General features: G+C 33.1%; 2 protein-coding genes across 2 annotated transcripts; one reads left to right on the plus strand and one right to left on the minus strand.

Annotated features, from left to right (window-relative positions):
• Window positions 1-563: 563 nt before the first annotated feature.
• Window positions 564-127,666, plus strand: LOC129222354 (LIM homeobox transcription factor 1-beta-like). The gene is given in 10 exon segments (XM_054856850.1): window positions 564-723; window positions 11,295-11,519; window positions 35,530-35,731; window positions 108,857-109,074; window positions 110,692-110,843; window positions 115,617-115,694; window positions 117,948-118,034; window positions 118,036-118,111; window positions 122,878-122,967; window positions 127,215-127,666. Coding segments are annotated over 9 exon segments (1,188 nt in total). The 5' UTR covers window positions 564-723; window positions 11,295-11,473; the 3' UTR covers window positions 127,454-127,666.
• A 122,479-nt stretch (window positions 127,667-250,145) lies between these two features.
• Window positions 250,146-277,140, minus strand: LOC129222542 (deoxynucleotidyltransferase terminal-interacting protein 2-like). Its single transcript, XM_054857054.1, has 8 exons — window positions 276,882-277,140; window positions 272,176-272,308; window positions 269,756-269,887; window positions 268,007-268,010; window positions 267,130-267,225; window positions 258,257-258,421; window positions 251,463-251,572; window positions 250,146-250,352 (listed from the first exon to the last, which is right to left on the minus strand). The coding sequence occupies exons 1-8, from the start codon at window positions 277,138-277,140 to the stop codon at window positions 250,214-250,216; spliced, it is 1,038 nt and encodes a 345-aa protein (XP_054713029.1). The 3' UTR covers window positions 250,146-250,213.
• Window positions 277,141-288,358: the final 11,218 nt, after the last annotated feature.

The raw sequence follows: 288,358 nt of genomic DNA on the forward strand, positions 1-288,358 counted from the left end.
CAAAAAAAAAAAACTACTTTCATAAAATTTATGGAATATTGCTATACGTTATACGCGATATTTAATAGTAATCCTATAATATCAGAAAACATAAATGAAGTTTTCAAAAACATTGTTGGACTTATAAAAATAAAAAAACGGCTTTCTAAATAGTTCGGAACAAGCTAAAACCAGTAAATCGGTTTCCTCTTTCTAAACAAGATACAGATAAAAGCTACTTTCATGAAATGTACGAAATACGCTATAAGTGACATTCAATAAACATCCCTATAATGTCAGAAAACATAAACACGGTTTTCAAAAAAACTTAGGTCTTATGAAGATAAAAAACGACTTTCTAAATAGTTCGGAACAAACCAAAACCTCTAAAGCGGTTTCCCACTTCTAAACAAAAAAGTATAGGGGGCAGCGAGAACGAACACAATGGGGAGGGAGTGATCAAGAGAGGCCGCTGCGATCGCCCCTGTGTGGGCGGGAGTCAGGGCAGAGGCGGAGATTTGGACTTGCCTATGCACCAGGCGCTCTCCGGCCTCACACACTCGATCCCTCAGTTGTATCCGACTATTAAGGGTTTCGGGAACTCAGCACACCTGTTTCGCTCTTCTCAAATCTCGCTTGTGGAATTTCCGTGGAAGATAATAGTTTTTATTTGTGGAAGAAAATATTTTCATTGAATTTTAGGATGCTGGAATTGTGGCAGGATTTGTGATTCAGTTTTTCAAGGTGAGACAAATTTGATGAGGTTTATCTTGTGTATGATAATTAGAACTGATGTAAATATGCATTGATGTCATTCACAGGTCATGCTGTTCGTTGTTTAGACTATTATTTATAATATCCCGACTGTGAGCATTTATAAATGAAATTGAATGAATTTCCATACATATAATACTCATTAATGTTTTTGCATTAACAAATTATTTTCTTCTTTAATGATCTTAAATGCTATATTTTACATGAAAGTGTATCATAATTTTAATTACCAAATATTTATTATTAAATTAGAAATATTTGAAAACTTTTGAATATTTGTTGGAAGAACACTAATACATTAATTTTGAGTGTTTATATTTTTCATAAATGCAAAACTTTTTTTCTGTCTTATTTTTTTTTTTCATATTTACTGTTTACTTCGTTTTGAGTTCTTAAAAGGTTAATCAACTTGTAGACTATTTTTCCTTATTTCTATGTAGAAATGCTTCTATTCATCAGTGATACCATGAAAGTTTATCTCATATATAACATAGAACTTTATTTTTCTTTCTGTTCTACTTTATTAGACTTTGAAAATAAATATTTAATTACCATGTTTATAAGTTACATTGATCTATTTTCTTAGCCTTTTTTCTTATGCGAAGTTGTTTTAGTAGTTTTTATTTATTTATTTTTTTTATACGAATTTGTTTTAATAGTTTTATCTATTTATTTTTTTTAAATTTAAAGGAATCCGAAACACAGAATATTGGTATAGTAGAATTTGAACTTGATTACAAACAAATTGACAAAAACCTTTTTTCCTAAATAATAAGATGAACTTCTAACATATGCAAGAAATTTTCAATAAACATTGTCCACATTCCGTTTTTGGCAAAAGTAATTACAGAGCCCCATATAGTTCCTTCAGTTTTTATTTATCTATTTTTTAAAATTTAAATTAATTCGAAACACAGAATATTGATATGGTAGAAACTGAACTTTGTTACAAACAAAATTGACAAAAACCTTTTAGCTGAACTTTCAACATATGAAATAGATTTTCCATAAACGTTGCCCACATTCCAGTTTTGGTAAAAGTAATTACAGTGCCACTTTAATTTCTTTTTTCAAAAAGATTCGAATGATGTACATGCAAACTTTTATATTTAAGAGTGCACCAAAACTTCACAGATGTAGTATTAATGCTATCATTAGAAGTAGAAGAAATATTTTATAACCGAGTTTTCTCTTTTTTTTTCTTTTCAGGGGGAAATAAGGAAAATATATGAACAAAACAAATTAAAAACAAAGGCATGATAATATTACAATATAATTTATTTTCGTAAAGGCATTCAGGATTTTAATATGACTCTGATAATTGCATATTGTTGAACATCGAGAAAGCATTTCTTTTCACAAATTAAAGGAAATTTAAAGAAAGTAAAGTTATTTTAAAATATGTTTACTCTCATTCAATATCCCACATAATTAATATTTATTTTAAAAGAATTAGGGGAAACACAACAAACTTAGTTTTTTGGTAATGTCATTACAAACTGTTTGAAAGTCTAAACAAGAGATTCATTTTAACACAAGTAAACGTTTTTGAATTAAACTTAAGATATTAAACTAATAAAAACATAGTGTTCAAATGATTTTTAAAGAAAGGCAGAGAAAGTGGTTTGTTGAACTTGGCACAGAATTTTGAAAACAACGATGAAAGATATAATACATTGTTCTTAAAAACATAACATACATAAATAGAATTACAGACTATCAGTTAATAAATATAGTATGGATTTAACTTCGCAGAAAACTTAAATTGACACTACAACGCATGATTGAGGGAAAAAAGCAACTTTCAATTACTATTTTTTAAAAAAGCAAGGTATACGTTTACATATTTAAAAATTTGAAAAAAGAAAATGAATACTTTGCAATTGGCAATGTGAATGATAATTTGTATTTTGTTACTTGTAGCGTTAGTATAAACCCAATCAAAATTCGAAAAAAATTAATGGCAGGAAAATAATAAAAAAATCGGGTCCGAATGATTTCTAAGTGAGCAATATATACAAAAAGCTTTTATAAAAATAAAACACTCGTTTAATCTTCTAATTGCAGCTATTTTGCGATACAAGAGACTTCATCAGACTACTTGATAAGGAAGGGGGAAAAGTGCTTTTGCTGCAGAAGTAGTGTTATGCAGGAGAAAGACGTTTTACGTTTTCATCATGGGGGAAGAAAAACATCGGAAAATTAACAACAAAGGAATTATTTTAAATTATTACATAGTTATAATAAATCATTTATTGCCAAGTAATGTTTGTTTCTGCATGTTTAATAACTGAAATTTAAAAAAAAACTAAGTTGGGCTCATTAAATAATTGCTAAGGAAATACTAATACTGATGTAATTGTTTTATTGTTTTTCAAATAGTTTTACAATTCCCAGCAACAGTAATGTAATTATAGAGTGCGTGATAATAAATAACGAAATATTTTAAGAAGTTAATAACATTTAACTCTTTGAAAAATTGTGTAAAAGTGAAAGACTAAGAAAAAATTCACTTTTTGGTGAAACGATATAGGACTAAATTTTTCATGCTGCGAAAAAGAAATAGTTTAAAGCAATGTAAAGATAAACCATAAAAACATTTTAGCATTTAGAAAAAGAGGAAGAGAGAGAAAAAATAGAGGAAAATATCACTGAAAAAGATTGCCTGAAAATATTTTTGAAATAGATAAAATCGTTTTTTTTTTTTTTAAATTTCATTAAATGTTGTTATATATTCTTAGACGTTTACATTCATATAAGGCATTATAGTATGATTTTGGTACGCTTAGCTCTTAAGTATGCCCTAAATGTCATCGTTCAACATTTTTTTCATTGAAATAAATGTTTTTTGAAATTAATTTATTATGTTATTGTATCTGCTGTCACCATTGAAACGTGAAGAATCTGAGCCTATTGTTTACATGGAAGTTGCACCACGTTTGCTGTCAGATTTAGAAAATTAGTACAGATAAATAAAGTTATCAGTTCAATGAAGTGAAACAAAGCTCCAGCCGAGTAAATGAACACTTCCTCCCGACCAATGCCTCCAAAGAGCAATGTGAACAAACAGCATTTTCAGTTACTTTTGTTTTGGAAATGCATAGAAAACAACTACTACTCCCAATTAATCTAAGAGAAATACTTTAAAAACTTTTATTTGAAAGAAAAAGAAAAAACTATATATACGTGCTGTTCATTCCCCAGTCGGTCTACCATAAACTTCAATTTAACTAAAATTAGTCATGATCAATACGTTATACAAAAATATTAACAGCCAATAAATGTGAAAGTAATTGAAAACTAGATACAGTTTAGCTTAATATTTGATTATCTGCATACAGCCTCCCTATCTTATATTTTCAGCTCCTGAGTTAACTAATTCATAAATAAACATAACGAATAGAATTATCAAAAGTACTGTCACAGTATATAAATATGAATCATTGAAAGACATTTTACAATAATTTTTGAAGCAATGATAATTTATCAGTCACCAATTGTGTATTAATTTTTCAGAATTACTTTCACTATATCTTAAGATCTCTCAGCCATGATAAACTAAAAATATATTCCACTGCGCCATTCTTCTTAGAACGATTATTACAAATAAATAAATAAATAAACAAATAAGCACCTGTTCCCGTTGAGGTCTACCAATACACCCAATTTTACCCCAAATGTCCACTTTCACGACACTCATTAGTGTGATTAATGACAAATAATAAAGTTGACGTCCACCTGCACAACATTTTTTAAAATCCCTTGAATTAGAGACTTAGCAGCTAAATTTGACGAGAAATCGTTCAATATTACCACGCTCCTTGGCGTGATTCGTGCCAAAAGTACATCATTTTTTATGCGAATCTTTACCTTACGTCTTCCGAAATAACGTGCATGAATAAAATTTCATTCGATTCCATAGATTATGTTATGAGCTAGAGCTGCCACAAAACATATGTTCATTTCTGTACAAACATACAGACAGACACACAGATAGATGTACTCGTAGAGTTAGGGCTTAATTTCTAACAATAGAAGTGCAAGAGTGCTATTGTCACGACGAATCATTTTACTTGTAAATAACCTGAATTTCGACTGAAATGCAAAAATTTGCATGAAATTGAAAAGAAGTACAGGTGCTTTATTATCCCGCAACTTGTTTTACATGTAAACTGCCTATATTTCGACTAAAATGTAAAAATTTGAAAAAATGCTCATACCCCGTGAGTTCCTAAGCAAGTTTAGTTCCTGAATCAGGGCCGCAGAGAGCCTAGGTGGGCCCCTTGTCAGTAATGTCACCGAGCCGCTCACACTCCCCAGAGAAAGAAAGAAAAAAAAAAAACAGAAAAGAAAAGGGGGAAAAGAAGAAAAAAAAAGGTGGGGGTAAGGAAAAAAAGGGGGAAGGGGAGAAAAAAATCAAAACTGCTTAAAACAATTAACTCTATTTTAAGTGCCACAACAGTAAATACCAAAAGAGCAAATTTTACTTAATCTTTACGTTTTCTCTTAATCGGAGTTTCCCCCTCCCCTCTTTTTCTTTCTTTTCTTTTTTTGTGCCAGTGTCACCTACCCCCCCCCCCCCCAAGGCCCGGACCCCTAGTTTCCGACTAGGCTGACATAGGCTGGCATGGCCTCTCGTCGTGCCTGCCCTGAATAGAGGGACGAAAAATATTTTCTAACAATGATCAAAATGTGTTAAATACTCTTTTAAAGGTGTAAATCCGTCAAAATTCGAAAACCGAAAGTTTTGCATAATTCCAATGCTTTTCTCTTATTTCGGAAATAGAAGAAGGAAAAAAATTGGCGATAAAGTAATTCTGATGTTAAATGCTTATGAATCATGGTGCACATGGAAATTAAACATGGATATTAAACAAAAATTGACTAATCATAAGAAAAAGGTTAACTATAGTTAAAATGCTCTAAATTTTCTTGAGTATACAAAATTAGTTCCGTAGTATGTGGGAAAAAAGCACACAAAAAATTGTCATTTTACGTACATATTTATGTATTTTCATGTGTTTTAAATTACATGAAACCGCACCTGATGAGACAGACAAGTATATTCCTAACATGTGTCGTCATTCAAGGAAAAAAAACCCCTTATATATATTTAACGTTATGAACTTGGTATACATTTGAATTTCATAAACAATACGAAAAATAAGCTTAATAAACAAGTGTAAGGCGACATATATTTTCACTCGAGAATGCATTAGATATTAATCAGAAACGTGTGCTTCAATATGTAAAAAGTAATTCATCTCCATACTGCGAGATTAAAAATACGCAAATACTTATTAAAAAATATAATTTACGTTAAATGTGATCACGTAATATAATATGCAGTTCGAAACCATTTGCGTAATTTAAAATATGTTAAACTATTTCAAAATGTTTCGTACAATTTAAAATGTGTGATTCTTTTTATTTATATATTTTGACGTGTTTCTATAATATGAAACGTATGAAAATTTAATAAACATTTTATTTTTTTGATCATAAAAGCATAGAAAGTTTTATTATTTTTCCATAACCCAGAACGCAAACTTTTCAAACGTATTCATAATTAAAATTCCGTTGGCAATACTTTTTCTATACGTTTGGAAAATACAAGTGAACTCTTGTATACATAAACAAAATTGCGTTATAAAAAACGTCACTGAAATTCCTTGCGTTTATGGGCTAACGTTTAATTGCATTTTTTCCTCGGGCATTTTTTGAAATATGAAAGTAACTATTTCTTATTTTATTTTTGAACATATGTATAAAATCGATCTCTTCGTTGAACACCAGAGCTTATCACTGTTCCTTTATGACCAGAGTTGTACTTTGTGTTTTTTAAGGCGTGAAAATATTCTTTGGCGATTTTCAGAGGAGTAAAATTCATCTTGGAGAAGTGAAATGAAAAGAATTAGGACCATAATAGGGCTCAAGTCTGTAAAAAATCAAACTTCTGAGAGTGGATATTTTTTGAAAAATAAAGATAACTATTTCTTGTTGCATTTTTGAATGACTGTAAAGTTTATCTCCTCGTTGTACACATATTTACGACTAGAGATGTAGCTAGGGTTCAAAATAATCGAAAATACATGACCATAATAGTGATGAAGTCCCTAAAAATCTAAATTTCTAACGATGGATACTTTTTGAAATATGAACGCAACTATTTCTTGTTTCCTTTTCGAATATCTGTTGCACATTGAGTTTTTCATTATACATATATTTAGGATCGAAGATGTACCTAAGGTGCTTTAAGGCGTGAAAATATTCTCTGGCGGTTTTTAGAGGAACGAAATTCATTTTGGAGGAATGAAATAGACAAAAATAATCGAAAATAAATGACCATAATAGCGATCAAGTCCCTAAAAAACTAAATTTCTCACAATGGATACTTTTTGAAAAATGAACGTAACCATTTCTAGTTTTATTTTTGACTAACTGTTTTACTTTGATCCCTTCATTGTACATATGCTCAGGACCGGAGATGTAGCTAGCGTTTTTTAAAACGTGAAAATAATCTCTGACGATTTTTAGAGGAGCAAAATTCATTTTAGAAGAATGAAATAGACGATAATAATTGAAAATAAATGACTATAATAATGATCAAGTTCTCAAAAAGTTAAATTTCTTACGATGGATTTTTTTGAAAAATGAATGAGAGTAATTATTTCTAGTTTCATTTTGGAATAACTGTTCTACATTGACCTACATCTTTATGACCAGAGATGAAGTTAGAGTTTTTTTTAAAGGCGTGAAAATTCTCCTTGACAATTTTTAGGAGGAAAAATTTATTTTGGAGCAATTAAATAGACGGAAACACTAAATTACATAACAATGATCAAGTCTGAAAATTACATTGCTAAGGATTAAATAGAAGCAACAGGAAGGAACAAAACGTGTAATGTTTTGATTTTTAATGATAAAAATATTTAAAATTTTGAATTAAAAGGAAAAAATTACGTTCAAATGCAACTCTTAAAATGTTTCGATTCATCTCCCCCACCCCTGACCTTTTTAAAGAGGCTAATTTTTTAAATGCGAAGCAAAAAAAAAATGTGATTGAAAATTTTTTTACCGCGTCTTCCGTTTAATGTTGCGGGAAATATGCTAGAAAGGTAGCTGAAAATATTTCTGTACTATTTTTAACTATAGATATATCATATTTTATGTTTTTTCTTCGTGTAAATAAATGTAGTAAAACTTCGTTTTTCATTGCGTGAAATACGCTTGAAGGGGACTTGAAAATATATATCTTTATATTATATTTTACTATGGCGATATCATAATTTTGTTTCTGCATGTAAATAGAATGTTTTAAAATCTGAAAAGTTGTACATTTTTCAAAGAAAATATATTTATTTCCGTCGAGAAAACTAACACAAGCACAACACAAGCGAAAACACTCTTTATTATTTAACCACTTGATTAAGTTATTGTTTTTGTTACTCACGCACAATATTAATGTGAAATGTTATTCAGGAATTTTGCTAAATGTTTATTTTCAATTTCGAAGAATATAGAGGCATAGTAATATTTTAAAAAAGCATGATCCATTCCTGAAAACTAAGGAAAAGAATAATTAGAATTACATTTAGAACAAAAAAACTAGCCACCAAAATAAATAAATAAATAAATAAAAACTGCAACTTAGAATCGCACAGACTAACTAAGCATAGAAAATTAATTAAAATAAATACATTTATAAACACTAAACCATAACAAAAGAACTTACTTTTCGAAAAGAAATATAAACCAAATAAAATTGAAATATCTTATTCCTATTACTATATTATAACAAGCGAAAAATTACCGAAAATATTTGAAATTTTTTAAATTCAATATTCCCAAAAGTGTATGAGTTCTTTTTTTTTATAGCAAATATCACTAAACATAGTGCAGGCAGCTACCTATACTTAGATAGTATTCATTAAGGTACTTTGGAACTAGAAAGGATACATTTAAATGTGTTTTTAGAGTAATCGGATGATTTTTGAAGTTTAAAAAAATTAATATAGTTTCAGTTTACATTTTTGTAGTTAATTTAAAATTATAGTATCTTGTTTCTTTGCTGATATCGTTAAATTAGACTAACAAATTTATAATTATATGAGTAACGGCGAACACAATTTGCGGTCCCTTGAATTTTGTTGTAACGGGATTTTACTGTAGTAGCTAGTGCGTAAAATCATACATAATGATTTATAAATCAGGGTGTATGCTGAATTACGAAAAAAAGAAATGTATGAATGTTTCTGTTTATTTAGTAGACATTATGATTTTTTTTCTTTCAAAACTACTAATGTTTGAAAAATCACAATGTTTTTCGGGAAAAAATAGTAATAAATACATGACAGTATTTAGAAAATATCTTTCCTTTGTCTCAAAACTATTATTTACAAATCGATCACCTAATCCATGTAGTCTGTTGTTGTATTTAATGTTATAAATTGAGAGCAATGATAAGGTAACTTTCAAAACAACACATCAACTTCGTTCGGTATAATTTACATCACGATTGTTGACATTCGCCTTCGAACTAACTTACTTAAACCGATTAAAAACAAGAGAGGCCAGACTGACTAAAAGAAAATTCTCGGAAAAAGTTTACTTTGTGAAGCATTGTTTACAATTATTCGAGCTAGGTGTTTATTCAGCCGTGGGAAGCTAAAGGGCAGTATCTGCATGTTTTTTACTTTCTTCTATATCTAATATTTTAATTTTTCATTAAACATTTTTCTTTTTTTTTTTCGCATATATTGTAATTTATTGAACAAGCTTGCTTATTTGATTTCCACTAAAAATAAAGCCTGAAAAAAAAATCAAATTCCAACATTTCCCTATGGAATCCAAAACGTGTTTCTTCAAATGTCTCAAAAAACTCTCTTCCACAAATGAAGGATGGAAGGAATGAAAGAAAGTATAAAATTCTTGACTTTTGTTCTTTGCCGAGTGCCAGCAATCGAAAGGTGGACTATAATGAGAAAAATCGTTGCAAATTTGGAACCAAATAATCGTAAATTAATTTCTAAAAACAAGTGGAAACTTCTTATTTATAAAATAAGTATGTTGCCGTGAAAACAAAGCGTAGTATCTGCAAACTTTTCATTTTTTATTTTGTTGCATATTTTTCCTCTATTGTATTTTAGCTTTATTGTACAAGCTTGCTTATTTGATTCCTGATGAAAATAAAGCGCGAAAAATATATCAAATTCCAACATTTCCCTGTTGTTAGTATAAAATCCAAAACACGTTTCTTCAAATATCTCTAAAACTCATTTCTGTAGATACTGCCCTTTACCTTCAAACGGCAGTATGTAGTTGAATACTCTCTCTCTCTCCCTATATATATATATATATATATATATATATATATATATATATATATAATCAGTGTATGTATGTATGTAGTAAATGATAGCTCCATTTTCTGATGTGTTTCTTTCTTTCCTTTTCCCTGTTTTCCCATGCAATCTAAGAAAAATTCAAATATTCTGGGTGTGTTACAATTCTCTCCAGGGTTGGGAAGGCTTATTAAAACAAACATACTATCAATACAGCAATGACTTTGATTTTATTGGTGAACGAAACTTCACAAGTTTTATTTCATAAATGTTCGGCAGCTATTAAGTTTAAAATCTTTCTTGTTTTACTCGCTGCAACATATCCTGATCAATAGTAGCAAAGACGGTTGTGATTCTTTCGCTTGAATCTTGTAAACCTTTGTTGTTTTTGATGTAACCCACTAAAAAATCGCATGGATTTAGGTCTGGAGAGCGCGCTGGCAACAGAAGAAGGCTTTGTCGTCACCAGAACCTCATCTAATTCAACGACCTGAGAGCTTGTTGAAGATATAGCAATTGTCTGTCAGAAAATAGAGGTGTACCCCTATGTTGTTGGAAAATGAACGATCATTGATCGTGACATATTACAGTGGATGAAACAAGAATTAGACTTTGGGCTCGATACCTGTTGCATCCACGAAGGGTTTACATATCCAACATTTATGAAACAAAATTTGTAGAGTTTACAGTAAACTCAACGCTGTTACTATATTGGCAATATGTTGTTTAATAAGCCTTCCAAACCCTGGAGGGAACTGTACCTCTGTTTAAGTTATATATGTTCCTGGCCAACGAGATTCGTCTTATAATGAGATGTGGTCCACAAAAAAAAAAAAAAAAAAAAAAAAAGCTGTGTGTGAGCACCACTTATCTAAAACAATGTGTTCATTTCTTCTCTATGAGTTACATGTTTAGGTACTTTTCCGTTAAAGGAACGTCACTTGGCACATTTTTTTTTTTTTAATTTTGGCGATTTTAATTTATTTAACGCTTTTGCGAAGTAAAAATTTCGTAGTTGGCAGCATTCAACTAATTCAGTTTCTAAATTCTGGAGTTGCCATATACTTGTTGATATCGCCCAATGACTTTAAACTTTTTTTTTATTAGTAAAAATGTCGCCAAACCGAGTGACATACCTTTAACGGAAAAGTACCCGTGTTTTTGTTGGAAAGTGTAACTCCCACTTTGTGTGTGCAGGTGTGCGAGCCACGATGTTCGCCGTCCCGTCCACCGGGAGGTGATCTCCGGCGCATGGTGTGAGTCGAGTGTCCAGGATTTTGTTCGACCGAGGGTGTGGGTTGGAGCCCCACGATCTTGTGTTCGGGACGCCGCCCCTCCTTCGCCTCAAACTGGTGCGGCTACAGGACCCCCCCGGGATGGATTCGCCCGAGAAGCTGAATGGCTTTCTCACCACCTCCAACGGTAAGTCTGTCCCTTATGAAAGCCCCAAATAGTGATCAATTTCATTAAAAAAAAATCTAACTTCCTAAGGATAAAATAAATTCTGTACCTCAGAGCCAGACTGACATAAGTTCAAAATTTTCGGTTTTCTGTTTATTAGTGCATTGTACGTAGAAGCCTATCCCGCATCGAGCCATGTAAACGTTATTCTTTTAAAAAAATCTTTTGAATTTTTTAACAGGCTTAAAAGAGCGCACGTCCCATCCTTTGCATGCGCCAGAAAAACGTTTTTCCTGTCTCCTGTAAAATTATCATAATGTGACTTACGTCCTTCTGGCAATGAGGCACAGAATTGACATTTTGTATTTCAAAAGTTGAGGAGGGTGGTCTAAAGCGGGTAGGTCGTCCAAAGCGGATAGGCCTTCGTATGCTCCCCCCCCCCCCACAAGGTGTGTTAGCAGCGATGAATACGTATGTCGTGTTTACCCAAACACCCCCGAACTATTATCAGTCCCAGCGAAGCAGCAGTGAAGTGGCATGGCGCAACCAGGCTTAAAGTTAAAAAATAATATATATATATATATATATATAAAAGAAATTTTGAACTTGTGATTAGTTGAAGACCAGCTTATTTTTTTTTTATTGTCAATAACATTAACTTATTCTGACACTATCCGCCTATACACTACGATGGTCATTCCGTTTTTTTTTTAAATTATTAATTTAAGTTATAATTATTGAAATAAAAACGTGCTTTTGGGCAAAGCGTGTATAGGATTTAATCATATATTTATTTAAAATTTCTTGACTCGTGTGCTGACTTAGATTTTCTCTTTCAATAGGATAAGTATAACTTTAAAAAGTTTTTTTTAGGATGGCAATTAATTAGTCTATTAATTAACTCAGTTAAAATGTACTGGTTTTAAATTGGATAAGTACAACTGTTTTACATATTTTATATAATGGCAAGTAGCTAGAAAATCATTTTAATCATTTATAACTTCATATTTGATTGGTAAATGTACCAAACCACAATTAGTTAAGCTTACCCGCTTTGGGCTCAATGATAGGGCAAAGCGGGTTTTCCACATGTTTGTTAAGTTTGATAATAACTAAATATTGTGCTTGAAATAATACAAAAATCACTTTTTATTTTGAAGTTCAAGAACCCTGCTAGGAAATAAATGAATTGTTGCGGTTAAAATCCAAAAACAACAATTTTCAAGCGCTCGTCGAAAACCTACCCGCTTTGTTCCACCCTCCCCTATATAAAATGATCAAATGCAATTTTTTTGAATGCTAATTGCCTCCCCCCCCCTCTTGAATTTTTCTCCATGCAGGATGTTGATTTAAAATACAAATCGTGGAAGTATATTTGTGGAGTGTATTTATTCTTTTCTATGTTTGAAATATGCTTGTTGAGGCGTTAAAAATTTTCTTTGTGCACTACTTACAGATTTGTACTGAAACGTCGTAACGATGTTTCACAATGTAAAGAGCATCTGGCTACTGTACTTTAAACGCATTCTTGTAGATGAGCTATAAGTTCTTCGTACAGTAACACAGCGTTATAAAATGTATTAAGCAGCATAACAGTTGTATTCATCGTAATTAGCTCTTTGATCGCGTTTGTGTTTATTATTTAAAAATTAGTGTATCAATACATATATATATATATTTATTAATTTTTTATATGTATTGAAGAAAAATTTCTACAAATTAAAATTTTTCATATTACGTTTTTAAGTTTTAACCTTACATTTGGTGTACGTGTTTCTAAAGATTTATAGCCAAGCCATCGTGTTTTTTTTCTCTAAACATTATATTCACGGATTATTTTGACGAATAACATCTGAAGTGCTTTGTAATTGTAACACATAAAAATATAAATAAATGTAAAACGTTTTATTTCGCCAAAAATGGCTAGTTAAAAAATTCTTAGTTTTCATGAAAGAAAAGCACTTTTATTACATTAGGAAATTTGTTTGAAAGTTTGTGCTATTGTAGTCATTTCTAACAAAAAAAGATGAGACAGTAATGAGTAGGCAATAAAAATCTTACCTAAGGAATAAGTAATGATTGAAGAAAAAAAATCTTTAAATGAAAAATGAGAAGAAAAGCAAGCGCATGATCATTAAAAAATTTAGGCATGTAAAAATAATTTTAAAAAATCTTATACTTATTTACTTATTTACAATGTTTTACTTTAAAACTTTTTTTTAAACTTATATATATATATATATATATATATATATATATATATATATATATATATATATATTGTGTTTATTTATTTATTTATTTTTTTGTGACTTATTTTATTTAATTAACTGTTCGAAATAAGAGTCACTATTTTTAGAAATTGTTTAATTGTTTTCGGAGCATAAAACTGGCAAAGCTTTATTTAATATAAATATAGCTTGTCTGAAAAAAAAAGTGCGTATGTAATGATTTTTGTACCTTTCACTGACATATTAGATTACTGGAAACATCAATGTTGTGATCACGATTTTATTTTTAATTATAACACTCATAAAAAATATAAACTTCCTTTCTTGCAAAATAGATGAACCCAATTCTAAATTTAATATAAATTTATGATTATTAACTTTACATACATTGCTCAGATGATCAAAAAAAAAAAAAAACCGAAAGAAAAAGAAAATGTATTTGTCAAAAGTACAACACTTATAAGCTAACTAAAAATTTACAGAAATTTTTACTTTTTTAAAATCCAAAATTACTAACAATTAATATAAGTCATTATTTGTATTAGTTTTAATACCAAGAAATTTTTTTGTGATGCATAAATGTAAAGTGACGATTGAAACTATTGAAAATTCTTTGCGTTTACTTTTATTCGTAAGGATTTTTTGTGTTTATTTATTTATTTGTTAACTAATTATATTATTTTTATGGCACTTTATGTCTGATTTTTTTTTCATTTTCAATGACAACTAAAAATGTAATCAAACACTATTTATAACTGTCTCGTTTAAGTATATAGCACAAAAACAGAGTATTATATTAAATCATCTATTAACATTTTACCTAGTGCATAAGTAATACACTAAATAAAAAATAAGAAGCACTCCGATTTTATCTTGAGTAGATAAATAACAAAAGAACTTTCACAAATACAATAAAATAAGAGACATTCAGTTTTGCCGATTGTTAACACAAAAGTTCTTTTTTCAAAGCATTATTTTAAATGAATCAATGTGTCTATTTACATTTTACGTACTACATGAGCAATACACTAGGTAATGGATCAGAAGAGCTTTGATTTTTTTATCTCTTGAGTAGATCAATAACAAAAATACTGTATGAACCCGTAAAACAGTAGAAGAACGTAACGCTCAGTTTCGGCGATTGTTAAACGCTAACAAAAGTTCTTAATATTTTTTTTTTGAAAAATTATTTCAAATGCATCTACGTTTACATTTTACCTAGTGCATGAGTAATACAGTAGATAAAAGATCAGAAAAGTTCTGATATTTTATCTTGAGTAGATCAATGACAAAAATAAATAAATAAACAAATAAAATAAAGTAAATAAGCAGAAATAGAAAGAAGAAGAAAACCCTTTTAAATAGGTTTTGCGATTGTAAAATTAAAAAAATATTTTCTGCGAGGCAATAGACGAAAGTAGCGCTCGGTTTCTTAGATTGTTGAACGCAAATTGTTTTCGCAGAGTGTTGAAAATAATAATAATCAAAGTATTATTCAAACGTATCTATTTACACTTTACCTAACACACGAGGAACACATTGGATGAAAGAGAAGTATTCTCAACTTTTATCTCGTGCAGATCAAAAGAAAAAATATTTTAATGAGTTGTGCGATTGCAAAATTATTAAACTACTTTCTGCGAAGCAACAGAGCAACCTAATACCTAGTTTTGAAGATTGTTAAACGCACAGCAGAAGCTTTTACTTTTACCCCTAAGTATTATTTAAATGTATCTATGTAAACTTTCCCTAATGTTTGAGCAATGCACTAGGCAAAAGATCAAAAGTGTTCTGATCTCTTATACTGAGTAGATCAATAAATTTAAAAAAAAAACCTTTCAAATACGTTGTGCCACTGTAAAATTAAAAACGATATTTTCTGTGAAACAATAGAAGAACGTAACGCTGCGTTTCCCCGATTGTTAAACGAAAGCAGCGCCGGCAGGGAAATACCGTTTCTCCGTCAATGCCGCCGCTATTGAAATGACCGGAGAAGTAACGAGTTCTTGGCGGGAGAAAGCTATTGTTTTTGCGGCTACCGCTCACTGCTTTGCCGCTTAAATGTTTTTGCTTTTTTATATTACGATATTCTTTTTTCACTATTCTTTCTTGAATAAGGTATCGTAAACCTATTTTTGAACACTTATAAACCTTGATTACAGAAGGAAACATGCCACATTTATTTGAATAATAAACAAAATCGTCATTTGCTAAAAACAAATTAATAAAAGAAAAAGAAAAACTGTTATTTTATTAGTCAATGATAAGGATGCGATTTTATTTCCAAAAAAAAAAAAAAAAGGAAAAAGAAAAATAGCGGAATACATAAAAATGAATATAGTTTATATTCCCAATATAATCAGCAGTATGATCATTTAATAGAGCGACTAAATTGAAATTTTAACACAACGGTATTTGCCACAGTCTACATATGCCTTTTTATTTTATGCAGGTCCTTTTTTTCCATCTTTCTTTTATTCTTAATTATCATTTATTTTATTTTAACATCCATGCAACTAAGTATTAGCTGCTAGTCAAAACAGAATTCACTATATGTATACAAGTAAATAAATATAAAGCTATTGGTCGGATTTTCAACGTTTAAAGCCTGTTAATGATCTTTTGTTGGCGGCCATTGAGTGTTACAGATGGCAACAAGGTCAAGGTCAAGGTTAACTCGAGATTGAAGCTTTTAGATGTTGAAAAATTTTATTTAACAGAATTTTTTTTTTCCAGATATTTAAATTAATTTTTGTAAGCTATACTATATTTCTGATAAGACAATTCCTGTATTTGTTTTATCAACATGTGTTATCTGTTTGATTCTTATTAATTGTGCTTCCAATATTTATTTAAGTGTTTTACTAAACCATCTCAAAAAATGATAAAATTGAAGAAAAGCCTTTAAAAAAATCCCTCTGGTATTTTTTACTACAATCATAAGCTAATTATGTATTGTTATTTTAATGTATACTAAATGAACGTGACAAAACATAATTTTAATTTTAATATCCTCAGCAATGAGTATTTCAGTGTCATTCCGAAATCTTTTCAATTGTTTCTGAGTTCGGTTAATAAGAAAGGATAAAATGTAATTTTGATTATTCGCGAAAAACTTAAACTGAAGAAATATTTGAAATTTTTGTAGAACAAATTGAGGGCTAATTAATAACTGCTTTATGCTCAGTTATGTAAACATTTTTATTTCAAATTGATATTTAATTGTAATATTTCACGCACGCATTAAAAAGCTTTATGAATTGACTTTTTTTTCAAGTTACAAATGATAACTTTCTTATGGTATTCCCATTGAATTATCATTTAGCATTTGTAGAAGCACCTCCCTCGAACGGGACAATTCCGACCAAAAAAGTAAATAAATATTTGATTCAAGAGAAAGATAGAGAGAAAATTGGTATTAAAATTGTTTTTCTCCCTTTTAAGCAATCTCGTGATAAACTTGCTTCAATTTCTATTTGAATGATAATGCCCCTTTTTTTTGAACCAAAAATAAAGGTACACTGCAAATAATCAAACACTTTTTGAACACTTTTTGCACACGTACACTTGTCTCCTTTTTGGGAACACTATTTTTGTAATAGTTATTAGAACCGTTTTGAGAACACATGCCATAATACTTTTTAAACACGGACACTTGTCCCCCTTTTTAGAACACTTTTTTCTGTCGGCTTTCAAAACACTTCTAGAAACACTGTTCGGAACATGTATTTCCTTTTTAGCGCACTTTTTAGACACTTCATGGATAGTGTAAAAGGATGGTTTTCTAACACTTGCACTAAACATTTTGGGGCACACGTTTTGGTACAGTTTTTAGGATGTGTTTCGGAACAATTACGGATCACTAGCATCCTCCCAGAATGCGTGCTACACAAGTATAAAAAAAGCTTATAAAAAGAAAAAATATGCACTAAATTAACTTTTGTTGAGACTTCCAGCTTGATAATGGGTTTAGGCTTTGACTGAATATGATTATTAATCTGCATTATTACTATGAAAATTTAAAGTCTAATGGAATCTCAAAATCAATTAAAACGTTTACTCTCTTTTTGGTTGTGCGCAGAGGTTCCAAAAAAAGCGTTTACACTTTTTCTTTTTTTTTTGAGTCAAATCTGTGCAATTTTCAATGACGATTAAGAAACATATTTTTCTCGATTATGTTCGATTCGATCGAATTCTATCTACCATTCACGTAGCGAGAAATTTTCTTCTTGGTGGAGTAAAGGAAATTTCTGGCTGCACTTTTGGTTGATAGAATTCATTCTAATCGAATCATCAATTATGTTAGAGTTGAATATGCTCCGGAAATTATGTTATGAATGGACTAACACTTGGTGACAAATTGAGCGACAAATATTTCACAAGGTAGTTTCTAATTTGTTATTTCAGTATGATGCTTCGGAAAAATTTCTTCTGGAATAAAATTCTGTGAAAATCCGATTATTTGGTTGATTGAAAGTTAGTCAACGTAACTTGCTTTCTTTTAATGGCACATTCAACTCAATTATGTCAATTCGATGGAATGCTATCTAACAGTAGCGTAGCGAGAAATGGGAAATCATGAATGGGAAAAAATGAATTTTCAACTGGATGAGGCAATGTTAAATTTTGTCTTCGCTATTGGTAGATACAATCGTATTCCATTCGGTCGAATTCTGTTTGAGTTGAATGTGCCACTTCAATTTAAAAAGTTTCAGTTGTACTTAATTTTTTTCAATAATGCTATTTTCTTTACATAAAAACACGAGTTCACAGAAATTCCTCGTCAAACTGGCTTAATTATACTTTGAAATACAGAATGCGTTTTAAAAAGTTAAATTGCCTCAAGGAAGAAATAGGTTCCCTAATGTAGCTAAAAATTAAAGCACGTATTTAATTTACATTTCAAACTGACGCACTTAGAACCTCTGAACTCCTTTTTTTGCAGTTTATTAAACACATCTTGTCGTAAAACAAAATTTTTTTAAATTACCATAATTGACATAAATACACATTTTAAAATTTACATCGCATTGCTGGAAGTAGTATCGCGGAATCCTCATCGTCTTTGGGCAAAAGTTTAATTAATTGAGTGTTGGTCAGCTTATACTTATTTTGTATTGGTCGAACGTCTAATTTAATTTAGTGTGAAGGTTTCATTGTTTTAAGGCTTTTCAAAATACGAAAATAATGAATATCGGTTTCAAATGTCTGCAATTTAAATACAAACGTCATCAGGAAAAACGTTCTTATATAACTCGAGCTTGAACAGAAGTATGCAGTGGTGTTCCTATAGGGTATAACTCCATATACGCCGTATACTCTCAAATTTTTTTAGACATATAGCGTATACCCTCAAGCTTCAAAAAATTTCATATTATGACATATTACGTATATGATCGCCTACACATATTGTGCGTAATGGATTACTGGGAGTATACCCTCAGAAAAATGGATGGGAATATCACTGGAAGTATGTTCATTTCTTTTCAATAAAAGGTAATCTTGACACGCATCTGCAGAAATCGTTTACAGTTTTACTACTAAACAGTCATTAAACTCAATATTTTTTAAATAAATTTATTTGACACATATATAGATTTTAAAATTTACATCACATTGCTGGACAGTTGTATTGCAGAATCCTTGTTTTTACATGCAGGTCGATTCTACTGCAAAATTCCATAAAAATACAATTTATAAAAGCTATTTTTTACGTTTATGAATTTATTAGTTGAAAACAAATAATATATGTCACCTTTATATGCACTAAATTCTCTTGGATGATATTTCTCTAGAATGAGACCCCCCCCCCCCTCTTTCCTTTCTTTTTATCATCAAATATAGCTGAAATGTTTTTAAGATATCAGTTTTCTTTTTTTATTTTACGGCGAGATTCTCAGAGTCTCCTTCCTCTAACATCTTCCAGTTCAGCTTAAAATTGTAATTTTAAAATTAAATTTTGAAACATTGAGGTTGGATATCCCCTTAAGTTCTCTAAAGATGTTCTTAATTCTTCACCTCTGAGTCGTTTTCGGAGGGATCATTCTTGGAAACTCTTACCCTTATAGTTTTCTAAAGACCCATCTAAAATTGCAATTTAAAATCTCCAATTTAATCATTTTTCTAGAAAGTCCCCTAGCCCCTTTCATCTTCTTTACATCACCAAAGACAGCTTAAACGTTATTTTCAAAACATCAGCTTTAACAAATATCGCGCGAAGGTATCCCTACACCTTTGTCCGAAAATTTAAAAAAATGGCCCAAAATTGCGTTATTAAAGCTAAAATCGGAGTTTTTTAAATAAAAAGTCCTGAAAATTACGAGTATCTCAGTCTGTGGTCCACTGAGCCTCTCTTTTATAGTATTAAATAGATTGTGTGAAATATATGTATCTTATTGAAATATTTCTTTAATAACTGCAACAGAATGCAATTTTTGCTTATCCAATAATTACACGCTTTTCGTCAAAACTTTCATCATATGTTATTTAATTTTAGTTCATCAAGTTGTATTTTTTTGTATAAATTGAACATGGTCATTTTTCAAAATGTAAAATTTTTTTATTAACGTGTCGAATAGCAAATTGAAAAATTGATTTAGAATTATCTTCTAAACCAGTGGTTTAAAACCTTTTGTTTCCCAGTCCTATTTTTGAACAAAACCAGGCGCGATATATATATTGAGACACACACATACATTTATACAAGCCTATATAAACTTTAGTAGTTTTATAAATCAGACAAGATAGGTGATATAACTTTTAGCATACATTTCGAACTCAGATTAGAAATTCAAAAATGTGTTTTTTTTTTTTTTTTGCTTTACAATGCATTTGTATTAAATTTAAACTGTGAGACTCAAATTTCATAAATTTATAAATTGTAACAAACAATAATAAAGGTTAGGGATCCTTGTTCCAAGCATAAAAGCATAATCGATGGCCAAACATCAGGATTACAATAGCATAACTTTTAAATTTAGTTATTAAAATTCTTCTACAACTTAAACAGTATCATGAATAAAAGTTTATTTAAAACGAAATGTGAATGCTCAGCGATGGACAAATGCTTAATGTGCAAATGCTAACGCATAATGTACACAAAATATGGAGATCAACGATCTGCAAGTGCTACGTTATTTTTGAAATGCTTAAGCATAATGTAATGAATAATAATGGAAATTAGTAACTTGCATTAAAAATTTTCCAAACCAGACCAAAACAGTTACAGATGAAAATTCTGAAATCGACATCAGCGTTTACTAATACTTTCTGCGTAGTTTCGCAGAATTTGGCACATGTGATGAAATACATTACAATTTCGTGGCACAAAGTTCTTTCAGATGAGTTTATGAATGAGGGGATTGAAAAATGTAACAAAATTTGCAGTAAAAATAACAGCATTTTTTTCCATAGTGTATACATACAGTATATAGAACAACCAACCAATCTTTATCTAGCCATCCTCGTTGCAGCAAAGAAAGCAATGATTTCACAAGTGTGCCCAAATGTGACCAAATATGCTTTCAAATGTGTTGAGGAACCATCTGGACTAGTGTTTTGGCACACGAGGTTCAGTATCCAGAACACATTCGGAACACTTTTGAAACATTTTCCTCCTGGCGGAGAATATCACTTTTTCTGAAACAAAGTGTTCTGAATCGTGCAGGTGTATTTGCACTGCATTTTAGAGCAATATAGCTACGTTTTGAGGAATAACTGATTTAATTTTTCAAGAGTATGCAATTCCTAGATTTTATTCAAACCTTGTCAGGAAAACTAGGTACGTACACAAACAAAAAAGTTGTTATTTACTGCTGAAATAATTAGTTATGACAATAAATTAGTCCAATGACCTTTATGCGCTGAGAAGCACAACTAGTTTTGGAAAAAAATGGGAAATGAATCATTTCTAACATTTGCTTTGAATTTATTAGTTTAATTAACTTTAAGTATTAGGAACAGAAACCACAGATATAATTGAAATCACTCTTTGGCACAGTCTTCATGTGCCCGTCTTTTTCAGTTGGGGCACTGTGTTGACCTAGAGTACTGTTTAATCACCGACGAGATGGAAAGGAAAACATCCGGTTTACTGGCAGAAACAGACGCATCTATCAGTTTGCAAGGAGGCTGGTTTGCCATTACTGAGTAGTATTAGCCTCTAAATTAAGCACCGTCACATTGAAAGGAACGACATACGCGCATCAAAATTTCGCTTTTCTCCCTCATTCAAATAAAATCATCTTGACTGGCCGCTTGCCAATAGTATACAACATATTGCAAAAGACACGGGCTTCCTTACGTTCCACGTCGGGTTCTTCATACGGTTGAAACAGAAACTTTGCAAAATCTCGAAAATCAAAATTCCAGCAAGGAATATATAGCCCATTTAAGTAACATAGCAGTAAATAATAGCTACAGATACCAGACTTGAACTAACTCGATTAACAGAACAAAGCAGATGGAAATTATTATTGACTTCCCTAATTTTCTGATTTTAATAGAAATCATTCTACCCCTTATATACATAAAAACAAATAATAAAAGGGAATTCCGATTTTTGATTAAAAAAAAAATAATATGTTGATAAAAATCATAATCAAAATAAGATATATTTCTGAAATTAGATCAGATTTTATCGTTTTTGTTTGATTTATAGCAAATCAAGACATATGAATGTCATTAGAATCGCTAAAAACTCTAATTAGGTGAAGGCTTTCATCTGTAATTAACTAAACAAAGTTGCAGAAAATATTTTAATAGTTAACATTTGCAGACATATCATTCGTTTGGTTTTGATTTTAAGCATTTGTGTAGAAGTTATTATTTCAGTTATGTCAGAAGTTTTGCACCTTTGATGATGAAGAAAGTCAAATCATGAAACTCAGCATAGTAGACCACAGATTTTTATTTTATTAATACTATTAAGATATCTGACTGCGTTAAAATTAGCATTTTCAAGGAAATTTTCGAAAACAATTTTATGATTCCGTTTTGTGGTCTGATTCACTGGTTTTCCAAAACAGTCTTACATTTTACTATATGTGAACTACAACTGGAGTTTTAGCTGTATTATTAGAGAGCCGTAAACTAAACTCCAGACCGAAAGTTGTATTTAAATGCGTTTTCTGAAGAATAATATTTTTTAAGAAAGCTGTTTACTATAACAATAATATCTGAAAAATTTATTCAAGTATTGGGGTGAAATTTTCTGAGATAGTTCTCTGTAATATGCTTAATGTTTTCCTCTAAAAGCTAAGCTGTATTTTAGAATGAGGTAAGATTTTTATTAGGATAATATTAAACAAAAGCATTTTTCTGTAAAAAAAAATACCAGTATAGAAACTCTGTTCAGTTTTAATTCAGAACTGGTTTGAAAAACAAAAATACTTTTACCGTAAAATACGCATAAGCGTCATAAAAATGTATTCCTACAGGGATTTATGTTTGATTAGAACCTAATTTTGTCCATAGTTAGCGAAAGACACGTATTTTTGCTATTTTTCTTCATATTTGTCCATTTTTTTAAAATAAATTAATATTTTAAAAGCTTTTTTCTTCATTTTTTTCATAGATTTGAAACATATGTAGTTAAAAAATAAAATTAAAAAATATGTTTAAGCTATTTTAAAAAATGTTTTCGAACACAGTCGGATACCTTAAGTCGGGGAAGGGGGGGGGGAGGTACCAGAAAATCTTGCATAACTAAGTTAATGTTGTTCCTTTGGGGCATTCTGCTTAAAAGTTTAGTTTTCGCTGAATATATTTTTAGGTTCACGAAACGAACTTCTTCGCATGCATTTCGAGAAAAAAGGCAAACTTTTAAAAAATCACATCAAACAACTTTTCGAACTTGAGTTTCACCAGAGTCGCTGTTACCTCATCGAAGCCGGCCCCCAGTAAATCTATTATCACGCTTTTCCCTTATCCTACTCCCACACACTTCTCGAAAGTTTATTCTGTTACGTCATTGAAGCACATAGAGTACACCCGACAACACAAATTCACACCAAATAACAAATGACTCCATTATTGATTGGCGGGAAACTTCTCACTCTACTTTTTCGCACAAGCCTCGCATTTAACGCGTCATCGCCTATCGCGACACTTGAACGTCCCGTCCTGGTACAAGAGTGCATGCCATCGAGGACGCGTTACTCCAGACACAAAAAGGTGTACCAGGGTGGCAACGACCCCCCGCGGAGTCCACTCCACGCAGCTTGTGTTCCGGCCACTCGGATATCGGATGGTGAGAAGTGGCCGGCACTTCTTGGTTCCAGCTTGTGGGAAAGATTTGTTGGTGGGATTTTTTTTTCTCACGGACAAAGTGCAGGAGTATTGTGATATTGTATCCATTTTGTAAGAAGTGAGCCCGTTGTATCGTCGTAAATAACTAAATTGAGTTAAACTGGGTGATAAAAATAGCACGATGATGACTATGAATGTAACGTTTGTGTAGTCATTTATAACAGCAGTACTCATGTTATTTTGAGTAAAATCGTTTTGCTTTGATTTTTACCGTTTTGCGCAAGAAGTGCTTAATATGGTTTGGCAATTTTATTTTTAGGCACAGGTTCACTTATACGAAATGGTAAAATGGTTCAACTATGGGCCACTTTTCGATGCTTTCAATAAAAATTCCACGTACATCTTTGATTTAGAAATTTGAGGACTTTAGCAGTGGTAGCTATACATTTCGTTTTTCGAATGAAATGTTTTAAAAAAATCTAAGGTTGAAAGTAGAGGAAGGGGAATTTTTCCCCCGTGACCCATGGACCACCTCATTTTCATCTAGAAAACACATTGAAAACTTTATCTGACCTATTGTTGTCTGAAACTACACATTGTCCTCTGCGTGAAACTGTATAAAAAATTTTTTTAGTCCATCATTTACCTTTTTTAAAAAAATTTTTAAGACTTAATCATCACTTGTCGTCTTGAGTGATTAATAAAGTTCAACAAGGTGAACGTAGGTAAAATTCCTTATAATCTGCCTAGATTTTGACATATAAACATTTGAAAACTAGAAAAATCTCACCAACTAAAGGCTAGGTATCTATACTCAGGTCTCAGAAAAAACGTAGGTCTGACAAATTTTAAACGAGACCAAAAAAAAAAAAAGCTTGAAAACTGAAATGCTAAGTCACATATCTTATTCCAATTCTCATCAAAATAAATAATTTTCAAACATTATCTCAATTTGTATTTGGTCCGGAGTTCAGTCAGTACCTTCTTCAAAAACTCCTATGATTACTGGCGATAGGGTAACCCCCAAAGCTTTCTTCTGTCTTTTCTTGCAATTATTTACAAATAACACAAAATATGCCAAAATCATACCTACAGAGACTAAAATGTAGCTCCAAGCCTTTAAAAGCCGTGAAAAATTGGTGGCACATTGTTGTAAACCAACATTCTCATTTTCAATAAATGCTGAGACCTTGTAAAAACTATGAAACATTTTAAGTCAACAAGCGGCTTAAATTATAACTGACAAATTTGTATAGCAAATCTGAACTTACCAGATCTTGGAAAACAGTATAAGTGGTCTGCCTAGAGGAGACTTTTCACTCTTCCACGAGTGAGTCAAATCACACACTAAGAAAGACTAAGGTATACAAAAACAATGGCAATTTCTGATAAAGCGACTTTAGTTACCTAAATGTTTACATTACCAGGGAATTTTCTTTGGAGCTCGTAAGTCCAAAAAATAGGCCACTAGAGAGCAAAATAATCGCCATGGCAAGAGTGACCCATTGTTGCCCCCTTGGCACAAAGTTGTAACGTTTTACGGTAAGTTTTTGTGTTTTCATTTATTTTTCTTAAAGGAGGTTGAAACATTGCTTGACGGTAAGGAATTTAAAAAAAGAAAAAAATGAGTCACTTTTAATTCTAACGGATGTTAATACACATTGGTTGATTCCCGTTTGAGCATAAATGATTAAAGAAAATTTTAGTTATTTTTTTGTCTATTAAATAGTTTAATTTTTGCATGATTTGGTCCCATGCAGCAAATTTTCTCGCAGAAATTTCAAATTTGCACTCTTCTATTATCTCGACTGCATTTCCTTTACGTTTCCGCATTTTCCCTAAAGTATCCCATACGAAGAGTCAGATTAAGGCATGGGCACAGGCCCAGGGCACGAACATTTGGGGGGCAGTTTTTATTGGACTCATTTCATACCGCACTATAGCAAGCTGTAAATATTAAAGCAAGAAAAAACATTCTCCTAATAAATTTAATTTCTTTCGTAAATTCCAAAATCACTTCCAGAATAGTCTATATTTACATTATGTAATTAATGTCATACATAATTTTGATATTTATGGCTTACTGCAACCTGCAAAGTTTGACGACATCTTATATTATAATGTTTAATAATTATCGTGTATGTACTATATAATCTTTATATTTTAATATAAAATATCGCTAGATAAAGAATAGCTGTGTTAACACCTTCAATGCGCAAGTATCAAAATATTTCACTATATAGACTAAGCTGGGGGGGGGGGGGGCACCAAATAAATTTCGCCCAGTGTCTTCAAAAATCATAGTCGGTTCCTGACACGAATAGATTAATTAAACGAAGTAAACGAAGGGTGGAGGGGGGAGGATAATTACATTTTGTGGTACAAAATAGTCACTAAAACTGCTTTTTCTAACGTTGTTTGTCTTACTTTACAGTTATCTATTCCAACAATATGTACAACATTGCGGTCGATCTCAGTTGCCATGAAATCAATGATGATTCTAGAAACTTGAATTTCAACCAATATTTTACCTTCCTTTCTGCTTCCGTACACAAGGAAAGAAAAGAACAACACACTTTCAGAGACTATACTCCAATTTTAGCAATAAAAAAGTATTTTTCAATAGCATTCGACAGGAACTCAAAAGATCTTATTATATTTTAAAGTCATCCATCACTATGACCTCTTCATCCTCCCGTGTCAAGCGAAAAAAAGCCTGGATACAGTGTTTCTAAATTGGTATATCGCTTAACCCAGTGAAGTACAGAACCATATAAGCCGTCTGCTTCGTGTTCCGAAGACATCGATAGCTATTAAATGCGACAGGGGGATCAGAAGAGAAAGCTACGAGAAGGAGAGGTAAAATAAAATTTTTTGTGGGACTTGGGAAACTTAAAAAGGATTCGACAGTGTGAAATGAACGGTCAGAGTAGAATTGAGGTGTCAAATGATATTTGGATTCCTTGACAGTTTATTTCCGAGAGCTTTGTTTTAAAATTGATTTTTTTAGGTCTTATTCTTCTTCCGTATATACAGATTAATTCCGTTTCTTTGTAAAACCCCCAAAGTTTAAGAGTGTAGAATAAGAAAACAATAGCTCTTGGCAACTTGAGAAATTAGAAAAATGTCGCAAACATGTTATATTTTCATTTTTGATTCAATGGAACTTTTATTGTTTTTAATTAAATGAAATATTTATCTGATGAACTATTTTACAGTTAACGGAGCCTTTCATTCTGCTTAGTTTAGTTGGCAAATTATTTTGTACTTTAATGGAACTGTGGGAACCAACTAATATTTTTATCTTCTGAAGAATTGATTGTTTATAATTTAATTTATATATTTTTTTCAGTTGCAATTTTCAACCATTTACTGCTAAAAATTATTAGTTCATTCGATTCAAAGAAAGATTAACGCATATAAATTTGATTATTAATAATAATAAAAAAGATAGTCAAGACAAACGGTCGAATACTGCTTCACATGTGTTTTGTTGATTTTTTTCAAATGGGCTATAGAACTGTCAATGTTATTTAATGGTTAATTTTATTCTTTTGGCGGAAACGTGAGCAAACAGTTTAAAACCTAAACTAAAATCTAAATCAGTGACCTAAAAGCAGAAGTTGCAAGAGGAAGGAAAAACTAAAAAAGAAAAGAAAAACCAAAAGTCGAAAAGTTCCGGCTTTCGCTTTTCTCTTTCAAAAAAAATGCATAAAAAAAATAAAGAAAAAAAAATGAAATGGCTGCCAACAAGCAAAAACATACCACTGACCTTGGTTTTCTTATTATATTTAAACGTTAATTGTAGCAACGTAAATGATTAGAACAAAATTGAACTTATGTCAGAAAAATTTCCGTGAATCGCTATTAAAATCAGTCATGCGATTATTTCTTTCCCTCAAATCGGGAAAGTTATATGAAAATAATGCTTAATATTTAAATAAAAAAAAAACGAACAAAATCGAACTAAAAAAAAAAAAAACTGCTTTTTTGTGCACATCTACGGCCCAGAAATATTTCAATGGTATAAGTCTCACTTCTTATACCTAGTTCTAAAGGGGGGGGGGGTCACATTTCAATGTTAACGTAGCAATATAATATATAAATTTAAAGCATCTTCGTTCAAAATACCTTATCACTAAAATGGTCTAGTTCAATATTTTACCTCACACACGAACCCTATCAAATTCTACACACCACTCATTTCAAGAATCTAAATCCTATTTCTCCGATACTGAACAGCTTATTGGAAAAATCTAGAAATGTCTTCGAAAAGAATATATACCAAAAGGGGGGGGGGGGAGTAAAATCAGTAATGGATCTTCATCGGTTTCCACAGTCCACTGCTTTCCAAATAAAATAAGCCATGGCATACTTTCCCCAGGAATTTTTCTTCCGTTCGAAATCGACAAAAACATTCGAATGGTTAGATACGAAGGTATGGTTCATTTTACCTTCTATTTCGCTTTATTCAGTTTCTTTCTATTTCTTTCTTTTATAGAAACTTTTCACTTAAATCGGAAGTTAAGTTTCTATATTTTTCTTTCATAGGAATATTAATTTGATGCACGGCAGGTAATTTGAGCATCTGGAAAAAAAAACTTAAGCTTTATTATATTTTTTGCACTAGATCTTTATTGTATTGATATTATTTCAAAATATTACTTTAAGGAACTCTGAAAAAAAAAGAAAAATAAATAAATAATTAAATAAAACACATAAAAGAAAATTAAATAACGATTGTAATATGTAATAGAGTAACAATCACAATAACAATAACATTATTATTATAATATACGCTCAGATCATTCAGTTTACAGCTTAATCTAAACATTATAATTATAATAATAATAATTGTAACAATAACATTATTATAACAGTAATAATTATAACAATTACATTATAATTATAGCACTCGCGCCACTGCGTGATAATTTGATAATGTTTTGGTAATGTTTAACATGCAGCGAAATGCTTTATCGTGACAAGGCTGAACTCGATCCGGTGACTTAACTGTTTTACTGGTAAGACTGTTCCTTTTAGGAGAATAGAGAAATGTAAAAATGGTCAACAATGACCGCTATCTACTGGAGTTAATGTTTAATCCACTTGAGTTAGGGTTAAACTGCCAAATTTAACTTAAATTACCAAAATATCACCATCCAAGTGTTCAAATGTACATAGAAGCAAACTTTCTAGTTATAACAATAATGATTATAACTCCTAAGATTTATTATGCCTTAGAAAAGATCAATTTTGAGAGTATGGTTACACCCGCAACACGTACTAATTATTATTCTTTAAATATGCGAAGATAAAATTTTAGAAAGTTGATACTTTATATTGTGATACATAATGTTTATATTCAAATATATGAAAATGAAAAGATAAAGATTCAAGTTTTCAAAATAAAGGGAAAATATACATACGCAAAAATATCACATACATGCAAATAGATTAAGCAAACTATCACTAAAGCTTATTTTGGAAGAAAACTTTTGCTATCAGATTTTCAGTTGCTGAAAATACATTGAAGAAAGAACAAAATCAAAAAGAAAGGAAAAAGGAGGCCCTTAAAAAAAATTAATTCTCAAAATACAACAGGAAACCTTGAAATTGTAATGGAAGATGATAATTAATCCGCGTATGAAACAGCGTGCAATATAGCAAGATATAAAAGTGCAGCTATGATCATTAAATTAAAATCAGTTTTTTGCATCTTTCGTTTTGACAAAGACGGCGGAAATCTTCACGTTTTCAGGAAACGTAAGTGCACAAAACTGTTTTAATCAAAAGCAATTAAAAAATTAACCTAACTAATTCAGATTTAATTGACCTTGAATTATCAGCCCTTTAAAGAAATCTAATTAATTAACTTCAAGGGAAGTTTTTTTTAACCGTCTGCAAAAGGAACTAATTATTGAATTGGAAACTTTTTCAGCATTTGTTAAAGTGTTATCCGCCTAGCAACAAGCTTTTGTGTTAGTTGTTTGTTTATTTATTTACTCATTTATTTTTGCGAGTGAAATGTGAGAAAATCTAGATTTTTTTTCTTGGATCATTTCAGATATTTTTATGCTTCTTAATAGATTTGTTTAAAAGGAACTCTGAAGTAGTTCAATTGTTTTATTGTCTCACCAACTTCAGTTAAGTTACTTGATGAAAATTAAGTTGAGTAAATAATAAAAAGGGGGGACAGGGGGGGAGATGCTTCTTTAGACGTAATCAAGCCTACTTTCACCAATACCAACATCGATTTTCTGACATTAGATAAAACACTCTCTCTATTGACTGAGGCTGCAATTTATTTCAAATGAAACTTTTCATTTCAATAAAAACTATCAATTTTTTTCCATGTTATGCTTTAGTTAATTCTAAGCATTAAAGAACTTCTAAGTTAAAGCATCTTAAATTCAAGCTCTTTTTCTCCATAATTAGGAGAACGAACCCAGGAGAAAAGAATTATAGAACTAAATGCGAGCAAAATTTTCCACTATGAACTTTGTTTCTGAAAAGGTAAAATAAATAAATAAATAAATTATGATAATAATGAACAAATTAAGGAAATTCTTTTAATGTTCTGCGAATATTAAAAAAACAAACAAACTATATTCTACTAATGCGCCTAATTTTAAACTAGTTTAAGAGATTCTTTTTTCCTTTCAATAGTTTGAAAAATAACTTTAGAGCCATTTAAGAACGTTTTAATACAAACATTTTAAATTCAACCACTTTTTTTCTCGTATTTAGGAGCACAAACGTAGAAAAAATAAATTGTTGAAATAAATTTAAAAAAAAATTCCAATTTAAAATTTTGATAATGAACTAATACAAAATATGTAAAGAAATATAATAATAAATAAATTGGGCAAAATTGATTTTTACAATGCTTTGCAAATACTCCTAAGTTTGAACTAGTGCATAAAAATAATTTTCTTTCTAATAGTTTCAAAAAACAAACAAATAAATAAATAAATAAAAATAATAAATAAATAAACATAAATAAAAGAGAATTAAAAAAAAATTCCGAAGAAAGGTACTTCGGCTTTAATCAATAACTTTTATCGTTTCTTGAATTATAAAAAACATGAACTATGCTTGTAAAATCCGCAATTTTCTCTGTATATGTTGGTGCTAGTGCTAGTAATGTTTTTAATATTAGTGATTTTTTTATATCATAATGCTTAAATTGCTTTCGTAAGAGTTAATATAAAAATTTTTTGTGGTGTTCAAAAGAGATGCTTAAAAGTAACTGAAAATAAATGAATAAATAAATAGAATACAAACGACTCTTTTGTGCATTTACTCGTCATAAGATATTTCGATAACATTTGTTTAAAATAAATCCTTTTGTTGGATTGCACTTTGTAAGCACTACTTATCAAGGCTACAAGTTTCCCCATTGAGAGCAAATATATGTTTTTTCTGTTTCATTTTTTTTTTTTTTTTTTTGAATCGCTCAAAATGGGAAGGTTTTTTTTTTTATTTTATTTATTTATTTTTTTTTTTTTTTCAATTCAAAAAACAAAACGTGGAAATAAGTAGAGAGATTCTCGTACCGATCGAACTTAATTCAATGCTGTTTTCAACCAGTCACGTGAACAAACTTGCATCCGATTCACTAATCAGTTGGCAAATTCGTCATGTGATCGAGTTGGAAATGATAGCGAAGTTGAATCCGAGTAGTACACGAACTGGGCTGAATGAGTTCTATCCAAGGTCTTTCAAGCAAAAACAAATATGTCTCGAATCGAACTATTCACTCAAAAGTTACGTGGGGGCAGGGGAGATTAATGAGGTTACGGAGTGTTCCTCATTTCATAAGTCTGCTTTTTTTTTTTTTTACTCCTCAGTCTTTATTTAATGATTTTATATATTTGTTGCTTTTCTTTTGTTTTTAACAGTGCGTTATTTTTTTTTTTGATTGACGCTGCTGAACATGAATCAGCACTGTGTTTCATACATCATTCTGAAAATTTAAGAAAAATTGGAAAAAAGTTATGAATATTACAAACGTAAGATTAAGTTATTTTTGCCCTTGTTATTTCGCCATAGTTTTTAGTTAGTTATTACTATGAAGTGCATCAACTTCAACGAGCAAAAAACACTTCAAACCTTTGAACAAAATTAATAAGTTTTTTTTTTCTTCCGTAATTTTATTATTCTTGATCGATACTTTTTTCTTTCTTATGGGGCTGCGTTAGAGTGAGATTATCTTTTTAGAGCTAGTGCCAGCCTCCGTTATAGCATTCATTATTTCATGTACACCACTATAGACGGGTGCCATTACCACGGGAATTTTGACGCCCAGTTTTCCACCAGATGGGGGCACTTGGGCTCTCTTCGATGCGATACTGTATTAGGAATTTAAGCCAAGAGCACTCCAAGTCAAACGAGTGCTGGTGGGATCTTTTACATACTGCATAATCAAAAGACATGGATGCTGTCGATTTTCTACATCTTAAAAGCCGATACCGACTGGAGCCAGGTTCGAACTTGCGTCTTTGGGCGTAAGAGACAAACGTCTAACCACTACACCACTCTGCCAGCGATTAAGTAGAACGTTGAAAATAATAATTATTAAGGGGAATTTAAAAAAAGAAACAGAAATAAAGTCGTACAGCATAGGTTATTCAAGAGAGGAAAAAAATAATTCCTTTGGAAAATTAAGTGTGAAAAGCGTGAAGTATTTTTTTTCTCTCCTGTAAAATGTTTAAATACTCAAAAAAAAAAAAAAAAAATGATTAAAGTGAAAAACCAACGTAAATAAAACACAAATTCTCAAGAAAATACAGCATATAGCTGTTTCAAGGCTACAGTGGAGCCTCTTCATTAGTGAAAAAAAACTCATCACTGCCAGAAAGTCATGAAAGATCTGGTCGTCAACCACATACACACCGATATTTATACCAAATGGGTCAATCAATAGGAATTCACGACAAAAGACGACAATCAAACAATCAGCAAACTACAAATCAACCTTGGGAAGCACAGCAGGAGGGGGGGGGGGGGGAGACGACTTTAAGAGTGGATTGAGCAGCCTTTGTCACTAAATGCCCCAATTATAAGTTAAAATCTTTAGATAATTCTTTGCAACCATGTTATAATGCATTCGATCATATTATTAATTCATAAGCTTAAAACCGGTGGTTAATTAATTAATTGCATACGCTAATTTTTAAATGATTATTAAATGTCAATTTTAACCAGTTGCTTCTAGATTGTGAATTACCTTTTATCAATTCTAAAGTAAAAATTCATTAGACCATTTAGCTACAGTCATTCATTGAGACGGAACAATGCGATTTCTTAATTTTCAAAGTCAAAAGCAATTTAATAATACTATTCGAGGTAAATAAGGTTGGAATTGAATTGGAAAAAGACATCGGTAATGAAAATTCGAAACTCACGCGTCGTTCAGGCTGCCTTTATCATTTTAAATGAGGTCAAATGCATCATTCAAAAGAATTAGCAATTAACGCTTAAATAATTACGTCTTAATTAAAACTCAATCGGAAATTTACTGCATTGTATTTTATTCTTGAGTGCAGTAAAACAACTAAGTTATTCAAGTATGGAGAGTAATCGCCATTTTGAAATATTAATTAAATTGTACGGCTGCCAATGCAGCAAATTAAAATTTTCATTATATTCTTTCCGACAAATATTAATGTTACAATATATTTGTTTTTCTTCAAGCTCAACCCGCCCGAAAATTTATTATTGAGCAAACACAGCAATTTTCGTAGATTTTGAAAGCATTTAAGTATGCATTGTTTAGTCAGAAAATTTCATGCATTAAATTAATCTTTATCTAAACATGGGATGCTCGCATATTGATAGCTAACTTTAAAAAGTTAATTATAAACGGAGTAACTTTTCCAATTATATTTATTTGTTGTTTTTATTCAAAACGCTTGTTCAAATAATGAGATTTAAATTATTAATTATCTCTTATAAGAATTTAAAAAATGCATTTACAATTAAATACTGATTATTTAGGCTATATTAGGCCTATCTCATTACATGTTTAACATAGATTAAATATCATATTGGTAACTAATTTCATTCAAAATTTCTTCTTCCTTTGAAAGTGTCGAAAAAAAAAAACCTTATCCTTTATATAGAGCAAAAATATTTTTCATGAGTGACAATAACGTTCCGAGTTTAAACTGTAAAAATTATTTTTATATTTATATAGAAATTGTCTTAGGCATACGAATTATACAAATAATTTAATTGTTCTTTCATTTAATTGTTTTTTCGCTATTCAAACTATTTTCCTTAAAGTTTCTTACTAAAAGTCCTGCAATTAACCTGGAATCTTTCTGAAGAATTCAAGAAAACGTAGATATGTTTATAGAGATCATCTTGGCCTTATAAACCTTTTAATAGCTTTTATAGTTTTGCACATAATTTTAATTTATAGCTTCATATATTGTCTTGACACCTTCCTGATTTACCAGGAAAACAACAACAGTAAATATGGTCGAAGCTAAAGCTGAATTGCAAGCAAATAACGAGCAACTTATTTGCCTGCAAGCAACAATATCCAGCGACTACATTTCGCCTACTTTTGGAGATCACTCAGCCTGGAAGAGCCGTAATAGAGTTGTTGGCGAAACATCAAATAAAGAAGCTGGTAGCTAAAAATACTTTTTCACAGAAGTGAGAAGTCTACATTCATGCAACTTTTAGGGATTCAGGCAACTTTTCGTAAAAATACCCTTGTTTTTTACAGAAGGAAACCAATCTTCAAGATCAAAACTAGTGAAATCCCCGAGCGTCGTTTAGAAATAATCAGCGACGTTTCGGAATTATCTTATTGTGCGGAAATGAGGGATTGCAATATCGGACTAAAAATGCAATACCGGTATTCGGTATTTTTTTAACGTGATACCAGAAATCACACAAACTCACGAAAGTGGGATTCATACACCATCTAGATATGTGAAAATATCATGTTATGATCTTTCCGGTACTTTTATTCATAGATATTTTACAAATTCGTGCTTTTGAAGCAAATTTTTACTTCAATAGATTGATATTGGTACTGACTCATAGAAAAATATTTATATTTAAAATAACAGTGGATACCTAATTAGTTAAATTGAAAAATCTTTACTTAAAAATATTTATTGTTGTTGTTATTTGCCAGCTAGGCTGGAAATTTGGGGTGCGCTGCTTCGCTTTTTCAACTGTACCATAATTCGGTGTGAAGTACGACTTCTACAGTACACAGATGCCATAAGGACCTGTTTATAGGGTAGGCAACAAATCACAGCATAACAACACATTCACACAAGGAAAGGAAAGGGACAGGAGAGAGAAAGTTCGTCTACGCCCGAGCCAGGATTCGATCCCTGACCTTCCCGTCGCAGTCAAGCTTCTTCTACCATTAGACAAGGCAGGCGGCTTATCGTTTTTAAACAATAAAGAAAATACCGGAATTCTACCCCAGAAAATACCGGTACTATGAAATTGCAAAATAGCTCCAAATACCGGTATTGCAAGCACTAGTGGTAATAATTGAATTTGTTTTCTCGTTTCAGGCGGCCCGGGCTCCATCCGCAGCAAGAGCAAGAAGGAGCTGTGCACGGCGTGCCAGCAGCCCATCATCGACCGTTACATCATGCGCGTCATGGACAACTCGTGGCACGAGGGGTGCCTCACCTGTGCCGTATGCCGCATGCACCTTTCGCGCACCTGCTATTCGCGCGACCGGAAACTCTACTGCAAGGCCGACTACGACAAGTATGTCCTCTTCCGGTTTAGCATGGGCGCATACAAACAACCTTTACTCAGCTAAGGACCATATAACAATTTTGAGCTCCCTGATTGGCTAATGCGTCGGCCACGTTTTTTTTCCCGATCAACGCATGAAAATAAATTTTGTTCTCCGGAATTCATGTTTGAATGTATTTAACCCCCCCCCCCCTCTCCTATTGGAATAGTCTAGATGTTTTTTCGGAAAAAAATCAGAGCGTGCAATTAAAATTGTAAAGGAGATGGATGATATTTTTACGTGTTAGCAAATTAATAGTCTCCAACTTTTTACATGGTTTCTAGCAAAGTAAAGGTTGTTCATATGCGCCTCGACCCGATTTACTATTAGGTCCATGAGGCTCAGTCTATAAACCATATCGATGGTAAAGGGACCCTACCTCCAAAATCCATTTTAGTTTTTTTTTTTTTTTTTTTAAATTTACAAAATTGATGTTATTACACTTTTAAATCAGTTTCCAAACCTTCAATACCATTTCTAATTATTAGTATTCAAATAGACAATGAGCTGTGATATGATGGTACTAATGACTGGAAATGAAAATGTAAAGAAGTTTTTATGCTCTCCTGCAAACTTTTAATTTTTGGCATTGGAGGTTGAATTTCATATCAAGAGTTATAAAAAAAAATATGGTTTTATCATGATGTTGAAAATCAAGAGCAATGTATAAAGTGAACAGCAATGTGGATTTAAAATCAAAAAAGTCATTTTTTGCTGTCAAGTATGCCGTTTAAGAGGTTTACATCCTCAGTGTATCCCAGCCAGTTGCATGTATAATGATATAAAAGTTATGTGGTAGCAACTTCACCGACTTTTTCTTTAATTGTACTGTTCAAGAGTCCCCTGCAGACGCGTCTGGACTATTGTTCAAAAATTTCTAAATCAGCCCTGCTGGGCACATACATTCCATAGCACCCGACACTAAAAATCAGCTGTCATTTACTGGCAGTATTAAATAAAAATCAAACTTTTCGGGAGAAGGAAGTCTTGGATCTTTGATAATAAAAGATTCATTTAAAGAATTGTATAAAAGAAAAACAAAAATTGTGCACTTTTAGTACAAAACATTTAATTTACAATTATAATATTGATTTTCCAACAACCCAAAGAAGCGTCGCAAATGATTTTTTTTTCTTTTCTCCTTCAGCCTGGAGCGCGTTTCCTGTTTCCTGTTGTTTTACATTGCTACCAATAAAAAAATAACACCGAGGGTGACACCTAGTGTCAGATCAGAGAAACTTAGGGACGAAATTTGGAGCGGGTACGAAATACGGCTATTTATTCTACATTTTCATTTTAAAGTAGAAAATTGTCCCGGAAAAACATCAATCTGACTTCAAAGTTACCTCAGCGCAGAATATTTCAATGAAATGACATAAAAATAAAGAGTCAATTGACGACACGCAAGGTTGTAGATGTAGAGCTTACTAAAACTCCTATAATTATTTTCAATCATTTACGACTGGAAATCGAATGTCTCAAGGTTTTTTTTATTTTAAATTGTTCAAAAGGGCAAATTGCTTACAAAATTATACTCACGCTTGTGAACTTTTTTTCTTTTTAAATAGCGTCATATTGCTTGATTTTTTTTTTTTTTTTTTTTTTTTTGAATAAAAAGGCAGTTTAATGTTAGAGAGGATTTTATACTTTTGGAATTTTTGGAATTCTTGTAACTGCGATTGGCGATGGCAGCTAATGAAAGAGAAGATTGCATTGTACGTTAGCATCAAAGTATCGTCAAATTAATCGCTTTACTCCATATAACAAGACACATCATTTTCCTAGCAAACGATCATTACCACTCCACATCAGGTGTACCAGAATCCATACAAAAACGCATCCAGTGGATCACTTTCCACATCCTTTCCTCCCCGCTCCTCACTCCCCGCTTTCAATAAGCAGGGGGGTTCCGCGCGCTTGTAACGTACGATCGGCGATCACTTTTACAACAAATACCCTATGGTCCCAGTCAGGGTGGAACTAATTGTTGAACTTGGCCGGGCGTTATTTAAAAGGCGCCTAATGCGATCAATGGCGGAAAAGATGAATGCCCGTTTAGCGGTGTTTCTCTTCCCCCCGTCCTTGTTACAGCCCCCCCCCCCCAATCGAAAGGTGGAGGCGTAGGGGGGAGGGGGGCATGCGAATGGAAATGCCGTACTTAGGCAGGGAATGATGCTACAAAGAGATCGGGAACTAGGAATGTTGAATGGTTTCGGACAACTAGAGAGTTTAGGGAGGAGGATGGGAGCTTTTCATGTGCTAATGTTCGAAAGAATCATTGTTTACAGGGCATTCCCGTCTCTTTTGTCTTTGTTTTTGCCCTAGACAATATCGGCGTGTTATTCAGCTGTTTATTGGAGAGGAATTTTGGAATAGTTGAGGAATCCCTTGATTTTGCATGAGATATTTCTTTTTTCAATAAGTACTAATTATAATTAGTGTTTCATATTTTATTTTCGTCATTTATAGTAGCTGGCTAAAATAAAAGATGATAGCAGTTTGTAACTGATAGTGTGACTTAAAAGTTCACTAGTAACCATGGTAGGGAGAACCGATGGGCAATTATTATGCCAGACAATAAATTTGGAATTCGCAAAACTGACTTTAAAACCTATGGAAAAGTTTTGATTTTGAATATTGTTCTTAAGACTTGAAAAGTACTTAACCTTATTTTTCTGTCGCATTTATTTTGAAATTTATTTTTTAAGTAATGCACAAATAATCTAAAATCTGATTGTTTTTCCTTTATAAAACACTAAGATCACTTTATTTAAATGCTTCTTATGAGTGAACTAAAAAGAAAAAAAATAGAAAGAAACATGCAATGTTTTGCATTTATAGACTCTAGAGTCAATAGGAGATCGCCTTTCTTTTCAACACACTAATATATAGAGACCGGAAGCATAACTTTCTTATTTGAAAACGCAACAAAACCAATTTTGTAAATGAGAAGGTTTTTAAAATTTTCTTGCAATGTCGGTACATTTTACGCATTTTGAAAATTCCATCAAGCAGTTGAAGCCTCTCATTGACCATACACAGAAATTCCCTTTTTTACATAATTTAACGAATTTGACTTAAGGAACATTTGTTTCCCACAGGACGGAAAACTGCTCATAATTCAACGGCATAAATGGCTTTTTGAGAGAGCACTACCCGGAGTGCCTTGTCGCAAAGGGGCACTATAGAGTGCCCAGCTCGCTCTTCCGATTTGACCTCTTGCGAGTGTTTGTAAGATTTTTGAGATCTCGCTTTTAGGACAACCGTCCAAAGACTCTACACGAGAAGAAGGTCAAGATTCGAGTCGAAATGGCCACCATACCCGATGGTATACTCTAGTTGGAGTCATGAGAAACGTCAGAAATTCGGCTTATTCATCGTATCGACAATGGGGGACGTCACCTACCTCACACGCTGCTGCTCAAATCTGTATAAAACAAAACTTTTGTTTCTTACCGTAGTTATTTAAAAATATATAAAACTATTCTCATTTATAAACTGGGCTTTATTGTGTTTTGAGATAAGAAAGTTATGTTACTGTGCTCTGATATTTTTATAAAATGTTTGACTTTCAGAATGGATCCGCCAAAAAATTTCCCTCCACGTCTGAATTCCTCTCTGCTATTATGTTCTATTTTATGCTAATAGCTATTTGTTTAATCAATGCAATTTGAAACTTCTTTAAATGCTGTTTTCTGAGACAATTATTCTGAAAATAATTTAAATTAAAAAAATTGTCTCTTCCACTTAAATTATTATTATTATTATTATTATTATTATTATTATTATTATTATTATATTGTTATATTGTTATTATTATTATCATTATTGTTATATTATTATTATTATTATTATTATTATTATTATTATTATTATTATTATTATTATTATTATTATTATTATTATTATTATTATTATTATTATTATTATTATTATTATTATTATTATTGTTGTTGTTGTTGTTGTTGTTGTTATTGTTGTTATTATTATTGCAATCCTTATTACTAATGTAATTGTTATGATTATGATTATTTTTGCAATTATTATTATTATTATTAATTATTATTGTTGTTGTTATTGGTACCGCTGTTGTTGTTACTGTCAAGTACACCGTCTTTGTACCACTATAAGCACATTTTCAGTATTATTTGAGATAACGAGAAGAAAATTTTACCCAATATAACTGCGCATCTCAGAAGTGTAATCCCGGGGCTAAAAAATTTCAGATAGCTAAGAAAAGGGATGGCGAATTTTTTCGTCTGGCACCATGCTATTGTACAATGTACATGAGTGAATCAACTTTGTGCATCCACCCTTTTCCCGTTCAAAATGCGTTTTGAGCTCACCTTGTCATAATATTATCGTCCCACATAGTTGTTCCTAATAGTTATCCATTAAAAAACGATTAAAGTTAATTTAATTTTTCGCTTATTTTCTTCTCATTATTTTGTGAATTAAAAAAAAAAACCTTCAAATTCACACTTTTTTTTAGAAAAAATGGTAAAGATTCCTTAAACTTTTTTGACATGCATTTTTTAACTTTCAAAAACAGTTTCTTAAAAATTTTGAACAAACATGCGGACTCACAGATATTCTTTATCTCATAACTCTACGTTCTAATTCCTTTTTTTTATATTTATTAAAAAATAGGAAAAACGTTTTTCAAAGCTATATTTTTACAAGATGCACATTATTTTATTTATGTATAAACCATACCTCGGTTCGCAAAAATCATGTTTTTTAAATATCAGGATTAAAACAAAAATTTTCAAAATGCAAAATTTTTTAATGAAAATCACATGAAATCTTAACAAAAACTCTATTTGAAACATATGCTTTTAATATTTCACGACATGGAATGTTATATGTTTCCCATTGAAAAGCTAAATGATATTTCTGCTTCCGTAAGTATATCCATTGTCCACATATTTCTTATGCAGACTATTAAATCAATATCAAATCCAGGGGTTCTTAAACTGGGTGCCACTAGAAAGGACTAGGAGTGCCGCGAAGTGTCCATGGTATCAATATATGTGTATATAATAGATATGCACAAGGTGGGAGTGAGAAAATCTTAATTCTTCAAAGGGTGCCCCAAATTAGAAAAATTTGGGAACATTTCGTCAAATTGATTTACAATAAAAAATATTCCATTTTATAAAGCATAAAAAGGGAGTGTCATAGGCTTGCATATATTTTACAAGATACATGTTGTTTTATTGATGCCTAAACAATATCTCGTTCAGCAAAAAATCGTTCAATCTAAGCAAATATTTCCAAATAGAAATTTTTTTATTGAAAATCATATGAAATCTTAACGAAACTTTGTTTTAATCATGTGCTTTCAATATTTCATAAGATTATGAAGTCTTGTCATGTAATTTTACATTACAAAATTATCACTTCTCAATATTTATCAAATTAATTCGTCCATTAATGACATTTTTTTTCAAAGCGATATTTTTACGAGAGATGCATCATTATATTTATAAACAACATCTCCGTTCGTAAAACATCGTTTTTCTTAAGTATACAAGATCAAAACAAATATCCTCAGAAATGCATCGTCTTTTAATAGAACTTACATGAAATCTTTGTTTGAAACATCTACTGTTATTATTTCACAAGACGATAAGGCCTTGTTATATATTTCGCATTACAAAACGATATAATATTTCTCTTCCTTAAATATGTCCTCGTATATTTCTTACGCACATAGATACAAGACTGTTAATCAATGTCAAATCGATTGATAATAAAAAGAGAATCCATTTTAAAATGCATAGAAAGGGGGGTGTCACCGGCGTGGTATTCTGCGAAAGATTGATGATTCTTTCGAATCAAGATCCCCCTTCCACCTTCCTCCAGATTTTTGGCAGTCAGGAATGTTGTAGACGGTCTGGCTGCAAAGAAACAAAACAAAAACGCCATAAAAAATGCATCGAAATGTAAATAAAACTCGGTATTGATTGTCATCCCCTGACGGTATCGTATTATATCTAGATCATGATATTGAAGGGGGAAAATAATTTTTAGAGAGACACATGGGAGTATATCACATGAATGATTAAAAATGATGTGAGAGGAGAGAAAAAAGGAGGTTTTGTTTTGGGAAGGATGATTTGAGATGAATGCTGAAATGGTATTTCGTTCGGATGGAATGTGGAGAGACACGATCTGCAATTTAATTGAAGAATGTTGGAGCGGATATCGCGTTCAAAACCTACTTTTATGAAAGGCTTCGGAAAACATGAAGTTAAGATGATGTTGGATTTTCCACCTAAATTGTTATTTGATAGAGCTTTCAAAAAGACATAAGATGAATTGTTCGAATAATAACTGTGCATGGCTTTTAATATTGTGGGTGTGAATAAGAAATAAAATATCAGTATGGATTATTTTTGTTGAACTGTATAAAAATACTTCAACGTCTTTCAGAAATGTATAAGATTAAATCCAGATTTGCATCCCTTTATTAAGTGAGACATCATTGTAGAGAAGAATTTTATATTATAAATGTCTGAACATAAAATGAATTTTAAAGTTAATAATAATGCAGTAAATTATTTAATTCAAAAATAGAAGCATTGACATCAGTCAATTTGGTTCGCTATCAAGATAAATATAACGCGTTGAATAGAAGTAGTAGGAATTTGATAGAAGTTCTGGTTTTCAGCTTCGTAAAGTTTTATTTTCTGTTTACTTCAGTTATGCTTCGCTTTGTTTAGTAAATCTGCAATTTTTCTAGTTTGCTATCTCTTTTTTGTAAATCCCCGACGCAAAAAGCAAGGGGCGTTATTAGTTCTGTATCTGTATGTTTCAGTTTCAGTGCATCTGTCTGTAACATTGCCGTTCTAAAGCCGAGGGACAGATTTTTTATTTACATTTTTTCTTTGTTTCAAAAATGACTTGATCGAGAATGTTCTTAGCCAACTTTTACTAACCAACGACCAGCAAGCCATATAGGATCCACGAGTCTGATCCGTGCCTTTCATTGTTGTTTTTTAAAAGATGACTTGATCTACAGTGTTTAAAGGTGTTAGCTACGATCCATTTGAGTCGGAGGTTTAAGTTTTCAAATTAAATATTAGTTCTTGTACCTTCAAAATATTTTTCTGAAGTTTCTTGCAATTAATACTTAAAAAATGCTAGTAGATAATGCCATGATAACAACGTTTGAAGTTCTAGCCTATGAAAGTCAAAGTGATGAGAGTATTTTTTTTCCGTAAAGAGTTTTTCGCTAATCTAAAATAGTAACTATAAAAGCACATTAATTATGCCAATATGTTTTATTTATACCAATTTCTCTTCTGTTTGGAGAATAATATAAAACTATAAAGTTTCATTTTATTCTCCAAACAGAAGAGAAATTGGCATAGCATATCAATTATTTTTTTCTTTTTGGAAGTTTTAGTTTGCTCAAGTCAGCAGCCTTAAGTATCGGTTGCTCGAGGTTTTTTCACGCATACAAATTTTAGTATGCAAACAATTGTAATAACGGTCAGTTTTTCCCCTAGAAAGCATTTTCTGTTTATTATTCCAGCTAAGTATACAAGTAGTTTAATTGACATTAACTGACAATTCATAAGGGTTATAATAAAAATAACCATATAAAGTGTATGAGATAAAAATGGCGCACTCATTTGTGTTTGCTTTACTTTTTTTACCATGTTTGTTTTTTCTTTTTGAGCAATCACATTGCTTATTGTTCTCATTTGAATGTTTTTTGCCGTCCTATGATTTTATCCCCCCCCCTCCGCTTCCCTCTGCAGCACCACCGTCGACCGGCCTCACGATGCTGCTCCTCTAGCGAAAACCGTCTTCAGGTTGCGTCCATATCCTACACACACACACACACACACACACACACACACACACACACACACACACACACACACACACACACACACACACACACACACACGCACACACACACACACACACACACACGCATACATGCACACCTACACACACACGCACTCATACCCACACACTCATGCCTGCACACAGACACAAACACACACGCCTACATATACACGCACTCGTGAGTGCGAAAAACATAATTTGAATTCAAGATGTCAAAATTCAAATTAATTGATTTTCTTTTTTTTTAAGGTTAGCATTATTGTTGTTTAATTACTTTCCGTACAATTTTATTAAGAGCATTGAAATAAAATAATTGGTCGAATCCCTTACAAGCATTTAACTTTCTTTCTATTCGCGAAATATAACTTTTCATCCAATAATAATAATAATAATAATAATAATAATAATAATAATATTCCTCATATAAATAATAGCCGATGATCGAGTAACCCGCGTGTTTCAACTATGAAACTCGCGCCACAAGATGATAATTTGGTATTATGTTTTGGTAATGTTTAACACGAAGGGAAAGGCTTTATTGTGAAATGGCTGAACTCGATCCGGCAACTTAACAGTTTTACTGATAAGACTGTCATTTCAAGGGAATGAAGAAACGAAAAAATGGTCAACAATGACCGATGCTGGGGTTTAGGGTTAATCCACTGGAGTTAGGGGTACAATTTCAACTATCAAAATATCACCAAACACGCAATGGCTTCGTTCAAATGTAGAAGCAATTTTCACCCGTCATACCTTAACTGGCGATTTTCTAATAAAAATAATAATAATAATGATGTAAAGAAAGGGAAGAAAAGGGGAAAGTTAAATCCCCTTTACTCCTCAACTCTCCAGTTTATTCTGACATCAAATTTAGAGTTTATAGATATTTAGACTAGTGGTATATATTGCCCTGCCATTAGAGATTTAAAAAAAAAAGAAAAATGGAGCATGTAATGAGTAGCGTGGATAAATTTCAACTCTCGACCTTTTGAGATCATTTCGAGCCATAATTCCACACATTTGAAGGAGCGGTGCAAATAAATATTTCCGATTTGAGCTGGATAAACTGCGGATTAGAGCGAATAAAAAACTCTCTTTAGAATTAAATCCTCACGTCTGAACTTTCGACGGGCCAGAAAGGCAAGCACGTGTTTACATCTTTAACACCTTTACCACGGTTTAGAGGCTGACTCAAAAGCTGCATGAATACATTCGGGAAAAGGAAATAGATACAGAAGGGGGAAAAAAGAGAGTACCCCGGATCACATTTGAATAAGAATGACAGCGAGAAATCAGATTGTCCCCTCGCTCGGATAAAAAAGAAATAAAAGGGACTCAGAGATCACTCCCCCTTTTCGAATTTGAGGAGCACATGAGACGCCCCGCCACCTTGCAGCGGAAGGGACACAATGGGCCCCCAACAAAGGCCGCACAAAAAGTGCACCTTGCTGAGCCGTCACGTGGCCCGGGCAGATTATTGCCGGCCGTAGCACGTGGTCCGGGGCGTAATCTACCCGGGTAAATTAATTCGAACCGGACCCACGTGCACGTGGGGAGCAAAAAACGGAGTTTTTAAAAGATCTCTTCGTAGATACTCTGGTGATAAGTTGGTATCAATAGCCGAGCGTCGGTCGTTCCTGTATGATTTCGACTACTTGTGGTCAAAATTTGCATGTAATGTACAGTCGATGAGTCGTGAAGAAATTGAAGATATATTAGAGTTCGGCGGTAAAGGGTGTAATACCTTTTTGTGGGTAATAATTTGCGTCTGTATAAGCTGTCATTGAAAAGTTTATTTGAACAAAAAGAAAAAAAAACAATTTTTTCCCTTTATTCTCTCGTTTCTGAGAACAATGCTTAAAAGAAATTAATTTTATGCAGAAGTATAAATTATATCTCTGCAATAATTTAGCAATAGACTTGCTTATTAAAGTATAAAAACGATTCATTTGGGGAGAAAAGATGTGAGTTCTTCCAAATACTTTACAAGCAATAACATGCCGTTCACGTAATCAATCTGCAGTAATGAATTTTTCATAAAGACTTCGTATCTATCCCACACGTAATAGGAGGTAGGTCAGCTAAAGGTGCCTACTGCTCCTAAAATAGATCACTTTTCCCTCCAAAAAATGAAATTAATTGTATTTTTTATCACAAAATGGCGGTACTGTAAATATCTACAGCGTAAATGAATGAATTTGAAGATATCACCTTTAATCAATCGCCATTGTATTCAATTATTGAACTTTTGAGGAGGAGTAGTTCTAATTTCCAGGCAAAGAGTATATTTAAATTTACATGTGCTTTAATTTCTAAAACGTTGTGTTGCGATGCGTTTGCTGAAAAACTATTTCTTTCTCTTTAACCACATTTACTTAAACTCTAATAAATTTATGAGATTAAATATTTTACATCGAGCAGTTGCGATGCGTTTTCTGAAAGACTATTTCTTTCTCTTTAACCACATTTACTTAAATTCTAATAAATTTATGAGATTAATAATTTTACATCGAGCAAATGGTGCCCATATGGGGGCCACCTTAAGAAAATAATCTGTCGACAAGTATAGTACAGCAATTTTCTGCTGTCCATTGTATTTTATTATTTTTGAACATTAGCCATTGTTTTGTCATCACTTTTTAGAAGAATTCCAGGTTAAGTGAAGCTGTGACTGCGCAGTAATGAAAAAATGTTTACTGTATTTTTTTTTCCAAGTAATACATTGTTTCTTTAATTGAACATTGCATTACAATATTACTCTTGTCGAAGTAAAAACAGTTTACCGATTAATGAACACCTAAAAAGTTGATAAGACTTTTTGAACCATTCTATTTTAAAACTCAATCACATTCTTGCGAAACTTCAAAAAAGAAAAAAATGTTTTCTCTACTGGTTTTTGAAAGAAAAATTAATATAAAAGCAAAAACGGGAGCAAATTGCAATTAAATAAACTAATTTTGTGTCACTCTTTAATGATGAAAAGTTTAAAATAATAAAAACGGAAGCAAATTTATATTAAATAAACTAATTTTTAACAATTGAAAAATGAAGCGCCTTGTGTGCGATATAATAATGAGATAATAATAATAATAATAATAATAATAGCTATAAGATTTGTAACAACATCATCATCATCATCAACAACAACAACAACAGCAACAACAACAACAACAACAACAACAATAATAATAATAATAATAATAATAATAATAATAATAATAATAATAATAATAATAATAATAACAATAGCAACCGCCACCACTACCAACAACAATAATGGTAATAATAATAAATTTCAGATGAATTAAAACAATCGAAACATTAGACTGGATTTTTCAGGATTCATTTTTGAGAGAAAAAGCGAATCACTGAAAACTTTTTATTTGAACAAAAAGGAGTGTTCACATTTACAACACATTCGAAGGATATTATTATTTTCTACCTAACTAAACATTTAGATGCACATTAATACATAAAATGCATGGATATAAAAAAACATGTTAACAGAAACGTAAACTGAAAACTGAAGTTCAGCTCAAAAATCAGGGTTTAAGAATCACCAAACAATCAAAAACTTTGACTGACGACAAAATTTTCTGAAACTAAGAATACTTGGCTTCAACGCACAAACCTCGCCCCACATTAACGCCGTTAATTAAGTGACAAGTAAATTGAGAGTGAAAAAAGAGCCAATTATTCCGGAAAAAAGGACGACGAAACTTTTCCAACTTGTGGCATCATTATAAAGTCATTATTTGAAAATTTGCACCGTATGGTAACTCAATAAAATTAACATATTTTATACAAAAAACTATTTAAGTTATTCTGTTTTTTTTTTTTCATTCCTGACTAATCTTTATAACATTAAGTCAAAAAGCACAAAATATTCCCCGCATCCTCTGCGACATTTTTGAATCCTCTTTTACTCTACCTTAGTTAATTCCTTTCATATGAATGCAATACCAATGCAGTTACAATTTATTACTTTAAGTACTTCTTTTTTTTTTGTATTTTCTAGCATAAGAGAGACAATTTTAAATTTAAAATAAAATTTAATAATGTTGAAATTTTGATAATTTTGCTGATTTTTTTTCAAAAGGAAAATAAAACTAGTATGTTGTGGCCATCACGAAACTTTCTTCTATATTTTTCTTTTCTTTTTCTGACCCCCCCCCCCCCCATGCTTGATGAGGAAGCAATATTCCCAACAAAAACAAAATTACACATGCAAAAACTTGACCAATGTCTCAATTATTGCAAAAGCAAAGCAAAGAGCGAAAATTGAAAGTTATTTCAAAAGCCTTTCTTGAATTAATTTCAAACATTAATTTGTTAACAAACACAGGATGGCAACAGTTAAAAATTTTAAATCATTGAGATAATTTTTCCGATCATTTCCATACAATTAAAATCACGAGAAATACGCAGACGACAGTCTATTACGATTTATCTTTCTTATTGTTGCAATTATAAAGCTATTTTTATTCACAAAAAAAAAAAAAAAAAAAAAATCAACACCTCTTGGAGCGATTGGCGTCAAAATTGAAACAAAGCCGGTTTACATATGGATTCACATATATTCCAAATTTCAACCAGAACGTAGCATTACTTTTTGAGATAGGGCACTCACAATGGAAAAAAAGAACGGGTGATTGCGCTACCCCCTTTTTAGCTGTTGACACCAAAATAAAATCAGCTCCTATACCCACTAAGGGCTACTTGCCGATAAATTTTTCTTTCATTCCGTTCATTATTTCTTGAGATACAGCAGTCACAATTGACGACAAAAAACGTTCTATAGCTCAACCCCCGTTTGAGTTATTGTCACCAAAATTGAATCAGCACCTGTTCCTGTTAATGGCAACATATGGACCAAATTTTGTTTGATTCCGCCAGTTACTTCCTGAGGAATAGCAAGCACGCGTATCTCAAAAAACGTCCCATTGCTCCACCCCCCCTTGGAGGAATTCGCGCCAAAAACCAATGGGCACAAGTTCACATAGGGGCACATATGTGTGGCAAAATTTCGTTCAGTTTCATGCGGTAGTTTTTGCTGTAGAGCGGCCACAAAAAACTGGTCACACACAGACGTGACACACATACACACACACACACAGACAGACATTTTCCAAAAATAGTCGAAATGGACTCAGCACACCTCAAAACGTTCGAATCCGTCAAAATTCGAAATTCGAAAATTTGCACGAATCCAATACTTTCTTCTATATATTAGATATAGAAGAAAGTAAAAATAAAATTCAATTAAATCATCTTGTTTTACCGTAAAACTAAACTGAAGATGAAAATACGAAACAGCATATCCAACTGACATAGTTTCTTTCAGAAACTCATGGAAAATAGAGTTCGTATAGTAACGTTTAATAATCACAATCTTTGAGGGGGGGGGGGATATATTCATTTCTTATTTGAAATTTTACAATGCCTGACATTAAGAATTAGTAGCAACTGTTTAATAAAATATACGCATAGAATTGCATAAAATACATTCCAAACACTAAAAGGCATGGTATTTTAATTAGTTAATCGATAATTATCATTTTTACATGTTTAACTAAAATTTAGTTAAACGCAATACCTAATCTGCAAATAATTCACAAATAATCTTGGTACAAACAAGCCTTATGTTACTGTTTGAAATTTCATTGAAAAGTATACAGGAGAGGGTGGCTCAAAGCGGGTAGGCACTCGTATGCCACCGCATGGCGTGCAATCGGTGATGCCAAATTATGTCGTGTTTACCCGAATATCCCCGAGTTTCAATCATTTATTACATCACATTTGTCTGACAAATATACTAAATCACAGTTAGTTAAGCTTGCCCGCTTTACCCAAAGGGTTTTCCCGATTTAGGCCCCCTGGTAGGGAAAAGCGGGTGTTTCAAGTGTTTGTAATATCCGATAATAAATAAATATTGGATTTGAAAAAATGCAAGAACCACTTTTTATTTTAAATTTTATGATCGCCTCTAAGAAATAAAACCGAAATCGTTGCGATAAAAAGCCAAAAACTATCATTTTCGATCGTTCTTCGTTAATCTACCCGATTTGGGCCACCCTCCCCTAAGCATATTTGATGGACTCCACACAAGAATTCTACTCGCACTAAATATTTTCTTTTAACTCTGTAGTCAATTTTTTAGACTTCGCAAATAATGATTCTTATGTGCTACTAACAACGTTGTATAAGAATTAATAAAACGTTTCTATTAGATTTTATAAGCAATCTATTGACTCCATGGGCATTGTGTTTGGACCTTAAGTGAATAATTTTTTTGCAGAATGTATTGGAACATCCGTGTTAGTTAAATCGTTTTAGTGTCTAAACACTCTAAGTTCAGCACAATAAGACCTTTTTATAAGTAGAGGAAAATGTATAAGAAAGGTCACAAGAGTAAATATGAGCACTTCTCCCTCAAATAGCTATGGGAAGTGCTGAAGACGAGGACGGTAGATGGTGTCACTTGTTGATTAAGATAGCAGACAGTAGTTCAAATCATTCTACCAAGTAGGGTGGATGTAGCTTCAATTATTATTAAAATTGCTGTTTGCTCTGAACTGCAAACTTTCGAGAGCATTTAAAACCGTAATCTTTTCATATTCTCATGAGTAATTTAAAATAATTTCACAGTAATCTCCAGAAAGTGGAGATTCTAAGCTAGTTTCAGAAACACGCTTTTATTCACGCACGCCCTTAAGTTACACCAGATAGTAGAGGTGGGGTTGGTGAAAATAGGAGCTTTCATTTGTACTTCCTAACGTACTTACTTTAGCCTAATAAAGGCTTTGAAACAATAGTACTTTTGAAATTCAGAGCGCAAAGTAGCAAGTTCCAATTTTATCATTGGATACAAGGCTACATCAAATACAAGGATTCAAGTGGTCTAACGAAAGGGGTCTCAAAAAAAAAAAAAAAAAAAAGCAGAAAAACTTGACACACGAATCGATACGATTTATCATCTCATTCATCAAACTACTGGGACCCTCCTTTTGCTAACAACGATGAAGATTAAATTAATCAGTTAACCAACGTTTTGATGCACACAAATTGCAAATTACTGCAGACACGTGTTTTGGTGTTACAAGGAACATTTTTTTCAATGCAAAGAAGTGTGAACTTTTGGATGAAAAGTCATCCGAGGAAAGCTCACACTTAGCATTGAAAAGGGTGTTCCTTGTAACACCGAAACACGTGTGTGATCATATCCAAAAATGCAAAATGCCGGAACAAAGCAAGAGAAAACTCTCAAGTTCAAAATATTTACTGCAATTAACAACTTTGGAAAAGATACACCGAAATGTAATGTAACATTGATTGTTTTAAACTCAATAGTCCGTCTTAAAGCTTTTACCATGCTATAAAGAAATGACCTAGAAGTTTCTGGCTGTAAGACACCATTCTAAACACCACCGAATTGTTTTGACTAACGTTTAGCACTGATAGTAGCGCTTATTGATGTCCTACTCAATAATTACTCACGGAGCGCTAATTCTGAAGCAACGTTACATTTTACGATATGTCTGACCGACGTTGTGCTGTCAAGTCTTTCTAATATCGTAATTTTGACTATCTCCAAATATAAACAAAGTGAAAGAAAACTCATTTCCGAAGTTTCGGGTATTTACAGCAATTTCCAACTTTGGAAAAGTAACATCAAATGTTTTAAACTCGCTAGTTCGTCTTAAGGCTTTTACCATGCCATAAAGAAACAACCTAGAAATTTCTGGCTGTACGGCACCATTCTAAACACCACCAAATTGTTTTGACTAAAGTTTAGCATTGATGGTAGTGCTTGTTAATGTCCTACTTAATAATTACTCGTGGTGCGCTAATTCTGAAGCAAGGTTATCTCCGTGGAATGTCTGATCAAACTACGCCGTTGCGTTGCCGATTCTCTCTTACATTGTGCTTTTGACCATCTCCAATATGCAAAATGCCGGAACAAATTATTTACAGCAACTTAAAACTTTGGAAAAGTTACCCCGAAATGTAATGTAGCATTGAATGTTTTAAACTCAATAGTCCGTCTCAAGGCTTTTATCATGCTACAAAGAAGCAACCTAGAACTTTCTGGCTATACGACACCATTCCAAATACCACCAAATTGTTTTGACTAAAGTTTAGCATTGATGGTAGCGCTTGTTAATGTCCTACTTAATAATTACTAGTGGTGAGCTATTTCTGAAGCAACGCTATACTCAAAGAAATGTCTGACCGACGTTGTGTTGTCGAGTCTTTCTTGTATCGTGTTTTTGACCATCTCTAAATACAAAAGTACCGAACAAAGGAAAAGTTAACTTAATTCCAAAATGTATGGTATTTAGAGTCACATACTATTTTGGAAAGTTATTTCCAAATACATTGTAACATTGAGAATTTAAAACTTTATACATAGTTGGTCTTATAGCTTTTGCAATGCTATAATGAAACAAACCAGAAATTTCTGGCTGTACGACATTATTCTAAACACTACCGAATTGTTTCGACTAAAGTTTACTACTGATGGTAGCGCTTGTTAACGTCCTACTTAATAATTACCCGTGATGCGCAACGTTATCTCCGTGGAATGTCTGATCAAACTGCCTCGTTGTGTTGTCGATTCTCTCTTACATCGTGCTTTTGACCATCTCCAAATATGCAAAATGCCGGAACAAAGCAAGAGAAAACTCAAGTCCGAAGTTCCTGGTTCAGACAATCGCATTTAAAGACGGCGAATCTCGAGAGAGAGGCAACTCCTCCTCATCTGTCTCTCCATCCTCGTAACATACAATTGCACATGTCGGCGGTAACCTAGGCGACCAGTCCCGAGCAACGGAAAGGCACGCTATCGACCAATGAGGTGGCTGCATTTTGACCACCTGGCACTGACAGCTGATCACTCCCTCTTTGGAATTCCGAATATTTCCCCGTTTGTTTCCCCAAATGGTTATTCCCGAAGGGAAAAGAGGATATTTTCAAATGATGTCTCAGATGCGATTTTCCATCAATGATTATCTTTCAAATTTAAAACGTTTAAGACTTTATTATGTATGGTTTCGCTGAATATTAAGTTGCGCGAAATGCGAGGCATGTTAGTCCTTAAATAGGAGTCATAATGATTTTATTATTATAGTAGTATGTCTATTATATATATATATGAGAAATATATTTAACTTAAGAAATCATACAAAAAATATGATGGAATTATACGAGTTGAATCATTTATGAAGTGAAGCATTGATTATAGTGAAATCCCTTTTAAACAAATACCAATGTAGCGAAGCCTGTGTAAGTTGACCACCTATGGTGCAATATTTAAGTGGTCAACTTAAACAAGTGGTCAAGTTATGGAGGTTGATATCCATGATCCAGGACTAATTCAGTACCTAAGCGGTCAACTTAGACAGGTAGTCAACTTACAAGGGTGGTCAACTTTACAGGTTTTACTGTACTACGAAATATCTTTTCAACGAAATAAATTTTCAGTCCTGATTCAATTTCCATTGCATTGCTTGAGTTCCATTACAACGAAATTCCTGTTACAACGAACACAATTTGAGGTCCCTTGAAGGTAGTTGTAACGGGATTTCACTGCATTCACAAGACACAATATTGTCCAAAATCAGCTTTTCTTTCCGTTTACATTTTGACAGCTAATTATAAAAGTGCACTTTTCAATAAAAGAAAATGCTGTAATTGTTAGATTCTATCGGCATTTGGAAAAACATTTATAAGTTTTGAAGCATGTTGAAACATTTTTCGTAAAACTTTTTACAGGTCTCAAGTATACCATTTCTATCAATGATTGTGACTTAGAAATCTGAGTAGGTTGTTATAAAAAAATTGGTTTGAATATTTTTTGTCTAAAATGTGGTTCAACATTGGTTGAAACTTTATCTAACGGTAAATAATAGACTGTAATGTTTAATTTAAAAAGAAAATTATGCTTCCCTGTAAATATGCATCTTACTGATTACTAATTTGAGCAGTCCAAACAAAGAGTGATTTTTTTTTTTTTTTTTTTTTTTTCAGATTACCCTTTCTAAGTTTCTTTTCGACTCTTTAACGATACTTTAAAGTTTCATCAATGAATACTAAGTATTAATTACTATGTAACTAGTACTAAGTAATATGTACTAAGTACATACTGCTATGTAGGCAGTTAAGATTGGCAAGCACAATGAACGTAACAGCATCAACATCTTTCAGTAGCAAACATTGCTTGGTAACAATTGCAAGTAGTTTGTAGTTTTTTAAAAATAAAATAACATACGGAAAAATTTATGTGAACTTTAAAAAAAAATAAAAAAATTGTTTTTTATTTTATTTATTTATTTGTTTATTATTATTTTTTTTTTCAAAGAATATTATCAGTTTTTCAGAGCAAAAAAAGTCACCATTATTAAATAGCTTTTCCTTCGTATCATGGATTTTTTTGAGATTTAAAAAAAAATCTCTTTACTTTATTATACTTAAAAAATATGCTCACCTAAGAACAAACCAGGGGCAAAAATAAACAACATTACAAGAAAATAAATAAATAAATAACAATTATATTTCAAAGAAGAACACTTTCGGATGAAAAATATGCATTTAAAAATTACATTGAAAGAACATTGAAGGGTTTGTAATCCATACTGTGTTACTTTATATTGTACAATAAGGTGTGAAATATAAAATATTTTTTCCAAACGTTTAACTTACTGTCAAATTCGAAAGTTTTGAAGCATGTTCTGATCACTGGATACACAAAAGAAATCTTATAGAAATTTGCAGTACAAAGAATAGTTTATTATTTAAATATTGTTCTTATACAATATATTGCTTTTAAACTTCACACAAAGTATGATAATGTATTTAAATATGGTTTTAAAATTAAGTTTCTTGTAAAACTTAAATTTTCTATGTCTTTCCATTTCCCCCATCGTGTCTTTCAATTGTTCTATAACACTAAATTGTTGACAAGCTAATAAATTATAAATGAATAAATAAAGAAGTGTTTTTTAATTAATTAACAATAAAATTATAAAGTGATTAATATAGAATCCATGTCAATTCAACAAGGGGTGTAACATGATGGTCTCGAATTTTTTGAATTTAACATATGTTAAAATTCATAAAAAATTAAAAAAGATTTTTTTTTTTTTTTGGCCCAAAAAGATTCCTGGGCCGAGATACAGGCCACCAAAGATGGCGGCCGTGTCATGATTTCTCACTTAGGATTTTCGTCAAAATATTTAATGTTCCATTATCCCAGGAACAGTAGAACATATTTTGTTGCCGTTTGTTTTATTTAAAAAGATATTTTTTCTTGTTTAAAAACATATGCATTATTTTGAAATCTGTGCTTTAATTTTTTTCTACAGTCTTTTGAAAAAAAAAAATTAAAATAATTTTTTTGATTTTTCTCAATAATGCCAATTTCAAAAATTTTGATTTTTTTTAGTTTATTAGTACAACTGAGAACTACGTTCCCTGAAAAGAAGAGCTTCCACTTTTTTGTTTAACAGATTTTAGAGGCATTTGAAAAAATGAGGGTTTTTAAGGAACTCTTTACGTAATGGCAGACCTGAAAATTCAAAAAAAAAAAAAAAATTGCAACAATTGGCCAAAGAACACTTTTAATTAAGTTATATAGCGTAATTTTCATTTTGAGTCTCCACTTTATCCAGAAGTTTTATTTTTTATGAAAATAAGAACTCGGCCTCCAGCCGATTTGCTGCATTTTCCCGCGCAACCTTTCAGCTTAGCGCCGAAAGAATCGTTAAGCGCAATATGCCATCTTGTTCTCACTAAATTCAATATCCTGGATAAAATGGCGACTGAAATTTTAGAGTGAAAATAAAAACAAGTCATTTTAACAATAATTATTTCACAGTTAAATCCATGTATGTGGAGTCGGAGTCAATCTCATTTTGAGTCGGAGTCGAATATCCAAGAATCGAAGTCAGTTTATTTTCCTCCGTATATAAATTTTTGCCAAAGCTACAAAGTCAGAGTCGAAGTCGGGGAGTCGGAGTCTGACTAATTGTCGGGCACAGGAGTCGGAGTCAGGTGCCCCTAAATTCTTGGAGTCGGAGTCGGGAGTTTGTTGTTAAGAGTTATTTCCAACAAAACATTTTTAAATAAATCCACCTTCAAGTACGGAATCTACATTGACTTTCAGTTTCCCCGTAGGCGCTAATGTTAAAGGACTTAAACTGTTCAAAATTGAACGGAGAATTGTCCAAATCAAAAAGATATTTTATATACAAGTTTTTCATCAAAAGCTTCAAACAAACTTTGTAGGAAAAACCTACAAAGTTTGTTAGCAAATCCGCCTATAAGTTCGGAATTGCCATAAATTTCCCCGTAGGCGCTAATGTTAAGTTTTTTGAACTGTTCAAAATTGAACAAAAAATAGTTCAAATCAAAAAGTGAAATATAGGAATGAGGTGTTCTCGCCGAGATCTTTCGAACAAAAAAAAAAAAAAAGTTCGAATCTGACTATTCACTCAACAGTTATTAGGGGGGGGGGGGGGACAGACAGACAGACCGACAGACATTTTTCCTCATCTCAATACCCTACTTTCCAATTTTAATTTTTCGATAGTTATTTAATTATTATTACTTTTTTGACCTTTTTTTGTTTTTTGTAATATTTTCAAGATGCATTAAGCCTACTTTCATGCTTTTTTATTCTTTCTCTGACTTTTACTGGGAAAGTAGGCTAATAATGGAAAGGATAGGGAAACAAACTGTTCACACGTGTCCATTATGCATGTTTACGAATTTTTTAACTCTTAAAATATCCAACAGTAATATTAATATGATTAAGACGGTATGGGTGCTGTTTACATGGGCCCCAGATGTTGTGATCAAAAGTTCCTCGTCATCTAGCTTAGAATTAACTTGCAAAAATAAAAAATTCCTTATTCCATAAAAAAAAATTAAATATGGTCAAAAATTTACCTGAATGTTCATACAATGGTTTACAAACATTAGTTTTGCTTATTAGTTGGCTTAAATCGTGTTTTCCCTCGAAGAGGACATTAATGAAATTATATACAACATCTGCCAAAACTAAGAAGTTGTTAACTTAGAAGCACAAAATGAACCATTGTTCTAAAAGCTTGATCAAGAGTTAGGACTCAAACTGCCCTGATTTGAGAATTTTTAAAGATTGTTTGCTTCAAGTTATTTTAGTAAAGCATACCATGTTCACATTTCCCCCTTTTCTCAACTAAAAGTATTTTTTACCATTAAATTAAAAAGAAAAAATAGATTTTAAGTTTGATGTATAAATGATTAATATTACCCTCCATGTAGTTCCTTGAAAGTTTGAACTGTGGTGTTGTTCTGGTAGCAAATGTAAAAATCTGATTATTGTGAAAATTAAGTGATATTTACTACAAATAATCCACAATGCACTCTCTTTTCGCATTTTTATCGTTTTAATTAAACTCTGAGCTTCTTTTTCAAACTCTGAGCTTCTTTTTCATTGTTAGGCCCATAAAACAATTTAGTTAGCATAATCATATAACTCAACTAAAAATGCATCCAAGCATCCTTTTGTTTTACGCAACGAAACCTTCCTCAGATTTTGCTAGAAATTACTTTAAGCTCATCTTCACTTGTACTTTCATATGCTAACCGTAGCCCATAAGAAAATTAGCAAAATTTGTCCCGCACCTTTTTTGTACTTTAACCGAACAAGGTTTTATTATGTCAACGTTTTCAATTAAAGTGATGTTATACATGAAGGCGAGCGTTTTAAATTTGCAATGTGGAAATGAAAAATATAAGGAAAAGAGCTACACAGAAGGAAATTAAATTTCCCGAGTCTACAAATTCTAAGCTAAAGTACTTTAAAACATTTTTATTATGAGCAATTACGCTCCTACACTTTTTTTTCCCTTTTTTGTGCAGCTGGGGTTTTGTCAATATGTGTTAACCTGAACTTACGTTGAAATTCAGGACAAAGAAATAAGCTCATTTAGAACAAAACACATTGTTTACTCGTGTACCTGTATGACTTTGTAGCACCTATGGACTTAACTAGCTTATGCAAATCCAAGAGATGCGATTATTCGTTTTAAAACCTGGCAACACCTGCAGGTTTGATCATGTGATCTATTTTTCGAAATGGAAAAATTGTGAACCCTGGTTTCGTATCGAGCGAGTCGTTACTTATAGTCAATTAATATCAGTTTTTTGCATTATACTGCGTTCCCTCAGAGCTTAGTGTTTAGTTCTGTTGAATTCTTCAATTAAATATATGAAACATGGGGGAAATATGTCCTGGAGAAAATCTTTTAAACATAAAGTATTTTGTGTGAAATGTATTCTTGTTTAATAATAAAGATGAAAGTCTGGATCTCTATCTGGATGTCTGTGACGCGCATAGCGCCTGGACCGTCCGGCCGATTTTCATTAATTTTGGTACAAAATTATTTTGTAGCATGGGGGTGTGCACCTCGAAGCAATTTTTTGAAAATTCCATTTTGATCATTCTCTATTCCAATTTTAAGAACACTTTACCATGCAACTTATCATAGCATGGACGAACAAGTTATCAAAACGTGGACAAGCAAATTACCATAATGTGGACGAGCAAATTACCTAACCTGGGCGAGCAAATTAACATAAAAAAAATGGTGAGAAATTCGTCATCCGTCTTTTGTAAATCTACAGGCGAACCAAATGACCTTTCAGTTTTTCAACTACGGGCAAAGCTGTGCGGGTACCGCTAGTTCTGAATAAAATATTAGATATAAGTGTAGATCTTCTCGGGTAGCAACTCTTTTACGCATAAAAATTACTTTCCTCAAATAAGACGACTGCTTGAAAAATACGGAGATACACACATCTACTAAAGAAAAAAAAATACAGCTCACACTTAGAGATAGGAATACTGCAATTTCACATAGAGCTCCTATCTGGAATTGATACATGCGCTGCACAGATAAATATTGTCATGTCTCTTCTCTCCGATTGTTTATTTTTGTCAAAAGAGCACGTTTTTCTTAAAAAGTTGGTAAAAAACAGTAAAAATATACTACAGAATCGGCGGGATCAGTAATAACTTTCAAACCAACTCTTCCCGACAGAACGCGAGACCGTGAGAATGGCGCATTAAAAAAAAATTAAAAAAACTCACTTGAAAAATATTTCGATGCGGACTTTCTCGCGATTTGTCACGTCTGTTAAATTGAATAATAAGATTTTTGAAAAAAAAAAAAAAAAAAAAAACTCTCAATTTTTAGAAATCTCACTCTAATTTCAACGGAGGATGAGAATAAAAAATGTGGGTGCTAACCCACATTTTTTCCTGTAATGGGAGCCCTATTTTAATACCCCATAAGCCGACATTCAGTTTAAAAAAAATTATTGAGTTTTTATAGTCATTCTTAGATTGTCATCAAATGTATTTATTTTACAACTGCTTTTCTTTCTTTGCACTAATTTTATCTTCTCTTTTTTCTACCTAAAAACAGGCCAACAATACATAATATATCAATTGAAAATGTACTAAAAAACATTCTTCTCACCCTATACCATCATGCTGCGTCATCTAAAAATTTACCACCGGAAAAAGCATTGTCACCCTTTCGAGTAAAATCTGCATAAACTCCATCGGCAAACCGCTTGCTCCTGCTTACTTTGCAAGAAAGAGTGAGATGTCAAAAGCAAAATCCATGACGCTCCCACCCTACCCTCAAATAGAAAAAAAAGATTCATAAAAAACCTTGAAAGACGGACAAACAGACTGGGAAGTGGCCACAAGCACCGTAAGCCCGAAGGCCTTGGTAATCCAGGCATTTTGCGGCCTCTTGGGACCCTCCCGGACAAAAGACTTCACACCCTCTAAATGTGGCGTTAGGACATTGAGCAAACACAAGTTTTCCCATCGATTTCGTAATAGAGGTGTACTGGGGTGGGAGCGGCCCGCTCTTCCCGCCTCCCACGTACTCCAAGCTACTGCTAAAAGATGAGGTGCTACTAAGAGACTTTAATCTTCTGCTAAAGCCCCGACGTCAACCTGCAAGACGACTAAAAATTACAGCTAATCCGTGGTTGCGTTTGGAAGGGGCTGTAGGCAAAATTTCACGCAGAATATTGGGTTGTAAAATGATGTTGGCTTTGTTTTGAGTTATAAATATTTAACCAGCTGCATTTATTTTCCAATGAAATGTGCCAAATTCAAGTACTACAGTGAAAGTGAATAGGCAAGGTTCTGATTGTTCGCATAAAAAATTGCGAAACTCAACTCCAAATTTCAAGATTAGTTAAAGCTTTTAAGCAGGGCAGCGGAGTCGGAGGGGAAAATGACCGACTCTGGCTCCAACTCCGACTACTGAATTTTTAGAGCATTCGACTCCGACTCCTGAAATTTCAGAGCATTCGACTCCGACTCCTGAAGTTTTAGAGCATTCGACTCCGACTCCAACTCATTTACCCCAAAATTAGTTAGAATCCTACTCCGCAAGCCTGGCAGAGTTGCAGGCCTTCAGAGAAAAAGACAGACTCCTACTCTTCGACTCCGACTCCATACTCCTACTTTTAAGATCTAATAGTTTAATTATGTGCAATTATTCTCTTTGGAACTAATTGATCATCGTCAAATTCGCATCTAACTTACGTGCTTAACATTATCGATGTGATGAATTTTAAAGACTGACAAAGAATAGGTGCAAGCAAATATAAGGCAAAACTGAAAAGAAAAAAAATCTTATACTTTAAGAGCGTTTAGGTTTGATCTCTTAAATGCTTCTTTCACTTCACCAGTGTACCAGAAAACTACTCATAATAAATCTCACAATGCATTCTTTCTTGCAGTTCCATTTCTCCATTGTGTAGTTTCACCACTCTGGGTTTTTGAAACAACAAATTATCTTCGAAGTAACTGTAAGAAACAAACATACTACCTACTATTCTGCAATGGGCAGGTAAACCGCATTATCTGTAGAAATGAATTTTCGAGATATTTGAAGAAACGCGTTTCGGATTCAATTGTAACAGTTGGAAAATGTCGAAACCAAAATTTTTTTTCGCATTTTTTTCAGTCGAAACCAAATATAATCAAGTTTGTACAAAAAGCTAATAGATAACACAAAAAAGGGGGGGGGGGGAAGCCTACTGTACCATTTCTAATAGAAATTTACTTACTATCTATCGTTTGCAGCCTATATAAAATCTGGAACTGTTCATTTATCAAATGAAATTTAAAATACGAATCTATTTTTTTTCTTTTTTTATCACGGCTTACCACAAAAAGGAAATAAACTTTTACTGTCAGCAAAACTACCAATAGAGATTCAAATAAAATTAGTAATCCACTAAAGGGGTTGTTCAAAAAATGATAACATGGTTCACCGTATTTGTTTTTATTGTTGAAGAATATATTGTTAAAAACATGAAGTTTATGTTTTTTACTATTGATAATTTTAATGTGTTGAAATAATAATCGTTCAAGTTCATTTAAAAGGCTGAAAGTGGTAATGTTCGTAGCTGACAAGAAATTCTATCAGATTTAATAGTAACAGAATAAAAATGACATTCTCATACTTTAAAAAGTATATTACTAAGAACATAAAAATATATAAAAGAACTGCTTCTAACATTTTGAGACTTGAAATTTTTACTGTACTACCTTTCCATATTTCACGCTTTAATTATTTTTTTATTCAGATAGCTATTGCTAAAAAACATAAGTGTAACCTTGGACATGAGTGTAATCTATGACATAATGTAACAAATTTTATCTCTCAATTCATCCAAAAGAAAGGAAAGGATCTAATTTGAAACAATGAAATTCTGCTGCCCTTTGCCCGTGACGGGTTTCGTAAGCCATGAGCCTTAATCCGTTAAGGCAAACACAGCTTAAACCTGCTGAAAAGGGAGCGGGCTTTCGGTACTTTTTTGTATTTGCATGCTTTAATAATTTGCCTTCTTGATGGCAAATTTCTTTTTTAGTACAGAATCTTTGCATTATATGTATTTATCTGTAAATATCTAAACAATATCCGAGTATCCATAAATTCAAGAATTTACCATCACATTAGGTCTACATGAAAGTTCTATCCGTCTTTGAAGAGAGAAACAATCAATTTTTAAAACATCTTATAATACATAGTACGATTGAATTTCTGCCATTTTTTATGACTTTTTGAGGGCGTGATGGCAATTTTCAAATTCCATTTTTGAATAACACCTTGTTTTTGGAGGTGAAGAAAGTTACTTTGAGATTTTCTTCCTTTTGACTTTTTTTTTTCTTTCCATTTTTTTTTTTCCTTAATTTTTTTTTTTTTTTTTTTTTGCAAATAGAGGAATAGGGAAAATTTGGATGTTGCAAAATCTAGGAAGTGTGTTGGATGCAAAAGAATTTTCCAGCCTAAGCCCTACGAATTTCTGAAGAGTCTCGAAGTTGCATGTGAAGATGTTACATGAGTCCTAAGCCTCCAAAAAACATGACGTTTTTTAAAAATGGGATTTAAAAATTGCCATCACACAGGCCAAAAGTCACAAGCAATGACGATAGTTACTTCGTGCATTGTCAAATGTTTTAAAAACTGTATCATTTTCTTCCTCTTCATAAACGAGCAGAACTTTCCGATAGATATTAACATGCATATGAAACTGAAAAGCAGATGAAAAGACAAAGTTAGTGCACTGAAGGGAAGAAAAAACTATTTTTTAATCAAAATATGTCTGCATTTTGCCCCCGGTCCCCGGTATTAGAGTGTCCTAGATGCAGCGGATGTGCGCTCGTGTCTCTCCAGTCCAAACAGTGAGGCGGACGTCAAAAATATGGCAGCACTTGTTATCTGTTCGCTCTTCAAGAGGCTACTTCTGGTCCGGCCCCTGGGAAAGTAGCGACTTTGTTTCGCTCGGTGGGCACGCGACTTGTTTGCTTTGCAGCTGGGAAAGGGGAGCAAAAATAAAGCTCGTGATGACTTTATTTGCGAAATGAGGGCTTTTTTTTTACTCTGGTGGGCGTTAAATGACGAATATGCGAAGATTATGTCAACGTTATCGGTGTGTATTCTTCTCGATGTGCGTTGGTTTTTAATTCGGTATAATCCGCAGTTTGGTACGATCAATCAAATTTTTCGGAACAAAAATTACGGCATAAAGACCAAGATTAGCGGTCACCCCAAATCATGAGGTGAATAAACAAAAAAAAAAAAAAAACGACTAAAAATGTTCTCACTTGATCGCCACTTTTCTCAACTCTAAATGTACAATCAATAATTTTAAGTGTGCGCGAAAACTTTCCTCTTAAAAATAATAATATCCTTTTTTGCATATTTAACACTTGATTATAACTACTATTAAAGTCAATGCCACCAATTATTTTAATTAACATTCAGTTAAACACGTACTTTTTATGTTTTAGTAGCAATGTGAAAGCTAATTTGTTATTTTTAGTTACTTCTTTTTTGGTTTACTTAATATGTGGCGTCTAGATAAAAAGAAGTAGCGATTAATAAATTTTCTTCTACTCGCCACTGGAGATCAGAAAAAAATTCCAATCTTGATCTTTATGTGGCAACATAGGGAAAGACAAGGTAAAACGATGCAAAATTTGCTAATGTTTTTGTCCGCAATTTGGAATGTACACAAATTTGATGCATGACTTTTAACCTTGTCTTTCCTTTTTCTATTTTTTTTAAATAGGTTTTTAACAGCATAATTTTATGAAAAATGTTTTATTATATTCCTTGTTTCATTGTACTCGTGAAAAGTTAATTATATTTTACCATCAGATGAATTGGAGCACTGCCTCGATGCTTTGCGAAGAGCATTTTTGCTGCTGTGATAGTTTTAAATTTTGATCAAAAAACAAAATTTACGAAAAAAAATTGTATTTCCCCCCCCCTAAAGGTTGCTTGTATAATGCCTATGTCTCTCAAACCTTACTTTTAGTTCTAAAACTCTTTTGATCATTCGCAATGTACTGTTTTCTATTCGTCATATACATAAAAATGCTCAAATTTGACCAAATGATAAATGTAACGTATTTTTAAAATGTTAGAACTGGATATAATAGCTTTATAGATTCGATTTTTTTAAATAAATTATTTTAAGTGCGAAAATAATTTAAAGAGAATATAACACTACATGTGTGTGAGTGTCAAAAGCTGAATCCATTTGTTTTTTATTCAGCTAGGGAGGAAAAAAATAGCAGAAAATTTGATGCTCTGGATTTACATGATTTGATTTAATACCGTGTATAATCAGCACAAGCATAATACAGATAAATACAATTAAAGAGCCTTCCTCTCTCTCTCTCTCTTTTTTTTTTCATTTCATTTCATTTTTTTTTTTTTTTTTTTTTTTTTTGGTACACAAAAGTGCATCGCAAGTTCCGAAAAAAAAAAAAAAAAAACTAGAGAAGAAAGAAAGTGAATCTTAACACCTTTTGATATACATTTTTAAAATTTGGAATGCTTACCAAAAAGCAAGAAATACTTGTGATGAGCAGTTTTGCATGATATTACATGAATCAAAACCAATTGTGTATTTGAAGCTTCAGAAACATTGAAAACCGCTCCGCCATTTCAACTTTTTTAGCGAACAAACCTTTCACTGTTTCAAGACTGTTTTAGCCGCACGTTCTTATGGCATGGAAGTGTGTTGTACATTTTAAAACTGATCTTGTAAATTTAAGAAGCAAGAAGACTTTTACCTTTTATGCTTCTGAGACTTAATAAAAAGTGAAATTCAATAAATTCTAATCCTTTCTCTTTTTTCTTTTATTTTCTTCTTCTCCTTCCTCTCTTTTTTCGTTTTCTTCTCTTTCTATCCTTCGTCTCTTTTTCTCTTATTTTTCTCCTTACTCTCCTTTTCTTTTTGTCATTCCACTCTTTTTCTCCCTCCTCTTTTTTTTTCTTTTTCTCCTTCCTCTTTTTTTTCTTTTTCTCCTTCCTTTTTCTTTTTTCTTTTCTGAAAATTTTGAAGTTGAAATTTATGCATCAGAATAGAACGACATTGAATTTGTTTCCTCTTTACACTTCAAGGTATCACCGTATCGATACGTAATACTGCGAAAAATGCCGTTTTTCATGTGGAAAGGAGCCCTCTTTAAAACTGGAAGAAAAAAAATACCGACAGAAATTTTCAATCTATTATTGTTTTAATGAGAAACGAATATACCTCTAAAATCCTTCATTCTAAATCTAAAATAAAAATTCAAAAATGAAGGATCTCAGCGAGACTAATTATTCAGACTTGTCTTGGCAGCAAGAAAGCCCCTGGAAAGAAAATATTTCCGCTACACAGAACTTTCCGCTCAACTTGGCTGGGAAAGCTTCATTTTTTTTTAATATTCCTTCCTGAGCATCGAAATCAAACTCATACATGCCGTCGACAACCCACCAGCTGAAAACTAATTTATCTTCTAGTAGGGACACTTGAACTTTATCCTCCAATCCCGGCACAAAACGATTCGCTTGGATAAATATTCTCCAAAAGATGCTCGAAATCCTTCCCTGGCCTCCGACGCTAGCTCTCTTTCTCTCGTCCTCAGGAAAACATTTTCTTTGCACTTCAATTGGGGAGATTTGGCGATGCACGAAAACACGGGGGCCTCGCTTCCATGAACGGGCTCAAGCTTAACTGACAACACGTGGATTTACTGCGAGTTAAAATATCGAATTCGGAAGAAGGTTTCTCTCGGTTTTGGTTATGGAAAGCTGAGGCACGGTATTAAGGTGGTTACGCGAAGGCAAGGGGGGTTAATCCGGAAGGAATGCGGGAACTTAATATCGTGCACACGCGGGCTATTGTTTGTTTCTGGGTTGCGAATTTCGAAAAATAAGTTGAATGAGAAGTAATGAGTTATGTTTAAAGTTGTGTTTCCCGAGGAACTGCTGAATTTCAGATTTATAATTTTCTGTTCTGACGAATGGAGAAGTTTTAACTCTGGTTCTGGACATTTGCATAATTTAGGTAATATTATTATTTTTCTGTTGCGAATGTAATTTCTAGATGGAAGGGGAAACTTAGAATTGGGAATTGAAAATAACCTGTTGCTCCACTACACTATTATCTTTGACGCTTGAAGTAATCTCGTTTGATGAAGTGGCATTTTAAGAGTAACAGGAACAGAATAAGTTCAACAGAAAATGATGAACACATAGCTTATTTTTCGTTGAAATACAAGTGCGCATCGTTTATTGTATGATTTGGATTTCTTTATATTTTTTAAATTGTAACTAGAAATACTTTTTAAAGTGTAACTAGAAATACTTTTATCACCCCTACAAGTCTATTTTCCTCATTAAACATAGGAAATATGCCTCAGAATTAAATCAAGCGTTGTTTCCCGCTTTGAATTTTAAATTTAAAAAATAGCAACGGGAGAAATGGGTCAGAAAATGAAATAAGGACTGTTTAACTACTATTACATTTGAATGTTTTGTTATTTTTGATTTCAAATATTCTAATTGTTGAGAATACATAATAATACGAATCTCTGCTTTGCATCAAATCCTCTATTTCTTTTTTAGAAAGTTAGCTTTTTTTAATAGATTTGCCCACTATTATAGATTTTACTAGTTGTGCGACGTTGATGGAATTGATCAAAAAATAGGAACCAGGGCTTAAAATATGGTACCTTCAAAGTTACGAGTGCAGGTAGGCTTACCCCTCAATAAATTTACATTGAGTCAGTTTTTTGTGTTTTATAAATGGTGAAAAAAAACTGTGACCTTTTAAATAAATATATTTGCCTAATTCCTCGATAGGATTCTAGTGTCCCGACAATTATATAAAACATGATGATTTTTTTATGGTGCTTTATATACGACTAGTGGTAAACGCACAGTTTTGCCACGAGTACAAAATTAAAGGAACATTTGCGTGAAATACACCGCCAGCTCAGTCAATTCCAGCCGAGGACTGCAGTTTCGTGCTTATTAGCACGCATCAGCCCAGCATAGGAGTGACCAAGCTGGAGGCGGAAAACCTCTTAAGGAAGCCTAGAGTGCCGAACAAACTGGTAGCTAATACAAGAATTAGCACTGACCAGACGAGTGACCGAAACAATGGTTCGATTCAACTCGAATATTTAGGGCATGGCAGGTATATTCAGTAAGTTACCGCCCTAATAGGGCGGTAACTTACTGAATATACTGGTCAGTGCTAATTCTTGTATTAGCTACCAGTTTGTTTGGCACTCTAGGCTTCCTTAAGAGGTTTTCCGCCTCCAGCTCGGTCACTCCTATGCTGGACTGATGAGTGCTAATAAGCACGAAACTGCAGTCCTCGGCTGGAATTGACTGAGCTGGCGGTGTATTTCACGTATTTCTGCCTTAGCCCTGGCAATAGGGCGGTAATTTACTGAAAGGAACATTTGGTTTGCCTGTATATTTCATTGGTATATTTACAAATAATGGATGGTGAATTTTTCCTCAATTTGCTCGCCCATGTTACGGTTCCACGTTGTGATAATTTGGTAATTTAACTGTCCATGTTATGATAATTTGCTCGGTAAAATGTTCTTAAAATTAGAATAGAGAAAGAAAAAAATCGAATTTTCGAAAAATCGCTTCGAGGTGCACACCCTCATGCTACAAACTAATTTTGTGCCAAATTTGAAGAAAATTGGCCGAACGATCCAGGCGCTATGCGCGTCACAGAGATCCAGACATCCAGACAGAGAGACTTTCAGCTCCTTTATTAGTAGAGATAGCACATGCAGGGGCAGATAAGATTACAGACTAGCATTTTAAGGGGGAGGGGTAAGCCGAAAAATACAGATTTTTCGGTACGAAAAATTTATGACACTGCTTGGTTGTCAATAAAAAGTACCAAACCAACGAGGAATAAGGTCCTCGTTGTACCGTCATAAGTACCAAACCGTCAGAAGCAATAAGAACCAGAAGTAATAAAAGCATTAATCCAAACGTTTTCTTATAAATCAAAAAAGATTACGGAAAACACTTACACTTTACTCATATGCATATGAACACAATGTGTAATAACATATCTGCATGATATTCTACATCCATCCATCTCGTAAGCAATTATTAAATTATGATCATATACAATAATGGTGGATGCATAATATTTTCAACGGTTTAGGGGAAGTCAGGACGCGCATTACCCTCGTATCCACCCCCGAGCACATGATTTTTATTATAGTAAAAACTAAACATATTTAAACTCTAAGCTGAAATACCATATCAGTAGAACTCTAATTTCTCGACAATCGTACAAGCGTGTAATTTTTTAAGGAAATGTTTTATATATGGTTGATTTATGAACTTATTTTTTGAAACGTTCAGTCATTTGAGGTAACTTAAAGAAACTTCAAGTGTTTCAGTATATTTTACTTAAAAAATAAACAAATCTAGTACTGTCGTTAGTTGTTCAGCCAGTGTTCAGTTTGGAAGCTATTTTCGAAGTTGTTCAAAGTGATTTTCCTACATTACAATATTCTTTGAAATATTCATAAAAAATAAAACTTTTATTTTGTTGCATTGAAGTCGGAATTCTTTTATTAAAATAAGATATTTTTCATGCCATTTCTGATGTGGTTCAAAGTTACCTTAAGCGACAGGATAGCTTTGAACCAGGCAATTCATTCACTTTTAATGGATTCAATATAATTATTATTACTTCTTAATTATTATTATTACTTCTTAATTTTAGATAATAAGGCAGTAGTATAGGAGTGTTTCTTTACTTTTTATGCCAGCAAATACAATTAAAATATTGAGATATGAGTGGGACTGTTTAAAATAGAAAAATTGTGGCTCAAAGTTACCCTAAATGGCATGATAGCTTTGAACTAGGCAATTTATTCACTTTAAATAGATTTAATAATTATTACTTCTTAATTTCGGATAATAATGCAAAAGTTATGGGAGTGTTTTTTTCCGTTTTACGCCAGTAAATACAATTAAATTATTGAGATATGAGTGAAACTTTTTTAAATAAAAAAATTGTCTCTCAAGGTTAGTAATCTAAATGGGAGGATAGCTTTGAACCTGGTAAGTTGTTCACTTTGAATTAATTTTATAATCATTTCTTCTTAATTTTGGACAGCGAAAATAACGATGCAATAGTTTTGTAGAGTTTTTTTGTTTAATGCCAAACATACAATTAAAGCATTAAGATATGAGTGAATATGTATAAAATAGAGAAATTATGGCTCAAAGTTAGTCAGATCGACTATCTGCATTAAAAATCTACAAGAGATTTTCAAACCATAGTTAATTATAAGTCGCATAGTTTCCGTTTCGTTCATTCAAAAGTTAGCTTTCAACAAACTGAATTGTTTGCAGCAGTTTTGAAAAAACTTAAATATTGAATCTTTCAAGTAGAAATATTTTTTTAGAATTTTTTTTGCTGTGTTTAATGCTGTATTTTTTTCGGAAGTATGTGAGAAAAAAATTCCTTATGAATTTTTAATTCACCTGTCAAAACGTTCTGCTTAAATGATTTTTCCTTATTGATTTTGTATTTCATTTTTTAAGGAAAAAAAACTTTATCTTTTTGAAATTAGAAGTCATATTTCTTTGTTCTGAAATCATTTTTGTCTTAAAATTACTTTTTATTTCTGACAAAAAAGGTTTTTGCGCTTCGAAATTTGTTCCTTTTGTAATTGAGTAAAAAATAGTTACTTAATTATGATTTTTTTCTACTCATTTATCAATCATTTGGAGTTGTTCTCTTTCTTTTACTTTATTTTATATGTAATTACTTCTTTCAAGTGACTGCACTACTTTTTTTTCTTTCTCTGAAAATGTTTCATAGCATTTTTTAAACGAGCCAACTGAATGAAATGGTTGGTTTGGAACAGTTTTTACTACATTAAAATTAGTGATCAGCTTGATGGCTACTTTTAACTCTGAAACTAGAGTTTTCTCGAGGTTCTAACAAAATAAAGAACGGATAAAACATTCTTAAAATATTATGCAAACTTTGTTTTAAGAATTTACAAGAAGATTAATGTAAAAAAAAAAGGTTGGTCGGAGTGATAATAAGCTTGTCACAATGACTTACAAATTTTATTCAACGTGATTGATATAGACAGTTATACTAGCTATTAAAACATTGGGATTTCCTTCACAAAACATTATGTTGTGGCTGTCGTTAAAGAAATTATTTTAAACAATTATTGCAGATCGTAACTAAACCAAAAGGACTTTAGCTACTGAATATAGTATTTTAAAAACAAAATCTTAGCGTCAACAGTCTGACCACGGATTGTATGGAAAGGCAAACATCCGATTTAAAGGCGGAAATTGACGTATCTTTTAGTTTTTAGGGTTGTCAGCGTTTGCAGATGTATGCTAGCCTCTAAATTAAACAGATTCTAATTCAAAGGAGCGGAACACCCGCATCAAAATATTACTTTTCTTCCTCACTCAGATAGACTCGTCTTAACTGGCCGTTTGCCAATTCCATACAATACGTGGTTGAACAATATGTTAGTGTGTTGAGAAGATTATACACAAGATGAAACTTCCAGAAAGATACATTTTAGGCTCTGAAGAGATAGGTGTGATAACTAAAACCAATTTGGCAAACATTAATATCAAACAAAATTTTAGACGAAACGTTTAAAGTAAAGAGTTTAATTTTATCATGGAATCTTGCGGAGAATAACAGCTTTAATAAAAATGCATTATTTTATATTCTACAGAGCCATTTTGTGCCACATACTCATGTAAACTCTTGAACAAAATTTGAAAAATGTCGACAAAAAGAAAAATTCTTGAAGCCAAATTAACAAATGCACCAAACTCCCATTCTTTAAGAGTTATTAGAAACCATTTCCTATGTGCACGCTTAGGTAAAAATCTGCAGTGAATCAATGTTTAGAAACCTTTACCGAATACCAGGGCCAAGACACTGAGTAGCCCCGAAACGGTTAGATCCAAAAAAATAAAAAGAAACCATACTGTTGACTCTCTGGTAATGTCAACACTCGTCCAACAGCGGAGAAAGGCACCCCAGTCAGAAGGTTCGATTCCCCCCTGTTCGAGCAAACACTCTAAAACAGCCTTTCATCTTTCGCTCGTTTCATTACTGGGGGCTATTTCTCCTCGTAGATCGGACCTTATATCGCAACTCGCTACTTGTCTCTAGAAATCCAAACTTTCACGATTTTTTCTTTTCCCCCCCCCATCCTCTTTTTCGTCAGCGATTGAGATTTTGTTTTGATTTCTTCTACTTCTGATCTGTCTTCTTTTTCTGCAGTCGCTCCAGGTGATATCATTAGAAGAAAGTATGTCTGCCGATTCGTCTTAGGGGCTTGCAAAAACAAACTTCATTCAGTTTTTCTTTTGGTGCGTATTTTACTTTATTATCTGGTCGCGAATACTATAGGTTTCTCTTTTTCTCGCTTGGAACCCGTTACTGCATGTCTTAAGTGCTTTTCTTCTTGTTCTTTTCTTTCTTTCTTCCTTTCTTTTTTTTTATTATTAATAGGTTTCAGAATGCGAAAGAATTATTTTTAAAATCATTGTAAACTTGATGTTAAGCTATTGAATTTCATTGATTACAGTATGAGAAGTGGAGTTGATGCTTCAAAAATTAGTATAACATATTCTTTCAAACATTCAGCATTAATACTACTTTATCTTTTATATTTTCCATCTAAAAAAAAACGAAAAACTGCCCTGGCAGCAATTACAAAATTTTTTCTTTTTTAATTTTTTTTCTTTTTTCTTTTTTCATTTTTCATTTTCTTTTTTTTTTTTTTTTCCATCTCTTCCAGTTCTACTATGCAACTCGCTTTTTTTGGTTTCTTCTGAAAATAAAGTTTTTTTTTTTTACTTAAATGGATTCGAATTTCAATATTAACTTTTACACAATATTTTAGGCCTATCTTTGTTCTCGTTTATATTTTTCTTCAGCTTCCAATAATTTTAAAATTCAGTCACAGTTTTGTGTTTCAAATTTTTATTTTCCCTTCATGTTGTTCTGAACGTTCTGTTCTTTTTATCAGACTTTAATGGTGTAAATTATAATTGTGGTAACGGTAACACAAACAGATTTTCCCGTTTCGACAGTTCACAGCATAATTAACAAAACACCCTATTGCACCGTCATAATACGTAATGAAGCATAAAGCTTTTATTATTTGGAATTAAATACTACGAACCCCTGAGAAATATATTTTGTAAATAAAATGAACAAATAATGCAATATTTGTATCACTTTACTTTAAGTTCCCGTTCAAAGTACCAAATAAATAATCCTAAAAATTAAATTTAGGTTTATCCATTACATACCCATAATTATACCATTGTTGTGAAAACAATCTCTGAAACGCATGGTGTCTATTCTGTCCTTGGCAGGTAAAACAGCAGTGTACAAATTGTTCGTTTTTTATTTTATTTTATCTCATTTTATTGTTATTATTATTTATTTATTTTTTTATTTTTTGTATTTTTGTCTTCTATTTTCCTTTAGCTTTATTGCACAAACTTCCTTATTTGGTTCGCTGAAATTAAAGCCCCAATTAACGTCAAATTTCAATACTTTATTGATTTTTGTGGGGAATCGGAAATGCGTTTCTTTGATTATCTCAAAAACTCATATTTGTAGATACTATCGTTTGCCTGTCCACGGCAGTACTGTACTTAAAAAAAAAAAGTAATCTGCCGTTCATTTTATCTTTTTTTTTGTCTCTTTTTAATAAATTATACGAAAAGGGAAAATGTATTAATAATAAATGTAGTAAATTACAACGAATAGAGCACAGCTAATCGAATAAATCTACGGAATACGCTTTGTATATCTAAAAAAATTAAATTTATGTTTAAAAAATATACACCGTCGGTACAGTTCTCTTCCCCTTAAAAAAAAAAAAAAGGTGAAACCACGAGCAAAATTGCTTCTGCTAATTAAAAAAGCGTTTAAATTGTGTTACAAAGAAATTGAACTGCGAAACAATCAATGCGATTCTCGTACAATTCGAACTTTTCTTACTTTCGTTTTCGACCAGTCACGTGGGCGAAATCGTTTCTAATTCACCAATCTGATAACGAATTCGTCACGTGGCTGAGTCAAAAACTATAGCAGAACTGATGTGAGGCGTACTACAATCACACTGATTGTTATAATAATTTATATTTTGTTATAATACTTTTAACTTCACTCACGAAAGTAAACAATTTTCATTGCAAGTTATACCATACTTACTTAAGTAATCTTTAAGGAGAACTTGAAATTCCCCATATAAATTTAGATAATTGTTTTTTCCAAAATAAATATAGTTATACTCACTGCAGAAATGATTTCTAGTAGTCTCGAAACAGTCTTTGCAAAATTTCTAACTATACCCTTTGCTCTCTTGTATGATTAAAATGCTTCTTAAACAAGTACCAGTTGGAAATAAAATGGTTAGCTTGACGTCAAACGCTTTTAGAAATTTTAAGTAATTTTTATTCATTGTTTAGTAGTCCTTTTTATTGCATTGTCATTTTCTTCTTTTGAATAATTTGAGCGCATCGCGTTGTGAAATGGCATTAAAATTCCGACAACTCTGCGCAATAAAATAAGAATAAGAAAAACATCTCAACTATGAACAAAAAAGGAAATCTCATTGTTCTTCCAAAATCTTGTTATGCAAATGTTATTGGTTATGTGAATTCTAACTAAACCGTAAAAACTAAGCGTACCGTAAAACGAATTTTGAAATAGCAATTTCCAAAATTAATGACGAAAAAAAGGGGGCAGAAACAATTCGTGCATTTGAAGCGCGAGAGAGTTCGGATGAGGACAAGAAAAAACAAAAAAGAATACTCCATTTGTTCCAAACGAAATCAAAATGAAGAGAGTTGAGGAGAACACGGTGAAGCGAAAATAATAATCATAAGACAAAATGCGAAAGAGTAGAGGATAAAAAGCACAGCGGAGGAAAAAAAGATCGATTTTGTTTGATTTTATTCATACGAACATCAGGAAGAAGATCTTGAAACAAATGATTCTTCATTTCTTCGCTTTTTCTTCGAAGAACACGTCTCTTCGGAATCGTTTGGGAAGCGTGTCGCTTGCAGCTGTCTCAACTGACTAGACAAGGCGCGGGAAAAATAAGAAATAGTGTCATCGGATTGGGGGGTCCTTGTGCTGACAACTGGATTCTTCAAAATATTTCACGCGGCGATTTTCTTTTGCTTGGGAAGACAAGAGAAGTTTCCGATGTACATAAACGAGTTTCAAAATATTGGCGTAATGCTTTTCAGAGAGAAAAAAAATACGTGGTTCATGAAAAAGCTTGTGGCTCGGATGAGTTTCGATAAAATGACCGTTTAGAAAAAAATTGTTTGCTTTTGATAGATAACTTCAGTTTTAGAACTCTGTTTACAGACTTGAGGCAGTGAGAAGCAAAGGGATGTAAGTGCCAAAATTAAAATTTTCAAGATAACCGGTATAAGTGGAAGCAGAACCTCTCCTTTATTTCGGGGTAAAAGATAGAACTAGTATCTGTAGCCGCATGCTCGGATCGATAAATTTTAGTTGCCCCCTCCTGCAACAAAATTCGTAGGACCCTCCACAGAGACCAGTAGTGTATATTTGCAACGTTAAAAATCTTAGTGCTAGTTTTTTCATTTTTTTTTTTTTTGAGCAATCACGATTGCTTATTGTTCTCACTTAGCCGTTCTTGACGTTTGGTGCCTTTTTCAGGGTCCTCTACAGCACAACTGTCCATCGGCCTCTGCAGGCGCGACTCCTCTTGGTAGCCGCTTCTCCTGGGCGATGGTGTCCATGTTCTACACACACGCACCCCCCCCCCCCCACACACACGCCCACGTGCATTCACACAAGTCTACGCACACACACAAGCGTACACATGCACGCACACAACTATACACACGTATCCGCCCAGGAGGAGGGGCAGTCTTGGGGGTACTTGAGCCGTTTCCAGAAAAAATAACCCCAATGAGTAGGGTCCTGTCGCAACTGGTGATTGCGAAACACATAATTTGAATTCATGATGTCAAAATTCAAATTAATTTTTTTTTTAATTTCTTGAGCCGTTGGGCCCCTAAGGACGTGGATCCCACGCACTGCGATGTCTGTGGGTACGCAGATCCGGGCCTGCCTTTCAGGTGGCACTATAGAGCAGAATTTAGAAAAAAATAATCCAATGAAAGCTTACCAAGGATATGAACTTCAATTGTATTTGTCTCAAAACTTTCAAAAGTCCGTTTACATCCCTTTGCTTCTCCTCGCCACAATTGTCTAAATACCTTTAACAATATTGAACATCATGTTAGTTCGCACTTCTGTTTCAACTCAGATTAATTCTAACTAGAGAAGCTGTATACGATTTCGTTAGAACGCGTCTCTTTATGCATTTGATCTTTATTTGGGATTGATAAATTGATTAGGATCAGCCCAGTAGTGCCCAAAACCTATTGCTGGTCGTCACAGGGTTTGAACGCAATTTGTCGCAATGCCCTCCTCGGTTTGGAAAGCTTATTAAAACAAGCATATTACCAATACAGCAACAGCGTGGACTTCACAAATGTTCGATCGGTGAACCTTTCATGATGCAGCAAACATCAAATCTAAAGTCTAATTTCGGTTTCCTTCTTTGCAACAGGCCATGATCAATGATAGCAAATGCAGTTATGATTCTAGGGCGTAAATATTGTAAATCGCGTGCCACAGAGGGTACAAACGCAACATCTTTGTAGTTAACCCATAAATAAATCGCATGGAGTTAGGTCCGGAGAGAAGGCGGGAGAAGGCGATTGTCGTCGTCGGAGCCATGACCAATCTAGCGAACAGGAAGCGCGTTGTTGAGGAAATGATGAATTTCTATCAGATAATGTAGGAGAGCCCCCATCTTGCAAAAGAATTAGAGACTTGATATCTGCCGGATTACGAAAGGTTTGCAAATCGAACACTTATGAAACAAAAATTTTAGAATTTCTTTCTCTAGTGCAGTCAACGTTGTTGCTGTGTTTCAATATACCTCCCAAGCCCTGGAGGGATTTGTTGCACGCCCTGTACTTGGAAAGATTTTTCGGGACGTAGTACTCACAAAAATTATATATTTTTTAATGATAATGATTGGTATAGATAACAAATTGGTATAGATACATTTTTATTGTATTTTTACTTTACTCCGTATTTGATTGTAATATTTAATTCGTGAAAATTTTCAAATTTTGACGGATTTGCATGTTTTGAGGCGTGCTGAGTCCATTTTTTAAAATGTTGTAGCTGAAGTAGACGTATAACAAAACTTCCATTGTGCGTAACATATTTTGCCGACTAGCAATATTGTATTATATTTGCGTAAATGTCATAAATAAAAAAAAAACTATTGCTTAAAAACGTAAGTTATTATAAGCTTGATTATACTAATGGTAAATCAATAACTAATTAAAAGTACCTTTTTTTATGATCATTATTACTAGAAAAAGAAATCTTTATAAGGGTGGTTTATTTCCCCTAAAATTTTCACTTTTAGTCAGTCGGACCCTGAATATCATGTACAGAAAGAACAGCAATAAATTGTAAGAATTTTAATGTTGTATCTTAACACATAAATTAATTATCAAATAAATAAATAAATAAATAAATAAAGTCTATGCAGTGAAATTAGTGCTGGATGTAAATGTTGGATTGAAAAAAATACTGTTAAGAAAATTGTAATTAAAAAAATAAATAATAATAGTAATTAAAATTTCATAATAATAATAACTAAAACTTTTTGAAAAAAAATTCCCCCTTTTTTAAATCACTCAAAATTAAAGTAAAAAACATGTTATTAATGTAAAGAAAGAAAAACAACGTTAAAAAAAGCACAAATTTGCCAATAACAGCAGACACGTGTTTCGGCGTTACAGGAAACGCCCTTTTCAATGCAAAAAGTAATGAGTTTATGGATGAAAAGACTTCCGACAAAAGTCAAGAGCAGATAAGCATGCAGCTTAAAAGATAAAAATAGCGGATTAGCCAAACACCAATGAGAAAATTATAAACCGATCAGGAACCAATAGGAATGCAAGCAAAGACCAAGAGCTTTCTCTTAGGTACGGAACCCAGAAAGGAAGAAATCAATTGGACAAAGATTAAGCAGAAGCTCAAACAAAAAGAAAAAGAAAATGTCGGTAACCGTGAACCGCAAGAAAGGAAAAGCAGAATGGAAGAAAAAAGCACCACGAAATAAAATAAACGGAAACAAACATATTAAAAAAAAGGAAAAATAAAGATAAATAGAAGTAAATGGGGGGGGGGAGTCAACAAGACAAAAACGGTAAAAATAAACAAAGGAAGATAGATAAAAATGAATGGGAAAAAAAGGGGGATGGGGGAAGGGCAGTATTAAAGATATGGGAGCCAAATGTTGGAAAAATATGGAACTGCATTAAGATCATTAACTAAGTTAGAACAGTTCCTCAAAATATGAAAAGATTCCCAAAAGTCAAGATCTGATGAGTTGGGGCATTTTTGGATAATCTGATAAAAGTTAAAATCAAAAGAGTGATTCGAATCCCAACAATGTTGAGCAATACTAGACTTATTTAATTGTTGTTTTTTCACATAATTTTTATGCTCTTTCAAACGAATTTTTAAAGCACGCCGAGTCTGTCCAATATAGGCAAGTTTACAACTACAATTAATTCTGTAAATTCCACAACAATTAAGAGGGTGAATAGGATCTTTAAGAGAAGAGAATGAAAGTTTATTAATAGGAGAGAACACCACCTGGAATTGGAAACGTTTTAGAACCTTAGCAACCTGATAGCTTACAGATTGAAAGAATGGCAATTCAATAAACAATCTTGATCTCTCTCTCTCAAAAAGAAAAAAAAAAAAAATCATACCTTCATGTTTGCCAAAAATTAAGAGCATTTTGGCAACAGAGTTATCACTTATAGAATTTACATTTAATGTTGTATCGTGGATCATGAAGTGACTTTAAAAGCTTCGGTAGCTTAAAAATTCGTTATGACGTAAAATAGCATGAAACCTCATACAATTGATTGAGATAGATTTTAAAGAGCGTGTTATAATTCCCTACAAAATCGAATTCATTGGCACTTGGATGTTCCTCTGCGGTTTTGTTTCTTATTATAAAAGTCCATAATTTCATGCTCGCATATTGTTACTAACGTATTTTGTGTACATCTCTAGCCTACTTTCAGACATCAATTTATTTCTTTTTGAGAAAGACCATCAATAAATTTTCAGGAATTGGTTCTGCATATGAACATTGATTCTTCCTATGCCAATATTTTGCGACAGCTTTTATCCCCCCCTCTCCCCTATAATAGCATCACATGCACTGTCTTTCAAGGTTTATTAATTCCCTAAATAGTTAATTAATTTGACATTTTCTTGTCTTAATAAGGTCTAACATCAAGCTCATTGCCTGTTGATAAAAGATTAAACAACCATACGATAAAGTGCAATATCATAACCTTGCGTTTACGACCACTCAAAGTAAACTTTTCTTATATCGCTTATTCAACCCTTACCTGAAAATTATTCGTGGCTAATTGAGTTAACGTTTTACTAATGTAACAATGGGGTCGTTTCCAAAATTTTAAAAGTATTTGTTTCTGAAAGAGCATGCTTAAAAACATAGGATGCGACCATTTATTTTAAATAATTTGACTAAGTTTACTATTTTTAAAAAATTACTTTAATCGGCGCTGTTTCATTATTTACGCTTCTGCCGATGACATCACAAATGATGAAATGCCATTCAGTGCTGCCATTCACAGTGCAAAATATTTAATTCGCATCTTTACTCACGTGTATCGGCAACCATATGGTTGATAGCAAGCGTAGAGCTCAATTTTAATTCGCTTCTTGATTATCATAACATGGAAATGTGGTAGAAAAATACGCCAAAGAGCATCATTTGTGACATCATCAAGACCACGCCTTGTTTGAAAAATCGGACATTTAAAAAAATTAATTAAAAAATAACTGTTGGGAAAATGAAAGTATTTTCTGGATCCATGTTTTTTTTTTTTTTTTTTTGCTTATTATATCAATTTCAGTGACAAAAATTTGACTGAAGGAAACAACCCCATTGTGAAACTATAATATCTAGTTTAAGATACATTTTAGTTGCAGAACATTACCCCGCATAAAATAGCACTACTTTTACGGACAGATGAAGTGTAAATTGGTGAGTACATATTTGCTCGCAAAGAAACAAGACAAAAACTTTTTGGCCGAGTTCAAGCATACCTTGTTTTAAATTATTATCAGATTATTGTTGTTTTGGTGTACGCGTTTGTACACTTTAGCAAACTACGGTATTATCCGATTATTGACGTTTTAAGTGACGTTTTCGTACACTTTGCCAAATGATTTAAAACGCAAAAGAATGTAACACGGCTTCATTAAACGATTAATATTCGTTTTGGGGTACGTTTTCGTATACTTTTACAAACGTAATAAAATGTAAAAGAATGTAACATGACGTCATCAAACGATTAATGTCGTTTTAGGGTACGTTGTCGTAAACTTTGGCAAACGCTTTTAAACACAAAAGAATGTAAAATTACGTCATCAGCCGATTTATCGTTTAGTGCACGTTTTATAATTGTTTCTCAAAATCCTAATTAAGGTAGGCGAAAGTAGAGTTTGGCACATGTAATTCGCCAATGTGTTTCGCCATTAAAAGGCAATGAAAACTCGATCTCAGTTTACTTGACGGATAATTTTACAAATTATCGCATTTAAAGACATTATTGATGGAATAATGAACTTTGTAAACATCCAAGATTAAAAACAAAATGCTGAACTTGTGAAACAGCAACATTCTGTTTAAAGTTGCCAATAGTGTTAAAAAACTTTTGCATCAACATTTTATAAATGCGAAATCGAATTCTTCTGTTCGGTAGCAACACGATATCAGAAACACCTTGAAGTTTCTCCCCAATTATATAAATCTTAGGTTAAAGCACGGAGTTTTGTTCAGCAAGAACAAAAAATATCTTTCAGAAATTTTATCCCATTCTTCTCGTACCAAAGACTTTAAAATATAGCGACACGCCTATGTCAAAGACTAAAGAGAGGAAAAATCGACAGAACACAAGCAGAAGGAGGGACTGGCGGGGGATAGAACGAAGAAAAGAACGCCACCTGCGCCTATGAATTGTTTCTTTTCCAGTGGACGAAAACTTCTCATTTGCATACGAGAAGCTAATCGTGGATTTTAATAAACGGGCGAAGATGCGGATGGGGAGGAGAGAAAGAAAAGGATGCGGAGGAGCAAAGGATGCTAAAGAGGGGAGACATGAAAGATGAAGAAAAGAGCACGCCAGGGAAAAGATAAAAGGAAAGAAAGAGTAAGAGGCGGGGGTGAAATAAGAGATGGGGTGGAGCCCGGGAGAAAACTGGAAGGAGGGAGACAGATACGAGTTGGAGAAGTTGGGGGTTGCAACAGGCGCCGAAATGACGCTTTAGGGGAGGTTCCTCTTTTTGGCGGAATTTTCTTTCAAAACTGGCGCCTAGGGAAAATAGTCTGTGCAATGTTTTTGTTTTGGTAAAACCATATTCATATTAGCATGTGGTCTCAAAATAGACAAAAAAAAATTGCTGCAGAGTTTATCTTACCCAGGCAATTGTAGCAGTGAACTACATTTACGGGAAGTGATAATGATCTCTTATTGTGCGATTATTACTTAAGTAATTTATCCATCATAATTTATGCTTTTGAAAACTATATTTGGGGTGCAAAATGCAAATTCAATAAACCATGAAGTCAGAAAATAATGAATGAAAGTTTTACCTATTTAAATATAAGATTTCTTGTTTTATGAAATGCGATAGTTTTATTAGTTTAAGTAGACTACAACATGTTTTTCTATAGTTTTCATCAGAAAAGTTGTCAACATCAGTCAAGCGTCGTTTTATCAGAAATGGTGCAGCACATGTCTGATAATTTTTATTTCTTTAAGCAACTGCAATAATTACCACCTATTAATCATTTTTTCATTAATTCCCTACTTAATTGTGTATAATCAAGTATCAATAGTTAGTACTTAAATAATTTATGAATGCAGTAATTCATCCCCAAAGTGGGACTGCAAATTGTGGAAAATTTAAATACTTCAATTCAGAAAATATCCCCCAATATTTTAAATTATATTAACTTTATAAAGCGCAATCGCATCAATAGTGGGGGGGGGGGGGGCCTTGCGCTGGGAGACGCGCTCTGGAGGGGCTGAAACGACATTGGATTTAAGGGTTTGTGAAAAATATATACACTTCAGTTCTGAAATTTTCCCCCAACTTAACCTATCAAACAGAGTAGCATCACTACGCGGGGGGGGGGGGGGGGGCTTGCGCTGGGAGACGCGCTCTGGAGGGGCTGAAACGACATTGGATTTAAGGGTTTGTGAAAAATATATACACTTCAGTTCTGAAATTTTCCCCCAACTTAACCTATCAAACAGAGTAGCATCACTACGCGGGGGGGGGGGGGGGGGACATTTTCACTGGCTGAAATTTTTCTAGGGGTGACATTACAACTGCAATTAAAAGTTTCTGAAAGATATGAATCCTGAAGTCCTAATACATTTTAAACTATATTTAATCTTTCAAACGCAGTAGCAGTAGCATCACTTCGGGGAACCAGAGGGAGGGGGGATGCTTGTGTCGTGTGTCAACCCTTTAGAGGGCAAGTTATATAAAAAGAGTTCATAATTTTTACTTTTCTTTTGTACATTTGTCAACTGAAGATTTCGTTATAACATAAATGTAGTTGTTTCTGAAAAGTTTAAGAATTTCATGTTTTTATGTTAACATAGAAATTAAAACATTTTTTTTTTCTACTTTTTTATGGGAAGTGGGTGACGCCATAAATGCATGCTAGGTATGCCACAATATTATTTTGTGGCAAAGAAGAAACGAAAATTATTGGTGAATTGGTCGAGTACAAAATTGTATTTAAGAAGACTAAAAAAAAAAAAAAAAAAATGCAAAACGACAAACACAAATGGTTAGTTTCCGAAAATTTCTATTCCTGTTAAAAAATAAGGGATGGGGTTGGAAGAATAAAATTTATAAGGGATAAATTTATTTTTCCATTAATTTAATTTTGTACGTGATCAATTCACTTACTATGATTTTTATTGTTTGCTTTTTTACAAATCGCAATATTAAATTATGTATGTAGAAGTCTGTTATTTTGTAGAAAAGCAAAGGAAAAAAAAAGAAGAAATTTATAGGTGATTTGTTCACATGTAAAATTCAATTAATGAAAGCTAAATTAAAAATGTAAAATAAAATGTAAAAACCACTTGGATAAATGCATAGTTTTCTAAAATTTTGTTCCTGTAGTAAAGGGGAGATGGGATTGTGAGAATAAAACTTATGAGGGACAACTATTCGTGTAAAAAAGTGTAAATTATAAAGACTCTTCAAACGAAGAGATAAATGAAAAAAAAAAGATAAAAATACTGATCGCTGTAAAAATTTTTATTTGTATTGTAAAGCGATTGCCATACAAACCTATAAGGGTGATTTTCTCAACATGTTAACTTTTGCCAGTGACAAGTAGGAAAATCCATCTCGAAACTAATTGATCGTTGTTGATTTTTATATAAAGACAAAACATTTAAGGACAAAAATCAGTGATCAGCAACGAAAAAAATTAAAAATAAAAATTTAACGACAGTTTAAAATTTAAATTGCAAGGAAAAACGTAATTACCTTTCCCTTACCTTAATATTACAAGAACTCCGAAAAATGTTTGTAACTTTTTATTTAATTAAATAATAATGAAAAGGAAAGTAAAATACATAAGTTAAAATATTTTTTCATATTTTTTTAAAAATTCTTTTAAGAAAAAACAGATTATGTCTAGAAATTTGAAGGAATATGTCTACTTTCACAAGAAGTTTTACTCTTTTACCTTGCAAACATGATTGCATCCCTAATGTTTTTATATTGCCTTAAGTAGTACAACATTTTAGAAATACACTTAATATTTTTAAGTTAAAATAATATTTGTTAATTTAAATTCAATTTTTTGGATAAGGGGGACAGAAATGATGATAAACTGAGAAAAAGTTTTAAATTCCTTTTTCTGTGTTTCAAGTCATAATAATCTTTAATGTACTACATAATATATAATAATTTTTAGTATACTACATAATACATATGGGTGATTCTCCAAAACTCTAACAATATCATGTCCCAGGAGCCTAACACAAGGATTGTTTGACCTAAATTTTTTTTAAATTATTTTTTTAATAGTTAGAAATAACCTTTTCGGTGTTAGATTGTTAGGCCATTTTTATTAAAACGACCAAACTCATTTATTTTTTCCTGCAAAACATTTTGAATAACCAGAAAGTCACTCTTTGGGCGTGTTCCCCCTCAAATGCATTTAAATTATTTAAACATTGTATATCAATATTCCACAAAAATTAAATTTAAAGTAATATATTACGCATACTTAAAGGTGTAAAAACCCATTCTTTAAATAAATTTAATTATTTAAATAAACAAGGTACGTGAATTTGAAGTTTGTCCCCAGTTTTCATGTCATTCTCCTATCCTGAGGTTTGAGTTCAATTATTATAGATTTAAAAAAAGGGGGAGATTTTTAATCAGCTGTAGGGTAACGGAACCATTAACAGTGTCTCAGTTCATTCCTGCCTGTTCAACAAAAGAAGGAGATTTTTAACTTGAAGCTGATACTAGTTTTTTAGGCAATTTTCTTTAAAGAAGTTTCTGATTCATTAGATTTCATCTTCAATTGCAAGGGAAAATTCCGAAAAAAAAATGTGAAAAAACTTAATCTTAAAGTTTGTTATCGGCTACAAGTCAAGGAGAACTCTTGAGTGATGGTACGTATAACAAGTGAACTTTATCAGAAAAAACGGAAACTAGATCCCAAGATAGATTTTGATTCAGGCCCTATACCAGTGTCCACGGCCTAATGTGTTGGGAACACGGGCATGCACAGAAATTTTGGGGCCAGTCTCAAAAAACTTTTCCGGGTCCCCTCCATATTGTTTACCTCTTAAGTGCACGCTTGGTTTTAAAAATATTGGGCCCCCCTTCAGGCTCGAGCCCTGGCCAACAGGTGTCCCTTTTCCTCCCCTGTGCACGCCCCTGGTTGGACACCGCTGCGGTCTAGGGCAGTGACTCTCAACCTGTGGTCCGCGGACTGTTTCCTGTGGTCCGCGAAGTGAACAGTCATAAAATAATCAATTTAAATCTTGGCTCTTTAGACGTAAATTAATGCGTCTGCCGATTTTTTTTAAACTCAAAACGTTTGTAGTATTGTGTTGACCAAACGACCAAACGTGCCTGAACCTGGCGCCTTTTATATTTTTATATTAATAATATATATGTGATCCGCCAAGGACTCTGAAAGGTACAAGTGGTCCTCAGTGGCGAAAAGGTTGAGAACCACTGGTCTGGGGCATTAGCTTCATGAGAAACCGTGTATTGTTTTATAAAGTTAAGAGAAAAATTAACGGAAATTCGAGCACTTAATTTGGTTAAACAATATGAAGTCGCGATATTTTATCGTAAACGCTCTGAACCACCAGCGCTTTCATCAGCCACTGCATCAGCACACTTAAGTACTGCTCTTGTGCAGCTAGATGAAGTGTCTGTACGTGCATTCATTTTGCCCCCCGGAACCCCATTGTGCGCAATCACTCCGCCTAAGCAATCTCTACTTGCTTTACCTTATTAGATGTTGTGAGTTAGACTCTTGAATTCAACAGGTTGATATTTTATTGCAGTATAGGACAAGTATACCTTTTATTAATTTTAGAAAATTGCATAAAAGTTAAGAAAAAAAAGTTATTTCTTTTGTTACGATCTTAAAGAAGAAATACATATTTGGATTCTTTGAAAAGTATCAGCCACGTTTCTAGTGCCGCTTAATTAATTACCATTCAATGGCGATATATATTTTAGCAGTCCTTGCTACATTGTACGTAAAATTAGTAAAAACTTAATGCATTTCAGTTCTTGTTTCCCCCTATGATTGTTCTATTAAAAGGGAATCTTCGTATAAATCTTTGGTATAAGCAATATTGTGTTTTAGACAACAAAATAAAACATCCACAACACTTTCAAATCAAAAGATAGAGATCACTTGTATAAAATAAGCAGAATTAATTAGCTAATGCGCTAAAAATAATTGGAAACTAAAGCCTGTTTCACAAGAGTTCTTAACTTGGATTACTGTTAGTTATTATTCAGAAAAACCTTTATGAACCAAATGCAGACAGTAAGTAATTAAATGCACCAAAAAAGATTTTTTCGTGAAATTCTTCATCTGGTTGTACGGAAAAATTGCCTCACATGCATTACAATTAATGAGTAAGATTGTATTAATGAAAGTTAACGTATTTATGCTCAAATTATCATTTAATCGCTTCTTCTTACTCATTTACTTTTCTTTATTTACTTATGAATGAGCAAGTAAAATACGAAGACAGACGTTTCTAGCACGGAGGCCAACCCCCCCCCCCCCCCTCCTCCCTCCACCGAAAAACCTTTTTTAATGTTGTAAACACGAAGTTTATACAATTTTCAGAAACAAATTTTTAATTTTGCGGTGTAACGAAAATTTAAATTAGATAAGTACAAACTACTATTTATTATTATTATTTTATTTTGACTATTGATGCCTTCATCATGCCTGCCATTTCTAGCTTAACTGGGTGAAAGGCACCATGGCTTTTAAGGTAGAGGGGAAACGGCAAAAAAAGAGAGGTCTGATAAAATAATATATATATACACGCATACATACATAAATATGTACAAAGGAAATTTGGCTTGAAAAAGTTAGTAGATTCGAAATGCTCTGTTAGGGCTGTGAGTTACTAGGAATTATTCATTTTTGTGCAAAATTTACCTTAGGGCGCATATGCTTCCGACCTCCCCACTCGATCGTGCTCTATTTTTGTTGAAATTTGATAGACTAAATATAATGTAAAACTTATTAGCGAACTTTTTTAAATTAAGGTATTTATACTTTTATAAACTCTTGCATTCATTCATTTTAGGTACCCCCCCTCCTCGACGGTGCACTATGGGCAAACTAACCCCCTCGCCCCCCCCCCCCCCCCTGCCGTAGTGACGCTACTAACAAAAACCCCAGGACGAACAATTTTGTAAAATTAAAACTTCTCGTTACTTCACTGCACCGTTATGAATAATGTAAAATTTGTAAACTACATAGGGAAAATAGATAACTGAAATACATTTTCATACAATTTACAATGGTTTTTAAATTTAACTGAAATATACTGAATTTAAAATGAATAGTAAAGTTCAATAATAAAAGAAATGTTTTACTTTTTTGTTGAAAATACGGAATGAAAATGCATATAAAAATGTCTCAACAATAATTTATACCAAAAAATAATTTGCAGTTACTTCTTTTGAACGAAAGAAAAAAATGTTTTAGAATCAAAATTAAAATAAATTCAATGCTTTCAACACTGTTAGATCTACAGAGAAATGTACTTTGACCATTGATAATTACTTTTTTTCTATTTATTGCACGAATAATTGAAGTTAGTGGAGTTTATTAATTTATTATTATCATTATTTTATTATTATTATTATTATCATCAATAAGGAAATTTCTTTATTCTCGAAAACTTTCTTTAATTTTGGCAATAAATAACCTCGAATGTTTTTAAATTCTTGTTGGCATATTTTCAACAAATTTTCTTCTTCAATAAATTATCCCCTTAGTTTATATACTTTTTTGCGATAAAAATGCTTGAACTACGGAGGCAGTTTTCAAATCAAAGATGATCTAATAAGGACTCTTTACTTTGAAAACACACACACACAAAAGCACATCGTTCTGAAACCACCTTATTTTCACCATTAAACATTTAGAATGAAAATATAGATTTACTTATCACTAATCATTTATAACAAAATAATAATAATAATAATAATAAATAAATAAATAAATAAAATGATCGTGTTGAATTCGTTACACTTTGATTCAATTAATTAATCTCTAACTTTGAAAATGCTTACTCTAAGGAAAAATGTATTTGATAATTCTTGTACACTGTTTGAAGTTACCGACAAATATCACTGCAGAGTATGATCGAATATATATACACGTAAGGTCTGTAAAGGCCTATTACCAGGAGGAAATTCTGACTTTTTATGACCCCCCCCCCCCCACCATCACACAAACAGACGCACAAGAGTAAATTTAGAGAGGAGATTTCTACTGCCTAAGAGAAACTCCTGGCTTTGATAGTGCAAGCTTATATTAAATAATTTCCTATTTATCTATAAAATGTAAACACGAAGCATTAAATTTACACATAATTTAATGATCGATAGTTAATGAAGTTATTCAAAGCTTTTAAGAACTTTGAACTCTGGAAATGTAATCAATATAATAAGTTCATTTATTGCATACTTATTATCTTTACTAATAATAAAGCTCAAAATCTCTCTGTCTGGATGTCTGTAGGATGTCTGGATCTCTGTGACGTGCATAGCGCCTAGACCGTTCGGCCGATTTTCATGAAATTTGGCACAAAGTTAGTTTGTAGCATGGGGTGTACACCTCGAAGCGATTTTTCGAAAATTCGATTTTGTTCTTTTTCCATTTCAATGTAAAATTATCATAAAATGGACGAGTAAATTACGAAATTATCATGACGTGGAATGGGAGAGCGAATGAACATAGCCAATTGGCGAGAAATTCGTCATCCATTATTTGTAAATATACAGGCGAACCGAATGACCTTTTAATTTTCAACTACGGGCAAAGCCTACTAGGTACCACTAGTTGATCAATATTTTTAATATCTAGCTGTTAATAATCGATGCTCCTTATAAAAGTAGTGAAAACATTAATTTTTTTTTTCTTTTTTTTCTTTTTTTTTTTTTAAAAGGTGTAGAACATGAATTAATTATTTCCCTTTTTTATTACTCTTTTTTTCTGTTTAGGGAAGAATATTATTTCTGCGCTCTTTTTGGCCTTTTCCATAACTCTTATGCATTGTCCTGTGCAATTTATAGTGACAATATGTAAGTCCGTTGTTTTGAATTCGAAAAATTTTCTTTTATTACCTAAATCAATTTTGCAACTAAATTATTAAAATTCTATAATTAGAGCATTAGATCTGTTTGGGTAAATTTACCAAAAGGAACGAATTGTTTTCTCCGATCTGCCAAGCCATCTACATTCCCCTCTCACTCATTTTAAAAGAAGATATATTTCACAATTTCCTTGCCTTTAGATACGAAAAAAGTATTTCTATTTCAAAAAAGTATTTCTATTACAAAAAAGTATTTCTATTACAAAAAAGTATTTCTATTACAAAAAAGTATTTTTATTACAACGACACCAATTTCACCAATGAAACTCCCATTCCCCTTCCTCCCAATCAAAACCAAAATCTACAGTTATTGTATGGATATTTGTAAAAACCATTGAAAATTTCATATATGATGAATATGTTATCCCATGAAAAAAATATAAAAAATGACCCATTCATTCCTTAAAACAGATTTCTTGAAACGGACGTCCATAAATGCGTATAAAGCCAATCGTGTAAAAAGTGATAAAATGAAAACATCGTTACCAGATTAGATTTCTTCCATTAAAGTCTATACAAAAAATAATACATACGAATTAAGCATTATTAATAACAAAATTTAAAACTACTCTAAAAATCAAGACAAAGGTCACAAAAAATGTTTCCCTCCTCTACCACCAGAAGATAATTTTTCAAAGATTTCTCATTGCATTATTAATCGTCTTGTCAAACTGAGTTTGAGTGCTGATTTAAACCTTACGTTTTACAGACGGGGGAAAAGAATAACTTACATTGTATATAACTTAATTATAAACGTTACGAAACCTATAATCCAATTATGTAAAACGTGAAAAAATAGAGTATTATTGTATGCTCAGAGCTTTATCCCGTGAAATACATCAGAGTTGATAATAAAAAAGCGTTAAAATATCAATGATCCGTTCTGAGTTGATTACGTAATCGCTCTTATTATCCATTATTCCGTTCGTGTAATTATTCCGTTCGGAGTAATTACGCGATCTTAGTTTTTTCCCCACTAAAAAATAAAGCCAATTCGGGTTGGAAAAGAACACAAAGAGCAGACGACAGAAAACGAGGTCTCATCAACGCTCTCATCAAACCGGGAATTCATTTGCTGCAGCCGATGTCTCGCACATTAGCCTCGTAAGACTACTTAAACGAAGTTTATAACCAAAAAGAAATTAACCTCAAACGATCGACCGCAATAACAAAGAAATTAATAGAACGATTCCTCGAGCCTTTTAATAAAATTGTAAAACTAAACGTCTGGATGGCCCCGACCTGAGAGAGATTTGGCGGCAGAAAAAGGCCGCCAACCCCATGACGGGCCCGTCTCGTTAATTGAAATTGATGGCGAACTGCCTTGGCGAGCAATGACAACTTCAATGGGGATGAATGCCAAGTGCGGACCGTTTGCCCTCTAGGTTTAACCTCCCCCCTCCTTCTCTTCCTCTGGAGCCTCACTCGCTATTCGCCATCCACCCCCCATCCTTGACGCAGCAATATCGTCTGCACTCGCTGGTGTCTTGATATTGGATTTCCTGCAACGCGGGAAAGGGGGAGGGGTATCTGCTCATGCTCTTCTGAATGGAAGAGAAAGTATCTCAGGAATGCGAACAATTTTCCAACCCAGGGATTTATGAGGGAAAGAGAAGCTCGGGCTTTTCCCTCCCCGCTGAATCTCCCTCCCCCGCCTCCTTTAGTTTGACTACAACCTCCACTGTTCCTAAAAGATGGGGGAGGGGGGGGGGCGCAGTGGCGGACGTGCCACAGTCACCTCCCAATTTCATCGTTTGAGATGCTAAACGGGATATAGTTAGTGCCGCCTATGTGAAAAGTTTCTTATGAGAGGGTTGGTGGACAATCCCTGCTCAGAAATTTTTTGAATTTTTTTTGCTCCCCCCACTCTGCCGTATTTATATTCTTCTTTTTTTCTCTCTCTCTTTTGGTTCCCTTTCTCTGGCGTTTTGACAAGGACCATTTCATGGCTTTTTATTTTGTTTTATGACGTCGCCTCTCCCAGTTTTGCTTGGTAAATTCAGTTCCACTCGCTTCTGATCCACCTCGGAGATGGAGATGACGCTTATCCACGGAGGCATAAAAAATCAAATTTTATGATTTGTTTACTCCGGCTATTCATGAAGTTTAGGAGTTGTGGTCACTTCTTTTCGTTGCACGGAGTAAGTCGCCTCAGATTTCAAATGCACATATTTGTGGAAGTTGTGTCGGACACTAACTTCTCACCCATCTCCACGACATATAAAATCATATTACTACTTGGCTTTTCATATCTACATATAATAAACACCATTTTGTTTTTTAAAAGAGTGAAAAAATCTTGTGACAAAAAAAAATAATAGAGTGTCGTTACTAATAAACATAGTTTTAAATTATTTAAACATGTTTAATAATATAAATCAAACTTTAAAAAAAATGCATTAAATTATTTTTTGTAATCTCTATGCCAATCAAGCACAATCTTGAAGTATGCTAAAATCTTTTTATCCCTATCTCTATGCTAACCGAGACAATATTAAAGCAATAATAATTTTTTCCTTACCTCTCTATGCCAAGAGAACCCATAGCCAATAGTTTTGTTCACTTCTTTTTTTTTATGATGATTCAGTTATTCAGAAAAATGTTAAAGAGAGGTAAAATTTGACGGCAACTATGGATGGCACTCAGTGTCGACGAGAAGCCATGCTAGTCTAGTTGAAACTAAAGGCTCGGCCCTTGTGAGGGCCTTGCTCGGAGGAAAAGTGGTATGAATTTTTATAAGTTTTATAGGAGAAGGGGGGTCCGGCAGCTGTACTGACAAAGGGCTTGTCAAGGCTCTCGGTGGCACTGATGGCAGCCATAAGAAAGTCTTTAAATTCCTAATTGCGCTTTAAATAGGTAAAGAAAATTCTCAAAGAGCAAAATTGTGTCTTTTATATCTATCTATAATGTTTAACTCGATATCTATCTTGAACGTTTTTTTGTAATTTGATTGTAATGTTATGTGGACCGAAAAGTGATGTAGTTTTTACTAAACAAAGGCGTTTTTAACAAGTTTTATGTCCAATCAAACATTACATTACATACATTATCAAGATCTTTTTGTGATCTAATGTGCAAATTTTCAATCCAGGAACGATAAAAAGCATTTGATTTTGGGACAAAATATCTGGAGGTAATGTCTTAGATATTAGCCAGATTTTCAGATTTTTTGTCACATGTAATACGTAATAAATGGAAATCAGATGATGCAATACCGGGAGAGTATAGAGGGTAAGGCAACCCGCCACAATTATTTTTTTTTTTACCAGGGCTCGCCTTGCATGGTGTAGCCTTGCTGTATAATCGTGTTTCAAAACCCTGCCTTTTCTATTGTCAAGAAAAGGCGCTAGAATATACTCTCCCGACATTGCACCAATTGATTTTTCTTTATATCGATTGCTGTACCACTTTGTATGTGATAAAACTTGAATACTTGGCTGACATCCAAATTGAAGTCAGCCAAAGTTCAAAATGTTATTACCCAAGGCCTCCAGATATTTTGCTCTAAAACCAACTGAGTTTTATGAAATCGGCATTAAAAATTCATATTATAGATGCCTAAAGAATGTTATTAACGAGAGTACTTTAATCGCTGATAAAAAATAGAATCTTGCTAAAAACTTATTTTCTTGAAAAATACCAAAATGTATAATTTTCGACCTTGTCTCTTTAATTTAAATATACTTTGCATATTCCTAAAATAGTGTCTAAAATTTTCCTCTTTTTATATGTTTATGCATCTTACTGGTTTCTATTCTTACTTATTTACATACGCATGAAATTTCATTATGCTATTTTTGACTCTATGCCTTTAACGTTTTCTGCGTTTCAATTAATATTTACTTGTAAAATCATACATTAATTAAAGTACTAATAATTTTGCAATTTGGTTACTCGGATTTTAATTCACAGGTTATTTTCTTAATATTAGCTAACGATTTAAAACGATAACTATTACACGCTTTTATTAGCTTCACCTGTATGTATGTATGTATGTATCTTGTAACGAACCTTGCAACTCAAATTTCGCTCACTTCCTGTGATTAGATTCTTTTGAAATTTAAAATGCGATCTCAGATTCGATGACAATGCAATATTCTACAATCAAATTAATTAATTAACTATTAATTTTGCAATTTGGTTACTCGGATTTTAATTCACAGGTTATTTTCTTAATATTAGCTAACGATTTAAAACGATAATTATTGCACGCTTTTATTAACTTCACCTGTATGTATGTATGTTGTATCTTGTAACGGAACCTTGCAACTCAAATTTCGCTCACTTCCTGTGATTAGATTCTTTTGAAATTTAAAATGCGATCTCAGATTCGATGACAATGCAATATTCTACAATCAAATTAATTAATTAACTATTAATTTTGCAATTTGGTTACTCGGATTTTAATTCACAGGTTATTTTCTTAATATTAGCTAACGATTTAAAACGATAATTATTGCACGCTTTTATTAACTTCACCTGTATGTATGTATGTTGTATCTTGTAACGGAACCTTGCAACTCAAATTTCGCTCACTTCCTGTGATTAGATTCTTTTGAAATTTAAAATGCGATCTCAGATTCGATGACAATGCAATATTCTACAATCAAATTAATTAATTAACTATTAATTTTGCAATTTGGTTACTCGGATTTTAATTCACAGGTTATTTTCTTAATATTAGCTAACGATTTAAAACGATAATTATTGCACGCTTTTATTAGCTTCACCTGTATGTATGTATGCATGTATCTTGTAACGGAACCTTGCTACTCAAATTTCACTCACTTCCTGAGATTAGATTCTTTTGAAATTTAAAATGCGATCTCAGATTCGATGACAATGCAATATTCTACAATCAAATTAATTAATTAACTATTAATTTTGCAATTTGGTTACTCGGATTTTAATTCACAGGTTATTTTCTTAATATTAGCTAACGATTTAAAACGATAATTATTGCACGCTTTTATTAGCTTCACCTGTATGTATGCATGTATCTTGTAACGGAACCTTGCAACTCAAATTTCGCTCACTTCCTGTGATTAGATTCTTTTGAAATTTAAAATGCGATCTCAGATTCGATGACAATGCAATATTCTACAATCAAATTAATTAATTAACTATTAATTTTTAGTTTATTTCAATTTTAATCAATAGTTTTACGTAAATTCAACAATATGTGGACGAAAAATGCTCGCAAAAATTAGAATGAAATATCGATAGAAGCCCCTGATTTTTTTGCATCACATAAAATTTGTTCCAATGTTCCAAGGTAATTGGAACGTGAATAATAATTGTTTTTAACTAAGTTCATGTTAAATTGTAGGTAAGCCTTCAAATAAAAATTCACCCCTGAGTCGTTTTTTGTTTGTGGGGGGGGGGGGGGGATTTCAGGAATATAGAAAATTTTAAATTATGTTAAAATAAATATTTTTTCGAAAAACAAGTAAAACCAAAATAATAATAATAATAATAAATAATAATAAATAAATAAATAATAGTTTAAAAGCTAAAAAACAGCTTTTGTAGCAATATGAACTAAAAAGTAACAAATAGTCTTTGGATGTTTAGTATGATAAAATAACTGACTAAACAATTAACTTTAATGTAAAAAAAGCGTGGGGATCTTCATATCAATTGACAGAAATGTTTTCCATTTCTTGTCCTTGCAAAAATATAAAAAGACAGCATCCAAGGGTTTTTTGCATTAATTATTTGGTCAATTATTTTACTATACTTAACATCCAAAATTTTTTTTTACTTTTTTAGTGCACATCGCTACAAAAGCGTGTTTTTTTAGTTTTTAAAATTATTATTTTATTATCTACATATTTCTCCCCTATTTTTAAGCATGTATTTTTGCGTCTATGTATCGAAACTGATGTATTTCTGAATGCTTGTCACACTAATTTTCTCTCTACCTGTTTATTTACTTTCGCTTATGCATATATACATGTTTGATCCAACAACTATTTACCTGTTTTATTATCTTGCTTATAGAAATACCAATTTCTAACCGTAATATTTCCTTTTTTGATTTTCCTTCAACGCGACGTAAGCAGTGCTCTGATTTAATAATCAGAAAGCATAACACAGTAAAACACTTGGTGAATTATCACTTGGTGGTGCACCAAAGGATGTACCTATTTACTACAACTACGAAGGAGGATGCTTAATTGTGGTGTAATGATTTAGTTTTTGCAATGATTTCATTTATGCACTCAATTATTGGAGTTTCGTGTTGATTAGTGACTTGGAAATACACAACGCTAATTCCAATAATTGAATGCATACTTGAAATCGTTGCAAAAACTGAATAGAAAACAAAAAAGTGAACCCCCCCCCCCCTACCCCGTTGCAAAAACACCGCATTAATCTTACTAAATATTGCTGCTTAGATTCTGGTAAGCAGTAGGTAGGAGTTTGAACGAGAAATGAAAATGACTGGTAGAGTTTGATATTAAGATATTGAACACATAAAAAGAATACATCTCGTTTGTGAAAAATATTATTCAAACGCTATTTTTTATTCAAACGAAATATAGGAGGATCTTCTTCATTATTTATGTAAGCTCAAAAGAGAGCTGACAATATGATTTTTAAGGGGTTTTTTTTTTTTTTTTTTTTTTGCAGCGGTGTTAGACTTTAAACACGCTGTCAAATCAAAAAGCTTACATATAAAAATGTAAATATGACGAGGATTACAAATAAAATCGAGCCTATATTTGCACTTGTAGCAGATGCAAGACATTTTTGAAACATGAGGTAATTCAGTGCAAAACTTTATTTTTTGTTAAAGAACGTACATTTTTGATTGGGACATTCTTATTTTAAGTGCTTCTTACTGTAATAAGTAACAATCAAAAATAAAACAAGTTTTGCAAAAAAAGGAAAAAAAATCGTTTTTTGCGATATTCAAATGTTTCAAAAATGTTATTTTTAATATTTGGTACACGGTGAGCTCGAAATCATATCATCGAAAAACATGTCACATATTTTTGTTGACTCATTTGTCTAAGTTTTGACTTTCCATAAGAAGTTGACTCTTTAAATTTATTGATTGAAGGTACAGTAATAAATATGTTCTTAAAGAAAAAGGAAATGCGAAACTAGATGTGAAATTTTGTTTTCCTAAACCCACCCTTCAACTCAGGAGAGTTCATTTTCTATGTTTAAAAATTACCTTTCGAAAAAAAAGAATTTTGTTAAAAAACGATTTACATCAAGATCGCGAGTTTATTTAGAAATGCACAAGCTAGACTTCTTATAAATCATTCAATAACTCAAGCATATATTTTTTCCGTCTCAGTATCTTAGTATTTTTTGTACATTCTTGCAAAGAAATTTCCGAAGTTGGGGAAAGGTTCCCTTTTTTTTTTCTCTTATTTTCGCTTCTCAAAACCACCCTCTAAAACTTCAACAAGAGGTCATCTATCAGAAGAGCAACAACTTTTGGTTCGTTTATTGGCGCCCCAAAAAGAGAAAAACTGAAATAAAAAAAAAATTGGCGGCGGTTCTGGATTTCCAGGCCATTGGTCTTGGCGAGGCCGAATACGAAAAAAGGGTTTTTCCGACCGCTTTACAAGGCACTTCATGTTTTTACACGAGAGCTTCGCCAATATTTTATTCCGCTTCAGTGGAAGGAAAAGAAATTTAACGGCCGATGGCAAGACCGCATCACCTAACCAATCGACTTAGTTGGTAAGGCGAATCTTCGGGGGTCATATATGCATTGCAATCAGGCTTGGAGCAAACTGTTATCAGTCCTGATCTCTTCATGCGATTCCAAAGAACCGTACACTTTATGTGGAACTATATTTTCAAGCGTAATTTTAAGAATTTATAAAATACAAAAAGCAGCTGTGCTTCCGTGGCCAGGTAAACGGCAGTATTTGCAGAAATGAATTTTTGAGATAGTTGAGGAAATGCGTAGTAACAGTATAGCGTATAACAGTAGGAAAATATTGGAGTTAAGAGTTTTTTTTTTTTTTTTGGAAACCAAATAAGCAAAAATGCACAATAAAACTGACGTACAATAGATGACAAAAATGCAAAAAATAATTAAATATGTGTAGTTAACTACTCTTTACCTGCCCACGGCAGTGTAATGTAATATTTTTTAATTTTCTTCGGATATTACCGATGAAAAAAAATTTTTTAATGAAATTCTAATTTTCCAATACAATCATCAGAAAAGAAGTACAAGGACCCCTCTTTTTTAGGGAAAGGTTCTTTGTGACTTTGAAACAAGCGCATTTAATTTCCCATTGCGATTTTGTGCAGTTAAAGTTGCTTTTTATTTTCATTTTCGCACAAAAGGTAAACTTTTCAATTTTCAACTGTGCGCAGTTGAGGGATTTTTTTTTTCTTTTTACTCAAATTTTTTTAAGTTTGTATTAGACGTTTTAGGAAAAAGAATAATTTGATAATGAACTTTTGTATTCAATCGTTATGCATCTCCTTATTAAGCATTGAAAATATATTATTTTATGTTTTCCAAACAACATTTTAAAAGTATTAAATTTTAACTATTACTTTGAAATAAAGGCTTGCTGCTCTATGGGTGATCAAAAACTAATTTGCGTTATGTTGAATAAGGTTGATCACATTATTAGCTTCCTTATTCGACTATAGCTCTACTCTTAAATTAATTAACTTTTATATAACATATTTACTTGCATTTTTGAACAAAGTAATTTCTTTACGGAACAAAAGCAAAACATTATGTTTTGGTAAAACAAAACAAAAAAATATTCTATCTGTCCTTCAGTTATAAAACCACTTTACAAAATCTGTTTTAAAGTCTTAGTGATTAAAGGAGCTTGCTACATTTTTTTTCTTTTGACATAATGTATTCATAATTTGCCATAAATATTTACATTTGCATTGAATCTATGTTATCATCAAAAAACAAATTGAATCCTAAGTTTATGACGCGAAATAATGCAATAAATACTCAAGACGTTCCTATCAAAATGAATGTTTTGAATCAAATTTTATTTTTTCGATAAAAGGGCTTTCTAAATAAAAAAAAAATGCACATTAAATGCAAAATTCTTCTATCTGATTATTTAGATATTGAACCTTAAAATATTTTCGTTGGCTGTTAAAATATTATCATATTTCACGAAATCAAACTATCTAATAAATGTCGAATTCAATTTAGCCACACGATATGGAATACAAATAATATACAAGACAATTTCTAAAACAAAATGGCTCTTTTAAATATTTTTAACCATAAAATACTTGTGAAAGTGAAGTGAATTCATTTGTCTTCAAATAGAAATTGTGTCGTTACTCATGCAGTTAATAAATATTTCATTATTGCTTGAGTAAGAACTTTCTCTTCAGTTATTAATCTTTTGTTCTTGTTTCCAAGATGATTTTCTCTAGTTTTATTCGGTGTTGTTGGGAAAGAAAGGGCAAAATTATTGTTCAATTCAATTTCATTTCTTTGGAGACAACTTAAATTACTGGACTCCATGTATTTTAGATTGAACCATAGTTAAAATGAAAGCCATACGTGTGCAGAAGTATACAAATTAAGATTGAGTGAAAGTTCAAAAAGGGTTTCATTTGAAATAAAATTTTTCGTGAAACATTCTATTAAAGCTTTATGATCGATGAAGAATTTGTATTATTGTTAAGCCTCAAAATAATATTTTAGTTTATTGTATCAATAAATATGTAAGCATAAGTAAAATATTAGCATCGATAAATAGATAAAAATAGCAACTGCTTTCTACATTCTGATCTATTTAAATTAAATAGTTCGAAATTAAACTTGCATCAAAAGTAGTTTTGTTAAATTTCAACATTTAACTGTAAGTTGTTGAAATGAAAGGAAACTGAAAATAAGAGTGAAAATTTTGCCTACTTTTTTCATAAATTGTTGTGCATGCTGGTTTTTTAACAAAAAAAAAAAAAAAAAAAGCAAAGGTAGAAAAAAAATAACAATAACAATTACTTTGGATGTGCTAAATTAGTACACTAATACATTTCGACAAACAACAAGACAACATTTAAATGAGAAAAATAAAAAAAGCACATTAGGAATACGAAAAGTAAGATTTTTTCAATCTTCTAGTAAAACTGTACATTATCAAAATTGTATTATATGATTTTTATTGCATAGTTTAATGTGCATACATTTTTCAGCGCAGACAATTCTGCTGATTTTTTCTTTGCAATTTCCGACGCTTAGAATTCACGAAGCAAAGAAGATGAATAAATATTTTTGTTTCCGAGTAAAACAAATTTGAATTTTTTTTCCTGTTCTTTTATTACATGCAAAATTAGCTAATATTCTACTACCTTTTAAATTTTCTTTAATATTTGTTTGTTATTTCTACTTAATTTTAACTAACTGTTATTTGTACTAATGTTTAAGCATTGTTTTCAAGAATAAGTTTATCTGAAATGAAACATTATTCATGTATTTTTGCATACTGGGTGTTATTTTAATAAATCTTAAATATTTATTTTTTGTAGATTTTTTCGAACACCTGCTTGTAGTTTTACGTGCAATTCATTTATTTTTCTTTTTTCTTTCTTATCCCTCTTTTTACTTAACTTCTCTTTAAATTAGGGCTCATCAGTTATTATTTTCTGTTACTCTTATTTGCGACGAAATGCATCGTCGCATACAAACTTTCTAATGGACATGAATGACAGGCTTTTTGTGAAAGTACGTATTACAAAGTTCATTCGCATCTTTTAGTTGGGAGAATTACGATAAAGCGGACCACTTGTTGCCTTCTCAAAATATTTCGCCAAACTAGTCAAAACAAAGCTCTTATCTGCCTGTCAAACGCTTCCAAGACCAATAATGATGAAATATAAAATTAAATGCTTAATTTTTAATCAAAACAAGCCTATTAATAAGAAGAAAAGTTCCATTAAAACAAAAAATAATCCTCCAAACAATTGGATGTGGCCATTAAAATGCAAAATAATATGCTAAATAAATATATTATGTTATTAAAAGATAATGAAAACTTTATCAAAATATGCAATGTATTCTTAAAGATTGAGGAGCGAAAACGGCGACAGCAATGTCACCAATAAAAAATGTTTCCACCAATTTGGAATGCCCCACAATACGATGGTTTTCCCCAGTTTCACCGACTTTTCAAATTTTTCCCCTCCCCCTCCTTTACTACATCAAAAGGTGTGATTGAAGCTTCAAAACAAGGGGGGGGGGGATTTTGTGTCGGTGAAACTGGGGAGACACCGTTATGATAATTTCTCCTTTAATTTTAGATTATATAAAACATACGTGCATTAATTATTACGTTAAAAATAAATACGAGGTACGTTTTCAAAGTAAGGTCCGTTTCGTAATAAAAAAAGAACGAGTACAGAGAGAGCAAAGAAATTTATTGCACAAAAATCTACCACTCATACGCTACATATATTTCTCCCGTGATTTTCAAAAGCATTTGTCATAGCGTGGTACAGGTTCTTGAATACCTATTCGTAGAAAATTGCCGCCTGTGTAGTCAACCATGGGGTAACATGTTCTCTGAGCTCATTACTGCTGTTGTGCCACAGACCATCTAGGAAAGACTGTAGATGCTGAAACAAATGAAAGTTGCTGCGAACGTGGTTGAGGATGTTGAAAAACGTCCTAGTCAAAGTCTTGTAGGAGTCCTCATGGTTGACTACACTAGCGGCAACTTTCTACGAATTGGTATACAAAAACCTGTACCACGTTTTGACCAATGCTTGAAAAATCACGGGGGCAATGTCAAAAAATAGCGAAATAGATGTAGATTTTTGTGCAATAAATTTCTTTGCTGTCTCTGTACTCGTTCTTTTTTTTTATTTCAAAACGGACCTTGCTTTAAAAACACGCCTCGTAAATAAAAAAAAAAAATCTTTAAAAGTACGCCAAACTCGAACAAAAAGCATCGTACACTCATAGATTACGGAGCAAAACATGTTTCGTTCCAAAATTCATGCAAAGATTTCTATAGTATCCCTACAGATTTCTAAACTATTATTGTTTAAAGCATTCTTTAAAAATCAGTAATGCATACAATTGAAGGCAAGTTGGTTTATTTAAATTCAGAGAGACTCTTGACTCCCTTTTATAACCAAACCGAAAGTTTTCCGTCTCAACAGCGAGTCCCGCCGGGAGCGAAATCTCCGACGAAAACCGCTACTCTGAGATACATCCTTTTTCTCTTTTCATTGCGGGGACATCTGCTTCTGGTAAAGACAAAAGAGCGGGAAGCGTTTGCGATTCGGGTGAACTTCGTTTTGAAAAGACCGAACCGGCATTCAAAAATCTACAATCCAAAAGCCATGCTCTGCAACACGTGTTTCAGCTGCTGGTTTCTTTGAGAGGGATCCCTTTCAACTGTTTCGCGAGGAGCGACTAAAATCAAACAAATGTTAAGGTTTCTTCCCCGGGATTCATCTCTTAATTAAGGCATTTTTAGATACTTCTCGGCAGTTGGCTTAGAATGGGAAGACAAAAGACGCGGGACGCATATTGTCGATCAAACCCGATGAGCTTAAGCTTCTAATTATGCTTTTGCTATACAAATGCAATCGCCTTTTGTCGAAAGGAAGCGCTTGAAGATTATTTTTTCATTGTAAGTAGAAAATATTTAGAAAGGAAAGAAAAAGTTTATAGTTATTTTCGAATTTTTACTAATTTTCTGAATGATAGAAATAAATTTTAGAGGCATCAAAAATACGTAACAATTATATGTATTGATGCAGTTCAGATTTAGTTGGTACCAGCGGTACCCGCACGGCTTTGCCCGTAGTAGAAAACTAAAGAGGTCATTTGGTTCACTTGTATATTTATAAATAATGGATGATGACTTTCTCGCCAATATGTTAGGTTAATTTGTTCGGCTATGTTGTGGTAATTTGCTCATCCATGGTATGGTAATTTACTCGTCTATGTTATGGTAATTCGCTCGATAAAATGGACTTAAAATTGGAATAGAAATGGAACAAAATCGAATTTTCGAAAAATCGCTTTGTGGGACACACCCTCATGATACAAACTAATTTTGTGCCAAATTTCATGAAAATCGGCCGAATGGTTTAGGTGCTATTCACGTCACAGAGATCCAGACAGAGATCCGGACAGATATCCCGACAGAGGTCCAGATATCGAGAAAAACTTTGAGCTCTATTATTAGTAAAATTACGATTTACTGTATTAAATGAAATTAAAAGTTGTTCTTGGGGAGGATCATAAAGAGAAGAAATTTCTTGTCGTGCGCTTTATTTCTTTACTTCGTTATTTTATTTAAAAAAAAAAACCTTGATTTGTGTCTTCCAATAGCAGATATATATTGCAAAACATAACTTCAATTATATCAGGAAAGTTATAAATTGAGATAGTCATTAATTCGAAAATGTCCTTTAAACATTTTTAACAAAAACAAACTTTTCTCGGACATTTTTCTTATGATTAGACTAAATACAAATAATGCTGTTATTGTCAAAAGTTACTTGTTAAAGAAAAAAAAACCTAAAAGTCTCATTTGTAATTTTAACGGGCTATGAAAGCTTAATTTGAGTAAAAATAAGCATTTTGAAAACCAAAAAAAGATAAATACATGCATAGCAATATTTGCACTGACTGATTATACTAATTAAATTTTAAAAAAACAACGAAACATAATTTTATATTTATAACATTAATTTCAATAGAAACTCGAGGTCGTGAAAAAAGAAAATTTAGAATAAAAAGTAAGCTAATCTATTTCAGTTTCCCGTTTGAAAACCTTTTTAATTTAGATTTTTTTATTCTCAAAATCTCTAAAACTACAATGGATTCAAAACTCTTCTGAAAAGCTAAAATGATAACATTTTATCTTTTGAAATATCTGTTGCAAGATAGAGGTTCCCTCTCTTCAAACATAAAACTAGCGAAATATTATGCAAAGGAGTGGATAATTTTCGCAATTTGTAGTTTTACGTGAACTATTTTATTTTAACTTCTGGGTGTTTCACGTTTCTCTTTAATACATTCTTTTAGCAGACGCTAAACGAAATGTCATATGGAGCTAAAAATAGATTATTTGTCTACGTGTTCTTTTCTTTTTGCACTTGTAAATTTAAGTTTTTGCCTACTAAAATGTACTGTAATGATATAAAAAAACTGTTCATTTGGTTATATCTTAGACTTGAAAATTAACCTGTAATGTAGTGCATTAAGTACTTACGTACAGAAACCGAAGGAAAACTGAGTTACTTTTATCTTGATTTTTTCCCCTAAGTGCACAGCATTCAACAAGTTTGCCTCTATCTCTACTTCTTTCTCTATATAATATCCAAAATAGCAAATTGTAATTAACTTTACTCGCTTAAAAATCAATTTGATTTTAGTTTCCCAGTTTGTCGTACACCATCTTGTAAATTGAAATTTTAAGTGTTCTAATGCAAACAAATGTGTCACTTATTAATTTTTCCTCTGGTATAAATTAATTTTCTTTACTAATAATAGAGCTGAAAGTCTCTGTCCGGAGGATGTCTGTAGGATGTCTGTGAAGCGCATAGCGCCTAGACCGTTCGGCTGATTTTCATGAAATTTGGCACAAAGTTAGTTTGTAGCATGGGGGTGTGCACCTCGAAGCGATTTTTCGAAAATTCGATGTGGTTCTTTTTCTATTACAATTTTAAGAACAAAAATATCATAAGATGGACAAGTAAATTACGAAATTATCATAACGTGGAACCGTAACATGGACACCAGCCAATTGGCGAGATACGAAATTATCATAACGTGGAACCGTAACAAGGGTACAAGCCAATTGGCGAGAAAATTCACAATACATTATTTGTAAATATATAGACGAACCAAAAGACCTTTTAATTTTTCTATTACGGGCAAAGCCGTGCAGGAACCACTAGTACTACATAAATTCGATTTAATAACATAGGGGATAGGTGAAGCATAACTACATGTATTACAGCTTTGTTTCAGGGGAAGGTCTTAAACTATGGAAACAGTTTATACATTGGCATTAATGTTTTACTTTGAGATTGAGGACTGTTACACCGAGACAACGTAGCTGAATCAACGTTCGAACTAGCGGGGCGGTTATTAGGAAGTGTAACTAGATAGAAAAGTGAAGGAATCGTCTGGCATTCTTCACAGGACAGTCAGCTATGCTTAAACATTCTCATAAAAAGTTGATTATCGGATGTGCCTGGTGTGCCGGCACACCAGGCGTAGTTGACCGTCGTGTGAAGATTGCCAGACGATTCTTTCACTTTTCTTCCTAACAATCGTCCCTCCGATTTGAAAGTTGATTCAACTAAGTTGTCCAGCTCGAAGGAGGCCCTACTGACTGCTTTGTTAATCGGAAGAGAATCGCTTTTTGGAAGAAAATCTCAAAGCCCAGTTGAACCTTCGATGAGCCAGAAAAAGGAAAGCAATATAAACAAAATAGTCATAGGTTTAAATTTTTTGCTATGTTAGGCATTTCGCTGTTCTTCAAAACTGCTTTCTTGCTTAAGGAGCAGCTATCAAAAGACTAGAGTCAATTTACGTAATGACAGCGTTTTGTACCGAGATTAAATGCTTCGATAAAAATAGACAAATCAGAAGAAAAAAATAGCCAAGTCCCACTTGTATTTATTTTAGCTGATAAGCCACAAAATAGGGAATCACTACAAACAAAATAGTCATAGGCTTAAGTTTTCTGCTACTCAACGCATTTCACCCTCCTTGATATATTGCCATCTTGCTTAAAGAGCAGTTGTCAAAAACTTTCGTCTTTCAATTTCTTCGGTAAAACATCAACTTACTGCTTCCTTAAAAATAGACAAATCAGAAAAAGATTTCAAGTCCCAGTTGTATTCATTCCCAGTGATGAACCACAAAATGGGAAGCCATACAAATAAAATTAGTCGTAAGTTTAAGTTCTCTGCTACTCAACGCATTTCACTCTTTTGGATATATTGCCATCTTGCTTGAAGAGCAGTTGTCACAAACTTTCGTCTTTCAATCCCTTCGGTAAGACATCAACTTACTGCTTCGTTAAAAATACACAAATTAAAAAAAAATCAAGTCCCAGTTATATTCACTTGTAGTGACGAGCCCCAAAAAATGAAACGCTAGAAGCAAAATAGTCATAGGTTTAAGTTTTCTGCTACTCTACGCATTTCACCCTTCTTGATATATCGCCATCTTGCTTAAAGACCAGTTGTCAAAAAGTTTTGTCTTTGATTTCCTTCGGTAAAACATCAACTTACTGCTTCGTTAAAAACAGACAAATCAGAAAAAGATCTCAAGTCCCAGTTGTATTCATTCCCGGTGATGAGCCACAAAAAGGGAAGCACCAGAAGCAAAATAGTCATAGGTTTAAGTTTTCTGCTACTCTACACATTTCACTCTTGATATATTGCCATCTTGCTTAAAGAGCAGTTGTCAAAAACTTTCGTCCTTCAATTCCTTCGGTAAAACATTTCTTTCGTTTTCCAAGTCGACGATGATGATGATGATGATGAGGTGCTATTACTTTTTATGGTTCATTTGGAGTGAAATCCATTTGTGCTAATATCTTCCACGGCAAAAAGGTTCAAAAGAACCAAAAGCTGATAAGAAAAGAAATCAAACTAAGAAAAAAAAACCTTTATTATTTCTTCACTTTTCGTTCCCATTACCCAATTCAAAGTGACGGCGATTATTAAAAGTGGGCCTGGCAATCGCTCTCGTGATTTAATAAAGCACCTTCTTCTTCTGTTCTTAATGAAGTATGAAGTCTGAGACGAGCGCCGGCGCTACTTCGAAATGAACTGCGAAAGGCATTTATGCTATGCTAATGGTTTGCTTCCAGAGGTTTTACAGATGTTGGAAACCTTCTCCAGCAATTAATCGACATCTCAATAACACTGTAATTGCCTTTTCCTTTGTTGTTTAATCTTTGTTTTACCACGAGAGGAAGCTGCTTGCTAATGGAAAGCAAATGAAGTTTTCCCGCAGCAAAATGGATTTGATGAATTGTGAGGGGGATATTAGTGTGTGATAATCACTCGGCCCATCTCTGTGGCTGTGATACTGTTGAAGATCGACTTAATCTCTCACTAATGGATGATTGATTATAGTTTAATTTCAGAATAGATTATGATTCGGTGCTGATAGCAGAAATTTTAAATAGGTGCTGGTTTACTTGATAGATAAAAATTAGAAATCTACATTATTGTGAAAGAATGAAAATGTGATTAATTCCTATTGAGCAGATTTTAAAACTAAGCAATTAATATAAATACTTACTTTTTTCCTCACTTATAATATTTAACGTAATTACTTCTTTTTCCAGAGTAGTTTCTAATTAGCTGAAGTCCACCAGAATATCAACCATAACAAATATGGGAACCTCCGGGTTGACCGCACTTTTTTTTTTTTTTTTTTTGCAACTTTTCTCAGTGATAACTCGCCAATTGTGTCGTCTTATGTTTTGTTTTGTCTTTACAACTTAAAGGGTTTCTGTAAATTTTTAACGAGTTAGCACGGGTTAGCGTCACAAAATATAAATAGTTCTTGATATCCTTAAATTGTTATATAAATAGATTTTCTTTTTTATATTTTCAAACGAGATCTCACAAAGCAGTTAAATGTCTTCAAGCCTTGCTGTTTTTTTTTTTCTTTTCTTTTTTTTTCCACCTCTTTTCTTTTCTTTCTTTCTTTTTTTGTACAAAATCCCAGATTAAATGCACAAATTAATTTTCTAAAATGATAATTAACTGTTTATTTTTAACAAAAGAATCTCCAAATCAGTATTAAATAGAAGCTAGACAAAAAAATGTCAATTTGTTCACAGTTCAAAGAACTGAAATAAAAAACAGAGAAATAACCTATTTGCATAGAGAAACTCTTAACTCTAGAAATTATTACCCTGAAATTTAAAAAACCTTTAAACTCTTCACATAAAAACTCATTTTCAGGCTGAAAAATCGACAAACCTGTAATTACCCACGGTAGTTTATTAAGAATTTTCAGAAAAAAGACATACATTTATTCAGTAAGTTTTAGAAGAAATGCCATTTTCTGAGGTTACCCTAAACATTGTCCGATTCCGTACTATGAGCATAAAACAATGCCATTAATTATCCCTTTTTGATTGACCTGAAATTTTGATCTTCTAACATGAAAACTAAATTGTTCAAATCAACAAGTTTTGTGATTTGTGAATAGATTGAATTTAGTGCTTGATTTTGAAACATGAAGTCGTAAAATTGTAGTTCGACAAATCTTTTACTTGAATCTTTACAAAAAAATTTCACCTTTTCAAATCCGTCCAAGTTTTCTTTAAAAATAATGTTAGTAATGACAATTTTGAAATCGACAATGCATGCTCGCCTTTTCTAGTAAAATCAATGACTTTCAAAGAGTTCTCACTTTCATACAAAAAGAAATGCAAATTATAATAAACTAGCTGCGTTGCCTGGCTTTACCCGGTCTGCTTTGAGAATAAATATTGTGTCAAGTGACATATATTCAACAATCAGGCTTAAATAAAAGAAAAAAAACATGCAAAATTTCCCTTCCAAACAATGACGACAGATATTAAAATACCTTTAAGACATCAAAGTGCGAAATATGGATTTTAAAAGTGTAACCATGGAAAAACGAAAAAAAAAAAAAAAAGCTTAAGAAATTAAATTCAAAATAAGGAACGAAGCAATGAATTCAAAAAGCGTTACCGTGGAAACGCAAAAATAAAATAGTTAACAACTTGAACGAAGATGACGTTTTTCGAACTTGATTTAAAAACGTTTGTAACTTTTTTCCTCTGGAGATAGAAGCTTAGTTTTTCGACCATAGGTCGAGATAGATTTAAAGTAAAAAATGTCGCTTTTTCCAATAGTGTCAAAAAGAAAACTGTGGGACTACTCCTTCACTTTTTATTGATAGATTTAATGAAGAAAGTAATGCCTAAATTTCAGCCAATCCTAAATAAATTCGAGCTAAAAACGCAAATAACTCCCGCTGTAATTAAGTTATAGCATTGAAGCAAATTGCGTAGAATGCGGAAAATTCCACTCTTTCCAACGATGTGTGATATTAATATGTACAAGTAATTTTTTACCCCCATATTCGGAAATTTATGTAAAAATTGGGTCTAAATTGGAATAAAAAAAGAACTACTCGTCGGATTTTTTTCGAACTGATCTGCAAACCTTTTCAGAACTTAAAGGAAAAAACTGAAAATTTCAGTGAAATCTGTCGGGTAGCTCTCGAGTATTGCGAGTTTAAACACACAGACGCCTTTTGGAGACTCCATTTTATACTATGTAGAGAAACTTCGTAATCAAACTTTTCAACACACCCGAATAGAAAAAAATCACTTAAGAATGTATTTCTATTCAGTTTAGTAGAAATTAATTTAATATTTTAAAAATTGGATGCATTTCTAATAAACCTTAAATCCCTTTTATCACACTTAACACACCTGATACTGAATCAGTCTCATGCTCAGTTATCAATCTTTGATCTACCATATTAAAATCAGTTCCACTTGCTTCAATGCTTCATTACTACACATGCATCATTACTATTATCTTGTCTTCATCGTTCCTTGAGCCCCCTCCGAAGACATAAAATATCTTATGACTCAATACGTTGACGCAACTGCAAATGTCTAAGCCCACAGAGCGAACATTATAGCAGGTTAGAGCAGTAAATACAGCTGCCGTTATCCCCCACCAAAAATTCATTTGACCAGAGCCCTCCAGCCTATAAATCACAGAGGGTTTCACAGCGGCGAAATCTATTGTCGCTCTCCTCATTGCTTTGTCCTTAAAACAGGGGACCTTTAAAGCCAGCCTTTCGCACTGGTCATCCTAATGACCGATGGCCGAATTCCCTCTCATGTAAACATCGGGGGTGGAGGTCACCAAACTGTCGCCGAGGATTAGGGACTGGGGATTCGGGGATCAACAAAGGGAGTTATAAGTTGTTCCACGGGATCAGTTGGAACCGCTTGCGTATGTGCCAAGGGGCGTTATGTGTACTGCTGACGCTTTTATGTGGGAAAAGTCTATAAGAAAACGCTGGGTTGTTTTCGCTTTGCATGAATTGAATGAAACCGAGGGCTAGTTTAGGAAGTCTTGACTGCAAGGATAATTTGGAAGTCAGACACTAGAATTGATCATTTTTGCGAAAGTAAAATTCAACAGCAGCAGCTCTGTTCTGCTGATTTTTTCCCCTCTTATTTATTGCTGACGTTTTTGATGCTAATCAGCCTGATTTGCAAACCAATTGTCGCTAAATAATATAAAAAATCTTAGGCCGAGTATATGATCTACTCTTTACCTGGTGGGTCGTGATGCCCCAACTTACTCTATCTTGATTTATAGAAGTATCAATTAATGCTAATCAGCCTGATTTTCAAGCCAATCGTTGCTAGATAATATAAGAAATCTTAAGCCGAATATATATGATCTATTCTTTACCTGGTGGGGCTTGATACCCCGACTTACTCTATCTTGATTTACAGTGGCAACAATGTTTTCGTATGAATCATCTACATGGTTGATAACGTAGTTAAAATATTGTTAGATAGGTGACGCTATTGCTATGTAAAATATTTTCCCTCTACTTTGTCCCGTTATTTCACTTGACCCGACATTCACCTGCACATATATTTTTTGGGAATTTAATGTATTGTACGGTATTGGGCAGGTAAACGGTAATATCTGCAGAAATGCGTTTTCGAGATGTTTGAAGAAACGCGCATTGAATTCAATACTAACAATAGAAAATTTTTGAAATTAAACATTTTATTCGCACTTTTGCTTCAGCGGAAACCAAATACTAAGCAATATTGTACAATAATGCTTACGTATAATTGGTGAAAAAATGCTGAAAAAATGCTGTCCTATACCCGCCCTAAATATTGTCCGTTTTCCACGAGAAGGCACGTGACTCCTCCCTCGTCACGTGATATCCGATGATTCTATTTCGCTGTTTTCGAGAGAAGGTATATTCGGATCATAGCATTTTGTTGCAAACGCAGCAGTTTTTAAAGTGTAAGAATAACTAAAATGACAACAGACAAGTGAAGCAAGTGATGTAAAGGACACTAAGACATTTTTTCACATTAAAATGCACGCCCAAGTTAAGGATGGCTGGTTGTCTCATTTATAAGCGCAAGGATTATATGCACAATCTAATGCCTTTCACTGTTCTTCTCTTCGCAGATTATTCGCAGTGAAGTGTACGGGCTGTGTGCTGCCGATCGCCCCTACGGAGCTGGTGATGCGAGCCCTAGACCACGTGTACCACTTACCCTGTTTCGTGTGCGTGGGCTGCGGACGACAGCTTCAAAAAGGCGACCAGTTTGTGGTGAGGGGAGGTAGGCTCTACTGTCGGCCGGATTTCGAAAAGGAAATGCAAGTCATGCAGATCGTCACCAGAGGTAAGTCCTCTATCAGCACCTGGAGGAAAACGTCTCCCAATACGCACTCATGTTTAAGCTTCACATCTTAAATCCTCATTTACGTAATAGCCAATGATCGAGTCACGCTCCTGACGTCACCAACAATGAAACTCGCTCCACGACATGATAATTCGATAATATCTTTTTGGTAATGTTCGGCATGCAGGAAAATGCTTTATTTTGACGAGACTGAACTGGATCCTGTAAATTAACTATTTTACTGGTAGAACTGTCATTTTAGGAGAATGAAGAAACAAAAAAGTTGTCGACAATGGACGCTATCTACTGGAGTTTGGATGAATCTACTGGAATTAGAGCTAATATTTCAACTATCAAAATATCACCATACAGGCAATTGCTTCGTTAAAATGTAGAAGAGAAGAAGAAATTTTCACCCATCATACTTTGACGGGCGATTTTCTAGTACACAAAAAAATAATCAAAAACGCTCGATCATTTTGTCAAAAGTTAGCAGCCACCACAGGTGCTTTTAGAATACTTTGAGAAGGTATCTATTATAAAAACATAATTGAAATATCTTTCTCTCTTTGTCCCAGGTCCCAGGTAAGGAATCTATTTAAAAGTTCAGATTTCCTGAAAGTTATCTTTGTATTTCCGATGCCAGGGAAATATTTTTCACTCGGAAGAAAATGTTCCCCAGCACGTGCTCTTGATTGTTCCTTTAGTTTTACGTCTCAAATACGGAAAAGGATCATCAAAAAGTCCTAAACTATTTGAAAGATGCTAAAAATGTTTGAAGTGCTCCGAGAAGATACTCATTATTTTTTAAAAATTACAAAGCATCATTCGTTTTTTGTTATAATCTTAAATACGCGTGGGATCTGTATTATTATAGTAAAAAAAAATCAAACCAAATACAATAAAAAGTATTTCACGTTATTCTGATATTAGTAGACGTAATTCAGTTAATGTAATCTTTTTTATAGCAATATCAATAAAGTACCATTGCGTTAAGGTACAGTGTCAAGTAATTAGCTACCGATAGGGGAAATAATTGATTAATCATGCGTCGAATAAGGTAAAACTCAATCATCCTATGATAAAAAAAATCTATTCAATTACAAACTTGATGTCAGCCAAATGAATGCAGTGAAAAATGCTCTGGTCTCTTCTGAAAACGTTGTTGATCTTTTATTTTTCAAAACGTGTAAATCGTTTTCATAACTAAGCATTTCTGTAAAATTTATATCGCAGAAAAAAAAAGATTGAATAATAATTCCTTTCGACTTGAATGTGTTAGCGATTTGTTTTCTTGTTGGTTGGCTTAATTTAATTAATTGACAGAATATTTTTCATTTCAATGCAATTTTTCGTTTTATTTTCTTTAAAAGTCCATTAAAAGACGAAATATTGTACGGCATTAACAAACAAGTCTCTAATTTTAACTAAACATTGGGTCAATAAAAAAAAATAAAAAATAATAATGATAAAAATTAAAAAATGTGCTAAATGACTCACAAAATGTGCACTTATAACGGAAAAGTACCAAAGAAAAAATGTTTCTTTTTCTCTGTAAAATGCACTAATAATATTAAAAGGTCCAAGATGCACCCTAACATTTCTTTTCATCCATAGGCGAAAACGGTCAACTCACATCTACACCGCACAATGGCCAACCGAGGCAGGATGGCCGGAGAGGACCTAAGAGGCCGCGAACTATACTCACCACAGCCCAAAGGAGAGCGTTTAAAGCTTCCTTTGAAATCAGTCAAAAACCTTGTAGAAAGGTAAGTATTTCAATGACACATTACATAAAATATTTCTATTGCAATAACCAGTGCTTGTCGGGAGACAATAAAAGGAGCACGAAATGCAGCGAAAATCCTGTTACAATAAACTTTAATAGACCGCGTTGTTGTTCTTTGTAATGGTAATTTCTTTGAGATGGAATTCAAACAATGTAATGACAATTGATTTGGGGCTGAAAATTTCTTTCGTTGAAACAGATATTTCATTTTATTGGTATTCATTATAATGGAATTTCACTGTATTGCTCTTTTTCCAAAAGCCGGGATACAACCGAGGTTATTAAAAATAACGATTTATCTAACTTTCAAGTGATATATCCATCTACAATAAAGTTACCTTATTGTTTAATAGGGCTGTTTTTGAAATAAAAATAGCAAGTATAATTACTTAGCCTACTGTTTTCTTTTATTAATAAAAATAAATAAATAAATAAATATATTTCAATTTTTTTTAACGCAACAAGAAATCAAATAGTTATAACTTAAACTGCAGCCAATTCAGGTGAATTTAAAACACCCTTGCTTTATTATTTGTCAAAAAAGATAATTTTTCTAAGAAGTACGGTGCTTTATTGCATAATCGTTGTCAAATTTATAGCTTTATTTTTTCTTTAATTTTTGAAATGAGCTGAAAACGAGAGATTAATATACTACTAATTTTAATGTTCCGTACCCGTCAGTTTTAGTTTTTAGTTTGCTGATATTTGGAATTTTTCTGCTTATATGCCCGCCTGCAAAAAGTAAAAATATTCGGCAATTTCTTACTCACGGCAGCTTGTAAAACTATCTTTACTGCGACAGTAGTATCATTGTACGGAAGTCACACTTAGAACATAACTGCTGCAGTGTTTCGATCTCAGCAACTTTACAAATAACTTTTTAAAATTGCTTTTAGATTAGATTAGTCAGATTTGATGAGCCTAATGTTAGATATTACTTTTAAAATGTTGAATAGTTTTTCATTCTTTCATGGTGCAAAATATTCATTCATTAATTAAAATGACACTTCCGGTATAACACAATTTCGCTCGAAATTGGCTTGTTTTCTAGTTAACAATTTAATTCTGTCTAAACCTCTGGTTTATATCACAAGTTCTTTCTTGATGTATATAGTATTTTTAACTTAAAATTTCAAATAATTTGTTAACTTAAACTTTCAGCGTAAATCCTAAAATGTATTTTGTTTCTACTTCATACGTTATGTAGCAAACTCTATAGAAAATATCCTATTTTCAGTCAGTTGTTTTCTTTTAAAAATGTTTCTTAGTGGTTTTTTATGATATAAATTAGCATATAATTAATTGCATTATAATTTATGACAGTGATTCACTCAGTTAATCACATATTTAATGATCATAATTAATTGTAACTCACCAGGTGAGAGTAGAGCAATCCTAAAGTAACTAGAATAGTATTCATTTCTTAAGGACATTTTTTCTCAAAAAAGTACGAAAATGGACAATACTAATGTATATAAAGAATCGTAACCGAAATAAGATCGAGCGACTACTTTATGAAAAAAACTCCAATGAGTGAAAAGCTCCTAATTTTAAAACAAAGTAATGTTTCAAGTTTTTCTTTTAGATGAATTGACTCAAGTGACTTCGTTCTATGCCTTTCCAAAAAGGAAACGAGTAAAAAATGCGCTGTCTGTGTACTGCTTAGGTATAATCACTCACTTTGTTGGTTGGCTGTACTTTTTACTTCCTTTTACAAAAAAGGAGGTATTGTATTCGCGAAAAAAATTTCACCCAAAAAACGGCCTTAATTTCCATTTTGCTCACCCCCAAATGAATGTTGAGTTTTTTTTTTCAACCCGACTGCACGTGGATAGGTGCCTAGGAACGTACAGATACCCGAAATATCCATTTTGAAGATCCCGAGTTAATTACAACGAGTTTTCTCGTGACGTCTGTATGTACGTATGTATGTGCGTATGTGTGTATGTGTGTATGTATGTCGCATAACTCAAGAAGGAAAGGTCCTAGAAAGTTGAAATTTGGTACATAGACTCCTAGTGAGGTCTAGTTGTGCACCTTCCTTTTTAGTTGCATTCGTATGCTCCAAAGGGGGTATTTTACCCCTTTTTGGGAGGAAATCATTGTTAATTTCGATGTAAACTCAAGTAATGTTATAATTTGGCGGACACTTGATGATATATTGCCAGTCTTTTGGTCGCCAAGTTTTGTCGCCAAGTTGGCAACAAATTTGGCGTTTTTTAAATTTTTTTTTTAAATCTGGTTTCAATTTGGCTTCTGTTGGTGATATTTAGAGAGTAAACTATTGAATCATATTAAAACTGCCAATTCGGAACTCCAGCGCTCGAATACGCTACCTTGCGGTGATTTATAAAACTGCGTCTGCACCTAAAACATTGCCACGTTGCGCATCACGTGTGTCTGTTGACGTAAACACAGGCAGTTTGTTCTGAGTATTTATTAACGCAATCGATGTGTCTTAGTTTGCTTTCAGCTACAGAAATTAATTCGTCCCTTAGTAGTATTCTCGAGCTTCTCAAAATAATGTTAGTTTTCCTTATTTCTTTCAAAAAAGTATTAAATGGTGGAAGCGTAAACAAGAAAACTCTGGATTAACAAAATTGGATAACGTTATACCAGGTAAAATTTTTTATTGTTTTGTATGAATTTGTAAGAATATGAGTTTTTTTTAATCTTAAATTAATTAAACTAATCATATTTTACAGCAGCATTTAGTTGGAATGGACAGTATGCAAAATATTTTCTTGAATTTATTATCGTAGAACAAAATGAAAAATGTTTAACCGAGAAAGAATTTACTTTATTCCTTTTATTCTCAGCTGAAAGGTTTCGCCAAATTTGTTTAGGGTTATAGTTTTAGTATTGTGCAAGCAAAGTAGCCTTGGCGAGTTTTCGCGTTTTTAGTTAAACCATTTTTAATTTTTATCATGAGTGGAATAAAATGATAGTAAGATTACAGAATTCGATAAGTAAAAAGAAATAATGGTCAATCAACTGAAAAGAAAACTACCACCATATATAAACAGTGAGTACACATTTTATTTATTTTGTTCTGAGTGAATTTGAATAAATATCAGTTTTTCAATTCGATGGAAAAAAAACGAACTTAACAACATTGACTGGACACTTTTACTTAACCTAATTCTACATAAATGATTTAAATAACCTTTGTTACTACAGTATCCTACTGAAATAGACAGTATGCAAATAAATTTTCTTGAAAATATTTATCGCAGAACAGATTGAAAAATCCAGAAAGAACGTTAAGAATTTGAACAATAAAAAATAAAAGTTCGCCAAAAATCTGTTTATAGGGGTATGGTTTTAAAATTGTGTGAAAGAATAATGTATCTTGACAAGATTTCGCATATCGGGTAAATCATTTCCATGACGAATGAATTAAATGCATGATTTCTTTGGATATCCAATCATATAATAGAAATAAATTATCTAGTGTTAAACGTTACTCTTGACAGTCTGCCACGTATGTGCACTATGTGACAAAAATGTCAACAAATGCTGGAAATGTCACGAAACTGAACTTAATATGTACTAATGTATAGAAAAAACGGTACAAAATGAAAATGCCGTTCGAAGCGAACCAAAAATTTATGAATTCCGAATTCAACATCGTGAAAATGGCTGCTTCAGAACAACTTACTGTGTGTTCTGCATTAATTGTTTACTTTCGTAATACTTTTTGGTTTCTAATCTCTTTCTATATGGGTCAGAATAACCAAAAGACTTTGAAAAATCTTTTCAAATGAATAAAGCGAAAAAATCATACATACGAACAAAAATCACAACACTTTTACCATTTTCTTCGTTACCACATGCGTTTGTTTTAGTTTTCAATTCCGCCATTAGACAGTGACTGCAGTGCCCCCTATAGTTCGTTGGAGTTGCGAATAATGAGAAAATGACATTAAATTGGAGTAAAAGGAAGTCATGTGATGCACACATCAGCTCGTTTTCATTTAAACAAGCCAGAAAAACTGACACAGAATGATAAAAGTGCTGTTAATTTTTAAAAGTAATTACATTAAAATGTTTTTAATGTCATATGCTAAACGCTAAAAACTTAACGAAGTTATGAATTTTTGATAGTTAAATTACGCTTGAGTGTTCATTCATTGGTCGGTCTACCCTACTTAAATACTTAAATATTTCAGGAAAAGCAAATACCAAACTAAAATTTAAAGAAAAATGAGTTTAGAGAAAGTTGTTCATTTTGTCTCTTATCAGTAGGGGAGTGTGGGGTAAAGTGAAATAGCGGGGAAAAATAAAATTGTGAATTACTTACTCTGCTTTTAGTTCCACCTATCTGGTAATATTTTAATTATGTAGTCGCACATGTAGTCTATTCTATTCAGGAAAAGATTACCGCCGAAGATTAAAGCATATGACAAAACAGGCAATTTTTAAAAAATAATACTTATATTGTAATATTTTGTTGTAATTCAACAATTATTATTGTGATTATAAAATGAATGTTCTTGTTGGTAACATTTTAAATATTAAGTGAGACCTTCTAATATTCGATTCGCTATTTGTTTAGTTAATATTAAGTTTATTTGTATTTTAAATATTATGTACCATTAATCTATAACATGCGGGACAAAGTGAAATAGTGTATTTCATTTACTCATTCAATCATTTACTAAATCACTTGCACATTCATTTATTAATTCACTTATAATTTTGTAATTATAACTAATTTGAAATTTTTCTGAAATTGTAAATACTTTTCCAGGTTCGAGAATCTTTAGCAAAAGAAACTGGACTAAGCGTTCGGATAGTTCAAGTTTGGTTTCAAAATCAGCGAGCAAAGGTAATGATCATAGGATATGGCTGTGAAATTTCTTTCATAAGACTTTTATGTTAAAAATAATTGTATGTGACTTTTTTGTAAATAAAAAAAAAAGTTTTTTTTTTTTTTTTTTACAGTTTCGAAATAAATTAAACACTCGTTTATATGAACACTATTAATACTATAGGTCTTTAGTGTAGAGCTATTTAATAATTTGAGGACTTTAAAAGAAATCATTTTCATTGCTTTTATATTTTCAATACATTTTGAAATAAGTAATTGATATATATTTCTCCATAATGCGTTACGTAGTATACTTAATTCAAATTTCGGTGTAAAATCTAAAATGTTTAAATACTTGTGTATTTTTAAGTGTTAAATTGAGAAAAAATAATGGATTTTCAGGGCCATATGCAAGGAGGTGGTTTATAGAGTTCAAACACCCCCCGAAAATCTTTAATCCAAAAAAATGCTTTCCATTATATATTTAGTTTATTTTTTTATTTATTTTTAGTGACAAAACAAATTATTATTTCAGTTTTATTTGTGAAATGAAATTAGTGTGACTGAAAAATTGTACAAACTCATTGTGTGCTTATGGTAGTTTATGGTAGTTATTGAGAAAATCATTTATTATGAAACAATATGGCGTTTTGTAAGAACATCTCCTTCTTCCATTTAGATAGTCTATTGTAACAAAAATCAATATAATACACATGAAACCAAATTTGACGGACCATTTAAATGTTTAAAAGAATGCGTTTGGTAACCCCCCCTCCCCCCTCCCCCCCCCCCGAAACAAACGTCTGGTTACGGCCCTGGGTTATTTATGTGATAAGGTTAAATCCAAGCATGAATAGAACTTTAATGTTTAAAGCTATAAATATACTGCTTTGTTTAACTTATTTTGAACTAATATATTTTTTTCCTTCACTTAGTGGTAAAATATAACGTCCTTAACAAGAAAAAGATATAATACTGCGTTTCCATCATCTTAAAATTTTATCTTATAAAAAAGCAAGCGTGTTTCTTTTTAAGAACAAGGTGAAAAATAATTGGGACAAAAAGGATTTTAAAAAACAAAGTGATAATGATAACCGTTTTTAAATAGAAGAGTAGCTTAATTTATTTTATAACTTAGAGAATAAGAACAAGGGGGAGAAATATTTCAAATAGTAAACAAAGAAAAAATTTAGTTTTTCAAAGTGTAAGGTAAAACATGTAGTTCTCCGTTGATTTTTCCATCATATAATCTGTATTCTACTCCGAAAATTTTTCCAGGAATGAGTGCATGGAATAACTTGGAAAATTAAGTCCTGGAAATCTTGACGAAATGTGTACATAGATTAACTGAAAACTTAAATCCTAAAACTTATAACGGATAAACACATAAAATAAATGACTTAAAAGAAAAATTATTAATTTTCTTTTTGGAAAATAAGTAATGTAATGTAGTATAATGTATTTCATTGCAACATAATGTTTGTTTTTTAAGAAATTAACCCCTTCAGTCGGAATTATGAAATATTGAACCAAAAATGTTGATATTTGGTACACAGTGTACTATGGTAAAGGGTATCTTATAGACAAAATTTTGAGTTTGTAGGAGAAAAATTAAAAGAGTTATGGCACGTCCAATATTCCGGACTTATATTTTTGAAATCGATATTTCATGTACAAAATGAATAAAATAAATAAATGAATAAAATGTTTTACAAAACAATTATAAAACATAATATAAGCGTTTGAAACGATTAATTAAAGATTACATATTTTTTTAAAAAAATCAGGGAAAAACCTCGCTTTTCAGATGAAAATCCATGATTGGAAAAATGAGCCACTCTATCTCTCAATCCTTATATGTCAGTGTTGTCAATCCCAAAACGAAAAATTATTTCACAGATTATAACAAGTAGAATGTAAAGAGTCAACTACAACAAAAATCAACTAATTAAATCAATTATTAAATGATTAGCAGCTGTTTAAAGTGTATGTCCGGTATACCGGACACCTGGTCTGAAGGGGGTTAAAAATATTTTCATTTCATTACTTTCATTTTCTTTCGATCGTCGTTATCGTTTCTTCAGCGGTTAAGAATCGATATATTTTTTGTGAGAAATTCATGACACGATTCGAAAACAATTCAAATTACCTGTAAAAAGTTTTTCTTTGAATACCGATCGAACAAAATTCTGTGCATAGAAGTCTTACTTGTTCACGTAAAGCCTGCCAGCTAACAATGTTTTGTTTTCCTCCCACATATTCCACGTCCAGCTAAAGAAGTTGCAAAGAAAGCAGCAGCAGCAAATGCAACAACAGAGCCAGAAACAAAACGCGGATGGTCAACAAAATGGTGGCTCCCAACGCAGACCTTTCCAGTCCTGGGAAAGACGGGAAAAAATCTGACGATCTCAGTCACGGTGATCCGGGAGATTATTGTAAGTATGGCTCACGTCGAATTTATACAAAAAGAATGTTACCGACTTTGAATGTTTGTGTCAGCGTGAGAAATACTAATTTAAATGTAGGTTTTTATTCGCATAGCGTAGCAAGGATACATTTTAAAAGATCTTATTTTCAGTTGGTATTCAATCTTAACCGACTTCAAAAATGAGGCGGTTATCAGTTCATATCGTTTTTTTTTTTTTGTTTGTCTACTCACAGCGTCTCACCTAGTGAACCGAATTTGATGATTCTTTTTTTTAATGGATAGGGGATGGCTCAACTTAGGTCCCATTACTTTGTTTGACCATACTTGTCCTTTAGAAAAAAGTAATGGGCAAAAAACAATAAATTTCATGCAATTTCCTTATTAAATAATTAAATTTAAAACCCATTGTTATGAAAGTTTGGTGCCATACGACAGTAACATTAATAGTAATTGTAATGATAATTTTGAATGAAGGCTTCTCTGAAGCAAGCATCAAGTTTCTTCAGGGGGGGGGGGGATATTTCGATAATAATCGGGAATCTGGCGCTGTCGTCTCATTTTTGGCGTAAATAATTTTATTTTGATAACCTTGCTGATTTATAGAACCCTATGTAAATTATCGAAATCTTCCCTTCTTCAGTGCTATTGCTCCATAGTGGGGGTAAACCTAACCTGGAAGCGGGGTGATGCAATGATTAGGATCTGCTTAGCCTTCACAATGCTACCATTAGGTTTGCCTCAACTACAGTACTATTTTTTTCGTTATCATCTATGCCAATAACAAATGATGGGAGCTAAGTGAGAAAATACAGAATTGCATCATGAGCAATTTAAATGCTGTGAAGTGTAAATTAGTTAGGAAAAACTTAAATGGTTATAATTAAATTAACTACACATTAATTCCAAAGAGGAACAAAGATAAATTTTTAGTGCCAATCGCTTAAAGTTTAAAGCGTGTTTATAGTTTTTTTTTTTTTTTTTTTAGTATAGAGCATTTTTATGAAAAAAATAAGGTGAAGTTTCGTGATGGTAACTTCTTACTATTTCTGAAATACCTACATTTACACTAAAAAGAATGAAATAAAAAAATTTTGAAAAAAAAAAAATAGAACCGACTTCAAAATTGCTCTAAAAAGTGAAAAATAATTTTATTCTTTACTAGCCGCCTGCGGCGACCAGCTGGTCCGTCTTTTACGCCATTTGCCTTTTTACGCCAGGGGTGCCGCCCTTCGGCGGTTGCTTAAACAATTTAGCGACGACATTAATCAATTTTTTTCTCTATAAATCAGTATTATCATTCGTTTTTTATGCCAATGTTGCCGCCTTCGGCGGCTGCTTAAATAAATTTCGTGGCGGTGTCAATCAATATATATCTATCTATATCATTAATAATTTGAATAAAATATTTTCTAGATCTGTCTCCAGTTTCGTCGTTTGGAATATTTTTAAAGGAGGGGGAGGGGAGACACAAACGACGTACTCTTCATGCAAATTTTGTCGAAAAATAACAAAAAGCACTTCCACTTTTATGTGAAAGCATTGTTTTTTCTAAGTCATGGTGTATGTGGGGGAGGGAGGGGGGCATTGACACCTAATGTGCAAGCAGCCACCTACGGCGGCTGTTTGGCTAACTTGTCATTTACCTTTTTACTTCAAGTTTGCCGCCTTCGGCAGTTGTTTAAATAAATTTGGCAAAAGTATTAATCAATCCATCTCTATCTTTTTTTTTTTTTTTGTGTCATTCACATTTTTACGCCAAGATTGCCGCCTTCGGCGGCTATCTAAATTTACAATCTATCTCTACATTTTCTTATCCATCTCTATTTATTTTGATCTCCTCGCCCATTTCCTAATAAAAACAAAGAACACTCAAAAAAACCTTTTTTTTTTAATTTAAGTAGAGCAAAAAAAAAGCTCAAATTCCCCGTAGTGTGCAAAAAGTAGCGTTTGCCAAAGATAAAAAAAATCTCGCTGTTTTTATTGAATTAATGCGCACAACTATGAAATGTAACGTAATAGATACAGCGAAAGAGAAAATGTAGAAGTAAGCTATATAGTAAAAAAAAAAGATTAACATTGCTTGCGATTAAGATTCCATCGTAAATATCGAATCGAAACCCAAGTAGTGACGTCACAGGCATAAAAGATTGAAGAACGCTTTTTTCGATTGATGCGTGAAAGGACATGATGTGTTCAGCATTAAAAAAATTGTAAAAAAAAAACTATTGCGTATTTTTAAGAACTTTTTTCTTCTGAAGAGGGCGAAATGTTTTTACTATTACCAACTTAAATTTCAGAAATGAGGCTTTGATACTTCTCGCAGGATGATATTAGAAAAAAATGAAACCCAGGAAAACAATCAAATTAAAGGTTTTTTCAAAAATTCATAAAAAATACAAAAATTGCTCTATCTTCAAAATTTTTTTGTTCATCATATTTAAAATTAAATTTCCGACACTATAGTACCAAAAATATTTGTCTGGCGCGATTGGTTCGGGGTCTGTGAGGTTAAAAGTACTAAAAAGTGCTAAAAATCACATAAAACATTAAATAACTTTTTTTCTAATTAAAATATCAAAAATCGAAGTCCGAGGTGCACAACTTCAGCAAAAACTACACCTGTATACCAAATTTCATCTTTCTAGGCCTTACCGTTTTCCCGGGATGCGCGCCACACACACACACACACACAAACATCTTATTTTATTATATGTATAGAAACACCATCGATGATGCTTTTAAACATAATCTTATTTTCAGTTGATATTCATTTTAAAAGATCTTATTTTCTCTTACTTAGACCTTTTAAGAAATTGTAGAATTTCCAGCATTGACATTCATTGGATGATATTGTGTTATACATTAACTATGCAAAAAATGAAAAGAATTTTTAATTGCTTCATAATTCCATTACATTATACAAAAAAATAGATTGCAACAACCTAATCAAGCAAAATGGAAAAACACTGAATCAATAAAATATCATAAAAGTTTTCTTTTTCTAAAATGAAAACCTATACTTAAAAATCAGTAGAATTGAATATATATTTTTTAATTTAAGGATAGGTTATTATCTTTCACAAAATTAATAAACTTCGTGTAATTTCTTCTGAAATTTATTTTTTAATTATTGTTGAAACACTTTTTAAAAACTTTTGAGAAAGTATTTTATAAGGTATCTTTTTTTAAGGAAGATAATTACAGATCGTGTGTGTATTAAAATTTCATCACAGTTATTTCCCTATTCATAGTTCTTACTCCATTTCAGTACAACAAAATTTTGCATTAATGCACTATAGAAATCTTTAACTAGTTTCTTTATTTAACCAAAATAAATGATTTCAAAAACTGAAACGACCAAGGTTTTATTATATAAGTTATGAGCACAAAACTATAGAGGTGCAAAACTAAATGCAAAACATTATGGCTTTAGTGTGTACGTACTCATAATTACCTTCCTGGACACTCTGTACGGCATGAAAACTTGGACACAAGATTTAAATCTGCACATTGAAGAAATCTAAAAAGTTATATGAAAATTATTCTTTTCTATAACACCTCAGCATTGAAGATTTCTTAAAATCATTTTATATTAGACGTTTGAACATATATTTAATGAATTTGAAGAAATCGATACGCTTTCATTAACTTTATATATTTTTAGAGCATACAAATCAAATAAAACAAAGAACAAAAAAAAAAAAAAAAATCTGACACAATGCAAAAATAGCATTACATCCAAATCAGAAACCTCTGTTAAAGATTGCACAATTGGATATGTTTATCCATTACTTTGTTTCTCTCTGCATAAATTGGCCATGTTTTGTTTGCTAGGAGGCAGCCCAAAAATGATGTCACACTTTTGCCACTCTGTGGCAAAGGGGGGGGGGGAGTCAAAAATTTTGAAAAAAGTGTCATCACTTTAAGGACAGCTTCTAAGGTAACACATTATATTTCTCACCGTTGTGGCTGCCACTAATGGTTTGTTTTTATCAATGCCTATAATACGATCAAATTTTCAAAGTACAAAATAATAGGTATTGAAGCTAATTTAAATAGATCATAATTAGTCGGCAATTGTCATTTATTTAATCCATCAACACTACAACTATAGTTTGCAAAAACTGAGCACTATCAAATGAAAGATCATAAAAATCCTTTGTATTGAAGTACGAGGGAAAAAAATAATAATAAAATAAAAATTAAAGAAAAATGCTCCAAATAGCTACTTTAGCTGCACTAAAGTGGGCTCGATGTACAAATTAAATCATGAGTGAATGACTTTTTGTTGTCTATTGAGCACTTTTTGAACTGGTAAAAGAGTTGCACTGCAACAATGAAATAGCTATTGCAGCATTATAATAACAGTTTGGGCTCTATGCGATTAAAAAAAAAAACTACTCATAATCACTGTATTTGGTATAAAATTTGTAACCCTAACAATTGTTTAAGAAGGTGAAATTTACAATTATTCTACAACATCATGGTTATCGATAATAGCCGTGGGAAACAAGAAAGTAATATTTTTCGAGTATATCTTACGACAGTTGGAAATCGTTAAAATAAAAGCATTCTTCCTCAAGACTAAAACTTTAAAATTGTTCTTATGAGAAAAAGCCTACATATGTTTACTTAATGCTGAATATAGCGTAATTATTGTTAATTTTGAAACTTAGCTATCCATCTTTAGAATAGGATCTAAACTTTGAATGCTCGGAATTGTTTTTCAATTAGCAAAGAAACATGCCAACTCGGAATTTTCTCTTTTGACAGCCCCTCCATACGCCCGACTGTCAGTAGGAGATTCGGACCCTTCACAGTTTCCGTTACCGCCAGTTCCTTTCGGTTCGCAGGGGTCCGAAGGTGAGTGGAGAAACATTTTATTCCACGCTGTCATTAAAACTATATTGTCTCACTCCTTATAGCTTTGCTTTTAAAAATGCATTTGCTTTCCCGTAATACGTTTTAAATTTCCCCAAAAACTTTGCTTTTTGATCCCCAGTAGGAGCATCAAACCAATGAAAATGATTCAAATTCTGATACTAGATGATTACCTGAGAAATCACTCATGAATACTACAGCAGTTTATTTTGAATTTTGAAAAACTTTCTGTCCACGAAAAAAAAAATCATGTCACTAGCCTTTCAAAATTCATAAAAAAAAGATGGTTCAAAGAAGTAAACATGGAATTCCCACTTTACCTTCGTTAGCGTTTTATAAATTTCGTGTAATGTTCTTTTTCGTTGACTCTAGCTCAAAATATTTCCCCAGCACTTGTATAATAACCCCGCCTAACAAAAATCTAAAAACAATGGTGACTATGCTCATCCCTCCAAGATTTATGGCGCAACCCACACAAATGCTACGGAGCGCCCCTCCGAACAAGACCATATGGGGCAGTGAGAAGCAAAGGGATGTAAGTGCCAAAATTAAAATTTTGGCGATAACCAGTACAAGTGGTAGGTGCTCTGCTTTGGGGCAAGATACAATATTAGTTGTTCTTGTAGGAACTGCTATGCAGCAATATTTAGAAAAAAAAATCAATGAAATCAATCTAGTGTCTTATCTTTAAACGCATTTTACTTAAACCTTGAAAATGTCCACTTACACTCATATTGCTTAATGGGTGAGGGCCACTTTTACTAAAATGCAAATGGCGAAAGCTGATGCAAAAATAAACAGTTTTGGAAAAAGATGAGCTTCCCATAAATGTTTTATAAGTGTACTTTAAAAAAAGGGGAAACGTGTCAGTGTTCAAAATATGTTCTCAAAATACAAAGTACGTATTCAATACATGAAATACACCGCCAACTCAGTCATTTCCAGCCGAGGACTGCAGTTTCGTGTTTATTAACACTCATCAGCCAGGCATAGGAAGTGACCATGCTGGAGGTAGAAACCTCTTAAGGAAGCCAAGAATGCCAAACGAACTGGTAGACAGAATTAGTATAGACCAGACATTCTGGGCTGATGAGTGCTAATAAGCACAAAACTGCAGCCCTCGATTGGAAATGACTGAGCTGGCGGTGTATTTCTGCTTAAGCCCTGCCAATAGGGCGGTAACTTACTGAATACGTATTCAATAAGTATGCTAAACTGAATAAATGTTCAGAAAAGTGGTCTCAAATGTGTTCTGAAAAGTGTTTCAGTGTGTTTTAAAAAGGGGGACAAAGTGCTCGTATTTAAAAAGTTTTAAAATTTGCCGTGTAGAAATGTTATTGATGTCATTTCTCAACACACTACCTTTAATGATTGTTTTACTCAGTCAATTAATTCTTCTGACTGTGTATACGCTGACTTTCTTTCAGTTAACCCAATGTAAGTGTGGAATTTCAGTGGTGTATGTCTCTCAAAGTTACTTAATAAAATTACGAGTAGCTTCAATGAAAATTTATACATAATAAGAAAAATGTACCTATACTTTAATACATACCATTTTCTTGAAGTTAAAATGCACACAGTCCTGAGTTTTTCACGGATGTTTTACAAAGCTTTCAGTTACTCAAAACTAAGTTAGAATGACTTACACCGCTCCCGTTCTAAACACTCCAATTCAAATAATAATATTGCAATTCGTTCTAAACACTCCATTTCAAATATTAACAATGCAATTCGTTCTAAACACCTTAATTAAAATATTAATGTTACAATTCGTTCTAAACACCCCAATCAAAACAATAACATTACAATTCGTTAAAAACACTCCAATTTTCCTTAAATTTATGCCCATAAGGGATTTTTCGGTTAGCAAAAACGTCCATCCTTTATTAATTTATTTATTTACTAGTGGCACCAGCACTGATTTGCCCGTATTATAAAACTAAAATGTCTTTTGGTTCACCTGCATATTTGCAAATAATGTATGATGAATTTCTCGCCAATTGGCTTGCCCATGTTAACGGTTCCAAGTTACGATAACTTGATAATTTACTCGTCCATCTTATGATAATTTTGCACGCGAAAATATTCTTAAAATTGGAATAGAAAAAGAACAAAATCGAATTTTCGAAAAATCACTTCGAGGTGCACACTCCCATGCTACAAACTAATTCTGTGCCAAATTTCATGAAAATCGGCCCGCCGAACGGTCTAAGCGCTATGCGCGTCACAAAGATCCGGACAGATATCCAGACAGAGAGACTTTCAGCTCTATTATTAGTAATTAGTGGTACCCGCACGGCTTTGCCCGTAGTTGAAAATTAAAAGGTCATTCGGTTCGCCAGTATATTTACAAATAATGGATGATGAATTTTTCGCCAATTGGCTATGTTCATTCGCTCTCCCATTCCACGTCATGATAATTTCGTAATTTATTCGTCCATCTTATGATAATTTTGCTCCGGAAAATGCTTTTAAAATTGAAATAGAAAACGAACAAAATCGAATTTTCGAAAAATCGCTTCGAGGTGCACACCCCATGCTACAAACTAATTTTGTGCCAAATTTCATGAGAATCGGCCGAACGGTCTAGGCGCTATGCGCGTCACAGAGATCCAGACATCCTACAGACATCCTTCAGACAGAGAGACTTTGAGCTTTATTATTAGTAAAGATAAAGATCATGTGGCTACATTGGTTAACCGGTGCACCAGACGTGCAACAAATCAAACTCTTCGTTTTTCATCATCACTTTGAAGAATTTTCAATTTCTTTCATCGCTTTCCTTCAGGCTCCTTAAAGAGTGAACTGAAATAAATTGAGAACTTACACGCTGCTAATTTTCACCTTAATAACGATTACATAGCTCTGTGGAGACAAAGTGTTTTAGCAAGTGTTAAATAAGTGTTTAAGTAAGAAATAATGGTTATCTCCATGCAGAAGTAAGTAAAATAATTCATCCAAAATCACACTTTCATAGAAAAACTAGGTCCTTGTAACTCCAAAACACGTTTTAATAGGTTTCTCAGAGTATTTACTTCGTATAATTTTAAATGTTTATCACGGGGGAAAAAAAGTAAAATTTTAATAATGTATCGAAAATTAATGTAAACCGTAGAATGTTTTAAGAATAAATACATCAAAAATTGAAAAATCGGGAAGTAGTTTCTGTCAATCAAAAATGCATAAATGCAAATTACCCAGGGCAGGTCAAGGGCAATAACTGCAAATTTTTCCTTTTTCTTTTCTTTTCTTTTTTTTTTTTCGTCATCTGTTTTACTTTAGCTTCATTGTACAAGCTTGCTCATCTAGTTTCCGCTGGAAAAAAAAATAATTTGAATTTTGACCTCTTGAACTCAAATTATGTTTTTCGCAATCACGAGTGTGTTTATGTGTGTGTGGGAGGTATGTGTGTTTGTGTGTAGGTGGTATATGTATGTGTGTTTATGTCTGTGTGCAGGTATGAGTGTGTGGGTAGTTGTGTGTATGAGTGTTTGTGTGTGGGGGGAATGTGTATGTGTGTGTAAGCATAGATGTTTGTGTCTGTGTGTAGGCATGAGTGTGTGGGTAGTTGTGTGTGTATGTGTAGGTGTCTGTATGTATGCGTGTGTGTATGTGTTTGAGTGTGTGTATGTGTTTGAGTGTGTGTATGTGTTTGAGTGTGTGTATGTGTTTGTGTATGTGTGTATGTGTTTGTGTATGTGTGTGTAGGCGTATGCATGTGTGTGTATGTGTTGGTGTGTGTGTGTGTGTGTGTACGTGCGTGTATTTATGAGCGTGTGTGTAGGATATTGACGCAACCTCGAGACGATTAATTTCTCCCGAACTAATTGAGATTTCGAAAAATCCTTTCTTAGTGGATACTTTCGTAATCATGTGGACATACTTGCCAAATTTCAAGTCTTAGGTTTCGGCAGTATTGGCTGTGCGTTGATATATATATATATATATATATATATATATATATGTATGTATGTATGTATGTATATATGTATATATATTATCTCAGGACATTGATTTTTATATACTAAGATTCGGAAAACTGTGTGATGAAGAGAAATATGTCTCTTTTATCGTACCGGAGAGAGAAAGCTAAATAAAAATTTGAAAGTTAAAAATTGTAAAGAACTCTACCAAGAAAATTAAGTTAATTGCGTGTCTAAATATCTTTTACCAAAGTATGAACGCATAGCAATACTTTCAGGGAAATTACATTTAAAACTTTTTTTCAGGTCAGTACTACACATCTTCCCATCCCGATTCCCAATACATGAAGAGTGATATCAGTATGGACAGTGAAGGCAGTCTCGGTGGTCTGGAAGACGTCCTCATCAGTCAAGGTCAGACGACAACCTTGAGTGATGGAGGGCACATATTCCCCTCCTCCGTGAATCCTATCGACAAACTCTACTCCATGCAAACGTCCTATTTCAGTTCGAACGAGTGCGAGTGCCTAGGTGCCACGAACTAAAGCCCTCAGAACTATGAAACACTGTACATATTATATTCTGCATAGCGGGCTGCCAAGAATAGAACAATTTATCAAATGACTTTCCAGACGTTGCGTCGGAATTCCTGTACATCATAATTGGAACTCTCTGAAGAGGATTCTCCATCTTGTAATTATTACATGTTGTTCGAGAAAAAAAAGTGTTCCACTTAGTTTATGCTTTGTTATAAAACATCTTTGGATGGATTATGTTTCATTTGAAGTGATACTTAAACATTGTGTTTTAAAACGCTTCCATAATAAAATACAAAGTTAATTAATATATTTCTGATAAAACATCTTTAGGTGAATTATGTTTCATTTTAAAACGCTTCCATAATGAAATGCAAAGTCAATTAACCCTTTGAGGCACGGTGGCTTCGTTTGAGGCCACCATTTTATTTTATTTTATTCATTTGCTTATTTATTTGGCCAGCCAACTTAAGTTAATATGTCAGTTGGGGGGGGGGGGGGGAGGATTTTGGTGACCTCAATGATGTCCTCTTGCCTCAAAGGGTTAGTATATTTTGATGAAACATCTTTCTTCTTCTTTTCTTCTTCATCTTACTTATCTCTCTGTTCTGAATCAGATCAAATCCATGAGGTTGTTCGCCTTGATCAACTTCAAGACAGAAGCAGGTCTCTTCAGTAGATCCTCGCGTACCAAACCAACACAAAAGATCAGATGTTGTGCAGTGGCTTCTTCAGTATGACATTTGTTGCAAATTGGGAAAGTCCTATTAAAATGGGAAAATCTGAGGGTTTTTAGATGACCTGTGTTGAGGCGAGTCAAAGCAGTTTGGTCTCTCCTGTCACCCTCAAAAAACATCTTTGGATGGATGATATTCATTTGAAGTGAAAGTTAAATTTGTGTTTTAAAACGCTTCCATAATAAAATACGAAGTTAATTCACATATCTCCTATGAAACCTCTTTGAATAAATTAGGTTTCATTTGAAGTGGCACTTAAACATTAAAAACATTGCATTTTAAAACGCTTCTAAAATAAAACACAGAGCTAATAATGTATTTCCGATAGAAAAAAACTTTTGGGTGACTTCTTGAAAAAGTCTAACTTTGGAAATATATTGATTAAATTTATATTACATAGCGAAATACAAAATTCATTAATATATTTCCGGTTAAACATCTCTGGATGAATTATATTTCATTTAAAATGATACTTAAACGTTGTATTTTAAAAGGCTTCCATAATACACAGTTACTATATCTCCAAGAATACATCTTTTTGGATGAATAATACTTTATTTTAAGTGATACTTAAACATTGTGTTTTAAAACGCTTCGTAAAATACAAAGATAATTACTACCTATTCGAATTTACAGCTTTCTGCAAACCAAACTTTAAAATCTTTACCAAACTTTCAAAAAAAAAAAAAAAATTAGCACATTATTATTATTCAAATAATTATTAACCGTAAACTACTAAAACTTTTGAATTACTTCTCAATGTAATTAATTTATAAAAAAAAATCCTATATGAACAAATTTCATTTCTTTCTTTTTCACTTGTAAAAAACAAATGAACAAACATATAAAAATGAATTACAACTACATTTTGGTTTTACAAACGCTTTGAGTAAGTACATTGGGCGGTAGTTTCTTTTCCTTTTCTTTTTTTTAAAGCCTCCGACGATATTAGTGCGTATTATGTAAAATGACCTTCTTAACCAAAATATGAAACCGTTTTCCCCCCCAACAAAAAACGTTCTCTGGAGAAAGCCCCCCCCCCCCTCCCCCTCATTTTTAAGTTTTCGATTATTTCAGACTTGATTTTGATTTGAAAGTGAAGGGAGCATTGTTTTAACCATTAAAATTTTTCTGGGGAGCTAGATAAGAGAAAAGGTTCAATTAACATTAATATTTGTAGCAAGGATATTGACTTGCGGGGATTTCATCCTATATATGTTTTTTTTTTTTAAATCTACTTTCTTTTTTTTTCTTTTCTTTTTTCTTTTCTTTTTTTCATATGTTTTCTACTTTATAAACTAAAATACCACTTGACTTGACTTGAAATATATTAGAAAGTATTTTCAGGTTGAGAAAAATAAATAACTAAAATTTTACAAAAGCTACATCTTGCATATCAGTCATGAAGTGAAATATTCAGAAAAAGATCTTTTCTGCATAAATTATATTTCTTAAAGTTACGCTTCATTAAAAACGATTATTTCATATTTATTGTCTGTCCCCCTGTCGCCATAGATTTTTCCTTTTATGATAGTGAAACTTTCGGCCAAGAGTTTGAATTAGAAGGAGAAATTTGAGAAATTTAGAGGTTTTAAATTTAAAAATAAAAACATAATTTTTTATAACAATATAAAATGTTATGTAGACTATAGTAGTGTTTTCATCGAGTTCTTGATTTCCACTTGTACCCCCAAAAAAGAAATTTCCCGAACCAATGATCAGCAGTACTCTTCCAACGTGCTCCCATTCCATTTCCTTGAATTTCTGCTCTCAATGTTGACTTGATGAAATGTTTTGACCGATATGATGCTTCTTTTCTCAAACTATTGAACACCAGAAACCAATTAGATGAAAATTCTCTTAAAAGAATGAGAAATTGGAAACCCCTTAGTAGTTTCTGCAATGAATAACGCTTAGTTCAAAAGAGTCTTTTTAAAATGAAACCAAAGAAAAATCTACTAAGAAAGTACCTAAATGACTTAAAGGTTATAATACGGAATATGAAGTCTTTTCACATCGAACAATACTTAGTTCGAAAGAGACTTTTTAAAATTAAATTAAAGAAAAATCTAATTAGAAAGAGCCTAAATGACTTAAAGGTTGTAATACGAATACGAAGTCTTTCCGCAATGAACAACACTTAGTTCGCAAGAATATTTTTAAAATTAAATCAAAGAAAAATCTACTTAGAGAGTGCCTAAATAAATAAAAAGTTATACTACGGAATATGATGTCTCTTTGAGAAAGAATCAAGAAAGTTCGTTAAAGGGGGGGGGGGGTCAAGAGGTACAATGGCCCTCCTGGTTTTGAGAAATCAATGTGTTTTCTTATAAGTGGGCACGAATCTTGTAGTTTTTTACTTTAATGTGCATTGAGTTTGTATCCTTTGATCTCTTCCCCCCCCCCCCCCCCGCAGGGAAAATAGTGATGATACGCCTGAAATCAAGCATCAGCTCATAGGTTTGAGATATTTACAAAAAATGTCGAAAAGAAATAGAAAATGTCATAAATGCCTAGAACTGAGTGAGCAAAAGTGCTTTACTCGCCTGGTTTATTTTTATAATCTTACTATATAGTGAATACTTAATTTTTAATATTAATTGTGCTAGCTCACGTAACTTGGATAGATATAATTTATACAGCAATTTACTGTATCTGCAAACAACTGTCTACAAACATACTGTCTACAAACGCTGAAGATGCGGGTTCCCAAACAAGATGCGGCACTTCCAAGATTTTTTTCTTCTGCAAAACCGTTTAAATATTTTTACACGTATATTTGGTTAATGCGTACAGTTTATTCCTGTATGAAATTCTAAAGAGTGTTTGAATTTGAGAAAACAATTAGTTTTTATTGTCCAAATAGTCCGTAGAAAGGTCAAGCACCTCAAAATTTAAATACCAGTTCGTGGTGTTAAGTTGTTTTCTTTCTTTGTGTAACACGTTGTACAAAAACAACATTTACAGAGTTTAAAATTGAAAAATATCGAGCACTCTTTTCAGAATCTATTGATGATCTTGCAAAAAATCTAAAATATCCTAAGTGCAAGAGAAACAAGTACATGAAAAACAATAATTTACTATTTGCGCGTAAGGTATAATGAAACAAGTTTATTTCGAATGCTGCAGCTATCTTATCTTTATCGCAAACTTTCTGCCTATATCATTGGTCTTTCACAATTTAACTAACAAGCCCTCTTGTCGTCAATCGCTTTATGGTGGACTCTAATTTATTCTATTAATAAAATTTTACAAACAAATTTTGACAGCTTAAGCATATTTTTTGCACAAAGTTATGCGTAAAAAATAGTTTTCAAATCTATGTACCTGCAAATTGTTTCCAGCAAATTTAAGTTTTTTCAATCAGGAATTGCAGTCAGGTTTTTAACTTTTTTTTTTTTTTTTCAATTCTTACTATTAGCTCACATTCTCCCTATAAATATTTATGTATCTTGTTCAAAATTTCAATCGTCAATAAAATACTATTTGTTCATTCATTCAAGTTTAAACACTTGGTGTCAATACAGCTTTTTCAAATATTACATTATTGATTTAATTTCATTAATTTATTTTAACTTTTAAAAAAAGTAATTTATTAGAAAAAAAACTAAAATTAACTTTTTCTTTGATGACCTAAGTAGGAATAAACTTATAATTATTATTAATATTTTAATATTACTTGTTTTATTTTTTGAAACGTTCTTTTTTTTTTCTTTTAGAATGTCTATTCTCCATAAATGTCGTATCTCTAAAAAATACATTTTTGAACAAATTTCAGCCAATCTTTTCAGATTTTTAATACTTGCTAAGTTATATACAAAAACAACAATAAGAAACTGTAAGATTTTAAAAGTTGTACCATAAAACATGAAGAAAATAAATTATCTATGCAGTGTGTGCGATTGTAATATTAAGCAGAAGATGTTGTGCAAAAAAAATGTAATATTGAAAACAAAAGCTTATTTATTTCAAAGCAGATGAAAATGAAAACTATATTCAAAACGAATTCATTGAAATATTTCTGGCATAAAAAATTCTTAAGTTAGGTATGATTCAAAGAATAATTTTCAGAAATTTCCTGTATACAAGCATTGAAGGTTAAATAATGTTCTAAAAATAGTCAGAAATAACAGCAAGTGCAAAGAATATTCACTCCGAAAAAATTGCCTAACAAAGTAAATGCATAAATAAATGAAGATAAACACAATTTTGCGCAATTGAACTTTATTTATCCCAAGTGGTAAAAATTGTTGTTCCAGCAAAACATTCTTAAAATATTTTCTCAAGCAATGGGAATGGATCAGGTGACTAGTTGTTTAAAAATCACAAAGTGAATAAAAGGAGATGTAGCACTCCGAATATAAAATAGAAAGGTAAAATGAAACAATTTATTAAAACATTCTCAATTCTAAAACACCAATAAATAGGTAAAAACTAAAGTTTGTAAAATCTAAACATGGCCCACACCTTCACAATAACATTGCAGTTGATAGCGATCACATCTTGGAATGCACCGACTCGAAATCATTTTCTTCTCGTGTTTAAATTCGGGTTTGCCTTTTTTCTTCGTCGCCAACTGGCGGTAGAATAGTAGCAGTTTGCTGGACTTGGATTCTCCTCGCAGCATCCGGCTGTTGGTCGCTGCAGAGAACACCAGCCACGGTGTAGTGAAAGCAATAAGCGATCTCATATATGAGGGTCAGTCAATAAATAAAGAAGCAGAGGCTATAAAACATATTTTATTCGACATTCTTCAAAAGTACTGACCGAAATTGTTTAAACTCTTATCCCTCTGGGAAATTAGTCGCATAACTCCGTGCCCGTAAAAGTCTTTTGGCTGCTGCTGGAACCAATTACGCACGCACTTCTTAACTTCATCGTCCGAATGAAACCGTTGTCCTCGAAGTGCCTTCTTGAGTTCCTCAAAGATGTGGAATCATATGGAAGTAGATCTGGACTATAAGGGGGGCGGTTCAAGACTTCCCACTTAAATTTCCACAAAAATTCTTCAATTGCATTGGCTGTCTGTGGTCTAGCGTTATCATGCAACAGAAGGACAGCACGTGAAAGTTTACCGGAACTACGCACAGCCAATGCAACTGAGAAACTTTTACGGAAATTTGAATGGAAAGTCTTGTATCACCCCATTTATAGTCCAGGGCGGTCATTCCAAGCTCGTTAGCTTGCGAGATCGAGATTCTCGCTCACGTGATTGGTTATGATGTAGAAATGTCGCAAAGTAGTATTCTAATCTACTCGAACTTAGCTTGCGGCTAGGTTCGAGTAGATTAGAATAGTACTTTGCGACATTTCTACGTCACAACCAATCACATGAGCGAGAATCTCGATCTCGCAAGCTGAAGAGCTAGGAATGACCACCCTGATCTATCCCCATATGATCCCACATCTTTGAGGAACTCAAGAAGGCACTTCGGGTACAACGATTTCATTCGGACGATGAAGTAAAGGAGCGCGTACCTAGTTGGTTCCGGCAACAGCCAAAAGATTTTTATGGGCACGGAATTATGCGACTAATTTCCCAGACGGATAAGTGTTTAAACGATTTCGGTCAGTACTTTTGAAGAATGTCGAATAAAATATGTTTTATATCCTCTGCTTCGTTATTTATTAACTGACCCTAATATATTTTAAATTCCCCTGTCGACACTAATGCCCCCCCCCCTCTTCTTCTATACTTCTTTATTTCTTTTCTTTTTTTTTCTTTTTTTGAACTGTTCAAAATTGTTTAGGAAATGTGAGTATGAGGTGTCCTGACTGAGATCATTTGAATAAAGAATAGCTTTCTCGAATCACACTATCCTCTCAAAGTAGTTTTAGGAGACCGACAGAAACGAGGAGAGACCTACAAACTTCATCATTCAAAATCATCATTCTCCTGCTAGTCAACAAGTGATACCGCTGTTTCTTTCATTTTCTTCTTCGTTGTATTTGGATTGTTAATAGAAGGGGGGAGCAAGATTGTAATGTATCAGATGCTGCATCAATTCCTTCCTTAGGTTTTCCGAAAAAACTGTTTTAGATCTTCTCAGCCTTTCCTTGGGAACTGCTTCAGCAGACAGTCTCTTCTGTATAGCCTCTTCTACTCTCCTCTCTGGAGTTGTTTCAGGAGCAGATAAAACTTTAGATGCTTTCCTATAGCCCATATTCCCTTCCAACACTTCTTGAATAGCTCGATCTATGCTCTCCCGAGACTAAATTTCTCTTTGATAACGCCCTTTTATCGGAACTCTGAATATAAAACACTGCGGAACAAAATATCTGAGTATTAAATGTATTTATACTAGCTGTATCCGCAAGGCAGTGCTCGTGCTTTAAAAATTAAAAAGACGCTTTCTGAACAAATGTAAGTTTCATTGAAAAGCGATAGCTTTGTGCAAGGTAAATTAGATTAAAATGGAACAACGTTTAAAAGCACAAAGAGGATAAAAAGTTTTTAAAAACACAGACATGTTTCGGAGGCAATAGCCTCCTTCCTCAGTGCGAAATGAACAAATGGATGAATCAAGGTCAAGGGAGAGTTTAAATGCGTAACCGGAAAAACATTGACAAATCAGCTATCAGCGAGTGCTGAGGCAAGATATGACGCATTCTAACATGTAAGATTGAATAAGATTGGAAAAAATTGCGGAACAGCAAAAGACTCATTGCAAAGATTATTTAAGTTTTTATGAATGTAAAAGGATTCCAGAAAATCTAATTCACCTACAGTTGTAGGTCTGCAAATGATCTTGGCTTCCGAAAAGAGAAAATTGTGCCCTGTGTCCCAACTGTGTTCCGCAATTTTCTCCAATCTTATTCAATCTTACATGTTAGAATACGTCATATTTTGCCTCAGCAGTCGCTGATAGCTGATTTGTCAATGTTTTTCCGGTTACGCATTTAAACTCTCCCTTGACCTTGATTCATCCATTTGTTCATTTCGCACTGAGGAAGGAGGCTATTGCCTCCGAAACATGTCTGCGTTTTTAAAATTTTTTTATCCTTTTTGTACTTTTAAACGTTGTTCCATTTTTATCTAATTTATCTAAATGTAAATTTCCTTTCCCACTCCGGAATAAAAAGAAAGATTCTGTTTCGCTAATTAAAATACGAACACATAATTTTACCTAATATCCAAGCATTTCACTCTAATCAGTTAAACTTTTTTTTTTTTTGATGTCATTCCGTTACACATGGAATTGACCTGAATTAAAAGGTATTATTTTCCCCGTTCAACATATCAGGGTTGTGGATCGCTATAAAATAGAATATTTTTAAGAGTTTAAAATGAGAAATAAAAAACAAACGAAGAAGCAAAAAGACGTAACCATGGCAACACAAAATAAAACATTAATAACTAGAATGAAGAAGATATTTTCTAAATCCAGGTTAAAACGCTCGTAACTTTTTCTAGTTGAGATAGAAGCTTGGATTTTCGACCAATGAATGAGTTAGATCTGGTTTAAAAAAATATAAAAAAGTCGCTCTTTAGAATGGTGTCAAAAAAAAAAAAAAAAAACGGTGGGACAATTTATTGATTTCTCATTGACGTTTTTAATAAAGAAAGTTGTGCCTGAAATTCAGCGAAGCCTTGACAAATTCGAGGTAAAAACTCAAATAACTCCAGTTACTAACTAAGTTACAGAATTGGAACGAATGTCATGGAACGCAGAAAAATTTGCCCGTCCAATGATATATAATATCAATGGGTGCGGGTAATTTTTCACACCCATATTCTGAAAATTATGTGAAAATTGGACCTTATTAGAATAAAAAAGAACTATTTGGGTCATTCTCACAGAAACGGTCATTTGCATGTCCCTGAAGTAATTTACGAATTTTCTATGACTCATATATATTTTTAAGGGCTTAAGTACTTTTCAAGATAGAGTTTAACAAGATCATTAAAAAAAGTAAAAGTTCTGCATTTTATTTTAAACGTCTTTAATGTAAGTCAAAAGTACCAAATGTGATTCCCTCAAATGTCCCCACTGTTAGTAAAAAATAAGCAAGAAATATTTCCAGGCAAACAAACAATGATTTGACACTTTTTTTGGTTTTATTTTAATGAGGAATTTAAGTAAAAAAAAAACATTAAATAGCCATGAACAATTATTTTACGTAATTAGTTATAAGTTTGCCCCCAGCAATTGGTGTCATTCCCTCACAAGAGTCAATTTCCTTCCCAGAATCTCAACAAAATAATTTTTTTCGGCAAAATGTAGTAATTTACAGCTGGAAATCCAGAAAAATATTCAACATATTTGCGTCTTTAATTTGTCGGAAATTATTACTTGGAATCTACAAGAAAGCATGAAGTTTAGAGAAGGGTTTTTGCATCCGGTCATTCCCTCACATCTGTTTTTACAGAAAAATAAAATAAAATAATGCATGATTACTGCATGATCATAAGTAGCATCCTGGTTTGTGAATGTTTGTTTGCAAAGAAACTCAAATATCAGTTAGAATCCAATTTTAATGAATTCGTCATTCCTTCACTAGGGAGGGAATGACTCTTAGTGACTTTATAATGCAGAGGGTATAGGGGAGAGTGTTGCACCTTGGGACCCTGCTAATTTCTAAAAATCTGTTTTTAGCAGCCATGATTTTGTAATCTCTACTAGTAACCTTCCACACTAAATGGTGCCATAGTAAAAATCAGCATCAAATGAGTAAAATTGACGGTTTTGTGAAAGAAAGAAAATTTCATGACTCCAAAGTAAATAATTTCTTCATTTTTAATTCATTTTCTATCTTTGTATTTGTAAATTTAATCAACTGAATTTTATTTTGTTATAAAAGAGATGTACTTTAAATATTTTGCTTATGAGAAAGTAATGATAGTGCATCCTGATTGACCATCATTTTTGGTTTTTCTTAAACCACGTGGTGATGTACCTTGGGTAGCCAAACATTTTGTACCTTAGGACACGTTCCAAGGTATAACATATGCATAGTTCTTAATAATTAACATATGTTTAGAAACATAGAGTAAGGTTTTAATCTTATATTGTCTTTTAAACACATTTAATGTTAGATAATAATTCATAATTCATTTTTCATAATTCATAATTAATTATTCATGATTTAATTCACTACCATGGAAAAAATGTATTTTTTCTTTCTGGTGTAAAATTGGTTCAAGTATATACTGTTTTCTGAATCATGCAAACTTTCTCATAGTACAACAGGATGTGTCCCAAGGTACAATAGGATAATGTACCTTGGGACAGCTTGGAACTTTTAGTTTAAATGGCTGGAAATAATTTATTTTCAAGCAGTCTGAATTTTAAAAAATACAGTGAAACCTCCCTTAACGGGCACTCCCGAATAACGGACACCTCTAATTAACGGATTTTTTGACATTTTTGCAAGTCCCAGTCCCTCAATATAGGCCATTCCATGTAATTCACTCTGAATGACGGACACTCCGAATAACGGACAGTTATTTCACAAAAAAATTTCCTTGCGATCGTAGCACTTCCGTATTTTTTTCTTTTCACAGAATATCTTAGTAAATGCTTGCCTTACAAAGCTTTTCATCCTCCACAACTGATATTCCCAGGGCCGATCCTAGGGTGTCGGCCGTCCGTATGCAAAGACCTAATGTGCCGCCCCTCAAGAGTAATTTGCATAATTTAACTAATCTTTAACGCCTATATAAATCTTTCTTTAAATTTCTATGCCAAGTTCGAATTTAAAAAAGGGGGAGGGGCGAAACAGAAGAATGATCTTATAAAAAGGAAGAAAAGTTTTATAGTAAGAAACTCGTTAGGTACAATTTATATCTTTGAAGAAAGTAATAGATACCAAAATTTACTAGTCGTAAAAACGCATTTTATAATCTTTCTTCGGTGACATCAGAGAAGGGACGGAGGAAGGGGGGGGGAGGTGTCAGGGATTCAAGGGAGGAGGATTCCTCCAAGAAAATTATCGAAATTGGCGTATGAAAAATATCTTTAGTTGTGTTTGGTTGCAAGGACAAAAGAGTCAAGTATATTCAAGGTGCATGGAGAAATTTTCGAAATTGACGTCAAATATCGCAATTTTAGGAACTTTTTCGAAACTTTAGGTGAAAGTAATGTTGCAGTTCTTTCCTAAAATTCTTTCAAAATTGAAATCAATTTGAAGCTATTTTTTAAGACCGTAGCTTAGGAAGGATCGTCGTTCTTCCCGAAAAATCTCCGAAACTGAAATTTTAAACCCGCAATTTTTGGTTACCATTGTTGACGTTGCAAAAGGGAGTGAGATTCAATCGTCTCCCATCGAAAGATTTCGAAATATAAGTTTAAAACTCAAATTTAGGCCGTCTTTGGTGACGGTAGGGGATCTGGCGGCTATCCTCCGACAATTTCCAGGCACTATTTTTTCAAACACCCGTTTTTGACTAGATTTGAAAACAATAGGGGAAACGTGAATATATTCCGAACCAAAATATTTTTCGGAACTGAAATCCATTATAGGCTATTTTTGGGGAGGAAAGATTTTGGGGCACTTAAGCGGATATTTCTAAAATCGCAATTTTATTTTATCTTTGGTGACGTTAACAAAACTGGGTAGCTTCTGCGGATCTTTCGGATATTTTTCAACATTAATATCTGAAAAATATAACTACAGACTTGTGCCCACCTCACCTCGACGATTGATGATGGATATGCCCTAGCACCGCGAAAAGTTACATAAGCCTAGCAGTTCTCCTCCGGAATTCTTTAGAAATATAAGTCCCAAAATCGTATTTTAAGCATTGTTTGATAACGATGGGACTAAGAGCGGGCGGAGCAGGGGCGGCAAATAGGGGAGGGCGAGAGGGGGCGGTTGAACCCCCAAATTTTTTGCTATGAACAATAAAAAATGCGTATATTCAATTTAGATAACTTAAAAAATCATTTGACTGGATTTTCAGAACAGAAAAAAGTAATGGAGAATAATTGTTTGCCTTAATTAAAGAAGTAATATCTTCACATGAGTTAAATATTTCAAAATTGTGTACTCTATACTATGATGATGTATGAGATGCCCGTACAGTGTTGAGACTGCACAATTTTTACGCGTAAACTCCATGTCATTTTACATAAATTTTTATGCTCATATTACAACTTAATGTTTAGCTAGTAAGTGTTCATTGATTCCTTGTACTAGAATTACATTCACATTTTGGCAACTCGATGTATTATTTGCCTTCATAGAAACTTTTTGTAAAGATATGCTATTTCTGAAAAACGCCCCACATCAAAAAATACTTTCACATCAAGAAATATATCTTGCCACTCTTTACTAGACAATCTCTGAGGGACATAAGATGGTATAGTCAAGAGTTAAATCTGTAAAACCCTCCTGGAAGAATGACTAGAAAGTGACGTTTTCAATGATAGAAAATCTAATGTCATTTTATCATGAACTTGAATTTTTGTTTACTTTATTTATACTGCGGAGCGCTTTTTGAACAATGCTACACTTTATCATAAAAATTTCAATCCGCCAATCTTAATTCTTTGAATGACAATTTTTAATCTTAGTAATTTTCGCACCAATGCATACTTGAACTAAGTGTGGAACTTTGTAACAGAACTTTCTATATCAAATTTTACTGTATCCCAATGTAGAAGAGGTGACAATACCCACTTGAAGCTGAAGTCAAAATATTAAATCATTATTTTGAACAAAATGATCAATTCAGATTCTCGAGAAATTGAGACAGGATTTGATGAGATATTATCATTGTTCTTAAGTTCAATATTATGTTGGTCGGTGATAGAAAACAAAAAAGAAAATATTTCACTAAAGAATAAAATTTATAGTGTGAAAGAAGAGGACTTGTTTTGTGAATTGCAACTATACTTTTTGATGAGGCAAAATAAATACAAGCCCAATTTAAAAAAGCTTTCTTGGTTATTTTCAAGAGAGGGATCTGAAGGAAATGTGCTTTTAAACGTAATTTTCTTGATTCCATTGGTTTTTGACTGTTTTAATAAGGTCAGTCATTTGAAAGATGACTTTTGTGTCTCAGGAGGTTAGAGAATTACCTTCGAAGCGCAATGAGGAAGGCAAGATATTCATCTTTTGCTGTTCTGGCAATAAAGCAAAATGCTGGATATGGTTAAAATATAGTTTCAAAATTTTCTGTTCTTCCTGACTCCAAAAAAAGCAGATTAAAACATTTACTAAAAATAAAAACTAGTACCGAGATATATATTTTGTAAGATAACTTATTACAAAATAAATTTAAAGCTTCGGTCGTAAAAAAATTAACTGTTCTTAACAAACGTAATTATTTTTAACATTAAAACCATTTTATTATCACTTCCTGTTAACCACTCTGTATTTTATACGGTACTGAGGTAATTCATGTTTAAGAAACTCGACCCCCCAAATGAAATGCTGAAATGCCGCCCCTGGGGCGGAGTTCAGTGTGCCCTCACGAACTGTGTTTTTGAAACTGAAGTCAATTTCAGGCTAGTTTAGGCAGGAAGGTGTGGCTCCACGGAACCGTCTAAAAACGAAATTTTCAGGTATAGTGATTGCGTTGGAGAAAAGGGGGATCCGGGGTCTTTCCCCAAAAGTTCTTGAAACTGATGTTTGAAAAACGCAATTTTAGTTTGTTTTTCAATACGTTAAGTGAGAGGGAGTGGAATTAGGGGCTTATCTAAAGACGCTAATTGAGACTGTCTTTGGTAGTAATGTTTACGAATGGATTTCAGGATCCTCCACTGCAAAAATTTCGAAAAATGCCAAAGCAATTTTACATGACGTTTGATGATAGGATGGGCTGTCGTCTGAAAACATGTTTTGGATTTTGGCGTCAACATTTTTAGGCTATGTTTGATTAAGTTACGGTGGAAGAGGTGAATCATAGACTTAATTGGGTCCTTAAGATCAATGCTCCAACCAGCGAAATTTTCTGAAATTTAAGTCCTAGAAACGCAATTTTAAGCCTTCTTTAGTTTCGTCAAGGAGGTCATGGCATCCTTTTGGATCTTCGTTTTGGAGCGACATTTAAATTTGCTTCCCGGGGCAAGGGCCCTGACCTCCTGCCTAATCTGAAACCGGGCAGTTCATTCAACATTTTAATCGGAAAAATTGTCGTAAAAGGAGAAAAGTACAACATTTTAGTTCGTCATTCATATATGTTATTCTCAAGGGAGTCCTAATTGTCCACTTTTTCTCTACGCATCCACAATTGTTAACCACAGAGTTTGTTACATAGTTTGTTGTTTGAAATGCTTGCGAGAGTATCTAATCAGTATAGCTTTTTTTTAATAAATAAAATATGTCTTCATTGTTTAGGTCTATAAAAGCTTGGGGGTAAACATTAAGGGCGTCCCTCGGAACTCCTTTTAGACGGCCCCATTTCATGCTTCAGAAGGGGGCCTTTCCCCTCCCCTGTATCCATGCCTGATTACCGGTTCTGTTACAAACTTTGCAACCAAATGAAACATGTGTGTTAAGAGTAGATATTAATGGACAATGAACCAACACAATGTACCCTAACATTCTATTTTTCTTAAACTATGTTATGCTGTCGGGAAATCGACACATACTTTGACAATTGAACATTTAAAAATCAGCATATTTATTCTACTTGTTATAAGTTATCTTGTGAGAAATTCTTGAGGAATTTTGCTTGATTATAAGAACTATGTGATGCGGCCTGTGGCCGCCCCTTGCTTTGGCCGCCCTTGTGCGGCGCACACTCTGCACATCTGCTAGGATCGGCCCTGGGTATTCCCCCCCCCCCCCGTCATTTCTTTATCACTTTCTTGGAATTAAAAGGGTGATAATGGGCAGAGGCAGTGATTGGTTCTTAAAAGTTGGGGGGCAGAAAAAAAAAGAGCTAAAAGACATGGTACTTTTTGCGAGCTGCAAAAAATGAAAAAAAAAAGTCATAATTTTGTTACGGCTAGTTTTGAGAGTAATAAAGCAGATAAGTGAAAATTAATGTCAATCTAACAATTAACGTACGTTTTACTTAAGATTTCAATGAATTTTGTACACAATAACTATTCAAAAGTTAAGATAAAAAAGAGGAAACTGGGTGCTTTTTCTAACTAGGGCTCTCGGGAGATGCAATTGAGCGTACCGGCGCCGGTAGTAGTCGGCTGTATGGCGCCGTGATTTCGTTGGGTTGTTTAATTTTTAGATATGAAAAAGATTTGCCCCTATTCAAGGTCATATTGCCAACTGTCAATCATGCAATAGTGATACTCGAAATAAAATAAATAAATTAACCATAAAAAGTAGAGAATTTTTGGAAGCACTGAAATACAGTAAAGAATTGAAAAACTTTTTCCTGAGCAAAGGGGACACTGAAGGACTTGCTAAGGTAAATGATTTAAATATTTATATTGAGAAACAGGCTTGTAATGCAAAAAGAGAGATGTCAAACTGTTTTAACTGATTACTTTAATTGATTAAATGCTTTTTAAGACAAGTGTGTGCTGTCAGTATACCTTTATTAAGAAAAAACAGATTAATTACACTTGACGGAAAATGTAGTAAACCTTTCGCAATTGTTTCGATTGTGTTCTACAAAGGGAACAACAGTCCATTTTGAAAAAGGTAAATTAAGTAGTTCCTCCTAATAGCGGATACCTCCCAATAACGGACAACACTTCTAGTCCCTTGACTGTCCGCTATTCGGAGGTTTCACTGTATATTGCATAGAAGTATGTTGGGGCATTTTAATGTGACTTTTAGATTTCAAATTTGATTCAAAAAATTGACGTTAAAAATTAAAATATGAAAAGTGTCCCAAGGTACAACACTCTCCTCTAATGCTATTAAAAAACTATTTTTGTTTAGCTTGACCAATATTTTTTTTTCATAAAGCCCTTATATATATATACATATATATATATATATATATATATATATATATATATATATATATATATATATATATATATATAATAATAATAATAATAAAAGTGAAAAATATTGAAAAGACCACACCAAGAGCCCATAGATGCGCAACGCAGCAAAACTAAAAAGCCAAGTAAATATAAAATTAAGCAAACAGAATTACAAATATTAAACAAATTATAAATAACAAATGATGATAAAAAGGAAAAATGCAAACAGCTATTAAGTAGGAATAGAAAAAGAGTGAATCCAGAGCTCATCAGCCGTGGAGGATTCATTAATTATGGTTAGAAGACCAAAATTTTTAACTATAAACTAGAAGAGAATGCTTAAGCTCCAGTACATGTAATATAGAGTAACAATGGGCAAACGCACCACTTGCAAAGCTAAAAACAATAAACTAGAGCTCAAACCTAAAACTAAAAGCAGGGGGTTTCGCCTCGACTAATTAGGAAAACAAGTTCCGATAATTAGCCTTCCACGGGACAGTACCTGCCAATATCAAAATTGTCTTACCTTGAAATCCGCGTAAACATATCCTGTCCGTTGTTCAGCCTGATAAAAAAGCCTATCCATTCGTCAACAAAACATTAAAAATATAAAAAACATGTCCGGAAATCAGTCCAAAGACGTACCAGGTCGCCTGTTTCGCACGTGTAAAACTTATCCACCATTCATAAAAAAATGGTTTGTCACGGTTGTATCATACATTTACACAGTTAAACAGTTTCAAAAGAAGCGAAATGTTCATCGAAGGCTATACTTAAGCAGATGTTTTCAACTAGATTTTTAGGGAAGTTATTATGAAAAAGTAAGTTTTTGAGTACTGAAATTTCTTGCTTAAATGCAGAAATGGTGTTGCAAATTCTTTTAATTCTGATAGCTTGCGAAAAATAATCATAATAGCTTTAATTTCTTGGATATCAACATACAAATTGACTCAAATTGTTCCACTACAATCTATGATAAAAGACGTGAATTCAATTTCACAGTTAACAGTTTACAAGATTTCTCCTCCGGCCTAAGTAAAAAGGTTTTTATTGGCATTATTGTTTCGCAAGCTATCAGAATTAAAAGAATTTGCAACACCATTTCTGCATTTAAGCAAGAAATTTCAGTACTCAAAAACTTACTTTTTCATAATAACTTCCCTAAAAATCTAGTTGAAAACATCTGCTTAAGTATAGCCTTCGATGAACATTTCGCTTCTTTTGAAACTGTTTAACTGTGTAAATGTATGATACAACCGTGACAAACCATTTTTTTATGAATCACCGTAGTGGATAAGTTTTACACGTGCGAAACAGGCGACCTGGTACGTCTTTGGACTGATTTCCGGACATGTTTTTTATATTTTTAATGTTTTGTTGACGAATGGATAGGCTTTTTTATCAGGCTGAACAACGGACAGGATATGTTTACGCGGATTTCAAGGTAAGACAATTTTGTTATTGGCAGGTACTGTCCCGTGAAAGGCTAATTATCGGAACTTGTTTTCCTAATTAGTCGAGGCGAAACCCCCTGCTTTTAGTTTTAGGTTTGAGCTCTAGTTTATTGTTTTTAGCTTTGCAAGTGGTGCGTTTGCCCATTGTTACTCTATATTACATGTACTGGAGCTTAAGCATTCTCTTCTAGTTTATAGTTAAAAATTTTGGTCTTTTGACCATAATTAATGAATCCTCCACGGCTGATGAGCTCTGGATTCACTCTTTTTCTATTCCTACTTAATAGCTGTTTGCATTTTTCCTTTTTATCATCATTTGTTATTTATAATTTGTTTAATATTTGTAATTCTGTTTGCTTAATTTTATATTTATATATATATATATATATATATATATATATATATATATATATATATATATATATAAAATGTTTCATCTGATTCCACCCACTTTAATTGTTTTGAACTTAATAAGCTCAAAATGACTTTTTTTTATAAGAATCATCCATTTATCGATTTTTGTTTTTTTTGGACTAGTCTGCAAACCTGTTCCGGACTTAAAAAAAGATACTGTGAAAATTTCAGCGAAATCGGCCGGACAGTTCTCGAGTTTTGCGCGTTTAAACAAACAGACGCTTTTTGGAGACTTCCTTTTATACTATGTAGAGATTACATTCTTGCGAGATCTTGAAGTACATTTATCTCCCAATGATTAGGAGCTGGGATGCTTAATATTATCTTACTAGTAACAAATCAAAATAATTTTCAATCCTTTATAAATTACTTATGAACAAACTATTGATACTTGATTACAAAAAAATAAATAGAGAATCAATTTGAAAATAGGATTAACTGGTGATCATTACTGAAATTGATTAAAATTGTATTAAAAAGTTTCGGACATGACTTGCACCATTTTCGCGAGGATGGCCCAAACGCATTGTACCGATAACCACAGCACAATTCAGTGAGGTACTAAAAGTCTGCTTTTGAGTCGTCATCGCCATTTCAGACGAGTTTTTTAGTTGCAATCGGATGTTCTAAACGGGATCTTTTCTCATTTTTCGAAAAAAATCAGTATCAATTTCATATTGCTTTTTATAATGCAAACTGAAATAATGTCATAAAATTGACCATTAAGTCATATCTCCTGTTTTTTTTTTTTTTTTTTTTTTTTTGTCTGTTGACAAGTCGGACGCCGAAAATGAGATGATGAATCCGTTCTCAGTTTTTAAATATAGGAGCTATTTAGTGAGATTCGCATAAAAGCAATGTAAAACATTGTCGCTAACTCTATTATGAATCTTAATTCAACTGTCTTTTTTGCAATGGCTCGGAACAAATTCAAAGGTTTATATTTTACATAGGTATTTAAAATGTTCTTTTCTTTCTTCTAAAACCCTTTTATGCTCCCCAAGCGTTACCAGAAAATGCTTAAAATTACGCTTTTTGATGTCAATTTTATTTTTCTTCAAAGGGAGGTACCTAAACCTTTAACTTTTCACTTAACTGCCAAAGATTAACTACAACTAGGCTTTTAACAATTCAATTTTGAAAATTTTTTGAGGTAAATCTTTTGATCCTCCTTCCCCTGTCATCTCCGTACTTCTTCTGATGTCACCAACGAGTATAAAATTGTACTTTAATGGTATGTAAAATCTTGTACATATCTATCTTTTCTTCAAATTAAAAAAAAAATTGAAGTATTAAACTTATCTCATGTCTTATAAATTCATTCTACTTCTAACTTTTTTTTTTAATCGAAATCTAATATAAAAGTATAAATATTTGTTGGATCGGCAGTTATAAGACTTTTGTCTGCCTCAGAAAAATCTTATATCTGCAACGGCGTTCAGCAGTCTTAGGGGCTGTCCACAAATGCGTCACGTTTTGAGGAGGGGAGGGGAATCGAGAAAACGTGACGGTTTGTGTCAAGGGGGAGGGAGGGAGTTAAAGGAAGTGTGACGTCACACACAGTTTTATGAGAATATGTATATGAAAAATAGTGCGACATGTAACAAAGGGGGAGGGAGGTGGTAAGGTGAAGTGGGACACTTACTGACAAAGGGGGGAGGGAAATAAAAAATGAGCAAAAAAGAGTGACATCATTGATGAGCAACCCTTTACATTACACCAACCAACTAAAATTAACCCTTCCTGAAATATTTTTATATATACAGCTAGGTTATATACAGGATGTATCAGTACAGCGTTTACAGACTTTCAGGGCAGATAGAGCACACCTAGACGAAGGGAAACCACGTCGCAATGCATGGTCGGAAATGCTTTCCTAGTGTGGTAGTGACGACACAAATCTCCAAAAAAAAAAAAGACACGAATAAGAGACATGTTTATTTTTATTCTTAGTACAGCAAAAACTATTAAAAACAACATGAAGGAGCCAACGATCGTCATCAAAGTAGGTGTTCGAAATTACGACCATGGGTCGTGATGCATGCCTCACATCTCTCGCGCATTGAAGATCGAACGTCATAGCGAACGCGGCCACAAAAACCGCGGTTGCGCATGCATCGTCATCTGACGCTTCGGTTTACGTAACGACATCTATCGTGTACACCAGACAAAAACTTACCAGCATTTTTACTGCATTAAAAATAATAAACATGTTTTGTCCTAGTATTCGTGTTGTCTTTCTTGTCCATTTTGTCGTCACTATCGCGTCAGGAAAGTGTTTCCGACCATGCATTACTATGTGATTCCCCATCGTCTAGGTGTACTCTATCTGCCCTGAAAGTCTGTAAGCACTGTACTGATGCACCCTGTATATTGAGAGAGCAAAGAACGTATTAGGGTGGTTCGAAAAAATCGAGTTCTTCATTTCGGAATCGCGTTACCTCTCAAAAGTTGCAGTTTGGTACACTCAATTGGGCAAAAATCATTTTAAAAAATCTGAGTTGATATCTTTAGCTCGCGCATGAGGCTGAAAGTTTGAAAAAATATGCTAAAGATTGACTTTTTCAAAAAATAATAAAATTATATTTCTTGTATTTTTTCATAATGAAACTGTCATACTTGTCAGTCATCAACTGTCATATTTGAACCTAAAAACTATTTTATGGATTTTACATAAGATCTTTAGTTTGCGCATACGCCTTAGATTTGGCAGGAGATTTTAGTCCAATTTAAGGTGTAAGCACAAACGAAAGTTCTTACATAAAAGCTATAAAAAAAATTGTGGGATTCAAACTACGCTACATAATGACAATTTATGGCTGTTACGTTATAAAGATATAACGCAACTAATTTTATCTTTTTTTTTTTTTTGAAAAATTCAATTTTTAGCATATTTTTTTCAAACGTTCAGCCTTATGCGCGGACTGAAGATGTCAGCTTAGATTTTTTTTATCATTTTTCTCCAATTGAGGATACCAAACTACGTACAACTCTTGAGAGGTTCCGAACACGATTCCGAAATGAAGAAATCAATTTTTTTCGAACCATCCTATTACGTATGTTTCAAAATGTATAAATGTACCCCAGTTCTTTCTAGACTGTATCCGTTTTTTCTTCCTCCATACACTCACTAGAACATACACATTTTCATTCCTTTCATCGTAGATTTTAATCTCAAATATTAAATATTTTCCTTTAAGATCTTATATAATTAAAAACTGAGCATATGTACCTATGTATCTATGATATGTCCGAGCTTCTTCTCCCGAACGACAGTGAACTGACCATCGAACCAGGTACCGATGGATTCAATCTTCCCGTCTTAATGTTTGGCTATTTAACATAATCCTCCGATAATAATTAGCGCAGATATCAATTAAAAACTATTAATTATGACACTTAGATTTTGACATAAAATCCCTATTTTTCGAAGGCTTTCCTCCATTCCAATTATTATTCAGTGCTTCATCTCAACTTTCCGCAACAATGCTTTTATTAAAATGTATAGCGTGAAAAAAATCATTGAGATAAAAGATCTGTTGACATTTTTTTCTCGAATTTGAACTGGTAAAATTCTTGTTTTTGTTTTTAGGCTTTTCCTGTAATCACAGGGGATTTAAAATGTTTACCTTTTGGGGGTTTTGCCGCAATCTGCCGCAAAATTTTACTGGCCTTTTTTTTGTTTTGTTTTGGTTCAAGCTTGAGTGGAACTCGCGTCAGTTGACCTGACTTTTATTTTCGAGGTGGACCGTGCAAAGCCGGGCGACGCAACAAGTTTTATAATGAAAAACTGAGCGTATGTATCTATGTATGTACCAATGTAGTCATCTACGTCCAAGTTACTTCTCCCGAACGACAGTGAACTGACTATCGAATCAGGTATCGATGGATTCGTAATTTTCCCGTCTTCATGTTTGGCTATTTAACATAATCCTCCGATAAAAATTAGCGAAGATATCAATTAAAAACTATTAATTATGAAGCTCAGATTTCGACATAAAATCCCTATTTTTCGAAGGCTTTCCTCCATTCAAATTATTATTCAGTACTTCATCTCAACTTTCCGTAACAATGCTTTTATTAAAATTTTCAACGGTGAAGAAAATTATTGAGAAACAAGATCTGTATTTTGCCATGTTTTTTCTCGAATATGAACAAGTAAATTTATGAGATGAGGCCTTCCCTGTAATCGGGGGATTTAAAATGTTTCAATTTCGGTTATTGTTTCGCAATCTGTCGCAAAATTTTACTGTTTTTTTTTTTTTTTCTTTTTTTGTTCAAGCCTGGTTGTTGAACTCAGGTAACTTGACATAACTTTTATTTTCGAGATAGACCGTGCAAAGCCGGGCGACACAGCTAGTAAACAAATTAATTTCCTTTAATAGTTTAATAAATAAATATAATTTTATATTGTTTATTTATTTACAAAATCTGAATGTAAAATAGTTTTAATTTAATATAAATTTTTTTTTAAATTACATCATAAAACGTAGCTTAAAGTGTATTTTTTGTAGAAAATAATAAATGAAATATTAAATAACATTTACTCTGTACGGATAAAACTTGAGCTTGTAAAAGTACAAAAGAATGAGGCACGGATGCACTACTGCAGTTGAGAAAAATTACAGAATTCATTCTCGCTTATCTTTTCCACCTTACCGCTAGCAAATTACTGTTGACTCGCGATGGTGTTATACCTTCCATGTGACTGCGCCTCTGGCCAATCACCTAGGAGATTTTCCCCACCCCTTCAGACACTCATCACCAACCCTCTGGTTATTAATGCGCTTGACCAGCGGTCAGTTGATTTTCGGATAGCTTTCCTCAAAGCTGGCAAGAGAATTCAGGCGGAATTCTTGCTGCTCTCTGCCGAAAAGTTGTGCAGAATTTCAGGAATCAAGATGGCGCTTATTATACGTTTAGGCTTGAAGTACTTGCATTTGATGTTATCGTACTGGATTTTTGATTTTGACGTTGACGACAATAAGTTTCAAACAAGAGATTTTGTTGTGTGATGAACTTTCTGGATTTCTTCACAGTTCATGTTTGAGCAGCACAAACCATTTCGTCTAACGTTCACTCGCACTCATTTACAGCATTTTATGTTGTTATATGCAATGAAATAACTCCTAAAACTGCAGACTAACTGAAATTACAAATTATTTACTAGACAAATCTAATACAAGGTTATTGTTGAAATTTTAAAAATAAATTTCTTCCCCATTATCTCCTCTTATGAAACTTTTTTGTCGTGTATGCTTGCCATTGCATTGCCAGAAACTTTTTAGTCGTTCTTCCATGATTGAAAATCTCAAAAATTATTTTTTTTATCACGAATATGGAGAAGCAGTTATAGAAAAGCGTTAAATGTAAAAAAGTTTTAAAGGAGATAGATCACAGCACTTGTATTTTAAACCCTAAACCATAAAGATGAACGCACATTACTTCCTTTCACTTTTATTTAGTTATCTTTACTTTTACAGTAATAAGGGCTTAACTTATAGAAAATCTCTTTTTGCTTTGAACGGAATGCTTCTGCTTATGATTGTAATAGTTTACTTGCTAGCTTGTCCTGAGCTCTTTGCGTCATTACATCTTCATAATGCCCTCAACAGCGATTCACCAACTTTTTTTTTTTTTACAGGGAATAAAAGGTAAACATCATGGCAAACTCCTTTTACGGGTTCAATATAAAATTACTCTCAACATATTAGGAAAAAAATGCTTATTAATTTCACTACTAACACAAAATGCTATTTTTCTACAGTCACCTAATTTTTGCAATACCTGCCAACTGGAACTTTATACGTGTTATAAGCCCTCAAGCAGGCATAAGACATAATATGAATTTCGATAAGTTGGAAATGTCCTCATTTTGAAAATCTGACATTGAAGACAAGTTGAATATTATTATTATTGTTATTGTTGTTGCTGTAGCCATTTTTTATTGCTTTATTAACCCATTCAAAAAATAACAGCTCAACGAAATTTCACTGCAGACAGCTTAGAAATAAAGTTAACACAGTCGAGAATTGACTTCTCCTACGATACTGCTTTCGATGCGGTTCATTTCTGTGACAACAAAACTACAAAAGTATGAAATTTTTATGCGTTAAATGATATAAATGGTGAAAAAATATGCTTTTAGGGCTTATCAGAGTCCATACATAAGAGATATCTTTTGCAAAAACACCATTTTTGCGTTTACTAGTGTAAAAAACACACTTAACCCATACAAATCTTTTTATGCTATGTTTTCTTAAGTCAACAGTTAGAGCTTCAAAAATTCCTTCGAACATTTATTTGCATTCTTTTAATTCGAATAATAACTTCTAGCACACATTTTCAGTAAAAGAAAAGCAGTTTACTTATAAATACAAATGCAGTGGTAAATATAATACCAATTAAAATAATTGCTGTCAACAGCATTGCCAATCAATACTCAATCTCATTTTATTAATGCAAGTAAATCGAAATGAATTAGTAAGCAAGTTGAGTAATATCTTCACAGTAAATAACAATCTTTATAAACTTTTAACTTTCATTGATGCTTTTTAAAATGAAATAAGCACTCTTAAATGCTTAAAAAGGCAATCAAGGGTTACGGTGTATGCAGACAATATATACTTTTTACATTTTTAATGTTTCTAGAGAAAAACAAAAGTTAAAATAAGACTAAATATAATGCCATCAATTGTAATAAGACTTGTATGGTTACATATATTCAGTTTTAGGGGTAATATTCGATAAAAAAAAAACTCCTCTTTCTGGGCATTTAGAAGTGTAGTTTAATATGTTTAATATGTTTAATATGTATTCGAGTGGCTATATGTAACCATTATTTTTTTTAGAAACAAAACTATTTAATTTGGTTGTTATAGAGAAAAATAAACGTCCCATTAAAAAATACAATAATTATTCAATACCAGAGTTTTAGAGCAGTATTGTAAACTTTTATGAAATAATATTATAACTTTCAATGTTTTCAAAAAATGAATTTAAAACTTTTCAAATATTACATGTAATTCAAGGCACTTTCAGCTTTTAGAACGAAAGGAAATTGTCTAAAATTTACCTTTTGAGAAAGCGGCAAATTTACGCAACCGTTAAACCAATCACTCGTCCCAAAAAAATCTTATCCTTGGCTAACTAAAACTAAAATGCAGCAGCACTTCAATTTGGAAATAACTAATGCATGCTTCAAAAGAGAAAACAACTCATTCAACAAGCAAAAGGCTGCGTTAAACCAAATGACCTACACTTTCTAAAAGAGAGAACGCGCGTAAAAAAAAAGAAAGAAACATCTTCCGGAGCATAAGCTCGCTCTAAGACTCAAAGAATAAACCGCTCACTAAACCCTGAAAAATGCAGAAGAGAGAATGGATAATGGCGAAATAAACAATGCAGGAAACAGCGCGAAAGCGAACAAAAATCTCCCGCTGTTCTTACAGGACTTTAGGCCATTTATTACGCCTGGTCGTATACGGTGGCTGGAATTATTCTTCACAGTCAGTGCTCTGGTTGCTGCATTTTTAAGGTTACTTTTTTTTTCCGTCCCTTAATCAGAGATAGCGGGTAGTATTCCGCTTTGCTAGAGTTGAGGGGTGTTCGTCCCTCGCTCTGCGTGTAATGCTCTTAAGCTGTCGAACATTAACCGTTTCCTTAGGACAAAAGAGTGTTATTTTTTAAAGGATTTTCGGATTTTCGGGTTAAATTTATGAGAACATGTTAAAGTGGATTAGATGCTAGTTTGGACTTTCTCTCTCTTGAAGTAAATGTGTTATATCAGTCATCTAATGTATTTTTTATCTGTCTCACAACCAATCAGATACATTTTTGTATGAAACAAACTCGTTCAAATAGCTTCGTTATAATCACTGTAACAATAATTTCCTGCCATCAATTTAAAGGAAGATTTTTTTTTTTAATGTTCTCAGATACCCGAATTGTTTTATGAAAGAGTTAAGAAAATCTCTATCAGAAAAGATAATTAAGACTCCAAAATAGGTGCAAAATTGACAGAGTAGAGGCGACAGATCAGTGAATTTTCTGATTTTTTTTTTTCCTTTTCTTTTCTTGAATAAGGTTTCAACAGTTTTTTCTTAGATGAACTGTCGGTCGTAACTTTTTTCTATGGATTTTCAAAAAAGAAAACAAATCGAAAATGTTTGTTTATTCACTCGGTTAGTATATTTTTTTCCTTTCAACTATCTAATTTTTTTACATAATTACAAATATCAATTAAAGTGCTTTTACTATCACTTGCCAAATCAATTTCAGACAATAATATTAATTTTTGAATGCTTTAGTGTTCATTCACTGGTCGGTCTACCTTTAAAGATTTTTTTTTTTTTAATGATAGTTCTCTCGTTCCCTACACATCGACTGACAAAAAGAACCACAAAACTTCCATTTCCTACTATTTCTGCTTCCAACAAAGACGTGACAATTGGGAGTTGAAAGTCTGTAATCTTTTATTTTCTGGCAAAACTTTAAATCATCTAGCTAATATCCAATGAAATTCTGACCAAACTAAAACATTTACTAGCAATAGCTATAGCTTCCGTTGAAAGTTTACTTTTTGAAGCGGAAGTGGAGATCCTATTGAAGAAATATCAAGAACTATTTAGGCGTTAGCCATTGAAATGTAGTTATGAGTATTTAATAGTGTAACATTTTAGGAACATCTAAGGAATGGTTTTAACAACATTTTAGGTAAAATAACAAGCAACATCTTAGAAAAGGAACATTTAAAAAGAAACATTTTGGGAGGAACTTAAAGGAAAATGAGGACATACTTAACAAAAAAAGAAAAATGAAACAAAAAATCAAATTATTTTAAAGTAAAACACATTTTGCACTGAAACAATAATGTATTCACTGGGGAAAACACACCAGATTTGTTTTTCTTTTTTTTAGTTCAGAAGATGTCAGCCGTTCACTAAAGACTTTTATAAACCCACTTTTCAGTATTTAGAAAAAGAGTCAAGAAAATTCCCCGCAAATTTTGTAGGGCTTCAACTTTTCCTTCTTCAATAAGTAAATAACATAATAAAAATATAAAAAAGCATCCAGCATCCAACCCCTGGCATTTATTTGAATTTTGCTGTCTTGAATTCGAAATATGTTTTTCGCAATCACGAATTGCAATCGGATCCTGCTGGTCAGATTTCTTGCTTCTACTAACTTAAATGGTGAAGAAATTCACACCTGTTATATTATGGTTTCTGATTTTCTAAATTACGAGGCATGTCCATAAATAAAGAAATGATAATTGGGATGCGGTAATAAAGATATGGTTATTATTTACAATGTTCACCCAAAACACGTATCATAAAAATTATATTTATAGCGTATAGCATTACGGCGCTTTAATTTTAGTCAATCTTAAATCTTAAGTAGTCTGGGAATTTTGTATTAAGATGGAAAAAAAAGTTTTGCTATTTAAACTCATCTATAAAGGTGTTTTTTTCCTGGGAAAAAACGAGATTTTACAAAAAAAAAAAAAAAGATTTATAATGTAAACCATGCTTGAGCTAAGCCTTGAAAAAAATGCAAGAACGCAAACCGCAGACAATTTGTAACCATGATGATTGAAATTATTCTCTCTCTAAAGAAATATTAAAAACAGCAAGCTAGACTTATTCTCGTCGTCACGGTAATCTGAAAAATCAAAGGAACATCAACTACGATCAAGTGAGGATAGTAAGCAATTCCAGATTGCTCAAAAACAAAAAATAATAATAAAAAAGTTTTACGAGTAAGATTAAGAAAAGTAAAGATGCAGTCGGATTTTTTTTTTTTTTTTTTTTTTTTTTTTAAGGAACATTTTGAAACGAAATCAATGTAAGCGATGGGAATATGAAAGTTACAGTTTGAAAACGCACGAAAGTCTGAAATGTACCATCATATGCTGCATTTATTATTATTACTATCATTATTATTAATTTATTTTTAACGTAACCATCTGCTACTTGAAACACCTATTGATCCGAAGCATATATGAAAGCGAAAAGTCAACTCTGTCCATTTCAGTTATTTTTTTTTCTGTATTTAAACTTCACCTAACTGATTATTCTTATGATTACTTCACTTCATTTTGATGCATATCAATACTTTCGTTTTAGAGTTACTTATTATTTCTTTAGTTATATCTCTATTGGTGGTTCTTCGAGCTTTTTTCGTAAGATATTTTGAGTCAACAACATGTCATCTGAATTTAATGCTTAATTTCAGTGAGCTGCCACTCAACAAACTTGTTCTGGTAAATATTTTTTGTGCAATGCATTGGTTCGACAACGTATTTCCCTTTAAAGACATTCATTAAAATTCTTTCCTGTGAATAAACATCAATAAATCCGGCAGCAGCAATAAATTCTGTAAAAGAGTTTTCTTTGCCAGTACACTTCTAGTGCAAAGAAAACAACTTGTCTGCGCGGTTTTATTCTTATAAGGTAGATGCGGGTACTAAGGCCTGTCAGTTAATAAGGTCAAAGCAACGAAAATACAATTTAAATGTCCGTAAACACTTACGGACGCACTCGTAGGTATCTAAAACCCATAGATGTCCCTTCATACTGGTCGCGACATATTGCTCACTTGTTGGGATCAGTGCGACGCGATTCGTTTGCGCGGAGCAGTTGTGCAACACGAATAATAAAAAAATCGCCCAATTGAATGTTAAATAATTTTTGTAACATTGCACTTTGAGACATAATTTTGTGCTCCAGTTTTCTGTTGTCAATGATTCTATCAATCTTCGATGTCCGAATTTATATATATAAACCAATTATTCTACTTTTGTGTACTTCTTTGTACAGGATGTCAGCGGCTAATAAAGCCTACTAAATTTGATCGTAGGCCTTATTATACTCCTTTGTTTTTGCAACAATGTTCGTCGGTTTTACATCTTATTTTAAATCTTTCTCAATATATTATGGATATTTATAAGTAGTTACGAGTATTTACTAATTGGTTCAGTGTTTTATGGTACCCCAAGCAGATTTTCTGAAAAGTTTTACTACATGGTTTACGGTTCTAGTTCGGACGATGAAAAATACAATATGCGACTCGCTCCATTAAAAAATACAGCATTTCAGGAACTTATGCCTACACCAGAGAAAATTATGAAAAAAAAACCCCACCAATTGTTAGAAAAAAGGCCATTAATCATTAGAGAATCCCAGTCATCAAAGACTTGTTTGACAGAAACAAGAAAAAGAAGAAAATAAGAAAGACATAAACCCTCAATGATGGAAATGATATTAAAGAAAACGATGCCATTTGGTACTGTCACACACTTGTGAAAAGATAAGATGAACAACATGTGACTAAATCTAAAATGCGGCAAGTGGTATCCTAAGGAATGCGTCGGTGTGACAGTCTATGACAAAGATAATTTTGAGTGCCCTGACGGTTGTTAAACAAAGAAATTTTTTTGTCATTTTGAAGACATTAAGCATGATTAATGCATATATATTACAACTGATAGCAATTATCAATGCTTAGAAGCCTATTTTGATTATTTAAGAGTGTTAAAGTTCTTAGGCCTTATTATCCTACCATAGTATAATAAGGCCTAATAATGACAAAATTTTAAAAAATGTTTTATTTCTTGCCTATTTTATACAAAAAATTTTTTTAAAAAGATGATTTTTTTTGTTAATTTCTTGTAGTAATTGATCTGTATGTTTAATTAATATTACAATTTGTTGATTCGGATACATAGTTTTTATTTTATTTCAAATCTTCCTTATGTAGGCCTTATTACCCGCCCCTACCTTAATTATATTAAATCGAAAAAGTAATCAAAATTGCCAAATAATGAGGGAGGAGAGGAGGGGCTCATAAAAAACCAACAATGATTGACATACGGAACAATTTTTCGGTACTTAAAACAGATAAAATTTCAGCCAAAAGCATAAGTGCAAATTATTTAAAGCGTTTAATTGTGTGCCCGAAATCGTAAAAAAATATCATATACGGATTGTCAATGCTATTTAAAGAGGACAAAGCCTGCAGTTAAAAATATGTTGCTTCTTTCGCTATATAAGTTAATAACAAACTTATTCTTAAGTAAAAAGTTATAAAGAAAATTGCTCAGAATATCTGGGGGTTTTCCCCTCATGTTTGAAAGAGATTTTTAAATACAATTAAAGAACCTGTGACTAGAGAAAAGACCTGTGCTCTGGAATTGCCCCGGAGATTATCATAAAAACAAAAAGCGAGACTTATTCTCTTCGTCATGGTATCTGAAAAATCAAAGGAACATCAACTACGATCAAGTGAGGATAGTAAGCAATTCCAGATTGCTCAAAAATAAGAAAATAATAAAAACATTTTAAGACTAAAATTAAGGGAAATAAGAATGCATTCGAAAAAAAAAACTTTTAAAGGAATATTTCAGGAAATAAATCAATGTAAGTGATGCTAATATGAAAGTTATAGTTTGACCATACGCGAAAGTCTGAAATGTGCCATCAGATTCAAGTTTTATTACTATTGTTATTACTAATATTATGATTGATTTATTTTTGACGTAACCTTCTGCTACTTAAAATCACTATTGATCCAAAATTTGCCTGAGAAAAATGACATCTGTCCATTTCAGTTATTATTTTGTATTTAAATTTTACCCAGCTCATTGTTATTATGATTACTTCACTTCATTTTGATGCCCATCAATAAGTTTATCTTAAAGTTGCTTATTACTTCTTTATTTGTATTTCTAATAGCTGCATCGCTCGACTTTGCACGGTCTACCTCAAAAATAAAAGTTATATCAAGTGACGCATGTTCAACAATCAGGCTTCAATTAGAGAAAAAAAAATACTGTAAAACTTCCCGTTGAAATAATCTTTCTTAAAGAAAGAAAACGGCAAATCAAAAATTCCTGACTAAATTAAACACAACCCTCTATAAATACAAATAATATCCTTAAAAAAAAAAGATAAATCGCCAAATAATAATCAAACGGGGAAATTTTTAACTCAAAACAAAAACGAAATTTTGTTTAGTCACAGCCGAGGAAAAAAAAGTGGCAACCTTCTGAACGCTGAACGGGTTTTTTCGCGGGTTTTTGAATGAGACCTGAATCAAAGAAATCAGATAATTATTTCGTGTAAAAAGAACCATTTAATACCATTTTCGGGCCCTAAAATTAATTCGAACGGTTCGGTTCTTTTTTGGCGTTTCAAAATCCCCCTACGTTCCTTCTCGAGGGCACAAGTACCTCCCTGCCAAATTTGGACGAGATCAGACGTAAACTGTGGGGTTGTATAGGGAACATACACACACACACACACACATATAAATATAGTTTATTTATATAGATTGGTTCTTCGTGCTTTTTTCGTAAGATATTTTGAGTCATCAAGTAATTTTTCATCAAGATTATCTGAATTTAATGCTTTATTTTCAGTGAGCTGTCACTCAAAATCCTTGTTCTGATTTTAAAAAAGAATTCGTGCAATTTATTGTTTATACACAATGTTTTCCTTTTAAGATATTCACTGTTGACATTCGAAGCAATTCTTCGGTATTTAAAAGACATAAAATGTCAACCAAAAAACATAATTGCAAAATATTTAAAGATTTTAATTGTGAGCACAACCTTTGTAAAAAAAATATCACACACTGCCAATGCTATTTTAAGGAGGATAAAGCCAGCAGTTTAAAAGATGTTATTTCTTTCCTTAAATAAATTAGTAAAAATTTCATTCTTAAGTAAGAAAATGGATCAGAATATCTCAGGAGTGTTTTTCCTCATGTTGTTGAACAGATTTCAAAATACAGAAGAGACCTGGGCTCAGGAATTGCCATGAGAGATTATCATAAAAACATTAAGCTAGATTTATTCTCGTCGTCATGGTAATTTGAAACATCAAAGGAACATCAACTATGGTCAAGTGAGAATAAGTAGCAATTCGTTATAGCTGAAAAAAAAGAGTAAAATTAATTAAAATAAGAGAACGTATGGAAAAAAAAAACTTTTAATGAAACATTTCAAGAATGAAATCATTGTAAGGGATGGTAATGTGAAGTTTAAGTTGATACAAAGTCTGAAATGTGCGATCATAAGCAGCATTTATTATTATTATTATTTGTTATTATTATTATTATTTTCATTATTATTATTATTATTATTATTATTATTATTATTATTATTATTATTATTATTATTATTATTATTATTATTATTTTCATTATTATTATTATTATTATTATTATTATTATTATTATTATTATTATTATTTTTATTATTATTATTATTGTTGTTGTTGTTGCTGCTGCTGCTGTTGCTTTTGTTGTTTATTGTTCTTGTTGTTGTTGTTGTTGTTACTAATTTATTTTTAATGTAACCTTCTGCTATTGTATTGGTTCTTCTTCCTACTTTTTCGACAGAGATTTTGAGTCAACAATGAGAAAGTTTTCATCACGATCAACTGAATATAATGCTTCATTTTCAGTGAGCTGTCACTCAAAATCTGTGTTCTGGTAAATATTTCTCATGCAATACATTGGTTCAATAACATATCTGTACCTCAGAGACAGAATAACGTAAGCCCAAAATTTTCGATTTTCCGTTTATTAGTGCATTTTATGTAGAACTCTATTTTGATTCAAGCCACACGAACGTAATCTTTACAAAAAAAATATTTTGTAATTTACCAGTGTTAAAAGAGCGCGAGTCCAATCTTTTGTATGCAGAAAGCGATCGCTTTTCCGCTCTCCTGATTATAGTAGCGATTATGTGACTTATGTTGATCCGGCTCTGAGGAACAGATATTTCCATTAAAAGATATTCATTGAAGTTCTTAGCTGTAAATAAATATTAATGTATTGAAGGGTTCAGGGCAGAAATTTAACAAGCCACAAGGAATGATTTTTCGATCAAAATTTTTGTTTCTCATAATTAAAATTGAAATAAACGCGACAATGAACTGCCATTTGGAGGAAAACATATCTGGTTTTAGTATTGCAGAATACAGAGTGTATAATACCTTTGAAATATTCGACAGATATTTTTTATATATATTAGTTGGAAAATGGCCTACAGAAAAATTCACATCATACGGCATATCACATTCTTGCCCCCAGCCCTTCAATTCCGCGGGAAGTAAATTCTGTAAAAGAGTTTTCTTTACCAGCATAGTTTTAGTGCAAAGAAAACAGCTTGTTTGCACTGTTGAATTTTCGCATACGAGAAGAGGAAAAAGAATAGAAGAAAGCAAAATAATGGGGAGGGTGGAGAGACAGTTTGTTTCAGAATATAGAGTGTATAATACCTTTGAAAAAATTGACAAAAATTTTTTATAAGTTGGAAAATAGCCAACTGAAAATTTCACATCATGCGGCATATCACATTCTTGGCCTGAGCCCTGCAATTCTGCGGCAAGTAAATTCTGTAAAAGAGTTTTCTTTACCAGCATAGTTTTAGTGCAAAGAAAACAGCTTGTCTGCACTGTTGAATTTTCACAATTACAAGAAGAGGAAAAATAATAGAGGAAAGCAAGATAATGGATAGAGTGGAGGGACGTAAGAAAAAAAACTGCCATGATGGACATTAGAAACAATTGTTTGGCATTTAAAACAAATAAAATTCCAACCAAAAAAACAGAATTGCAAAATATTTGAAGTATTTAAGTTTGAGCACAATATTTGTAAAAAATACATCATATCCTTCGTCAATGCTATTTTACGGAAGATAAAACAAGCAGTTTAAAAGATGTTTTTTCTTACTTATATTATTAGTTAATAACAGACTCATTCTTAAACAAAAAAGGTTTTAAAACAAAATTACTCAGAATTTCTCTGGTTTGTTTTTCCCCATGTTGTTGAAGAGATTTCTAAACACAAAACAGGCCTGTGCTCAGGAATTGCCTCCTGAATCGATTGTAAAAAAATGCTCATTCATTATTTTAAACTATTTATTGATTAATTTGCGGCGACTGAGAATCGAAATTTTATACTTGGGGAAAGATTTTTTGTAATTTGCTTTAACAACGCTTACGTAGGAAAATGTTTCAGCTTTAAAGCTTCCTCTAAAAAACATTAACTATAACTTGCTGAAATCATAGCGTTAAACATCAGATAATCAATTTAAGGTTGGTTTAATGTTATTAATTACTTCCTATTTTGCTTATTATCCCCTTAAAGTAAAAAAAAAGGAAATGTAGCTTCAGTATATCGTAAACATATCACAAAGTATACAAAAAGTCTAGCATAAATAAAATAAATAAGTATCGAAAAATTAGGAATTGGAAAGTAGATTCTTGAGATGGAGAAAATGTTGGTCTGTCTGCCCGTCGGTTTTTCTGTGCGCCCCCCCCCCCCCAATCCCTTTTGTAGGAATTGTTTGATTCGAACAATTTTTTTTTTGTCCAAAACATCTCGTCGAGGATACCTCACGCCCCGTATTTCACTTTTTGATATGAATAATTTTTCGTTCAATTTTGAACATTTTTAAAAAACTTAACATTAGCACTTCCGGGAAAATTTAATGCAAATATAAACAACAAACTTGAGGGCAGATTTGCTTCAAACAAACTCTGTTCGGAGAAATTCTTGATGAAGAACATGCATAGAAAAAAAGATTTTGGTTTGATTAATTTTTCGTTCAGTTATGAAAAGCTCAATAAACCTTAACATTAGCCCCTACTGGAAAACTTGAGGCAAATATAGATCTCGACCCTCGAGGTGGATTAGCTTCAAACAAATTTTGTTGGCAAAAGGTCTTGATGTCATGGAAAAAGCTTTTGGGGACATGTACAGAAAAGTTGTTTTTTTTTTTTTTTTTTTAGTTTTTTAAGGGTATTTTTGAACAGTTCAAATTTCTTTTAACATTGACACAAGTCAGAGATAAATATAAATGAATAAAAATAAAATTAACTCAAAACGTAAATGTTTTTTGCCAGTGTTTCGGAGTCGGAGGAAAAATAATGACCAACTCCCGACTTCGGCTTCTAGAATTTTATGGTCTTTGACTCTGGCTCTGACTCATGTAATCCAAAATCAGTCCGAGTCTGACTCCGCAGCTTTGCCAGAAATGCAGACTTGGAGAGAAAATGATCGATTCCGACTCTTGGAATTTCAAAGTCTTCTACTCTCGACTCCGACTCCTTTACCCCAAAATCAGTTCGACTTCTACTCCACGACTTCAACTCCGACGCCATGGCTTTTGCTTTTAAATAATGATTTTTGAGAGGATTTGTTCTTATTTTCGTTCTAAAGTTTTAATTTTATTTATTTTACTTTCGGCAACGGGAATTTGAGGGAAATTTGCTAAATGCGGAGTTTTTTATTTTTATCAGAAAGAAAGAGCAATGTATACGATTTGGCAAAAGTTACTTATTTAAGAGAATATTTGATCATTGATTTATTTATTTATTTCCTAAAGGATTTTTTTTAATTTTTGGCAACGGCGAAAAAAAAAACCCGAGGAGCTATATTTTTACCCAAAAGAAAGGACAACAAAAGGGTTTTTTTTTCAATAAAATGTATTTATTTAGACATGTTTATTATTATTTATGTATTTATTGACTTTGAAAACCGTTAAAGGTTTTTATTAATGGAAAATATATATATTAGATGCATTGTTTAAAAAGTACTACTTCTTTATTTGTTCATTTATTTTTTACGTATCAATGTCATCAGATCAGAGAGAAATATCATGCTTTTAGAAATCAAATGTAAAAGTTCAAAAGTATATTTGACTCAATTTGCACTCTTGGCTAATTAAGAGAATATTGACCAAATACTAGAAAACCAATATTAATATACGACAAAGTAGGCTCGTTTAGTTGGACGGAACTTCTTTATTTATAGCTGGAGTAAAGCTAACTTGGCAACATTGTGAAGGCTACAGAAAGTCTATATCATAATGTGCGTTGCCAAGTTTAGCCTTGTTACAACTGTAGAAGAGATCTTTTTTGTTTTCAGAAAATTGTTTTGACTGTTAAAAAATAATAATTTTTTAATAATTTGGCGCGTACGTTAACTGAGAGCGGGACATACCTTACGCTTGAAAATTAATGGTGCATGTAAAACTAACTTATACATTTACTTAAACTCTTATTTAGTTCTAAGCAAACTTCTTGTTCGTTCTGACTTGGCTACAACTTATTTTTTCTTTGATGCTTGTCAACGGTGCAAAATAATATTTATAGTCTTGTCTCTTAAATGGTTTCTAAAAATTTCTTTCAAATTATGTGGCAATCTTTTAGAAATAATTCCTCTAAAACTAAAGCACTGCTCTGAAAAAAAAATCTGATCCTTTAACTCGTGACGTAATAGTCCAAAAAAGTCAGTGTGTCAACTTCGTTTTATTTTTAGTCCTTTATTTATATTTTAAGTATTCATAACTTGACTACAATAAGCAGAGCAGCATAATTGATATTTGCATTGCAAACAGAAGCTAAGGACAAATGAAATTGTAATAACAGTTTTAATTTATCAGCCACATATGAAAACGTGACTGAAATTAATCAAGTTAGGATGCTTTTGAAAGGAGGGAATATTTTAAAAGATTTTCACTTTAAACTTACATAATTCTTCATTATTACCAAATGCTTGATTACGATCCTTTCGGAGGCTTATTATATGAAAATGCAACACGGGGGTGTACGTGAAATCAGAATTGTTTATTCTGTAAAGCTGCCTGAGCGGATCTCTCGGTAAATACAATCAGCTTTTAGCCGCTACCACGCTGTAGACACGATTTCAACACAAGCAGTTTACACTAGGGTGCATGTGTACGCATTTGTTTGGACAGTGTACGTAACACAAAGGCTTAACGATCTGATGTGAGTCAACTGGAGCTCTAATTGCTTTCGATGTGTGTGATGGATTGTGTCCTGGAAATTGAGATTCACTGGGAAGGAATACGGAGAGAGGAATCCGGGGGCTTATTTGATGGAATTGTTTGTGGCCACAATGCTAAGCAAATTAGATCTCAGTCGATTGGATGAATGTAATTAGCTTGTTTCCGTTTTCAGTTGGCTCACCAAAAAAAAAAATGGTATTTACTTAAAGCTCTAGACTAGAAACTCTGAATAGTAGCCACTGGATAAGAAAATCACAAAAATGGTAGCATCCTTTGCACTTTCAGTAGCCATTTTTTTTAAAGTATGCACGCAGTGCAAAAAGTAAATGAACTATTCACTATTAGTAATATTTACAACAAATTAAAAGATTATGGTACTCTATAGAAACAACGAAATTTCACTGGATATACACTCTGAAACATAAAAAACGAAACACCAAGAAGGAATTATCCGAATGACATGAAGTTTGGTAGACGTACTATTTACGTGCAACGACAGAAACAATAAAAATTTCAAATAAATTGCATGTTTTATTAATGAGCTACGGCTACATACAAAAAACAATCCAGTATGGTGTTGGACCCCCTCTGGCTCTTATGCAAGCCGATATGCTACGTGACATTGACCGGTTAAGTTCACGATTCTCATCTTGTGGAATTTATTGCCACACCATCTCCATCTGCCGTGTTGAATCAGCCACATTCTCAGATGGCCGAAGTCGCTTGGACATCAGAGCCCAAACATGTTCGATTGGAGACAGATGGCCATGGAAGAGTTTGGACAGATCGTAGGTAATCAGTTGAGACTCTTGCCGTATACGGTCGGGCATTATCTTGTTGATATGCGTGCTCTGAATGCTGTGATAAAAATGGCAGAACAACGGGTCGCATAATTTTCTCAAGTACCGGCGAACTGTAACAGTGCCACTGATCACAACTAAAGGTGTCCGGTTGTCAAAAGAAATGGCACCCCAGACCATAATTCCTTGCTGTCGGGCAGTGTGGCAGGCGATAATGTGATGTGGATCCAATCGCTCTTTTGGGCGCCTCCAGACACGAATTTTCTGGTCATCAGGACTCAGTTCAAAGTGGAACTCTTCACTGAAAACAATCCTGCTCTAGTTGGTCATTTTTCACGTTGGACAAACGCAGCACCACTGCAGACTAGAGCCCCTGCAACTGGGGAGGCCGACGCATCCGCCATGTTGGAGCACGCATACTTATCACACAACAAGTAAATACAGAATAAAAGACATTCCGCAGAACACTGCAACATGTTAGCAAAGATTACAGAGCATTTATAACGTAATGATAGTAAAATCATGAGAAATAAATCGATATTAACCTCACACAAGCGAGCTCCATTTCCAGGCTGCCAGTCACTTCGCCGACTATTAATTATCCATTTCTTTTTTTCTTTCTACATCTACTGGGAATCTGAAGAGCTGAAATAATTTCTTGGAGCTGTTTTCACTATTGACAGTCGAACAACTACCCATTTGACTCAACTTAGCATGTGTTAAAGAAATGTAAACATCAGCAGCAATAAGATAAATAAATACCTTTGTGCTGAATAGTAAAGTCAGACCATACAACGTAAGTAGAAGCACAAATTTGTAAATTACAGCAGACACGTGTTTCGGCGTTACAGGGAACGCCTTTTTCAATGCAAAAAATAATGAGCTTATGGATGAAAAGACATCCGACAAAAGCTTTTGTCGGATGTCTTTTCATCCATAAGCTCATTATTTTTTGCATTGAAAAAGGCGTTCCCTGTAACGCCGAAACACGTGTCTGCTGTAATTTACAAATTTGTGCTTCTACTTACGTTGTATGGTCTGACTTTATCAGCAGCAATGCTATCACTGCGAAGCACTGGATCAAGTTTGCTCCAAAATGGCGGATGCGTCGGCTCCTCCACTATAGGGATCTTACTGCGAACGAGCTTGTCGATGTGCAGGGGTTAAAGGAAGTCAACGTAAAGGGCGTCGTCGTGAGCTTAGTCCTCGTTCTCTCAGGCGTCTATCAATTGTCCTTGTGATCACTACTGTTCTGATAACGAGACGGGTCGTTGATAGAAACCATTCTGGGGCAGTAAGAGCTGCTCTGACCATAGCTCTGTCTTCACGGTCAGTCTAGGGCGACCGCTGCCTTCTTGACGCTGCGTTTGACCATGGTTTACCCATTCATGCAAATATAGTCGAATAGCGGCATCCCTCCGACCCAAATGCCGAGAGATTCTTTGATTTGACCACCAAACTTCTGATATGCCATTCGCACGACTTCTTAACTGCTGACATCTGCTGATAATGTGAACGAACATCTATACGAGGCATAACTATAGTGAAATTGAGTGAACGGGAGAAAATTCTCATGGATGTGAAATCGTCGAATCAAAATTTCCGCTCTTATATGCATCCCTCTAGATACCCAGTTAAGGTGCTCTGTAGCGCCCCCTAATCTTTCATTGATCTCCAAAATTAAATCATTTGCTTGTAATGTCGTAAAGTACTTGCATACCAATTTTCATGTCATTCGGATAACTCCTTCTTGGTGCGTCATTTATTATGTGTTAGAGTGTATTTTTAAACAATTTTGAAATGCGAGTAGCATTTTTTTTTTTACTTTAATTGAAACAAATGCGATTTGAAATGAATAACTAGGTAAAAAATATTTGAACTAATTCAAGATATCACTTACTAGAGACTCAAGAGAAGGGCGCAGTATAGCCCTCAAGGGCTCTTGTGCCATTAAAACTAAATAAACCAACCAAGAGAAGGGTTAAAACAAGATTGGAGGCGTGTTGTCGTAGCGTGATATTATTTTTGACGGAAGGAAATTGGTTTTATTTACGGAATCATTTTGCATCAGTGAGAATGTTGTCAGAAGCATTCTGGAGGGGTTTTTTTTTTCTTTTTTTTGCGGCGCAGTAATTAAATATCATCAAGACGTTTTATTATATTTTATGGCTGAGCTTGTTATTAATAAACTAAACAATAATTTGTAACCAGCTAGAATTAAATAAACAGCGAAACTCTGGGTATTGCTCTGAACAGTCGATGTCTCCCCCCTCCCCTAGTTTTGCCGACACTAATCTTCCTTCCCCTTCACCTGTTTTGCACTTTTAATCATACATTTTGATCTATTAAAGGGGAGAGTAAATTTTAAGTATCTACGAAACTGGGGGTGAACCGAATGTTCGGAAATGCGTAGCTATAAATAAAGTAGCAAATCGTAAAAAGTTCAACTGCACGTTCATTAAAATTTGGCTATAAAAACATAAAATAAATCGATATAATTAAAATACAAAAGATAAATCAAAATATGAAACCTGCTAACTCCGGTGTCACTTGCGTGCAATACACAGCGGACAGATTTAGTTAGTCTCTCGATTTTTTTTTTTTTTTTTAACCGAAAAAACAGAACTTGTTTTGAATCGAAACCAAAGAACTGCAACTGGTGGAATTGATGTAAAAGCAATAAAATAATTCGCGGTTTTCATTCAAGATCGAAAAGTAGCTTAAAAACAATTTTATTAGTCCTGAATCGGGAAAGAAGCGTATAACAAAACTATAAAAGTGAAGAATGATTTAAAAAATACCGAACCTTCTAACAAAAAAAAAAAAACATAATACAAAATTGAAAGTATCAAAAAAGTTATTTTTTTAGCTAAATGAAAAATCTGACATTTCTTCTCTTTTACCAATCTGTCAACATTGACTTTTATATGTGATTAAGCAATTTTAGGAGAGTTCTCGAGACGAATTTCAGAAACACTAATCCTCAATTTTGACCTTTCATTTTTCATTTTGGAGAACAGTTTCTCACAGATGGGTCATTCCATGTCAAGTGTCCTAGGGGTCTCCACTCGACCCTCCCTGCCAAAGAATTCTGGCAATGCCAAAAACGTAAATCTGTATCTCGTATTTGAAAGCATAAAAAGCTTGTCACGACGCGCAAGCGAGTTGCTAACCACCATTTTAAGTTTCTTTGCTAACTATTTTGTAAAGTGATACGTACGGGCAATATTTTGAAACTAAATAAAGTTAAAGTCATAATTCTATTGTTACGTAGTGTCATTTCAAAGTTACGATTTAAGCTACCTCAAATGGCAGCCACATGTCCTAGGGGTCCTCACTCGACCCTCTCCAATTTTCAAGAAATTTATATTGGATGTACATATAACTCCAACATTAATGTATTGACTTACATGAAGCTATGCCAAATTACAGCTCCATAAGTCGTATGGTTCTGCCAATATCCAAAGTTTTGTGAAGACCTCTTTTTTCGCGGTTGAGGCTACAAAATCACCAATTTTGTGAGTTTATAGCTCGCGACTTAAGATGGTTACAACAGTGATATTTCGTGATCCTGATAAACTTTTGTGGTAAAAGGGCCTAGTATTATAGCATAAGCTCTATGCATGGTAGAGTTTTCACGTTTTGTGGCCAAAGACTTAAAATCACTCTTTTCCAAATTCCAACCACACATCACCGGCTTGTGTATGCCAGGAGAATTATTTTCTGAAACTAATTTTTTCCCCGTTTGTAGCCTGTTGTTATGTCCGACAGGTATGCAAGTGGCATCTTGATAGCTCAAATAATGGCTGAATCATCCAGCCAAAAAAAAAGAAATTGTTACATTTGTTTCATTTTTAAAGAGCAATATCTCAAATGGGTCATCCTTGATTTGGTTTTCCTTCATATCATTAAAAAACACTTTGATGAACTAAAAAACATTTGTTTCATTTTTGAGACACATCTGATTAAATAGGAAAATGTAGTTCAAAAATATGTACGTCATTCCATGTAAAATCAATGAAAAATATTAGACCTTACAAATTCATGTCAAACAATTCTAATCAAGTTTACACTGGTCCTGGGTTTTGACACGATTAAAGAACTGTTTTAGATATTTTTGACCATTAGTTTTTGTTTGAGCACTCCAAAAAATTACTCTAAAATTGGTAAGAAGTAAAGTTTTGGTATTTAAAAAAAAAGATGTTTTTCTCAGCTCCTATGAGGGCGAGAGTTTTCGACCTTTTTTTTTTCTTAAAGGGCTCTTGGGATAGGATTTAAAATGGTATGACACTTCGCAAGGTTATGCGACAAAAATGTTTCAATGTCATAAAAAACAGAGTTTAGTATTTTCAGAAGGAAGAAAAACAAATGTGAGGCATATGGGCTTTAATTTTCAGAATGGGATTATAAAAAGGTCTTTCCAAAAAGTAATAATAAAACTTTGTGATAGAGATTCACAGATATTTTTAGATATTGCAATTTTTTCCGCTATGTAATTGTTAATACAGTGAAACCTGTGTAAGTTGATCACTTGCGGTGCACTACTTTAGTGGTCAACTTAAATAGGTGTTTAGCTTACAAAGGCTGATTTATATGATAAGGGCTAGTTCCGTGCCTAAAAAAGCGGTCAATTTAGACAGGTGGTCAACTTACAAGGGTGGTCAACTTCAGTTTTTACTGTAACAGTAATTGAAAATGTGATAAGCAGTAACTATTTTCACTACCATAGATGTGGAGAAAAGTCAGACCGGGATTGTAATTGGCTCATAATGAAAAAATGGCTTTTTAATATCTCACCATTTATCTTATTGAAGTTGAGTAGGGAGTCACAGACATTGGTATCTTCTGAAGATATTTACAGAAAAATTGCAGTGGGTAAAATACTCTTTATAGCATATGGTAAGCATAGTTCACGACTTGCTTTAAGTTGTTTTGACCCTTTCCTTTCGGTTTTCTCCTGCGGTCTACTTTTAAAATAACATTATTCACAGATGCATTAAGAAAATTCCCAAAATTTGGGTATTAGAAGGAACATGAAGTTCCCCGTGAATGTAAAACTTTTCCCTTCACTGCTTGATTTTCATCAGCCATGTCTAAAAAATTCCCTTACCATCACTTTCCAACATAGCTGCAGAGATCAAGAATCCAGCTAATTTTGAGCATTCAAGATCACCCTCGAAAAATTTTGTGCTCTTTACTCCTTAATTAATACTTTCACTTGCCCCTTATTCGTGTTCAATGGAATAAAAGAGTGCAGTCTATGACAACCTGGCGTAGTTCTCAATGTTATTTTCATGTGTTTCAAAGCATTTTCGTGTTTTTGCTGTACAATTGCACCGCGATGAAAATGTGTTAACCTTATTTTTTCTTTTGCCTTATCAAAGCAATGTTTTGGAGTCATAACATGGGTAATGGAGATCATTTAAAAATTAGCTCTAGCTGAAACTATTCTAACAGTACCTTAGATGCCGCACGAATTTTCGCCATATTGCATGCAAAAAAAAACAGAATATCTTGATTCATGGTGATTAAGATTAGGAAAACTTAAACTATTTTTGTACTGAGAATTTAATCCAGTCACTGTGGTGATTTCATAAAAGACTAGAGTTCTGACCAATACATTTATACCAAATATATCTACTTTATCTTACCATATTGCACATTTTTATTGCCTTGAAATTAGAAAAAGAAAAATGGAAAGAATTATTTTTTAATTTTTGTTTATCGATTAACAAACATATAGTGGCAAAATTGCAATATTCTGCTGAATCTGAAAGCCTCAGTGTATTTATTCTGCTTAGACTTATCACTTTTTTGCAATCCCGTCCTGAAATTATTTGCAACATATATACACCCAGTTGCGCAGTCAGAAATTACCTGCGGAATGGGGGTTTGGTCATAACTGCTTTCATATGCATACAAACTACCTTATTTAAGTACTCTAGGGGAAGGTTTTCTCCACTGAATACACCATATTAGCTATTTTTTTTATTGAAAATAACAAATGCTTTTTATGACCTTGAAAGATTAATTTCGCATAACCGTCCGAAGTGACATACCTTTTTGAATCTTATTTCAAGAGCTTTAAAATGATACCTAGTAAAGAACTCTAACTCTCAAGACAAGCTGAGAAAACAAATTTTTTTTAGTACTACCGGAACTTCAGTTTTTACCATTTCTCGAACTTTTGGAGGGGCGTTCACGCAAAAACTAATAGTCGAAAATGTTTAAAACAGTTTTTTGTCCTGTCAAAACCCAGGTATAGTAGATCCCGTAAATTTTTTATGAATTGCTTGACATGAATTTGTAAGGTCTAATATTTTTCATTGATTTCACATGGAATGACGCTAATGTTTTTGAACTACATTTTCCAATTTAATCAGGCGTGTCTTAAAAATGAAACAAACGTTTTTCTTTACTAATAATAAAACTGAAAGTCTCTCTGTCCGGAGGATGTCTGGATGTCTGGATGTCTGTAGGATGTCTGTGACGCGCATAGCGCCTGAACCGTTCGGCCGATTTTCATGAAATTTGGCACAAAGTTAGTATGTAGCATGGGGGTGTGCACCTCAAAGCGATTTTTCAAAAATTCGATGTGGTTCTTTTTCTATTCCAATTTTAAGAAAAAAATATCATAAGGTGGACGAGTAAATTACGAAATTATCATAACGTGGAACCGTAACATGGGCACAAGCCAATTGGCGAGATACGAAATTATCATAACGTGGAACCGTAAGATGGGTACAAGCCAACTGGCGAGAAAATTCACCATACATTATTTGTAAATATACAGGCGAACCAAAAGACCTTTTGATTTTTCTATTACGGGCAAAGCCGTGCGGGTATCACTAGTTAGTTCATAAAAGCATGTCCAAATTAAAGACGATCCATTTGAGATATTGCTCTTTGAAATTGAGACAAAAACACAAAAACTTTTTTGCCGGATTTTAACCTTGGATTATTCAGCAATTATTTGAGCTATCAAGATGCCACTTGCATACCTTTGGGACATAGGTAACAACAGGCTACAAACGAGGAAAAAATTAGATTTAGAAAACTATTCTCCTAGCAGATACAAGCCGGTGATGTATGGTTGGAATTTGTAAAAATGCGATTTTAAGCCTACATTGGCAGCAAATCGTGAACACTCATGCATAGAGCTTTTTTTATACTACTAGGCTCTTCTACCACAAAAATTGATCAATATCACCAAATATCAGTATTGTAACCGTTTTAGGACGTGATCTATGAACGCACAAACTGGAAGACTTTGTCATTTCAACCGCGACGCGAAAAAAGAGACCTTTACAAAACTTTTGATATTTGGCCGAACCATACGACGTATGGAGCTGTAATTTGGCATATCTTTATGTAAGTCCTATATGTACATCCAATAAAAACTTCCTGAAAATTGGAGAGGGTCGAGTGGGGACCTTGTCTGAATCTAGGACACTTAACATGGAATGACCCAGGTGTAAGTGATGCCAAAAAGGGATGTTGTGAGCCCGTGATCTGATTGCTGTAAATTTATCTCTTCAACGTACAATGAAGTAGTTACTTTAATACTTATACTTAATACCTACGTTTATACTTTGTCTTTTACTATTCTGTTAACATTGACATTTGTATGTGACGAAGCAATTTGAGGAGAATTCTCGAGATGAGTTTTAGAAACACGAATCCTCAATTTTGACTTTACATTCTTCATTTTGGAGAACAGTTCTTCACAGACGTAAGTGGGGTCAAATAGGATGTTGTGAGCACGAGATCTGATTACTGTAAATTGATCTTTTTCAAAATACAATGAATAAAAATCCAACTATCCAAACTTTTTGAATTTCACCTGTCGATCGCTGTTACATTAAGACGTAATAAGTTCCATTTTCTGCACTAGCAATTATCGTAATGATAGCAAATCCGTAAAAAAAGTTTTGAAATAGAGTCATTAGGAGGGTCATTGAAATGTACACAGAGCGGCCCCTATACATGCGGGGAAAAAATCAATCGACTAAAGGATTCTTCATGCCTTATTTCGGAGCTAGAAACATTTTTAATTTCTGTAAACATAGGGTTTAAGCTTTTTTCAGGAAATTTTAACTATTCTGTACTTGGAATTTTATATTTTATGACTAGTAGAAATGTATCACAATCGTCCAAGTTAAGCTCTTCATCGATAACAGCCTTGTTTTACAATTCTCTAAGCAAATTGCTAAAAAATAAGAGTATATTTAATAGCAAACTGTTTGACCTAAACCGCTTTCTCAAATAAATTTCATTTGGCAGTCACTTTTATTTTCACATTGATTGAACTAATTTTCAGTTCTACAGCTTCGAATTTACCAAGTATGTAAACATAGTACATTTCATTACGTTTTTAAAATGTGGTTTTCAATGTCATTGCTGAGATATTTCATCCGCTTTCTCCGAATCAAATTGACGCACGCATCAAATTAATATTGAATGTTTTCACAGCATTTTGTCAATAGTAAACAAACTGAGCGCAGAAACCTTGTCTCGAGTTATTGCTCTGAGAGCTTGCTGTAGAAAACAGCACTAATGATTAAACAAAATGACTAATGTACTTTAGACGATTATCTTTCATCAACACACAACTAGTTAAGGATATTTTTCCCTCTACAGTTAAAATATTTGATCTTTTCTGCGCAACACATGCCCCTGGCTTGTTTAAGATGTCTGAATCCGCTGCGAGTCGTAAGACTCGGCAAATATTTGCATTTGTTTCAGGGAATCTCGCGTTAGTACGGGAAATACTTACAAACTACAAGCAGCGACGAGGAGACGTCGAGAACTATGTGTTCATCCCGGTGGCAATACTTAGTAAAAATAATTTAACTTATTTCATCATTTGTTAGTTTAAAGAATCTTTTATCTTGTCGTTCATGGAAGTTATGTTAGCGCTTTCCATCGCCTAAACAAACGGAATTGTAAATATGAATATAAACGGTTTAGCATACTCGAAGCTAATTATGTTGTTGAAATTTCATTTAAGTTTATCAGAAACCGTTTGGAAGGGTCTGGATATTACTAAGCTGTTCAAAATAAAAGAAGATATGTACACAATTTGCATGAATAAGTAATGTCAATAAATGAATAATTAAAGAAATTAAATAAATATAATATATATATATATATATATATATATATATATATATATATATATATATATATATATATATATATATATATATATATATATATATATATATATATATATATATATAGTAAGTTACCCTAGAGCTTAGGTTTTCTGAGGGGTTAAGATAAGTTAACTGAATTGTTGTTTGGTCCCAAGACAAAATTATTAAAAAATAATGTGTATAAATATAATTGATAATCATTAGTGATTCGTAAAAAATAGTGCATTTGGGAAATTTATTGTCTACGTAATAAACTTGGAGCTAGACTAATGATATGCATTGACTGAAACTACAGTAAATAATAAACCATCTAAACAATAAGAAATATAACTAAGCAATATCAACTCCAACCGTCTCAGCAACTGCTTCTAACTTTAATTCGCAAAATTGATAAGAAGCATGTGTTCGCTTTGTCTGAATCATGAAAAATAACTAATTTTGTTTTTAGGTTAGACTTTTTGAGGGTATTTGCTAAAATCTTACTCACTTTAAGGGTAATAGCCGTAGAAATGCTGGGAACCACTGCTCTTGAGTTATATTTATAGCGATGGGGTTGAACTCTGATTTTATAGTATTTAGTGGAACATTAAATATTATAAAAACGTATTGGTCGTAAGCTCGAATGTACTCAGGCTGGTTTTAGATTAGACTTTTTAAGGGTATTTGCTAAAATCTCACTCACTTTAAGGGTAATAGCCGTAGAAATGCTGGGAACCACAGCTCTTGAGTTATACTTATAGCGTTGGGGTTGAACTCTGATTTTATAGTATTTAGTGGAACATTAAATATTATAAAAACTTATTGGCGGTAAGCTCGAATGTACTCAGGCTGGTTTTAGATTAGACTTTTTTAAGGGCATTTGCTAAAATCTCACCCACTTTACGGGTAATAGCCGTAGAAATGCTGGAAACGACAGATCTTGAGTTATAATTATAGCGTTGGGGTTGAACTCTGATTTTCTAGTATTTAGTGGAACATTAAATATTATAAAAACTTATTGGCGGTAAGCTCGAATGTACTCAGGCTGGTGTATGGAGTTTAACTTTGCTGAACACAGAGCTGCCAGGGGTTGGGTTTTCCACCAAAACTTGGGTTTTCAATAGAAGCCTTGAATTCTCGGGATTTTGCTCGAAATTCTTCTGTTTTGCGTTTATTCAAAAGGAAGATACATTTATTTATAAAAGATACAGAATAAATATTAGGGTGGTTCAAAAAAAAAAACTTTTTCAGCTAGAGTCCAGGACACCCCCTATTATTTTTAAACTTACTAATAGTATTATGCTGTAAAAGTTTTAGCTTCTTACTAAAATTTCAAGAGGGTGCTCAATGACCCCCTCATTTTAACATTAGCCGTAGCATTGCAAATGTCACAAATTTAGAAATATTGAATTTCCCCAAACTTATGATGCTTGGGGAAGGGGAGTGAGCACCCTCTTTCAGTTGAAATAGGGATCTAAAACTCTTCCAGTGTATTACTATCCACAAGTCTAAAAATATTGAGGGGTGTCCTGTTATCTAGGAGAAACTTTTTCTTTTATGTATTTTTGAACCACCTTAAAGCACATGCTTAATTTTGTTTTAAAGGTTACGCAGGCACAAAAAAAGTCTCCTCACCCTGAATGTTATTTCTCTCTTTATGTTGTATACCTTTCCTGCCAATCTTGTGCTATACGCATAATTGTATTAAATCAAGGCAGTAGTTTTTTTTTCTTTTTGCAGTAAACGATTTTTGCACTATTTTTTAAAGAAGTGTTCCAAAGAAAAAATTATTGAAAGATATCAATTTTAGTGCTTACTATCACAAATTTCCCTTTATCATATTTTGAATTAATAACTGACTAACTACGATAGTAGAAATTACTAAAAAGTGAATAAGAGTTCTTATTTACATGATCAGGGGTCTGGGGTTTACTTCCTCTATCTGGGGAATTTTATGAGCTCAATCTTTGGATTTTCAAAAAAGAAAAACGCAATGGCAGCCCTGGTTAAAAGTCTTTTTATACATACCTTTACGTTAACCAGTACAGTTTGTTAATTCCGATCTAAATTACGTAGACTCAAAATTGTTTTTTTTTTTTCTCCTGACAAATTCCGAGTTTTAGTAACCAAAATTTGTTGCCAGGGTTCGAAGTAATTTTTCTGGAGGTATTTTTCTTTTTTCTTCAACTTTCTATTCTCTTCAGCTGATTCCTCCGAAATTCTAAAAATTAGAATTTCATATAAATTTCAGTCTGTATTTTCAAAAATTTTATTCATGCTACATTTCTGTATGAGAATAACACTAATAAATCGTATTATTTTGTAAGCTACTAGTTGTGTTTCCCGGAGTTTCACAAGCCACCTTGAAAATAAAAATTGTCTCAAGTGACGCATGTTTGACAATCAGTCTTGTAAATTTCACCGTCAACGAGCGAAAAAGATCTATTTTATGACTCAAAATTTAAATTTATACCCCATTGGACTTTTTTTTTTAATTCCAGAAATTCAGTCATTGTTATTAAAAGACGTAAACCATCAGTGATTTTCTGGTGGAGATCTTGAATTAAGCAGTGGCGTACATAGCATAGGTGACACCCGGGGAGGTACTTTGTGGAGTCACCTCCCCATCCCCCTTACAAACGCAAAAAAAAGTTTTAATATTCTCGTATGCAAACATGAAATTTATAACGAAATTTTAAGTGAGCTAATGTACAAAAGATAAATAAAACCTATGAACGCTTTTTAAGTAACTTGACCTAAACACAAATGTGCAGGTCATCGAAGGGTCAGAAAAGTAAGGGGGTGTATGAAATTGATGGCCCTTTATTTATTTCAAACGTATCTCAAACACAAGGAAAGATAATAGAGTTTAGTTTTGTGGAGTAAGATGAAGTCATTACTAGGTCTAAGTACTGACAATATGAATGTAAATCCTGAGTATAGTTTTCACTCCATGATGTGGGGTGAAAAAGGGGAGTACGGGGATTTTTCCCCTAAAAATTTTAAAATGTGCAGTCTTAAAAATGCATTTGGCCTTCATACTTTTCAAAAACTTGAAATTCCACTCTGGGTGTCACCCCCCAACCGGGTTATACCTTTGGTAGACCGCCCTCCTCCCATCGTAGCGACGCCACTGAATTAAATATATATTTAGTAGGAACGATGTGCATTTATTATAGTGCACAATGATACACATATCGCCACATCGAAGAATTTAAGACTAAAATTAAAAAATATGCTCCTTGGATGATTTTCAAACAGTTGCAAAAAATTGATCTTCCGGTCAGAATGATGCAGATATGAGTGCCTCTCTTAGTAAGATGTGTGATGACCATGGGGACTAACGCACATTTATAACCTGGTCTCCGTACTCTCCACTGAACTATCAAGGAATCCTTGGGGAATATTGCCCCACAACTGTCTCAAGGTGATTTTGAGCTCTAGCACTGTTCGGGGAGGAATGGTTTTTTGTGAAATACGTCTGCCAAGAGCATTCCAGGCATTTTCAATATTATTTAAGTCGGGAGAGTAGGAAGGCCATTGCATACGGAGAAGTTTTTGCATTACAGTATGTCCGATACCACAATGCCTCTGTGTGGCTGTGTGTCTTCCAAACACAGAAAGTCTGGACTTACAACAACCCTAAAAGGACGAGCATGATTCAAAGTAACTTTCGGCAATGCCGTTGCGATGTAACGCTTTCTCGCTCAAAGATGGGAAGCGGTGTTCTGCCATTGTGTAAGATGCCTGCCCACATCATCTCGCCTGGACCGTGCCGATCACGTTCATAAACAAACTTTTGTACATACATGTTCTGCGCTTTTTCCACAGTAATTAGTGGCCAAAATCACTTGCCACACTGTAACGAGATTCATCGGGGAACATCACTTCAGACCAATTTTGGTGATTCCACCCTACATGTCCCTTATACTGGCGTAATTTCTCTCGACGATGGCGTGGTTGAAGTGCGGACGCAATAAACAGGCCTCCGTGCAGGCTAATCAACTTAGTTGATTCGCAGTGAGATTTTTCTTCCAGGAACATGCGTACAAGTAGTGGTTGCTAGATTTTCAACTATCTAGCCAGGAGTGAAGTATCTGTTCTTTTTTGCTTCGAAGGCTGCATAGCGATTCTCTAAAGGTGTGGAGCTTCTACCACAACCCCCGGCATGCTTTCGCTAAAAATTTCCACTTCCAGTTACCTTCTTAAACCGCAAGATGACCCTCTTTATTGCCTCCATTGTAGCAGCTACAGAGATGACACTTGGACCTGCTTCCAGTCATCAAACTTCTCGTCCACGACCGTAGACACTCAAATGATGTCTTTGCTGACAGTTTGCTATAAACCAAATAGAATTTCTGAGAAAAAAAAAACATTTGTAACATCCAGCTCTATTTTCATCAAACATCAAACAGCATGAATTTTCGTATGAGCATGAACTTGTATGCGCTGTCTTTTATATACAAAACGAGTCCTGGTCTACCACGCCCTCTGAACTTGAAATACATTCATTGGTTAGCAGTCTAAGACGCGATTTTACATAAACCACTTGTTCCTTTAAAATAGCAATTTTCAAGCAATATTAGGCATACTACATTAATACAGCTCAAATTTTTCCAAAAATTGAAAGAATTTAACGACATAAAATAGACCAAAAATGTACTCTGGTGTCAGCGTTAAACTGCTAAAAACAAAAGCGGTACAAAAATATTCAGGAAAAACATAAATTATCAAAAAACTGAAGAGTATGACAAAAATTTTAAACTTACAAAATTTGGAAGAATTTATTAAAGTGAAATACAAAATAAGACAAAAGAAAATACTTGAAGCAAGGATTGGGGCGTCATCAGAAGGAAAACCAGTTCACAAGGTTCCTTCTACTCTGCACAAGGGAAGATCTCAGAAACATACAATCCTCCACAATAGTCTTAAAACATGAACAGAAAAGGAAAATAATCACTAACAATTTTGCACAATTTAATTAAAAATTAGGATTCTACAGCTAAAAGTAATCGTAAAATTGGAACTCACGCTACAAACAGGTTAAGGTTTCTTATTTTGCACCTATACTGTGCGTCTGAATGCTTTTTATCAATAATTACAAGAAATACAAGGGGCTTGTCACCTATCCTGGGTAAAGCGAATCTCCCTGAATTGCCTATACCGACTCTGCGGAAGTTTATAATTTTGTAACAACAACTGAAATGTGGTTGCATGGATCATAGAGTAAATGGATGAAGTATAAATTTTTTGCATACTACAGAGTGATAACCTATACATTACATAAATAGAAATCCTTAGATTTGGTTTTTGCCTGAATTTTAGAGATTGATTTAGTATACTTTATTTATAATCAGAAAATTTGTGCGATGCATTTATAAAAAACGTTTGTAATGAAGCAAAAGACGTGTATAGTAGCTTCCTTCGTTCGTTGTTAAAAAAATAATAATAAACAAAGATTTTTATGGCGCAAAAATGCGGAAAAAAGCTACAGCTTCTAAAATGATGACGTATTTTTTAAAGTTCTGAAAGTAACAATGTTAAAATTCATAAAAGTAAAATGAGCATTCGTTTTTTAAAACATTTTTTAAAAACAAATTACAGGGCAATAAAAAGGAAAGTGCATCTGAAATTCTACTAAAAATAATTATCATTCCATTTTCTTTGCGAATTTAACCGAGAGTGTTCGTGGTTTAACTATAAAAAAAAGTTAATTCTGAAAGGTAAAAGAAATGGCTTAAAACTGGAAAATGGCAAAGCAGGGAAGATGAGAAAAAAGTTCTGAAGAACCTCTTACACGAAAACCTTTAAGCACGTACAAAAGAACGCAAGAAAAGATAAAAAGAGGAGGAGAACAAGTGAAAAACTGGCTTTAAACTAAGAAGATGAAAAAAAAATCTTTCTTTTTTATCTTTAGTCCTTCAGTTATCCACAAGTTCTCAAAAGCAAGATGGGGAAAAAATAATAAAAAGAAATTTTTCTTCTTTTTCAGAAGTTTTTCCTTAAATAACAACAATAATAATAATAAAAGAAAAGCCCCAGGAAAAAAATACTAAAAAAGATAGGAGGAGAAAAAAGGGGGAAAACTTCCTTTCCTAAAACCTCGTGTGCTTCCTAAAAGAAAAATCCCACACGCCGTTCACGTTTTATTGCCCCCCCCCCTTTTTCGGCGAAGAGCTCCCCAGAAAAGCCGTGTCACTTCATCTGAGTTGGCGCAGCCGCTGCATAGCGGACCAATAGGAGCCGAGCGAGCTGTGTTTCTCTCCCCGCGGGGCAACATGTGCCCGGCAATAAGCCATATCGCCCGAATAGGTATTGCTTCCTTGCTCGTGAAAGCCCCCCTCCTTCACCCCCTTTGGTGCTCCTCCCGAACGATATTAAAGGTTCGTGGGGCCTTATTGCAAGCTGCGGAAGTGCAGTCGCGCATGCGCCCTCGGTTTGACAAGCGACGCTTTGGGGGATCTTTCACAAACGCATTTCCGCTGCTGGTTCCAGGTTTTTGGATCTTTATTTTACAAAGGGACAGGATTTCGGGAGAGTTTTGAGGAGCGGTATTTGTAAAAGAAAATCGATTCTGGCATCATTTTTTCCCTTTCTTGTTCCCTTCGACGAAACAGCCTCTTCAGTTATCGTTAGATTCATTTGATAGTATTTGTTAAAGGAGTCTGAGAATTTGAAATCATTTGATACCTTGAAGAATAAGTTATAAATTATTTTCTGCCGCGAAAAATATTTCATATATAGATTCTCTTGCGGGTTACATGATTTCATGTCATAAAATTTAAATTCTTGTTAACACTACTACGCACGGCTTAAAACATTTGAAATAAACATTTTGCGTTTTTGAAACCTTGTAATTATGTAGAGTAAATGTAAAATAATAATAATAATAATAAACAATTGCCGACACATATATATATTTATTGGCCGTTATAACACTTTAATTACAGAAGTCACAGCATAATTCCAATACTAGTTTTTCTAGTGCGTCAAAACCACCAAGGTTTCAGAGTGTTTTAGAATTACATTATTAATACTGGCAAGAAAATCATTAAAAGAGCGTTTTGATTTTATTATTTTGACCTTTACGTGTTCTTGAAGAGCGGTTGAAGCAGTAATTTTCAAATTTGTTCAGAAAATGAAATCCAGATCTTTTCGATCAACCGTCAAGAATATTTACTGTAAAGTTTGTTTTTTGACGCTAAGAGTATACGTGAAAAAAACTAACCTTACAGAAACATTTCCGGTAATTTTATTTGTAACTATTGATGTTTAAGTGATTATTGTTAAAGTATTTTAGTCCATAAAAATTATTTTCAGTTGAGCTGTGATACATATTCCAAAAATTAAGTTGTACCTCAAAGTTATATTAATTTAACAGTTTTTTAAGCTTTGAAAAACAAATTAATTACCTTTATTTATTCTTTTATCAAATGAAGATATCGTTTGCTTTTTCTTCCCTTTCCTATTTACTTACTGCCTTTTAAAGAACATTTTCAGTTCTTACAATTGCTTTTAAAGCTTTCTTATTAAAATATAGAATTATTGCTTGCTTATACCTTTAGAGAAAAAAAACTCTCAGGTACTAGCATTCAAAATACTCGTATATACAATCTTGCCTCGGATAAAGATAATGTATTTAAAAAATACATTTAAGATTTATTCATAATTCCTTTTTTATTTTAATCTTTATATCATCAAGTATCTTCCTCATTAGTGCAAGATTAGTTAAAGGTACGGAAGTGGCGCTAACATTGAAAACTGAAAAGGTGTGAAAGAAAAACTCCTTAAAGAAAACACTCTCAGGAGCGCCGCGAGGGGTTTTGAGGGTCAACTCTTCAGAACGGTTAGATTTAATGTATATTTACAATTTTAATATGACAGTTTATATTCATAGCTATTATGACTAGCTATTATGACTAAACTCTCATCCCCCAGAAGGTAAATTCTAGCTGTGTTAGTGCCTGGCACGGAGTTTAAATCTCCTGAATCTTCTTAGATCAGCGAAAGATGTACGCGTAGAAGTGTGTTAATACTGTGAAAAGAACTTTTAGAAATAGCAATCAAAATAAAAATTAATTAATTTTAAATTAGAAGTAGGGTTTTCTTTTTTTATCAGCGCAAGACTTTTTTCACACCCTATATGTCGAACCAGATTATCTCATCTTCTATTTAAAAACATGCAAAGTTTTATAGTGAAAAATGTTGCATAAAATGTCTTTACTTTATGAAAAATATGTTTTAAACGTATTTTTTGAGAGTACAAAAAAGGGAAAGAATGTTAAAGCTCTGTTGTTCTTTTAAAAGCACAAAGACTTAAAATCATTAAAAGTTTGTTTTGTAACTTTTTTTTTTAATTTTAACGCATTTATACAACTTTTATATTAAAATTAGAACTTTTGTTTGTTTATATCTTAAATTTACTTATGATGCATGTTTGTAAAATAAAGTCATCCCCCCACTCCACACCGAAAATTTTTTATTTATTTATTTATTTATGCACTTGGCAAATTTTCTACTCTTATATCTTTAATATTTACTGTACTTTCAGCACTTTTAATGTAGGTATAATATTTATTTAATTATTAATTTGTTGGCGCATTACCACGTTTCAATCATTAGTTTTAAGTATTTAAAACGTGAACCAATTTCCGTATCTAGTATAACAAGTATTGTATTTTCGTGTAAATCATTTGAAATATTTTCTAGTTTTGCAATCGAAATAAAAAAGCAAAACAGCTTTCTTCAGAAGATTTCCCGTTAAATTAACCTGAATTACGAGACCCTTTCCTTATAAAATTTAAGAAATGGAATGAAAGTTAAGTGAAGTTTCGTCGTTAATTATTTTTAGTCATATATTTTGAAGCGAAAAATAATATTTCTTTTTTTATTGGTTTGAAAATTATACCATCGTAATGCTATTTGAAATGTTGTATAACTCAGAATTAAAGTTCATAAGTATAAAATATTTTTATCATAGAAGTCGAAGCAAAATTCTAACATTGTTTTCAAAGTACGTGAAAATCAACGACGATTACAGAGTGCTTTAGAACAAGGGTTCTCAAACTTTTAGGCATTGCGACCCCCTTTTTGGACTAAGTATTTCGGTGACAACCTGAAGTTTTAACTCTGTCTAAACTCAAAAACAATAACTAAAAACTACACAAACGGTTAAGTTTTATCCTTAGAAACACAAGTAACTAATAAAAAAAAACATGAATTTTCGTCCCTTGAATTATTTTGTAATAAGAGACAGTAGTAGACCTTACTGATTTTATAATCTTTCAATAGTTTTATGACAGTTTTTGACCTAGTTTTGGGCTTTGTTGTGTATTTGGAAAGGAAAATTATAAAGGAAATTCATTTACTGCTGTGTTTTTAATAAAAACACAGCAGTAAATGAATTTCCTTTAAACTTTTCTTCCACATTTCGCGATCCCCTGGAGATCGCGACCCACCGTTTGTGAACCCCTGCTTTATAATAATGCTATCAATACTTTTAAATAATTCATTAAAATTTCGTGTAATTTATTGTTATTTTAACCACTGGCTGTTCTCGAAGAGAAGTTAAAGCATGATAATTGCTAAATTCCTTAGAAAATGAAATGCAGATTTTATGGATCAACCCATCGAATATTTACTGTAAAATTTGTTTTTTGACGACAAGAGTATTCATGAAAAGAAACTAACATAACAGTAATGTCACCGGAGTTTTTATTACGTTTAATTGAATTTCAATTGATTATTGTTTGACTATCTTCATTCATAAGTACTGTTATCAGTTGAACTACAAAACGTATTTCCAAAGAAAAAAAGAAAAAACAATTTCTACAATTGATAACTTGATTTAACAGTTTTTAAGTTTTGAAAAATAAGTTATCATTATTTATACGACATTTTTTCACAGGACGATATTCCATTCAGATCTTTGGGATCATCCCAGGAATATTTACTGTAAAGTTTGTTTTTTAACGATAAGAGTGTTCATGAGAAGAAACTAATGTTACAGAAACATTTGGTTTAATTCTTCAGCTGATGAGTGTTTGGCTGCTGTTGATTTTTTGTTCAGTTGATGATAGACGATTGGTTGAAAAGATGCCGACTGTCGTTTAAAGCTTTTTTTTCTTTGGGGGGGGGGGTTAGAAAGTCGTGGTCTAGGGTATCGTTGTTGAAGGTTGCTCCATAGATTTAAGGGGGGGGGCAGTGCCATCACTCTTGAGGGGTGAGCATTAAGCACATTCAGGAAAGATGTATGTTTTCGGTATTACTAAATGCCATGTAGAGTTCAGTTTTTTTTTTTTTTTTTTTGGCTCATATTGATTACATTTGCTATTCATATTTCAGGAAGTAAATTCCCCCCCCCCCCCTTCCCTCCTGTTTAAAACTTTTTCAGTGCATGTTCAAATTTTTGAATCACATTGATAGAAATAAACTAAGACAAGATTGGCAATCATGTGGAAGACAAAAAAAAAAAAAAAAAAACAGACTTATGATGCATCATGTTGGTTTGTAACCAAAATAAGCTTTTAGACATAACACCAAGGATTAACTTGATAAGCGAAACTGTTATCGAGTTAAACCTTGATATAACATTGCATTTATATATTTTTTTAATTTTTTCACGTAATTTGCCTCTTTCTTAAACAAATAAAAACTTGATTGCTGAAATAAGTGAAATGTGCAGTTGGGACAATGCTTTTACTTTTTTGGTTTACCATCTCAAATTGGAATGGTAATGGCTAGCTGTTCTTATTGTCTGAAAACTTCTTTTAAATGACAAACAGTATTTTTGCTAGAAAGTAGTTTAGACATAAGTTTAGAGGACTTGATTCTGAAACAAAGAAACAACCAACACATTTTAACCATTCTATATTTTCGTCCAAAACTATTCCGACGAAAATTTCCTATATTTTCTGCTGTTCCGTACGCCCAACCCAACTTCCGATTCAAAGCTGTTAACTTTAAAATATTTTTTTTTCAGTATTTTAGTGTAAATAAATAGAAGGAATACAGATAGATGCAGATGAAGATGTAGTTTTGCCCAAGATGTGAAATTACTCCTTGAGATTTTTGGCAAGGGGATTCACTTCAAATAAATGAAAATACGAAAACTGTAAAGAAAATTAAACTCCTTGACATATTTTGAGGAGTGAAATTCATTTTGGAGGAGTCGAAATACGAAAAAGCAGAAGACCCCATTATAAGTGATCAGTTTCATTTAAAAAAATCTAATTTCTAAGCAAGGAAGAGCTGTGTACTATTCTAATGTTTGATATTTGGAATATTTGATATTTCTTTTTAAAAAACAAATGTCAAATATTTTATTAAATATTTTATATAAATTTTCCAGAAGAATTTTTCCATCTTTTTTTTTTCAGCTTTAAGAAAACAGAATATAGATCAACTCCATAAAAACCAACTTTTTAAGGAAAAAATAGAAGATGGTAGGGAGAGAAAAGCTTTTACTACTTAGAATTTTAGTATTTAGGATATTTGACATTTTGTATTTTAAGAAATCAACAACGCAAATGTAATATTTTAAAATTTCAGTTGATTTTTTTCTGATTTCCATGGTGCGTAATCTCTATTTAAAACACAAATCGTGAGCATATATTTGATTAAGTTTTGAAGCATATTTCTGATTATCAATGAGTGAAATACGAATGTAAGGTCCATAAAAATACTCTTGGATGCAGAGATAGATACACTGTGAGGTAAGTATAGAAATTGTAAAATGCCTGGAAAAAAATCGAAACAATAACGTGAAAATGCTCGCAAATATGCAACTACATTGAGGCAGTGAGAAGCAAAGGGATGTAAGTGGCAAAATTTGAAATTTGGAGATAACCAGTACACATGGTGGGTGAACCTCTCCTCTGTCTTGGGGCAAATGATGAGCTCTGGTAATTGATGCTATACAGCATGATTCAGAAAAAAAAATTCAATGAATGCCTACCTAGGATGTTATTTTTAAACGCGTTTTACTCAAAACTTGAAAATGTCCACTTACATCCCTTTGCTTCTCACTGTCTCATATAACTATGAATATAAATAACAGACCAGAAGACCAGGGACCGATTAACCTCTGAAATTAGGGGAAGCTTGGTCTCCTTTTAGGGCTCCACACTTTTTGTTACAGGAAATTTTCTAAACTCTCTGTGCACATTGATACAATACTGACTATTGCTAAGTGGCTAAGCATACTTCAGATTTAAGATTATTCCACCTTACCGACTAACAGAAATTTTATTTATTTCATATTTTGCACTTGTATTCTCAGCAATATGGGTAGTAACAGGTAGAATCATGTCTGACATATTTGGCAAAGAAAATTAAATGTCATAAAAGAATATTGTAACAGAGTTGAATCAAATCCCGTATTTAAAAATCTAGCTTGTGGCTACTATTTTATTAAAAGTGTGTCTCACTTTCGATAATTATTGAGCAATCACGATTGCTTATTGTTCTCATTTGACCGTTTTTGGTGTCCGTGCCTTTTTCAACGTGGACCAGGACACCAGCACCACCGCCCACCGTCCTCTGCTGGCGGCGCGACGCGGCGCGGCGTGGCTGTTCCGGTTTTGAGCAATCCTATCTCCTGGTCGGAGGCGTCCATGTCCTACACACATGCACGTTCACACACACGACTTCACACACATACACTCACACACGCCTACGTGCATACACACAGGTCTACGCGCACACACAACTATGCACACGTAGGAGGGAGGCAGGCTTGGGGGGGACAGGAGCCGTTTCTAAAAACAATAACTCCAATGAGTAGGGTCCTGTCTCAGTTCGTGATTGCGAAAAACATAATTTGGATTCAAAATTTAAGAATTCAAATTAATATTATTTTAAATTATTTCAGGCAAATTTTGTTTAGCGAGTTCTAATGTTTACAATCTCGTTTTAAAAATTGCAGTCAATAGCAGAAACTAGAACAATTAAGCACAGTTTTACAGTCATATTTGGGCCCCCTAGAAATTCTGAGAGGAAGCTCAAGCTTCCCGAGCCTTTTGGGTGATCAGGCCCTGCAGAGGACTGTTGCATTCAGCCACACGTTGCGTTAAGGACGATATGGAGTGGAGGTTCCTCTCGTCAATTTGGGGACGACCCCTCAGAGGCCCGCACCATCCACACACACACGGTGCTCACCTTTCCGATGTAGCGGGGAGCAGTGCGCTCCACCGACTCCTCAGGAATGAAGACGGACTTAGCCGAGCGGCAAGGTCAGCTCGGACCACTCGGAGAGGGGGATCACCTCCGATTCCTCGGACCCTTTAATGGACATATTTAAAAGATATTTACCGAACGAACGAAAGGATAAAATATGGGACCCCGATGGTTCTTTTAGAAAGACGTTTAACTCTACATTGGTTTTTCAATGGGCTCTTTTGGGAAAAGAGGTTGAAATTGCCCTCCTCTCCCCCCCCCTTTTTTTATCATTTTCAATTTTTTTTATTCCCTTCGTCCGATTTCACCTTTGGATTTTTGTAGAAAAACTTGCAAAGGAGTTTGGGTGGAGAAATTGATTTTTGAGTCTCGTTTTTAACGGAGAGATGCTCTTTGAATTGAACACAAGTTGATGTTTACATGATCGTCGGTTTGGAATTGTCATTGGTTGCTTTTTCTACCAACATGTTGCTGTTTTTCATTTTGCATTACGGCTGGATGTGTTTCGAAACAGGAAGTACATTTTTCTGCAAGTGTTATCCATCATAATCCCAAATTAGTGATTATCGAGTAATGGGACAAGTGCATGCGTTTGTTATCAGTTGACACCAGCATGAAAACAGTGCACAAGTATTTTCATTTAATTTTTGATATCATTGGTAAGTTTATATTTTTAGTTTTTGGATGTCGATTCATTGGATTATAACGTTAATGAGAATTTCAGCTAAGGATAGATTACCCCAATCAATGGCTGTACCAAAGAGACATCTTAGACCACAAAATTCCACTAAAACCTTTGTAAATTCTTTTTTTGGCAGGTGGAACTTTGAAATAAAAATCTGACTCAAATTATTTTAGTTTTTTCAAAGCCGGCCTCAGATCGAAAAACAAGTTTGCAAAACTCTGTCTAAATCACGTGTGATACACTTTGCGATCATCAAAAGACCAGCTGAAGAATGAATTACCTCAAATGGTGATTACACCATGAAGACATCTCACACCACAACCATTCCATCTTTTGATTTTGAAGTCAACATTTTGAAAGGATGCTCTGGGTGGATGCAGATTATTGTGGCTTTTCTAAAGCAACACTTTAATCACGTAAAATTAACGAAAGTTTGTCTGTATCAATTCTTTTTTTCAATGGCTTAAGGGTTTTACTTGGTTACTCCTTTCTTCTCCAGAAATCTCCTCTCTATTAGCGTAAAGTCTTAGGATGGGCCAGGGTCAGAAGAAGTTTAGTTTCATCACTCTTTTTTTTTTTTTTTTTTGTACAGATATCCGTGAAAGAAAATCGATTTTTGAGTGAATTCTAAGAGTAGTTGCTATGCATATAAGTATAAAATAGGAAAAACCCAAGAAAACATTTACCAGACGAGTCATTTAATATTTGATATTGTGCCAAAACTACCTCATCTCTTTATTTTCCAAGCAGCGACTGGAAAACCTGGACTAGAGTCCGAGATATTTAGGTGTTGAGCCAAATACGAAACCAATCTGTTGTTTTCAAGATTCAAAAGTGAGAAATTTTTCCTTCAGGACTACCAAACTGATTGCAAGAAAATCAAGAAATTCAATTTTCGAGGCATGTCTAGCAACATTCGCACAAGACATGTCCATGAACACTCTCTCTCTCTTGACATGTGCAGCAGCTGTCACTCATGTGCAGCAACAGTCGCTCGAGATATGTGCAGAAATGGTCACACGAGAAATGAGCATCAGTAGTTGTACGAGACATGTGCAACTACAGTTACACAAAACAAATGCAGTCACATCATGTCATTCTTCTCTCATATTCAAGCCCGAGGACTCTTGATCCCGATCTTTCCGGATTTCTCAAAGAAATATTACGTATTATATCTTTTACACATATGTAAGAAGTTATCTGCCATGGGCAATTAAAAAGCAATATCCGCAGGAATGAGTTTTCGAGATATTTGAAGAAACGGGTTTTGGATTCAATATTAACAATTAGAAAATGTTGGAATTAAGATTTTTCGAATTTGTTTTTCAGCGCAAACCAAATAAGCATGCTTCTTTACTATAAAGCTGAAAGTCTCTCTGTATGGATGTCTCTCTGTCAGGATCTCTGTGACTTTTATTGGGAAAGTAGGCTGTATGATTAGAAAAAAACCTTTTTATCTCTACTAATAATAAAGCTGAAAGTCTCTCTGTCTGGATCTCTGTGACGCGCATAGCGCCTTGATCGTTGCGCCAATTTTCATGAAATTTGGTACAAAATTAGTTTGTAGCATGGGGGTGTGTACCTCGAAGCGATTTTTCGAATGTTCGATTTTGTTCCTTTTATATTCCAATTTTAAGAAAATTTTCCTGAGCAAATTATCACAAGGTGGACGAGTAAATTACGAAATTATCATTACGTGGGACCGTAACATGGGCAAGGAAATAAATATAGCAAATTGCCGAGAAATTCACCATCCATTATTTGTAAATATACACGCGAACCAAATGACCTTTTAAGTCTCTACTACGAGCAAACCCGTGCGGGTACCACTAGTGTAGAATAAAGCTAACGTACAATAGATGACAAAAATATTGTAAAATGAAAAATTTGCAGTTACTGCCATTGGCAGTATTAACCCTAGTACTATCTATTGTAGTAAACCTTAAAGATAGTCACTTTTCTTGAATTGTTAGAACCAACTTACATTCGTTAATCGAATATAAAATACATATTCCATCAATCTTTCTACAGTAGTTTTCTAGGTTAACGTTTTCTCCTCGGATACAGATGAGTTAACAAGTTTTCTTCCATCCTCAATTCCCACCGCACAAAAAGACAAAATAAACAACAATTGAAATATTTTTCGTTTCTCTGTCTACGAGAATCTCACGGAGGGTCTCCACCCCGGTTCTGTCAGAAGGCGTCATCATCATCATGCAAGCCAACTGCTCGAGCAGTGAGTCAATCGGCCACTGACTACAGCCATTACTTTGCCATTATGGCCAGCTGGCGGCAAAGCGACGGCTGAGGGTGTTCTATTTCCCTCTAAAACGTGACTCCTCTCTACTCTGGAGTGACTTTTTTATTTTCCAGGAGTGAGTCTTTTGCTTTGTCATTTTTCGAACATTTTTACCTGATGGGGTACATCAGATGTCTATCACGAAAACGACAATGTCGGAGGGAAATGATGCCGAATTTTTTTATGCGGGAGAGCCTTTTTTTTCTCCCAACTCACTTGTTTTCGAAATAGGTTGAGAATTTGGCGCATTGGCACGTTGACGTTTCTTTTACATTCAAAACATGGCGGCAAATTGAAATAAATTAAGAAAAATTAGAGAAGAAAAAAAATATCTTAAAATAGATTTTAAGAAACTTTCCTGAAATATATTTCCTTCACATGCTTAAAGTTTAAAATTTTTGAATTTTAGGAAAAAATTAACAAATTTTAGTGAAATTTCTCTTTTTTTGTACCTATGATTTGTGGAGCTGCCAAATTTAGTTGCTCTGCTTTTATATTTTCTGAAATTCAGGATTATTTTTATTTATTTATTTTTTACTTCCTTTTAAGAAGTAAAGGAAGATCGCAGTAAGTAACCGTTTCGTGATTACTATTACAATAGTAATCACAAAACTTTTTCGCTCAAATTTACACACTCCCGAATAAATATTGAGTAGTTTTTTTCTGCCCATCCGCACGTGTATATGTGCCTACAAACATATGGACAGCTGAAATCTAGAATTAAATATCAGAAGCTTTTGCCAAGATTTTAATTCGAAGCTTTTGGTTATTTATATCGCCAAGATTTTGGACACCACTTTTGTGATGCATCGCCAAATGCTTGACAAAAATGAAATGTCGAATTCGGTGTCAGTTTGGCGCGGTGTTTAGCGAAACTCCTGCATAAACAATATTAAAATTGTTGTGATATCTAATTATTTCAAATGCTCTTCCGCTCAAAGGTCCTCTTCTTGTCTTGTATGTTTTGTTTCCCTTACAGGTTCCATTTATGATTTTATTTTTTTTCGGGGGGGGGGGGGAGGGAATCTTTCACATGTAGACTGTAGAAGACTATATGCTTTATGAAATATATTTTCCTTTTATGCATAAAATTTTGCGACACCCTAATTTTCATTTTTAGATATCAATTAAAAACTAGTAATTATGACACTCAGATTTCGACATAAAATTCCTATTTTTCGAAGGCTTTCCTTCATTCAAATTATTATTCAGTGCTTCATCTCAACTTTCCGCAACAATGTTTTTATTAAAATTTATAGCGTGAAGAAAATCATTGAGATGAAAGTTCTGTTGCCATTTTTTTTCTCGAATATGAACAAGTAAAATTCCTGCTTTTGTTTTAAAGACTTTTCCTGTAATCGGAGTATTTGAAGTTTGTACTTTTTGGTTATTTCTCCGCAATTCTCTGTGTTTTTTTTTTTTTTTTTTTAAAGCCTGATGAGTGTTGAACTCGCGTCACTTGATATAACTTTTATTTTTGAGGTGGACCATGCAAAGCCGGACGACGCAGCTAGTACGTCTTTAAAAATTGCCGATTTTTTTCTATTTTAATTCAACTTGAGGGCTCTTGTGCGATTTTAAAAAAAACTTATAATTTTTTTTTAATTATTTTCTCCGTTGTTAGGATGCCAATGCGCAAATTTTCCGCGCTATTAAAAATTAATTAGGAAAAAAATGCCCTTTTCAACCCACCATTACTCATTTAAAAAATATTACTTGTAGCGCGTACGCACACCCATTCTTTTGAATCAACTAAAAAACGTCTATTATTTAATAGGCGTAGAAGTGAGTGGTGTTTGGTCTACATCACACACCATCTTTCTTAAAATTGTAGAGATTTTTAAAAAAATCTTAATACTATTATTGTATACTAGCCGCCTGCGGCGGCCAGCTGGTCCGCCTTTTTACGCAATTCGTCTTTTTGCGCCAGTGTTGCCGCCTTCGGCGGCTGCTTAGACAATTTAGCGACGGTATTAATCAATGTTTTTCTTTATATATTAATAGTATCATTCGCCTTTTTACGCCAATGTTGGCTTCTTCGGCGGCTGCTTAAAAAAATTTGTCGATGGTATTAATCAATCTTTTTCTTTATACATCAATATTATCATTCGCCTTTTTACGCCAAGGTTGCCACCATCGGCAGCTGCTTAAATAAATTTTGTGTTGAATAAAGTATTTTCTAGATCTATCTCCAGTTATATGTCCTTTGGAATATTTTTAAAGGGGGGGGGAGGCACAAAGAGCATACTCTTCATGCAAATTTTGTCGGAAAACAACAAAAAGCACTTCAACTTTTATGTGAAAGCATTGTTTTTTCAAAGTCATGGTATGTGTTTGTGTGGGGGAGACGGCTATTGATCCCCCGTTGAAGTTCCTCTATTTCTTACTCTCTATCTACTGTATCCACTTCTATATTTGTCCACCCTTCTTTCTCTCTATCTATCTATACGATCCATGCATATCTATCTCCGATAGTAATTAACAATCCTTTTCTATGTAAAAAAAACATTTTTTGCCCACTTAATATCATCTCTCTATCTACCAAACCTAACCACCAATCCCTACAAAAATCCGCGGGCTTTAATTATTGACTTAAAACTGCACGCAAAAAAAAGGCCCTGTGTTCTCCGTAGTGTGCAAAAAGCAGCGCTTGCAAAAGATTTAAAAAAAAAAAGCACCGCTTTTATTGAATTAAAATGCGCACAAATATTTGACCAAAAATAAATATAGCAAAACGTCCAGAAAAAAAAGTTGGAGAAATAAAGGTATGAAAGTTAAAGGAAAAAAAAGTGAAGAGAAAGCAAACGATTTCAGTTAGGTCACGTGATGAGGAAGTGCGGAACTCAGCCGGCAATGCTTAAAGGTCGCGTCGCGTACTGCATTAAAAAAATTGTAAAAAAAAAAAAAAAAACTTTTGCGTATTTTTAAAAACTTTTTTCTTCTGAAGGAGGCGGAATGTTTTTACTATTACCAACTAAAATTTTGGAATCGAGAGCTCAATACTTTTTGCAGGATGGGTTTCGAAAAAAACTAAACCCAGAAAAAAATGCAAAATAAAGGTTTTTAAAAAATTTATAAAAAATACAAAAATTTCAATATCTTCAAAATGTTTTCAATCATCATATTTAAAACTAAATTTCCTACATTATAGTACTAATAATATTTGTATGGTGCGATTAGTTCGGGGTCTGTGAGGTAAAAAATACTAAAAAGTGCAAAAAAACGCATAAAACATTAAATAACTTTTTTTCTAATAAAAATATCAAAAATCGAAGCCCGAGGTGCACTTTTTCAGCAAAACCTGCACCAATAAACCAAATTTCATCTTTCTAGGCCTTACCGTTTTCCTGGGATGCGCGCCACAAACACACACACACACACACACACACACACACACAAACATCTTATTTTATTATATGTATAGAAGAAGATGTGAATGTTTGTGAATATGTTTGTTATTCTTTCACGCAAAAACTACTGAATGAATTGTAATGAAACTTTACAATAATATAGTTTATGCATCAGAATAACACATAGGGTACTTTTTGTCCTGTAATGGGGGGAAAACCCCCCATAGGGGGCAATTTTCATATAAACTCTCTAATATGGGGGTGAAAATACTTGCACATACTAACATTAAATGTCCATCGAAAGCTCTGATTTTTCTGCTGAAGATGGAAATCTTTTTAAACAAGTGAAAAACAAGTGTGTTTTGTTAAATTTCTCAAATTTGTATATGCTTAAATGCTGTTTTTTCGTGTCTAAACGTTTCTATTTTGTTCTTCATACGTATTGCCATTTTACTTTTATGTGTAAGGAAGGAGATCGATTTTTAATCACTTAAAAGCGTTGTGTTTTGAGTTCTTTCAGTAAAAGCAGAAAATGAATGAAAATAGTGATTGTTTCTCATAACTATTACTGACCCAGGCAACGCCGGGTATTTTTTGCTAGTGAGAGATATTTTTAAAAAGTCGCTGATACAACTGACCTTTTTGTAAGAGGAAAACTTTTATTCTAATACGAAGCGGTTCTTAGGAAAACGACGATCAGTTGAAAAATCGATACATCGAGACTAGATTTGGTCTTTTTTTTTTTTTTTTTTTGCTCTCAAAAAATCTAATGTGGGCATTGTATGACTGCTTTGTACGCCTATTAAATAGTATTAAATTGTTAGCGTAATCCTATAAACTAAAATTTATGGGTGCCCTTACTCATGTGCGTTCATTAGAAGCAGTACTTATTAAATGAGTGATTTTTTTTTTTTTTTTCGTTTTTAAATGAATTCTAAAACACGTCCCTAAACCTATATATAGGCTTCTTACATAGTTTTATGAAACTTTTTTAAAATCTAACACGGTACACATCCTTAGATTCGCATTATTTTTGAGTCTGGTATAACACGGTTTCGATATAACAGGAAACACGGTTTTAAAGCAGCATGATACACATTGACATGATTTTTACTATATACAGTGCTAGTAAAAGAAATTGCATCATCCTCGCATTTTCACAACAATGGGATTATGTGAGAAGTTTTGGTCGACCGATTAACGATGAATGTATGTGAAATTCTGCAAAACTTATGAAATAACCATTTAACAGCAGGAATCCAATACTTGTTTACGTAGATCGGGGCTGTTTCCGGGCCAAGGCAAACTGTTGACCCCATGCTCATTTTTCCATTTCTGGACCTGCGTGTGAGTTTAGAAAAAAAATTACTTAACCCATTGTCAATTAAAGTCTAATGTCAGGATAAAGGTTTTTAAATTGTTACTTACCAGTTTTGCCCTATGGCGCGAAGCAGAATCCTCTTGGAAAATGACGTTTGGAACTGAAGTAAAGTGATCCTAGATAGTAGGAAACGATTTCTCCTCCAAAACGCCGATATACATCTGAGCGATTACTGTTCCTTGCACAAAGTGAAGCCCACCAACTCCTTGATCAGAAATACATCCCCAAATCATCTGGGACACGGGATGCTTGACTGTGTGTTGAATGCAGTCGGGATGGTATTCCTCTCCTTTGCGGCACGGGTGATGCAATTTTTTTACCACCACTGTACATGATTAATTGGTGTAAAAAAATAAGTTAAAAAGCTATTTTTAAAAAAGTTTTGTATAACACGGTTTCGATACTGCACAGAAAAAATTAACCGTGTTATACGAGGGACGCCTGTACCTACCTTCCTATACCAGGTGGTAAAAACAGGCAATAGATGTTCAACTAATTTAAAGAAGTTTGATATTTTTGTTGGCGCATGATAGAGATGAATATAATATGAAAAAAGGTTAAAAGGACACACTGTAAAAAAATTTCGAAACGTTACTGAGTATTTCCGTGTGACGTTTCGGTATTTCAATGGTTTTAATCCACCTTATGGAAAAATCAAGTATCATCGTCAAAAAGTTTCCTGAATTGCTACAAGTCGCTTGAATGTTACTCTTGACAGTCTTACGATCACGTATGTGCACTAAATGACAAAAATGTCAACAGATGCCGGAAATGTCACGAAACTGAACATAATATGTACTAATGTATAGAAAAAAACAGTACAAACTGAAAATGTTGTTCGAAGTGAACCAAAAATTTATGAATATCGAATTCAACATCGTGAAAACGGCTACTTCAGAGCAACTTACTGTGCGTTTTGCATTATTTTTTTACTTTCGTAATACTTTTTGATTTCTCATCTTTTTCTACATGGGTCAAAATAACCAAAAGACTTCGAAAAATCTTTTCAAAAGAATGAAGAACAAAAAAATAATCATACATACGAACAAAAATTTCTGCCATTTACTAAGCTTAGAAGCAATTTATACGTTACGGCGTGCGTTTGCTTTAGCTTTTTCATCCGCCATCAGGCAGTGGCTGCAGCGTCCCCTATAGTTTGTAGGAGTTGCGAATTCACGCTAATTTAAAATAAGAACGCGCAAACGATAATTTTCCGATTTAAAATTTCTATTCCATTAGGCTTAGCAGTGCTTTTTAATTTTTTCCGGTGATTTTACAGTCTTTTTTTTTCTTTTTTTTTTGAAATTCGAAGGAAATGAAGGAACTTTTTGGGTGTTTTTCGCGGGCTTTCGAATGAGACCTGAATTAGAGAAATCGGATAATTATTTCGGGTAGAAAGGGCCATTTAAAGCCATTTTCGGGCTTAAAATTAAAATTCGAACGGTTCGGTACTTTTTTGACGTTCGAACTCCCCCCCCCCTCCTCCCTCCCCTACGTTCCTGCTCGGGCGCCCAAGTACCTCCCTGCGAAATTTGGTGGAGATCCGATGTAAACTGTGGATTTGCATTGGGAACATACACACGCACACACATATATATTCTTTGTTTTATTCATATGGATTGTATGTAGAAGCATATTCCGCATAGAGCCATGGGAACGTAATTCTTAAAAAAATATGCTTTTCAATTTTTTACCAGGGTTAAAAGAGCGCGCGTCCCATCCTTTGCATGCGCCAGAAAAAAGTTTTTCCTCTCAGCAGTGAAATTATCATGATGTGACTGACGTTTCTCTGGCTCAGAGGTACAGAATTTAGGTTCACCCATCACCCATAAATATATCATGTTTTCTGTATACTGTTCAAAGGGGGAAAAAAGTTTTTGGTTTTTAAGTTTGACATTGAAAACCATATTTTTAAAATACAGTGGCCGCCGCTTATATGAATCACATTTGTTCTAAGCAATTTTGATTCCATAAAGAGGCTGATTCAATAAAGCAGCCAATTCAATGAAGCTGGATTTTATTCTGTTTTTGACAATTTGATTCATTAAAGTGGCTGATTCAAATAACCACTGATTCAATTAACCGTCGTCCACTGTACCTCAAAACACAAATAATCTTCTGGGAGGTCAAGAAAAGCAAAATATGACCATTCGTGAGATGACCGTCAATTTGAATAAATTAATTGTGAATCAGAAACATGGTGACAGAAACAGGAAAAATGAGCATTAGCTACAGGTGTCGGGGGGGGGAGGGGCAGTGCCTTCCTTGAGAAAGGGCAAATGGCCCGGTGGGACCACTGCTTATGCCCCTGCAGTTCTTAGCTGGCACCAGCGGACTTTGTTGTGTTTTGAGACAAGTTGATGGAACTTAATCCATATAAAGCAGGACTCTCATGAAGCAATATTTTTTTTCTACCTCAAAGATAAATATGATAAAAAATAACTTAGGTGGACCAGGGGACTTTTCCCCATTCCAGTTTTCCCGATGATTCGCTAGAAGCAGGTTCTTAGTTTGCCAAGTGCTTTGATTAATGACGATTTAATTTCTAAAAGCTACGTCATCCACGAGAAGGACTGTTTCTGTAAGATGTTTAATCCATCTGCAGGGGTGTGAAATTTTCAAAATGATTAAACTTACGAACGCATTAAAGTTTACCTCACATAACCTCAAAAGATAACTATTAATTTATCCTGTAACACCCATCACCCATCCTTTCTTACTGCTGGAGCATTGACAGGTGTACTAGCCCTCAAAACAAAGTTTGTCAAAATGTCCCAAGTTAGGGTTGAAGTATGAGCACTTGACTGTAGTCCTTATCGAAAAATTTTAATATTATGACAAAAATGCTTTTTCGAAATTTTAGACTTTAGTGCGTGGCAGGATTCTGAAATAAATTCTTCACTTTAAAACGAATTGAATTTTGTGACTCAAATCACCAGCAACTGCATTACACATATAATGCAAGATTTAAAAAAAAAAAAAGCAACAAAAGTACATCCAAGAGCTTTTCTGGAAACAATTTTGTTCTTTGTACATGCCTTTGCTACAGATGCTTGAAAGAACAGAAATAAAAAACCGTATTTCTTGTTTTCCGAGTTCCTGCTACCACCAGCGAAAAATTTCTGAAAAGAACTCCCACGAAAAATCCTCATTTACATAAACACACTCTCTGGCACGTGCCCACCGTTTAATTTATTTCCTGCAAACTGCAACTCGAGCCGGGGCGTATCGCGAACCCCCGGGGCTTTCGGGGCGTATTTGTCGGGACTGACCTTTCCACCGTCCCCTGCCGCCCCCCAGGGACTATTTCCCTTTCCGGGTGTTTACAGTAGGGGAGGGTTAATGCCTGAGATCAGCATATATTGCTTCCTATCTAATACCCCCGGTTTCGAGGTCAATATGAAGGGTTATTTAATGTCGAAACTGATACTAAAATATGTGACCATTGCGAGATTCGTAAATGATGGCTTATGAGCGAGGGAAGTAGGAGCCAGCATTAAACTTGGCCGGTAGTTATCAGAACTACGTGATATGGTAAGGAATATGTGCGTCCTATACGCTGCGCGTAAGTAAATAAAAGCATAGTCCAATGTTGGCATTAAAAGCAGATCTCATATCTAGAGTATATTAAGATTGGCAAACGATTGTCTTACAAAGAATAACTTTTCAACAAGAACATTTCTATGCCATGGGTTAAATAAGTATCTCATTCGTAGCTTGCTTAAAATAAGCAAAATCTCATCTTTAGTCATTTGCTATCAGTTAGTTCCGCTTAAGTAATTTTTTTCTGAAGTATAAGTAAAATATAAATTCATAGTTAATTCATATTTTTAAGTTGAAAAATGTAAGTCTTTGCCCTTCACGATAAGCTTTTACTTTTACGTTTTTTTTTTTTTTTTTTTTTTTGCCTAGCTTTTGTTCAGCAGTTAAAGGTTAACTTCTGAACGTTACCTGAAAGTAAATAGTTATTGAAATTTCAAAAAAAGTTTAAATTTATCCCCTTTTTAAAACGAGCTAAAAGGTATAAAAAGCTTCAAACAAATGGCATTTATATAAATTTTTACGGGCTTTCGAAAGGTACTAATTACAAAGCGAAGAAATATACCTTTCGTACAGAAGACAGCTTTATGCAATTTTATTGTTAATTAGATTTTGATCATTTTTGAACATTTTAAACTCATTTTCTTGCATTGTCATCGATTCTGAACTATGGTCAAAATTTCAGATCTTTATCTCGTTGGGAAGTTACTGCAAAAGCATTTTTTTTTTTTTTTTAGCTAGCCCATCGTTATCAGGAAAATTTTAGCCTCACGAAATATACTTTTCATCAACTTTCTGTTCGGCACAAAAAAAAAAAGAAAAAAACGCGAAATCACCTATGTCTTTATTTTTGAGAATATTACGGCTTGGGAAAATCGGTGCTTTTACAGTAGTTTGAATCAATCATAAAATTCCAACCGAACATATATGCAAGAAATCGAGTTAATAGAAACATGGAAAAAAGATTAACATTTTGATTGAAAGAAAGAAAACAGTTTTGAAAAATATTAAGATTCACAGGATATCTTATCATAGCTAAATTTGTCTAATGAGTTTTCTGTTACTTTATCTCTGTTCATAAAATACGTGGATGCCAAACTTGGCTATATCTCAGCTTAAAAAAGGATGACGCTGTGCACCGATCTGTGCTGCTACCCATTTAACCCTGAGATGGACTGGGGACACAACCGAATTTGAAATTATACATAATTTAAAGAAGCTTTTTGTCTCCTTCCAACCAAACCATTTCGATTTTCAATGATCTTTTGCACGAATATTAGTTGTTACATTTTCCATATTAAGTGAAACAGCTTTTGCAACAGTAAACTATTGTTACCTTTTTGCACACAATTTTCAAAATTCATCAAGCAGCACAGTATTCTGAACGCCACTTTATGAATCATATAACAGCTCAAGGTTGTTTTTTCTAAGCAATCAAGATTGTTCATTAATGCCATTTGCCGGGGCCTGACGTTTCCCAAGTCTATTGTCTTTGTGATTGGTAATTAGCAAGTCACGTTATCTATAGTTCGTTTTGCGATTGGTGCAAATTTGTACAATTACATCTATTACTTTATGAGAAGTGTGTACCAAAAGTCTTCTCATACAGTATGTAAGGTTAGTATGAATGTTGATTTCTCTCTCTCTCTCTCTCTCTCTCTCTATATATATATATATATATATATATATATATATATATATATATAGTAAGTTACCCTAGAGCTGAGGTTTTCTGAGGGGTTAAGATAAGTAAATTGAATTGTTGTTCGGTCCCAAGACAAAATTATTAAAAAAATAATGTGTATAAATCTAATTGATAATCACTAGTGATTCGTAAAAAATAGTGCAATGGGAAATTTTATTGTGTCTACGTAATAAACTTGGAGCTAGAACCGGTTCCATGACTAGACCGCGAAGATATTTCCCGTACCAGTGTTTGTACAGACGCGCAATCAGTTTTAGTACCTTCCTTTGTCTGAAAATAGTCTACTGCAGAGTCGTCAATTAGCTAAAATTATTTCATCATATTGTTAATCGGTCAGATAAGATTTCTACCATTATTTTACCAATTATTGAGATTTTCATTTAGTTATAAATTGCTTTGAATGTCACTGATCAATTAAATGTAAACAATGACTTAAAAGAGAGCCTTTTCACGTACGATTCCCATATTTTACCATATTTCATCACGATTCGTCACAGAAGTAACACCTATAAGAATATTCAAAAAGACGCAGTTGTTATCATTGGACCGCTATGTGTTTTCACGAATGGACCATCTGACTAAACGGTTCATTCATGGAAAATCGCAAATATTGTTGTAACTTCAGCTCAATTACCTCTGAAAAATGCTCAATTGTTTTAAAATAAAGATGATATTAATGAAAAAAAGTTTCTCAGTAATTCATTACAGCTCTTTTACTTTATTATAATTTCACCTCAAAATTCTTTATAAAACTGATTAAAAATTTAAAACATAATGATACAGTTCCAAATACTTTTGCTGTTCCAGAAAAATGCCAAAATTGGGGCAAATGAGAGCATGTAATGTGTACAGTAGCTTACAGAAATGGTGGTATGGCCTATACGAAGTCTGCCGACAATATAGAGTCCTGAAAGCAACTTTAAACAGTCGCATGGAAGATAAAAACCAGTTTGTTGTTTACCTTAGTCACTAATCAAAAATTTAGAAGATAAGCCCTCCGAAATAGAAATATGATTAGTGAATCATAATTTGAAACTAGAGAAGAAGTTTTTTGGAATTACTTGAGAAAAATTGGGGGAATTGGCCTTTTAAGAGGCTGAGAAAAATAACGTGTCCCACAGATTTAATTAAGGCAAAAATTATGTTCGAGCTATATTCTCTGGTAGTTTGGGACTTTTGCTTTTGGTTTCAGTAAAAAAAATGGCCAATAAATTCTTTGACATTTTAGAGAGCAAGTACAATCTTGCGTCGAACGAAAATAATCAAAATGGATTTAACAAAACTCTCAACAGTTCAAAAGAGGTTACAAAGATATTAGCTAAGAACGGTGTTGCTTAGGTTGGAAAAATATCAAGTGGTGTGATGACAACAGCTGTGTGTTGTCTGAGTGCTTTTTTTTTTCTTAATGTTCCTCTTATCCGAAAATAAAACACTTTAGAAAAAAAAATCTCTTATTCTATAACTTATTGCTATTTGTAGTGTTTATTGATCACCTGTTATAAATATTTGTAAGTTACGCATTGATTTTTTAATTTGAGAATGTGGTTCATAGATGGAAACTCGATGGTTTATTCATAGCAATCGGTAGCCATGAATGATCCACATGCTGAAATATTTATTTTCAATTTTTCATTCTGTATTGTTATATATTTATCATGAAAGTGAATATTATTATTAAAAGAGAAATATACTGAGAAATTTTTCCTATAATTAACATAAAATTAGCGTTGGATTTTCTTTCTAAAAAAATCGAAAACTGTTATGTGGTTCATTGACGGCAACCTTCCCCTAGTCTATTTTTTGAAAATTGTTCCACGTATTAGGGTATGATTTTTAAACTAAAACAATTTATTAGTATTCTTTTGTATTCAATTTAATGTGAATAAAAAAAATGGAAAGGTAGACTGAAATTTGTGCAAAGTTATAGCTTCTAGAGACGCAGAGAAATCAACTATAGAACTTTGAAATATGAAAAAAAGAAAAAGCGTAAAGAAATTTTTTAAACCTTTCAAAACCTGGCTGCAATCCTTGATTACAAAAATTTTACTATCACCGGAAGCAAATTAATTTCTTTCATTAGTCCTATTTATATGTTTTTGTATAATATTTAATATAAAAAAGATATGAAAAGGTTGACTAAAGTGTACGCAAAATAAAAACTTTTATAAACACGGGGTAATCAACAATAGAGCATAGAAATTTGAAATAAAAAAGAAAAGAGAAGTCTAAAGAATATTAAAAAAAACTGTTTCAAAACCTGACTGCAATCCTTGATTGCAAAAAATTAAATTTGCCAGAAGCAAATTCATTTTTTTCATATTTTGTCCTATTTATATGTTCTTGTATGATATTTAGTATAAAAGAGATAATGAAAAGATAGACTGAAATGTATACAAAATAAAAACTTATAAACATAACTATAAAAAGAGCATAAGAATTGGAAATAAAAAGAAAATAAAAAGCATAAAAAAGAAATAAAAAAACTTTCAAAACCTAGCTACAATCCTTGACTGAAAATTTTTTAATTTGTCAGAAGCAAATTCGTTTCTTTCATTGTTAGTACTATTTATTTGCATTATTGTATGACATTTAGTACTAATAAAAATATGAAAAGATAGATTGAAATGTGTGCAAAATAAAAACTTTTATAAAAAACGGAGTATTCAACTATAGAGCGCAGAAACTGGAGAAGAAACAAGAAAGTTCCGAAAAAATAGGAAACTGTTTCAAAACCTGGGTGCAATTCTTGATTTCAAAACCTTAATTCGTCAGAAGCAAAATCCTTTTCTCTTTCTTATTTTCTGAAAAACTTAACCACTTTTCCTCCCACTACTAAAAAAGACCACGAGCGATTTAACCACCGTAACGGAAAACCCCAATCTTTGCATATTATATCAAAAGGGCGCGAAATAATGCACATCTCGTCGTAAACACTTGATCATGCGTCATTGATTCCAATTCACACAGCCCGAAGAAAATAGTTGTCCATTAAAAAGCAGCCTATTAACAGCGCCGAAACAGGGTCTTAAAGCTCAAAAAGTTAAATGAATCGAGAGAATCGAAAGAAAATCGACCACCGCTAAACGCCTGGCTAGCACCTGGAAATTTTAATGAGCTTTAAGGGGAGTCTGGAAGGGTAGCCCCCGTGCATTAAATCATCCTCCACTTGCCACCCCTTCCATCATTCACCTCATCTTTTTACCGTGGCGCGGACATCAAACTGAAATTGGAACGTGTCGCCTCATTTGCATAGCGACGGATGACTGCTCTGAGGGTCCGGTCATAAACTTAGAGGAGGTGGAAGGCAGCGGGTTTGGGAACTTACCATAGATGAAACCACTAATTTAAAAAACACTGAAATCCAGACGTTTTGAAATCTTAACATTTTGCCGTTTTGTCTCGGTAGTGAAAAATTTAATTGTTTCAAGTACCAAAAGAAAAAATCAAGCTTCAATTGTAGCTACGCCCCTCTCCCCCATTAAAATACAATTTTTGTTACTTTTTCTACTTCAGATACACTGTGAGGCAAAAAAAAAAACTTCAAAATGCTTCTGATATGATTTTTGTCTTGCTGATTCTTATGTAAAATGACCCACTGTGCGTGTGAATCCAAATATGAGCACCGTCTCCCCCCCCCACACACACTCGTTCCACTTTTTATAAATACCACCCCTACCCCTTTTTAGCCTACTTTCCCAGTAGAAGTCAGAGAAAGACCAAAAAAGCATGAAAGAAGGCTTAATGCAACTTAAAAATGTCGCGTATTGCGAAAAACAACAAAAAGTCAGCAATAAATGAAATAATTAAATAAACATCGAAAAATTTAAATTTGCAAAGTAGGGTATTGAGATGGGGGAGAATGTCTGTCAGTTTTTCGATATGTCTGTCTGTACCCCAGCCCCCCCAATAACTTTTGAGTAAATAGTCCGAATCTTTTTTTTTTTTTTTTTTGCGCAATCACGATTGCTTATTGCTTTCATTTGACTGTTTTGATGTGCTATCATTTTATTTTCCCGCTAGCACCTTCTGTAGTATCTCCGTCGACCGACCGCCTCACGATGCTGCTCCCCTAGCGAAAACCGTCTCCAGGTTGCGTCAATATCCTACACTTACACGCATACATACACGCACGTATACACACACACAAACACATACACACACATGCATGCATGCAGACACCTACACATACACACACACCTACACACAATTACCCACACACTCATGCCTGCACACAGACATTAACACATACGCCAACACACACATACACATTCCCCCCCCCCACACACACAAACACTCATACACACAACTACCCACACACTCATACCTGCACACAGACATAAACACACATGTCTACACACATATACACATGCCCCTACACAAAAACACACATACCCCCCCCCCCTACACACACACACACACTCGTGATTGCGAAAAACATAATTTGAATTCAAGAGGTCAAAATTCAATTTTTTTTTTTTTTTTTTTTTTTTGTTCAAAAGATCTCGGCGAGGACAACTCATTCCTATATTTCACTTTTTGATTTGAACAATTTTTCGTTCAATTTTGAAAAGTTTAAGAAAACGTAACATTAGCGCCTACGAGGAAATTCAAGGCAATCCCGAACTTAGAGGCGAATTTATTTCAAAACACTTTGTAAGAAAAAGCTTTTGATGAAGAACATGCATCGTAAATATCTTTTTGATTTGAGCAATTTCCCGTTCAATTTTGAACAGTTCAAATCCCTTAACATTAGCGCCTACGGGAAAACTAGAAGTTGATATAGATTCTGAACTTAAAGGCGGATTTACTTCAAAAAACTTTCGTTGGAAATAGCTCTTGACGAACAACTGCTGACTCCGACTCCAGGAGTTTTGTGGCACCTGACTCCGACTCCGACTCCTGTACCCAACAATTAGTCGGACTCCAACTCCCCGACTTCAACTCTGACTTCGTAGATTTGGCAAAAATTTATATACGGAGAAAAAAGGACTAACTCCGACTCTTGGAAATTCAACTCCCACTCCGACTCCTTTATCCCAAAATAAGTCCGAGTCCGACTCCTGAAACATTGGCAGAGTTGTGGACTTAAAGGGCAAATGACCGATTCCAACTCCGAGTCTTTGAATTAAAAACCTTCGGCTCCCGAATCTGACTCTTTTGTCCCAAAATGAGATTGACTCCGATTCCGCAGTCCTGGTTTTTACAGGAAAACAACTATTCCTAAAATAATTTGTTCTTATTTTCACACTAAAGTTTCAATTTATGTATATTCAGTTTTTAGAGCCTAAATTCAGAGTTCTTCTATGTTTCTACATAAAAGAAACTTTTTTTTTCGTCCGTCGTGGATTGTATTATTCATTTTTGTTGTAGGTGTGATGATTTCTTATAATTTTGAAAGTTTTGTTTCTGATTTCGGCAATTTTTAGTATTCTTGGGTCACACCTGAGTCTTCTTACAATGTGAAGTACCTTAAAATGGTGCCTTGTCATCAACGCCCGAAATTTGCTTTCAATAATAATGATGAATTTGAAGTAGGGCTTGAAGATATATTGTTGAAGTAAACCTCACCTGTTGTAGGATCTGCAAACCGTCAATCCCACCTGTTTTCATTTGAAGTCGACTTTTCTATATTTTTGTTAGTTTAATCTAAACTGAATTCTTTGTAACGGGTTAATTTTGGTTAAAGGTTTCAATTTGCATATAAATTGAAGTTATTATGTAGGTGCATAGAGAGTCATATTATCATGAATCTAGTTATTTTTTTGTTTAAAAACATATTAATTATTCATAACATCATTAACTCTCTTATGAGTAATAACATTTTTAAAAAGTTCACCTGATGTTAAAAAGTAAGAAAAATTTTTTAAAAAGAAGGGAAAAAAGCATTCGAGTAATTTTCAAAATTTAATTTCTGTTGGATATTTTATTTAATGTTATTTTCAATGGATGTTTCAAGTATTTCAATATAAAATGACTTATGAAAATGTATTGTGTATAATTGAATTCCTCAGACCTATTTATATATTATTTTTTTATCTTTTTTTCTTTTTTTGAAGTTGAAAGCTTTGAAATTTTCATGTGACAAAAATTTCCAAATTAGATGATAAGTTGTAAATTCTGCCAGAAAATATTTTCGATTGATTATCCATTCCCAGAGACCAGCAAAAATTGAAAAGTAAATTTTGTCCGTGGGTATATCAGCTTCCCCTACTGTTCCCACTCTTAAATCACGCCGTGAGCTTTAATGTCTCCTTTTTTTCTATAAGGTTCTACATAATTTAATTGACTGCTCTGATATCGTTAATTCGATACAACTTGCTGTCCCAAGTAGGACTCTTAGGAGTCGTTCTTCTTCTTTTTTTTTTTTTTTTTTTTTTTTTTTTTTTTACCAGACAGAACTATATTGATATTTTTTGGCTTTTTAAATTTTACAAACTTTTAACATCCATTGCCGTGATTTAAATAGTTTTAACTTGTCATTTTACAATTTTAAGTCTTTATGTTTTAATATTTTAAATGTATAATTTGTTTTAATTGCTATTTTTATGTTATTGTTGCCAAGGTAACTGGACTTTTTCTGTTGTGTGCAATCTTAATATACTAGAAAATCGCCCGTATGACGGGTGAAAATTGTTTCTACATTTGAACGAAGCAATTGCCTGTTTAGTGATATTTTGATAGTTGAAATTTTAACCCTAACATCTGTGAATTAACCCTAAACTCCTGTAGATAGCGTTAATTGTTTTGGTTTCTTCGTTTTCCTAAAATGAAACTCTTACCAGTAAAACAGCTAAGTTACCGAATCGAGTTCAGCCTTGTCTAGAGATGAAAACAGTCGGAAAAAAAACGGAAAATTTCCGGAAAAAATGGAAAAAAACCGTTTTTTTTTTCCCGAAGGAATGAATTTTCACTTCGGAAAAATTGAAAAAAAAAAAAGAATTTTTTCAACTTTTCAGAGTTTTAGTTGAAATTTTCAGCAAAAAGTGATAAAATTTTCTCACGCTTAAATTCTGATACAATTTCCTCCCCCCTCCCGCTTTATGTTAAAATACTGTCTAAAGTTATTGCAAGTTGTTGTATGACAATATAATTTGCAGATAGATCAAAAAATGTTTAATAATACTTTTTACAAAAAAGCTTAAACCAGTTTAGAGTCATACGAATGCCTGAATTTTTCGAACTTGCAAAACTTCTGTTTGAGTTTTTTGAGCAATCACGATTGCTAATTGTTCTCACTTGACAGTCCTTGATGTTCCGGTTCCTTTTTTAGCTTGGACCAGGCCTGCAGCACCACCGTCCACCGGCGGCGGTGCGGCTGGTCCTGAGCACTGTCCCCCGGAATCCACTTTTGCTGGGCGGTGGCGTCCATGTCCTACACACGCATGCTCATACACAGTCGCCTACGCGCGCACGCCTTTACACACATACACACGCCCACGTGCACACACGTAAGCCTACACACACGCACACACAACTATATACACGTAAGCACCCAGGAGGAGGGACATGCTTGGACGGGGGAGCCATTTCTAGAATCAATAACTCTAACCAGTAGAGTCTTGTCGCAACTCGTGATTGCGAAAAACATAATTTGAATTCAAAGTTTCGGAATTCAAATTAGAGTTAATTTTTTTCCCTTAGTCGCACTTATCGGTCACAAATTCCCACAAACGACTGCTCTCGTGGAAACCAGAGGATTTCATTGAACTCACTTTTGGATGACCTGACGATTAACTGAAATGTTCACTGTTCGTTTTTGTACACTTTCCGGACATCGACTATCATTTCCAAGCCACTTGAAACGGCATGCTGGTTTCATATACTGTTTGTCGAGGCACAACAAGCAAACGAACTGTCGTTCTACTCGGTTAAACAACTTAAAATAGCAGTTATTTCGCTTAAAATTGTAAGAAAACCGAAAAACAATACATAAACTAGGTAATATATTGTAAATTATTTCCTAATAAAGTGAGAAACAAAAATAAATTAGGTACTCATTAAAATAAAATTACCTTTCTTCCATTCAATGACACAGTTTTTGTCCGATATTTTTTTACCGCTCCCTGTATACTGCCGTGCTAAGCAAAAAAGGAGACTTTGCAGTTGGGCTCAAGCTGAGATATTGTATTTTAAAGTGTGGCTCTTCCATATATTTAATTCAGATGTCTTTTTTTTTAAAGAATTTTTCAAAACAATAGCTCTTGATTAAATGATCATAAAACATTTTATTTATTAGGTAAAATACGAAACAAAGAACAACTTGGTTATAATAACTCAAATTTGTTCAAAAGGGCTGGTATGACTACTTTTACTACTGTGCTTAGCACAGCCGTATGAATAAACTTAAACTCCATTTTAATTTTGGTTCAGCTTAAGAAAAATCAATTTAGTTTTGATTTGGACTTACACTGGATTGGAAAAAATCAAAACTCAATAGCTTACATTTTCAGACAGTAACATTGTATTATTTTTCTCCCCCCCCCCAAAAAAAAAAAAACACATTATCCAATATTATTGGTTGAGTGACGACTTGACTTATTTCTAGGTTTGACCATGAAAGCCTTCTACTCAGTTATAAAACGAAAAGGTTTTTTCTTCTAATTAATCTACCTTTATGTGTATTTCTGTCAAGCAGAAAAAGAAGATGAGTGGATAGCATATATTTTTTAATGCTTTTAAAAAATATATGCAACTGGGCAACAAAAATATATGCAACTTAATTTTTTAATGCCCTTTATATGTTACAAGAAACACAGAGCTATTAAGAAACCAAAAATTTATTCATAAAGAAATCAAATTTTCCATTTTTTCCAATTTTTCCCGAAAAAACCGGTTTTTTTCCACCAATTCAAAATTTCCGGAAATTTTACATCTCTAGCCTTACCACAATAAAGCCTTTCCCTGCATGTCTAACATTACCAAAACATATTATCAAATTATCATGCCGCAGCGCGAGTCGCATTGTTGAAGATGCGAGTTACTCGATCATCGACTATTATTTATATCTTAATATATTTCTTCTGTGTGTGTGTTTGTAGTCATAAAGCTTTTAAACAGCTGGACCGATTTTAATCAAATTTTTGTGTGTAATTAAGTCGATCCGAGAATGGTTTAGAGTCGCAATGGATCGAATCAAAAACGTTTTTGTTAATTAATTTATTTATCTAAACATTGGATGGTTATATCTCCCAAGTGATTAATATTTATTTTAGCCTATTATTGAGCGAGAACTGAGATAAATATTTAACCCGTTGCCAAAGCGCAATAAGAAAGTCAGCTCTGCTTTTTGTAATGAAATTTCGTACTGTTATATGTCAATTGAGAACATATAAAACGTAGAGCAAGAGAGTGAAGCCTTCATTTCTCTTGAAAGCAGAGATTTTAGGTCCCGTGATGTACGAGGCGTATTTTTAAAGTAAGTTCCGTTTTGATATAAAAAAAGAACGAGTACAGATAGAGCAAAGAAATTTATTGCACAAAAATCTACCATCCTTACGCTATTTTTTGACATTGCTCCCGTGATTTTCCAAACATTTGTCATAGCGTGGTACAGGTTTTTGTATACCTATTCATAGAAAATTGCCGCCTGTGTAGTCAGCCATGGGATAACATGTTCTCTGAGCTCATTATTGCTGTTGAGCCACAGACCACCTTGGAAAGACTTTAGATGCCGAAACAAATGAAAGATGCTGCGAGCGAGGTGAGGGCAGACCAGAGGATGTTCAAAAACGCCCAGCCAAAGCCCTGTAAGAGTCTTCATGGTTGACTAAACGGGCGGTAACTTTGTACGAATAGGTATGCAAAAACCTGTACCACGCTATGACAAATGCTTGGAAAATCACGGGAGCAATGTCGAAAAATAGCGTAAGGGTGGTAGATTTTTGTGCACTAAATTACTTAGCTCTATTTGTACTCGTTCCTTTTTTATATAAAAACGGAACTTACTTTAAAAACACGCCTCGTATTTTAAAGCAAACTTTAAGAAATCGAGTTTCTTTTACTACGTTCAAGCAAAACGTGTTTTCTGTCGTCGTAGTTGAACCACGTGACCGGACTGGTGCTTCAGGTTTTCCTAACCAAATGATCAGAAAGTTCCGTACCTACAGCAACATTTGTTTCTCGGCTCAAATCCATCTGAGTTTTGTCACCAATGGCAAGAATACTTTAAGGATTATCAAACTAATCAGCACATTATTCAAGGAAAAGATAATGGAATTTGAAGACGAGACAAATTTTATTTTCGACCAGATAAACTGCAACAGGGTAGTTCTGTACACAAAAGACCAGTGCAGTGGACAGGTCTTTAGACAAGTCCAAAGATTTTTATCTTTGGTGGGAAGAGCAAATTAGGCAATATATGAAATTTTAAAAGTTTCCGTTCAACAGATCAGACCGCTAATCGGTCGGAGTTCGCTTTGCTCACTGACACTGGCAGATACAAGGGGAGGGGGGGGGGGTCACGGGGGTCATGACCCCTGTCCCCAAACCGCGAACGTATTTGAATGTTTGCTTGAAAAAAAAACTTGATCAAAACCATATAAAAAAGAATGTTTTTTTTTAATTCAATACTTTTTGGGCATTACATGAAGGGGTGGATCAGAGAGGGTCATGTAGGTCACGACTCCCCCCCCCCCCCCCTGAGTCTGTGAAATTTCTTTGTAATTGTTATTAGTGATGTGCCGGATCGTTAAAAAAGTAGATCCGCGGATACGGATACGGATCATTAGTGTCAAGATCCGCGGATACGGATCTCAAAATTTTTTACCCAATTCAACTATCTAAATGTTTGATTTGTTACGGAAGGTATGTTCGATGTGGGCGTCTTTCATAATGTGACACACATCTATAACATACATTTTGAAGTGTTTCACTGTCTATTTTTCGTAATGTTACACTTATGCGATCTTTCAGTTCTTGCAATGTTGCAGTCCATGGGGCAGTCAACCATATCGTTTCATTCTACGACAATGAAATTACACAATGAAAAAGCAGCAGAAATGAACGGGAAAATATTCGATGGTTAAAATACTAAAGCATCTCGATTTGAAGTTTGTACAACTAAAATGAAAAAAAAAAAAAAACGACAGTAAATTACCGATCTATATGCAAGCCGCGTAAGGAATATTACGTAGAATTTTCTTGCGACGTACCAATGGGAAGCGACGAAAATGTAAACAAACCTCAATTCTTATACGGCGTTTATTTTGTACTAGGAATGCTTTTCAACAGCGTTAGTTTGATTAGAAATGGAATTAATGGTTTTCTTTCTATTCTTTTTTTCATAGTTTTTATCGTAACAAAAATACGTTTTTAACAACCGTCCCATAGCTGTTGGCAACCGACAGATAATGATTACGTGGAATAATGCTTCAAGTTAAAGCATTGCTACTTGGAAGCTCGGTCAAAGCTTTTCTCATTGTGTATGCAGAATTTAATGATAAAGAAACGTTGTAATTTGTGAAAATATGCATCGCTACAGTATCTCCTAATAAAGATTTAATTTTAAAACATAGCATTGCAAATAGCAGAATGAGCTGAAAAAAGAAATTCGCAGACCAAACAACTGACACAGAACATTGGAGTATATGGTATTCTGAGATATACAATCAGTTATATTCTATGTTCAAATGCTTACTAATTACTTAAATTACAACTAAAAATAATTAATCCATGCCTTTAACAGTTTAGAATACAGTTCTTTTAATTGGTACTTTTCCGCTGTAGTTAATTCTATCGCTTTAATGGCACTTGGCAACTTTTTAACTTGGCGAAATTGGGAAAAAAATCGCTAACGTCGCCTCCAAAATTTTACATTTTAAGGGAACTTTAATTGTTGTAACTAATTCAATATTTCTTTGGTGGGCTAATTTACATTCTTATGGAACTTTTAACGAATTTATTTGCTTGTTTGTAAATGAAAAAAGTTGTTGTTTTTTTTTCATTTAACGAATAATTTTAATGGAATGTTTAAAGTCCATTGAAATGACAAAGTAATGTATGGCTTCACCAAACAAATATATTCCATGTAACTTTGATTAAACATAGCGGCAATAAATGGAATGAAGATAATCACCAAAATTTAAAATTCGCTAACAGAAAAGCACGCTTTAATTACATGGAATACAATTAAAAGTATGATTATGTGTTTAAAATAAGATTCCTGAGATTTTGAGTTTTTGATGATTTAATCTGTTTAAACAGTATTTATAAAAATATATGACGTCAAAAACTTGGCACCTTCAAAATAACTTACCTTAGTAGTGAATGGTAAGAATGAAAGAAAAAAAAATCTTATTAAATTAAAGGAAGAAACAAACTACCTATTTCAGAATATTTTGCACAGACAGATGCTGTTTCTTTTCTGCATTTAAACTGTATAGAACTTAAATAACCAAATTAACTAACGTGCGACATTTGTATTTAAAAGAAACAGTTACTTACCTGTTTTTTAATCTGTTCTTCCATATTTGGAACAAATATTTTAAAAGAAATTGAATACTCTATTTTTATTACACAGAAACCTAGCTAACGATACTGGCGAAGTAGCACAATATTTACGTTTTCCCTCCTCATCATTGGTTCAGAGCTCTCGTACATATGACGTCATTTCGAACGCTTCGCCGATAAAGATAAAATAGTTCTTTATTCGCAACTCCAGAGCTCGAATACACTACTTTGCGGTGATAAGGAATACTAAAAAAAAAAGGTATAACATTCCATTCCAAGTGTTTTCTTTGGGGTAAATTACAGACTTCACACAGTTTGTGGTGTAATGTAATTTCAGAAGAATAGAAAAGAAAGTTTCCCACAAACACGATGAAAAATTACTGCCATTCGCTAAGCGTCAAAGCAAATTATAAGTTACGGCATTTGTTTGTTTTACCTTTTTCATCCGCCATTAGACAGTGGCTGCAGCGCCCCCTATAGTTTATTGGAGTTGCGAATAAAAGGGGCTCAATTTAATGCATTTTAATTTTTAAAATAAATGGAGTTTTGCTTAATTACTCTAAAAATTAAAACTATTCAAAACTTTGATTTCCAAATTAAATTTCTAATACTGTATGCATTTTAGGATAGTTACAATAAAGTACGGAGTGAAATTTTCTTAAAAATAATAAATATTTCAATCTCTGTTTAGGATTTTTTTTTCTCCTCTTTTCATGAGGAGAAAAAGCAAGAATCGGAGTCGGAGGTTTTAAAATCCCATAGTCGGAGTCGATTATTTTCCCTCCGTCGATTATTTATGCGTGTGTCACTTTGATCAATCTCTTAATAACGAAGATAAACCAAGTGACTTAATGCACAATTATTTTAAAAATTTTATTAGCGAATTAAAATTCTATAACAAATTTGCCTAAAAGTAACTTTTGTAAAAAAAGAAAGAAAGAAAGAAAGTTATTCGTTTGGGCAAATTTTTAAAATCTTTCTAATAACTGTTGTAAGAATACGAAACGGCGCCGAGTGTTGGAGAAAACACGAAGAGGTGAAGAATATGCGGGAGGGGGATGGACCAAAAAAGTCATTTGTGACGGGCCTCGAAATTCCTGTGTACGCCCCTGCACCTACACACACACACACACACACGTACGCACGCCTACAGACACACATACACATGTACGCACGCCTACACACACACGTACGCACGCCTACACACACACGTACTCACGCCTACACACACGTAAGTACGCCTAAAGACACACACACACACACATACGCACGCCTACACACACGTACGCACGCCTACACACACACACACACGTAGGCACACCTACACACACACGTACGCACGCCTACATACACACACACACGTACTCACGCCTACATACACACACACACGTACGCACGCCTACACACACACACACACACGCTCGTAATTGAATAAAGAAATCATAAAGTATAATTTGAATTTAAGATGTCGAATATCCCTTTGTTTTTGTTTAAAGCTCAAATTAATATTATAATTTCCCATTTTTTAATCATATGATAGCCGGATCAATAGCAACGTTCTGCACTCTATTTCTTGAACGTTGTCAACTTTTTCAAAAAAATGGATCCAGATAAAACGAATTTCCATGGTATTATTGACCGGCTTGAAACATTGAACAGCGATTTCGCGGGGATCGGCGACACAAACAAACTGCGCCTCAAAATGAAACTAAAATTTATCAGGAATATTTTTCAACGGTCCCCAGTTGCGGAGGAATAGGGACGGCAGTGAGATGTTTGATTTCGAACTCCCTATACTTGGTACACCAGAGGAGGGTCGAGGGAACGTTTAACTCTATGATCTATAGTTATTGATTTTAAACTGTGTCATTTAAGCGTTTTTAAATGGGCATAAATTGGCCCGTTTCAAGTGGGTCGAGGGTAACAGCCGGCCCAGGATTAGGTATCCATCGAGTTCAACGAAAAGGAAGAAAATCGGTTTGCTTTGGAAACAAGGCTTTCTTTTTTTATTTCTCCACCATGAATGATCCAGAGTTTAGTCGAAGGGGAAAATCTTGCATTTTACACTTCTTAGTTTAGGTATCCATTTCTTTTTTTAAAACAAGAATTTGATTTCAAGGTACATTGTTTTGAAAAACGTATGCAGGCGTTCCTCCTATATCATGTACTATTATAACACGGATTCGATATTACACGGTACGAAATTTGCGACTATTATAACACGGATTCGATATTATACGTTACGAAATTTGCAACTATTATAACACAGATTCGATATTACACGGTACGAAATTTGCGACTATTATAACACGTATTCAATATTACACCGTACGAAATAGCGAGTATTATAAAACGGATTCGATATTACACCGTACGAAAATTGCGACTATTATAACACGGATTCGATTTTACACGGTACGAAATTTGCGACTATTATAACATGGATTCGATATTACACGGCACAAAACTTAAATTTAATGTTACGTAGTTTTGATTTGAAACAAATTTTAAAACAATGAATTTTATTTTTGTTTTATACATTGTTAAAAAATAAACGATATTAACTTTGAAAAGATTTTCACTCTGTTTTTATGAAACAGAATTTCCTGATACGAAAAATCTGTCTCCAGCTCGAAAGTTTGTTTTGCCCGTATAGCACAAACTTTTGACTTTAAAAGTTTTACTTTTCTCATCAGTATTCTAAAATCAAAAAGATGAAATTTTTTTTGTTTCCACTTCGCAACTCCAGCGCTCGAATACGGTACCTTGCGGTGATTTACAAAACTGCCGAAGAAATTAAAACATTGCCACGTTGCGTTCCACGTGTGTCTGTTGACGTAATCACAGGCAGTTTGTTCTGAGTATTTATTAACGCAATCGATGTGTCTTAGTTTGCTGTCAGCTACAGAAATTAATTCGTCACTTAGAAGTATTCTCGAGCTTCTCAAAAAAATGTTAGTTTTCCTTATTTCTTTCTAAAATATGAGTTGATTGAGAAATGGTGAAAGTGAAAACTCTGGATTAACAAACTTGGATAACGTTATTCAAAGTAAAAATTTTTATTGTTTTGTATGAAATTGTAAGAATATGAGCTTTTTTAATCTTAAATTAATATAACTAACCATATTTTACAGCAGCATTTAGTTGAAATGGACAGTATGCAAAATATTTTCTTAAATATATTATCGTAGAACAAAATGAAAAATTTTCATCCGAGAAAGAATTTACTTTATTCCTTTTACTCTCAGCTGAAAGGTTTCGCCAAATTTGTTTAGGGTTATAGTTTTAGTATTGTGCGAGCAAAGTAGCCTTGGCGAGATTTCACGTTTTTAGTTAAACCATTTTTAATTTTTATCATGAGTGGAATAAAATGGTATTAAGATTACAGAATTCGATAAGTAAAAAGAAATAATGGTCAATCAACTGAAAAGAAAACTACCACCATATATCCGTAAGAATTTTGTAGATGATTTGCATAACATGACATAATTAAATCGTAACTCAGAAATTAAAAACATCGAAACAGAAAAATTTTAAATTATCTGATTCGGGAATTCGAAAGAAATAACTCAGCTACAAATGCAAAACAATAAGCGCTAGCCAAGCAAAGCAAAGAAGTATCATCTTCTTTTGGTAATAATTTGTATTGTCATATTAAATTTTCTAGCATTAATTGTTATTCTTGTCAGGCCACAATTATTATTTAGTTTTATCAAGAATTGATAAATATCGAATTCAACATCGTGAAAATGGCTGCTTAAAACTACGAACTACGTAGTTTGCATTAATGTTTGACGTTTAGTAATGCTTCTTGAATTCTCATTTCTTTCTACGTGGGTCAGAATATCAACAAGACTTTGAAAATTAATTTAAAAAGAATAAAGCGAAAAAATCTTGCATACGAACAAAATGTACAAGGCTTATTAGCATTTTCTTCGTTACCACGTGCGTTTGTTTTAGTTTTTTCGTCCGCCATTAGACAGTGACTGCAGTGCCCCATATAGTTCGTTGGAGTTGCGAATACATTGTTAGAAAATAACATTAGGATTAAACATAAACTAAATTTGGCAAACGATAAATAAAAAAATGTAGTCGAAAAAAATATATGAAATAAAATAAATTGAATAATTCTATTTATTTTATTTTATACTAGCTGCGTCGTCCGGCTTCGCACAGTCTACCTCGAAAATTAAAGTTAAAAGTAAGGTCAAGTGACACGTGTTCAACAATTCGCAACTCCAACGAACTATAGGGAGCACTGCAGTCACTGTCTAATGGCCGACTTAAAAACTAAAACAAACGCATGTGGTAACAAAGGAAATACGAAAAGTGTTGTGATTTTTGTTCGTATGTATGATATTTTTCGCTTTATTCTTTTTAAATTAATTTTCAAAGTCTTGTGGATATTCTGGCCCACGTAGAAAGAGAATTCAAGAAGCATTACTAAACGTCAAAGATTAATGCAAACTACATAGTTCGTAGTTCCAAGCAGCTATTTCCACGATGTTGAATTCGATATTTATCAATTCTTGATAAAACTAAATAATAATTGTGGCCTGACAAGAACAACAATTAATGCTAGAAAATTCAATATGACATTACAAATTATTATCGAAAGAAGATGATACTTCTTTGCCTTGCTTGGCTAGCGCTTATTGTTTTGCATTTGTTGCTGAGTTATTTCTCTCGAATTCCCGAATCGGTTAACTTAAAATTTTTCTGTTTCGATTTTTCTAATTTCTGAGTTACGATTTAATTATGTCAAGTTATGCAAATCATCCACAGAATTCTTACGGATATATGGTGGTAGTTTTCTTTTCAGTTGATTGACCATTATTTCTTTTTACTTATCGAATTCTGTAATCTTGCTACCATTTTATTCCACTCATGATAAAAATTAAAAATGGTTTAACTAAAAACGCGAAATCTCGCCAAGGCTACTTTGCTCGCACAATACTAAAACTATAACCCTAAACAAATTTGGCGAAACCTTTCAGCTGAGAATAAAAGGAATAAAGTAAATTCTTTCTCGGTGAAACATTTTTCATTTTGTTCTACGATAATATATTCAAGAAAATATTTTGCATACCGTCCATTTCAACTAAATGCTGCTGTAAAAGATGGTTAGTTAAATTAATTTAAGATTAAAAAAAACTCATATTCTTACAAATTCATAGAAAACAATAAAAATTTTTACCTTGTATAACGTTATCCAAATTTGTTAATCCAGTTTTCGCTTTCACCATTTTCAATCAATTCATATTTTAGAAGGAAATAAAGAAAACTAACATTATTTTGAGAAGCTCGAGAATACTACTAAGGGACGAATTAATTTCTGTAGCTGAAAGCAAACTAAGACTCATCGATTGCGTTAATAAATACTCAGAACAAACTGCCTGTATTTACGTCAACAGACACACGTGGAACGCAACGTGGCAATGTTTTAGTTTCATCGGCAGTTTTGTAAATCACCGCAAGGTAGCGTATTCGAGCGCTGGAGTTCTGAATCAGGCTTGAACAAAAAAAAATTGTAAAATTTCCCGACAGATTGCTGAAAAATCCCCAGATAACAGGAAACGCCTCAAAACAAATGCCAAAATTTTATTTGTTTATATTCGGGAAAAAAATGCCAACAGATCTTTCTTCTGAAAGCTTTAATAAAAATTTAAAAGCATTTTTCAACAATTCGCAACTCCAACGAACTATAGGGAGCACTGTAGCCACTTTCTAATGGCGGACGAAAAAGGTAAAACAAACGCACGTGGTAACGAAGAAAATGCTAATAAGCCCAGTAAATTTTGTTCGTATGCATGATTTTTTCGCTTTATTCTTTTTAAATTAATTTTCAAAGCCTTGTTGATATTCTGGCTCCCGTAGAAAGAAATGAGAATTCAAGAAAAATTACGAAACGTTAGAAATTAATGCAAATTACGCAGTTCGTAGTTCTAAGCAGCCATTTCCACGATGTTCAATTCGATATTTATCAATTCTTGATAAAACTAAATAATAATTGTGGCCTGACAAGAATAATAATTAATGCTAGAAAATTTAATGCGACATTACGAATTATTATCAAAAGAAGATGATACTTCTTTGCCTTGCTTGGCTAGCGCTCATTGTTTTGCATTTGTAACTGAGTTATTTTTCTCAAATTCCCGAATCGGTTATTTTAGAATTTTTCTGTTTCGAATGTTTTTAATTTCTGAGTTATGATTTAATTATGTCATGCTATGCAAATCATCAACAAAATTCTCACGGATATATGGTGGAAGTTTTCTTTTCAATTGATCTACCATTATTTCTTTTTACTTATCGAATTCTGTAATCTTTCTACCATTTTATTCCACTCATGATAAAAATTAAAAATGGTTTAACTAACATGCGGAATCTCGCCAAGGGTACTTTGCTCGCACAATACTAAAACTGTAACCCTAAACAAATTTGGCGAAACCTTTCAGCCGAGAATAAAAGCAATAAAGTAAATTCTTTCTCGGTTGAACATTTCTCATTTTGTTCTACAATAATATATTCAAAAAAATATTTTGCATACTGTCTATTCCAACTAAATGCTGCTGTAAAATAGGGTTAGTTAAATTAATTTAAAATTTAAAAAAAAACCCCATATTCTTACAAATTCACACAAAACAATAAAAAATTTTTACCTGGTATAACGTTATCCAAGTTTGTTAATCCAGAGTTTTCTTGTGTACGCTTTCACCATTTCTCAATCAACTCACTTTTTAGAAGGAAATAAGGAAAACTAACATTATTTTGAGAAGCTCGAGAATACTATTAAAGGACGAAACAATTTCTGCAGCTGAAATCAGTCTAAAGCACATTGAATGCGTTAATAAATACTCCTAACAAACTGCCTGTGTTTACGTCAACAGACACACATGGAACGCAAGTGGCAATGTTTTAGTTTTTTCAGCAGTTTTGTAAATCACCGCAAGGTAGCGTATTCGAGCGCTGAAGTTGCGAATGACCCTGATCGACCATGAATTTCTAATTAAAGGTTTTATAGTTCACGTTCTAATCTCCTTGGAACTTTGGAGAAAAAAATTATCTGATGCAAAAAAAAATCAAGGGTTTCCTTGGATATTTTATTCTAATTTTTGCGAGCATTTTTTCGCCCTCAAATTAAAGAAAAAGTCATTTCTGGGTCCTAAAATTGAAGTTCGAACGCTTTACTTAGCTTTTGGCGTTCGACTCCGACCCCTGCAGGGCCGGATTACTAAATAGGCAATGTAGGCAGTTGCCTAGGGGCCCCGAGGTTCTCAGGGGCCCCGGAGAAATCTTAAAGTTGAAAATATGTAAGAAAAAAGTTCTTTTCGACCAAAAAAAAAAGGAAAAAATTTTTTAAAAAAATGAGACTCTCTTCCTTTTTCTTTCTCTCTATCTCATCTTTTACTGCTGTCAAACAGGAAATTTTTTATGCATGTGGGAAACGGGGCACACACAACAGCTATGGGGCACCTACCAAAAGGTTTTTTTATTCATTTTTCAAAGGTCATGGAGACCATGGCCTTTTGTTTTAGCTGATAAAGGGCTGACAATGGCAGATTTTTCATGCCTCAATCGTTGCATATGGGAGGTCCCCCACAACATAAGGGCCTCAAGAAGGAATTAAAATAGAACATGAAAAAAGTATTTACGTTATACAAGTTAGGCCAAAAAAAAGGGGGGCGGGGGTAGATCCGTCATTGTGGCCCGACGGCATCCAGATCATTAAGTATTGGCTAACCATTAACCACATAACTCAGTGGCGTAGTTGCGTAACGCAAGACACCGCACCACGGGTGGGGGGGAGGGGGAGCGGAGTCAGGAGGAGCCTGAAATTTGTTGAGATTTGTTTTCATCTAATTTTGTAAAAATTTTCCAAAAATCAAACTTAGTTTAAATATTTTTTTGCTGGGGCCCCTAAAACCCAAAAACTTATTGACCCCGATTATGATATTGGGGCTACAGGTCAAACTTTTTCGGTGCCCTCTTGTAGTGAAACAATACAATTTTTTCCATTTGCTAGAAAAGTTTTCGCCAATTGGAGCCCCCAAATAGCAGGAGCTTTGCTAAGGCCTAGTAGGCCTGTTCAGTAAACAAGCACCAAGTAGAGAGAAGAGGGCCCACAGTTCAACTTCCATGTGCGAAAACCAAACTTTGGCTTGGTGATTTCCTAGGCCACCTGCCATGGAGAGAAGTGAAAATCCCTGAAAGAAAAGGAAAAAGTCCTGGCCGTATCGGAGCCCGGAAAAAAGCAGCCAAGAGAAGTTTTTTAGTGGATCTGGATTGGAGGGGGATCGAAGTTGGAAGGGCGCCGAAAATGTTTGAGCTTTGTTTTCAATTTTATGACATTTTTCCGTAAATCAAACTTAGTTTCAAATGCATATATTGGTTCGAGGGACCCCTAGAGCCTCCGAACCTTGACGACAAAGGGCTCCCAATTAAGATATCAGGGGCCCTAAGCCTAACAATTTTCGGGGCTCTCTTGTAGCTAAACATTTTTTTTTTTTTTTTTTTCATTTGCTAAAACAGTTTTAGCCATTTGGGGGCTTCAAATAGCAGAGGCCGCGGTCTAATTTTCCTACTCAGTAAACAGACCCTGAGTGAAGAGAAGGGGGGGGGGGCACTGCCATACTTTCGTACGTGAAAACCAATCCTTGGCTCATTGCAAAAAGTATCATATTGCCCTCCCTAGACCACCTGACACGGGGAGAAGAGAAAATCCCTGAAAGAAAAGTAAAATCCTGAAAAGGGGTAAGATCTGGGATGGGGACACCGTTATCCGCAGTATGCCCCAGTTTCCTACTCGTTACACTTTATTAAGAGAAATCTCACAAATAGCTCTGCTCGCGGAAATTTGTCAAGGACCCGATTAACGGGTGATAGGGGCCCAAACTTAGCAAATTTCATCAATTTACTGTAATTTTCAAAATTTCATGCATGGGTGGGGGGAGAGAAGTTGTCAGTAACGCAATTTTTCCTGCGTCTCTGATAGTCATAATAAAATATAACCAATTCTAACAAATAAATTTTTGTTTTAAAACCTCAAACTACTTCTGGGCATTTTTTTTTTTAAAGAGGAATGTTTTGCTTGAATAAGTTACTGCTAAACCTCTATTGTTTATCGAAAACGTAGTTGAAGATTATGCACCTGTGACCAAGTAAACTTACTGAATCTCTTATACATAAAATACTAGTCGACCCGTGCGGAACTCCGCACTGTGCTTCAAATCGTTCCATAAGGCATTTCGCTCTTTAAGAATTTCAAAGGAAGAACATTATGACGAAGAACCGAAAAAAAAGTAAGCGCCGAAGAGAAGGCATGTAATTTAAAGACATCAGTAACAAAACCTCGTTAAATACAACGTTGTGATAATTTGATCATAACTCCCCTTTTAATCGTACATATTTTCAATGCAAACATAAATGTCATTGAAAGTGTGGCTGAGTGGTGACTCGTGAAAAAACAGGTTGTGGCAAATACAGTCCTGCACATGTCAGCATCTGACGGGAAAAAAAGAAACATTAAAGAGATATTTATTGGCACGGATTCGAATTGGCGCCATTCTGACTAACAGCCCGACACCCCAACAAACCTAGCAATTGCGCCTTCCTTTTCGAAAGCTATTCATTGAAGGAATGCGTAGTAAAAAACAGCAAAAAAGCTTTTTGCCAAAAAATAATAATAATAATAAGATCATGCATCTGTGTTTTGTCATTAACCAGCATGATACGATTTAAAATTATTCGCAAAGCATGGAATTTGATTAAAGAAGGACGAAGATCTCACGTAGCGATTGAAACGAACATTCTAGAGAAGTAATAAATTTGATTGAAAATAAGTGTTTTTATCTTTGAATATTGAACTATTTCACATAGAAGGTTGCTTTAACCGTTACGGCTTAAATGCCCTCACATGTTTCTCTTTTAATCGAACACTTAAAATTCAAAACCAAAACCAGTTGAACTGAGTCCGTTCTTAAGTGTAATTTTTCGAACGTAGACAAAATGTATTTTTTTTTCAGCAGAAAGCAGAGGAGAAGAAAATAATTTCTTGCTAATGAAGTTGATAATACTTTTTAGGACTCGACCGATGCATCGGCGCCGATGGTTCAACAATTTAGCCATCGGCATCGGCATCGGCGGCCGATGCTAACTTGCAGGAAACATCGGCCCATCGGCCTTAAAAAACATCGAAAAGCCGATGGAATTGGCCGATGTTTTTGGAAAAAAAAGGACCTTTGTTGTTTTACTTTTTAATACAAAGTAAAGTGAGTTATTGTTTTCACATAAAATTGTTAACTTAAATTTCAGTATCAATTTTTATTTCAATCACCCCTGAAAGAGTTTTTAATACTGCATTCAGGTACCAAACAAGTTAATTATTGCGTTGTTTCTTGCGGTTGGATGTATGTAAGTATCTGTCATAAGTCATAACTCAAAAATGGTAAACTGTAGAAGGCTAAATTTTCGCGTGTGGGGTGTGCGTACGTTCCAGTTTGGCAATTCCCTTTTTGTTTTCAATCGCCGGGTGTTCTAAAAAGCCTATTTACTCATTTTTTTGTGGCTGTTAATTACTTATTTCAAGGCAAAACTAATACAGCGCCTCAGACTGACGATTATTTGGATATATATTGCCGAATTGGAGACTATGGAAACAAATAGAGACGGCGAAACCGGTTTTGTTTCATTTTGTTAGATTCTCGTTGAACCGACGGTAATTTTTAATTTTTTGATATTTGTAATATGAATCACAGTAATGCAGTCTTTTTTGTATCACTTCGGCGGAGCTACAAGTTTGGAGCCCGTCGAAATACATTTTGGGGCCCTATTTCTCTCTCATAGAAAATGTAAAACATTTATCATAAGCATTTTCTAACTCGGGCCCCTACGGTTATGGGGCCTCTTGTGCAATTGCAATATTTTAAATCCGCCACTGCGCGTCAAAACGAACTCGGGTGCAAGTTTTAAAAGAGTTTTTCTGCTCAATGTTTATGATTACTTTGAACTCTTTTTTACGACTATTTTTTGTATTTCCGAGAACACTTGCGTGCCCCTCCTCCCACTCCCTCAATTTCTGAAATTAAACTGTAGTTGTACTTTTGAGTTGTTTAAAAGTAACACCATTCATAAAATTAGAGTTTTTTTTTTTTTTTTTTTTTTTTCAAGCTTTATTTTTTGTTTAGGAAAAATTTAGAGAATTAATCTAACAAAATTGATTAAAGACGCTTCGAATAGTGACATAATTCGGAAATCAAAGGGAATTTTGAATTTTTTCTTCGTAAGTGCTGAAATTGATTCAGAAACTCTTCCGAGGCGTTGGTGGTAGCGGTTCTGTACTAAAAAAATGAGGCCGAAGTTTAATGTTGTGGGTTACCCCAAAATCAAAGGGTGACCCTCCTAACCCACCCTCGTCGTGTCAAGCATTTCTTACATATTTAGAGATTATTTATTTTGGTCAAGAAATGTCATTTTGTGTATTTCTCATATTTGTTTCACCTATATTTCGTAATGCGCCATCTTTTTTGCATCATCAATAGCGATCGATTTTTTTTTCTGTTATTGAAAAAAGTTAGTAAGTTAAATAATAGTTACCGCATAAGTAACTATTTTTATGTATTTATATAAAATCAATGAATAACTTATTTTCGTTTTCATCATATTTTTAATAATATGTTATAGAAAAGTTTAAAGGATTTTCTATTATGCATTTTTTTAAATTTCAGAAAATTATTGTTAAATTGAAAAATTAAATTTGAACTTGTTCGTAGTGCTTCATAAAAGATTAAACAATCAAATTATTCAATATTACGTGTGCATCAGATCAAGTAGTATATGTATTCAGTTATTAACTTGGTGTAAATATTGAGTTTGTTTATTGTAGTTGCGTTTTAAGAACCTCGCTCTTTTCATGGCTATTTCTTTTTTCAGCAAAATTTATGTCACTCTTATAGTTTTTATGAAAAATGCAAACTTTCCTATTCATAAATTTTAAATAAGTATAAAAATATTCCTAATATGATTTAATATTGAAATTTATCTGTTACCTTTTTTGTTTAATTTGATGACTAAAAAATGTCTGCGTGCAATTTTCCCACTTTAATTGCGTTATTTGTTGACGGTATCATAGTGTTATTCTTAATTTTAATGATAAAACATAATTTAATGTTTTTTAACTATGTTTAATGTATCTAAATCTATACATTATTACAATATTACTGAAATCTTAGTTATATGTTCAATTTAAAAAAATCCATTGGTTATTAAACAGTCTCTTTGTTTCTCTTCCTTTTTCTTTCTTTCTTTCTTTATTTTATTTTATTCTTTTTTTTTGGTTGTTCTTTGTCTTCCATCATACAGCAGTCAAAAAAGGAAAAACCTAACTACACCCTATACAGATTGTACGTACTACGATCCGAAAGTTCGGGGGACAAGCTGTATAAAACCTTACCCAGAATAGTTCACACAACCGAAGCACATCCACCTTCAAAAGGTCACCATGAGGGACTATGTCAGTGTTGCCAGATGGTCAAATCCAGATTTCCCCAATTCCCTTCCAACTTTTCCCCCAAAAAGCGATGTTTTCTATCAAAATTCCCCAAATTTAAAAATTATTTTCCCACTAATATTTTCATAAAAAGAATCGACTTCCTCTGATATTTTTGTCTCTTGAAAAAAATCCCCCCCCCCCCCCGCCAAATAGCCTAATTTTCTTACAAAATTCCCCAACTTTTTTTTTCTTCCCATTATCGCTTTTTTTTTTGTCTTTATCTTTTTTTTTTTTTCTTTACTAATAATAAAGCTGAAAGTCTCTCTCTCTCCGGATCTCTCCCTCTCTCTCTGTCAGGATCTCTGTGGCGCGCATAGCACCTAGACCGTTCGACTGATTTTCATGAAATTTGGCAAAGAATCAGTTTGTAGCATGTGGGTGTGCACCTTTAAGCGATTTTTCGAAAATTCGATTTTGTTCTTTTTCTATTCCAATTTTAAAAACATTTTCCCGAGCAAAATTATCATAAGATGGAAGACTAAATTACCAAGTTATCATAATATGGAACCGTAACGTGGGCAAGCCAATTGGCGAGAAATTCACCATGCATTATTTGTAAATATACAGGGGAACCAAAATACCTTTTAATTTTTCTACTACGGGCAAAGCCGTGCAGGTGCCACTAGTCATAAATACGAGCGCCTGACCGAAAGATAAGAAATAACCAAATATTTTTTTTTTCTACTCGCAATTAATACTCTGCTTCTGTAAATTTTAACTATGATTTTTGTATATATTTATCCAAGAATATTCTTCATCACACTTATTTTTGCCTGTTTCACGTATCAACTAGAAACCCAGGTAGAACTATTAATGCGAATTCCGTACATAATATTCCACATAATATGAAATGCGAATTCCTTAAAGTTGAACAAAACTAAACCAACGCTGTTTGATATAAACAATGTAACTACCAGATGTCAAGACGCAAATTTAATTACAAATTTCCCCGAGGTTTTTTTCCCCCAAGTTTTCCCCAAGAAAATTTTTCACCCAAAGAATTCCTCTCAAAACCCATTTCCTCAAAATTTCCCCAGAGAGCACCAGATTTCCCCAAAATGGGAAAATTTCCCCCAATCTGGCAACATTGGACTATGTACTTCTTCCACAGTGTTCATATAACTTTTGGAAACATTCCTGGAAGTCATTAAGCTTTATCTTCTCCTGACGGAAGAAAGCGGCATCCATGCAAATCTTTTTTGCTGGGAACAGGTAAAAGTCATACGGAGCTAAGTCCGACGAGACGTTATGTTATTTGTTTGTCATATCAGAGTATTGACAAACCAAACCGTGCATCCTCAACATGAAAGTCGCCTTCTTCCTCACGATGAAGTTAAAGCCTTAGAGGAACTTGCGAAAATGGCTGCCAGTGCTTCTAAAAGCTATACGAACGTTGGCAGAAGTGCATAGTAGTTCAAGGTGACAATTTTGTAGATAGATGTGCTTCGGTAATGTGAACTATTCAGGGTAAGGTTTTATACAGCTTGTCTCAAACTTTTAGATCATACTACGTACGTATGAGTTTCCAACTTACTATTTCATAACATTTTTGAGTGACGCAAGTTTACGCGAATGAAGACATCACAAGTGAGTTTGCGATAATTAACTAAGGAGGAGTTCAAAATGGAAATTTCGGTCATCTATATGTTCTTAGGTACATATGCATGTAGAGATGTGCCGAAAAAACTTGTGAAGTTTAAATTGGGTGATCGTAAAATATAAATTTAGGTCAAAATCTGATAAATATATTTTGTGATTACAATTCCTTATTCGTCGAAAGAAAGTAAAGTGAAATGAATCAATGATCCTTTAAACCTAAAAATCTTATCAATTTATTTCTGTTCGATTTTTTTTTTTTTTTTGCCATCGGCCAACAACATCGGCCATCGGCCATCGGCAATCGGCCATTTGGAGGAAAACAATCGGCCATCGGCCATCGGCCATCTTTGAACAATCGGCCAACAATCGGCATCGGCCCATCGGCCAAAAAATGCCATCGGTCGAGCCCTAATACTTTTAATGCTTTATATCGTATTCGCGCGAATAAAAAATTAAAGGTTTACTGAGTGAAACTCGTAGTTTTAATCGGGCGTAGTATTTTTTCATTTGTACAAAAGGTCGAACACTGCTATTAAAAACATCTACATTTTAGCATACAATAAAAATGTTTTTCTGCACAAAAAGGATTTCTTTAGGTAAATCTAATACTTTTTTATGCTTACATTATGTTGAGTGGTCTGGATGTAGTCAAAGAACACAGTTCGATTAACAATCAACTTATCCGAATGATAACTGTAGCCTGCATAAAGGAGTCGAAACACCAAGTAGCATTCCCACTGCATTTATTTTATTAGGTGTGTATGTTATGAGCACATGTAATGCGTAATACTAATATAAATTTGATATTATGTCGGACAGCCCAAGCTTGCCCGAAGTTCAAATAGTTTATAGCCGAACGCTCTACCGAAAAAAACTTATCAATTAAACCGAACAACTAAGTCCAGTGCTGTTAAGCTTTATTAAAATATGAACACACACACAGGCTATTTTTTTTTTTTTTTTTTTTTTTTTGCCGAAAGCGACGTAAAAAATGGAAAACTGCATTAGAACTTTGCTTTAAAAAATGCATAAGAACTACAGGCAGCATCAAGGTTTTGAAACAGCAAGAGGCGATTTCGAAAACTTGAATTTTCGACCGTAAGTCTTTTTTTCGTCATTGGCCAGCCTGATAAGTTTTAAAATGAGAGGGGATTAATATATAAGATAAGATATTGAAGAAAAATGTTTTTATTTTTGAAAATTTTTACAATTTGTTATCGCAGGCTGCTTAAACCGTTATAACTTAGATGGCAGCACGTGTTCATCATTTAACAGCACGGTTAAAATACAAAATAAATTGAACTATGCTTTCGAATGTAGTAAAAATGATAAGCTATTTGCTTTTTAGCAAAAATAAGAAAAAATATATATTTTACCCTTCAAATTGAGGTAGTATTTTATTTATTTGTACAAAGAGTCAAAAACTCATTAGAAGAATATATATTTCAATATACGATTTATTATTTTTTTCTGAACAAAAAACAATTCTATTGTAGTCTGAAATCTTAAACCTGTTACTTATATTTTCGCTTACATTATGCTTTAATTTTCTTTCCAGAGCCGAAGCTTCAAAAAAAAAAAAAAAACACGTGCAATTTCGAAGTAATTTAGCACAAAATCACGGAATGTTTTCATATCAACAATGAGCATTTCCTTCTCATTTATTCTTTTCCCTCATAGTTATTATTCATTTAGTTCAGTGTTCATGTAATGCGCGTTATTTCTCTAATTTTTTTGTTGCAGATTGTTCGACGTGGGTCCGAACACGTAATCTTCTAGTTACGAAGATAACGCTCTGCCGATCAAGCTACTCAGCTCTGTCGGTCATAGCGCAAATTAAAGTTATAAGTTTGACCGAAAACCTTATTCTGGTTCTTTAAAACAGGTTTTTCGGTTAAAAGAAACAATTTTCAGACCTTGGGTCTATTTTTCGTCAGTAGCCAGCACCATAAGCTATAAAATAAGCCGTAAATCAAAGAAATCGATCAAGAATTGAGGGAAATTTGGCGTAGAAACCAAAAACAGGCATGAATATAAGGCATGAAATAATATATAAACAGAAGAAACAGGCATGAAATAATATATAAGGATGATGTACATAGAAATTTTCAGTTACATTTACAATTGATTTGCCACAAAGCAATTAATAGCCGCGAAAGACTATTAATTGTTTATTTTTTTATTTACCAGCTTATTAGAAATTTTCTTAATTCTGATACAGTGAAAATCTCTTTTTCATTTCCGCACCACTTTTTCCCAGAATGAAAGGTGATGTTTTTAAGAAGAAAGGTGTTTCACTCTAACGAATTCCTAGTCCTCTTCAGTTTTTATATATGCAGGGTAACCAAACTTTATACTTTAAAGTGGAGTTTTTGTATAAAGCTAGTTTTTGAGTTGATATTTTGTACCAGTATTGAAGTGTTTATTTATTATTATTTTTTGTTTAAAAATGAAGTATCAAAGCACAACGATATTGAAATACTTTTCTAAGAAGCAAAAAGTTTCCTATTAGACCGGGATCTGAAGGGGGTTGAGCATGCATGGAAAGGCTGACGCAATATTATTTCTGATTTTTGTTACAGGCACGATGGTGATTATGAAACCGCATGTCGTCGCCCCCCTGGGTAGTCGACAACCCCGGGGGAGGGGGAAAAGCAGTGGGGGGAGTCGTTTGCTAAAACACTCATAACTCGCGAACTATTTGAGATAAAACACTAAAAAAAGTGGCAATCGACGCAACAAAACAAGGGCTTATAAAAGCTAAATATGATTATGGACCTATTTTTGTTGGTTTCTGAGTAAAATTCCATTTTTCGCGAACAAGCAAAATTTTTGAATAAAATGCGCAAAACAAACTTTTTTTGACCAAAATAAATTCCAAATCAAAATTGTTTGATTTTTTTTTTTTTCAAATAATGTCCAAAATATCATTATTCAGTTTGTTAAAATCATTTAAGTATTGTTAACGCGTTAAAAAACAAAATGACAGTAGCAAGCTCAAACACGATTTGCATTACAGTTCAGGATCTGAAGGGGTATTTTGAGCATGCATGGAAGACCTGACGCAAAATTATTTCTGATTAATGTCACAGGCACTATAGTGATTATGAAACCACATGTCTTCGCCCCCCTGGATGGTCGACAACCCCGGGGGAGGGGGGAAGGCAGTGGGGGGAGCCGTTTGCTAAAACACTCATAACTCGCGAACTATTTAAAACAAAACACTGAAAAAAGTGGCAATCGACGCAACAAAACAAGGGCTTCATAAAAGCTAAATATGACTATGCTCATATCTTTGTTAATTTCTGAGTAAAATTCTATTTTTCGCAAACAAGCAAAAAATTTGAATAAAATACGCATTTTTTTTTTTTTTTTCAAATTATCAAAATTATTTAACTGTTTAAGGAGCCAATAAAATCTGAAATATCATTATCCAGTTTGTTTAAAATTACTTAAATATTATCAAAGCGTTGAAAAGTGAAATAAAAGCAAGCTCAAAAAGCATTTGAGGTAATTCACAAAAGGGGAAAAAAAAAAAAAAAACAAGTTTGCGGAATGTACCTTGAAGACTCGACATAAACCAAAGTAAATTTTGTGACTCTCCTGTTTTGGCGGTTTTATTTCGTAATATTATCAAAACAATGTCCTAGTTAAGTAATTACTTAATTACTTAACCTTTAACGCATTATAGCTGCTTAGTATGGGTCACAATGGTACTTTTTTAAAAATTAAAACATGCAAGTTTGCAAGTACGAAGTAATTGCGGAAAGGATGAATGATCAGGATAACCCTTTTGCAGATTTTACACCCGAGTTATGAAACATAGTGAGCGAGGCTATTGCCACATAAGCAGCATCAAAATTTCAGTGGAACGTTAAAGAAAATGTGAATAGTCTCTTATCCAGAGAAGTCCTGCAATGGCAATGTCTTCAATAGCGACTGCAAAACAGCAAAAGAAAACCAAAAAAACATTTTACCTGGGAAATGTTAGCTCAAAAGTGATGTTAGTACATCTAAAAATCATTCACATACAGTAAGCCCAATGCTAGGTGAGGTTCATCAGAATGGTTCACTGAAGCAAAGCGCGAGGTCCGATTTCGTGAATGTTAATGAAAATGATACTTCTTGCAGCAAAACTCTGGAAGAAGCACCCTATTTTAAGAACAAAGTTCAAGTTATCGAAGGAATGAATGACTCTGGTCCATAATGTCCCAAACACTACTTTCAAATGTAGCAAAGATTTTGCAGTCAGAACCTAAAATTATAAGCTTTAAAATGAGGGGTAAGTTATGAAATTTGATAAAGGAATAAGGAAGATTTTGCGTGGTGACAGAAATACAGGCTAGAGAAATAATACATGAGATTATGTATAAAATACATGTGTGAGGGGGCCCCAACACTTCTAACGCCTATAGGCCCCAAAATCCTTAATCCGGCCCTAGACCCCTGGATTTTAAAACGTCAGACTCCAACTCCGGCTTTTTTTTTTTTTTACTAGCGGTACCCGCACGGCTTTGCCCGTAGTAGAAAATTAAAAGGTCATTTGGTTGACCAGGATATTCACAAATAATGGATGATGAATTTCTCACCAATTTGCTATGTTCATTTGCTCGCCCATGTTACGGTTCCACGTTATGATAATTTAGTAATTTACTCGTTCATGTTATGATAATTTGCTTGATAAAATACTCTTAAAATTGGAATAGAAAAAGAACAAAATCAAATTTTCGAAAAATCGCTTCAAGGTGCTCACTCCCTATGCTACGAACTAATTCTGTGCCGAATTTCATGAAAATTGGTAGAACGGTCTAGGCGCTATGCGCGTAACAAACATCCAGACATCTAGGGACACAGCCTTTTATTATTAGTAAAGATTTATTATTATTATCATTTTTTTTTTTCAATTTCCCCCCCTCATAGGAAGGAGGAAAACCTCCTAAACAGAGATTAAATATCAATTCCTTTTTATGAAATTTTAACCCTGTATTTTATTGTAAACCTGAGATGCATACAACGTTAGAAATTCAATTTGAAAGTCAAGTTTTCCCATAGTTGAGATTTCAAAAGTGAGATTACTTAAAAACCCCATTTGTTTACAATTGAAAAGGATTAATTTGATCCCTTTTAATGTTTGACAAAGAGATGCTGATCAAATCGTGTGATTTCAACTTTTGAAAGCTGTATCTTGAGAGAACAAAAACTTTTTTGCTAAGTCAAAAAACCTTTCTTGAGAGGGGGCAATCCGCCCTGGTTGACGCTCATCTGGTGCGTACTTCTAGCAAATTGCGTAGGTAGCTATTACAGAAAGTTCGATTATCAACCAAGCCAGCTGTGGTTGCCAATGCCAGTTATTTTCTTATTAGTAGACCTTCATACATATGTAATAAATCCAATTTCTTTTTTTAAATACAAGGAGAATCAGTGAAAGTAAAGAAAAAAAGAAGCCGGGAGTCGGAGTCGGCATGTTTTCTAACGACTCCGACTCCACGGCCCTGGAAATACAAACCTGGAACTGACAACCAACTGAATCCTGAATTAAACACTATATTTAACTACATGCGAAATTAGCCTTTAAAACTAAACCTACTCAGTTACATTAGATGGTAGTTTATAGGAGGCCCCGACTTCAAAAGGTTATTAAAAATTAAGAGGTCGTATATAATTAGTTAGATATTTAAAATAATTCATCGTATAGTAATTAAAATGAGTGTTTATTTTATAATTGGGTGTTTAGTTCAATCGATTTTTGTACTGGAACTGGAATCGTAAAATAAATTTCATTTCTAGGTTTGGGTAGGAAATAATATGTAAGTGTAATCAGTTATTTTTTGCTTTTTAGTGGTGTAAACGTAAATATAAAATAAGTACGTAGGATAGGGTATGTGGTACATGACGTTGAAGCCTACCTTACGTGCATCTAGAGTTAGAAAGCGTCGAATACATGAGTTTGAAAACAGCTAAGATGAGCACGATAGAGAAATAAATAGACCACAGCGTCTCGGAAACGACTGTGAAGAAAGGCTTTTTCAAATGTGCAACTATTTACAAAATAAATTGTCTTCATCATTAGTTTGACTTTATCAAAGTTCTCCACAAGTCACTAAAAAAACGAACAGAAATCAAAGTTTAAAATTGTAAATTGCAAGTTGTAAATTTGTAAATTTTAAAATTGCAACATTGTAAATTGAAATTTATATTTCATAACAATACGTATCACACAACCCTCGATAGTGTATAGAGCTGTCACAGATTTAGGAAAAGAGAACTTTGCGAAAGGACGAGTATACGTAGCTGTCAGCCCAGTCAAGACTTGAAGAAATAGCTCTATCTGATTTAGAACCCTCTAAACTTTTAACTAAACCTCAAGATGAATGAGATTAGCAGAAATGCAACAAATGACACATCTCATTTCTAATGAGAAGTAGACCGGATTCACGCAGTATTTAGTTAGAACCATAAAAATGTTTACAGATTCCCAAACTACAAATAAATTGTAAAGTGTAAGTTGTAAAATTGTAAATTAGAACAGTGTAAATTGTAAAATTGTAAATTGTAATTTATGTTTTACAATGATACGTGTCATGTAACTCGTGATAAAAGTCGCATGTTTCTTCACATGGCCCCATTATAGATGAAGATAAATTCCACTAGAATGATTTTTATGTGTTTGCTTCTGAGAATCCTCGATTCAAAATTTTCATTATGATTACTCTTAGTAATAATGTTCCTGAGTACTTTCTTTAAATACGGGTAAAGAAAATGCATACCTTTGTTTTATGGCATTTTTTTAACAATGGGTTTTATTTTTTATTGTTTGTGAGGGAATTTAAGCGAAATTTATTGTTTTTTACCCATAACCTCTTTCCATGGGTGCAAGACCTTCCGTCTCAGGACGGATTCCCGTCCTGGAAAAAATTTCCGAGACGGAGGTCGGGACGGAAAGAAATTCGATGACTTTCCTTCAGTTTTTACTTAAAAAAGAAAAATTGAGTGTTTAAAAAATATGCTTTAATTACTGAACCGTTCCATAACTACGAATTTACATCGACACGCTCTCGATTTTCAACCATGGGCTTGTTTTGTTTGCAACGTGCTTTTGGAAGGAGTGGCTTTTAGACTCGCTCCATTATTTCCAACTCACTGCATTGCAGACCGCGAAGTTGCTTATTATTCTCCCTGATTTATCTAATTAATCGTCTCTATTTGAAAATTTAGCCTTTTCTCTTTTCATTTTCGATCATCCTTTCGTTTTTTTTCTTTTTTTTTAATGTCTTAGAGTTGGATCTAAACCCCCGATTGAGAGTGATTGCTGACGGGTGAAATGTTTACGCCACAACATAGCGCGTCCACACACCAGGCAAAACGGGAACTATCAGGGACTTTAAAAATTTTAGTGAAAATGGGAATTTTGGAAAGACTCGGGAGAAATTTTCGAGCTTGTTTTGAAACACCGATAGGCAACTGTTCCTGCATTTTCAACATGTTTCTGGTAAAATATTCTTGGACTTGAGGAATCACTAAATTCTAATGTCTTCCAATCTAACACTCGCTAGAATAGAAATATGAGGGGAGGGGGGGCGAGAGAAAGAAAAGGAAACGAGAAAAATGGCGGCAACACGAATTTTCGAAAAAACTCTGCTCTTGCAAAGAGAGTGAGTCCGCAAATTAGCCCACGATACTGAGGTCTTAAAACATTTGTATTTTTGGGCAATCTAAAACAGGGTGGCGACAGGAACTCTGAAAAAAAGTTCCCTGACTTTTCCCTGATTTCCCTGATTAAGTTCACCAAATTTCCCTGATTTACGTTACCAATGATATAGGTTTCCTTTCTTTGCTCTACTTGAAATCCATTGTATGTTTGTATAAAATGCAGTATTTTTAACGTTTTAAGTTGTGTAAAGTTGATGAACTAAAGATATAGTTTTAAAAGATGCTACTTTTTTAACAAAACGATAAAAAAACATATCAAGTCAATTTTTTTTGGAGGGGAAAAAAAACTACAAAACAGTATATTAAATTTTTCTACATGGAAACATTATAGAAATTTTTAAAAAAGTACGTTAATTCTAGAAACCACTTAGCATAAGAATTTTAAGAAACTATTAAAATCACTCTTAAAAACATTTGTGTATTTATGGTAGAACTAAAAAGTAATTGAAATTATTTTGAACTAAATTTTCAAACAGTATAATAATTGTTGCAAGAATAACAAGTAATAGTGAAGGAATGGAAGTAATGTAGTTATTCTTATATAACTAATTGACATATTTATGCAAAACAGATGAAACCTTTTGACACAGAGAGCTTTTCTCTAACCAAGAACATAGGCTTTAATGAATGAATACAGCATTTTAACAATAAAAAATAAAGATATTTACTTAAGTACACAAGTTAACTCTATTTCAAATGATTTATGTATGTAACGAAAAAAAAAATCTTACATCGCTTTTGTAACAAACAACTTTGAAATGCAAGGGGGAAAAAAAGAAATAAAAAAGCAATTAGTTAATTTCAAAATATATAAAAGAAGAATACAACTTGGTTATAAAATAAAAGAATCATTTTAGCGTGAAGAAAAAAAAACCCTTTATAATCTGCTGCGACAGCAAATAGTATAACGGCAAAAAACAAAGTTTTTTTGATTGAAAGTTCAATTTTAGCAATTAAATTAAAAACGCGAAGAAGTAATAGCTTTTAAGCTTTTATCAGTATTAATTCAAAAATCAAAGATTTCTTCTTAAAATCGTGATTACAGTACGCGAATCACTTCGAGACAATGGAATAAAGGCAAAGGAGCTAAGGCATTAATGAAGGCTTCCTTTTTGCCTGTATGGTTGTTTATTTTACGTCGCATTGAAAGAGTGAAAGGAAATTTCAAGCTAGATAAAATAAACAACCTAACAGACACAGAAGCAATCTTAGGAAATTCATCCTGTGGTTAATAAGTAAGATTCAATACTTTGACGTTGAGGAAAAAAGATTTAAAATTATGCGGCAGTGTATAATCGCACCTCATTAATTTTACTTTTTTTTTTTTTTGTTTTAAACAGATAATTGGCACAAAATGCGTAGAGAATTTGGATACTTAATTTTGTGAAGCAAAAAAAAAAAAAAAATTTTTTTTTCTTCATAAAATCAATTTTCCCTGATTTTTTGTTACTTTTTCGAAATTCCCTGATATTTCCCTGACTTTTCCCTGATTAATAAAGTTCCCTGACTTTTCCCTGATCTCCCTGATCTGTCGCCACCCTGTAAAACGAGGGAGGGGGTGGCTACTCAAGGGATCTAGAATAAAATATCGAAAAACTGAATTGAAAGTCGTTTTTGAAGCTAGGAGTGGTTCGGGATTTTCCCACTGCAAACTCTTAAAAATTTAAAAGTCAAAAATGTTGAGGCTGTCTTTAATGGTGTGGGGAGGTTTTAAAAAAAAATCGGAAATTGGAGTCTTAAAAACACTAATTTAGGCAATCTTTGGTGAATTGCTGAGATGGTTTTGGTGTTCTAAACGGAAAATGTTTTGTAGCTGATGTATTAAAAACTGTTTGAGGCTATACTTAAGTTTCATTGGAGAAAGGGAATTTGGGACCCTTTCCCGAAAAGTGTTTGTAATTGAAGTCTTAGAACTTTTAGGCTGTCTTTGGCAATGTCAAGGGGGAGGGGGCTCTGTTTAGGCGAAATTCCGAAACTGGAGTCGTAAAAGCGCAACTTTAGACCGTCTTGGGATTCGGGGTACCACTCCAAGAAAAAAAGTCGAAGATGAAGTATTCAGAACTCAGCTTTAGGTTATCTTTGGGGACTAAGGAAGGAATTCGAAGGCCTTCTCTCAATAAGTTTTAGAGCTTAAATTTTTTAAACTTCGGTGATGAATAGGGGAAATCGCAAATTTAAGTCAAATTTAGTGAACTTAGGGGAAGAAGTTCGGCGGGGGGGGGGGGGGGTCTTCCCTGAAAATTTCTCCATGCTGAAGTATTAAACTGTTAATTTGGCTATTTTTGAGTGAGTTAAGAGTTAGGGAATTCGGGGGTCTTTCTCGGAACATTTTCGAAATTGAAGTATTAAAACTTCGGGTTGTCTTTGGTGATGTAGGGAGGGGAGTTGCTCTTTCAATAGAAAAATAAATCTTAAACACAAACTTATACTGCTTTAATAAACACAAAGAGAGGGGGGGGGGGTATTCCGCTGCCCAGTCCGAAATATTTCTGTTTCTGAAATTTTAAGAACTCTGTTTTGGGATATCTTTAGATAACTTAAGGAGGAAGGGAGTTGGAAGCTTCTTTCAAAAAGTTTCCGAAATTAAAATATTAAAACTTTTGGGCGGTCATAAGTCATGTATATAGGTAAGGGGGGGTACTGTTCCTAGAAAAAAAAAGTATTAGAAACTGAAGCCTCTTAAAACTCAAATTTAGGATATTTGTGGTAAATTCAGAAGGGGTTCGGGAGTTCTCTTCCGAAAATTTTTCGAAGCTGAAATATTTAAAATGCCACTTTAGGCTATATTTGAGTGATTTAAGAGGGATGTGAGTCGGCGGCCTTCCCTGGGGTGAGGATTCAGTTCCCCTATTGATTTTTTTAAATTAATGAATATTGAAAGTATACCTCGTTTAAAAAATGTATCTACTTCACTGAAGTGGGTTTTTTTTATGGCTAATTTCACCACCTGCTATCTTACGAAATAATTTATTTCCAAATGAAGACTATGGGGGAATGGTGCCAGTTTATTATCATTAGTCGCCCATACAATTCCCCACCTTTCCTTCTTTTCTGGTTAAATTGGCACTAACTTGGGTAGACTTTCCGATCAGAATTGATTTATGTTGCAAAAGTGAAAAATCTTATATCCCAAGCGATTTTATTGCTGCAATAAAAATGTTTGCGATTGGCAAAACACTAACGGCGGGGAGCCCCGATCGCTTTTAGCCCTATCCAACATCGTCTAAAATTGCGCTTTTGGAACTTCAATTTCAAAATATTGCCGAAGGAGAGTTCCTGAACTCCATCCCTTCGATAATGCATTCAAAAAGCGTATAAACGTTATGAAAGATGGAGTACAATTTCGTTTTTAAAGCTTCAATTTCGAGGAGAGTCCAGAGCGCCCCCCCCCCCCACCCTAATATTTTTTAAAGTCGCCTAATATTGTGATTTTGAGGCAATCAGTTTGAAAAAAATGATGTTAGAGAGTCCCTGAACCCCTTCTTTCCCTGAACTTTATCGAAATGGCCTACTATTGCGTTTTTTGGACTTCAATTTGAAAAAAATTCTGGAGAGAAACCCCCAAGAGTCCCCGTTATTGGCGGCTTTTAGGTTTTTGGAATTACAATATCAAAACGCTTAAATATTACAATCTAAACTAAGTTCGTGTTGTTAGAAAAGTCAAAAGCTTAAAACTGAAATCAGATTCCAAAACTGGCATTGTTAAAATCTACAACATTTACACACATAAATTTTTCCTTAAGCACGCATGCTTGAGGCGGGGGGCTGAAAATATTTTCCGTCTTGAACACATCACCAAACTTGCACCCATGCCTCTCTCTAAAGAACAAATAGGGTCAATCAAAGAATTGGAACCTAAGCTAGACCACACCCTATCCACTAAACAAAAAAATCATAAAAACTGGTTCACTAAATGAGACGATATACAAAGTTAACAAAGTACAAATCGCTTTAAATGTGAATATTTGAAGGGTGCCCTCGATTTCATCAATCCCGGACTTGATTACAATTAGACCGCTGGGGAAGTATACCATTTCAAACAAAAAAAGAAGAATACAGGAATCGGTACAGGTGTCTTCGAGTATTTATGCAACATTGTACAAGGAAAAAAACACATCCTACGAGTTCAAAATTTCCTCCTTTTTTTTGAAGCCTGCTAATTTGTATAATCCTAATTTCAAATTAAACTGCAACGCGATTCATCTTACGCGAAATGGCTATAACGCGATTTTTTCATCAGTAAATAATTTTAGACCTAAAGCGAATTCCTCGCCCGCAACACGAAAATTTTCTAAAGGGAATCTCGATGTGAAAGTATCGGCTTTGTTATTGGTTACTAAAAATATTTTTTTTGTGAATGGACCTTCATCCCTTTAGCATCACTGACAACGAAAGTTCCTACACCGTACTAGTCTGAAGATAGCTTTGTTTTTGTATACAAATAACTTCTCCGCATTTACCGTATTTTTTTTTCATTCTAAATGCGAAAGCTGATGAAATATGGCACCTACAAGCACTGTTCCATCTAAAGTTTGTCAAGACAGAAAGAAAAGAGAAAGTTTCTGACAATTCAAGAAAAACTAACGGTTCTCGATATACTTGAACAACTAAAAAATGCGTCTAAGGTAGCACGACAATATTAGGTGTGAGTGAAGTTTACATAAGTACACTTAAAAGTCAAGATAAGGAAATCTGTAAAAGTTCGCTGAGTAGTGTCTATGCAAAATACAAAAATTATGAAAATGGAAGATCCTTTTAGAGAGTTAAAGAAGCCAAGAAGAGAAGTGTTGCCATAGATGGGAAAGTTATAAAAGAACTAGCAAAGCAACTATATTTAAAAATACATTAGAATAACCACTGGATCACGCAGCATAAATCATCATCTTCATTTATTAAAGTTTTATTATTACTACATACTGTACGTACCGTACTGGATTATTTTATGTCTCTCTTTCCCGTTGATCACTGATTTTGTGCATCATAACAGCATTTTATGTTAAGACAACATTTTAGCAATAGAAATAAAAATTCAGTTGTTAATGTAAGAAATAGTAATATTTAATTAAAGAATGGTTTTAAACAGTTTGAGGTGGTGTTAACTAGTGTCTAAAATAATTATGTATGTTATAAAAAAATTGTATTTATACCATTTCCCACAACATGAGTTTTCGACTTACGCAAGGGGTCTTGGAATGTACCTTCAGAAGGGTCCGATGGGACGAATGCTGCTTTGCAGACTGTAATTTGTTTCTTTCAGACAACGTTAACTTTCTCTTTTCAGAGTAATCCTTTTCGTCATTTTCATTTTTTTCTTTGGGTTTGAAAAAGCTTGTTATTGGTTTTGCTCGCTTCATTATGCAACAACTTTCACTTAGAATGTACTATTTTAAACAGACTGTACGTTTCCAAAAGAATACACAGTAAATATTGGCTGAAAAATCAATGTGATTGCAATGGATACTCTGGTTAGCAAAGGTCGTTTTGACTATGACCTATGACACACACGAGAATAGACCAATAAAAACCTCTATCAAAATCCAGTTCTCAAATTCCGGTTATGCTATCATTTTCGGATTCGAAGTCCAATGATCTTTAAAATAGCAAATAAAAACATTTTCTTCAACTCAGAAACAGAGGAATTGTCTTCAAGAGCTGAGGGGCAGTGGAAAAAAGGGAGAAAAGCGTTCCATGAATAGGCTTTCTAAGAAGATTAACAAAAGGACAGTCGTTTCGCGCACTTTCTTGGAAGAAGAGTAAAGGGTTGAAATTCACGGGGGTTCAAGTTCATGGTTAAAGGTCATCCAAGTTAAAAGTCATTTCGCTCTGTTATCTAAATTAGCACTGTTCTTTGGTTGCTCTATGTCTTAAAATTGTGATTCCTTAGAAAACCGAAATGATAGAAGGGAAAAGAAAGTATAAGATTTTTTCAAGTGATGAAAAAAGGAAAATCATAGAATATTGGCCAAGTTAGATTTGCAGCAATTGCTAACCTCAAGAGGATAAATAATTAATCAAAAAAAAAAAAAAAGCAGGGACCGAAAAGCAATAAAAGACTCTTTCTTGAAAAAGATATGCTTTAAGTTTCTTTTACTGTCAAAATGATTCCTTAAACTCGCAATAAAGCACTTAATAATGTAATAATAACTAACAAAACTAATACAGAGGAATTTTAATCAAGAGCCTACATTGTCTTTAGTATCAATTTCAAATTTTCACCATCATATTCCAAATTTCTATAAAGTTTCTTAAAGCCCCCGTATCTCAAAACCTCTTTATCTCGATTTTTTTTCTTTCCTGTGAAATTCGAAATATACAGATTCGACTGTATGCCATATTCCCACTATGCCACTCATAAAATTAAACATATTTAACACTTTGCAGAATCTATGACGAAGAAAGGCTACATATACGTGGATTTAACAAATCCATCTTATTTCTAAAGCAAAGTGTCAAATTTCAGTCAATTATCAAAAAATTGTCACAGCAGAGGGAGGGGTCGTTATGCTTGAGGGTCACTCATGAAGCAGATTTTCAATGGGCTTTTGGGGTGGGGGGTGCGAAGTGAATTTTTGACCTTTGTTACTCAGAAAAAAGTTTTGAAAATTTTCTCTTTCCTCTTTTTTTCCCTTTCTCTTCTCTTTTTTTTGAGACAAACGTTTCGGGGGTTGGGGGGGGGGGCTCCCCAAAACCCGCCCTTAGCTTCGCCCCTGTGCTGCATATTCAGTTCGTGGGTACTACAAGGCTTGCATCAGACTTGCAGACTTGTCCCATCCAATTTGATGCGTTTGCTGCAAGCAAAAAAATGTTATACAAATTTGCAATGAACTTGCAGCAAATTTGATATGACAGAGCTCAGTTTGAATCAAATTTGTCATGGCAAAGCTTAAGTTGCTATGAACTCGTAGCAAGTTTGATACCACAAAAATCAATTTTCTACTAGTTTGCAACAAACTTGCAGGACAAACTTGCTTCAAGTTCAAAACGTGGGGAATACAAGGCTTGCATCAGAAGGCTTGCCCAAACTCGATTCAAACTTGCAGACTTGTCACAACATATTTGATGCAAGTTTGCAGAATTGCGATGCAAGATTGCTGCATGTAAAAAATGCTGTCTATTTTGCAATCAGGGAGCCAATCGCTGGACATCCTGTATAAGCATGCTTGATCATGAGCAATGTACCTTAAAGATGTTGTATTGATGGTACAGAAAAAAAACTCGCCAAAGCCTCCCCAGTTCCTTATTTTTTTTTCTAGGGAGGGGCGATGGGTCGCCTGACGAACAGGTCCTGGTGCTATAGCACCGGACATGCAGGCAGCTCATTTTGTAGATCTAAGAGCCTCCACGAAATGTCTTTCTTTAATTTTTTAACCGACATTAAATGAAAAATTACAAACAGCAATTGCAAACAAACTCTACTACCCTGAATTTTTCAGAACTTCAAATCATACACCCAAAGTTTATACTTCCTAAATTTGATCGTTTACATATGAGGCAGTGAGAAGCAAAGAGAAGCAAAGGGATGCAAGTGGACTATTTTAAGTTTAGAGTAAAATGCATCTAAAGATCAGATCCTAGGTAGGCTTTCATTGAAATGTTTTTCTAAATCATGCTATACAGCAGCACCTGCCAGGGCTACTAGTACAATTTCTTGCCTCAAAACAGAGGAGAGGTTCACCTACCATTTGCACTGGTTATCTCCAAATTTTTAATTTCGCCACTTGCATCCCTTTGCTGCTCACTGCCTCATATGGGATATATAATTTAAGTATAGTCCCATCTTGTTAGCTAAAAATATCTCCATTTGAAAAATAAAAATACTGATTACAGTCCGAGTCATCATAGAATAAACCGCAGCAGATTTCACCCCTCAGTTAGCATCAATAGTAGGGGAATGTGGGGCAAAGTGAAATGGTGAAATATTTACCCTGCTTAGCACCATCTATCTGGTAATATTTTAACTATGTAGTAATATATGCAGTCTATTCCAGTCAAGAAAAAATTAACTCTGAAAATCAAAGCATATGATAATACAAGCAATTTTCAAAAATTTATACACTCATTGTAATCTTTTGTTTCAAGTCAAAAAATTAATTTGATATTATCGAATGCAAAGTTTTTTGTTGTTAACGTTTTAAATATTAATTGGGACCTTCTAATATTTGGTGCAGTATTTCTTTAGTTAATATTTAGCTTATATGTATCTTTAATATTTTTCACAATTAGTCAAGTGCATGTGGGGGCAAAGTGAAATAGTTCATTTAATTTACTCATTTACTAAATCGCTTGCATAACTAGTTTATTTACCCAACTCCTTCATTTAATAATTCACTTCATTAATTCATTCTTTCACTTGCTTTCTCCTATTTATTTACTCATTTTTCCTCGAGTATTAATTAATAAATTAACTAATTTATTAGTTTATTGTTTGATTATCTTTTCATTTATTAAATCATCCTTTTATTTACTCTATTTTTTTTCTAAAATATTTTTCACAGTCAAATAAAAAATATTTCATTCAAAAAATATTTCACTTTTCACTTTGCCCCATGAAAAAAAACGAAAAATTTTTTAAGGCTCAATTTTATTACCAAAAATAAAAAATAATGTTTCAATGCAAGTTTTATTATAAACTAGCCTGCGTGCCCGGCGTTGCACGGGCTACTTAAAAAATGAAAGAACTGTTCAATTGATGTTTTTGTATTATTCTGACATCAGTTTCTAAAGCGCTAAGGAGTAAATAATTACGCATAATGCAAGGTTTGCAAAACACCAGTAGAGCATATTTTTGGCAAAAACCTCTTTAACGTTAATAATATTTATCAATAATACAAGTTATGAGTATTTTCAATTAGCACAAAAGATGAAAATATATGCATTCACAACTATAATATGTGCTCACTTTAAACTGAATTAAATCTGATAGAATATATCTGAAATATTTATGTACAATTACAATCAGCTTTTTACATAAAATGACACACACTTTTTCGTTGATTACGTGAAACTAAAGCACAAAGACTTATTAAATACCAATAAGCATTAATTTAATATCAAGCCATCAGATTCCAATTAAGCTTTAGTTAAAATCCTTAAAAACAATCTTTTTTGTTCAACGCTGTTTCACTTAAAGAAATCCACACAATCTTAATTTAACGTGTTCTTTTAACGATACAAACTGTATTGCAAAAATCGAAACAGGAAGAAAAAAGAGATTTATTACAATTCGAAAACTCACCCATGTGTCGGAAAAAAGTCCAACAAAATAAACATAATTAGTCGCACATCCTAAATGTACCCAAATATGAGGCCGGTGAATGATAAACTTACACTTCAATCAATAAACATTACTAAAGAAACATTTTTCATATGCTGAAAAGAGTTAAGAACGTTGAATGTGAAAAAATAAGAAAGGACAGACGATAAATATCCGAATAGAGCAACCAATTTTAAACTAATTAAAAATGAAATTCTAGATGGAAACGTTGTTTTAAGATTTGGACAGCAGCCAAAAAAAATCTCTTTTGACACAATTATTAGAATTTTATTTGCTCACCCATATGCAAAATGGCAACAGGAAAGAAATAAAAATTCCTGAATAGCGTTATGTTAATTAACGTTTTAATTAATATCTCCACTAATTAAAGTTGTACAATTATGAGATTGGTCCTATTGTTTTCTTTGTAAAATTTCGAATTGATCGGTATCTCGTTTGACTCCCGATTCGCAGTGGTTCTCGAGAAGATCGATCTTCAGACAGACAGACAGACGGACGCGAACAGATTTTAATATTATAGTGGACTAGTGGTACCCGCACGGCTTTGCCCGTAATAGAAAATTAATACAGTTAAACCTCCCACTAATGGACACTCCCCGTTAGCAAGCAATTTCTGAATCCCTAGACTCTCGAAATGGGGGTGAAATATACTTCACTCCTCATTAGCGGACAGTAAATCAGTCAAGTTTCTTTTCTTTCTTTCTGTGTCTGGTAAGATTTTGCTCATCACTGCTTTAGTGGCAAGTGTTTTTTTCTACTCCTTTCTCTGGGGCTAACCAGTTCGGAAAAGGAAATTAACATCCCTTTATCTCCGAAAACAGGAGCCATTTAAGAATGGACAGTCTTTTGTTCAACTGCATCTGTTTAAGAAAAAGAATGAATCAATAGGTTTACTGAAAGAGCAATTCCAAGAACCGGGTAAGAATGAGTGCCCATGTGACCAATACACAGTCTAGGAAGTTTCCGAGGTGGGGCAAAACTTTAAAATGCTGCCACCCTCCCTTCACTCATCCATCTTGCTTTAACTTCTTCTGTTAAGTTGTATTTTAGTGTTTTTAATCAAATGTAAAGTACAAAAGGGTTTGATTAAAAATTCACTTTATATGAATTAAGCATGTCAGTATGAAAAATTATTTTTGTCAAAACGGAGATATACCTCAACACAAATTGCAATTAAATACCCCCTCCCCTTTTTTCCGAAAACGAGTTCAGTATTCATATACAGGTGCTTTACTTTTTATCTTCTAGTTTTCACCCATTAGTCCAGGACCTGACAGCACATGTATAGGAAAATATGAGCAGGGAGATTTTTTTCAAAAATGTCTAATTGATGTCCTAGAAAGTATTTTGGACTTGGTTGGATTATGCTCCACCTGGTATTTTCCTGCTATGACATCATCAAAGATGGCGGATGTCTGCGCTCATAAATGCTCGTATCTATTATTAATATTTAACCGATCTGATCAAAAATTTGGTCAGTATGTTGCCATTAGTGTTTTTAAGGTGAATCGCAATGCGTTTTAATTATTTATAGGACTACGTTTGCCGACCTCGACCGGTAGCTACCGGTCGGTTGATAACATGACAGCTGCTAAAGCATTGGAGCTGACGTCATTATTCGTCATGTGATCAAAACGACCGGTAAGCTAGAGGTCGATAAATGAACACAAGCTATAAGTTAATTTATTTTTTGTATAACGCTTATTCCTTTACAAATAGTAAAAAAAGAATGCAGATATTAAATGCGTTGAAACGTGTCCAGAAAGTTAAGAAGTTCAATAAGTAAAAACCTAATATAATCAAAAATAGTATATTTTTAAAGTTTTGTTACAAGTTGGTTGTAAACATTTGCGACTACACTTTTGCAAACAGAGCAACAGGTTTCTTCATTTGCTCTACAAGTTCTGGAGGGTTTGCCACATTTAAAGCAATTTCATACCCAATAAAATCAATTGTAAATGACTGTAAGTTCTTTCCGTGCCCAAATCATTTTTATTGCTTAAAAAAAAAATCACCTGGCAATGGCCCAACCAGAAAATAATTTTAGGAGAGCACGCTTAAAGTTTTTCCCTATCTGATAGGGGGGAAATTTTTGAAATTGTAGTCCTAAGAACGAATGTTTCGAGTGTCTCTAGCGCTGTTAGAGGAGCAGAATTTTTCGTGAGGACTTCTGAGGAAATTTTTAGAAACTGAAATCTTAAAAACGCTATTATAGGCGATATTTATTGATGTTAGGGTAAGGGAGGGGACTTAGGTGCTATTTCCGATGGATTTTTTTTTGAACTAGAGTGAAATCGAAATAGAATTCCTAAAAGACGAAGTTTTTAAGCAATATTCATTGATAATAGGGGGAGGGATTTGAAGCTCTCAACCTTAATTTTCGAGAATTTTAAGTAATTCGAGATTGTAGTTGTTTCATTTTCAGATTTTACATGGGAGCATCAGCTCACTCTATTTTAAGGGGACTGTGTGCTAAGCACATTGATCAATTGTTTTAAAAATCCAACTTTTGACGAGTTGGATGGCATTCGAGAAAAATTCCTTGACCGGAAATTTTCCGAAATTGAAGTATTAAAAACGCGACTGTGGACCATATTTAGTAATGTTTGGGGCTCAGCAATTTTTTTCAATTGCAGTTCTAAAAAAAAAGCAGTCTTAAATGATTTTCGATGTTAGAAGGCGAGGTGTTTGGTTATTCTCCCCTGGAATTTGGCGGAATTGAAGCCCTGGATACGAGATTTGAGCTAAAGCTCAGTCACTTTCCTATGCCGGGCTGATGAGTGCTAATAAGCACGAAACTGCAGTCCTCGGCTGGAAATGACTGAGCTGGCAGTGTATTTCATGTACTCTTGAATGGTTTTGGTTGAGAGAGGGGGCTTCCAAAGTGCAGCATTTTGAAGAGTTTTTTTTTTTTTTTTTTTTTTTTGTCGTCTGGGAAAAAGAAAAAAAAAGGAGGAGGGAGGAATAAGAGAAATAGGAGGAGTGGGACGTGATAAACTGATGAATAATCTGCAACTATAGAAATTTTTTAAGGCTCTTTTCAAAAGAAATTTAGATTTTCCCTCAACAATCTGTATTTTTTCCTATTAAAATCACTTCGTTTTTGTTCGTTTTATAGAATAAGCCTAATTTTCCTGTCGGCAGCAACCAGGGGTGGACTAGGTACCCTTAGAGCAGAGGTTCCCAACCGGTGGTTCGCGAACCCCCAGGGGTTCGCGAGGTGCAGGAAGGGGGTTCGCGAAAATTTCGGTGCAATGGCGGATTTTTCCTAGTTTGGTAAAAAATTATAAAATATTCAATTTGCATACATAGTTACTATTTTTTTTTTTTTAATTTGAAAACGCGCCAGACTATTGTATTAAGCTCAAAAAAAAAAAAAAATCTTTCAGCGGTTTTATAATCTTGGTTAAAAAGAAATTTTCTCATTTTTTTTTCGATAGACAACAAAAAGAGATATCCTTCCTTCTTTATTGCGAGGCGCCATGCAGAAACGTTGTATTAAGCTGTGGCGGGGATCACGATGACCTTAAAAAGACGCCATCGCGTGGAGTCAATCAAACAATACACATAATATACATATGTCGAAAAAAATAAAGAATTCTCAAACAATGCATCATAGGGGTATTATTTCTAATCTGGTTGAAATATAACTCGGGAATTTCTGTCGAATTCAGTCATCGAATAGCAGACATGACAGCAAAAGGCTCCAAACTTAAAATTTATTACTGGATTTTACCCATCTGTTCGTTTTCAAAAATGTATAACATCAGCATGCTCATAGTTCTGGGGAAATAGTTGTTAACAGACGTATTTAGAGATACTTTAGAGATGCTTGAAAACAGGTGATTTTGTTTGCAATTGGTTTTGCTACGTGAACTTGCTACTCTGTTTGTGAAGTTATAATCGTGTTGGTAATTTTTATGATTTAATAACTTTCTGCTGTTATGGATCGATGGTTGAAAACTGGTAGTTTGGTTGAGCGACAAATGGACAAGCAGTCAATCGATCAACCCTCAACATCAGCAGTAACTTTCGAATCAACACAGGATATTGAAATAGATAGCTGTAATAAACTGCCGCCTCCCCCGACTAAACAGAAAAGTGAACTAGGGGAGAAAAAAAGGAAAAAAGCGAAAATATGACAGTGACTATTTACAAATGGGCTTTTTTTTTTACTGGAGAAGAGTCTGAACCTAGACCGCTTTGTCTTCTCTGAGAAGAGTCTGAACCTAGACCGCTTTGTCTTCTCTGCAACGAAGTTCTAGCGAACAGCAGTTTGAAACCGTCACTTCTGAGAAGACACCTCGAAACAAAGCATCCGACACACAAGGACAAACCTATCGAATATTTTAAAAGAAAATTGGAATATAATAAAAATTGTAGCGTCTCTACGTTCCTGTTAGAATCCAACGAAGATAGTAAAATGGCCCTTGAAGCTTCATATCGAGTCAGTTATAGAATTGCAAGATCTGGACAGCCACATACAATTGCAGAAAATTTAATTGGACCGTGTGCTAAAGATATTGCTAAGTGTATGCTGGGAGAAAAGTCAGCAAAAATAATTGACCTGGTTCCGCTATCAAACAACACAGTATCACGCAGAATTACTGATTTGGCAAGTAATGTGGAGAAAGAACTTGTGAATAGAATAAAAGAGAATAATTTTGCGATCCAGCTTGATGAGTCGACTGATGTAGCAAACGCTGCAATATTACTTGTCTATGTTAGGTATATTTTTAACGATACAATTAAAGAAGATGTACTATTTGCAAAACCTTTGAAAACCAATACAACTGGAGAAGCAATTTTCGAACTGGTCAACAGTTACTTTGAAGAAAATGGAATAGATTGGTCTTTGTGTGTGGGTGTGTGCACGGATGGTGCAAAATCAATGACAGGAAAATTTGTTGGCTTTGTGGTGCGAGTAAAGAAGATCAACGAGAAAATTGAATGGACTCATTGCTGCATTCATAGACAAGCATTAGCATGTAAGCGTATTCCCGCAGAATTATCCGCAACTTTGAATGATGCGGTAAAAATTGTAAATTTCATAAAATCACGTGCCACAAACTGCCGTCTATTTCACGCGCTTTGTGAGGAATTGAGAAGCCTTCATGTTACTTTACTTCTTCACACAGAAGTTAGATGGCTTTTCCGTGGCAAAATTTTGACACGCTTATTTGAATTGAAGTCATAAGTCCAAGCATTTTTTGTTGATCATCCATTTCACTTGTCCACTTGCATATTCGATCCTCTTTGGATGCAAAGGCTTGCATATTTAGCTGACATCTTTTCAAAATTAAATGAATTAAATCTATCCTTGCAAGGTGCAGTTGTTAATATTTTCGTTGTATATGATAAAATTGAAGCTATGGTAAAAAAATTAAATCTCTGGATCCAATGCCTGGAAATGGGTGAGTTTTCTTGTTTCACTTCTCTTAGTAGTTTTTTATCAGAAAACTCAATGAAACTTGATGAAAGCGTTAAAAGAAATGTATGTGAACATCTGCAACATCTTGAACTAACTTTTGACGAGTATTTTCCTAATAGGCGTAACGTCCCTCTCTCAAACAACTGGATACGCAATCCTTTTGAAGGAAATCCATGCTTAGAGAACACCCTGACATTACCTGAAAAGGAAATGCTCATCGAGTTATCCTGTGATAATTCATTGAAAACTACCTTTAAAGAGCTCTCGTTAATTGACTTCTGGCTCAGTGTAAGAAATGACTATACCGTTTTGTCCAAAAAAGCAATTCGAATTTTATTACCATTTTGTACAACATATCTGTGCGAGAAAGGATTTTCCTCCTATACTTATCTCAAAGATAAATACCGAAGCAGGTTGAATGCAGAGCCTGATTTAAGACTCAAACTGTCAGACATTGAACCAAACTTTCAGTTTCTTTGTTCCGTCAAACAGCCACAAATATCGCATTAAGGATTTTTTCCCCAATTTAAAGTATGCTTAAAAAAAATAGATGGTTTATAAAACTTCATGTTTATAATTTTTCTTGTAGATGTAGTTTTAACTTTTTATTAATGTTTGCACTTAATGATATTTTACAATTATATTTTTGTTTATTGCAATCAAATGCTGCAAAAAATGGAAAGCAAACATGCTGTTTTTTTATTGTTTCTTACATGTTACTAATTTCAACATCAGGGGGTTCGCGAACTTTTTTGCCTGTTCCATGGGGTTCGCAAAGAGAAAAAGGTTGGGAACCGCTGCCTTAGAGGGCTTCAACCTGGACTCCCAAAGCTCTTTGGGAGTCCAGGTTTGTGCAAAACGCCGAAGACGCACAGGTTTGAGGGCGCAAGGGAAAAAAAGCAGAAGTCCCGCATGTTCGAGGGTGGAAAAAAGAAAACAAAGGCAAACAGAAAAGTAAGAAACAACAACGTCTAAAAGCACAATTGTAGATTACTGATGACACGTGTTTCGGCATTATAAGTAACGCCTTTTTCAATGCAAAAGGAATGAGCTTATGGATGAAAAGACATCCGACAAAAGCCCAGAGCCAGATAAGCAAATAGCTTAAAAAATAAAAATAGCAGAGTGCAAAAAAAAAAAGAAACAAAGCTGCAAGGGCGCACAGAAGGGAGGAGGCGCATCATTCAATTGCAGTACTAATGAGTAGTTTTTGAATAAAATTTTAGAAATTTTTACATCAGCTTTTGCAATTGCGGAAACATTTGACTCAAAGGGATTTATCGTAACTTTTTTAACGAGGTCATAAAAAAACTTTCTACATACAGACAATCATACATATTTAAAGGAAGATGAAACAAATTAAATGTTATCATTACACAAAATATTTGAAAAATAAATTTATTAAAAATCATTTCCTAGATTTTTTAGACTTTTTGTGCGAATCAGCAAATTTTGCTTCTTTCAATTTTGTCTTCTTTGGTTTTTTCATGCGACGGAATTTCTGAGGCTGCATTTTTTGTGCTTCCAACATTTTCTTCTTTTGGTAACTGAAATATAAAAGTAATTTTGAATTATGTTTCAAAAGATATGTAAGAAAATAAGTTGAAACACTGACCTAAATATTGGATTTATGAGAAAAAAAAAACACTTTTTCCTTTGAATTTCTTTGTAGACAGTCTGCAATATGTAATTTTATACATTTTATTTGGGTGAAAGTTCTTAGATTCTTTTAAAAAAATGACTGAAAATGCATTGGGAAATTTCTCATTACAAAATGTAAACAGTTTAAGAGACATAATAATCCTATAGATGAGACTTTAAAAATGCTGAACTTGCTTTTATTCAAAAGAAAATTAACACTCATCCAGGGTTCCCACTAACTTTGAAAAATTTAATTCCCCGACTTTTCTCTCTTTTTCAGAAATTCCAGACCAAATCTTTGAATTTGCGGCTATCTATAAAAAGCTAAAAATGGTGATTTTCTTTGAAACACAAGCAAAAACAGTGCATTTTAATATACAAACTTTAATATTGTCCGACCATCACAAGAAAAGCCACCGCCGAAATGTCTGTGCCTGTCTACCGCTTTAGCAATGATTTTTTGATCTCATTCTTCCAAGGGAAGCTTAACGTTGGAAAAACCCGTACGCCTGCACAAAGGCGAGCAGACGAGTGGCAAAATGGCACCAAAAAGCCTTTCTGTCTACCCTTGCAGAAAATGAACAAAGTTCATTTCTATGGCAGTAGACTGGCTCATACTTGACGGCGGAAGCTTTTCTCGTGAAAGCCAGACAGTATTCATTCTTGATTGCTTCTATCTTCTGACATGGTATATCTTTCAGGATGTACTCTCTTAAGATGCAAAGGCATACATTCATTCTGGTTTCAACGCAAGTGAGTAAAGAACATAATAACCTACTTACTGCTGCAGTTTATGATGCAAAACTTAACGTTTGTAATGCAAAGTAAATTTTAAAGTTTTTATTTTCAACATTTTATCCATTTTTGTTGAGTTAAATTGTCCAAATGGTTAAGTATTCTCTTAAATTCTCAATTTTTAAAAAACCTTACTTCTAAAAGTACATATAGATTTTGAACTAGGCACAAATGGTGAAACATTATTAATAGCATGAAATAAAAGACAACAAGAATAATACCTTCGGAATTCAGCATCAGCAAGAAGTTCGTCAACCAAAGTTTGTTTTCTTTGCTTTTTAGGTACACGTGAGCTGAAGAAATCAACAGGAGACTCTTCAAATGTTCCAACCTGAACGTACAAGGGGAAAAAAAAACATTTAATACATTTAATCCATGTTAATTTCAAAAGTTCTCAAAAAATTATTCATGACTACATGAAACACTTAGTTTTGGAGCACAGCATTTAATTTACTAATGAATGCTATCATCAAAAATTTAAGTAAACTGAATTTTGCATTTCAAGAAAAAAAAATTTAAATACTTTGTAGGAGTTGAAAAATACTTTTATAAAACTAGTTAAAACATGATTGCACTTGTAAACTGGAAAAAACTTTGGAATATGTAAGGACAGTACTGGAAATTCAGTGCACTTAAAAAAGTTTAATTAAGCAGATGAAACAAAAGACAGCATTGCAAGGATTGAATATCATTTGAACTACTAATCTCATTGGATGATGGAAAGTGTCTGTCATTAACAGTTAGTTGGTTAAAATTGGCAAGAAAAAAACCCCCTGAAAATACTGTTCTTAAACAAGGTGCTTAACATTTATACTGAAAAGCATCACAAGTACAGTTGTCCATCATATGACACATAGAGGGGAGTGGAAGGAGCACTTCCAAAACAAGTTGAAGGTTTTTCCAGAAAGTACAGAAAAGCAGGTCATTTCTTGAGGCTCTCAACAACTGATACCTAGCTACAAGTCAATTGCACAATTTTAAAATTGTGTAATCTGCTCTGGTTAGATGCATGGAACAATTAGAACAAAAAAAACCTGCTAAGACAAATTCAGATTCTTTTACACTAGATAGGTGGATTGTCCAGTCAGGTTACATCAGCTTTCAAGAAAAGAAATGCATAACATAGCCCATTGAAAATGTAACAACATAATTCTTTAATGAAGATTCTCGAGTGTCTTTTTTAGCAATTTTGGTGATTTATATATTTTATTGTTAATTTAATTTTTTAAAGTTTTTGGTGTTCCAGAACTGTACATATATATATTTTTTTACTTCTAATAATTCTAGAGTTTACAGCTGTTTAAAAACTTCTCCTGGGAGAAATACCAAGGGAAAATAGGAAGCCTGATGTAACAATTATGCTTATAAAAAGAATCTTGCTATTAAAAGTGATTTGAGAGGCACCACCAATTAACTCGTGTCTCCATCTTTCGTCCCAATTCCCCAGAGGGATTTCTGCTTGAAAGTATGAGGGATGGGAATTTCCCAGTGGGGGTGAAGGATATGTTAATCAAACTGGTTGTAGGGATTTTGGTTTAAGGGACAATCGGTGTAGGGAAATTCTATGCAGTTCTATGCGGGTTATTTTTCCCTGTTTAGAGATCACGTGCGTATCTTCCCTCAGTCCTTTCCCTTTTTTTCCAAAATTGCTGTTCAGTGTCAGTCCGAAAATGAAGAGCATTGCATCAGATTCATCGATTCAACACTAAACTAATATTACACAATGAATATTTATACAGAATACACAACAAATCCATGAATAGAATGTACTGGAAATGCGCAAGTATTAAAAACTGCAGAGCAAGGGTGGTTTTAAGTAAAGGACAATATGAAAGTATAAGTGGAAGTCATAACCATGCATCTGATTCTGCAAAAAAAAAAAAAAACTCTTTTATAATCAGTTGAAAAACAGGAGCGCGACAGAGATTGCACCCGCCTCCTCCCACGCAAATATTCAAAAGAAAAAAAAAGGTCATGTATCAAACATTTTTGAGCAATCACGATTGCTTATTGTTCTCACTTGACAGTCCTTGATGTTCTTGTTCCTTTTTCAGCTTGGACCAGGCCTGCAGCACCACCGTCCACCGGCAGCGGCGCGGCTGGTCCTGAGCACTATCCCCCGGAATCCACTATTGCTGTGCGGTGGCGTCCATGTCCTACACACGCATGCTCATACACAGTCGCCTACGCGCGCACGCCTTTACACACATACACACGCCCACGTGCACACACATAAGCCTACACACACGCACACACAACTATATACACCTAAGCACCCAGGAGGAGGGACATGCTTGGGCGGGGGAGCCATTTCTAGAAACAATAACTCTAACCAGTAGAGTCTTGTCGCAACTCGTGATCGCGAAAAACATAATTTGAATTCAAAGTTTCGGAATTTAAATTAGTTTTTTTTTTTTTTTTTTCAGTCTTTGCTTCACTAGCCAGTTTATTAATGGTAATAAACTTACTATACTTTGGACGAAATTTAAGGAATAAAGCTTTTGTACTCATACAGAACATCTAAATAAGACAAATGCTAACTAAGCACTAAAGTTTTTTTTAATTAACAAATCATTGATTTTTTTATTATTTTCTGAACAATACACAATTCTTTAATGCTATGCATAGGCTTTTCAAAAATTTGAGCCCCCTTAGGAAATAGAGCCCCAGGCCCAGACATACTTGACCTGTGTGGTATTCAGGCCCTGAGAGGAAGTAGGAAGCATAATAATCAGGAAGGTGCCAAGCTATTAGTTATTAGCATATAAGCATATCTAACTTTTTGTCGAACGTTCCTGATTTATTCAATAAACTTGCCTGACTCTCGTTGGGAACGTGTCTGAATTCTTCAGAAAGATTCTAAGCAATTGCAAGACCAAGTTATTGCACCAACAACTAAATATTTTAACTTAACTGGAGCAAGCACATTTTTTAAGTGTTACATTTGATGTAAAAATTGCCCTTACTTATTTTATAAAGGAGTTTTTTTCTTAAATTTGAATTTATTTTCATGCATCACGTGTGGCACATCCAAGGTCAACCTCTTCTAATTCGATGTATCAATTAGTTAATGGGTCATTCTCCAGAATGTCACTTTTGGGTGAAAATATTTTTCGCCTGTTGTTTTCTTTTTTTTTTTTCTAGTCTTACATGAAAGTGTTACCTACTAGAAGTAATTATAAACAATGGCTCGGCTAAATTCCAATTATTTTACTCATAAATAATTAATAAAAAAAAATAATAAATATTTAGTTCACGGAAATTAAAAAAAAAAGAAACTTGTGTTCGAAAGTAGAGGCCAATTTAATATCAAAGGAGTAATTTTGTTAAATGTGCAAACAATCAGCTATTTTAATGATTAGTGTGAATCTAATATTAAGCGCTCTTAATTAAAGTACGGCTTACACTTCAGTCATCCTTTTAGTTCAAATTTGTGTTAAAAATTGTATACAGGGGTGATTGTGACTCCATGAAAAAATACCTGAACTTTTTTTTTCCAAGATGAAAAAGTGTTTTGTTGGGCATATATATATATATACATATTACGTGTATGTACACATTATATTATGTATATAAATAATTTATATACATATTTGTTGGGGCTAAAACTCAAAGTTTTAATTGGACTTAATACGTCTATGTGCATGGTGGGAGTTAAATTCTTTTAATTTTTCTCATTTCTTAAAATTTTTCAAAGATTCTTTTTATTCCATCCCCCACCCCAGTTGTTCTTCGATAATTACCATAGAGTTTACAAAACATGACCGTAGATTACGCTTTATACCAAACAAAACGTCTTCAATTTGGACTTTTGGTGTTTCATTAAACATCGCTCTAAATTTTACAAAAGTGGGTTTTTCTGAAAATAAAGAAGTTCCGGTATTTTCGAAGATGAAGGTACCAGAATTCCAGATGAAAATACCGGAAATCCGGTAAAATACCGGAACACAATCACCCCTGTGTATACTATTAACATATTTCCAAATTAGTAAATTTAAGAACGCAATGGTAATTTATAATTTTGATAGATTATCTCCCTCCATCATTTATTCTCACCTCAAAAATAATGACATTGATAAGGTCTGTCACGGAGGTGAAGAATTTTCCATTAATATAAGGCCTAATAGATACATTTTTTAGGGAAAGAAATTTTTTCTTAGCTGCTACAGTCTGCTCATGTTAAGCATATGAAAATATGTGCACTTCTTTTTTTTACATTAATTTACGTTCCTGAAATTCAAGTTCACGAAAGTGAAAATTCCCAATAACCACAATCAGTTTTTAAAATCAAATCTTGTTTTCCAAGCAAAATCTCACAACTTCTATATGCCATATGGTTGAACATAAACAAGGGGGCTCCATTGCAAAAGGGAAAATAAAATGTGATGGCATTACTGCCATCTGTTAATGAGAAATGGCATTTTGTAACCGAGATGAGAATTTGTGTGACGTAATTCCTTATCCTTCTAAAATGAACTAAAACACAATATAAAAAAATATATATATACTTAAACAATTAGCATTAGAGACACTTGTGAAGGAAATAATAAGCAACACAAACAGTGACATCAGGTGTTTGACATGCCACAGAGGTGAGAATTCACATGCTGTGAACCAAAAATATGTTAAAATAAGAATTATTATTAAAACATTGCTGGCAGGTTTAGAGATATATTTTTGATGAAGTTTAAAAAATAAATAAATAAATATAAAATGAGTTGTTCCTTAAAGTTTTCACTAAAAGGCATGTGACAGAAAAGTTACTTTTTGAAGATAACCCTAATATTTTTGCAATGACAAAACAAGTTGTAGGTTTCGAAAGCTAAGGTTCTAATGCTAAGGAAACATATCTCATTTGCTGAGAAATAATAGTTTGAACCTGTGAAAAAATTAAGTATGCAATTTAAATCAACAAAAAAGTAGCCATTTTATCTCGCACGTGAGGGTTAAGAAGCATTAAGAAGTTTAATAATTATAAAAATCCATAATATTCATATTCTAACTATCAATCCTACATTAAATCATATTTAAAATGTTTCGGTTTGAAAAAAAAATGTACTGTATAAAATATATTAAGATATTTCTCGAAGGGAATCAGAAATACTTGGGAAACGCATTTGCCTAATAATAAAGTTTTAATTTTCTTCCATTTACATTACAGAATATATCTTCAAGAATCTTGAAATATTTCGAACAAAAAACAATTAATGAGAAACAAATTATATAACTCAATATATCTTCAGAGTGGACTAATAGAGAGACAATATTAGCATTTTGTAGTCCAAGATGGCAGACTACTGATCATACAGGAAAATATATCCCTGAAAATTTTCCCTCTCACTAAACTTTTCCCTGGAGTTGAAGGAGAAGGCATCTATTGTAATTCTTATCTACCCTTTTCCCTTTTGTTCCTTTCCAAGCCTCCCCAATCTGACACTTATTCCCTAAGGGGTTTGGGCGAGTTTTGGGGTGAATAACTAATGTCAAATGCACAAAGCTGATGCATTTGTAATGACTTAGTGACAGGAATTTAATGTAAAGTAGGATTTTTTTTCCTCTTTTCCAGCAAACTACAAAGAACGATAAAAATGAAGATTCTTTTTCACATGTGATATCCAAACCCTATGCGTTTTTAAATTTTTTGCAAATACCCTTTTCAACCACTTTTTATCCCTTTTTATTTCCCTCAGCAAAACATGCTTTATCACTTACTCTTTGTCCTTACATACCTGCCTACTCTGAATTTTGGGCCAAGTGTTCCTAATATTTGGCAAAAATTCCTAGTTTTCCTAGCACACCCCGTCCTGCTTTGTTGATTAACTCTTATCAGAGAACACTTTTCTTTAAGATTACTGTTAGTGGAAGAGCATTGCTTTCTTAAGCTCAAATTGTGCAAGTGGAATTGAAAACACTTTCATGGAAAGAAAAAATGCTTTTGACCATTGAAGCAAAGTTACAAATTTTGTTTGAATGTGAGAAAAACAGTGCTCCTAAAAGTGAATTTGCAAGAAAGCGTAGATTAGCACAATCATCTTCGTTTACAATTTTTAAAGAACAAAGGAAAAATCGAAAACACCAAGTTGCGAAAAAATATTCCTCTAAAATCATAGAAGCCTTCAAATGGTGTGCATGAAGAACTGGAAGAATCTTTGATTGATTCTGCAACATTTTTACTAAAAACATTCTGTAGAACAATGTTGAAAAGGAAGGTTATAGACTTATAGTTAAACTTTTCCAAACAGAAAGCTTTAATTGCTTAGATAGTTTGGTTAGTCAGTTTTAAGATAGACCAGGTGTATTGCTGAAAATTTCAATGGAAAGTTTGCTTTTGCTAGTGCAAGGTGGTCAAGAATGGTATCCAGTTTTATCAAAAATCCCTTAATAATATAGTTATTTGTATTGCAGACGAAGTATGTCTGTTTTTCAATTAATTGTCTGGTGTAACACATTGGCAGTAAAAAAGGAACACTCGTAAAGGATGAAAATGTAGCAAAGAGGGCCTTATAGTTTCATTTTGTGCAAATAAAGATGGACATCATAAGTTGAAACTGTTGAATATAGGCAAGTCTAAAATGCGAAGTTGATTTAAAGGCCCTATTATTCTGTGAACAAGTAAGACAAAGGCAAGGGTAACAATTCTTATGTTCTTTAGATGTTTCAAGGCCTTAAATTGACTATTTGTAATTAGCTAACTACTTTGGACTTATATAAAAAATAAGAAATAAAGCAAATAAAAAGAGATCATAGGTTTATTTTATTTACCTTTTTATGCTTTTTGATTGTTGAAAATCAAAATTTGCTCATAACAAGAAGCCCATTATTGTGAGAAGACTCCTTGGTGCTATGAATTCTCATTATAATGGCATTCACTGTATACAAGATGAAGTTTTAAAGAGAATTTTATTGATTTATGATTTGTATGATAAGTTAAAAAGTTTCATAAAATATTTTAGTTGTTTTTATTAATTTACAACAATTCCTAGCGAGAAAAGCACTTGATTTAAATCTTACTTACTTCAAAATATTTGGGATTAGTTTTATTAGCACTTCTCTTGTAAAAATGCTTTGGATCTAAGGCCTGCCTCATTTGTAAAACAAGCAAATCATTCTTTTTTTCTTCAGTCATTTCAGGAGCAGCCATATTATACCATTGTGAACCTTTGGTTTTGCCTTTTTCTTTCTATAGAGAGATTATTTGAGATTAAAAATGCATTCAATTACTACAACCATTTTCTAATTAAAATATTTTAAAACATTAATTTGAACTGAGGAAATACACAAAACGTTTTCAACATTTTCTGTAGGTAATAAGTCAAAACATAATTCAGAATTATATCAAAATTCAACTGTAAGATAAATTATGTCATACATATGGGGATACAAATAATGCTTAAGAAAGGGGGCATAGGCAAGGGGGCAAGGGTTTGTCACCTCTCAAGACTTCAGGAAAGTGGCCTCATCAATGGATTGATCTTATGATAGATTCATACACATTTGTCAATAAATACTGTACTTCCACGAGTATGAGATGCACAATTGTAAGTGCCACACCCAAAGTGAAACACTTGAAAAGGAAAATTGAAACAGGATTTAAAAAACTGAAACAGGATTTAACTAGATAAAATGATTTTTAAAAGTTTTTTTTTTAAGCAACATAATTACCTACAGTTTAGAATCCTAAATCTACTGAGCACGGATTTTGCAAAAATCTCAGATCGCTACTAAAAGTTTAAACATGGTGGATGTAAAAAGTTAAACTGATGGCCTTAATGGGTGTTATAAAATGACATGAACTTTCATCGAAATAATTACCATACATACTCTATTAAACTTCAATTCAGTCCAAAAAACGATATTTAAAGCTGGGGGATCGGATTTAATTACAAGCTAAAAGTTCCAAAACATTTCCCCCGAGAAACTTGAAAATCTTTTTCTCGATTTCAGTTTAACCCTTTTATTAAACACACACAAAAAATAAATAAATATAGTAAAAGCTTGACTATGAAAAATGTGAGAAAAGCAGAATTCTGTATCAGTCAATTTTTTGCTTAGTAGATTACTTGGAAATTAGTTTGTTAAAAAAAAAATCACCTGAAATAATGCTACAAGATATTAAAAAGGAAAACTTTATTGATATTAGTTCAGATTAAAAGTAACAATTAACATAAAAAATGAATTGCGGAAAATAAACCATTTAAAAATTCGGGATTGCAAAAACGAACCTTTTCATAAGATTGAAAATTGGATAAATTTGAGATCATTTTTTAAACACCTTCATTATACAAAAATACATTGCCAGCTCACCCCACCATTGCTGTGGTCACTCATCTGGTGTGCTAATTTACACTAGCTACCAGTTTGTTTGGCTCTTGACTCCTTTAAGTGATTTTTCGCCTCCAGCTCAGTTGCATCTTTCTGGGCTGATGAGTGCTAAACAGCACGAAATTGCAGTCCTCGGATGAAGTAACTGAGCTGGCGGTGTATTTTTGCATTTCTGCCTTAGCCCTGGCTTAGGGTCGTAACTTACTGCAAAAAACCTTCATTATATATTTTCTTCCTTCTCTTTAAAATAGTTTATTGCCTCTAAAACGTGGTAAAACATCTTATATTATAATTAAAAAAAAAACACAGTAAGCACTGCATTCATTATATAAGCCGTATTCGCAATTAATAAATTTTTTAGCATAAGTGAACGGTTCTTACGCCCTAAAATACAGTAGTATAATATATAAACAGATTAATTCTGCATGAAATTGAATACCTTCAAAAATATCAGCTTAACAGGTTGTAATATTTCAGTTGAGTTGAACAAATTATATTTAATGGAATCAATAAAAAAAGAATGGGATTTTAGCTTTTTTTAAAAACTTTTAATTTGGAATCATGTTGTAAGCTATGCTCAAATACGCTGCTATGTACTGATGTATAACTTACTTTCCTTAAAATAATACATAATAAAGGACTGCCGCGGGTTCAGTTTAATTTGTGTGCTCTGCTTTCTAAGTTTTGTACTCACTAAAATTGTTCTTCAGCTCCCTATAAGTTAGTGCCATGGACATGAGTCAATTTCACTCTACCCAGGCATTTTCATTTGTGGCAAAAATCAAATGTCTATACACTCTTTTTCTTCAGAATTTATAGAGGAAGGAAGGCTTTGTGAAAAAAGCGTTCCCCTTTATAAGTGTAACAGAAATAATTTTTTCCTATAAAAATAGTACAACCCAGAAAATTCTTGGAATTGAATCAGTCTGGCGCTGAAAACACCCAAAGAATCTCAGACAATGTGAACTTATAAGCTATTATAATATTTACGACTTACTATATACAGTGGCATATTTAGGAGGATGGATTTGGTGAGATATATCCCACTGAAACTCTTTTTTTTTTATCATAAAAAGGGAACAGTATCCCTCCTTCGAAATATTTTATCTGTCTACATAACTGCATATATGGGCAATTAATTCCGCAGATAGATCTTATTTTGCAATGCTAACTTTTCAAATTTTCAACTTTTCACAAGGAGGGCACTCTTAGGGGTCTGTCGAGGATTTTTCACAGGGTCCGTTTCTTGGGAAAAATCAAATAATTTTGCAAAAAATCAAATAATTTTGGAAAAAAATTTTTCGTAAAAACGAAATTTTAGAATTTTGAGATGGTGCAAACTGCATTATTGACACTCAAATTTGAGTGTTTTACCTCCTTTCTGTTGAGAATATCATTCTTGAGTGTTTTTTGAGTATTCGGGGGGGGGGGGGGGGCATTGCTCTCTGGGAGATGGGCACCCCTCAAGTACCAATATTTATTTACCATTCTACAATATCAGGGGTGATTGTGACTCCATGAAAAAATACCTGAACTTTTTTTCTCCAAGAAGAAAAAGTGTTTTGATGGGCATATATATATATATATATATATATATATATATATATTAGGTGTATGTACACATTATATTATGTATATAAATAATTTATGTACATAATTATTTGCTGGGACTAAAACTCGAAGTTTTAATTGGACTTAATACGTCCATGTGCATGGTGATAATTAAATTCTTTCATTTTTTTCTCATTTCTTAAAAATTTTCAAGGAATGTTTTATTTTCCTCCTTTGTATCTGAATCCTTAAGCATTACTTACATTTATTTACTAATACACTAAAGCCTAACACACCAACATTTTTTTAGTGATTCTCGGTTTCTTTTATGAGTATTTGTAGAAGAATGTTGCAATAATGCCTTCACACCATCATCAGCATATGTAAAGGGCTTGTTGCAAGAAACACAAAAACAAAATCCAGCCCTAACAATTTTTTACACTATATCTCTATCTTTTCACTGTAGGAATCCACTCTGTTTAACCATTCTTAATTAAACTTGTTCTTCTTTCCTGCATCGATGGAGCCAATATATTCAGATTTATCCAGATACCTCATTTTTTAAATGAGAACATGCAAAATTCAAATGAATAAATGGAAAAATAATCTATCAAGTAACCCTCCTTCCTCTTCTTATCTAGCCTTTATTCCATCCCCCATCCCAGCTGTTCTTCGATAATTACCATAGAGTTTACAAAACATGACCGTAGCTTACGTTTTATACCAAACAAAATGTCTTCAATTTGGTCTTTAGGCGTTTCATTAACACCGTCGCCCTACATTTTACAAAAGTGGGTTTTTCTGAAAGTATAGAAGTTCCGGTATTTTCGAAGATCATGATACCGGAATTCAAGATGAATATACCGGAAATCCGGTAAAATACCGAAACACAATCACCCCTGCAATATGCTAAATTATACAAGAAATGTTATATGTATAGTCTCTTTATAGTAAATAATAATAAGGTTTCAAAGAAATTCTGGAAGGAAGTCTGTGGCGGACGTGCATCCAAGAGACCCCATAGCACCTACACTACAGCCTTGAAATTTTGTACAAAATTACTTCGAGCCCCGGGGGTGTGCACCTGGGGTTTTATTTTTTAAAATTCGAATTAGTTTTTTTTTTGTAATTAATTTTTTAAGCTCAAATTTTGCATAAATTGCCTATTATTGCCCATTAAAGGGGTAAAAAAATTACTTGCACATATTAACATTATATATGGTTGGGATGGGTAGAATTTTCCGCATTCTATGCAATTTGTTTCAACGCTCTAACTTAAATACGGTGGGAGTTATTTGCGTTTTTAGCTCGAACTTTTTAAGGCTTAGCTAAAATTTAGGCACTACTTTCTTCATTAAATCTATCAGTAAAAAGCAAAGGAATTGTCCTACAGTTTCTTTTTTCACACCACTAAAAAGAGCGGCTTTTTTTACTCCAGGTCTAACTCGACCTATGGTCTGAGCTTCTATCTCCAAAGGAAAAAAAGTTACAAGCCGTTAAAACTCAAGTTCGAATAATCCTCATCTCCATTAAAATTATTGATGTTTTATTTGGGATTGCCAAAGTTATATCTTTTCGATTTGCATATTTCTTCTTTCCTTTATTCATAAACTTTAAGGGTTTGGATTTTCACAGAAAATCTTAGGCTCAACTCAATTTAAGCCCCGAGCTAAAGAGGATAATCTATTACTGAGATCATGAATATACAAAACTGCAGTTTTGCAATGCTCAGGAGCCCCTTAGCTCTTACAGCTTAGCAAGTTGGTACAAGTTATTTTGAAGCCCGGGGAAGGGGTGCTTTTTGATCCAAAGGAGTGCTTTTGATCCTTAATGTGTTTTTAATCTGTTTATTTTTAACTGACGATTTAAATCTTTGCGAATCAAATAAGACTGCGAAGCAATCTTCGGGGGTTGGTGAGCGTAAGCAAGCAGGGGGCAGAGCCCCCTAGTATTTAAAATAATTGTAAAAAAGAAATTCAGGCAGAGGTTCAGCATTTAACTTTTTGAACCAAGACATTGTTAAAGAGCACAGAATTTCATTGGAAACTTAAAAACTCTGCGATTTTTACAAAAATAAAAAAATATTTTATTTGTTTACCTCTTAAAAAAAGCATACTAAGCATTGAAAATTCAAAAAATCAGATTCCCATGGATGCAAATAGATCCCAATCCTCAAAGTGAAGGCATCAAAAGCATAAAAACAGCTTGTAAAATAAATATTTTTAATAAAATTATTTTAGAATTGCATTTTAGAGTCCTATGATAAACGTATCATTAATATCTGGACACAGTTGAAGCAAAAAAAAAATGAATAAATAAATAAAATAAAAAATAAACCATTGATTCAGCATTTTAATTTTTGACTAATAAAATGGAATTCTGCTTTTAAAACTTGAAATAAGCGTTGCTACGAAAATAAAGAGACTTTTCATTTATTTGCATCCTAATAAAGTGAAGTTAGCTTGAAAAAAGAATATGATTCTCGTATTGGATGTAAAAAGATTGCCTTTTTCAAAATGTAGGCATCTAAAGAAAACAAGCTGATGTGTGCATCACATAACTTCTTTTTACTCCAATTTAATGTCATTTCCTCATTATTGGCATTTTTAATGTGATTCAATAGTTTATTTTGTAAATATTACCAACAGTGGCCAAACTGAAACCAGATTTTTAAAAAAAAATTTAAAAAAAACCCACCAAATTTGTCGCCAAGTTGGCGGCCAAAAGACTGGCGATATATCGCCAACACGCCAAATTAAACCACCATTTGAGTTTACATCGAAATTAACAATTTCCCCCTAAAAAGGGGCAAAAGACCCCTTTAGAACCACCCGAATGAAACCAAAAGGGAAGTGCACAACTAGAACCTACTAGGAGTCTATACCAAATTTCAATTTTCTAGGACATACCGTTCTTGAGTTATGTGAAATACATACGCACATACAGACGTCACGAGAAAACTCGTTGTAATTAACTCCAGAATCGTCAAAATGGATATTTCACGTCTATGCATTCTTAGGCACTTATCCACATATGGTCTAGCTGGAAAAAAAACTCAACATTCATTCGGGGGTGAGTAAAATGGAAATTAAGATCGATTTTTGAGAGAAAATTTTTTCGCAAATTCAATGCTTCCTTTTTTGTAAAAGGAAGTAAAAATGGTAAATAAGAGTTTATTTAAAGTTAATTATCCGTTTTAGCATCAAAAAATCAAACCCATATAATTTTCTCCCAAATCATAAACCAAACTGACGTTGTTCAGTCGTTAATTTCTTTCAATACCAGCAACAAGCATTATATTTATTTGGCTGTAGTAGTTATTTATCACTTGCAGGATCATCACAAAAGTGCCCTTTTTTTTTTTTTTTTTTTTTCAAAATTAGCAGATTTTGTATACGTTTTACCCTTTAATTTAACTTTACAAAAGGTTCCAAACATTATCCTTTTACACACGGAAATAAGCTGCACTTTTTGATTTGAGATTTGCTCTTTCAATAAACAATGTGTAAATCGTTTTTGCTAATCAGAATTTTGTGAAGGGCCCATTTTGGTTGATCGTGATTTTGTGAAAGGTCCATTTTGGTTGATCGGGATTTTGTAAAAGGTCCATTTTGGTTGATTGGATTTTTGTGAAGGGTAAATTAATGGACCCAAATTTCCTCTGGCCAGATCACTGAGTCTGGCATTTTTTAGAAAGGCTAAATATGTATTTTCGTTCAATTGCAAAAGTTCACAAAACATTTTCATTTACCTTAGAGATATTGAGCGATAAATTTAAATTTGACGAGTTTTTGAATGCAATTTGTTTTCTTAGTTTTCCTTAATTTTGGTTCACAAATCAATTGATGCACAAAAGCTTAATTAAATTCATTATCTAAAATTTAAAACAGATATACAAAGAATGTAATGTAGCATTGAAAAAGTTAAAAAATACTGATCAACTAATTTTTCAAATGAGTTTTGATTAAACCTATGGAATAAAATATCCATAGTTTCAAAAATTAATTTCTAAAAAATAAAGCATCTAAAATATTAAGAAATAATGCACTTTATATCATTTTATCCTTAGTCTAACTATACCATGCACATGTAGTTATATTTTGCTCCGTATGGTAATAACATTTTAACATATTTCACCTGACTAGTGGTTCACCTGGAAACGTGACAACTTTCGTTAAAATTTTACATATTTTGAGCAAAGGATCACTAATTATGATCAAAACAAAAAACAAGTTACACAATACAGTTGAATCCGGACTTACGTGAGGGATACGTTCCAATACTCCTTGCATAACTCGGAATTTCTCATTGTGAAAAAGGGTACGTGAAATTTTTTTATAATCATACCAAATTATTTTAGACACTTGTTAACACCACCTCAAACTGTTTTTAAACCACTCCTTAACTATATACAGTACCGTTTCTTACATAAAGAACTGGATTTTTATTTGTATTTTTTAAAAAACTGTTTTAATCAACATAAAATACTGTTACAATGCACAAAATCAGAAATCAGCGGGACGTAAAATAAACCAGTATGGTCTGTACAGTATGTAGTAATAATAAAGTGATGTCCTATAATAATACTGTGCAGTAGAACCAGTTATGGTATTTGTAACATGAAAACAAAATAAGATGTTGCTGGATTTATGCTGCGTGAGCAAATCGTTATTCTAATGCATTTTAAAATACAGTTGCTTCACTAGTTCTTTTATTACGTTTCCGTCTATATGGCAACACCTCATTTCCTGGTTTCTTTAATTCTCAATACAAGAGCAGCTTTCATGTTCATATAATTTTTGAATTTTGCTTACACTATTCAGTGAACTTTTACGGATTTCCTTTCCTTGACTTTTAATAGTAAATAAGGAAAATTCATTAACGCCTAATTATCATGCTACGTTTAACGCATTTTTTAGTTGTTCAAGCACATCGAGAACTTTTAGTGTCTGTTTAATTGTCAGAAACTTTCTCTTTTTCTTTCTGTCTTTACAAACTTTAGATTTAACACTGCTCTTAGATATCATTATGTTTCATCAACTTTCACCTTTAGAGTGAAAAAAATATGGTAAATGCGGAGTAGTTATTTCTATATACACAAACAAAGCTAATTTCCACTGCAAGTGATGCTAAAGGGATGAAGGTCAATTAACGAAAAAAATATTTTTGGTAGCCAATAAGAAAACCGATACTTTCACACCGCGAATCTATTCTGAAAATTTTCGTGTTTCGGACAATGAATTTGCGTTAGGTCTAAAATTATTTACTGGAGAAAAAAAAAATCGCATGATAGCCATTTCACATAACTTGAATCATGTTGTAGTGGGGTCGACTGTAATATTAAAAGCAACTCATTATAAGTAAGGATGGTAATGACTGATGTATATATATTTTTTCTATTTACTTTGATATTAAATACATGTAATCAGGAAGCTTAGAAATTTCAACACACAAAAATTATTATTTTACTAAGAAAGTTATGAAGGCTGGTATTAAAATGAAATGTAATTTGAGCTGCCAGTTGTTGCTAGAGTCCATGAAAGCCTGTTAAAACTGTTGAATGGTAATGATGTAAAATGCAGGGGACAAATTTTAACTATGCAAGAAACATTTTAATGTGCAATTAAGCAAAAAAAAAAAACTTGGTTTCAAATTAGGATATTCAAAGTATTGCAAAAATCTACTTCAGGTATACATTTTTGTTTTTGTTTTTTCCTATGTAGGCAGACCATTAAAGCTAGAAGTTTTGATTAAGGACATTGAATGGTACTGACATTTTATTACTTATATTAAGCATCCACATAAATAAATATTATTAAGCACAGTTAAGTGCCTGTTATCTTGTTATTTAGGAGTGAAATAAATAATCCTAAAACAAGAAATGGGAAACACTTTTCTAAGGTTGCTATGAGTCTGAAAAGAAATTTTACCTTCTAAGAGAATTGTCTACATGCAATAATTCCTAACTGAATAAACAATAAAACTTTAGAATTATTTGTGAAGAAAACTAATTACCAATCCTTCTTTTTTCAACTGCCGACGGCTTTTGAAAATAGGAACTTTTTCCATTGTTTCAAACCCATTTTGAAAAACAATGCTTTTCTTCACATTCTAAAGAAACAATACATAATAGAAAAAATATTTCATTGGATAAACAGAAGTAACTGATAAAAGAATAATTTTAACTTAACATATTTAATACAAAATTAAGTAGAAACAAGATTACATTCAACTAAACAAACTAACAACTGATTTTGTTGTAAATAGCTCTAAGCTATAGCTGTCATTACTAACCTAATGACATCTAATTGGATTTTTTTTAAACAAATATTACTCTTATTTAAAAAAAACACTTATTAAACGGCGTTGCTCAGGTACTCATTAAAGCAGCAGATCTTATTAATAATTGAGTAATGAAATTTATTTTTCATGAGCCTCCTAGGTACAAACTCTCAAAAGAACTTAAATAGCAAGGACAAATATCAAGCAAAAATACATGGGGTTCCCTGCGAAAGTTATAATTATGAGAAACAATAGCTACTTTCCTTTGTTTTCTTTTTTAACTGGCTGAACGAAAGAAAAAAAAACACACACACACACACACAGCATTGCCGTGGTTAAAAATCAAACTCCATCCTTACCCATAAAATTAAAATCGCAAAAATTATAAAGAACAAAACAATATTCAATTAGAAACAAAAGTATGACAAATAAGCATACAAATTTGAAGAATTTCCAAAATATGTATTTTTTTTTTTTTTGCAGTAATTGTTTTGGAATACCTTGGACAATGCTCCTCCTCCCTACTTTGTAAAACAGCCTGTCACTAATTTTAGCTAAAGAGATATTGTGAGGCTCTGAGAAGTTGAGCTCCGACTCTGACATTGTTTACCTCTGTTTCGGAAAATTGTGAGGGGTAATTGGCGCTAAGTTGAGCTGAGAAACTTTCTTAGTAGTTCTTCAAAAATGTTCCAACTAAAATCCAAGCCAATAACATGTCTATTTTTCACTAAAATCCCCCCGAAACAGGTAAACATAGTCAAGGTCACAGTTCAACTAACCAGAGCTGCACTATTTTGCTGCCAAGTGTTGGGATACTTTTGGTAACCACAAAATGGCACTAAAAACTTTCACCCGAAATGTTTCCAAAAATAGGTAGTTAAGTTTGGCGATTGTTTGAAATAGTGCAAAAAAAAAAAAAAAAAAGAATTAATGGAAGTTTTTGTGCTGTTTAAAGATTTGTCTAATTTAGTTGGTGGATTATTTTACATATTAACAAAAGTTTTTAAAGATTCTTTTAATGGGGATATTTGGTTACTTCATGAGAAAGAGAAAAAAATGTAACTTAGTCTTTGGCATCAAAAACAGCAAAAGTTCAAAAAATTGCCCAAGGGTCTCAGCCATTGAAGTCTTTCTGCAAAAAGTATGGCAAGATGGCTGGTCCATTAGACACTAAGTTAGTGTCCAATCAGTGCAAAGAACTAAAAAAAGTCAATTAAATTGCATTAAAGCTCCCATAAAATGAAAAATAATCAGCCAATCCCTTCATTATATGCCAATCTTGTGGAAAAAAATGTGGATTAAGGGGTTACTAGTAAAAGAAAAAGTTGTTACTAAGCTAAAAGCGTGTGCTGGATATAGGCAACTATCTAAAGATTTAAATTTTCACGCCTAGTTAATATAATGTAACTTTAACATGATTATTTGCTTGTAGAAATTTAATGAAATTTTGAAGTAATATTTTAGAAATAAAGGCAATAGTGAAACTGTAGCATTGAAAATCATCATGATCATTAATCGGCCCTACCTATAAATCAGCGGATTATCAACAGATGATTAATCAGTGATCAGCCAATTTGTTTATGGGCACATCCATGGAAACAATGCTTAACTGTTAACTGTACAGTGTACAACACATAGTGCTATTAATTTTGATCTATGCTGCAAATTCAAATATAGAATGTTACTTTTATTTATTTTTTTTAAATCAGCGTTTCTCAATCTTTTTTGACATGCAAGTAGGAGTTCTAAAAAAATTCGCGGACTGATGATGCTTTTCTTTTTTTTCGTTTTCTTCCCTTTGTTTTCGCAAAAAAAAAAAAAAAAAAAAAGAAAAACTCTTTGCATTCATAGATTGCTAAAAATGTGTTAACTTTCTTTACAGATAGGTGAGGTTTCTTCCCTTTTTCTTTTTTTGGAAAAGAAAAACCTTTTGACTTGAGAATGGTTAAATGCTAATGAAAAACATTTGCAAATGACTGAGGTTTCCCTCCTCTTTTACAAACTATAATAAATGAATTGATGAATTTTTTAAATAAATCTTTACTTGGTGTTAAAAGAAGTTACAAAAATATTTAAATGGTAAGAATCTGATAAGTAGTAATTGTTGCAATAATTATACAGAAGTAATAAACATTGCGGAAAAGTACAGAAAAGTACAAAAATTAATCTCGCGTAAAAGATTCTGCTTAGAATATTATTATTGCTATGGTGTTTTCCTTTTCTTTTCAATAAGAAACATTTTTTAACGTGGACAAGCAAAATCTCTGGGGGCAGGTCAAATTTTCTGTGGACTGATGCTGGTTCACCAGGCCACCAGTTGGGAATCGCTGATCTAAACAAGCATTCTTAATTACCTCATCCAATATTTTTTTTCAGAACTTCTTTCTCATGTTTAACTTTTCCTTGAATACTCTCCATATCAGGATTTAACATCACATATGTACTTTTCTCATAATCATCTCCAGCATCCAAAGAGGAAGCAAGTTTAATGCTACAAATAAAGCAAAAATAAAAAATAAGGTAGTTCCAAATGACTATAACATTTGAGGATAAAATCAATGTATATGTTATAAAATACTGGATAAACTCTTTTCTAAACCTTGTCGAAATTCGTGAAAATACTAGAGGGAGCTTAAATGGTTGAAATGAAAAAAAAAAAAGTATCAATTCATGAGCAGTGCTAATGGTGGAATCTGTACTGATTCATGACATGTTACCCCCTTCATTAGCAGATGAAAACAACTAATACAGTAAAAATTCATCTACTTCTTATTCAAGCAGGGTTTGTGATAGGGTGTGGGATTGTGCAATCTTTTCTAAAATCTCACTCAATAAAAATCCCTTTGTTCCTGCTGGTCACCATTAGCAGGAGAATGTTAGAAAGATTGCCAAATTTCTTATTTCGGATTTTTCTATTTTTTATATATATTTTTAAGAAGATAGCCAATATAAATGGAATGGATGAAAATTTTTAACTGTCCTTTTATTATCAATGAGCACAAGAATCTCGGAATTTAGCCACAAAGAGACAGGAATAAAAGAGTGAGAACTGCTATATTCTTTGGGTTTACTGAATGCTCAAACACCTTTTACAACTTTCAGTTTATCTTCTACTCCAAGTTCCACACCACATAAAACTTATATCAAACATTTTGCATCAAAGTTTTTGGCCCCTTTTTTCGCTCAGAGGCATTGATACAGTTTTAATAACAACTGAGAGTGCAACATAAGCACACTGTTTAGTAAATGATCGATTAAAAAAATAATCTTGCCTACAAGCAGAAATTAAGAAATTTTAATATTAATTTTTCTTTAAAAATATTAGTCAATATATCTCGAAAATAATAGGTTGAACATATTCTAGCAACAAATGGAACGCTCTCTTTTGATGTTATGCTGGTTAAAATCAGTTTTGTGCCAAATGATATGCAAATACTCTTTGTTCAAATAAATATTTATCTTAAATTTCCAATCATTAAAAAAAACAAGCTGATGTGTGCATCACATGACTTCCTTTTATGCCAATTTAATGAGAATAGTGCCTTATAGTAAGGAAAGAAACACTTTAAATCTTTTTACCCCAAGTTTATTGCAAACTGAAGCAAAAAAAACGTTTTATACAGATAAATTTTCTCAAAAATGGACATTTTCATGTGATTCAATGGTTAACTCTCTAAATATTGCCAACAGTGGCCAAATTGAAACCAGATTTTTAAAAAAAACCACCAAAATTGTCGCCAAGTTGGCGAAAAAACTTGGCGACCAAAAGCTTGGTGATATATTGCCAAGTGTTTGCCAAATTATAAGACCACTTGAGTTTGCATTGAAATTAGCAATGATTTCCCCCCAAAATGGGATAAAAGACCCCTTTTATGAGCATCCGAATGCAACTAAAAAGGGAGGTGCATAACTAGACCCCACTAGGAATTTACGTACCAAATTTCAACTTTCTAGAACATAACGTTATTGAGTTATGCGAGATACATACACACAGACATCACGAGAGAATCGGGTTGAAAAATAAACTTAATATTCATCGGGGTGAGCATAATGGAAATTAAGGCCGATTTTTGAGTGAAATTTTTTTTTGCAAATACAATACTTCCTTTTTGGTAAAAAGGAAGTAAAAAATTACTCCCATTTCAATTTTAAAAATTTCACTCAAAACTTTGGTCAGAGTGGGAGATCCCACCTTACTTTTTTCTTTAGAGTGAACCCTGCATTCAAGCAATCAAAATTCTTTTAAATGGTCAATTTAAACTTACTCAAAAAAATTTGGAGAAAACTGGAAGAAAAAATTTTGATTGCAATTGATAGACAATTCTTCTCTCCCCTCCCTTCACATTTTTCTCTTCAGAACAACAAAAGTTCATAAAATAAAAAAAATACAACTTTGCTTTTCCCCTCCCTTCATTATTCTCAAAACTAATAATTTAATTGACAGATAAAACAAATAAACAATCACAAGGAAAAAACATTATCTAAAGCGATTCTAGACACATGCAAGCAAGTGTTTTGGTGATTCAGTCCCTCAACTTGCTTTTCATTTTCTAGCTTACTTATTGGGCGTCATCTTGAATTTGTACACTAAATATAATCTTCGAAGAAACTATAATCTTTTGATAAAGTTTTCACAAATGAAAATTAAAATCCATGATGCTTTACACAAATGACAGGTAAAATTTCAGCATAAGCAGATATAGAGACGTGCTAATAAATTCAAAGTAGACTTCCTAAAAGTTCATAATTTTAATCACAAAAGAAAAAACTAGTACTTACTGCTTCTTTTGAATAGCAATATCACATGTTGGAGTTTCTTCTTTGTATGATTTTAGATTACCATACTTTTTGAAGGCAGGTACAAAAAAGCTTGGAATTTCAACATCTGAATCATCATCAGAGCTTATGTCGGCTGTAAAATAAAATTTGAATACACATAATTTGCCCATTCTTGCCTTCTTTTTGGTCTGATTCTTTTCTTAAAGCATTTTATCAAGCACTTTACTATAGAATGGAATAAATTAACTAATTTAGAGACATTTCAAACCAATTTACCGCTATTGTGAGGAAAAAATTCCAATTCTGAATGGTGTTTGTTGTTTTTTTACGAATATCAGCCTAAAGTAATAAGCAAAATATTAAGAAATAAATAAACAAAAAATAAAAGCCAAATGACTTTAAAGGTCAACACAATGCAAAAATAATAAAAAAATGACATATGATAATTTTAATCATGAATCTATTCAAAAATATCTTAGAATACGATGTCTTTTGTGGCGTGTTATTTCTGTCTTTTCGTTTTTGACTCATTTCAAAAAGAAGATCCATCAATATTTTGAAAAAACTATTGGGTTTTATTTAGAATGACATAGGAATGATGTGAAAAAATATTGGATTCAATATTTGAGATCAGTTTTGCGTTATTTTGGTCTTAATAAAAAATTTTAAATTGTACGCACACTTTTGGGAGCCACTGTATATGCATTAGTCAATTCACAGTCACAAGACATTTCCCTTTTTTGACCAACTTTTAATTTTCAACTAGGCATTTTATGTCTGTATTAAAATTGCTACATTACTAATACAGTGAAATTCCGTTACAATGAATACCAATACAACGAAATTTCCGTTACAACGAAATTCCCGTTACAGCGAACAAAATGTGTGGTCCCTTGTAGTTCATTGTAATGGGCCTTCACTGTGCTTTTATGTTATGAATATACAGTAAAAAGGATTACTATATTATTGCATTATATTAATGATAAATTAATACAGTAAACTCCCGATTATCCGCGGAATTGGGTGGCACAAGTGCCGCGGATAATAAAAATCGCGGATAACCGCAAAAAGACAAAAATGGGGGACAAATCAGGTAAAAATTTTCCTATCTCAAATTCGTAACTGTATTGATGCCTAACACTTTCTGCAAACAGTGAAAATATATATAGAGTACAGTACAAATGTTTTGTATTTTTGCACAACCGAACTTAACATCAATAACAAACAAGTGTATGTACGATGAAGAACGCACAAAAATAATAATAATAATAACAAAATTAAATTAAATCAATCAATCAAGCAAAAACAACTGAGTGTAAATTTACAATTTTTCAAAAAAAAAAATCAAAAAAAAAAAAACAGCCACTGGTATTCGCTTTTTGCTGCGAAAATACATGTTCGTGATTGTTGATTGATTCGCGGATAATCCGCCCCGCGGATAAACCGCTCGCGGATAATCGGGAGTCTACTGTATATCATATACATGTAGTATATTACTTTTGATTATTTTAAATAATTAATGAATAACATAATATTAATATGATTAATACATATACCTATTTTACAGCAAATATCGTAGTTCAAAAAATAAATATCGAAAATATGCCCCATTATAGTTTCCGAAAAAATATAGGATATATATTGACTAATATGTATCGGCAAACCCTGGGCAGCACTTTCAAGTTTTTACAATAGTTTGGAAAAATCAAAGATCCAACACTGCTTCAGTATAATTACATTTACTCAGCAATATATATGTATGTATACATAGTAATATGCTGTTTAGTTTATAAAATTAAACATTTTTAAAACTACTTACTAAACTTGTTATTTCAAATATAGATTCCCAAAATATGCATATATTTACAAAGATCCTCCTCACCCTCTTAAAATTCAGTTATTTATGTTTCTTTTATTTTACTTTACCTAAAATCAGAACGAGTTTTTGATTAGCTTTCCATATTTGCTGTAAATATTATAATTAATTAGTGAAGTATTTTAAGTGTTGCCCTTTCAGAGGTCTGGCCAGAGGATATTTGAGTCCGTTAACGGACCCTTCACAAAAATCCGATCAACCAAAACGGACCTTTCACAAAATCCTGATCAAACAAAATGGACCCTTCACAAAATTCTGATAAACAAAATCGGATCTTTCACAAATTGTTTATTGAAAGAGCAAATCTGAAAGCAAAATAACACATATTTCTGTGTATAAACCGATAATTTTTTGAACCTTTTTTTTAAGTCAAATTAGAGGGATCGGGTTATACAAAATCGGCTAATTTTGAAAAAAAAAAAAAAATCGGCATTCTTGCGATGCTTCTGCAAGCGATAAATAATTGCTACTGCCAAATAAATATAATGCTTGTTGTTTGTTTTATCACAGCTAATTAGCAGCGGTGTTGTTGTAAACTTTTCTGAAATGGCATTGGTAAGCACTTCTCCCCCCCCCCCCCACTCATGATTTAATAAACAATAATAAAATATACCTGCGAAAAGAACTTAAAACTGCAAAGGGATAGTAAGGTGGAAGAAAAATATGATCGCTTCAGATAGGGTTACCAACTTTAAAATTATCACCACTTAGCGTCTGGCGTTGAACCTTTATAATGACTTGATTAGAAAATATTCTCATCATTTTACCAGCTTCTCAATATTTGCGTTTTTATAGTGCGGGTGCGGTGCGGTGCAATGTTTAATTGTTATTTTGGTAGAAAATTATATGGGTTTTGATTTTTCGATGCTAACAAGGATGATTAACTTTAAATAAATTCTTTTAATTACCGTTTTTTTTCTTTAGATGTCTACATTTTGAAAAAATGCAATCTTTTAACATTCGATATGAGAATCATATTTTGTTCTTTTTTCAAGCTAACTTCGCTTTATTAGGATGCAAATAAATGAAAAGTGTCTTTATTTCTGTTAGAACTCTCATTTCAAGTTTTTAAAGCAAAATTCTATTTTCTGTTATGAGTCAAAAATTAAAAAGCTGAATTATTTATATTTTATTTATTTATTTTTTATTTTATTTATTATCTTATTTTATTTATTTATTTATTTATTTTTTTGCGTCAACTGTGTCCACAGATATTAATGAAATGTTTATCATAGGACTCTAAAATGCAATTTTAAAATAATTTTATCAAAAATATTTCCTTTACAAGCCATTTTATACTTTTGATGCCTTCACTTTTGAGAATTGCGATCTCTTTGCATCCGGTATGGGAATCCGATTTTTCTAAATTTTGATAATTATTACGATTTAAGAGGTAAACAATTAAAATACCTTTTTATTTTTGTTAAAATCGCGGAAATTATAAGTTTTAAACGAAATTCTGTGCTTTTTAAAAGCGTCTTGGATCAAAAAGTTAAATGCTGAACCCTATTCTGACTTTTATTTTATTTATTTTTTTGTTACAATTATTTTAAATACTGTACAGAAATATTTCTAGTATAATTTAACATAATGTAGAATGGTAGATAAATATTGATACTTGAAAGAGCGATGCCCCACCTCTTCCCCCAAATATCAGACCACTCCAGAATGATTTTCTCGTCATAGAAGAGGAAAACACTCAACTTTAAGTTTAATTGATGCAGTTTGTACCATCTCTAAATTCTAAAATTTCGTTTTAACAAAAAAAAAAATCTTTTTTTTTTTTTTTTTTCGAAATTATTTGATTTTTTACAAAATTAATTATTTTTCACAAAAAACTGACCTTGTGAAAAATCCTGGACAGACCCCTGCCCTTATAGATGGGGCATTATTGATCACGGGATAAGGGTAATGAACAGGATTCAAAGATATTTGGAGATTTTCAAATGTTGAGTATTGATTCTTTCAAAACGCTCGTCTGTTACCTAAGACGAATGGATTCCATTTGGTATAATATTTATATATTACTGTTGTATAACCATTTTAAAAATGCATCATCTAAAAAAAGGGGGAGGGTACAATTAATTATCTCAAAAGTGATTAAGAAATGCTCCAATCGAAGAGTATTTTCTAATCAAATATGCATCAATAACACGCTTTGAATTCATGTAGTAAATCAATACAAAATTGATTATAAAAAAATATGTTTTGTTTTTAGTCACAATAAAGCATAAAAATGAAACTTTTGCTCAATATCCTTTAGAACAAAAGAAAAACTGGGCGAGTCTTTAAATGGCAAAGAACAATAAACTCAGCACCATTTTTTTTTTCACTTATATCTTTCAGATTTAAAAATATTAATCTAACTGAAGACCAAACATCTGAACTTAAAATTTTTACTTAATGTCACACCATCTAAAAAAATATTGCTTTTAAATTACTTTAAATGTCTGATATACTTTTATTAACTATAACAAAATCATGCAGGCACACACAGCTTTTTAAATGTTTAGTTTTTAATTACAAAAGGTAAAAATTTAAATTCTTGCAATGTAATTTAGTACTTTCCATATGATTTAGTAAATCAAAGAAACATTACGTACTTGTGTGAGAGTTCATTTTCAAGGAATTTAAAGTATATCCCTAAATGGAGTCTCAGGTTCAGGATAAGATATATTCTGCAATTCACGAAGAGCTTGAAGAATGAGTTGAATGTGTGCTCTTATTTCAGAACTTTTTTTCAAAGTTTTCTCTACTTTCTTATTTAAAAAATCTACTTTTTTATCAATAAATTTGACAGCTTCTTCAAATGTAAACTGCACAAACAAACCTAATCCTGTTTTAACAAATATATATTTTGTATCTGTAACATTAGCTTGAACATAAAAATTGCAGCCAAGATCAACTCGAGTTTTAATTTCTTCTTTATTGAGTTCAGCTTCTTGAAGTCTTTCAATAACAACTTTCAATTGCTCCAGTTCTAAGATCTCCTGACAAAGGGATCCTCGATGAATTTGAACTTTTTTCAGATCTTCTTTTAATACCTCATTCAAAAATGTCTCAAATTCAATTACTTTCTTCTCAGTCATTACTGAAACATCTATAAATTATAAAACATAAATCAATTATTTACATTAAAAACAGATATAGTTTTAAAAGCAAACTTCAAAATGTGCATGTATTTCCTATACAGTTAGTTATAAACAATTTCTCGTTATATGTAGGCAATAACAGAAACGTAAACAATGAAAGCGCACCAATTTAAGTAATTTATTTAAAATATTAAACTTGAACAAATTATCTAAAAAATGGTCAGATCCTATATTTTTAAGCATGCTCTTTCAAAAAAAAATACTTATAAAATTTCGGAAACGACCCCATTGGATGAGACGCTTAGCACTTCATCCTCTTTAAATTAAGCAAGCGGTCGATTACGTAAAAAATCTGAAAATGAAAAAAAAAATCTAAATGTTTAAGGTGGCGAGTCTTGAAACCTTTTTCCCTAATATCACTGAATATAGTTGAATAACATTATTTTTCAGGACTTCTCTTTCGAGGTGCTCCTAGGAGAGAGACCCAGAACCTCTCTTCCCATAACATTATCAAAGTTTGTCTATACTTGCGTTTCTGGAACTTCAATTTCAAAGGATTGCATTGAGGGGGATCAATTTTGCTCTATTTTTCAAAACATCGATCGGGCACATTTATTAAGTTACCTTAAAGTCAACAAACATGGCCCACAAACGGGTTTTTAAGACTTCAATTCCTAAACCTCTTCGTGAAAGTCTCTACAAATTTTTTTCCCCTAATATATCACCAGAGCCGGCATAAAACTGCATTTTCAGGATCACAATATCAAAATTTTTCAGGGGTAATATTTCCCCATGAGCCCGTTATTTGATGGGGAAAAGTTTTAAAAGTACTCCCCACCCTAAAATTATTTTCTGGATTCGCCACTGCCTTGTTCGGGAATACCCCCCCCCCCAAGGCCCCTGTTATTGTTGCACCTCCAAAACTTTTGGCCTAAATCCGTCTATGTTAAAAGATGAAAAATTTCCCACTAAAAAATGTTTTGTAAGGCTTAAATTTTCACTATATAATGTTAGGTTTGTAAAAATAAGTGCCTTTTTAGCAGGGCTGTGGAGTCGGAGTCGGACTGATTTTGGGGTAAAGGAGTCGGAGTCGTTAGAAAACTTGCCGACTCCGACTCCGGGTTTCTTTTTTTCTTTCCTTTTCATTGACTCTCCTTGCATTTTTTAAAAACTGACTACCAATTGGTTCAATTACATGCATAAAAAGATACTAATGAGAAAATAACTGCCATTATGGCAATCAGCTAGCCTGAATGCTTACCGAACTTACTGTAGCCGTCCTCTAGTTTGCTTGCTTTTTAACTTAACTAATAGCGACTGTCAGCAAACGGTTTTGTTGCCTAACATTTTCAAGTAATCACTTTCAAATAAAAATAGAAATATAGTGTTTTGTTCGATCTCAGTTATAAAATAGCGAAAGAAACGTAACAAATTAATAAGTCGAGGCCCGTAGCTAAGGTTGAAACGTTTAAGGGTGATTGACAAATTCAAAAACGTTCTGGCGCGAAAGCACGAATCCAAAAGATCCGATGAAAAATAATCTAATGTTTTTTTCTTTATTAAGACTATTTCTATAAGCTTGGTTCTCACTAAAAAGTATGGAACAAAATAAGTGTAAATGATTTCTTGATTGCAACACTCAATAATTGCAGCTAATCTTAAAATCTTAATATTAAGGTTAATTCTAAAGCAGACAATAAAATTTAAATTAAAAATTTAGCGAAGAAGAAATATAGGTATAGTAAAAGCTATTCGTACAAATTTGTATACCGGCCGCATTTTGTGTAAAATTAGCTCCTGATGTATATGTGCCCTATTTTCGTTGAAATTTGATTGATGAAATATAATTTAAAATATATTCGCGAAAATTTTCAGAATTAAAGTATTTATAAACTCTGAAATTAACTTTGGGTGTCATCTACCTGATGGGTGTCACCCAGGGAAAACCACCCCCTCTCAAGCAGTGGCGGATCATGCGATTTTGAGGCCCCAGGCGCAACTTGATCCGGCGGCCCTCTAATTGACACGACAAAAATGATAGTTTACTACTATTAACAATGCAGAAAATCAGAAAATCATAACTTTCTTTTATTTTTGAATCAAGCAGCTATGGGGGGAGGGGCTTACATCCTTATTTAATAGGAGAAAAACGACATTTCCGACAAAAAAAAAAAAAACTTTACAGCGAAAAAATTTTGTTTTCTCTATTTTTTTGTAATTTAGTTAATGCAGGGGTGTATATCCGACCCCGATTTGTGGCATCTTCTGGCAAAATCTCAGAATTACCCAGTTTTTCCAACGGGGGGGGGGGGGGGGTAGTTGGCAAAAAGAGAGAGGGGATAACCTCTGATCGGACAAGGAAGGGGGGTCCGAGGGTTACCCCCGGGAAAAATTTGAAACTTGTAGTTTTAAAAAGCAATTTTAGACTTCGCTGATGTTAGGGGGCAAAAGGTGCAAGGGCCTCAGCGGAAAGCTGTTGAAATAGATGCCTTAAAAACGCGATTATAGGCCATATTTATTGATGTTAGGGTAAAGAATGGAGCTCAGGGAACTGCCTCCAATCGATTTTTTTTTTTTAAATAACTCGAAATCAATTACTCCTAGCTCCTTCTCGATTTTAGAAACTGAAGTTTCAAAAACGCAATTGTAGACAACATTACGGGATAAACAATTTTACAGAAAAGAGGTTATGGAGCCTCTCCCCCTGGACATTTGTTTCAAAATTATGGTCCTAAAAACTTAAGCATTTATATTCAGGGGCTATTCCACTTAAACTGTTTCTAAGTGTAATTTTAAAAACTTATTTTTTTATGATATTAGAGGAAGGTGGTTCAGTGACCATTGCTCGAATATTTTCCGAAATTCAAGTCTTAAAAACGCGATTGTTAAGACCATATTTTGCAACATTAGGGCCAGTAATTTTTTGCAATTAAAGTTCCAAAAACGCAGTTTTAAGCGATTTTCGATCTTGTTTGGGGGCTTACCCCTGGAACTTTTGTGAAATTGAAGATCTTCAAAAATGGTATTTCAGAGTCTCGTTCTTCTCTCCATAATGCTTTCGGCGTGTGTGTGTGTGTGTGTGTGAAGGGGGGACTTTAGAGAAGTGTCAATTTTAAAACTTAAGAGGGAGAGATAAGAACGAAATAGTAATGGGGTGGCAATAAGAACAGTAAGCCATACTGTTGAATTTTTTTATTTCAGAGGTTTCTTTTAAAGAGAAATTTAGATTTTTCCCATCATTATTATTTTTTTTTCTTTTAACAATCACTGTGTTTTCCCAAGACCTGTTCTTTTCTTCGCTTCAATAATAAAGAATAGTTTAAAAAAAAATTCAACTCAGCATTATGAGGGGGAGGCCGTGATCCCCCCCTCCCCCTCTGATTGCGCCACTAGTGTAATTATGTATAAATATCAAAAATTGGTATTTTAAAATTGACATACGCACTCCTTAATATTTTACGTCGTCGAAAAGAGCTTTTCTTCTGTAGAAGATGAAGTTTGTTACAATTTGCTCAGTTAATATTAGACAGATACAAGCGTTTCTAATTTTGCGCACATCATAGTCTAAATTAAAGCTCAGCTGGAGAACGAAATGTAACTGGAGACTACAAATTTGATAAATAATTTCTGAAACGTTACGTAACGGTCATTTTGATATGCCTAGGTGCCCCCTTAGCAATTACAGTCCTGATTTTCTTTTCAACGGGAGGGGAAATGTTAATTTATTTATACCTTTAGGACATCAAATATAAGATTTTAATGCGATCCTTAGTGATGATTATCAGTCATTATTCCAAAAATTTCCAAACTATATTAAATATTTTATACTACTTTAAAAAATGCACTGCTACTGCTGGTTATCTTCTCGGCCGTTTTGAAGGCTTTTTTTTTATTTTATAATTTTTTTTCCCACTCTCCAAATAATTTATTATTATTATAATATCACTTAATCAAAATTCAATAATGTACAAGTTATGTTGGTACAAAAAATGATGTGTGGCGTCTTAAATGTCGCAATCGTGAAAGAGATACCAATGACATGAAGACCTTTAATTGGCTCACAAATTAGAACATGAAATAGTAGTATGAACCACCAATCACTTTTCCTGAGCTTTGAAGGTCAGGAGCACCTAAATTATTGTTTATAAGAGAGGAGCAGATCCAGAAGTATTTTTAATATTTTGAAAAACTGACATTGGGTTTGATATCTCATTTTAGACGCAATTTCAAAACCCATTTTTTTAACGCAATTTCAGGCTATATTTGGTAAAAACACAAGGAAAAGGGTTTGTTTTGTGAAGGCTCCCCTGGAAATTTTTGAACCCTAAAAACGCATTTGGGGCTGACCCCGGCAAATTTTGTTATTGTAGTTTAAAAAACGCAATTTTGGGATGCATGTGGACATGTTAGGGGGAGAGGTGGTTGCTTTAACTCGGAAAGTTTTTGAAATTATAAGGTCTACGATTGATGATGCTGGTGAAGAGAAGAGGTTTGAGAGGATTTCAAGTTATATACAATAAAACTTTAAAAACGCCATTACAAATCTTCTTTGGGGGAGTTTATGGGAAGGAGATTTAAATTTAGGAGTTTTCCCTTCTTAAAACACATTCTAAAGTTCTCTTTGGTAACCGCATAAGAGGTGGGTAAGTAGCTGCTGTCCTCCCGCAAATTTTCGAAATCAAAATTCTGAAAATGGACTTTTAAGTGACTTTTGGGAGGATAGCAGGGATTAGGGACTCTGAGTCGAAAATTTTCCAAAATTACGATCGTAAAAACCTAATTTTCGACTGTCTTTGATCTTGTCAAAAGGGTTAAAACCCTCTTTTGGATCAGTGGTAAGTGTCAGAAGTTGCTGTCGCGGCATGATCCGACTTTCAGGGCGATTCCGAAGTCAAATAAAAAATAATAGGAGGTGTATGATAATGCAGGTCTCTTCTTTTATATCATAAGTGTTTTTAATGCAGCGGCTTCTGCCCCAGTAAGTTTAAGGATTTGTAGTCTTGAAAATTCGTTTTTGACGATCTTTTGTAATGTTAGAAGCAGAAGAGGTATGAAGATAATTGTAAAACCGCAGTATTGTTACATCTCTAAATTATGTTAATAAAAGGGCTTTTCGGGAGCTCGCCAACTAATTTTTTTTTTTTTTCAATTATAGCTCTAAAAACGCAGTTTTAGAAGACATTTGGTGACGTTATGGGGAAGAGAGATTCCAGGGCCCGACCTCGAAAATTTTCTTTGTAGTTTTAAAAGTGAATTTTAGACAACTTTTGATAACGTAAATAGAGGTTCAGAGGCGCTCCCCCGGTCCTTTTTGAAATTGTATCCTTTAAAACTGTCGATTATCACCTATTATGCTACGAGAAAGGGGATTCGGCGGCTCTCCCCCGAAAATTCCCGAAATTATAGTTGCAAAAACGGAGTTTTAAACGATATTTGGTAATGTTAGGAAGGAGAGAGATTTGGTGTCAATCTCCGGGATTTTTTTTTTTTTTTTGAAACTGAAATCTTTAGAATACGATTGTAAGATCATCTTCGGTAACGTAAAGTGGATTGGCCATCTTTCCCAATTGAAGCTCCGAAAACGTAATTTTGGTTGACTTTCAATGCTGTTAAGGGAAAAAGGAGTTTTCGGATGCTCTCCTCTGAAAATTTTTTGAAATTTAAGCCATGAAAACTAAATTAAAGATAATCTTTAATGATTTTAATGAGGGGGGGGCAGAGAGATATTCCTGCAAAAAATTTTGAAGTCAGCTTTAAAACGCATGTTTTAGAACATCTTCGGTAACGATAGTGGGAGGAGAGGTTTGTGGGCCCTTTTTCGCTAATTTTCGGGGACGCTTCAACGGAGAATTTTTTGGAATTGAAGCCTTTAAAACGGAAGTTTAGACGATCTTCGGTGATATTGGGGGGGGGGAGACTTAATTTTTTCGAGTTGAAGTGCGAAACATTTTTGACAGCGTTTTTATAGCATGCAAGATTTTGGAAATTTCGAGAGGGGCCTGACACCCTGACCTCCCCCCTCTGGCTACGGCCATGGAGGGGAGCTGCTTAAAACAATGTATTACGTAGAACATGCCCACGAGAATCAGTAATGTACAATAATTATATCAATTTCTCAAGAATAGTGGTCAAAGAATAGCAGTAATTAGTGTGGTACCGGGTACTCGGTACGCACTTGGTACTCTGTCCACTTATCCCGTCATTTAAGACTGATAAGAAATTAAAATACATAACGTTATACACTGCAAATAATCTTCATGATAAGTATACTTACTGGTGGATATCGGCTATAAATTCTTCATTTGTATTACCGCAATCTAATCACTATTTCTTTTTTGTGGAAATACCTCATGTTACCAATTCTAGAAAACCACCAGTCATAATATGACGGGTGCAAATTTCTTGATCATTCCATTTTATTTGTAAAAACAAGAAACCCAACGAGTAGGGTCTTATCGCAGTTCCTGATTTCTAAAAAATAATTTGAATTTAAGACGTCGAAATTCAAATGTGACTGATAGATGCTTTTTTTGGGGGGGGCGAGGGGGCATTTCTAAGCATTTCTGGTAAAAGGAAATAACCCTTAAAATTTATAAGTCTTAAGTATTACTCGGTATCAACTTGGTCTGCGCACGTGCCTTATATTCAAGGAACAGAAATCTTGGTTTAATATGATATAATTACTTAACCACCCTACGCGAGACCCGACAGTTGAAAGCAAATTATAAAAATTTACTTTTGTGAGCGAAAAAAAAAAAAAAGAAAAGAAAAAGAAAGAAAAAAAATTGATACTCATATTGTAATATTTTGCTGTAAGTCAAAAATTATTTTTGTTATTATTAGATGATAAAGTTCTTGGAATTAATGTTTTAAATATTAATTGAGATCTACTAATATTCGGCAAAGTATTTGTTTAATATTAAGCTTCTTATTTGTTGTTTTAAATAATTTGTACAGTTATTCAAGTGCATGTGGGGCAAAGTGAAACAGCTCCATTTCGTTTACTTCTTCAATACTTTATAAAATCACTTGCGTATTGATTTATTAATTATTTCATTTACATTCTTTTATTTAATAGTTACCTTATTTATTCATTCATTCATTTTCTTAGTCATTCACTATTGAGCAATCACGATTGCTTATTGTTCTCATTTGATTGTCCTTGACGTTACTGTAATTTTATTTTCCTCCCGATTTCCTCTGCAGCACTACCGCCCACCGTCCTCTGCAGGAGCAGCTCCTCTGCTGGTCCTGAGCATTGTCCCCCGGAATCTGCTTCCTCTGGTAGGTGGCGTCGATGTCCTGCACACACGCACGCTCATACACACACACACACGCCTACGTGCATACACATAGGTTTACACACACACAACTAAGCACACGTAACTTCCCAGGAGGAGGGGCAGGCTTGGGGGGACAGGAACCGTTTCTGTAAACAATAACTCCAATGAGTAGGGTCCTGTCACAACTCGTTATTGCGAAACACAGAATTTGAATTCAAAATTTCAGAATTAAAATTATTTTTTTTATTGACTCATTTAATTTTTCTCATATATTAACTAATTATTTTTTATTTGCTTATTTTTTCCTTTTCTTTTTATTTATTCATTCATTTATTCTTTTATTTACTCATTCATTTGATCAAAGATATCTTTAATAATCAAATAAAAAATATTTAATTCGAAAAAAATTCATTTTTCACTTTGCCCCATAGAAAAAAAAGTAAATATTTCGAACTTTTTTTGGAGGTGCAAAGTTATAGCTAAAAATTAAAAATAATGTTTATATGCAAGTTTTATTACAAAATATATTGTTCCTACTTTATGAGCCGAAAATTTTCGAACAAAATTCCAATTTGTTCATACTGAAAAAAGTAAGTGATCTTAACCATTTCACTTTGCCCCACATTTCCCTACTTTACCGATTCTATTGAAACAATTTCGTTTTTAAACTTACGACTAAAAAGTAAGTTCAGGCATTAGAGAAAAAAAAAGTTTGATTGCTCACCTAAATTCCAGTGCTGTTTTTTTTTGGGGGGGGGGGAGAAGGCTTTTTTTCTTTCATTAAACTAGCAAGATTCTGACCACTGTTGCAAGACAAGATAACACTGCACTGCTGAATTGGATTGAAATGTACAGGGAAGAAGAAAGGTGCTCGCGGTCATTTTCCCAAGGTCAACCGCCCTGTTTTGGCTTCCATTTGACGTGGAACTTGAGCCATATAATGCCTTTCCTTTTGTTACTTCTTATCTAACACCCCACTTTCTTCAGGGGACACACAACCTTGAAAAAAAAAGCGGGAACTCTCCGATCTCAGGAAAAGTGATGGCTACGGTGGAACACGAAATATGCTGTTTGTTTTGATGAAGCATTACGGAGGAAAGAAACAAATATATTTTGAAATTCACGACTAATTGATAATTCTATGAGTTTTGAGCATTTTTTACAAAAAATTATGATTTTACCCATTGCAAATCCTCTAAATGAATAATTTTTCCTCCTGAAAAAATTCAAACAAAGGCACCTGAAACCTGGGGCCCCCTTAGACGAAGCCCTATTGGGATCAATCCTATTAGGGTACCCTATTGGGAGCAATCAGTCCACGACTAAAATTCATGACTAACTCTCAATTTCCATGAGTTTAGAGCATTTTTCACTCAAAATTATTACTTTCCATGGCAAATCCTCAAAACAAGCATTTTTTCTCCTGGAAAAATCCAAACAAACGCACTTGAAGCTTGGGGCCCCTTTAGAAGCGGTGTACCCTATTGGGAGCAGCAAACCCGCGCCTGAAATCCATGACTAACTGTCGATTCCATGAGTTTTGAGTATTCTCCACTCAAAATTATGACATTCCATTGCAAATCCTCTAAACGAACAATTTTTTCTCCTGGAAAAATCCAAACAAAGGCACCTGAAGCCTGGGGCCCTCTTAGAGGTGGCCCTATTTGGAGCAATCCCATTAGGGGGCCCTATTGGGAGCAATCAGCTCGCGCTAAAAATCCATCACTAACTCAATTTCCATTAGTTTTGAGCATTTTCCACTCAAAATGATTACTTTCCATGGCAAATCCTCAGAATAAGCAATTTTTTCTCCTGGAAAAATCCAAACAAACGCACTCCAAGCCTGGGGCTAATTTAGACGCTGGGGGCCCCATTGGGAGCAGCAAACCCGCGCCTAAAATCCATGACTAATTGTCGATTCCATGAGTTTCGAGCATTTTCCACTCAAAATTATGACGTTACCCATTGCAATTCCTCTAAACGAACAATTTTTTCCCCTGGAAAGATCCAAACAAAGGCACCTGAAGCCTGGGGCCCCCTTAGACGCGGCCCTATGGGGAGCAATCAGTCAGCGCTTAAAATCCATTACTGTCAATTTCCATGAGTTTTGATCATTTTGCACTCAAAATTATGACTTTCCATGGCAAATCCTAAAGCAAAATATTTTGGTTTTGAGTATGTAACACTTCGCGGCCCGGAGGCCCCCTGCTTTGCTGGAGGCCCCAGCTATCGCCTCATGCGCCTATGCGGTGATCCGCCACTGCTCTCAAGAGCTTGGATTTAGAAAAAAAAAAGCTTTTTTTCTCTCAAGTTACAGCTTTCAAAAATTGAAAGCACACGATTTGATCAATATCTATTTGTTAAACATTAAAGGGGGGCAAATTGCAGATAATCCTTTTCAAATTTTTTAAAAGGGATTTTTAAGTCATCTCACTTCTTAACTCGTAACTGTTGGAAAATTTGATTTTTAAATTGAATTTCTAACGTTGTATGCGTCTTGCGTTTACAATAAAAAACAAACTGCGAAATTTTCATGAAAAGGAATCAATATTTCAATCTCTGTTTAGAGGTTTTCCCCCTTCCCCTGAAGGGAGAGAGGGAGTTGAAAAAATACAATTAAAAAAATCAAAAACATCCGGAGTCGGAGTCGGGCGTTTCAAAATCCAGTCATCGGAGTCGGTTATTTTTCTTCCGACTCCGCAGCCCTGGGATAAACAAACACATATTAAAACAAATAAGCAGACAGAAAATGGTATTCTCAATATTTACTTTTATTGCAAAAATACAGAATATGTTCCTCAAGGACCTTCTCCAGCTAAACATTTCTGTTATTTAACATGATTTTTTAACGATTGAATTCAGTGAAAGAAAGCTATTTTACTTGCATAACTACAAAAATCTTCCAATTAAAATATTTAACTCTAATCTCACTAAGCTACCACATTGCTATAACTCAGCCTTCAATGCTACAGAAAGATTATCGTTGCCTCAGAGCAACAGAGGGACATCTTAGTTTTATTTCTGGGATTCCCCCTCAAGTCCTGCAGGCCGCCTCAAAGTGGCGAGGGGGTGTTCCTGGGTGGAACGGGCGAAGTACGTCGGGAGAGTATTCTCCTGACAGGGCTACCCAAGCGTGAAGGCCGTTCCAACATGCCCAGCTAAGGTCTGCAGGCATCGGAGCAAAGTCAGACTTCTACCTTTTGGTGCTCCAGTCATTTCTTTGACAACAGAAGCTGCTCCTATTCTCCAGCTATGATTTTGTCGCTCTCTGAAACTCATGCTGCAACGGTTGTCGCGCAGTCAAAAAAGGGTCGCGATCGAGATTTAGGTAGAGGATCTCGATTGAATAGTGTGTTACAGTCTCCAAAGAAATGTATGTCTCTAAAAATTGTACAGATAAATATAAATGGCATGTCAACTCCTGCCTCGAGGACCAAATTGGATCAAGTGTTTAGCTTGGCCGAAGTTCAAGGTGCCCAAATAATTGCCATTCAGGAGTCTAAACTGAATGTCAGTGCTTCTATCAAGGTTAAGGGTTATAATATCTACCACAATGATAGAAAAAACAAGGTTGGTGGAGGCCTAGTTTTTCTCGTCAGGAACATCCCTTATCAAAGTATCGATGTCAGTAGTGTTATTACAAATGGCTCTGACTTGGAAGTTCAGGGAATCAGGATTATATGGAGGGGTAAACCTCTCAACATATATAATTTATACCATCCACCAAATAATGAAGCTTTGACTTCAGATCTACAAAATCTCTTTGATGGGAATTCAATACTTGTTGGAGACCTCAACCCTAACATCCAGAGTGGGGATGTACTGATCAAAACCGGAGAGGTGTAGAATTAATTAACATGATCGATGACAGTGGCTTTATTTGTATAAATGATGGCTCTACAACTCATACTTCCTATAGTTATAACTCTTCG

Source organism: Uloborus diversus, chromosome 5, assembly GCF_026930045.1.
Source record: "Uloborus diversus isolate 005 chromosome 5, Udiv.v.3.1, whole genome shotgun sequence".
Lineage (NCBI taxonomy): Eukaryota > Metazoa > Arthropoda > Arachnida > Araneae > Uloboridae > Uloborus > Uloborus diversus.

Coding starts and splice junctions, on each gene's coding strand:
- LOC129222542 (XM_054857054.1), bottom strand. CDS start 277,140: ATGACTGAGAAGAAAGTAATTGAATTTGAGACATTTTTGAATGAGGTA. Junction 258,422..267,129: donor AGTTGAAAAAAGAAGGATTG/GTAATTAGTTTT, acceptor ATCTCTCTATAG/AAAGAAAAAGGCAAAACCAA. Junction 250,353..251,462: donor GCTGATGCTGAATTCCGAAG/GTATTATTCTTG, acceptor TTTATATTTCAG/TTACCAAAAGAAGAAAATGT.